General features: G+C 48.7%; 1 protein-coding gene across 6 annotated transcripts; it reads right to left on the bottom strand.

Moving 5' to 3' along the window:
- Positions 1-47,983: 47,983 nt before the first annotated feature.
- sgk3 (serum/glucocorticoid regulated kinase family member 3) lies at positions 47,984-237,837 on the bottom strand. 6 transcript variants are annotated; one of them, XM_038809514.1, is made up of 17 exons: positions 237,666-237,837; positions 146,143-146,327; positions 133,395-133,478; positions 114,473-114,545; positions 104,415-104,490; positions 100,461-100,548; positions 100,306-100,355; positions 100,003-100,060; positions 97,562-97,645; positions 97,337-97,468; positions 94,855-94,967; positions 85,699-85,735; positions 82,183-82,269; positions 60,888-60,983; positions 60,197-60,352; positions 49,196-49,285; positions 47,984-49,066 (listed from the first exon to the last, which is right to left on the bottom strand). In XM_038809514.1, the coding sequence occupies exons 2-17, from the start codon at positions 146,218-146,220 to the stop codon at positions 48,896-48,898; spliced, it is 1,473 nt and encodes a 490-aa protein (XP_038665442.1). In that variant the 5' UTR covers positions 146,221-146,327; positions 237,666-237,837; the 3' UTR covers positions 47,984-48,895. The 6 variants fall into 6 exon arrangements, with proteins under 6 accessions (XP_038665442.1, XP_038665440.1, XP_038665441.1 ...); XM_038809512.1 differs by lacking the exon at positions 237,666-237,837 and adding an exon at positions 236,390-236,713; XM_038809513.1 differs by lacking the exon at positions 237,666-237,837 and adding an exon at positions 235,545-235,897.
- Positions 237,838-288,358: the final 50,521 nt, after the last annotated feature.

Here is a 288,358-nt window from a genome sequence, read left to right as displayed (position 1 = left end):
TTCGATTCGCGGCCAATGCAATCCAAGACCTCAAAACGGTGGTGCTCGGACCTGATGGCACTCGCGAGTGTGCCGTGGTATCCCATCTGGTCGAACCGCTGCCCGGCCGGGATTTCACATTGGCACCAGGCCCGAAAACTCCCTTGGGGGCTGGTGCCCTACAATGCAAGCCGGTTCACGGAAATGCCCTCCGTGCCTTTTCACACTGTGCAGAGGGTTTTCCTATGGGGGCTGTTGCTGCACACCCTTCTTTACCCTCGCCCGTCACTGAACATGCAACATTCGCAGCCGAGTGTCCCTAGAAAGGGAGCATGCAGAGTCCAAGGGCACCATCGAGGCTTCCGGGCCCGGTGGGCAATGCAGGGAATCAGGTGCTTTTTTGACCCCTTTAATTGCACTTTCATTTGATGTTTTTCTTTAATTTAGTGTACCCAATAAATTTTTCCAATTAAGGGTCAATTTAGCATGGCCAATCCATCTACCCTGCACATCTTTTGGGTTGTGGGGACGAAACCCACGCAAACACGGGGAGAATGTGCAAACTCCACACAGACAGTGACACAGAGCCGGGATTGAACCTGGGACCTCGGCACCGTGAGGCAGCAGTACCAACCACTGCGTCATTGTGCTGCCCTGTCTGTCGTTGTTGTTTTTAAGTTTCTGTTGATCTTTGTTACGTTACGACAGTGCCCCGACAGGAATGGTTCTTTTTACTTTGTCCCCAAGTTTGTTTCCTTTCTTCTATTTTGTTGGTTGACCTCAAAAGAGTGGCCAATCCAACTAACCTGCACATCTTTGGACTGGGAGGAAATCGAAGCACCTGGAGGAATCTCACGCAGACACAAGGAGAATGTACAAACTCCAAACAGTCACCGGACACTGGAATTGAAGGTGGGTCTCTGGCGCTGTGAGGCAGCAGTGCTACCTGTGGTGATATGCCCATGCACAGTTCTGTATATAGTTAGCGATGCAACCTCCAATCAGCTGCTGGTGATAGAGATCTCTCATGTGACTCGAGACACCCGCCAGTTGGTAGTAAAATGTACAAGAGGATAGTCGCACTTAAGAGTAGCTCCAGGAGAATTCACTGAATCCATTTAGTTGCCATCGTCTGTATTATAGTTCATTAGTTAGCCTTCCACATGTTTGTTAATAAATCACCTTTCTAGTTAAACAACTAGATGTTCTGTGTACATCATTACCACGGTCAAAACACAGAACACAACACTAACCATTCAACTTGCTCCCTCTTGAAGTGTGTTTATTACCCTTTTGGAAATGTTGACATTGTTAAACTAGAAAGACAACATAAGTAAAAGTTACTTCACAGTTTCTGAGAAGCAGTCCTCTGGTTTACAGAAATAACAGATGATGAAGAAGGGAAGCAAATGCCACATGACCAAATGGTTAAAAAAAAACTGCTGGCACAGTGGAGACATGAAGCCTTGAAAGGATATAGACCTAGAAAGATGAGGTGTATGCATTCTAACAGTTCATAAAAACAATTGGGGAGATGGTGACACTGATAATATCAATGGTAATCCAGAGGCCTTGGGTTCAAATCCCAGCTGGTGGGATTTAAATTCAATTAATGAATAAAAGTTGGCATTGAAAGCTAGTCTCAGAATGAAACAGTTATCAATGGTTATAAAAACCCATCCAGTTCACAAATTCCTTTTAGCAAACAAAATTTGCCATGTTTACCCAGTCTGCCCTAGATTACTAGGTCAGCAGTGTGGTTGACTCTTAATTGTCTTCTGAAATGGCAAGCCACTGGGAAATTAGGAATGGGCAACAAATGCTGATACCCACATCCCAAGAAAGGATAAAAGTAAGAGAGGGTGGTAGTGAGAAGTGACAGGAGGATTCTGGAAGAAGTCAGTTCACATATCAAATATGAGAAGGGGGATTGCTGAGGGCCCAGTGTCAAAAAGCGGTGAAGCCCCAAATATTACATTGCTGTAGTGTTTCTCTACCCCCCTCTGCCTTGAACCAAAAAGAAAGCACCCTCAAGTCTCTATGGACAGCATGGTAGCACAGTGATTAACACTGTGGCTTCACAACGCCAGGGTCCCAGGTTCGATTCCCCGCAGGATGGGTCACAATCTGTGCGGAGTCTGCACGTTCTCCCCGTGTCTGCATGGGTTTCCTCCGGGTGCTCCGGTTTCCTCCCACAGTCCAAAGACGTGCAGGTTAGGTGGATTGACCATGCTAAATTGCCCTCAGTATCCAAAACAGGTTAGGAGAGGTTATTGGGTTACGGGGATAGGGTGGAAGTGAGGGCTTAAGTGGGTCGATGCAGACTCAATGGGCCAAATGGCCTTCTTTTGCACTGTATGTTCTATGGACAACTCCTGTACCTAACCCCTTTCCATGTAGAAAGTACCCTGCTCTATTCCTTTCTGGTTCAAAATGGATATCCTCACACTTGCTTCCATTGAATCCCATCTGCCACAATTTTGCCCATTCACCTAGTCTGTCAATATCACTTTGCAATTTTATGCTATCATGTCGGCGGTCTACAATGCCACATAACTTTGTATCATCAGCAAATTTAGATATATGACTTCATGAATCCCTTCATGAATCCATGCTGGCACTCTCTGATCCACCAACATTTTGCGAGGTGTTCAGTTACCCCATCCCTGATTATAGATTCCAGCAATTTTCCCAGCACAAATGTTAGGCTAACTGGTCTGTAATTCCCTGGTTTCCCCCTTCCACCTTTCTTAAAAAGTGGACATGTACAACTTTGAGGCGAGTACAGGAGCAGAGGGACCTTGGGGTCAAGTCCATAATTCTCTGAAGGTGACTAGGCAAGATGAAACAGTTAAGAAGGCTTATAAGATCCTTGGGTTTTAGAGGCATAGAGTATAAAATCAAGGAAGTGGTGCTCCACCTCTCAAATCATTGGCCAGACCACATTTGGAATATTGTGTTCAGTTCTGGGCATCTTAGGATGCTAAAGCCCTAGAGAGTGTGCAGAGGAGATTTATTAGAATGATACCAGGAATGAGGAATTTTAGATACACAATTACAGATATTGGCTTGTTCTCCTTAGAGCAGAGGTGACCTTATTCAGCTATTCAAAATTATGAACAATTTTCACAGGGTAAGGAAGGATATTTTGTTTCCACTAGTTAGTACGTCAGTGACAAGGGGTCACAATTTCAAGATGGTCAAGGAGGTAGGAGTGAGGCGTGGAGGCCTGGATCAATGACATGGCGAGGTTCATTAAGTTGGAGAGGGTGAAATTCGCCCTGAGAGGGTCGGTGCAAGGGTTCTTTAGGCGGTGGCAGCCTTTCCTGGACTTCCTGGCGGAACGGTAGGGAAATAGGCCGGCAGCAGCAGCAACCCGGTGGGGGGTGGTTGGTTCGGTGGGAGGGAGAATTGTGTACATGTGCTTGTTGGATGTGGCGGGTGTTACCTCTTTCCTTTCTGTTTTTTTTTGTAGTTGCTTTGGGGGGGGGGGGGGAGGTTTATTATGGTTGTTTGGTTAAGGTTGTTTTGCTGTTTATATTTTGTGAAAATTTTAATAAAAATTATTTTTTTTTAAAAAAGAGAGCAAGGAGTGAGATGAGGAGAAACCTCATTCCTCAGAGTTGTTGGGATTTAAAATGCACTGCCTGGGAGGGTGACATAGTTACCAAGCAAAGAAAAATGGTTTCAGATAGAGGACTATCAGTCAGACTCCTCTGAAGAGATTACACTGGAGAAGATGTACCAGCAGAAGCAGAAACTAGACAGCACTAATCCAAAAGCAAAATATTATAGATGTTGGAAATTTGAAATAAAAATAGAAAATTCTGGAAATACTCAGTAGGTCTGGGAGCAACTGTTGAGAAAGGAACAGTTAATGGGCTAGATTTTCCGATGTTTTGGCTTCAACTTGGTCGGAAAAGCGGAGTGTAGCCCATTGGCTGCACTGTCAGCTTTTCACTCCATATCTTTTGACTTTTTTTGACAACGTTATGCAACTTAGGCTCCTGAAAGATCGAGATAGCCCAATGTTAAAGAAAATATAGAAAAATGAACACCCCATGGATGGACACACAACCACCCACTTGCCGCCCCCCACCCCCCAGTCATTGAATACCTGGCATCTACCCCAAAGAATCCCTCAGCACTGAAGGCACTGCCCGGCATGACCCCCCCCCCCCCACCCCTACCCCAGGATCTGTACTTACCTGTGTGTCTCCGGTGGGTTCTGTTCACCAGGTGCATGTCATAAGGGACCTGTCGTGATTCACATGGGTGTGCCTTCATGCGCACATCAATGGACAGTCTAACGTGGGGGTTAATCAGCTGAAAATGCCTGATGATGAGATTTAAATTGATAAAGTCGAGATCCCTGTTACATCATTGATGGAGGCAGAGACAATAGAGCAGGGAAATCCCTCTGGCATTATTGCGACCATCAATTCACTCGAGACATGAGTAGAAGTAAACCGTGACTTTAATCAACTTAGAACAGTGCCTGCCTGCGACTGAACCAATGCTGAGGACTGCCTACAGGTCGACTGCTCTTTGTACCTCCCTTCAAGGGGAGGAGCCATGGGCAGAACCCATATATGCCCCAACATGTTCCCCTATGGATAATGCCATACAATGGCCCATAGGAGAAGCCCACAGGGGCAACAGCATAGCACAGATACAAATACACTGGTGGATTATTAGTATAATACATTCACCCCCTGTTTTAAAAAAATGAAGTCCGGCGGGGGTGACGGGTTCATAAGTTCAGCCGGTCCGGCGCATGGATTGTGCTCTGTGATCGCCGAAGCTCTGGCGTTGTTGCTGCCCCGGGTGTCGAACCCGTCCATGCAGGCATCGGTAGTGAGGGCGCTGGTGCAGGTACAGATGTGGACTCCGGGAGCATCTCTTCTGGAGCTTCATTCCTGTGGATCGGTGAAGGGATGGTGGGAGGGAGGGAGCGCGGCAACCATATAGGGGTGGGGCGCTGGTTGTGGTAGGTTGGGCGGGATATGGTGGAGGGGCGGTGGTGGTGGAACCGGCGGGCGCCAGGTCCCGGAGGGAGATCGTATCCTGTCGGCCATTGGGGTGTTCAATATAAGCATACTGGGGGTTGGAGTGTTGGAGCTGGACCCTCTACCAGAGGATCGGACTTCAGGCTCCTGACGTGCTTTCTGAGTAGGAGCGGCCCCGGTGTCTTCAGCCAGGACGGAAGTGAGGCCCCTGAGGTGGATCTCCTAGGGAAAACAGATAGGCGGTCATGAGGGGTCTCGTTTGTGGCCGTGCAAAGTAGGGACCTAATAGAGTGGAGCGCATCGGGGAGGACCTCCTGCCAGTGAGAAACTGGGAGATTCCTGGACCGCAGGGTCAGTAGGACGGTCTTCCAGACAGTCGCGTTCTCCCTCTCCACCTGCCCGTTTCCCCTGGGGTTATAACTGGTAGTCCTGCTCGAGGCGATGCCCTTACTGAGCAAGTACTGACGCAGTTCGTCGCTCATGAACGACGAGCCCCGGTCACTGTGGACATAATTGGGGAAACCAAACAGGGTGAAGACACTATGTAGGGCTTTAATGGCGGTGGACGTGGTCATGTCGGGGCAAGGGATTGCAAAGGGGAAGCGGGAGAACTCATCAATAATATTGAGGAAATATGTATTGCGGTTATTGGAGGGGAGGGGCCCTTTGAAATCGATACTGAGGCACTCAAAGGGCCGGGATGCCTTTACCAGGTAGGCCTTATCTGGTCGATAGAAGTGTGGATTACACTCCGCACAGATCTGGCAGTCCCTGGTCATGGCTCTGACCTCCTCGGTGGAGTAGGGCAGGTTGCGGGCCTTGATATAGTGGATAAGCCGGGTGACCCCCGGGTGGCAGATGTCATCGTGGATAGCCGGTAGTCGGTCATACTGCGCGCGGGCGCATGTGCCGCGGGACAGGGCATCTAGGGGCTCGTTGAGCTTCTCAGGACGCTATACTATATCGTAATTAGAGGTGGAGAGTTCGATCCTCCACCTCAAGATCTTATCGTTCTTGAGTTTGCCCCACTTCGCATTGTCAAACATGAAGGCTACCGATCGTTGGTCGGTGACGAGGGTAAACCTCCTACCAGTGAGGTAGTGCCTCCAGTGCCGTATGGCTTCCACGATAGCTTGAGCCTCCTTCTCGACTGAGGAGTGCCGAATTTCGGAGGTGGTGAGGGCGCGTGAAAAAAAACGCTACCGGTCTGCCTGCTTGATTAAGGGTAGCGGCGAGAGCGACGTCTGATGCATCGCTCTCCACCTGGAAGGGGACAGACTCGCCCACCGCGCGCATCGCGGCTTTGGCGATGTCTGCCTTGATGCAGCTGAAGGCCTGGTGGGCCTCAGTTGCCAGTGGGAAGATGGTGGCCTTGATTAGTGGGCGGGCTTTGTCTGCATAGTTGGGGACCCACTGGGCATAATATGAAAAGAACCCGAGGCACCTCTTCAGGGCCTTGGGGCAGTGGGGGAGGGGAAGTTGCAGGAGGGGGCACATACGGTCAGGGTCGGGTCCTAGAACCCCATTTTCCACGACGTAGCCGAGGATGGTTAGTCTGGTTGTGTGGAAAATGCATTTCTCCTTCTTGTACGTGAGGTTTAGGGTTTGGGAGGTTTGGAGAAATCTGTGGAGGTTGGCATCGTGGTCCTGCTGATCATGGCCGCAGATGGTGACATTGTCCAAGTATGGATATGAGGCCCGCAGCCCGTACTGGTCCACCAGTTGGTCCATTGTTCTTTGGAACACCGAAACCCCGTTCGTGATGCCAAAGGGGACCCGGAGGAAGTGGAAAAGGCGGCCGTCTGCCTCAAAAGCCATGTAGTGGCGGTCCTCCAGGCGGATTGGGAGCTGGTGGTATGCAGACTTCAGATCCACCGTGGAGAACACGCGGTAGCGTGCCATCTGGTTTACCGTGTCTGCAATCCGGGGAAGGGGGTACGCATTGACTTGCGTGTACCGGTTTATGGTTTGGCTGTAATCTACAACCATCCGGTTCTTTTCCCCGGTCATGACGACCACCATCTGAGCTCTCCAGGGGCTATTGCTGGCCTCGATGACTCCCTCCCGCAAGAGTCGCTGGACCTCGGACCTGATAAAAGTCCTGTCCTGTATGCTATACCGCCTGCTTCTGGTAGTGACTGGTTTGCAATCAGCAGTGAGGTTTGCGAAGACTGGGTGAGGGTCGACTTTTAGGGTCGTGAGGCTGCATATGGTGAGTGGGGTAGGGCCCCCCCCGAACTTCAGGGTTAGGCTCCTGAGGTTGCATTGGAAATCTAGTCCCAATAGGAGCGGAGCGCAGAGGTCTGGGAGCACATATAATTTAAAATTGGCATACTCGGCGCCCTGTATTGCTAGGGTTGCGGTAGTGCACCCTTGGATTTGCACCGAGTGCGACCCAGAGGCGAGGGAGATGGTTTGGTGCGCCGGGAAAATTGTGAGCGAGCAGCGTCTTACCATGTCCGGGTGAATGAAGCTCTCTGTGCTCCCGGAGTCGAAAAGGCAAGACGTCTCGTGCCCGTTTACCCAGACGGTCATCATAGAGCTCCGGAGGTGCTTGGGTCGCGACTGGTCCAGGGTGACCGCGCTGAGTTGCGGGTAGTCGGCGTGGTCAGAGGTGCTGGAGCGCCTCGGCGATGGCTGCTCTTGTTGATCGTACGCGTCGAGCGGCGTAGCAGATGGCCGCCAGGATGGCGGCCCCCGTTGGTTGAGCGTGGCGGGCGGTGAGGAAGATGGCCGGCCGCGTGGGGGAGGATGGCCAAGATGGCGGTCCCCGTGAGTCGCACATGCTGTGAGGGCTGGAAGATGGCTGTCCCCATGGATAGCAGGAGGCTGATGACGTGTCTGCAGGGGGTGGAGTCGGCAGACACGCTACCACACTGCGGGGTCTGTGGGCCTGTGAGTCTGAGGATCGGGCCTCTGAGTTAGAGTTCTTGGACCTGGCCAGGTAAACTTGCCCTTTTCTCCCGCAGCTGCTGCAGTTTGCGTTACGGGCCGTGCAGTGCTGCCAGGGGTTTTGGGACTGGCCGCAGAAATAGCAGGGTAGGGTAGGGTAGGGTAGGGTAGGGTAGCCCCCCCCCCCCCCCCATGATGGGTGGGCAACCGCGTGGCACAGGCCTGGGGTAGTCTTTGGTTGGGGATCCACGAGGGGGTCGCGTGGTCAGCCGGGAACGTGTTAAAGCTCTGGAACGCTACTTCCAGAGAGGAGGCTAACTTTACCGTCTGATCCAGGACCAGGGCCCCCTTTTAGAATAGGCGCTGTCTCACATAGTTGGACCGAACTCCCGCCACGTAGCCGTCTCGGACGGCGAGTTCCATATGTTGAGTAGCCGTAACGACCTGGTAGTTGAAGCTGCGTGCGAGGACTTTCAGGTCGCGTAGGTAGTCGTCTAGCGATTCCCCGGGATGCTGGCGACGAGTGGTGAGGATGTGTCACGCGTAGACCTCGTTCACGGGCCATACAGAGAGGCGTCGAGCATCGCGAGGGCGTCTGCGTAGGAGGAGGCCCCATCGAATTGAACAGATTCGATGGCTCACCCGTGTGTGGAGGAGGCTCAGCTTCTGTTCGTCGGTGACGGAAGGCATGGAGAAGGCTGCGAGATAGGCCTTGAAGCAGCGGAGCCAGTGCAAAAAAATATCTTTCGCCTGCGGATCGAGTTCCATTCGGTCAGGTTTGAGGGCCGATTCCATAGTTACGTTTAAGTTGATTAAATTGATGCGACCATCAATTCACTCGAGACATGAGTAGAAGTAAATTATGGCTTTAATCAACTTAGAACAGTGCCTGCCTGCGACTGAACCAATGCTGAGAACTGCCTACAGGCCGACTGCTCTTTAAACCTCCCTTCAAAGGGAGGAGCCATGGGCGGAGCCCATACATGCCCCAACATATTCCCCTGTGGATAATGCCATACAATGGCCCATAGGAGAAGCCCACAAGGGCAACAGCATAGCACAGATACAAATACACTGGTGGATTATTAGTATAATACATTCACCACAGGCATAAAATCAGTTTTGGGTATCCCGCAGGAAATTATCGTCCATGTTCCTCCCCTGCCAACGTTTCAAGTTGTGACGCTTGATCAGAACTGTATGATTAAAAGGTTACAACCTGAAACGTTTACTCTTTTTAAAAATTAAATTTAGAGTGTCCAATTATCTTTTTCCAATTAAACGGCAATTTAGCGTGGCCAATCCACCTACCCTGCCACATCTTTGGGTTGTGGGGGTGAGACATACGCAGACCCAGGGAGAATGTGATGTTTACCCTGTTCCTCTCTTCACAGATGCTATCAGACAAAAAGACAGCTAACATAATTAGTTTCTTGGGCTGTAAAATAAACTGGTGAGACTGTTGCTCGAATATAAGACTCACAATTGTGCACAAAGCAATAAGGCAAAAGTGGATGAACTAATTAAAGTGGGAAACAGTCTGAGATGTTGTTTGTGAATTTGATAACATAAGTTAAGGATGCAATCACAATTATTGATTAAAGCAATAGGAGCAGCTTGGACGCAGTACAGTAAGGAAAATTTAAGTCTTGGAATCCACAATTGTTTTTAAGGATATTTGAAAAGGACTTCTGAGAGCTTGCATCAACTGCAAGTTTCTTGGATAAGAAATACTGGTTTACGTGACCTGGCAATGCTTGATGTGGAAGCAGTATCAAGGAAGTTTAAGAAAGAACAAAGCTATGTGCTGACAAACACAAAAAAGAACTGCAGACACAGGAGAGCTACACGCAGAGAATTTGGAGGACGAAGGCTCAGATGCAGACACAGAGTGAAAGAAAAACACCAGAGTTCTTGTGAGAAGAAGCAAATCACACTCAGGAAGAGGTCCGTTTTTCTGTTGATCAGAAAAAAACAGAAGTTCTTGGAGGCAAAGTGCAAGCTGGCTAAAAAAGTTCTAAAACCTGGATAGTTGTGTAAATAGCATGGAAACCCGAAAGAGCTGGGTATTTTCTCAGAAGTGGCCAAATCGTGAATTGTGCTATGGGCCAGGGCTTAGAAACTCCAAAGTATATTATGAAGTCCACCTGATCTACAACCTTTATATTGAATTTGGGTAGGATGAGCACAAGAACCTTCCCTTCAGGTGTGATTCATCAGTCTTCCCAGACACTTTAATAAAAACAAGCTTTATTCTAAGTACTAAGTATTTTATTGAGGCATTTATAATTTTAGCATTTTAATATTCTAAACAACAGAGCGGTCCATCACACACAAAAACCCACAATAACATACCCAACTTCCACCCTCCCTAACTCCCAGCTACCCATATATTAGATTCCCTGCCCTTATTCATCAGTTCCATGCCTCCCCCCCCCCCCCCCCCGCCCCAAACTGCTGACGGTCAGTTTTCCTTAAAGAAGTCAAAGAATGGCTGCCACCTCTGAGTGAACCCCTGTATTGAACCCCCTAAGGCAAACATAATCTTCTCCAGCCTGAGAAAGCCTGCCATGTAACTAACCCACACTCCCGACTTTGGAGGCTCTCGAGTGCCTCCATCCCTGCAAAATCCGTCTCCAGGCCAGCAGGGAGGCATGGGCCAAAACATCGGCCCTTCTCACCCCCTGGGCTCCTGGATCTTCCGACACTCCAAATGTTGCCACCTCTGGACTCAGAATCACCCTCCCTTCCAGGACCGCTGACATGACATCTGAGAATCCCTGCCAAAATCCCCTCCGCTTCGGACACGCCCAAAACACATGCACATGATTCAGACTTCTCCCGCACAGCCCACACCTGTCCTCCACCTCCTCAAAAAACCTACTCATCCGGGCCACAGTCATATGAGCCCTGTGGACCACCTTGAACTCGATCAGGCTAAGCCTGGCACCCGACGAGGATGCGCCGACTCTCCTCAAGGCCTTCTCCCATAGCCCGACTTCCAACTCCCCTCCGAACTCATCCCACTTCCTCTTCACCTCCCTGATTGGGACCCCTTCCCACTCCATCAATTCCTTATATATTTCCGAGACCCTCCCCTCCCCAACCCCTGTTTTAGACATCACCTTATCCTGTAGCCCCCTAAGAGGGAGGCGCGGGAGGCTTGGATCTGGCCTATGGACAAAGTCCTGTACCTGCAGGTACCGAAATCCGTTCCTCAATGAAGAGATCCACAAATCTCTCAATCCCTGCCTGCTTCCACCTCCTAAGGCCAGCGCCCCCGCCGGAGCAAACCGTTGTCACAGATCGGTGGCCCCCTCCAGTCTCATGTGCTGCCTTCATTGCCCCCACACACTTAGGGCTGCTACTACCACTGGGCTTGTGGAGTACTGCTCAGGTGCTGTTAACAGAGTTTCCAGACTTGTGCCCTGCAAAATACCGCCTCCACTCACTTCCACACGAACCCCTCCCCGACTACCCATTTCCTAACCATCGAAATATTGGCTGCCCGGTAGTAGTTAATAAAGTTTGGAAGGGTCAAGCCTCCTTTCCCGTGCCCCCGCTCAAAGAGGACCTTCTTCACCCTCGGGGCTTTCCCAGCCCATATAAAACCCGAGATCGCTGCGTTCATCTTCCTAGAAAATGCCTTAGGGATGAAGATTGGAAGACACTGAAAAACAAACAACAACCTTGAGTGGACTGTCATTTTCACAGTCTGTACTCTCCCTGCCAATGACAGCTTGGAGCACGTCCCACCTACGGAAGTCCCCTTTCATTTGCTCAATCACCCTGCCCAAATTTAATTTTGAAGCTGTTCCCAGTACCTTGGCACCTGAATCCCCAGGTACCTAAAACTCCTTCCCACCATTTTGAATGGCATCACTCTCAGTCTCCTCTCCTGCCCCCTTGCCTGGATTGCGAAGACCTCGCTCTTGCTCATGTTCAGTTTGTAACCTGAGAACCGGCCAAATTCCTCCAGTATTCCCATAATTCCTGCAATCCCCCCCCCCCCCAATGGGTCTTGTATATAAAGGAGCAAATCATCCGACAGAGCGAGACCCTATGTTCCACCACGCACCTCCCCTCACTATCCCCCGCGAAATGTTCGATGCCCTCAGCCCCATTGCCAAAGGCTCTATGGCCAGGGCAAACAAACAGTAGTGGGGAGAGTGGACACCCCTGCCTTGTCTCCCTGCACAGACTAAAATACTCTGATTGAACCCGGTTGGTCCTTACATTCGCCACCGGTGCTGATATAACAACCAGACCCAATCCACAAATCCCTGCCCAAACCCAAATCTTCGCAGGACATCTCACAAGTACTTCCACTCCACCTGATCAAAGGCCTTTTCTGCTTCCATGGCCACCACCACCTCGACATCGCGCCCCTCCACAGGCATCATTATCACATTTAGGAGCTGTCTAATATTGGACATCAAGTGTCTTCCCTTCACAAATCCTATCTGGTCCTCCCCTATCGCCCCCGGAACACAATCCTCTCTGTGTGTGGTCAAGATCTTTGCTGGCAATTTCGCATCTACATTTAACAGGGAGATCGGCCTATGCGACCAACAACTCTCCGGATCCTTACCCCGCTTCAAAATAAGGGAAATCTGTGGTGAATGTATTGCTACTATAATTCACCACTGTATTGTATTGTATTATGTTGATGCCCTTGTGGGTTCTGCCTGTGGCTCCGCCCCCTCAGGTGTGGTATATAAATCTGCAGCCTGTAAGCGGCACTCAATATAGAGCAGTCACAGGCAGGCACAGATCTAGCTTATTAAAACCACTGTTCACGAACTTCCGGTTGCGGCTATGCCTAGGTAGGTCACACGGTCGGCAGCTCCCGCCGACAATGGTCTTTTGGGCCCTTTTACGGAGCTCCAGCAGCACTTAGACGATGATTCCCGGTGTGGGAAGGAAACAGTGAGGGTTCCCCAGTGCTGTGTGGAGTAGACCAAGAGTGGGGCAGTCAAAAAAGTGGTTTTGGCGAAGAGAGGAGAATGGGTGCGAAAAAACAAGATGGCGGCCGGCGGGGATCAGGCAGCGTGGGCCCAGTGGTCACGGGAGCAGCAGGAGTTTCTCAGAAGCTGCTCCGCCGAGTTAAAGGCAGAGATGTTGGCCCTTATGAATGCTTCCATTGAAAGGTTGGTGGAGACCCAGAAGATTCAGGGGACGGCGATTAAGGAGGTGCAGCAAAAGGCCTCTGACAATGAGGATGAGATTTTGGGCCTGGCGGTTAGAGTGGAGGCGCACGAGGCTCTGCACAAAAGATGGCAGGAGAAGCTGGAAGACCTTGAAAATAGGTCAAGGAGGCAGAACCTGCGGATTCTGGGTCTCCCTGGTCCTGGCAAGGAGGCCGAAGGCGAATGAGCCGCCGAGAGCTATGGTGGTAAGATTCCACCGTTTCACCGATAAGGAGTGTGTCCTGCGATGGGCAAAGAAGGAGCGAAGCAGCAAGTGGGAGAACTGCGAGATCCATGTTTACTAGGACTGGGGCGCAGAGCTGGCCAAGAGGCATCCGGGATTCAACCAGGCCAAGGCGGTCCTCCACAGCAAAGGGGTGAAGTTCGGGCTGCTACAACCGGCAAGGACCGGCACCATTATTTCGATACGCCGGATGAGGCGTGGACTTTTATTAAGAACGAGAAGCTGGACTCGAACTAATGGACTGCAGTATGTTGTTGGGGCATCACGGTGGGGTAGGGGGGGCTGTGTTATGTTGGTTTCTCCCCGTTTCTTTTTTTGTTGTCCCTTTATCCTGGGCCCTCGAGGTTCTGGGCCGGGTCGCAGTTGGTGAAGAGCTGCGTCACAGGTGGCGGGGACGGGCAAGACAACGAGAGCAGTTTAGTCGCTCAACGTTGGGGATAGCACCCGAAGTTTGTTTGTTTGAGAGAGTTCTGTTTTTTCCCTTGACACCCGGGAAGAAGGGGGGGGGGGGAACTCCTTCTCTCTCATTTAGCTGGGGGAGGAGGGAGGGTGGGGAGGTTGGAAACCCGTAGAGGGAGCCAACAGTGGGATTGGAGGCAGAGGCGGGAGTGGCCGGGGTCAGTATGAGTCAGCTGACTTGCGGTAGTGCAATGGGGGGGGGGGAAAGGGGGTTAAGCGGATGCTTGACGAGGGTAAGGGGGTTGGGGGGGCGGGGAGGGCTGGGATGCTGCTTTGCTGACTGAAGGGGAATTTATGGAGTGAAAGGGAGAGTCGGGACGGGGAGCCTCCGGCTGGGGGGCTGGAGTGTGAGGGCACGTGGCTGGCCTAAAAAAAGGGGATGGCTAATCAGCAAGGGGGGGGGTAATTAAACCCCCGACCAGGCTGATCAGGTGGAACGTGAGAGGCCTGAATGGGCCGGTCAAGAGGGCCTGTGTGTTTTCGCACTTAAGGGGGCTAAAAGCAGATGTAGCCATGCTACAAGTGGCACATCTGAAGCTCGCTGACCAAACCAGGCTGAGGAAGGGATGGGTGGGGCAGGTCTTCCACTCAGGGTTGGATGCGAAGACCAGGGGGGTCGCAATCTTGGTGAGCAAGCGGGCGGCATTTGAGGCGGGGGGTATTGTGGCGGATAAAGGGGATAGATATATTATGGTGAGTGGCAGGCTGCAGGGGGCCCAGTTGGTGTTAGTGAACATGTATGCCCCGAACTGGGACGATGCAGGGTTTATGAAGCGGATGTTGAGTAGGATCCCGGATCTGCAGTCTGGTAATGGGGGGGGACTTCAATACGGTCCTGGACCTGGCACTGGACCGGTCGAGGTCTAGATCGGGTAAGAGGCCGGCAGCGGCCAAGGTCCTGAGGGGGTTCATGGACCAGATGGGGGGAGTGGACCCGTGGAGATTTGCTAGGCCAAGGACGAAGGAGTTTTCTTTCTTCTCCCATGTCCACAAGGTGCACTCGTGGATTGATTTTTTCGTGGTGAGCAGGGCGCTAATACCGAGAGTGGGGGGGGGGGGGGGGGGGTAGAGTACTCAGCCATTATTGCGATCTTGAACCATGCCCCACACTGGGTGGAGTTGAGGCTGGGGGCGGAGAGAGGCCAACGCCCTCTGTGGAGAGATGTCGGACTATTGGCGGGCGAGGAGGTCTGCGGGAGGATTCGGAGGAGTATCCAAGGCTAAGTGGCGACCAACGATACAGGGGAGGTCTCAGTGAGTATGGTCTGGGAGGCGCTGAAGGCAGTTATCGGGGGGGGGCTAATCTCGATCAGGGCCCACAGAAAGAAGAGGGATAGGATGGAGAGGGAGAGGTTGGTGGGGGAGATACTCAGGGTGGACAGGAGGTATGCGGAGTCCCCCAAGGAGGGGCTGCTAAAAGAGCGCCAGAGCCTGCCGGCGGAGTTTGACTTGCTTACCACAGGGAAGGCAGAGGCTCAGTTGAGGAAGGTACAAAGAGCAGTGTACGAGTATGGGGAGAAGGCAAGCAGGATGCTGGCACACCAACTACGGAAGAGAGAGGCGGCCAGAGAAATTGGGGGAATTAGGGACGGGGGGGGGGGGTAACACGGTAATGAGCTCGGTAAGGATCAATGAGGTCTTCAAGGACTTTTATGGTAAACTGTATGAGTCAGAACCCTCGGAGGGGGGAGAGGGGATGAAGCAATTCTTGGACCAACTGAGGTTCCCAAAGATGGAGGAGGGGTAGATGGATTGGGGGCCCCGATTGAGATGGAGGAATTGGTTGAGGGTTTGGAGGGTATGCAGTCGGGCAAGGCCCCAGGACCGGACGGATATCCCGTAGAATTCTATAGGACATTCTCAGAGCTGTTGAGCCCGTTATTGCTGAGAACCTTCAACGAGGCTAAGGAAAGGGGAACCCCTTCCCCCGACTATGTCGCGGGCCTTGATCTCGCTCGCCTTGATCTCGCTCATCGTTAAGCGAGATAAGGACCCATTGCAATGTGGCTCCTACAGGTCGATATCGCTCCTTAATGTAGACGCCAAACTGTTGGCCAAGGTCCTGGCCACCAGAATTGAGGACTGTGTCCCGGGAGTGATTAATGAGGATCAGACAGGGTGTGCGAAGGGCAGGCAGCTGAACACGAATGTGCGGAGACTCCTGAACGTGATCATGATGCTCTCGGAAGGAGGGGATGCGGAAGTGATGGCTACAATGGACGCAGAAAAAGCCTTTGATCGGGTGGAGTACCTGTGGGAAGTGTTAGGCAGATTTGGATTTGGCGAGGAATTCACAGGGTGGGTCAAATTATTGTATCAGGCCCCTGTAGCGAGTGTGTCTACGAATCTGCGGTCGGAGTACTTTAGGCTGCATCGGGGAACGAGGCAAGGGTGCCCCCTGCTGTTTGCCCTGGCAATCGAGCCAATGGTCATGGCGCTGAGGAGGTCTAGAAACTGGAGGGGGCTGGTTCGGGGGGGGGGGGGGGGGGGGGGGGGGCGGGGGAGGAGCATCGTGTTTCATTGTATGCGGATAACCTGTTCCTGTATATTTCAGATCCGGTGGAGGGGATGGGGGAGGTCATACAGATTTCGGGGACTTTTCGGGGTAGAAGTTAAATGTCGGGAAAAGCGAGCTCTTTGTGATACACGCGAGGGGCCAGGAAAAGAGATTGGGACAGCTACCGCTTAAGAGGGCGGAGAGGAGCTTTCGCTACCTGGGCATATGTATGGCTAAGAGTTGGAATGCCCTGCACAAGCTCAATCTAGCGCAGCTGTTGGATCAGATGGAGGAGGACTTTAAGAGGTGGGACATGCTACTGCTTTCCCTGGCGGGCAGGGTGCAGTCTGTGAAGATGACGGTCCTTCCCAGGTTCTTGTTCGTCTTCCAGTGCCTTCCCATCCTCATCCCCAAGTCCTTCTTCAAGCGGGTGAACAGGATTATCACGGGATTTGTGTGGGCAAACAAGACCCCGCGAGTTAAGAGACTGTTCTTAGAGCGCAGTGTGGTGGGCGCTGGCATTGCCGAACTTCTGCAGCTATTATTGGGCAGCGAACATATCCATGATCCGGAAATGGGTAGTAGAGGGGGGCGGGGGCGGCGTGGAAACGGCTGGAGGCGGCGTCTTGCAGGGATACTAGCTTGGGGGCACTGATAACGGCACCGCTGCCGCTCCTGCCGGCACGGTACACCATAAGTCCGGTGGTGATGGCGACATTGAGGATCTGCGGTCAGTGGAGAAGGCACAGGGAGGAGGTAGGGGCCTCAGTCTGGACTCCAATACGAAACAACCACAGGTTTGCTCCAGGTAGAATAGACGGGGGGTGCCTAAGCTGGCACAGAGCGGGTATCAAAAGGATGGGGGACTTGTTTATTGATGGGACTTTTGCTAGCCTGAGGGCACTAAAGAGAAATTCGGGTTCCCCCAGTGTATACCTTTCGGTACCTGAAGGTCCCTGCTTTCGTGAAGAAGCCGGTGGGGGAGTTTCCGCTACTACCTGCCCGTAGGATATTGGACAGGGTGGTCTCGGGCATGTGGGTAGGGGATGGAAAGGTATCGGACATATACCAGGAGCTGCAGGAGGCGGAGGAGGCCTCGGCGGAGGAGCTGAAAGGCAAGTGGGAGGAGGAGCTGGGTGAGGAGCTGGATGAGAGCCTGTGGGCAGACGCCCTGGGCAGGGTCAATTCCTCCTCAACTTATGCCTGGCTTAGCCTGATTCAGTTTAAGGTGATACACAGGGCGCATATGACAGTGGCAAGAATGAGCAAGTTCTTTGGGGTGGAGGACAGGTGTGTGAGGTGTTCAGGGAGCCCAGCAAACCATGTCCATATGTTTTGGGCATGCCCGGCAAACCATGTCCATATGTTTTGGGCATGCCCGGCACTTAAAGAATTCTGGAGAGTCTTTGAAAAGGCTATGTCCAAGGTCTTGGACACTCGGGTAAAGCCGAGTTGGGGGATAGCGATATTTGGGGTGTCAGAAGATCCGGGAGTGCAGGGGTCGAAAGAGGCCGGAGTCCTGGCCTTTGCCTCCTTGGTAGCCCGGAGACGGTGGCAACCGTTCCTTGACTTTCTCGCGGAACGTTAAGTGGAGGTCAGCAGCCGCAGCAAACCGGGGGGGGGGGGGGGGGGGGGGGGGGAGGTCGGGGGTGGTATGGGTTGCGGATAGATTTCACTTGCAAAGGGTAGATACATCACCTTGTTTTGTTAAATTGTTAATTCGCTTTTTTTTTTATTATGTTTTTTGTTGTCTTCTTTTTGTAGTGGTTTTGTAAAATTATTGTAAAATTTTGAATAAAAACAAATTTTTTAAAAAACACTGTTCACTTCTACTAATCGTCTCATGTGAATTGATGGTCGCATCAATTTAATAAGCTACGATATCGCAATGGAAGCCGCCCTCAAACCTGATCGACTGGAACTCGATCCACAGGCAGCTGAAGCCAAAGGAATCTTTTCACACTGGCTCTGCTGCTTTGAGGCCTACCTCGCCGCCTCCTCCTCGCCCGCCGTCACCGAGGCACAGAAGCCGAGTCTCCTCCACGCCCGGGTGAGCCACAGAATCTCTGTACTAATCGAAGACGCGACCACGTAAGCAGACGCGGTCGCGATCCTGAAAAGACATTATGTGAGGCCAGTGAACAAAGTGTTCGTGCGACATCTCCTCACCACATATCATCGACGCCCCGGGAAATCGCTGGAGGAACATCTACGCGACCTGAGGGTACTCGCTCGAAACTGTAACTACAAGGGCGTCACGGCCTCGCAGCACATGGAACTCGCCATCCGGGACACCTATGTGGCTGGAGTCCGGTCTAACTATGTCAGACAGCGCCTGCTCGAAAAGGGCACCCTCGACCTGGAAGAGACAGTAAAACTATCCACCTCATTAGAGGTAGCCTTCCAGAGCCTAAATGCTTTTCCTCCGACCACGTGATTTCCTCGTGGGCGCCGGAGGCGTGACCATCACCCGACCCGAGGGTGTCCCAGGCTTGTGCCGCGCAGCTGCCCGCCCAACGTGGGGGGCCGCCCTGCTATTTCTGTGGTCAGAACCAGCACCTCAGGCAGCGTTGCCCAGCTCGGAACACGACCTGCAGCGACAGCGGCAAGAAAGGACATTTTGCCAAAGTCTGCTTGGCCCGACCCAAAGTTCCAAAATCGCAGGCCTGACTCACAGACCCGCAGACCCCACAGCGTGGCTGCGTGCCTGCCGGTACCACCCCCTTCTGATGTGTCATCTGCCTCGTGCGACTCATGGGGGCCGCCATCTTGGCCGCCATCTTCAACGCCGCCTGACATGTCCAAAGATGTGCGGGTTAGGTGGATTGGCCATGCTAAATTGCCCGTAGTGTCCTAAAAAGTAAGGTTAAGGGGGGGGGTTGTTGGGTTACGGGTATAGGGTGGATACGTGGGTTTGAGTAGGGTGATTATTGCTCGGCACAACATCGAGGGCCGAAGGGCCTGTTCTGTGCTGTACTGTTCTATGTTCTATGTTCTATGTGCGACTGACGGGGGCCGCCATCTTGGCTGCCATCTTCAGCGCCGCCCGATATGTGCGACCAACGGGTCCCGCCATCTTGGCCGCCATCTTGGGACCACCCCGCTACCACCGACCACGCCGGCTACCCGCAGCTTGGCGCTGTCACTCTCGACCAGTCACGGCCCAAGCACCTCAAGAACTCCGTGATGACCGTCCAGGTCAATGGGCACGAAGTCTGTTTGACTCTGGGAGCACGGAGAGCTTCATCCATCCGTACACGGTCAGTAATAGCCCCTGGAGAACCCAAGTGATGGTCGGCAGGACCGGGGAAAAGAACCGGATGGTTGTAGACTACAGTCAGACCATAAATCGGTACATGCAACTCGATGCGTACCCCCTTCCCCGCATAGCGGACATGGTTAATCAGATTGCACACTACTGGGTTTTCTCCACGGTAGATCTGAAGTCTGCATACCACCAGCATCTGATCCGCCCGGAAGACCGCCACTACACTGCCTTTGAGGTAGACGGCCGTCTCTTCCACTTCCTCAGGGTCCCCTTCGGCGTCACCAACGGGGTCTCGGTCATCCAAAGACCGATGGACCGAATGGTTGACCAGTACGGGCTGCGGGCCACGTTCCCGTACTTGGATAACGTCACCATCTGCGGCCATGATCAGCAGGACCACGACGCTAACCTTCAGAAGTTCCTCCAAACCACGCAAGCCCTCAATCTCACCTACAACAAGGAGAAATGCGTTTTCCGCACAACCCGACAAGCCATCCTCGGCTATGTCGTGGAAAACGGAGTCCTAGGGCCCGACCCCGACCACATGCAACTCCCCCTTTCCCACTGCCCCAAGGCCCCTTCCAGGTGGAGAGCGACATGTCAGATGTCGCCCTGGCCGCTACCCTTAACCAAACAGGCAGGCCCGCGGCCTTCTTTTCCCATACCCTCAACGCCTCCGAGATTCAACACTCCTCTGTCGAAAAGGAAGCTCAAGCCATTGTGGAAGCTGTACAGCATTGGAGGTACTACCTGGCCGGTAGAAGGTTGACCCTCGTCACCGACCAACGGTCGGTAGCCTTTATGTTCAACAACACACAGCGGGGCAAGATCAAGAATGATAAAATCTTGAGGTGGAGAATCGAACTCTCCACCTATAATTACGATATCGTGTATCGTCCTGGGAAGCTCAATGAGCCTCCAGATGCCCTGTCCCGTGGCACATGCGCCAGCGCACAAGATGACCGACTTCGGGCCATCCACAATGACCTCTGTCACCTGGGGGTCACCCGGCTTCTCCACTTCATCAAGGCCCGCAACCTGCCCTACTCTACTGAGGAGGTCAGGGCCATGACCAGGAACTGCAAAGTCTGCGAGGAGTGCAAGCTGCACTTCTCTCGGCCAGACAAGGTCCACCTGATGAAGGCATCCCACCCCTTTGAGCTCCTCAGCATCGATTTCATAGGGCCCCTCCTCTCCACTGACAGCAACGTGTATTTTCACAACGTCATTGACGAGTACTCCTGTTTCCCGTTTGCCATCCCATGCCCTGACATGACCACGGCCACTGCCATTAAGGCCCTGCACAGCATCTTCACCCTGTCCGGTTTCCCCACTTACGTCCGCAGTGACCGGGGCTCCTCGTTTATGAGTGATGAGCTGCGTCAGTACCTGCTCAGTAAGGGCATTGCCTTGAGCAGGACTACCAACTACAACCCTCGGGGAAACAGACAGGTGGAGAGGCAGAACGTGACGGTATTGAAGGCCGTCCTTCTGGCCCTACGGTCTAGAAGTCTCCCGGTTTCCCGCTGGCAGGAGGTCCTCCCCGACACGCTCCACTCCATTCGGTTGCTCCTCTGCACAGCCACGAACGAGACCCCTCACGACCGTCTATTTGTCTACCCCAGGAAATCCACCTCCGGGGTCTCGCTTCCATCCTGGCTGACAACACCGGGGCCTGCCCTCCTCCAGAAGCACGTGAGGAGCCATAAGTCCGACTCCCTGGTCGAGAGGGCCCAGCTCCTACATGCCAACCCTCAGTATGCCTACGTGGCGCACCGCAACGGCCGACAAGATACAGTCTCCCTCCGGCATTCCCGGATCCCCAGCGACCATCACCTACACCCTCTCCTACAGGGCCTACACCCCCCCTTCCCCCATCATCGACCCACCGTGATGAAGCTCCAGACAACACGCTCCCGGAGTCAACGAGCCCAACACCCGTACCCACAGTGACGAGTTCAACACCCGTGCCGGCAGCGATGCCAGAGCTGAGGCGATTACAGAGAACGATCAATGCGCTGGACAGACTCGATTTGTGAGCCCACTTCACCTCCTCTGGACTTCAATTTTTTAACAGGGGGTGAATGTGGTGAACATATTGCTACTACAATTCACCACTATTGTATTATGTTGATGCCCTTGTGGGCTCTGCCTGTGGCCCCGCCCCCTCAGGGGTGGTATATAAATCTGCGGCCTGTAGGTGGCACTTAGTACAGAGCAGTCGCAGGCAGGCACAGATCTAGTTTATTAAAACCACTGTTCACTTCTACTAATCGTCTCGTGTGAATTGATGGTCGCATCAAAATCGATGCCTGCGGTAACGTTGCGGGGAGCACTCCCAACTCCTTGGACGCATTAAAATCCAGGAGCGGCCCCAGCAGCCGGAAAACTTTTCCTAAAACTCAACCAGGTATCCATCAGGTTCTGGGGCATTACCTGATTGCATCGCACCCAGCCCGACTAGAACCTCCCCCAAGCCCAATTGGGGCTCCCAGACCCTCCACCAACTCCTCATCTATCCTCAGGAACTCTAGCCCGCCCCCCCCCCCCCCCCCCCCCCCCAGGAATTGCTTCATATCCTCCTCCCCGGCTGGGGGTTCCGATTTATACAATCTACTGTAAAATTCACCCCCGTCAGATCCAAAACCCCCTTCCCTCCTGTATCTTTTACTTTCCCAATCTCTCTCGCCGCCTCCTGTTTCCTCAGCTGATGCACGAGCACCCTGTTTGCTTTTCCCCTATTTTCCCTCTTTTCATAGACCGTGGCCTTTACCCTCCTTAGCTGTTCCTCCGCCTTACCTGTGGACAGGAGCCCATATTCCAGCTGTAGTCTCTGATGCTCCTTCAAAAGCCCATCATCCAGAGACTCAGCATACCTCCTGTCCACCTGTAAAATTTCACCTACCAGCTTATCCAACTCAGCCCGCTCAGCCTTCTCCTTATTCACCGCCTTCAGTGTCTCCCACACCACCCCCGCCTAAACCTCACTGATTCAGGTTAGGTGCCATGGGAGGGGGCTGCCAGGCAAGCTGGGAGGGCTAGTTCACAGAAGCAAGTCATTGATCTTTATATATCCCAAATGGCCTCCCTCACCCACTCACACACCTCCTTCTCCGCTAAAAGACTCACATTCAACCTCCATCGCGGCCGCTGGGCCTTTCCTTTGTTAACTTGCAGGTCTACCCAGTGTAGGGCATGGTCTGACACCACAATTGCTGAATATTCAGCATCCACCACTTCAGCCAGCAGCATTTTGTCCAACACAAAGAAGTCTATCTGGGTATACACCTTGTGCACATGGGAATAGAATGAAAACTCCTTAGCCTCCCAAATCTCTATTGATCCACCCCACCCATGCGCTCCATAAACCCCCGCAGCTCCTTCGCCATAGCTGATACTTTCCCAGACCTAGATCCAGGACCGTGTTGAAATCTCCCCCTGTAATCAGTCGATGTGAATCCAGGTCTGGGATATTCCCCGGCACCCGTTTAACAAACATCATCCCTGCTTGCGGGATATATATTTACCAATACCACTAACCATAATATATCTACCCTCCGGGTCTGCTTCTATATTCCCCACCTTGAATGCCATCCATTTATTGACCAGGATTGCTACCCCCCTCGTTTTAAAGTCTAATCCTGAATGGAACACCTGCCCAACCCATCCCTTCCTTAACCTAATCTAATCCCCCACCATCAAATGTGTCTCCTGTAACATAGCACGTCCGCTTTCAGTTACCTCAAGCACGCGAACACACGGGCCTTTTTGACTGGCTCATTCAGTCCCGAACGTTCCACGTGACCAGCCTGGTCGGGGAGCAACTCCCCCCGGGGGGTACCTCCACCCTCCATCAACCATAACCTCTCCTAGGCCAGTCTGCGGCCCAGGTCCTGCACCTCCCCTTGCCCGCCCTCGGGCAACTGCTATGATCAACCCTTCTCCTACTCCACTTGAAAATCCCCTCCCCATCAGCAGTCAAGTCCTCCCCCTCACCCAACCCCCCCTCCCACCCCGGTCTTCAGCTCATCCCCCACTTTGCTTCTGTGAACTAGCCCTCCCAGCTAGCCTGGCAGCCCCCGCCCATGGCACCTAGCATCTTACCCCTCGCTGGTTCCCCTCCCCCCCACTTAGTGCAAACAGTCGCAATAAAGGCAAGAAGCAAAAACAAACAATCCCTCCCAAGGCCCGAGCACAAAGGCCCACCCCTCCTCCCTTAACAAATGACATATACCAGCCTAACCCCAAACGGAACCAAAAAAGTGGAAAGAAACAAGCAAAACCCCCAAAATAAGTCCGAACAACGCAAACCCAAAGTTTTCCAAAACATAGTTCAGTTCTCCTCAGTCAAAGTTCAAGGTCCTCCTCCTGGTCAGTCTATTCTCCTTCATAAAGTCCGTTGCCTCCTCCGACGAGCCAAAGTACAGCTCCTGGCCCCCATAGGTCACTCATAGGCGGACCGGGTACAATAGTCCGAACTTTATGTCCTTCTTGTACTTGGCCGACTTCACCTTATCAAAGCTCGCCCTCTTCACGAGTCTGCTCCCAGGTCTTGGTACACCTGAATCTCGACATCTTCCCACGTACATCGCTTCGTCCACCTGGCCCAACTCTTAATGCGTTCCTGGTCCAGGAACCAATGTAATCGTACCACCATTGCACTCAGTGGCTCACCCCCCTGGGGCTTACGCATGAGTGCCCTGTGGGCCCGAGCCACTTCCAATGGTCGATCAAACATGCCTTCCCCAAGCAGCTTCTCCAACATCTTCCCCACATACGCCCCAGCATCCGATCCTTCGACTCCCTCCGGCAGACCCATGGAGAATGATTTTCCAGGTCCTCCACTTCCTCCAGCAGCCTCTTCTGCTGCTCACGTAGCATCCTAATCTCTACTGCCATCGAGGTGGACTGTTCCTCCTGTTCCCCGCCTGCTCCTCCAACCTCTGGATCGCCTGTCCCTGGGCTGCCAGTCTTGTCTCCATGTGGTCGACCACAGCGCCGGCCCTAGGGTTGCTGGCGCCCCGGGCAAGCTGAACTTCGGCGCCCTTGGGGGGGGCGGGGCCCGGGGGGCGGGGCCGGGGGCGGCCGGAGGGGGCCCGAGGGGGGGGGCGGAGGGAGCCCGAGGGGGGGGGCCAGAGGGGGCCCGAGGGGGGGGGCCGGAGGGGGCCCGAGGGGGGGGGCCGGAGGGAGCCCGAGGGGGGGGGGGGCGGAGTGACCACCGGCGAGCCTGGAGCCATCCGCCATGTTTGTGCGGGGCGGCCTGAGGGAGGGCGGCCACCGCGCATGCGCTGGTTGGCACCGGCCCAACTGCGCATGCTCGGGACCCGAGACTTTTACGTGGCGCCCCAAGCACATGGCACCCCGGGCAACTGCCCGAGTTGCCGGTACCTTGAGCCGGCCCTGGTCAACCACCACCTTCATCAAGTCCACTGCCCGGGCCAGGTCCTCCGCACTCTCCTTCCGCTGTTAGATGAACTTCTCATTTACAAAGTTCACCAACTGGTCCATCGACCACTGAGCTGATGGGGTCCGACTCTGTTCATCTGCCATATCCACATGCGTTGTCCGCTCCTCACTCACCACCACTGCCTGGTTCGTTCTTTTCTGATTACTTCTGGACTGCAGCTCCATAAACTGGGGGTCCCTTTATTTTGTTCTTGCTTCTACACCTTTTCTCTACAAGATTCCTGCAGCAATCCGGCGTAAAGGCCACAAAAAGACCACCATGAGCTGAAGCTGCCAAATGTGCGACCGCTTACTCCATGGTCACCACTGGAAGTCCATTCTAAGAACTTAGCTAACATTTATATAAACACACAGCAAGAATTGTTATCAATTACAAACATTAAAGACACCACACAGCTACAATAATCTATGCATAACACTTAATGAATCCCCTCTTAACTGTTCCAATTCTAAAACAAAATCCCATGAACCTAAAAAAACATTTTCAAGGGCGTGACCTAGCAGTCTGCATTCTCACTTTAATAAGACTGGTTTTCCCTGAGATTCTGATCCCGTCTCACTAGCAAGTTTAAACCCTTCCGGAAAGCAAAGTATACCTTTTATGTTACCGAAACAGGTAGCTATAATCAATGGGTTTTTTTCTGGAACAACTCTTTAAAATGAAAATAGAGAGAGACAGGCCAAAACACTTATTTTCTCTGTCTGTAGTCCACAGCAGTCAAAAACTGAAAGCAAAACCAAAAACCTCACACAGCTCAGCTCCACCCAGACAATGACATCACTGAAGCCATGTGACAAGACAAAAAAAAACTTTCTTACAATGACACTCCCATGACAATTGGGATGTTATTGGTTGGTCAGTTGCTAAGAAACTCTGGAAAGCTACACCATCAGGACTGTCATGACCCAAAGGGAAGAAGGCTCGCAGAAGTGTGCCTTGCTGATGATAATCAAACTTGTGAAACTCAGAGGTGAAAGCTGTTGTTGGATTGGACTCCTGGCCTACTCTGCATGAATAAAGAACAGTGAATTTTGGAACTGCGCAGCAATGTAAGGAGAATGCTTGTGGAAGGCATAATTTACTTTTTTTTAAAAAGTATAATTCGTGTTTAATTTGCATTGCTTTTGGGTTGTGTTAAAGTAATAGCTTCAACCAGTGGAATCTTGTTGGTAATTCCTTCATTTGGAAGTCATTCAGTAAATTTGTTTATTTTGGTTTATGATTTCCACATGGGGATCATAATTTATTTTTATAATGTTAATTAAAAAGCTAAAATGTGGGAATTGTAAACATGGTTTACAGGAATGCAGCATCAGAGTTGGAATTTTGAAACCAGCAATGAAAGAGGCAATAATAGCAATTATTGAACATTTGTAGCAGATCCACATTCCCTGCATGAGCTGGTGGCAATGAATTCCAATGATCTATGATTCACAGAATAGAAAAACCTCCTGAAATCTAACATAGCTCTATGTTAATGTAACTAATGCCAAGTTCCCTCGTTCTCCATAACCCAATTTAGATTCGCAACATATATATAATTGGTGCCATCCAGATTTTGGATGAGATTTTGAACTGAGGTCCCATTTCCCCCTCCCAGATCCATGTTAAAGTTTCCACTGCTGTCAGAGGGGCAGAGATCTCTGCTGAACTGAGAAATATTTATTCCTCAATCAATATCAAAACAGATAATTGTGGGACTTCTGGTGGCGGAAAAACACACGAGGTAGCTCCCACTAGAAACCTGACTTTTTACTCCTTTTTCCCAGCACCACAGGTCTCTAACCTCTTGGAAAAATCTTGAAACTTGACTGTTTAGAATTCTCTCATTACAAAATGCCCAAGAGAGGCAAAACCAAAAATGATTTGGTCCGAATCTCGTCGACAGAATCTGAAACCTCTCAGGGATCAACTGGTGATAAGATGGCGACGGGAGCTTCTTCTCCAGCCACTCCACAAACAGCCAAAGCTCTTTCCAAAATCTTGGCGGTCAAGTTTGGTACGCATCGACAAAGCTCTTTGGTGGATTTTAAAAGATCACTTGAGATGGCCTTGGCCCCCATTCGTTTCATTATTGAAGCCACCAATAGGACCATCAAAGCTCATGGAGCTACGATTAAGGTCATGGAGACGGCATTGTCAGACCACAGTAACAGGATCACCTCCTTAGAGACAATAAATGTGTATAGTGGGGTTACCGGAGGGGGTCAAAGGCTGGACCTCCACTGAATATTTCTTGGGACGTGTTCAATAAGATGGTGGATGAACTTTCATCCCCACACAGAATTAGACCAGGTCCATCAGTCACTTTGCCTAAGCCTCACATGGGAGATCATCCCCGTGCTGTGATCGCAAAATTTTACAGTTTCAAAGAGAAGTAGTTGGTTCTTCGATGGGCAAGGAGGGCACTGAAACCTTGTGTAGGAAGGATATTCTATTATGCTGTACCTGGACATGAGTGCAGACCTACTGAAAAAAAAGCCGCCTTTAATAGAGTGAAACTGTCCTATACAAGAGTGGAGTCAAGTTTGAGATGATTTATCCACCTCACCCTCGAGTAATGTTCCAAGAAAAAGACCACTTTTTTGACTTAGCGGGTAATACGGATTCTTGTGTCCAAAGGCACAAGTTGTGCTCTGTTTGATCTGTTCTTTGGCTTTGTGAATGGGCACTATGTATTTTGTTTCTTTTTATATTCATTGTTTGAGGGTATGTATTTTGTTTCTTTTTATATTCATTGTTTGAGGGTATTTCTTTTTAAATGTATTTATTCAAAGTTTTTCAATAAGTTTACAAAACCCTCCAAAAAAGAAAATAATACAAAAAGGGCAACATGCCAACACAACAGAACTTAACCCTCTAAACGATAAACAGTTTAGCAAATTAACACCCAATTCAAAACAGGATAGAGCATGCGCCCCTTACAAAAAGGAAAGGAAATCTCCCCCCCCCCCCCCCCCCCCCCCCAAACCCAGGGTTGCTGCTGCTGTTTTTTTAATTAAGGTTTTCCAAACTTTTCCATATTAAATAGTAATAATCTTAACACAGCAAATTAGTGAACATTAACATAGTGCATAAAGAGAATATACATCAGCAATCCACTAGACGTTACCCCACGTGCCTCAGTCCTCCCACCCCCTCCCATCGGGGCACTCACACCCACCCCCCCCCCCCCCCGGGTCGCTGCTGCTGCTGATGTTTTAATTTTCCCCGCGAAGTCAGCGGACGGTATTGTGCCCCCGCTCAACAGCAGCAGCTCTGTACCCTTGGCAAAGTTATTTCTACACATATGTAGGCATCCGTTCGTGGTGTTGTCCCTTGCTTCTCCCGGACGGAGTTCGCTGACGTTGTCATCTCGTGCGCACTTCCGCTTCTGCGGCCCTCCCGTCTTCCCCATTTTCTCTGTTCCTGTGGATGCCAAGTTTGTTAACGTTTCCCTGCCTCCGCCTCCCCTTCCCTGGCTCTCCTCTATTGTTCCCTGTCTCTCCCCCCTGTTCCCCCCCCCCCCCAGCCCTGTGGTTTGCCTTTCCTTCCTCTTAGATTTAGCTGTCCCTCCCCCCCTCTCCAGGTCTGTCTCTCCCTCTCATGCTTTGGCTACTTTCCCGTTTCTTGGCTACCTGGCTGTTCTTCTGCTCGTTTGTTGGCCACGAACAGGTCCCGGAACAATTGGGTGAACGGCTCCCACGTTCTGTGGAAGCCGTCGTCTGACCCTCGGATGGTGAATTTAATTTTCTCCATTTGGAGAGATTCCGAGAGGTCGGACAGCCAGTCTGCAGCCTTGGGTGGTGCTGCTGACCGCCAGCTGAACAGGATTCTACGGCGTGCAATCAGGGAGGCAAAGGCAAGGGCGTCTGCCTTCCTCCCCAGGAATAGATCTGGCTGGTCTGAAACCCCGAAGGTTTGAGGGTATTCTTGATTCCTTTAGTTAGATTTGAGCGACTTCTGCAATTTGTTCCTTTGTAACTATTTTTTCCTTTGTTTTCATTTTTATCATCTGCCGCAACTTTTAGTCTCCATCATGGTGTTGTAAGTTTAACAATTTTCACTCTTCAGTTGGGAGTCTCCCGCTAAAAAAGAGTGTTAGTTAACAGGAGTAGTATCACAGTTTTGTGCAGTTCATAATAATAGTTTTTAAAATGAGCTCAAGAGTTTGTGTTTAGTTATGTTTTGTTAACTGTAGGCTTTAGAGGGCAGCACGTTGCCCAGTGGTTAGCACTGTTGCCTACGGCGCTGAGGAGCCGGGTTCGATCCCGGCTCTGGGTCACTGTCTGTGTGGAGTTTGCACTTTCTCCCCGTGTCTTCGTGGGTTTGGTCCCCACAACCCAAAGATGTGCAGAGTAGGTGGATTGGCCACATTAAATTGCCCCTTACTTGGAAAACAAATAATTAGGTACTCTAAATTTAAAAAAAATTAATTACATTATAGGCTCTAAGTAAAATTATTTTTTTGCCACCGCTCCATTTGTTTTTGAGTGTGGTTATGCTCAACTGTAATGGTATCTGTGGGGTGGGGTGGGTTTTAGTTTGCGGCCGGTGTCTGTTGGCCTCTCTTTACGGAGTCACCTGACTTTGCTCGATGACCCTATTGGGTGGATCTTTTTGCTTTGCCTTAGGTGTATCTTTTGTTTAATACCTCTCCATGGGAATGGCTGACTTCGGTTTGAGTGGGGGGTGGACCTGGAATGTTAGGAGTTTGAATAGGCCTGTGAAATGGTTGAGGACATTTGCTCACCTAGAGCCTAAAATCTGATGGTTTTTTTTTGCAGGAAACAGTATAACACATCAAGGATCAGACCAGGCTGAGCAAAGGTTGGGTTGAGCAAGTTCTACTTTCAATAGCAGGGCCAGAGGAACAGCGGTTTTAATTAAGAAAAAGTCCAGTTTTATTCTTCCCAGATTGTGGCTGAGCTCAATGGTTGATATGTCATTGTTTGCAGCTCCCTGTCGAACATCCCAGTAGTTCTGGGAAACATTTATGCCCAAATCTGTAATGACACCAATTTTATTAACTCTCTGTGAGCTTCCCTCCCCACCTTGACTCACGTTAGCTTCTCTGAGAAGGCGACCTGAACTGTGTTTTGGACAGAAATTAGTTCTAATCCCAAATCTTTTATCCCAATTGGGGTAGTCAGGGTTTTTTCTTCTCACTCAAACCAAAGTCAGCCATTCCCATGGAGAGGTATTAAACACAAGACACACCTAAGGCAAAGCAAAAAGATCCACCCAATAGGGTCATCGAACCAAGTCAGGTTACTCCGTAAAGAGAGGCCAAAAGACACTGTCCGCAAACTAAAACCCACCCCACCCCACAGATACCATTACAGTTGAGCATAACCACACCCAAAAACAAATGGAGCAGTGGCAAAAAATAATTTTACCTAAAGCCTACAATATAATTAATTTTTTTTAAATTTAGAGTACCCAATTATTTGGGGGGAGATCCCTGGGTGTTTTCTTCTCCCGAATGACAGGGATTTTCCTTTTTTCCTTATGTTCACCTGGCTTATTCCGACATTGATTTTTTCGATTTAGATAGGGCTCTCCTCCCTTCCCTAATGGCAGCTGAGGACTCAGCAGTTGTAGACTGACCACCACCCACACTTTGTTGATTTGTTACTGGAGTCTGCCCCCACCCACCTGGAGATTGGATACAGTTTAGCTGGCTGATAAATTTTGCGAGCGCCTATTCACCTTTATTGCTGACTACATCAAATTGAATAGGTCCAACTCAATCTCCCCTTCCAGGTTGTGGGAAGCTTTTAAGGTCATCCTTCGGGGAGAAATTATTTTCTAGATCACATGTGGACTAAAGAAGTTGAAAAAGCAAGGCTGATAGACTCCATTTTAGAGGTGAACCACCAGTACTCACTCGATCCTGCTCCAGAGCTATACGCAAGCAGGAAAAGGTTGTAGACCCAATCGGAGCTATTGACCACCAATAAGGCGGTACGTCAGATACAGTGCTCCAGGAGTAATTTTTACGAATACAGGGAGAAGGACAGTCATTTTCTGACTCACCAGCCTAAATACCAGGCGGCCTCCCAGCAGATCCCCCAGATAGTCAACCCGGGCGACAACTTTGTTTCTGCCCCTTCTCAGGTCAATGTGGCTTTCAAATCCTTTTACAGCGATCTACATAATTCTGAACCTCCTGCAGACGAGACGATCATGTCTGATTTTCTGGGTGGTCAGTCCAGAGTTTTGATTGTTGGGACCTGCAGGAAAGCAGATATTATTCCATCACAATCCTAACTTGTGCCTTGTAGATGGTGGACAGGCTTTGGAGACGCAGAAGGTGTTACTTGCTGCAGAATTCTCAGCCTCTGACCGGCTCCTATAATTTATATGGCTGGTTAGTTAGGTTTCTGGTCACCTAGGATGTTGATGGTGGGAGTGTTGTTGTTACCACACCCTTTACAAGCGCAGTCAGTTCCAGCACCACAGACCTCGGAGTCCCAAAATAAGTGAATTAACCAATAATTTGTGTATTTTCCAGATCTTTAACCCTGGACCGCTCCAATGAGTTACAGGCACCAGATTTAGAAGTAAAACATTAACAAACTGTTTATTCATAAGAAGAATAAAAGAACATATAATGGAAATAATGGAACAAAGATCTACTAGTCCCAAAACCCCATCCCACCCTCCACCCGGACACACACAAGACAAGCACACAGTGAAGGGGATAGGAAAGCTTAAGAGGTATGAAAGATTTGTGGATCTTTGTTGCGGGGGTTGAAGTCCTTGTAGGCGGTGACCTCTTCAGAAGGTTCTACATCCATTCCGCCTTTCAACTTCTCTGATCTCTTCTGGCTGAATCGTGGAGAGTTCTCAGATTGGGCTTTTCCCAGCCATTCACAGAGAGGATTAAACTCTTACAGACCTGGTGAGAGAACCTGTACGCAGGTCTGGCTACTGTCAGCAGTCTTTTAAATAGAAGTACCTTCCACTGGTCTGTATGGGAGCTTCTTAAATCGCCTGGCAGAGAGAAAGCTGAAAGAGTGCGCCTTAAAGCTGTTTGCTGCCCGAATCTTTTCACAGAACTGACAAAATGGGCTTGCTTGTCCTGTTCCAGAGGTTTCTGAAAAGCTCCACCAATCCCAAATGAGAATCGGTCCAATGCCCAAATTGCAAACGAGTTGATTGGCTCCTTGCCAAATCCATCAGCATGACATCACAGCCCATGCCACAGAGCATACTAAATCAGAAGGTATCTGCCAGATCAGTACACATAGCTGCTTGCAGCAGGGGGATTCAGTTCAAAACCAAAAGTTGGTGATTTTAAAACCAGCCAGCAGGACAGGCATTAAACAAAGAACATGAAACAGACAAGAATTTTAACAAGTTCCTTACAATGTCATTGAATGTAAAGAGGCGGTGGTTCGATTGTCTCATTGATAATTGCCGTGTATGTGTGGCACGTTACTTGCCATTTATTCCAAGCCCAAATGATGGCCCAGTCTTGCTGCACATGGACACATACTGTTTCATCACCTGAGGAGTTCCAAATGGAATTGAAGATTATGCAATAATATAGCAAACACATCCACTTCTAACCTTTCATCCAGAATGTAAAATAACTCCTGGCTTCTTTTCTTTACTGAACTCCAACCGACAAGTGCAAAATGTTTTCTAAAATTGAGACCATCAACTAGCTGACTCTTCCTTTCGAGTCCAACTGAATTAAATTTCCTCTAGGTTTTCCCCTGCTCTTGCCTGAACGCTTATCCTTTTTGTGTTTTTGTCTCCCATCTTCATTCATGCTCTATCTCTGAGCTCATCTTGTCCACAAGATTAACGCCTGCTCCCTTGACCATATTCCCACGAAACTGCTGACCACATAGCATCCAAACTCCATGGCCATCTTTTCCAGAAGTTCATGTTTCAATCCCTCCATATCCAGCTTTCGTCCTACCACAGAATTGAAACAGCTCTCATCAAAAATTCACAACTGACATAACATATGACTCTGACAAAGGTAAACTATGCATCCTCGTCCCTCTCGACTTGTCTGCAGTTGTTGACCACTCCATCCTCCTGCAACACTTGCCCATTGTCATCCAGTTGGATGGATTGCACTGGCCTAGTTCCATTTCCATCTATATTATTGCAGCCACAAAAAAAAATCTGCAATGGGTTGCAGATCTGCTCTTCACAATTAGATGGTTGACTACACCATCTTTCTCTAACATGCTCTTTAACATCATTCAACTGGATGAGTCTGCACTTGCCTGGTTCTTTTCTCAACTATGCAAGCGTAGCCAGAAAATCAACTGCAATGACTTCTCTTCCTGCTGTTGCACAGTTACCTCTGGTGTCTCTAAAGGAACCATCTTTGACTTTGTTCTACTTCCTATCTACATGCTGTGCACCACAGCATTATCAAAAAGTCAGTTTCCATATATATGATGATGCCGCTTAACTTCAGCTCACCACCACTTCCCTCAATTTCTCCACTGTTTCTAAATTGAGACTGCTTAGCTGACTAGAGGCGCAGAAATTTCCAACTAAATATTTTGAAGACCAAAGCCATTGCCTTTGTCCGTTCTCTCGCTACCGCCTCCATCATTCTCTCTGACAACTCGGAGGCTGAACCAGTCAATTCCACCAGCCTCAGCTCATATGCTGATGAAACTCTCATCCACGCCGTTGTCACCGCTAGAATTAACTATTCTGACACACACCTGGGTAGCCTCCCATAGTTGATCATCCCTAAATGGGAGGTAATCCAAAACTCTGCTGCCCTTGTCCTAACTTGTATTGAATCCTCTACACCCTCACCCATGTGTTCGATGATCTAAAATGGCTTCCATTTAAGCAATTCATTTTGAAAATTCTCATTCTTGTTTCCAAGCTGTCAATGGCTTTGTTTTTCCCACTTTAAGTAACCTCCTTCAGCCAGACAAACAAAAAACAAAGAAAATTACAGCACAGGAACAGGTACAGAGGAGGTTCACCAGGATGTTGCCTGGTATGGAGGGTGCTAGCTATGAAGAAAGGTTGAGTAGGTTAGGATTGTTTTCGTTGGAAAGACGGAGGTTGAGGGGGGACCTGATTGAGGTCTACAAAATTATGAGAGGTCTGCGCCAATCCAGATCCTTTATCTAAACCTGTCGCCTATTTTCCAAGGATCTACTTCCCCATGTTCCCTGCCCATTCATAGGGCATTCAAGGGGCTGGTTTAGCTCACTCAGCTAAATCACTGGCTTTTAAAGCAGGCCAGCAGCACGGTTCGATTCCCGTACCAGCCTCCCCGGACAGGCGCCGGAATGTGGTGACTAGGGGCTTTTCACAGTAACTTCATTGAAGCCTACTCGTGACAATAAGCGATTTTCATTTCATTTCATATATCTGTCTAGATGCATCTTAAATGATGCTATCGTGCCCGCCTCTACCACCTCCGCTGGCAAAGCGTTCCAGGCACCCATCACCCTCTGCGTAAAAAACTTTTCACGCACATCTCTCTTAAACTTTCCCCCTCTCACCTTGAAATCGTGACCCCTTGTAATTGACACCCCCACTCTTGGAAAAAGCTTGTCGCTATCCACCCTGTCCATACCTCTCATAATTTTGTAGACCTCAATCAGGTCCCCCCTCAACCGCCGTCTTTCCAACGAAAACAATCCTAACCTACTCAACCTTTCTTCATAGCTAGCACCCTCCATACCAGGCAACATCCTGGTGAACCTCCTCTGCACCCTCTCCAAGGCATCCACATCCTTCTGGTAATGTGGCGACCAGAACTGCACGCAGTATTCCAAATGTGGCCGAACCAAAGGCCCAAAGAACTGTAACATGACCTGCCGACCCTTGTACTCAATACCCCGTCCGATGAAGGCAAGCATGCTGTATGCCTTCTTGACCACCATCGACCTGTGTTGTCACCTTCAGGGTACAATGGACCTGAACTCCCAGATCTCTCTGCACATCAACTTTCACCAGGACTCTTCCATTGACCGTATAGTCCGCTCTTGAATTAGATCTTCCAAAATGCATTACCTTGCATTTGCCTGGATTGAACTCCATCTGCCATTTCTCTGCCCAACTCTCCAATCTATCTATATTTTGCTGTATTCTACGACAGTCCTCCTCGCTATCTGCAACTCCACCAATCTTAGTATCATCTGCAAACTTGCTAATCAGACCACCTATACCTTCGTCCAGATTATTTATGTATATCACAAACAACAGTGGTCCGAGCACGGATCCCTGTGGAACACCACTAGTCACCTTTCTCCATTTTGAGACACTCCCTTCCACCAGTACTCTCTGTCTCCTGTTGCCCAGCTAGTTCTTTATCCATGTAGCTATTACACCCTGAACCCCATATGACTTCACTTTTTCCATCAACCTGCCATGGGAAACTTTATCAAACGCCTTACTGAAGTCCATGTATATGACATCTACAGCACTTCTCTCATCAATTAACTTTGTCACTTCCTCAAATAATTCTATTAGGTTTGTCAGACATGACCTTCCCTGCACAAAACCATGCTGCCTATCACTGATAAGTCTATTTTCTTCCAAATGTGAATAGATCCTATCCCTCAGTATCTTCTCCAACAGTTTGCCTACCACTGACGTTAAGGTCACAGGCTCTATAATCCCCTGGATTATCCCTGCTACCCTTCTTAAACAAAGGGACAACATTAGCAATTCTCCAGTCCTCCGGGACCTCACCCGTGCTCAAGGATGCTGCAAAGATATCTGTTAAGGCCCCAACTATTTCATCCCTCGCTTCCCTCAGTAACCTGGGATAGATCCCATCCGGACCTGGGGACTTGTCCATCATTATGCCTTTTAGAATACCCAAAACGTCCCCCTTCCTTATGCCGACTTGATCTAGAGTAGTTAAACATCCATCCCTAGCCTCAACATCCGTCATGACCCTCTTCTTGGTGAATACCGATGCAAAGTACTCATTAAGAATCTCACCCATTTCCTCTGACTCCATGCATAAATTCCCTCTTTTGTCTTTGAGTGGGCCAATCCTTTCTCTAGTTACCCTCTAGCTCCTTATATACGAATAAAATGCTTTGGGATTTTCCTTAACCCTGTTAGCCAAAAATATTTCATGACCCATTTTAGCCCTCTTTATTGCGCGTTTGAGATTTGTCCTACTTTCCCGATATTCCTCCAAAACTTAATCAGTTTTAAGTCGCCTAGATCTTATGTATGCTTCCTTTTTCATCTTAGCTAGTCTCACAATTCCACCCGTCATCCATGGTTCCCTAATCTTGCCATTTCTATCCCTCATTTTCACAGGGACATGTCTGTCCTGCACTCTAATCAACCTTTCCTTAAATGACTCCCACATTTCAAATGTGGATTTACCCTTAAACAGCTGCTCCCAATCCACATTCCCTAGCTCCTGCCGAATTTTGTTATACTTGGCCTTTCCCCAATTTAGCACTCTTCCTTTAGGACCACTCTCGTCTTTGTCCATGGGTATTCTAAAACTTACGGAATTGTGATCGCTATTCCCAAAGTAATCACCGACTGAAACTTCAACCACCTGGTCGAGATCATTCCCCAATACCAGGTCCAGTATGGCCCCTTCCAGAGTTGGACTATTTACATACTGCTCTAAAAAACTCTCCTGGATGTTCCTTACAAATTCTGCTCCATCTACGCGTCCAACACTACATGAGACCCATTCAATGTTGGGGAAGTTAAAATCTCCCATCACGACCACCCTATTGCTCCTACATTTTTCTATAATCTGTCTACATATTTGTACCTCTACTTCACACTCGCTTTTGGGAGGCCTGTAGTAAAGTCCCAACAATGTTACTGCACCCTTCCTATTTCGTAGCTCTACCCATATTGCCTCAGTGCTCGAATCCTCCATCGTGCCCTCCTTAATCACAGCTGTGATATCATCTCTGACCAGTAATGCAACTCCTCCACCCCTTTAACCTCCCTCTCTATCCCTCCTGAAGTATCTATACCCTGGGATATTTAGTTGTCAGTCTTGCCCTTCTCTCAACCAAGTCTCAGTAATACTAATAACATCATATTCCTAGGTACTAATCCAAGCCCTCAATTCATCTGCCTTACCTGCTACACTGCTCGCATTAAAACAAATGCACCTCAGACCACCTGTCCCTTGCGTTCATCATCTCTTCCCTGTCTACTCTTCCCCTTAGTCACATTGAGTTTATTATCCAGTACCTTACTGGCTTTAGTTGCTGCCTCTTTACTGACCTCTAACTTTCTAATCTGGTTCCCATCCCCTGCCACAAACCTTCTCAACAGTGTTAGCAAAAACAGCCCCATGGACATTGGTTTCAGTCCTGCCCAGGTGTAGACCATCCGATTTGTAATGGTCCCACCGCCCCCAGAACCGGTTCCAATGTCCCAAAAATCTGAACCCCTCCCTCCTGCGCCATCTCTCAAGCCACGTATTCATTCTGACTATTCTTGAATTTCTACTCTGACTGTCTCGTGGCACTGGTAGCAATCCTGAGATTACTACTTTGAGGTCCTACTTTTTAAACGTATCTCCTAACTCCCTAAATTCTGATTGTAGGACCTAATCCCGCTTTTTACCTATATCGTTGGTACCTATATGCACCATGACAACTGGCTGTTCACCCTCCCCCTTCAGTATGTCCTGCAGCCGATCTGAGACATCCCTGACCCGTGCACCCGGGATGCAACGTGCCATTCGGGAGTCTCGTTTTCGATGACAGAAACACCTGTCTACTCCCCTTACAATTGAATCCCCTATGACTATAGCCCTGCCAGTCTTTTTCCAGCCCTTCTGTGCAGCAGAGCCAGCCACGGTGCCATGAGCCTGGCTACTACTGCCTTCCCCTGGTGAGGCATCTCCCCCAACAGTATCCAAAACGGTATACTTGTTTTGGAGGGAGATGACCGCAGGGGACACCTGCACTGCCTTCCTGCTCTTTCTCTGCCTTTTGGTCACCCACTCCCTGTCTCCCTCACCAATCCTAATCTGCGGTGTGACCAACTCACTGAACGTGCTATCCACGACCTCCTCAGCATCGCGGATGCTCCCAAGTGACTCCATCCGCAGCTCCATCATGCGGTCTAACAGGAGTTGCAGCTGGACACACTTCCCGCACATGAAGGAGTCAGGGGCATCGGCCGCGTCCCTGAACTCCCACATTGAGCATCAGGAGCATAACACAGGTCTGGGATCTCCTGCCATTTTTACGCTTTACCTTAACTGATTACAAATATAATATCAAATAATGAATAAGTGAAAGGAATAAGGATTTTAATTACCAATCACAATACTTACCAACACACGAAGAGTTACATTTCTCCCAGCTACTGCTAATTGGAGCACTTTCCTTACCAGCCAATCAGGTCACTGCTTTGCTGTGATGTCACTCTTCAAGGTAAGTTTTTAAAGTGGTAAACTTACCTTCCCGACAGACCCCTGGCCACTGCTCCCGCCGAAAATCTGAAGGCCGCTTCTCCTGCAAGGTAAGTTTTTAAAGAGGTAAACTTACCTTCCCGACAGACCCCTGGCCACTGCTCCCGCCGAAAATCTGACTGCCGCTTCTCCTGCAAGGTAAGTTTTTAAAGAGGTAAACTTACCTTCCCAACAGACCCCTGGCCACTGCTCCCTTAGGGGTACCTGTGGTCCCTTCATTCTGGTCTCGTGTGTATTCCCAACTTTAATCACTCCATGGTAGCCGTGCCTTTAGCTGCCAAGGTCTGAAAGCGCTAGAATCTCCCTAAACCTCTTCCCATCTCTTTCCTCCTTTAAGACTCTCCTTAAATCTATCTCTTTAATCAAGCTTTTGATCACCGGGCCTAGTATCTCATGAGCTCACTGGTAAATGTTTAATATGCTCTTGTGAAGAATATTGGGACATTTAACTACACAACACTAAATGCACACTACTGTTGAGAAACATTTTGACAGCATGATGCATCTAAAATGAAACTAAACTTTTCTCTCATCAAGATTATAAGTCGAGCTAAATTTCCCTAATTAATTAAGAGATTCTCCCTTAAATTTTGGTATTTGGGCTTTGATTTGCACAGAAAAAATGAAGGTGTCCCACTTGTCATAAATTACCTGAATGCATAAAAGGTTTTCCTGTGTGACGTTCAGATATATTACAGACTATTGCCTCTTACAAGAGACTCTGAATCACAATTTTAACGGTGGTCCAAATCAAAAAACAGATAAATAAAAGTAAGATTATATATATTAAGCATATTTTAAAATAAAGTAGCAAATTGTTGTCTATATTCAATGCTATTATGCATTATTCCACAGTTGACAGGACAGGAAGGATACTTTATTTGATATTAACGGATATGGGAGGCAATTGGATGTTCTTCCTTATCCTAAAGGTCCTCCTGTTGCATCTGCTTGATAATTTCTCAGATAATCTGGCAAAAATAATTCACCATACAGGTGAAAACATCTGTCCTACCAGTCCAAAATAGCACATGCAAAAATCAAAATGCTGTACCACTGGAAGAGGCAAAAGTACTTGCTTAAAGAACAAAGAAAAGTACAGCACAGGAATTGGCCCTTCAGCCCTCCAAGCCTGTGCCGACCATGCTGCCCGTCTAAACTAAAATCTTCAGCACTTCCGGGGTCCTTATCCCTCTATTCCATCCTATTCATGCATTTGTCAAAATTTATCTTAAACATCACTATCGTCCATGCTTCCACCACCTCCTCTGGCAGCGAGTCCAGGCACCCAATACCCTTTGTGTAAAAAGACTTGCCTCGTACATCTCCTCTAAACCTTGCCCCTCGCACCTTAAACCTATGCCCCCTAGTAATTGACCCCTCTACCCTGAGAAAAAGCCTCAGACTATCCACTCTGTCTATGCCCATCATAATTTTGTAGACCTCTATCAGGTCGCCCCTCAACCTTCGTCGTTCCAGTGAGAACAAACCGAGTTTATTCAACCGCTCCTCATAGCTAATGCCCTCCATACCAGGCAACATCCTGGTAAATCTCTTCTGCACCCTCTCTAAAGCCTCCACACATTCTTCTGGAAGTGTGGCAACGAGAATTGAACACTATACTCCAAGTGTGGCCTAACCATACAGCTGCAACATGACTTGCCAATTTTATACTCAGTGCCTCGGCCAATGACGGCAAGCATGCTGTATGCCTTCTTGACTACCTTCTCCACCTGTGTTGCCCCTTTCAGTGACCTGTGGACTGTACACCTAGATCTCTCTGACTGTCAATACTCTTGAGGGTTCTACCATTCTCTGTATATTCCCTGCCTGCATTAGACCTTCCAAAATGCATTAACTCACATTTGTCTGGGTTAAACTCCATCTGCCATCTCTCCACCCAAGTCTCCAAACGATCTAAATCCTGCTGTATCCTCTGACAGTCCTCATTGCTATCCGCAATTCCACCAACATTTGTGTCATCTGCAAACTTACTAATCAGACCAGTTACATTTTCCTCCAAATCATTTATATATACTACTAACAGCAAAGGTCCCAGCACTGATCCCTGCGGAACATCAGAGTGGTCACAGCCCTCCAATTAGAAAAGCACCCTTCCATTGCTACTCTCTGCCTTCTATGACCTAGCCAGTTTTGTATCCATCTTGCCAGCTACCCGATCTCGTGTGACTTCACCTTTTGTACCACTCTGCCATGAGGGACCTTGTCAAAGGCCTTACTGATGTCCATAGACACAACATCCACTGCCCTACCTGCATCAATCATCTTTGTGACCTCCTTGAAAAACTATCAAGTTAGTGAGACACGACCTCCCGTTCACAAAACCATGCTGCCTCTCGCTATTACGTCCATTTGCTTCCAAATGGGCAGAGATCCTGTCTCGAAGAATTCTCTCCAGTAATTTTCCTACCACTGACATAAGGCTCACTGGCCTGTAGTTCCCTGGATTATCCTTGCTACCCTTCTTAAACAAAGGAACAACATTGGCTATTCTCCAGTCCTCCGGGACATCACCTGAAAACAGTGAGGATCCAAAGATTTCTGTCAAGGCCTCAGCAATTTCCTCTCTAGCCTCCTTCAGTATTCTGGGGTAGACCCCATCAGGACCTGGGGACTTATCTACCCTAATATTTTTCAAGACGCCCAACACCTCGTCTTTTTGGACCTCAATGTGACCCAGGCTATCTACACACCCTTCTCCAGACTCAACATCCACCAATTCCTTCTCTTTGGTGAATACTGATGCAAAGTATTCATTTAGTACCTCGCCCATTTCCTCTGGTTCCACACAGAGTTTCCCTTGCCTGTCCTTCAGTGGGCCCACCCTTTCCCTGGCTACCCTCTTGCTTTTTATGTACGTATAAAAAGCCTTGGGATTTTCCTTAACCTTATTTGCCAATGACTTTTCGTGACTCTTTTTAGCCCTCCTGACTCCTTGCTTAAGTTCCTTCCTACTTTCCTTATATTCCACACAGGCTTCGTCTGTTTTCAAACTTCTAGCCCTGACAAATGCCTCCTTTTCTTTTTGACGAGGCCTACAATATCTCTCGTTATCCAAGGTTCCTGAAATTTGCCGTATTTATCCTTCTTCCGCACAGAAACATGCCGGTCCTGAATTCCTTTCAACTGACACTTGAAAGCCTCCCACATGTCAGATGTTGATTTACCCTCAAACACCCGCCCCCAATCTAGGTTCTTCAGTTCCTGCCTAATATTGTTATAATTAGCCTTCCCCCAATTTAGCACATTCACCCTTGGACCACACTTATCCTTGTCCACCAGCACTTTAAAACTTACTGAATTGTGGTCACTGTTCCTGAAATGCTCCCCTACTGAAACTTCTACCACCTGGCCGGGCTCATTCCCCAATACCAGGTCCAGTATAGCCCCTTCCCTAGTTGGACTATCTACATATTGTTTTATGAAGCCCACTGGATGTTCCTTACAATCTCTGCCCCGTCCAAGCCCCAGCACTAAGTGAGTTCCAGTCAATATTGGGGAAGTTAAAGTCTCCCATCACAACAACTGATGCACGATCAATTGCACAAAGACTAAGGTTGGGTACAACTGTGACTTTATTGCAGTCAGATGCGTGGCCTCCTGCTGCAGCTAGCGAAATGGCAGATCAATGGAGGACACGCATATTTATACAGCTCCTACTGGGTGGAGCCATCTGGCAGGGGCTACCGGCGAACCTGTAGTACAGGTCCTACCTTAACATCCCCGAATACAGGTGTACAGTGGTTCACCACATTCACCCCCTGTTAAATATGAGTCCGGCGGGGGTGGTGTGGAACTATATACAGCGTTGAGAATTATGTACAGTGTCTAAGGAAAGAAGTGGGGGAGAAAAGAAAATGTCCATTTTGACGGTCCGGTGGCCGTTAGAGGTTCAGTCGATCCGGTGCTTTGACGATTCGCTGGGAGCGATGCAATGGTGGAGGCGATGTCGGTGCTGGTGTCACCAAAGTCGGTGCTGGTGCTGGCCTGCTGTCAGACGACTCAGGGAGCATGCCGAAATCTTCTTCGTCCTCTTGCGTGGGCAGAGGAAGGAGGGATGGGCTTGATGGGGTTAATGTTGGGAGCGCCGGGGGAGGGGAGGATGGCGCCTGGGCGGGGAAGTGTGTTTGGTTGGAACCTGATGGTGCCAGGTTCCTGAGGGAGACAGTATCTTGGCAGCCGTCAGGGAACTCCACGTAGGCATACTGGTGGTTGGCGTGGAGCAAGTGTACCCTGTCTACCAACGGGTCCGCCTTGTGGGGTCGGACGTGCCTACGGAGCAGGACCGGTCCTGGAGCTGCGAGCCAAGTCGGGAGCGACACCCCGGATGTGGACTTCCTGGGGAAGGTAAAAAGACGTTCATGGGGTGTGTTATTCGTAGTGGTGCACAGTAGTGACCGGATGGAGTGTAGTGCATCAGGGAGAACCTCCTGCCACTGGGAGGCTGGGAGGTTTCTGGACCGTAGGGCTAGCTGAACGACCCTCCATACCGTCCCGTTCTCCCTCTCTACCTGCCCGTTTCCCCGGGGGTGATAGCTGGTCGTCCTGCTGGAGGCGATACCCCTGCTGAGCAGGAACTGATGCAGCTCATCACTCATGAATGGGGATCTCCTGTCACTGTGGATGTAGGCGGGGAAACCGAACAGAGCGAAGATTGTGTTGAGGGCCTTGATGATGGTGGCAGACGTCATATCGGGGCATGGCATGGCGAAGGGGAATCTGGAGTACTCATCGACCACACTGAGAATATACGTGTTGTGATCGGTGGAGGGGAGGGGCCCTTTGAAATCCACACTGAGGCTTTTAAAGGGGCGGGAGGCCTTCACCAGGTGTGCACGGTCCGGCCGGTAGAAGTGCGGCTTGCACTCCGCACAGACCTGGCAATCCCTGGTGACTGTCCGTACTTCCTCGACGGAGTAGGGCAGGTTGCACGCCTTGACGATTGAGGTCTACAAAATTATGAGAGGTATGAACAGGGTGGATAGCAACAAGCTTTTTCCCAAGAGCGGGGGTGTCAATTACAAGGGGTCACGATTTCAAGGTGAGAGGGGGAAAGTTTAAGGGAGATGTGCGTGGGAAGTTTTTTTACGCAGAGGGTGGTGGGTGCCTGGAACACTTTGCCAGCAGTGGTGGTAGAGGCGGGCACGATAGCATAATTTAAGATACATCTGGACAGATATATGAATGGGCGGGAAACAGAGGGAAGTAGATCCTTGGAAAAAAGGCGACAGGTTTAGATAAAGGATCTGGTTCGATGCAAGCTGGGAGGGCCGAAGGGCCTGTTCCGGTGCTGTCATTTTCTTTGTATCTAGAACTTAAACTCGTCCTTATTATGAACATTATGCTGGGATCCATTTCTCCATTCTCATCATAATCTCGGAAACTTCAATCACGTCACCTTAAAATACGCTCCCTTCCACAGGGGAAAACAGCTCAATCTCCTTAATCATTTTCCCAGATTTCAACCAGCACGTCCTTTGCCTCTGCCCCCTCTCAAGGGGGAATATTGGAATATTGCGCACAATTCTAGTCACCACACTACCTGAAGGATGTGGAGGCTTTGGAGAGGGTGTAGAGGAAGTTTACCAGAATGTCGTCTGGTCTGGAGGGTGTTAGCTACATGGAGAGGCTGAATAGACTCGGATTGTTTTCATTAAAAAGTCGAGAGTTCAGAGATGACTTGATAGAGGTCTACAAGATTATGAGGAGCATGGATAGAGCAGGTGGGCAGGCATTCTTTCCCAGGGGTCAGTTACCAGGGGGCATAGGTTTAAGGTCTGTGAGGAAAAGTTTAGAGGAGATGTGCGAGGCAAGTTTTTTTACGCAGAGGGTGGTGAGTGTCTGGAACGCGCTGCCAGGGGACGTTGTGGAAGCAGATACATTTACGGCGTTCAAAAGGTATCTTGACAAATACATGAATAGGATAAGTATAGAGGGATACGGCACAAGGAAGTGCTGAGGGTTTTAGCAAAGGTTGGTATCATGGCCGGTACAGGCTTGGAGGGCCGAAGGGCCTGTTCCTGTGCTGTATTGTTCTTTGTTCTTTTGTTGACGAGGTGGTACAGTCGTGTGACTCCCGGGTGACAAAGGCTCTCGTGTAGGGCCCGGAGTTGGTCTACTTGAGCGCTGGCACATGTACCTCGGGAGAGGGCGTCTGGGGGCTCGTTGGGTTTGCCGGGGCGATACAAAATCTCGTAATTATAGGTGGAGAGCTCGATTCTCCACCGCAAGATTTTATCGTTTTTGATCTTGCCCCGCTGTGTTATTGAACATGAAGGCTACCGACCGTTGGTCAGTGAGGAGAGTGAATCTCCTGCCGGCCAGGTAATGCCTCCAATGCCGCACAGCTTCGACGAAGGCCTGGGCCTCTTTTTCAACGGATGAGTGCCGAATTTCTGAGGCATGAAGGGTGCGGGAAAAGAATGCCACGGGTCTACCTGCCTGATTTAGAGTGGTGGCACACTTCTCTTTATTATACCTAAGGTTGAGAAGAGTGGCGGTGCGGAGGAATTTAGCGAGGTTGGCATCGTGATCCTGCTGATCATGGCCGCAGATGGTGTCATTATCCAAGTACGGAAACATGGCCCGCAAACCATACCGGTCGACCATTCGATCCATCTCCCTTTGGAAGACCGAGACCCCGTTAGTGACGCCAAAAGGAACCCTAAGAAAGTGATAGAGCCGACCGTCCGCCTCGAAGGCAGTGTATGGACGGTCTGATTTACGGATGGGGAGCTGGTGGTAGGCGGATTTCAGGTCAATTGTTGAGAAGACCCGGTTGAGAAGAATGCGCAATCTGATTGACCATATCAGATATGCGTGGGAGGGGGTACGCGTCGAGCTGCATGTACCGATTGATGGTCTGGCTGTAGTCCACGACCATTCTGTGTTTCTCCCCAGTTTTAACTACTATCACTTGGGCTCTCCAGGGGCTGTTGCTGGCCTCGATGATACCCTCCCGAAGCAGCCTCTGGACCTCGGACCTGATGAAGGCCTTGTCCTGGGCGCTGTACCGTCTGCTCCTGGTGGCAACTGGTTTGCAATCGGAAGTTAGATTGGCAAAGAGGGAGGAGGGTCAACCTTGAGGGTCGCGAGGCCGCAAATGGTGAGTGGAAGTAGGGGCCCCTCCGAATTTGAGGGTGAGGCTCTGGAGATTGCACTGAAAATCCAGGCCCAGCAACAATGCAGCGCAGAGATTAGGAAGGATGTAGAGATGGAAACCGCTGAATTCTATGCCATGGACTGTGAGAGTGACCGTGCAGAACCCTCAGATCGGGACAGAATGGGATCCGGAGGCCAGGGAGATCCGTCGATTGGCGGGGTGGACTGCGAGGGAGCAGCGCCTTACCGTATCCAGGTGTATGAAGCTTTCGGTGCTCCCAGAGCCCAGCAGGCAGGAGGTCACGTGGCCATTGATTTTCACCGTTGTCGAAGCGGTGGCCAGGTTGTGTGGACGAGCCTGGTCCAGCGTCATCGAGGAGAGCTGCGGGTGATAGTCAGATGTTTCAGATGGAGAGCGTTGGAGGCCCAGGTCGTGGGATATCGTTGGCATTCCTGCCCCGTGGGGAAGACAAGATGGCGGCATCTGGAGGTTTTGCGGGGAACCAGATGGCGGCACCCATGGGGCGCACATCGCGACTGCGCGGGCCTGGCACACTGCGGCGAAGTGGCCCTTTTGTTACAAGACTTGCATGTGGCAGCACGGGCCGGGCAGCGTTGGGGGGGGGGTGCTTCAGTTGGCCGCAGAAGTAGCAGCAGGGACCCCTGGGGTGCACGGACTGGCATGTGGGGCAGGCGTATTGGCTAGGCAGGGCCCCAGCTGGGGGGTTCGTTTGCAGGGTCCAGGAGGGATAGGAGGGGTGGGCCGCAAGGCGAGAGGGGTAGGCCTGAACATTACGGGAGGCGACCATCATGGAGAGCGCTAATGTTTTTGTCTCCGCTAGGTAGGGCATGGTCCCTTCCAGCAGTTGTCGTCGGATGAGGTCCGACCCAATCCCCGTTACGAACGTATGATGCATGAGGAGATTAGAATGTTCGGTGGCCGTAACGGCCTGACAGTCACAGTCCTGGACGAGTGGGACTAGGGCCTGCCAGAAGTCTTCGATGGACTCACCAGGGAGTTGAGAGCGAGTGGCGAGTACGTGCCTGACAAAGAGAGTGCTCGCTTTCTGCGCGTAGTTCTCTTTTAGGAGTGCCATGGCTTCCACGTAAGTCGGGGCATCCTGGATCAACGGGAACACGCTTGAGCTCAACCTGGAATACAGAACCTGTATCTTGAGCCTCCGTCGGTGTGGGGTTTGCTGCGTTGATGTAAGCCTCGAAGCAAGCTAGCCAGTGATTAAAGTCCTTTCTGGCGTCGGGAGAGTGCGGATCCAGCTGCAGGCGATCTGGTTTGATTCTGATATCCATCTTGTTGAAAATCTGACTGTAATAAATTGATGCACGATCAATTGCACAAAGACTAAGGTTGGGTACAACTATGACTTTATTGCAGTCAGATGCGTGGCCTCCTGCTGCAGCTGGCAAAATGGCAGATCAATGGAGGACACGCATATTTATACAGCTCCTACTGGGCGGAGCCAGCCAGCAGTGGCTACAGACGAACCTGTAGTAAAGGTCCTACCTTGCATCCCCTAATACAGGTGTACAGTGGTTCACCACAACAACCCTGTTGCAAAATCTGTCTACCTATCTGCTCCTCTATCTCCCGCTGGCTGTTGGGTGGCCCCAACATTGTGACTGCACCCTTCTTATTCCTGATCTCTACCCATATAGCCTCGCTGCCCTCTGAGGTGTCCTCCTGCAGTACAGCTGTGATATTCTCCCTAACCAGTAGTGCAACTCCACCACCCTTTTTACATCCCCCTCTATCCCACCTGAAACATCTAAATCCTGGAACATTTAGCTGCCAATCCTGTCCTTCCCTCAACCAGGTCTCTGTAATGGCAACAACATCATAGTTCCAAGTACTAATCAAAGCTCTAAGTTCATCTGCCTTACCTGTTATACTTCTTGCATTAAAACATTATGCACTTAAGACCACCAGTCCCACTGTTTTCGGCAACATCTCCCTGTCTGCTCTTCCTCAGAGTCATACTGGCCCTATTTCCTCGTTCTCCCTCAATGCTTTCACCTTCTGACCTATTGCTCCGGTACCCACCTCCCTGCCATACTAGTTTAAACCCTCCTGTGTGACACTAGCAAACCTCGCGGCCAGGATATTTATGCCTCTCCAGTTTAGATGCAACCCGTCCTTCTTATACAGGTCACACCTGCCCCGGAAGAGTTCCCAGTGATCCAGATAACAGAAACCCTCCCCCCTACACCAGCTGTTTAGCCACGTGTTTAGCTGCTCTATCGTCCTATTTCTCGCCTCACTGGCACATGACACGGAGTAATCCCGAGATTACAACCCTAGAGGTCCTGTCTGTTAACTTTCTGAGGGTTTTAGGTTTTGAACTAACGTTTTCATTAGTTATTCTTAAATCCTTGCTTACTTTTTGAAACAGAACATTCAAGCAAGTTTAAAAAAAAGTCATTAACAATGCAAGTTGATAGAATATATATATATTTTTCTGAAATGTGCCATTTAGAAGTTTTCCTGTTATCAATATATATCCATCTCCAGAAACAGCATGGCGTTAAATACACTATGCAATTATAAAACTACAGTTTCCTCTAATTCAACTATTGTTTGCTAATTTGTACATTTTCAGTAAAAATTTCAAACAAAACAGGCTGATTAATAATTGATGGCCAGTACATATTAAATAACTCAAATCTTCATATCTCTCACCTGAGTGGCCACAATTCTCCCTCCATTATTCAAGTAATGTCTACATCATATATGCAGTTTTATATACAGTGACAATTTAATTGGACTTTCTAGTAAAGGAGTGAAGTTATAACCAAAACCAATAGATGATTTTGACATGCTCCATCAAATAAGATGGCAGGGAGGTCAAAATGTGTAAAATATTATCAATTAGCCATGCTATGACATGGGATATCAACACTATTTTTGGAACACAATACATTATTAATTCTTAAAGAAATATCACACAACATACTTGTCCAAACTTAATTATCCAACATTGGTAAGCTGTGTTCACAATATTTAAATTGCATACATAGAGCATGTCACCAAAATTTCAGCAGAAAAAAATCTTAAACAGGCAGACTATCCTTAAAAATTCATCACTTTGGAATCTTCAGACTTGGAAAGAGTGAAGCAATTAAATATTTGGATCAGTTGTAAGTTTCACAAGGAATGTACAATTTCTTTAAAATACTTTTAGGGTGTAAGCTCCATTAATTCACTGGCCTTCACCCAATTGCTGTGTGAATTCAGATAGTTGTACACATTCAAAAGCCCAGATGCTGATGCCTTGAAGCTGAATGAACAGTGCTTTCATTTTCTGCTCATTAGCTTTTTTCCCTATAGAATCAGTGAAATTGTCCTTTATAAGAATGAATCTTCAGTTGGTGGGGCATAAGAAAAGCCAATAAATGCATCATCAGCTTCTAAAACGCTAGCATTAACTGTTGAACGGTCGGGAGATCGACAAATGGATTGAGGCACGTGTTCTTCTGTGAATTCTGGATCAAAATTTTGTAGGTCTTCGGGTCCAGCCTGAAACACAAATAATATTAATAATAATCTTTCTACCGTCACATACACACATCGCATACAGTTTATGTATGCGGATATTAAATATTATTTACAGTTTTTTTTTGAATTGCTGAAAAAACAGAAACATACCACATTGGGATTAAATGGTGGGGGAATTTCCTTCCGATCTAGATCTTCCCAGTTGATAACATCAAAAAAAGGATGGCTTTTGATTTCAGCCTGCAATAATACAACCCGACAGCAAATCAATGTACAGCAAAAATTCTTTAAAACATTTATATAAAAAGGCATATTAGTACTAAATACACAGAATAATAGAAATCTGGTAACTGGCTCAACTGACTATCTTTAAGATGTGAGTCCAGATAGTGAAGCATTTGGCAAAAAACTGGGTCAAAGCGCCTCCAAATTATTTTACCGTAGGGAGTATAACAGCTGAGTTTAATCATATTTAATGAAGATGTTCAAAAGGTTGTTGGTCAGAATGCTGTAGGATCAGTCATAGTTTTAGGAACCGAGTACACAATCGAGGTTAATATTCAGTACACTATAACGGGCACGCTGCATTGTCAGAGAACCTGGGCTCAAACTTACAAAAATGGGTGGGTGGGGGTCATGTCAGCAGTTAAACTGCAAAAAAACGGAAACAATTAAATTTAAATCAACAAACTCCACAGCTTAATGGAGATGGGATGAGCATCAGGGATCCCCGTTACTGTCTGTGTGGAGTCTGCATGTTCTCCCAGTGTCTGCGTGGGTTTCCTCCGGGTGCTCCGGTTTCCTCTCACAAGTCCCGAAAGACGTGCTATTAGGTAAATTGGACATTCTGAATTCTCCATTGTGTACCCTAACAGGTGTCGGAATGTGGCAACTAGGGGCTTTTCACAGTAACCTCATTGCAGTGTTAATGTAAGCCTACTTGTGACAATAAAGATTATCAGTAAGTCATTTAAATATAATGAGGCTACCTGCCTTGATTGCAACAATCATTCTTTTAAATTCATTTCAGCCCAGTTTCACAGACTTTAGGAATACCGGCAGATACAAGGAAGTGAGAAGGATTGAATCAAAGATTTTTAAATCCAAGATGGAAGCAACTTAGTTGGGTCGACAGATTGGAGAAGTTAGGACTGATTTCCTTGAAGAGAAGGCGGAGTGGAGATTTGATAGAGGTATTCAAAACCATGAGGGATGTGGACAGATAGGGAAAAATTGTTCCCACTGGTAGAAAGAGTGAGAACAAGAAGGAACAAATTTAAGATAATTGGCAAAAGAAATGGTGACATGACAAAAAAACTTTTTCACGGAGTGGAAGGATCTAGAAACCAATGGCTTTTGAGTGTAGTGGCAGCAAGTTGAATAGAGGCATTCAAGAAGAAATATTATCTGAAAAGGAAGAATGTGCAGGGCTACAGGAAGGTGTGGAAGTGACACTTGGGGAGTTGCTCCTTCAGAGATGCAGCACATGACAGGCCAAATGGCCTCCTTATGTACTGTACCATTCTGTGATTCTAAGAAGTACTTAAAGAGTAGGGAGCCCTGCCAACATCCTGGCCAATATCCCTTTTGAATACCACCACTTTTTAAAAAATGGACTGGTTGCTGTTCATAGGACCCTATTTGAAATGTAAGACCAGCTATAGAAAAAGACCATGGTTAAAGAATAACCCTTAATTTTCACACCTGTATATCAAATCTCAAGTTTCATTTTGTGAATAAATTTAGATTAGGTATCGCAAAAACAGTTTTGAAAATTAGCACCAAAAAGCAGGCAATAAACTACTGGTCAGATAATTATTTTGTCTTTAGAATCTCCATGTAAATACCATATTCATGTGGTATAGCGTTAGTATATAAATAATGACCATCGAATAGATTACCCATGTCATTATTTCTAATGATGCAGATAATGTGGTAGAAGTTCATTAATAAAGAGGGTGGTGAAAGAAAGTGAAGATGACTATATGAAAGTATTTTCTTCAGTAATTTCTTGGAAAGTTTAGAATATCAGAATTGTTTTCTTGATGGGCACTTTGCAAATGGATTGTGTGACAGATGGATCTCAAAACTATAGGCAGAAATTTTAACCTGATGGGAGAATAAAAATGGGTAAATCAGGGTCAATTGGAAGAAAATCAGGTGATGCGTATAATGGGCAACAGATCCAATATACTCCTGCTGTTGTTTTAAAGTTCCAGTGTCCATTACTGATGTGTGACATGGGCCTAAAACATGGCTGAAAACTGGCATCTGTGATGTTGGGGACCTTAACGGGAGGTAGAGATGGAACATCCACTTGGCACATCTTGCTGATGATGGTTGCAAATGCTTCTTCAGACTTGTATTTTGCACTGATGCGTAAAGGACTCCAATCTTTTGAGGATTGGGATATTTATGGAGCCTCCTCAACTGAAAGACGGCAGCTGATAATGGAACAGTCCCTCAGTGCTGCAATGGAGTAGCTGCAATGGAGTAGGTCAAGTTTGTGGAGTGGGACCACACAGAATTGTTATAGTGCAGAAGAGAGCCCATTGTGTTTGCACCAGCTCTCCAAATGAACATCATGGCTCAGTGCTATTTTCCTGCCTTTTACCTGTAGCCCTACACAGAAACAATTAGTGCCATTCTCCTGCATCTTCTCTGTAACCCTACACAGAAACAATGTCCTTGTGAATGCCTCGATTGGACCTGCCTCCACCACACTTTCAGGCAGTGTAATCCATACTCTCACCACTCAAATGAAAAAGTTCTTTCTCTCAATACATTTGCTTCTTTACAAATCACTTTAAATCTGTGCTCTCTCATTAATCGATCCTTTTACGGATGGAAACAGTTTCTCCATATTTCCTCAGCTCAACCCTTTTATTATTTAAAATATATATATTTTTATTGATTTGCATGATGCAAGGAACATCATACAAAAATAAAGAGAAATCTACAAAATGGGAACATGAAAGAGAAATGAACAGGTAGGTATACAAAGGTAACATATTACAGATATGAGGGCCCTAACTTTGGGCCCCCAGTGATTGGGTGCCACAACCGTACTGTATTAATTATATACATGTTGCTTCCTGGGGTCAAAACATACCAGGGGCGAGTTTGGTGCCACATGGGTGTACCTTGCTGTTATTGTCGCGATTGCTCCCATGTGCTTCCTTACCATTGATCCCCTCTGGCTCCTTTACCCTGCTTAACCCATTATAGTTGGTGTTTCTCCCTTCCCCGTTTCCTATTCGCCCCCCCGTAACGGCCTTTCATTATCCGTTTCAGGCCTCCCTCACCTCCCCCAGTCCTCCCACCCCCGTCCCTCACCTCCCCCAGCCCCCTTTCCATCCCATCACCACCACCCCCCCCTTCCCTATTGGTTGCTGGTCACAAACAGATCTTTAAACAAGCGGGTGAATTGCCTACATGTGTTGCGGAAGCCTTCCTCTTAATCTCGAATGGTGAAATTTCATTTTTTTTCCAATTTAAGGAATTCTGATGTTGGGTAGCCAGTCTGCGGCCTTGGATAGCAGTACTGATCTCCAGCTGAGCAGTAGTCTCTGGCGGGCGATCAGGGAGGCAAAATCTAGGGTATCGGCCCCTCTCCCCGTAAAGACCTCTGGCTGTTCGGATACCCCGAAGACTGCCACTAGTGGGCATTGCTCCACCCTCACAACCTTGGGCATGGCCTCAAAAAAGGCAGTCTGGTACCCGACAAGTCTGGGACAGGACTAGAACATGTGGGTGTGGTTGGCCCAGGCCTCCCCGATACTGTTCATATTTGTCCTCCACCTCTGGGAAGAACCCGCTCATGCATGTTCTGGTCAAGTGCGCCCTGGGTACTACCAGCCCTGTGCATGAGGAGATGGAGTTAGCCCTATGCAATGCTGCGATCCAGAGTCCTTCCCCTAACTCCTGCCTAACTCTTCCTCCTTTTTCTTGTCACATCCAGTTGTGGCCATACCTCCTCTAGCAGTCGTATGTCAGTGCAGTTATTGTCCCCTAGTTCCCCCGGGGCTAGGAGTCTGTCCAGTAAGGAGTGTCCAGGGAGCTGGGGGAATGTAGCGGTTTCCTTGCAGAGGAAGTCCTTTATTTACATATACCGGAGCTTGTTCCCTTTCAGGAGCTGGAGCTTGTCCATTAGTTCCCCAGGGTCGCTACTCTACCATCTACATTTAGATCACCTACCGTCAGTATTCCTTCGTCCTGTCTCCACCTTTTAAAGGAGGCACCTACTGTCACAGGGGTAAATCTATGGTTCATGCACATGGGGGCCATTGCAATCAGATTGAAGTGGTGTCTGAGTTGATACCATGTCCTTAGCATAGCCACTACCACTGGGATTCTTGCGTACTTGGCTGGGGGAAATGGGAGTAGGGACGCGGCCAGTGCTTGGAGGGATGTCCCCAGTGCAGGAGTTTTCCTCCGTATTTACCCAATCCACTCCCGACTCTTTGATCCACCACCGTATTCTTTCTGGGAAGGTTTTACTCTTGCTCAGGGTGATTTTGTAACCTGAAAAGGCTCTGAACTGCCTGAGGAGTTCCATTACTCCTGCCATGTGCCTCTGTGCAGCCGGAAGCATTCAGAGCTGGTTGTGTTTGTCCATATGCTCGCCATGAGAGCGCTGTACAATAGTTTCACCAATGAGATAACTGGCACAAACCCCAAACGTTTCAGTACCTCCATGAGACACCTCTTTTCGACTCTGTTGAAGGCCTTCTCTGCGTCTATGGAGCTGATCATTTCTAGTATCCTCCTCGGGTGGGGTCATAATCACGTTCAGCAGGCGTCTGATGTTTGCCATTAGTCCACAGCCCTTGACAAAGCCCATCTGATCCTCCGCAACCACCTCCGGCATGCATCTCTCCAGTCGTCTCGCCAGGCCCTTTGCCAGGACTTTGGCACAGTGTTTAGGAGTGAGATGGGTCTGTATGACCCGCACTTTATCTGGTCTTTGTCTTTTTTAGGGATCAGTGATACAGAGGTCTGTGCCAGCATGAGCGGCCTGTTCCCTCTTGATAGCGAGTCATGGAACATCTCCCGCAGGTGCCCGGCCAGTTCTGCCGCAATTTCTTTTATAGAAGTTCAACGGATGTCCGTCTGGACCCAGTGCTTTAACCGACTGCATGGAGTCGATGCTCTCCGTGACTTCCCCCAGTTCTAGTGGTGCTTCCAGTCCCTGCCTGTTTTCCTCCCCCACAGCTGGCATGCCCATCGAGAAACCACCTCATCTTCGAGTCCCCCTCCAGGGGCTGGGAGGTATACAGCTCCAGGTAAAAGGTTGCAAAGCTTCATTGATCTTATCTTCCGCTGTGACTAGCTTACTTTCCCTGTCCTTCACCTGTGCCATCTTCCTCGTGGCTGCCTGTTTTCTCAACTAGTGAACCAGCAGGCAGCTGGCCTTGTCTCCACGTTTATAAAGGGTCCCCCATGTCTGGCAGAGTTGGTGCACTGCTTTCCCAGTGGAGAGCAGATCAAATTCTAATTGTAGCTGATTTGATTTTGATTTGATTTATTGTCACGTACTGAAATATAGTGAAAAGTATTTTCCTGCAGCCGAGGGAATGTACAGAGTACGTACATAGTAGACAAAAGAATAATCAACAGAGAACATCGAAAAATGGTATATCGACAAACAGTGATTGGTTACAGTGCAGAACAAGGGGCCAAACAAAGCAAATACATGAGCAAGAGAAGCATAGGACGTCGTGAATAGTTTTCTTACAGGGAACAGATCAGTCCGAGGGAGAGTCGTTGAGGAGTCTTGTAGCTGTGGGGAAGAAGCTGTTCCTATGTCTGGATATGCGAGTTTTCAGACTTCTGTACCTTCTACCTGATGGTAGGGTCTGGAAGACGGCAATGCCTGGGTGGGAGGGATCTCTGATAATGCTGTCGGCCTTCCCGAGGCAGCGGAAGGTGTATACAGAATCAATGGGGGTGTGGCAAGCTTGTGTGATGCATTGGGCTGAGTTCACCACACTGCAGTTTCTTGCGATCTTGGACCGAGAAGTTACCATACTAGGCTGTGATGTAACCGGATAGGATGCTCTCTATCGCACATCTGTAGAAGTTTGAGTCGATACCAAATTTCTTTAGCTTCCGTAGGAAGTAGAGACGTTGTTGGGCTTTCTTGACTGTAGCATCAATGTGAGTGGATCAGGACAGACAGTTGGTGATGGTGACCCCTAGGAACTTAAAGCTATCGACCATCTCCACTTCGGAGCCATTGATGCAGACGGGAGTGTGTGTCGTGCTACGCTTCCTGAAGTTGATAATCAGTTCCTTGGTCTTTCCAACATTTAGAGAGATTGTTTTCGGTACACCATGCAACTAAGTGATTTATATCCCTCCTGTCGTCTGATTCGTCGTTGTTTGAGATACGGCCCACCACAGTCGTATCATCCGCAAACTTATAGATTGAGTTGGAGTTAAATCTTGCCACACAGTCATGTGTGTATAGCTTTTTCCTCTCTGCCAGTATTTCCACAGTCAGATACAGTGGAGTGTCACTGATCCACCTCCAACATGGAGGCGATCAGTCGTTGCCTAGCTGTCCTCTCCTTCCTTTCCCAGAGCGCTTTATATGCTATTATTTCCCCCCTTAACACCGCCTTTAGTGCCTCCCAGAACGTGGAGGGTGAGACCTCCCTGTTCTGGTTGCAGGATCGGTACCTGCCGATGGCTTGTGATATTCTTTTGCAGAACGCCTGGTCGGCGAGGAGGGTTGTGTCCAGCCTCCATGGGGGGGGGGGGATGCTGGGCACGGCCCGTCTACACCCTCACATCCACCTAGTGTGGTGTGTAGTCAGAGATTGCTATTGCGGAGTATTCCCCCCTTACCACCCCTGGAAGAAAACAGAAATCAAAATGGGAATATACTTTGGGAACTTGGGAGAAAAGAACACCTCTCTGCGCTGGTTGAACCTCCATGGGTCCGCCCCAACGCCCCTATCCGCTCAGTAAAGGTTTTTGTACCTTTGCCATCGCCGATTGTTTCCCTGATTAGTGGCTGGACTTGTCGGGGTCCTGTACGCAGTTGAAGCCTCCCCAATAATGAGTTGGTGGGAGTATAGGTCGGGATCTTCACCATCAGTTTTTGTAAATGGAAGTCTGGGTCATCCCAGTTAGGGGTGTATATATTTACAAGCACCACTGGTGCCCTTTCCAGGATGCTGCTGACCATTATATTCAGCGCCCTTGTATCGCAGCACGCTCGAAAGGTCTGTCCTACCCAGCTTTTTCGTACCCTCATCGGGCCTTTGATATTCCGGGTGACTATTCTAATATGGAGGGGGGGGGGCATGATGGTGGTTCTGCACCCCCCCCCCCCCCCCCCCCCCCCGGCTACCCAATCCTGCGGAGTCAATCGTACTTATCACACGTGTATGCCATTTGAGATCCATACAAGATGGACACCTATTTGTTCTTTGTTCCAGCTGTCCCCATGTGCGACCTGCTTGCAACCAACATTCTTGATACGTGTGGTGAATCACAGTAGCGTAATTCACACTATTACACATGTTGTACTATGTCGCTGTAAGCTCGGCACACGAGCAGTTGCGCTGCTCTGCCACTAGGGGGAGATGCACTGGTAGTGTACGGGAGTTTGTACTGGGCTCCACCCTTGGCTCCACCCACGGCTACTCCCCCCTAACCGGAAGTATAAAGGTTGATGCTGAGAGCCTGCCTGCCAGTTCATCTGGAGTTCATAGTGTTACAGGCAGGCTCTGTTGTAAGACGATTAAAACCACTGTTCACTTCTAACCACGTGTTGCGTGAATTGATGGTCTCATCAATACGCACCCCCTGGAGCCCCTCTACCCTTGCTGTTCCTTCTTTCTCCCTGTTGCCTCCCCCCTTAACCCTTCATTCCCCCCGTATTCGGCACCCCCCCCACTTCTGCCAGGCGCTCTGTTCTTTTTGGGAGCTGCACCGTGGCTTCCGCCCACTTCATCTTACTTTCATGCACTAGCATACACGCCAGTGGGTGGTAGGGTTGTCCCCCTGGGAGCAACTCCCTCTGCCAATTTTGTTCTATTCCCGTGTCGGTGCACTTCTGCTCTTCCCCTCACACCGCACCCCCCCCACCCCATCGTCTCGCCAGACTCAACATTCCAAACCACCTTACTTTTGAATAAAGTTGTCTTGACCTGGCACTTGGCCAGGTCGGCCCCAGTTTCTTGGTAGATGCAGATTGCAAGTCCCTCCCATCTGTATGACCTTGTTCAGTTCAGCACCCGCTCTTTGTCCTGGAATTTATGGAGTTTTGCTATGATAACCCTCAGTGGTTCTCCTGCTTTGGGCCTCTGCGGGAGAAACCCATGGGCCGGTTTACCTCTGCGAAGCATTCCACTCTGACTAACTTTCTGACCATCTGCATGATGTTCTCCGTCGGGTTTCTGCCCTCTATGCTCTCAAGCAGCTTGACAATTCTTAGGTTCTGGAGGCAGGACCTGTACTCTTGATCTTCCAGCTTCCCCTGGAGTGCTCTCCGGGTTGTTACCAACCTTGCCACCTCGGCCTCGAGCGTGGCTGTCCGATCGCTCTGCTAGATGGCCGCTTTCTCCAGGTGCCACATCGTTGCCTCCTTGGTCTCCAGTCCCCATTCTTTCCAGTGTTTTTTGAAGAGGGCCACAGCAATTTCTATGGCCGACATGAGGTTCTCCTTAAAGGGGTCCCTGTGTTTTTGGAGTTCTATTGAGAGAAGTTCCATCCACTGCTCTGTCGGTGGGTGGGCCAGCGTTCGCGATCCGATTAGGTCCATCATGCTCTGCTCCGCTTCGTGTGTCTATTACTTGCTATTTTTCTGGCTGAGGGCGTTTCCTTTTGTTTGTGTAGGATGAGGGTGGGAATTTATTTTTGTTACTTTGGTGTCCGATTTACAGGTTAAAGCCAGATTTGAAACGTTAGCTCCCTTCTCTCTCCACAGATGCTGTCAGACTTGCTGAGATTGTCCAGTATTTTCTGCTTTTATTTCAAATTCTAGCATCCGCAGTAATTTGCTTTTTCTTTGGTTCCAGGATATTGGGCCCAGCTCTGTTTTGCCCCATTGAAATCAGCTCTCCCCCAATGAATTACTCTTACTCTGGATTGCCCATTATCCTTTTCTACCGTCATCCTAAACCTTCTGATACAATGATCACTGTCTCCTAAATGTTTCCCCACTGACACTTGATCTATCTGGCCTACCTCATTTTCCAACAGTGCCTCCTTACTTGTTGGACTGAACACATGCTGCTATAGAAAATTCTCCTGAACGCAATCTAGGAACACTTGCCACTTTCTACCCCAATATAGACTGGAATAGAGATAGTGTAAAAGGACAATTTAAGTCCCTCATTATAACTACTGTACAATGTTTGCACCTCTTTGTAATTTCTTTTCAGATTTGTTCCTCTACATCCTTCCCACTAGTTGGTGATCTACAGGCTACACTGAGCCAAAATGATTCTGTCCTTGAATCCTCTGGGACATACTCTTTCTCTAGCACTGCAGTGCACTTCCGAACCAATACTGCCACCCCTCCTCCTTTTACTTCCTTTCCTATCTTTTCTGAACACACTTGTATCCAGCGATACTTAATAACCAACACTTGAGCAAGGTCTCATAATACACCATAACATCATAATTCCACATGGCAATCTGCACCTATAACTCACCATAATCTACTCCCTGAATTCACATACATGCAGTATAAACCTGACCAACTCCATCTATTAACTTTTCCCTTACTTCAATTTCACCTATTAACTTACTATTGTCTAGGCCACCCCTCAATTTATACCCCACTGACAAGCTGGTTTAAAGCCTACTCCATAGCACGAGCAAATCTCCCTGCAAGAATATTAGTCCTCATCTTGTTAAGGTGCAATCTGCCCAGGTTGTACAGGTCCCACCTGTCCCAGAACCAGTCCTAATGCCTCAAATAAGATGCCTTTCCTCCTACATCAATTCTCCAGCCACATGTTCAATCGCTCAATCCTCCTATTCCGAGGCTCACTAGCACATGGCACTGGGATTAATCCTGAGATCACTGTTCCTGAGGTCCTGCTTTTCAATTTCCTTCCTAACTCCCTAAAATCTGCTTTTAGGGCATAATTTGTCTTCCTACCTATGTAATTGATACAAATATGGTCCACAACCTCTGGTTATTCACCCTCCCCCAAAAAATTTCCTGCAGCCACACTGTGACATACTTGACCATCCTGGAGTCACATTTACTGCCATAGAAACACCTTTCTGATCCCCTCACAATAGAATCTTTTACTATTGCTCCTCCATTCCTGTGCAGCTGAGCCACCCATGGTGCCACAGGTTTAGTTCTGGCTGCACTCCCCTAAGGAACCATTGCCCTCACCTGTATCCAAAGTGGAAACCCTTTATAAAACAATACTCAGGAGACTCCTGCACTACTTGTCTTGATCTCTTGGACTGCTTGGCAGTCACCCATTCCATCTCAGCATTCATTCTGTTAACCTACGGTGTGACCATACCCTAAATGTGCCATCCACTTAGCTCTCTGCCTTGCGGTTTGCATAATAGTGGCTCCAGCCGCCACTCAAATTCCGAAAAACCTGAAGCTCAAGTTTTTGCAGCCGTTGGCACTTCTGAAAATGTGTTCATCTAGGACACAGGTGTGCCCATGACTTCCCACATACAGCAGGATGCACATTCTACTCGGCTGAGCTTTTACAATTACCAGTTACTCACCAATCAGTTCTTCCCTTTAGCAAAGATAGATCCAGCTACGGGAGGCTGAAAAATAGGTAGAAAATGAAAGGACACCGCCTTTTCTCTTCACTAAACCCCCTCACTCACCAAACTCCAATTTTAAGCACTCCAATGCAGCCCAAATCAGTTCTCGTGCAGAACCTTTTTAATAAATTCCACCAGAGCTAAAGCTTGGGCTTTTAAATTACTGGTCCAGTGACATTACCACTATGACATTCTGATTTAAGAGGTGAGATTGCTTACTCAGCCAAGAGTGATACATAGCAAACCCATCAGATCGGAATACAGACCACAAAACAAAATGCTGCTATGAGGCACAAGATTTTATGAGCTGTCAAAGAACCTTGCTAATGACTCTAAACGCTTGCAAATGGTGCAGGATTTCAAGGTTTTACGACAACTTCTTACAAAATCTTCTTTTGCTCCTAATCTTCTCTGCCTTTCTTTTTCAAGTAGCCCTTCCAGGATAGAACAGGCTTCATTACTTGCTCCAGGTCTCAGCTGCAATGGCTTGTGAAGGATGTATTCATACATCTCAGCAGTATCACGACTGTAGAAAGGAGGCTGAAAATAAAAACATATTGATTTTGCTGAATTACTTCATTTTATTTTTGATCAATTTGTTGTAATCCATTGATTAAAAATATTTTTCCCTCTCTCAGATAGTCGTAAGTTCTCTGGACTCAACACAGAATATCCTAGGCATAAAGGCAAGCAAATTATGTTCTTTCACGATTAAGACACTTTGGACATGTAGTACCTATTGGAAAACATCAGTAAAATATCAGGTATGATATGCGAACTAGAGTCACAACAGGTCAGGTAAGAGTGACAAGTTCCCTTACAAAAAGTAATGAATCGGTTGGGTTTTTAATAATAATCTGTCTGATTTAGAGTCATTTTTGTTTGTGCTAGCCAATTCCATAAATGTCCACAGCAGGATTTGAGTTTTAAACCTACAGTTTGCTATGGACTACACTATTGCACCCAATATGCAGTGCAGCCTGAAAACAGACTTCATTTAAATCAATGTAGAATACTTAATTCACAAAATATGATAGATGCTCAATAAACCCAAAACAAAAGCTAGATTACATACCAGGCCATACAGCATTTCAAATAGAACAGAGCCAAGACACCACCAGTCAACTGTATTATCATAAGGTTGTTTTTTGAGCACTTCTGGTGCAAGGTACTGAAATACAGAGAAATAAAAATTTATTAGAATGCTACAACCTTTAATTAAAAAGACACCCTCATCATGCGTTTGTTTGCACTAATCAATTGTTTTCTCTGGTTCAAGATTTCATTTTTTAGAATGGGTACAGTTCATGCCCATATAGAATAATCATAGAATTTACAGTGCAGAAGGAGGCCATTCGGTCCATCGAGTCTGCACCACTCTTGGAAAGAGCACCCCACCTAAGCCCACACCTCCACCCTATCCCCGTAACCCCACCTAACCCCAAGTTACATTGCAATCGCAATGTTACATTACAACACGAGTCATGTGGGACAAGTATCCTGGAGAACTTTTAATTTAATGTAAATTAATCAACTATAAAGAAAGATTAGATAAATTACTTGGCATAAAATTTAAACCCAATTTGATAATTCATTGATTACAACCAATGTTCAATTAATTAATCAAATACAGGAAGATACAAGTTTAAAAGGAGAGTAACAGTAAAGGATTCAGAATTTTCAATAAATTAAAATCAGAGGTATATCAATAAGGTATAAGTAAAAACATTTAAGCTTATCCCCCGTAAAATAAAGTGACACAGGACCAGGGAATGGGCTGAAGGCAAGTAGCTGGTGTGCCATTCCTCCATGAGGCTGAGAATTTAATGGATACCTTGGTTCTAGATGTGCTCACCCTGCAGTTAAGAAAGTGCAGCCATTGAGGGGATGGGTGACTGTCAGATAGATAAGAACCACCAAGCAGGTAGTCTAAGAGTTATTGGAGTGCATTGTGCTCTCCCAACAGTATTCTGTTCTGAGCACTGATGAGTGATAGTTTCTCAGAGTGCAGTCAGACTATTTCCATGTCACCATGACTGGCTTAGCTGCACAGCTGCTTGAAGAATAGGAAAGCAAAAGCAACAGGTCAAGGGAAAAAACAGGCATTTCTGTGGCTACAGAGATTAATTCTGCATGGTACATAGAATCAAGGATGACATTGAGCAGCTACTGAGTACTCTGAAGGAAGGATGAACAACCAGAGGCATAGTTTAGGAAGGTAGGAAGGAGACTAGCAAGCTGAACCTCAAAGTTGTAACCTTCTGATTACTCCCAGTGCCACGCGCTAGTGAGTATCGGAGGATAGAACAAATTAATGCTTGCCTGGATATATGGAGGAGGGAGGGCAACAGATTCTTGGGGAATTCGGACTATTTGAGGAAGTGGGAACTGTACAGGTTGGGTGTATTGCACCCCAACAGGACTGGGACAAATGGTTTGCTCATGCTATTTAAACAAACCTGGCAGGAAGATGGGAACCACAGTGTAACATTAGAAAGGAAAAATAAGGTGCACAATGGATTAGGAGAGACAGACTATATAGAGACTGAGAGAAAGACACAGTAAGACACAGTAAGACATTAGATGGAGTCAGAATAAGAGGAATGAAATAAAGCCCAAATTATGTTTACAGTGCGTACATGCAAATTCATGGCGCACGGTAAATAATTTGGGTGAGCTTCTCGCATAGGTGGACACATGTGGTTGGCACGCTAACAGTGGTTAGCACTGTTGTTTCACAGTGCCAGGGTCCCAAGGACAATTCCTGCTTGGATCATTGTCTGTGCGGAGTCTGCATGTTCTCCCTGTGTCTGTGTGGGCTTCCTCCGGGTGCTCCCGTTTCCTCCCACAAGTCCCGAAATACGTGCTGTTAGGTGAATTGGACATTCTGAATTCTCCTTCTGTTTACCTGAACAGATGCCGGAGTGTGGCGATTAGGGGATTTTCATAGTAAATTCATTGCATTGTTAATGTAAGCCTACTTGTGACAATAATAAAGATTATTATGGGAATATGATGTTGTGATGAGAACGGAGACCAGGTTCAATAAAGGAAAGGATCGGCTAGTAACTATTCATGAATACCATTATACTGTATTGAATAGGCTGCCAATTAGTGGGAAGATAGAGAGAAGTAAATTTGCAAGATAGGTGCAATAACCATTTAAGTTGGGAGTTTTAATTATCCTAATATAGACTGGGATAATAATGGTGTTTCTGGTTTAACAAGGAAGGAGGCATTCCTGGAACTCGTTCTGTGGAATGAGATGGGTCAAGTGGATCAGTGACAGTACGAGGGAACATTTAGAGGACAGTGATCATAGTATCATAAAGGTTTTGGTTAATGATGGAAAGGACAAGGAGCAATCCATCTGCACTTGGGAGTGAATCACATCCGGATTGGGGCGGGCACAATCCATAAGGGAATCCCATCCAAGCAATTTGATCCCCTCCCGCCTCAAAAACTGCCAGAGGCAGCGTAAAATTCAGGACATGGTGAAATTATAGGAATGTTAGTCAAGATACTGAAGCTGGAGTTTTCTGGCTATTCACTAAACAGGATCTTGCAGCCCAGCCGATGGTGCACCCCCGTCGTGGGTTTCCCGGTGGCAAGGGATGCATTGAACTGGAAACCCTGTTGACCACAGCAGGACCAGAAGATCCTGCTGCTGGACAATGGTGAGCCATCTCTGCCACCACGAAATACGTGGCGGGTTGCACGGTAAAACGCACCCACTATGGCTGAAAGTTGAGAAAGACTGAGATGCTGGAAAACTAAAATGAAAACAGAAAAGGCTGGCAGAATCTATAGAAAGAGAAGCAGAGGATGACTGCACTTAAAGTTGATAAATCAATAAGGCCAAATTAGATGCATCCGAGGATACTGAGGAAGGGTAGAAATTGCAGAAACGCAGGCAATAAACTTCAAATCCTACTTAAATACGAGGGTAGTAAGGCCAAGTTCAGAAACTACAAACCAGTCAATTTAACCCATTGGTGGGTGTGGTAAACCACTATTGTAGTTTTATTGCTACATGCCTGGGCTTGTCCCTGCTGGCTCCGAACCACTGTTTCGGGCAGCAGGGTAGCATGGTGGTTAGCATAAATGCTTCACAGCTCCAGGGTCCCAGGTTCGATTCCCGGCTGGGTCACTGTCTGTGTGGAGTCTGCACGTCCTCCCCCTGTGTGCGTGGGTTTCCTCCGGGTGCTCCGGTTTCCTCCCACAGTCCAAAGATGTGTGGGTTAGGTGGATTGGCCATGCTAAATTGCCCGTAGTGTCCTAATAAATGTAAGGTTAAGGGGGGGGGGTTGTTGGGTTACGGGTATAGGGTGGATACGTGGGTTTGAGTAGGGTGAACATGGCTCGGCACAACATTGAGGGCCGAAGGGCCTGTTCTGTGCTGTACTGTTCTATGTTCTATGTAGTATATAATATGTGTACATGTGTAAACTGTCACTATTATATGTAATGTGGTAAACCACTGCCTGCTGGCTCCGCCTCCCCTCGGGCTCGGTATAAAGGTGGCTGGTCTCCGCCGCTGCCCCAGTTCGGGATCCAAGGCCAGGAGGCTTTCTGTTTAGTTTATTGTAGCCTCAGTTACGTTCACTTCTTGCCACGAGGCGACAATGACCTGGAGAATCACTAGCCGAATTCTTGCGTGCCTTGCGGGTACTCGGCCGGAACTGTGTTTTCCAGGCGGTATCGGCTACCCAACACGCGGAGCTGTTGATCAGGGACGCCTATGTCGCCAGCGATTGCTGGAAGGAGGGTACACTCGGCCTCCCAGAGACAGTGCAGCTCTCAAACTCGCTGGAGGTGGCCTTCCAGAACATGGAGGCTTACATCTCCGACCACGTGGCACCCTCATGGACCTCGTGGGCGCCGCCATCATCCGACTCGAGTGCGGCACAGGCATGTGCCGCGCAGCAGCCCACCAACGCCGGAGGCCCGCAATGCTACTTTTGCAACCAAGGTAAGCATCCCAGACAGCGCTGCCCTGCACGCAACGTGACTTGCAACGGGTGTGGGAGGAAGGGCCACTTTGCCAAAGCCTGCCAGGCCCGGTCTATCCCTAAAACGCCGAGGCCCAGCAGCGCTGCCTGCAGCCTGTCGGGGCCGCCCCCACCTGCCACGCCACCCACCATGTGCGACCCGTGGGCGCCGCCATCTTCGATTTGGGCCGCCATCTTTGACACCATCTTGTACTCCACCCGTCACACGCGACCCATGGGGGCCACCATCTCCGATGCCACCCGCCATGCGCAACCAGTGGGGGCCACTATCTCCGATGCCACCCGCGACCCATGGGGGCCGCCCTCTTGGGACCACTCCGCAGCCTCCCGGGAGCCCTGCTCACCCGTTCGTACGCTGGCCGCCGCTACCTCCGACCGGCCTACTCATCACCATCCAAAGCTCGCCTCCATCACGCTCGACCAGTCCCGGCCTCATCACTTCGCAAAATCTACAATGACCGTCCGGATCAACGGACACGAGACGGCCTGCCTTTTCGACTTCGGAAGCACAGACAGCTTCATACAACCAGATGCAGTAAGGCGCTGCTCCCTCCCAATTTTACCCCTGACCCAGAAAATCTCCCTGGCTTCCAGATCACATGCAACAGAAATCCGGGGGTACTGTGTCGCGACCCTTACTGTTCAAAGCGTAATAACTTCAAGCTCTACGTCCGTCCCCATCTCTGCGCTGTCCTATTGCTGGGGCTCGACTTCCGGTGCCACCTCCAAAGCCTTACTTTAAAGTTCGGTGGACCCCTGCCACCCCCTCACTGTCTGTAGCCTCGCGACCCTTAAGGTCGCTCCATCCTCGCTCTTCGCTAACCTCACCCCGGACTGTAAGCATGTCGCCACTAGGAGCAGACAATACTGTGCCGGGACAGGGCCTTTATCAGATCGGAAGTCCAGCGATTCATACGAGAGGGGTTCATTGAGGTTAGTACTAGCCCCTGGAGAGCCCAAGTGGTGGTCGTCAAGACTGGGGAGAAGCACCGGATGGTTATCGACTACAGTCAGACCATCAACCGGTACACGCAGCTCGATGCTTACCCCCTCCCCCGCATATCTGACATGGTCAACCAGATTGAGCAGTATCGAGTCTCCTCCACAGTTGACTTGAAGTCGCGTACCATCGGCTCCCTATCTGCCCAGAGGAGCGCCAATACACTGCCTTCGAGGCAGATGGCCGCCTCTACCACTTCCTCAGGCTTCCCTTCGGCGTCACCAATGGGGTCGCCGTCTTCCAAGAAGAAATGGTTGACCAGTACGGTCTGCGGGCCACATTCCCGTACTTAGATAATTTCACCATCTGTGGCCATGACCAGCAGGACCATGATGAAAACCTCTGGCACTTCCTCCGCACCGCTAAACTCCTGAACTTCACATACAATAAGGAAAAATGCGTTTTCTGCACAACCCGCCTAGCCTTCCTCGGCTACGTCTTGGAAACGGAGTCCTAGGGCCCAACCCCGACCACATGCGCCCCCTCATGGAACTCCCATTCCCCCCTGCCTCAAGGCCCTGAAGAGATGGCTGGGGTTCTTCTCTTACTATGCCCAGTGGGTCCCTAATTATGCGGACAAGGCTTGTCCACTTATTAAATCCACCATTTTTCCCCTGATGGCTGAGGCCCGCCTGGCCTTCAACTGCATCAAGCCAGATATTGCCAAAGCTGCGATACACACTGTGGATGAGTCCATTCCGTTCCAGGTGGAAAGCGATGCGTCGTACTTGGCTCTGGCTACCCTCAACCAGGCGGGCAGTCCCGTGGCTTTCTTCTCCCGTATCCTCCATGCGTCCGAAATTCAACACTCCTCCGTTGAAAAGGAAGCCCAAGCCATTGCAGAAGTTGTGCAATATTGGAGGCATTACCCGGCCGGCAGGCGATTCACTCTCCTTACTGACCAACGGTCAGTTGCCTTCATGTTGAACAATACACAGCGGGGCAAAATCAAGAATGACAAGATTCTGAGGTGGAGGATCGAGCTCTCCGACTACAACTACGAGATCTTGTACCGACCGGGGAAGCTCAATGAGCCCCCAGATGCCCTATCCCGCAGTACATGTACCAGCGCATAAGTAGACCGACTTCGGGCCCTCCACAATGACCTCTGTCAGCCGGGGGTCACCCGCTTCTTTCATTTTGTCAAGGCTCGCAACCTGCCTTACTCCATCGAGGAGGTCAGGACCGTGACCAGGGACTGCCAGGTCTACGCGGAGTGCAAACCGTACTTCTATCGGCCAGACAGAGCGCACCTGGTAATGGCCTCTCGCCCCTTTGAGCGCCTCAGCATCAACTTCAAAGGGCCCCTCCCCTCCACTGACCGTAACGCGTACTTCCTCAACATTGTTGACGAATACTCAAGATTCCCCTTTGCCATCCCATGCCCTGACATGACCTCTGCCACCGTCATCAAGGCCCTGCACAGTATCATCACCTTGTTCGGGTTCCCACCTACATCCACAGTGATCGGGGTTCCTCCTTCATGAGCGACGAGTTGCGTCAGTTCCTGCTTAGCAAGGGCATCGCCTCTAGCAGGACGACCAGCTACAACCCCCGGGGTAATAGACAGGTGGAGAGAGAACACGTGACGGTCTGGAAGGCCGTCCTCCTGGCCCTACGGTCTAGAAGGCTCCCAGTCTCCCGCTGGCAGGAGGTCCTCCCTGATGCGCTCCACTCCATCCGGTCGCTCCTGTGTACTGCCACCAACGAGACCCCTCACGAACGTATGTTTGCCATCTCCAGGAAGTCCACCTCTGGGGTCTCGCTCCTGTCCTGGCTGACAGTCCCATTGCCAGTCCTCCTCCGGAAGCATGCGAGGAGTCATAAATCAGATCCCCTCGTCAAAAAGGTCTTACTCCCATGCCAACCCACAATATGCCTACTTGGCACATCATGACGGGCGACAGGACACAGTCTCCCTCCGGGATATGGCACCTGCAGGTTCCCCAGCGATCGCCACCAGCCCCGCCCATGCACCGTCTCCCTCCACCACTACCCAGCTACTTCAAGATTTGGCACCCGCAAGCCCACCGGCGACCATCACCACCACCCCAGCCCGCACACCGCCGCCCCCCCTCCACCGACTCAACTACTGGGTGAAGACGAAGACAGCACGCTCCCGGACGCGCAGGTCTCGATACCGCACCACAGCCGGGACTGAGACAATCACGGCGGAAGGTCAAGGCCCCCGACAGACTTGATCTTTAAAGGACTTCCGGTGCCGGCAATGAGTGAGTGAGCCGCACATTCGGGGGCTCTCACTCCGGCGGGATTTGAGGACCTGGTTTCCCGGTTTTGCGGAGCGGTGAAAGGATGGCCACGGAGGTGCGGAGGAGCGAGCAGAGCTGCATGGAACTGCGGGAGGGCAGAAAGCAGCGAAAACGGGAGAGGAAGGGACAAAGACAAGATGCAGGTGAAGCTGACCCAGGAGTCAAGATGGCGGACCTACGGACCTCGGACCCGGCGATCCAGCAAGCGTTGGAAAACATGCTGCAGGTGATTAAAAACAGTTTTGAGTCATTGAAGCGGGATAACTTGGACTCACTTCAGAAGGCAGTGGATCAGCTGAACCAGAGACTGGATGCCCAGGACAAAAAAGTTAAGGAGCTGGGAGAGGCGGTGGAGGAGCAGGCGGATGCGCAGACGATTGCTGCGCTAGAAGTCGACGGGTTGAAGGAGAGACAGAGAAGACTGCTGGACAGAGTAGAGGAGCTGGAAAATAGAGCCCGTAGACAAAATCTGAGGATCATCGTAGTTCTCGGAGATAGTGGGACCGGTCTTGACTAGGGTTTTTAATGAGGCAAGGGACAGAGGGACCCTGCCGCCGACGATGTCGCAAGCCACCATCTCGCTGATATTGAAGCGGGACAAGAACCCGGAATCCTGCGGGTCATACAGGCCAATCTCCCTGATCAATGTGGATGCCAAGCTCCTGGCAAAGGTCCTGGCGATTAGAATTGAGGACTGCGTACCGGAGGCGATTGGGGACGATCAGACAGGGTTTGTGAAAGGCAGGCAGCTGACAGCTAACTTGAGAAGATTGCTTAATGTGATCATGGTGCCCCCGACGGGCAAGGAGGTGGAGGTACTGGTGGCAATGGACCCTGAGAAGGCCTTCGACCGGGTGGAGTGGGGCTATTTGTGGGAGGTGCTTGGACGGTTTGGGTTCGGGGAGGGACTGGTTAATTGGGTCAGACTATTGTACCAGGCCCCAAAAGCTATCGTTAGGACGAAAAGGATAATGTCAGATTAGTTCAGACTACATCGCGGGACCAGACAGGGATGCCCACTCTTCCCGTTGCTGTTTGCGCTGGCCATAGAGCCATTGGCGATTGCGTTGAGAGCTGCAAAGGGGTGGAAGGGAATGACGAGGGGTGGGGGGGGGGGGGGGGGGGGGGGGGGAAGGTGGAACATCGGGTCTCTCTCTATGCGGACGACCTGCTCCTGTACGTGTTGGACCCACTGGTCGGGATGGAAAATATACTGGAAACATTGAGGAAGTTCGGCCGGTTTTCAGGGTACAAATTAAATATGGCCAAGAGTGAGATGTTTGTGGTGCAGGCAAGGGGTCAGGAGAATAGACTGAAGGAGCTGCCATATAGGCTGGTTGAGGAAAGTTTCCGGTACTTGGGGATACAGGTGGCACGAGACTGGGGCAGGTTGCACAAGTTAATTTGACTAGAGTGGTGGAGCAAATGAAGATGGAGTTTCGGAGATTGGATGCACTCCCGCTGTCACTGACGGGGAGGGTGCAGACTGTAAAGATGACAATCCTCCCTAAATTCCTGTTCATCTTCCAGTACCTCCTGATCTTTATCCCACGGTCCTTCTTCAAAAGTACTGGCAAAATCATCATGAGCTTTGTCTGGGCGGGAAAATCCCTGCGGGTGAAGAAGGCGATGCTTGAAAGGAGCCGCAGCGAGGGAGGGCTGGCATTGCCGAGTCTGATCAACTACTACTGGGCGGCTAATATAGCCATGATAAGGAAGTAGATGGTGGGTACGGGGTCTATCTGGAAGCGGGTGGAGGCGGCTTAGTGCAGGGGCACCAGTTTGGCAGCCCTGGCCACGGCTCCCCTACCGCTGTTGCCAGCCAGGTACTCCTCTAGCCCGGTAGTGGGGGCGGCCCTGCGGATATGGGGCCAGTGGAGGAGGCATGTAGGGGAGGTAGGTGCATCTGTCTGGGCTCCAATATGTGATAACCATCGATTTATCCCTGGGAACATGGATGGAGGGTTTCAAACATGGCGGCAGGCGGGAGTGAGGAGGGTGGGCGATATGTTCCTGGAGGGGAGCTTTGTGAGTTTGAGGGGCTTGGAGGAGAAATTTGGGCTGGTAAGGGGAAATGATTTTAGGTACTTACAGATGCGGGACTTTGTCCGCAGACAGGTCCCATCCTTCCCACGCCTCCCACCAATACGGATCCAAGACAGAATAGTCTCTAGAGGAGAAGGAGAGGGTAGAGTCTCGGATATCTACAAGGTGCTGATGAAGGGGGAAGAGTCCCAGACGGAGGAACTGAAACTCAAATGGGAGGAGGAGCTTGGCGGGGAGATGGAGGACGGGCTGTGGGAAGAAGCCCTGAGTAGGGTAAACTCAACCGCAATATGTGCCAGGCTCAGCCTGATTCAATTTAAGGTCGTTCACCGGGCCCACATGACGGTAGCTCGGATGAGCAAATTCTTTGGGGTAGAGGATAAGTGCGCTAGATGCGCGGGAGGACCAGCGAACCACGTTCACATGTTTTGGGCATGTCCTAAGCTTAGGGGGTACTGGGAGGGATTTGCGGGGATCATGTCCCAGGTGCTAAAAACAAGGGTGGTGATGAGTCCAGGGGTGGCAATTTTCAGAAGACCTGGGAGTCCAGGGGAGAAAGAGGCCGATGTTCTGGCCTTTTCTTCCCTAATAACCCGGCGGCGAATACTGCTGGCATGGAGGGACTCAAAACCCCCGAAGACCGAACTATGGCTTTCGGACATGTCAAGTTTTCTGGGTATGGAAAAAATTAAGTTTGCCTTAAGGGGATCTGTACTGGGGTTCGCCCAAAGGTGGCAACCATTCATCGACTTCTTCGCGGGAGAGTGAACGTCAGCGGGGGGGGGGGGGGGGGGGGGGGGAAGAGAGAGAGAGATTAGAGTAGGAGAGATAAATAGGCGGGTAGTGCCTATGGGAGAGGAGCGGGCATGTGCAGTATGGTTTGATTAAAGTATTGGTTTTACGTTGATGTTTGCACATTTTTGTTATCTGTAACTGTCTACAATGCCAAAAAATACCGCAATAAAATTGTTTGTTAAAAAAAAAAGACTTGATCTTTAAGTCCACTTCACCCCCGCTGGGACTTTTTTTTTTAAACAGGGGGTGAATGTGGTAAACCACTGTATTGTATTGTACTGTTATATTGCTACATGCCTGGGCTTGTCCCTGCTGGCTCCAAACCACTGTAGAATATAATATGTGCATTGTGGTAAACTGCCACTGTATTATATGTAATGTGGTAAACCACTGCCTGCTGGTTCCACTTCCCCTCGGGCTCGGTATAAAGGTGGCTGCTCTCCGCCGCTGCCCCAGTTCGGGATCCAAGGCCAGGAGGCTTTCTGTTTAGTTTATTAAAGCCACAATTACGTTCACTGCTCGTCTCGTGTTCGTTGATGGCACACAAGTGGAAAAGCTTTTCAAAATGATAATTTGGGACCAATTACAGTCTCTTAGGAAATTGTGGATTAATCAATTTAAAGCCAGCAATGATTTATTGAAGAAAAATCACATCTAAATAACTTTATAGAGTATTCTGATGAGGTACCAGAGAGGGATGCTGAAGGTAATGTGGTTGATGTGATGATGTACAAGGACTTCCAAAGGCTTGTCAGCAACGTCAAAGGTCATGGAATTTAAAAAAGGACAATGGCAGCACAAATATGAAGTTGACAGGAAGCAAGAGAGTAGTGGTGAATAGTTGTTCCTGGGCCTGGAGAAAGGCTTATTGTGGGGTATTCTAAGGGTTGGTACTCGGATCACTGCTTTTTGAAATCCATTAATTAATAATCTAGACTTGGGTGTGCAGGGCACAATTTCAAATTTGTAGATGACACAAAAACTGTGAGGAGGATAGTGATCAACTTCCAGCAGGCGTAGACAGACTGGTGGAACAGGCGGACACTTGGCAGATGAAATTTAATGCAGGGAAATGTGAAGTGATACAATTCAGTAGGAAAAATGAGGAGGTGCAAAATGAGATAAAGGGATGGAGGAGCAGAGGGACCTTGGGGAAATAAGTGCACAAATCGCAATGGGCGGTGGAGCAAGTTGGGAAAGTGGATATTAAGGCATATGAGATTCTGGGCATTATAATAGAGGCAAAAGGTATAAAAGCAAGGAAGTTTTGTTGAACTTATAAAACAATGCTACGGCCTTAACTGGAATATAGTGTGGAGCCCAAAATGGGACACTTTAGGAATGATGATTCTAGGGTGCTGGGATAAAAGCAAAATACTGCAGATGCTGGAGATCTGAAATAAAAATGGAAAATGCCGGGAAGACTCAACAGGTCTGTCAGCATCTGAGAGGAGAGAAAGAGAGTTAACGTTCTTCAGAATACAGTAATTTCAGTTACATGGATAGATTGGAAGATTCAGATCATGAAGGGTTTGGAAAGTGAAGAATGGGAGAAAAAGTTGTATTCAGGAAGAACCAGAGTAGACCAATTTAAGATGATTTGGCAAAAAAGCCAAAGGGCACACGTGGAGAAACCTGTTAAATGCAGCATGTGGTTAGTATCTACGTGCAGATAGATATAAAGGTATAAATGGGTATGATATAATTGGGATTACGGAGACATGGCTGCAGGGTGACCAGGGATGGGAACTGAATGTCCCAGGGTTTTCAGTATTTAGGAAGGACAGGCATAAAATAAAAGGTTGTGGCGTGGCACTGCTGGTTAAAGAGGAAATTAACACAGCAGTGAGAAAGGATATTAGCTCTGACAAAGTGGAATCTGTATGGGTAAAGTTGAGAAATACCAAGGGGCAAAAAATATTAGTGGGTGCCATATATAGACCCCCAAACTGCAGTGGTGAGGTTGGCAATGGCATTAAACACAAAATTAGTGATGCATGTAATAAGGGAATATCAGTGATGATGGGTGATTTTAATCTTCACATAGATTGGGCAAATCAAATTAGCCACAATGCCATAGAGGACGACTTCCTGGAGTGTATACGGGACGGTTTTATTGACCAATATGTGGAGGAACCAACTCGAGAGCAGGCCATCTTAGACTGGGTACTAATGAGAAGGGAATCATTCTGGCTGTACGAGACCCCTTGGGGATGAGCGACCATAACATGATAGAATTTTTTTATCAAAATGGAGAGTGAAGTCGTTGATTCGGAAACTTGGATGTTGAATCTTAATAAAGGGAACTATGAAAATATGAGGCGCGAGTTGGCCTTGATAGATTGGGGAGAGTTACGTAAAGGGATGACAGTGCATAGATAATGACAAACATTCAAGGAACGCATGGGGGAACTACAGCAACTGTTCATTCCTGTCTGGCAGAAAAGCAAAGTGGGTAAGAGGACGAATCCATGGCTTACAAAGGAAATTAGAAATAGTATCCGATCCAAGGAAGAAGCATACAGATTGGCCAAGAAAAATAATAGATCTGAGGATTGGGAGCAGTTTAGAATTCATCAAAGAAAGACAAAGGAATTGATTAAGAAGGGGAAAGTACAAAAGGAAGCTTGCAGGGAACATAAAGACTGGAACTAAGAGTTTCTATAGATATGTGAAGAGAAAGAGATTGGTAAAGAGAAATGTAGGCCCCCTACAGACAGAAATAGGGGAATGCATAATAAGGGACAAAGAAATGGCTGAGCAATTGAATACACACTTTGGTTCTGGCTTCACAAAAGAGGACTCAAATCAAATACCAGAAATGCTGGAAAATGAAAGGTTTAGTGAGAGGGAAGAACTAAGGGAGATCAACATTAGTAGAGAAATGGTGAAGGGAAAATTGATGGGATTGAAGGTGGATAAATCCCCAGGCTCTGAGAATCGGCATCCCATGAGTGCTTCAGGAGGTGGCTCTGGAAATAGTGGACGCATTCTATCCCCGTAACCACAGGTAACCTTTTTGGACACGAAGGGCAATTTATCATGGCTAATCCACCTACCTGCACATCTTTGGACTGTGGGAGGAACCGGAGCACCCGGAGGAAACCCACGCAGACACAGGGAGAACATACAGAGTCTGCACAGGCAGTGACCCAAGATGGGAATCGAGCCTGTGACCCTGGAGTTGTGAAGCAACTGTGCTAACCACTGTGCTATTGTGCTGCATGATCTGGACAGGTTGGGCGAGTGGGCAAATCAATGACAGATGCATTGTAATTTGGATAAGTGTGAGGTTATTCACTTTGGAAGCAAAAACAGGAAGGCAGATTACTACCTGAATGGTTGTAAATTGGGAGAGGGGAGTGTGCAGCGGGACCTGGTGTCCTTGTGCACCAGTCGCTGAAGGTAAGCATGCAGGTGCAGCAGGCGGTAAAGAAGGCTAATGTTATGTTGGCCTTCTTTGTGAGAGGTTGAGTATAGAAGCAGTGACGCAATTATACAAGGCCTTGGTGAGGCCACACCTGGAGTATTGTGTGCAGTTTTGGTCTCCTCCTCCGAGGAAGGATGTTGTTGCTCTTGAGGGAGTGCAGCGAAGGTTTACCAGACCGATTCCAGGGATGGCGGGACTGTCATACGAGGAGAGATTGACTAGGTTGGGATTGTTCTCGCTGGAGTTCAGAAGAATGAGGTGGGGGGAATCTCAGAGACTTATAAAATTTTAACGGGATTAGACAGGGTAGATGCAGGGAAGATGTTACCAATGATGGGTGTGCCCAAAACCAGGGGTCACAGTCTGAGGATTCAAGGTAAACCATTTCGGACAGAAATAAGGAGACATTTCTTCACACAAAGAGTGGTGAGTCTGTGGAATTCATTACCACAGGAAGTAGTTGATGCTAAAAGTTTGAATATATTCAAGAGGTGGCCAGATATAGCACTTGGGGAGAATGGGATCAAAGGCTATAAGGAGGAAGCAGGATTAGGCTATTGAGTTGGATGATCAGTCATGATCATGATGAATGGCACAGCAGGCTCAAAGGGCCAAAAGGCCTCCTCCTGCTCCTATATTCTCCGTATCTATGTATGTCTGCTGGAAGCAGATTCAATCATTTTTTTAAAATAAATTTAGAGCACCCAATTATTTTTTTCCAATTAAGGGGCAATTTAGCATGGCCAATTCATTCTAGCCTGCACATCGCTTGGGTTGTGGGGGTGAGACCCTTGCAGATAAGGGGAGAATGTGCAAACTCCACACAGACAATGACCCAGGGTCAGGATCGAACCAGAGTCCTCGGTGCAGTGAGGTAGAAGTGCTAACCATTGTGCCACCCGGAAGCAGATTCGATCATGCCTTTCAAAAGAGAATTGATAAATTGAGCTAATGAGGGGAATAAATTCAGGATTTGCCGATGGCATCAAATGTCAAAGCCTCAATTTTAAGCTATTTATCTCAATTATAATCTCACATTTTAAGTACAGCCTGCTCACTCTTTCACTTGCGTTTCTCTTCTCCTTTGCTTGTGTTATAGTCTTTTGTCTTGTTTTTTATTTCTGATTTCAAGTTGTGCCACATCCAGCATCAATAGGACTCTCTGATTAATTGGAAAATGTAATCCTGAGGTGAGTTCGGTGCTACTGATCCTGCCCCAGTGTGGTTTGATCCCACGATGGCTACCAGAATTTTCTAATAGTCTAACTGACAGTGGATGAATGACAGTGAATCCAGCATCCTACCATCCTTTCCCTTAATCAGGGTCATGATCATTCTTTACAACCAATGCAATTGGTTGAGTGACAGGAAACCATGAATAGTGGTGAATGCATGTTTCTTGGACTGGAGGATGCATTATGATGGGGTCCCCCAGAGGTCAGTGCACACTTTGGTGTGCAGAGCATAATTTCAAAATTTGCAGATAACACAAAACTTGGAAACATTATGAACTGTGAGGAGGATAAGGACATAGGTAGGCTGATGGAATGGCTGGACACGTGGCAGGTGAAATTTTATGCAGATACACGTGAAGTGATTTGCTTTTGTACGAAGAATGATGAAAGACCATGTGAAATAAAGGATGCGCAGGAACAGAGGGATCTGGGTTTATATGCACAAATCATTGAGGGTGGCAGGACAGGTTGAGAAAGCATATGGGATCCTGAGCTTTATAAATAGAAACAAAAAACAAAAGCAAGGAACTTATCATAAAACTGTATTAAACATAGGTTCAGTCTCAACTGGAGGACTGTGCCCTGTTCTGGACACCACATTTCAGGATGAATGTGAAGGCATTAAAGAGGGTGCAGAAGACTTCCGGTTGCGGCTATGCGGAGCTAAGCCGCACGTTTGGCAGCTCCCGCTAGAAACGGACTTTTGGGCTCTTTTTAGGGCCCCCAGTGGTGCTTGATCGACGATTCCCGACGTGGGAAGGGGTCTGCAGTAGATCCCCAGGGTTCTATGGTCCGGACCAGGAGTGGGGCGAGCAGAAAAGCGGTGGCAGCGCCTCTGGAAAAGCGGGGGAAGGAAAACAAAATGGCGGCCGGTGGAGCCCTCGAGGGAGTGGAGGCAGTGGGCGCAGAGCAGCAGGAGACTCTTCAGCGCTGCTTTCGGGAGCTTAAGGTGGAGCTGCTGGAGTCACTGAAGGCTACCACCGGTAAGCTGCTGGAGACTCAGACAGCCCAGGGGGCCGCAATCCGGGAGCTGCAGCAGCAAGCCTCCGAAAGAGAGGATGAGGCCGCGGCCCTCACGGGGAAGGTGGAGATGCACGAGGCGCTCCATAAAAAGTGGCAGGAGCGGTTCGAGGAGATGGTGAACCGGTCGAGGCGGAAAAATTTACGGATCCTGGGCCTCACGGAGGGGCTGGAGGGGTCAGACCTGGCGGCCTATGTGGTCGTTTTGTTGAACTCGCTTATGGGAGCTGGGTCCTTCCAGGGTCCCCTGGAGCTGGAGGGGGCCCACAGAATACTGGCCAGGAGGCCCAATCCGAATGAGCCGCCGTGGGCGGTGCTGGTGCGGTTCCACCGTTTCGTTGACCGGGAGTGCGTGCTTCGGTGGGCTTAGAAGGAGCGGAGCAGCAAGTGGGAGAACACGGTGGTGCGGATCTACCAGGACCGGAGTGCGGAGGTGGCTAAGCGGAGGGCCGGATACAACCGGACGAAGGCGGTGCTCCACAGACAGATTGTGAAGTTTGGCATGTTGCAGCCGGCGCGTCTGTAGGTCACCTACAAGGACCGTCACCGTTATTTCGAGTCCCCGGAGAAGGCGTGGGCCTTTGTGCAGGCCGAGAAATTGGACTCAAACTGAGGGTCAGGGATGGGGTTTCTGTATGTAAATGTAACTGTGTCTATTTTTTTGGAGGGGGTGTTTAGGCACTTGAAGGGGCTGAAGGCGGATGTGGCCATGCTCCAGGAGACGCACCTGAAGGTGGCGGACCAGGTTCGACTGAGGAAGGGATGGGTGGGCCAAGTATTTCATTCAGGGCTGGATGCGAAGAATCGGGGGGTGGCGATCCTGGTGGGAAAGAGGGTGTCGTTTGAGGCGTCAAATGTGGTGGCTGACAGTGGCGGGAGGTATGTGATGGTGAGTGGTAAGCTGCAGGGGGAGCGGGTGGTGCTGGTGAATGTCTACGCACCGAACTGGGACGATGCGGGGTTTATGCGGCGCATGTTGGGCCACATTCCGGATCTGGAGGCAGGGGGCCTGATCATGGGGGGGGGGACTTCAACACGGTGCTGGATCCCCCATTGGATCGATCCAGGTGCCGGATGGGTAGGAGGCCGGAGGCGGCTAAGGTGTTGAGGGGGTTTATGGATCAGATGGGAGGGGTGGATCCCTGGAGGTTTGCGAGGCCAAGGGCCAGGGAGTACTCGTTTTTCTCCCACGTGCATAAGGCCTATTCCAGGATCGATTTTTTTGTCCTGAGCAGGGGGCTGGTTTCAAGGGTGGAGGATGCCGAATACTCTGCCATAGCCATTTCGGATCATGCCCTGCACTGGGTGGACCTCGGGCTGGGAGAGGAGAGGCCCGCTCTGGCGCTTGGAGGTGGGGCTGCTGGGAGACGAGAAGGTGGGCGGGAGGGTTCGGGGGTGTATCAAGAGGTACCTTGAGGCCAACAATAACGGGGAGGTCCGAGTGGGGACGATCTGGGAGGCATTGAAGGCGGTGATTAGAGGGGAGTTGATTTCCATCCGAACCCATAGGGAGAGGGGAGAGCAGAGAGAGAGGAAGAGATTGGTGGGGGAGATGGTGAGGGTGGACAGGAGATATGCGGAGGCTCCGGAGGAGGGATTGCTGGGGGAGCGGCGTAGCCTTCAGGCCAGGTTTGATCTACTGACCATCAGAAAGGCGGAAGCTCAGTGGAGGAAAGCACAGGGAGCGGTGTATGAATACGGGGAGAAGGCGAGTAGGATGCTGGCACACCAGCTCCGAAAGCGAGACGCGGCCAGGGAGATTGGGGGAGTGAAGGACAGAGATGGGAAGGTGGTGCGGAGGGGGGTAGACGTTAATGGGGTCTTTAGGGACTTTTATGGGGAATTGTACCGGTCTGAACCGCTTCTTGGACAAGCTGCGATTTCCGACGGTGGAGGCGGGGCAGGTGGAGGGACTGGGGACGCCGATTGAGCTGGAGGAGCTGGTCACTGGGATTGGCAGCATGCAGTCGGGGAAGGCACGGGGCCGGATGCATTTCCGGCCGAATTTTATAAAATGCATTCATAGAATTTACAGTGCAGAAGGAGGCCATTCAGCCCATCGAGTCTGCACCGGCTCTTGGAAAGAGCACCCTACCCAAGGTCAAAAACTCCACCCTATCCCCGTAACCCAGTAACCCCACCCAACACTAAGGGCAATTTATCATGGTCAATCCACCTAACCTGCACATCTTTGGACTGTGGGAGGAAACCGGAGCACCCGGAGGAAACCCACGCACACACGGGGAGGATGTGCAGACTCCGCACAGACAGTGACCCAAGCCGGAATCGAACCTGGGACCCTGGTGCTGTGAAGCGATTGTGCTATCCACAATGCTACCGTGCTGCCTCCTGTTGGTCCCCTATGCGGACCTGTTGGACCCCCTGTTGGTTCGGACCTTTAACGAGGCAAGGGAGGGGGGGCTTTGCCCCCAACTATGTCACGGGCACTGATTTCTTTGATCCTTAAGCGGGACAAGGACCCCTGCAGTGTGGGTCATATAGGCCGATCTCACTGCTAAATGTAGACGCCAAGCTGTTGGCGAAGATCTTAGCTACAAGGATAAAGGATTGTGTGCCGGGGGTCATTCACGAGGGCCAGACGGGGTTTGTAAAGGGAAGGCAGTTGAATACCAACATACGAAGGCTTCTGAATGTCATTAAGATGCCGGCTGTGGAATGGGAGGCGGAGATAGTGGTGGCATTAGACGCGGAGAAGGCCTTTGATAGGGTTGAGTGGGGGTATCTGTGGGAGGTGTTGGAAAGGTTTGGGTTTGGGGAGGGGTTTGTCCGTTGGGTGAGGCTGCTCTATGAGGCCCCGATGGCGAGTGTAGCCGCGAATAGGAGGAGGTCGGAGTACTTTCGGCTGCACCGGGGGACGAGGCAGGGGTGTCCCCTGTCCCCCTTGCTCTTTGCGTTGGCAATTGAGCCCCTGGCCATGGCGCTGAGGGAGTCGGGGAACTGGAGGGGCCTGGTGAGGGGTGGGGAGGAGCATCGAGTGTCACTTTATGCGGACGACCTGTTGCTGTATGTGGCGGACCCGGTGGGGGGAATGCTAGAGGTGATGAGGATTCTCAGCGAATTTGGGGGCTTTTCTGGGTATAAGCTCAACCTGGGTAAGAGCGAGCTGTTCGTTGTGCACCCGGGGGATCAGGAGGGGGGGATTGATAGGCTCCCACTGAAGCAGGCAGGGAGGAGCTTTAGGTACCTGGGAGTCCAGGTGGCTAGGAGCTGGGGGGCCCTGCACAAGCTTAACCGCACAAGGCTGGTGGAGCAAATGGAGGAGGAGTTTAAAAGGTGGGATATGTTACCGCTGTCGCTGGCGGGTAGGGTGCAGTCCGTCAAGATGACGGTGCTCCCGAGGTTTTTGTTACTGTTCCAGTGCCTCCCCATCCTTATCCCGAAGGCCTTTTTTAGGAGTGTCAACAGGAGCATCACGGGGTTTGTATGGGCACACGGGACCCCGAGGGTGAGAAGGGTGTTTTTGGAGCGGGGCAGGGATAGGGGGGGGGGGCTGGCGCTGCCCAACCTCTGTGGGTATTACTGGGCTGCCAACGCAGCAATGGTGCATAAGTGGGTAATGGACGGGGAGGGGGCAGCATGGAAGAGGATGGAGATGGCGTCCTGTGTAATTACGAGCCTGGAGGCGCTGGTAACGGCGCCGTTGCCGTTCCCTCCAACGAGGTATACTACGAGCCGGGTGGTGGTGGCTACCCTGAAAATTTGGGGGCAATGAAGACGGGATAGGGGGGAGCTCGGTGGAGTCCCTGATACGGGGGAACCACCAGTTTGTCCCGGGGAGCATCAATGGGGGGTTTTTTAGCTGGCACAGGGCAGGTATTAGGAGGTTGAGGGACCTGTTTTTAGATGGGAGGTTTGCGAGCCTGGGTGAGTTGGAGGGGAAGTTTGGGCTCCCCCGGGGAACATGTTTAGGTACATGCAGGTTAGGGCGTTTGCCAGGCGGCAAGTGGCGGGTTTCCCTATGTTGCCCCCGCGGGGGGGGTTCGGGACAGGGTGTTCTCGGGGGTGTGGGTTGGAGGAGGGAAGATTTCGGACGTATACCATGTTATGTAGGAGGTGGATGAGGCCTCGGTGGAGGAGCTGAAGGGTAAATGGGAAGAGGAGCTGGGTGTAGAGATTGAGGAGGGGACGTGGGCGGATGCCCTGGAAAGGGTGAACTCTTCTTGTGCGAGGCTTAGCCTCGTACAGTTCAAAGTGCTGCATAGGGCTCACATGACCGGAACGAGGATGAGCAGGTTCTTTGGGGGCGAGGATAGGTGTATTAGGTGCTCGGGGAGCCCAGCGAGCCATGCCCATATGTTCTGGGCATGCCCAGCGTTGGGGGACTTTTGGAAGGGGGTAGCAAGCACGGTGTCGAGGGTGGTAGGATCCAGGGTTGAGTCAGGCTGGGGACTCGCGATATTTGGGGTAGCAGCGGAGCCGGGAGTGCAGGAGGCGAAAGAGGCCGGGGTTCTGGCCTTTGCGTCCCTAGTAGCCCGGCGTAGGATTTTGCTTCAGTGGAAGGATGCAAGGCCCCCAGGCATGGAGGCCTGGATCAATGACATGGCGGGGTTCATCAAGTTGGAGAGGGTGAAATTCGCCCTGAGAGGGTCGGTGCAAGGGTTCTTTAGGCGGTGGCAGCCTTTCCTGGATTTCCTGGCGGAACGGTAGGGAAATAGGCCGGCAGCAGCAGCAACCCGGGGGGGGGGGGGGGGGGGGGGGGGGGGGGGTTTGGTTCGGTGGGAGGGAGAATTGTGTACATGGGTTTGTTGGATGTGGCGGGTGTTATCTCTTTCCTTTTTGTTGTTTTCTTTTTTGTTTTTGTAGTTGCTGGGGGGGGGGGGGGGGGGGGGGGGTGGTTGGTTTTTGTTCTTTGGTTTTTACTATGGTTGTTTTGTTAATATTGTTTTGTTGTTTATATTTGTGAAAATCTTAATAAAAATTATTTTTTTTTAAAAGAGGGTGCAGAAAATATTCACAAGAATGGTTCCAGGGATGTGGAACTTCAGTTACATGGACAGATTGGAGAAACTGGGGCAGTTTTCCTTGGAGGAGAGAAGGTTAAGAGGAAATTTGATAGATATGCTCAAAATAATGAGGGATCTGTAAAGAGTAAATAGGAAGAAGCTGTTCTCACTGGAGTAAGGATCAAGAAACTGACAACACCGATTTAAAATGATTGGCAAAAAAAAAGCATGGTGACATGAGGAAAACCTTCTAAATTAAAAAAACCTAACCAGTGGTTAGAATCTGGAATGTGCTGCCTGAGCTTGTCGGAGGCAGATTCAATTATGGCTTTCAAAAGAGAAATAGTTAATTATCTGAAATGGAAAAAAATGCATGGCTACAGGCAAAAAGTGGGAGAATATTTTGAGGTGAACAGCTGTTGCAGAGAGCTGGCAGAGACAAGACATGCTGAATGGCCTCCTTCTTTGCTATAAATAGTCTACGAATACATTTAACCTGGATCGCAAAATATAGCATTTCATGAAAATCACTAAATACAGTGAAACAGTGCTGAATTATTTGTCAAATAGTATAAAATTTTCTATAAAAAGTGAGCACCTCTGGCGTTCCACAGAAAGTAGATGTGGTGTCAGTGCAAGCAATTCCTTCTTTACAAAGGCCAAAGTCTGTTAAAGCTATGTGCCCCTGCAACACAAAGCAAACAGCATCAGATAATAAAAACAAGATATTTAAACAAGCAGAAAATGTTGGATATAAACAGAAAGTCAATCATTATCTGTAAGAGACATCAAGGTAACATTTTTTTCCAGTCACTTGCCTCTTTTCTTTACAGATGCTAAATAACCTGCTCTGAGTTTACACCATTTTATTTTTTTTCAGGTTCATAGTATTTACAGATTTATTATTTAAAATGTAAACAATAAAATAATTGAAATGTAATTCAACATTTATTTTCAAAAGTTGACTAGCAGTTTCCATAAATCTCAGCTTTAGCTAAAGTAGACTGGCAAGCGTGGACAAACGTGTACTTTAATGATTATGATAGGAAATATTCAGAATACGGAGCAACTGATGACCCCTATATTCTTATTGCTTAATTATTGTATCAGCATTTGTGTTTTGTGCAAACCATGGACTGGTCGATGATGGGTGCAAAATTTAGTTGCGTCATGCACTTTTGGATCCAAAATTGTGTGCAAGCTACATATGAATATTTATGATGTGGGCAATATTAGATGTCATTTTGGGTAGGCTGTTAGCATGGGCATTGAGAGCACACACTGGAAAGCACAGTTGGCAGATAGTGATGCAGCTCAGCATATAATGCCGATTTGACTCTAGCGGTAGCATTTTTGACCTTGTTGCTGCTACTTTATTTTATATTATTTATTCTCTGATCGGATGTGGGTGTCATTGATAAGGCCAGCATTTTTTGCCACCCCTAGCTGTCCTGGAACAGAGTGGCTTGCTGGGCCATTTTGGAAGGCAGTTTAGAGCTGACCACATTACTGAGATTCTCAAGTCACATGTAGGCCGCACCAGGAAAGGACAGATTTCCCTCCCCAAAGGGCATTAAGTAAGCCAGATAGGCTTTTACAACAATTGATGATAGTTTCATGGTCAACATGGGGCTAGATTTCAATTCCATATTTTGTTAATTGAATATAAATTCCACCAGCTGCTTTTGTGGGATTTTAACCCATGTCCCAGAGCATTAGCCGGGGCCTCTGGATTAGCAGCCTGGTGATATTAACACTATGCCACCATCTCCCCAACTAACATCCTCTCTTCAGAGCAGTTGAAAAGAGGATCTATCGTCAGTAACCACAACATAGAAGAGCAAACGAAAAGAAGATCTAGAAGCATTAACCACTACTTAGAAGAGCAGGTGATAGGAGGAGCCAGAGCCACTTCAGTATGGGCTCTCCCACCCACAGTTGTATTTAAGCACCTCAAGTGCAACTGGATCCATGTAGGCAATGTAAATATCTTTGCACCATTTATAATAACCATTTTGAACTGTCTGTAATGTTTCCTTGATTGTATTGAAGAACCTCAAGAGTGCAACATGATGTATTTAGAAAACTTCAATATTATTGCATTTTGTGTGACGACCACTTCGAAATGTTTGTAATGTCCTGTCAGAATTAATGTCGAGTCCATATGAACTGTAATATGGACTCAAAACATTAATTCTGTTTCTCACTCCACGATCCTTGTGAGGGCTTGTGAGAAAGGAATTGTGATAATCATGGGTGATTGTAATCTACATATAGATTGGACAGATGTGATTGGCAAAATTAGCCTGAATAGTGACTTCATAGACTATATTCAGGACAGTTTCTTAGAATCGCACATTTTAGCACCTACCAGGGAACAGGATTTACTCGATCTAGTAATGTGCAATAAGACAAGGTGCCCAGGTGGCACTGCCAAGCTGGCTGGAGCAGTGGCACTGCCAAGAGCCTGAGCCCGAGGCGGGCATTTCCAAGAAAGAAGGAATGGAGGTGCAGGGTAGGTAAGAAAGGGCCTCTGGTAGGTTGGGGCCTAAAGAGGGGGCCCCAGGGACCACATAGCAGGGTGGTCACTTGAGAGTGTGGGGGAGTGCCCACATGTGCGGAGAGGGGGGTGACACTGGCCATGGATGGGGAATGTGGGGGATTCACAAGCTCACTTTGAGATCGAGGCACACTTCTAAAATGGCAGCCCGATCTCTCAGCTCCCCAGTGATGTAAATAATTCTAATTATAGGCTAAACCGGTGAGAAACTCTCCATGGCCCCAAAAAGTGACAGTGTCATTAGATAGCGGTGGGGAACTCGCTGACAGAGCCAGTGGGAAACTCCCAGCACAATTTGCCACAAACGACACTTGGAAACCTTTCCGTTAGATCGTGTCCAAGGGGTCTCCCCATTAAGATGGAGGTGAAAATAATTTTTACCTCTCAGAGGGTCGTGAATCTTTGTCAAAGCTGGGGAGAACTGGAGTCCAGTTCTCTCCAGCTTTTGACCAAGTCATCCAGACTCGAAACATTACCTCCCTTCTCTCTCCACAGATGCAGTCAGATCTGCTGAGATTATCTGGTATTTTTTGTTTTTGTTTCAGAGTCTCAGGCAGATCCTTTGATCTTCGCTGAGACTGAGATAAACATATATGATAGCTCTGTTTTACTAAGGAAGTACTTACTGAAATCTGCCAGCTCTTGCAAGTAGTACAGGCTTAGCACAGGCTGGGGGTGTGTCAAGGCGCCTACCAAACTGGATCAGTGACATTTCCAACAAATTGCAGTTGCCTGACTCCTGTTACATAAGGGTGGTAACTGAGGTTCTCTACGTGAAGAGAGGGGGAAACATTGCCTTTGCTTTTTCTAAAGAGATGCAGGTGAAATGATCATGGTTTTCCCCATGATAAAAGGCTTCCTCATGGGGAAAAGTGCATTGACCGTACGTCACTTTACAGGCTATGCATGTAAATTCTGAGATATACCACAACTGTGAATGGTTACACTTCCTCAGCGTCCAGTTGAGTTGAAGCCACATTCAGCACATCATGCAGGTCAATGGCCAGTATTCTGGCAACAGCCATTCTGTGAGTCTTTTGTATCTTCAAGGTTTGAACCCCCAAGAAACCAGTGTATGGTACTGGCACAAAGGTCTACATGCTTTCCACCTGGGAAATAACTGTGAGAAACCCATGCACACAGGTACCAGGGTATTGGCCGGGTGGGGCACTGAATGTTTGAGTGTTGCCTGAAATAGCAGCCATTGGTTATACTACAGCTTATTTTCAAGGCTTATTAAATTTTGTGGCCATTGCCTTCAGTTATACCACTCATGTCAACACCATTGCATCATCTGCACCAACAATAACCATCGGATTTGGTGTTTACATGACCTAAGTAATCTGTAATTTTTATTAAGAAACATTTAAATCTACATTAAAACTGAGCAAAATGCTGTATCTAATATTTTAGCTCTATTCCTTCCTAATGTTCTGTTGTTCATTTAACAAGCAAAAATAGATAAATGGAACTTAATAGGTTACACCTGTGGCCCATATTTCAGTGTTCTTAAAGAATCAAACTGCTTGACTAATAAGAAATTCATGTGCATACCTGAGAGTCTAAAAGGATATTTTCTGGTTTCAAATCCCTATTACAAAAAAGAAATAAAATAAATTGATATTAAGTCAAACTACATGTCATTTAGTTTTGCAATAAGAAATGAGAAAATTGAGATAGGCAGTTCAGAAGATCAGGATTAATCAAATTTCAAGTTTAGAAAACAGCCTCAGTTTGGTTCTGGTACAAACAAATCAGATCAGTAAGTATATACATTCAGCCACTGCAACACCACCATCAACATCATCGCTAAAAATATCACTAGTGCAATACCCCAATCCCTCCAGGAAGCATTCAGGAACTGGGACCAAGTCAAATTAGCAAGGTGAGGTGAGGATCATCCACATAAACAGAATACAAGTGGCAATAGTTTTGAAAATGTTGAGGGTTGTGTATTGTGAAGCTGAAAGGCATGCATGGGCTGGTGCTGGGAAATGTGAAAAATTGCTCAGGTTTGTCCTATCTAATGTTCCCGTCAAGCAACCTAAAAAGGTACACTTTAAGGTGACTCTCCCCGATGCAAAAAAGGGCCTGCGCATTGAAACAAATTGCTTTCATACTCCAAAAATAATTAGACAGAATGTTGTTTCTGCTCACAAAAAAAGCAGGCTAAATCCAACACAGCCAAATAATACCTTATTAGCTTAATCTCTATCACCAGCAAATTGATGCAAGTAACTGTAACAAGCACTATGAAGCGGCACATATTCAACAATAACTTGCTCACTAATATTTAGTTTGGATTCCACCACCATTACTCAGCTCCAGACTTACGTAATTACATCTTTAATTCAAACATGGTATAAAATCAGAATTTCAGAGCTACGGCGAGAGTAACAGCCTTCAGACCAATGCAGTATTTGACAGACTATGGCACCAAACAGGCTGGTAAAATTGGGGTAAACTCTCCAGTGGCTGGAGTCATACCTATTGTTGTGTATATGCAATTTGGAATAACACATGCTGCCATTTGATGCAGTTTTGAGTAAAAAGTGAATTCAATGCTTTGAAGTGAGTTCAATGTGTTTTATTGAACTATTAGCACAGTTCTCAATGAGTTCGACTGCCTGCTAATCTAAATGTAGTAACTCGGTCTAACTGAACCAGCCTTGCTCTAAGCCACGTGCTGGGGTCTGATGCTGAGGATACACCCTGTCTCACTCTGTAGATGTTGGTCTGTGGAAAGAGGCGGGGTGTGAGTGCCTCATCCCTTTTATAGTGAGATACCACCCGAGTGTCCTAACTGCTCATTGGTCGTGTCCTATTCTATGTGTTCATTAGCTGCATGTTTGCATATCATGACACCTACTACAAAGGAAGATCATCAAATTGATGCTTCCGACTGGGTTACATCAATAGTTACCTAGAAACAGTTCGAATAATTAAAACTGATTCTAGTTTTTGGGTAAATACTGTACAGCCGCACAATGAGCTTCCGCAGGAGACACCCCCACCACCTGGACAAACCATGGGACTCCCCTCCCCAACTCCCATCCCACCCTCCACCTACCACCCCAGAATGTTCCGTGCCTCCACCTCCCTCCCCACCCCACCCTCACAAGGATTACACCTCCCAATGTGAACTTCCCAAACCACAGAATTCCCCCATTCCAATTGAACTCCCAATCCCCATGGGAATGTTTGCCCCTCTCCAAGGCACTCGCCAACCCTAACCCCTCAACCCCAAGGCCCCAGCCTGACTCGACACCCCCCCCCCCCCACCTCACAATCACACATACTTACTTTCTCCCTGTCTTTTCAAGGATTATCTAAGGACCTTGAAATTTACCTGGTTTACGGCAACTAGTGCCAAGAAAAGAGGGCATGGCTTAAATACCCGAGACTCTACAACCCTTGTCACTGGGCCCGATGGACAGCCTAACTGTCCAGATCTCGCCCGGCCCAAGTTGGAAGGTCGGGCAAGATAGGATTGCTTGGATTTCATGGCAAGAACCTTTGAGCAGAATGGCAATCTGACTCAATTAGAACTCCATCGGAAGTTTTGACAATATTGTCTAGTGCAGGGTTTTTCAAACCCAGGGTCGTGACCCGCCGGTGGGTCGTGGGTAGGTGTCGGAAAGGTCGTGGAGCGATCGATTGTGGCGTCCCTGATCGAGGGAAGATGACCCCAATGGCTGCAACCGGCTTTTGAGAATGCCGGACACGGGCAGTCCCTGATTGGCTGCAGTGTTTGAGGGGGTCGGGGCGGCGCAGCGCGAGGCTGGGCTGTCTGCTGGTCACCGCGTGCAGTGAGTGGGAACAGGGGCTGATGGGCGTGATGCACTATCAATTGTACTAAAGACTCGGATTGGTACAACAGAGGCTTTATTACAGTCATATGTGTGGCCTGTAACTGCAGCTGGTAGAATGGCTGATCAGGAGAAGTCATGCATATTTATAGGCTCCTTGTGGGCGGAGCTTGCCGGCAGGGGCTACCGGCGAACCTATAGTATAGGTACTACTGTACATCCCCTAATACAGGAACACAGTTACACAGTGGATCACCACATTTACCCCCTGTTAAAAATGAGTCCGGCGGGGGTGGCGTGAAACTATATACAGAATTGTGAATTATTTACAGAGGGGAGAGAAAAAAAATATATGGGTCCATCTTGTAATCTGGTGCCCGTCAGAGGTTAAGCCTGTCCGGTGGTTTGACAGTTCGCTGGGAGCGACGTAACAGTGGTGGCGATGTCGGTACAGGCAGTGTCGGCGTCGTCGACGTCGGTGCTGGCGCTGGCCAATAGTTGGATGACTCCGGGAGCGTGCCAAAATCTTCCTCGTCCTCTAGCGTGGGCAGGGGAAGGAGGGATGGACCTGGTGGGGCTGATGCTGGGAGCGCCGGGGGAGGAGAGGGTGGCGCGTGGGTGGGGAAGTGTGTGGGAGTGGGAGCGGCTCCCGAGGGAGCAAGGTCCCTGAGTGAGAGCGTATCCTGGTGGCCGTCGGGGAACTCCACGTAGGCATACTGGGGGTTGGCGTGGAGCAGGCGCACCCTGTCCACCAAGGGGTCCGCCTGGTGGAGTCGGACATGCCTACGCAGTAGAACCGGTCCTGGAGCTGCGAGCCAAGTCGGGAGCGACACCCCAGATGTGGACTTCCTAGGGAAGGTAAAAACACGTTCATGGGGTGTGTTATTCATGGCAGTGCACAGTAGAGACCAAATGGAGTGCAGTGCATCCGGGAGGACCTGCTGCCAGCGAGCGGCTGGGAGGTTTCTGGACCGTAGGGCCAGCTGGACGACCCTCCAAACCGTCCCGTTCTCCCTCTCTACCTGCCCGTTTCCCTGGGGGTTGTAGCTGGTCGGCCTGCTGGAGGGGATACCCCTGCTGAGCAGGAACTGACACAGCTCATCGCTCATGAATGAGCTGTCGCTGTGGATGCAGTCGGGGAAACTGAACAGAGCGAATATGGAGTTGAGGGCCTTGATGACGGTGGCAGACGTCATATCCGGGCATGGGATGGCGAAAGGGAACCTGGAGAATTCATCGACCACACTGAGGATATATGTGTTGCGGTCGGTGGAGGGGAGGGGCCCTTTGAAATCCACGCTGAGGCGTTCAAAGGGGCGGGATGCTTTCACCAGGCGCGCGTGGTCGGGCCGGTAGAAGTGCGGCTTGCACTCCGCACAGACCTGGCAGTTTCTGGTGACTGTCCGTACTTCCTCGACGGAGTAGGGCAGATTGCGGGCTTTGACGAGGTGATACAACCGAGTGACCCCCGGGTGGCAATGGCTGTTGTGCAGGGCACGGAGCTGGCCTATTTGTGCGCTGGCACATGTACCTCGAGAAAGGGCGTCTGGAGGCTCGTTGAGCTTGCAGGGGCGATACAAGATCTCGTAATTATAGGTGGAGAGCTCGATTCTCCACCTCAAGATTTTATAAACTTTTGATATTGCCCCACTGCGTGTTGTTGAACATGAAGGCTACCGACTGCTGGTCAGTGAGGAAAGTGAATCTCCTGCCGGCCAGGTAATGCCTCCAGTGCCGCACCGCTTCAACGATTGCCTGGGCCTCCTTTTCAACAGACGAATGTCGAATTTCAGAGGCATGGAGGGTGCGGGAAAAGAATGCCACGGGTCTGCCTGTCTGGTTTAGAGTGGCTGCAAGGGCGACATTTGAAGCGTCGCTCTCTACTTAGAAGGGCAGTGCACGCATCCCGGCATTGGCTATGTCTGCTCTAATACGGGTGAAAGCATGTTGTGCCTCGGCCGTGAGGGCAAAGTGAGTGGACTGTATCAGTAGGCGGGCCTTGTCCGCGTAGTTTGGGACCCACTGGGCGTAGTAGGAGAAGAACCCAAGGCAGCGTTTGAGGGCCTTGGGGCAGTGGGGAAGGGGGAGCTCCATGAGGGGGCGCATGCGGTCGGGGTCGGGCCCCAGGAGTCCGTTTTGGACTACGTAGCCGAGGATGGCTAAGCGGTTGGTGCTGAACACGCACTTCTCTTTGTTGTAGGTGAGGTTGAGGAGAGATGCGGTGTGGAGAAATGTGGCCAGGTTGGCGGCGTGGTCCTGCTGGTCATGGCCGCAGATGGTGACGTTGTCCAGGTACAGAAACGTGGCCCGCAGTCCGAACCGGTCAACCATTCCGTCCATTTCTCTTTGGAATACTGAGACCCCGTTAGTGACGTCGAAGAGAACCCGAAGAAATTGATAGAGGCGACCTTCCGCCTCGAAGGCAGTGTATGGACGGTCCGATTTGCGGATGGGGAGCTGGTGGTAGGTGGATTTAAGATCAATCGTTGAGAAGACCCGGTACTGTGCAATTTGATTGACCATATCAGATATGCGAGGGAGGGGGTACACATCGAGCTGTGTGTACCGATTGATGGTCTGGCTGTAGTCCACGACCATCCCGTGTTTCTCCCCAGTTTTAACCACTACCACTTGGGCTCTCCAGGGGCTATTACTGGCCTCGATAATACCCTCCCGAAGCAGCCGCTGGACCTCGGACCTGATGAAGGTCTTGTCCTGGGCGCTGTACCGTCTTCTCCTGGTGGCGACGGGCTTGCAATCCACAGTCAGATTGGCAAAGAGGGAGGGAGGGTCAACCTTGAGGGTCGTGATGCCGCAAACGGTGAGTGGAGGTAGGGGCCCGCCGAATTTGAGGGTGAGATTCTGGAGGTTACATTGAAAATCCAGACCCAGCAACAGTGTAGCACAGAGATTGGGGAGAACGTATAGGTGGAAACCGCTGAATTCAACGCCTTGGATGGTGAGGTTGACCACACAGAAACTTCGGATCGGGACAGAGTGGGATCCGGAGGCCAAGGAGATCCGTTGATTGGCGGGATGGACCGCGAGGGAGCAGCGCCTTACCGTGTCCGGGTGGATGAAGCTGTCGGTGCTCCCGGAGTCCAGTATGCAGGAGGTCACGTGGCCTTTGATTAACACTGTCGTCGAAGCAGTAGCCAGGTTGTGAGGACGGGACTGGTCCAGCGTCATGGAGGCAAGCAGCGGGTGGTCGTCCGAGGAGTCAGATGAGGAGCGACAGCGACCCGGGTCCAGCGTTCCAATCCCGAGGGGGAGACAAAATGGCGGCGATGGCGACGTCCGGAGGACCTGTGGGGGAGAAGATGACGGCGCCCATGCAGCGCATGTTGTAGCGGCGGGGCAAGATGGCGGCGTCCATGGAGCGCACGCTGCGGGCACGGGGCAAGATGGCGGCGCCCATGGTGCGCACATTGTGGGGGTGGGACAAGATGGCGGCACCCACAGGCCGCACGTGGACCTGGGGGGAGAAGATGGCGGCACCCACTGGTCGCATGTGGCCCCGGGAGCAGAAGATGGCGGCGCCCATTGTGCCATCGGCTGAGGGAAGGGAGCGAATTCGGGCGCGATAGCGGCAACTGCGCGGGCCTGGCACACCGCCGCAAAGTGGCCTTTCTTGCCACAGGATTTGCAGGTGGCGGCGCGGCCTGGGCAGCGCTGGTGGGGGTGCTTCTGTTGGCCGCAGAAGTAGCAGCGGGGACCCCCAGAGTGCGCGGTGTGGCAGGCAGCGCAGGCATATTGAGGAGTGGTCCCAGGTGGGGGGGACGTTTGCGGGGTCCACGAGGTGTAGGATGGGTGGGCCGCGCGGCGAGCGGGGTAGGACTGGACATTACGAGAAGCGACCGTCATGGAGAGCGCTAAGGCTTTCGACTCCGCTAGGTCGCGCTGGCCCCTTCCAGCAGTCGTTGTCGGATGGGGTCCGACGCAAACCCCGTCACGAATGCATCACGCATGAGGAGATTGGAATGTTCCGTGGCCGTGACGGTCTGACAGTCACAGTCCCGTACGAGAGGGATAAGGGCTCGCCAGAAGTCTTCAATCAACTCACCAGGTAGTTGTACGCGAGTGGCGAGTACGTGCCTTGCGATTAGAGCATTTGTCTTCAGAACGTAGTTCTCTTTAAGGAGGACAATGGCGCCTGCGTAAGTCGGGGCATCCTGTATCAGCGTGAACACGCTGGAGCTCAACCTGGAGTAAAGCACTTGGATCTTCTGAGCTTCCGTCGGCGCGGGGTCGCTGAGTTGATATAGGCCTCAAAGCAAGCCAGCCAGTGATTAATGTCCTTTCTGGCATTTGGCGACTGCGGATCCAACTGCAAGCGATCTGGTTTGACCCTGATGTCCATAATGCATAAAATGTGACTGTAATAAATTGATGCACTATCAATTGTACTAAAGACTCGGATTGGTACAACAGAGGCTTTATTACAGTCAGATGTGTGGCCTCTGACTGCAGCTGATAGAATGGCTGATCAGGAGAAGTCATGCATATTTATATGGCTCCTTGTGGGCGGAGCTAGCCGGCAGGGGCTACCGGCGAACCTGTAGTATAGGTACTACTGTACATCACCTAATACAGGTACACAGTTTCACAGTGGATCACCACAGGGTGACCACGCAATACTATCAGTGGTGACCCCAGCTTGGAGTTCCGATCTGGCGCTCACCCTCTGCGCGCTGCTCGGTTCTTCCCCGCCACCGATCGGCAGTATGCAACCTGCAGCTCTGTGGTCAAGCTGTTCATTGATCAGCACAATGACCGCTTCTACTCCCACAACATAAAGAACTGGTCGGGAAGTTGTCAGCAGTCTGTGACTGGGATGGATGCAGCTACTAGACAGTGAGGGGGAAGCCAGGCCAAGTTTGTCGGCAAGGAATACCTATCAAATGAGGCCAGTCAATACAGCGGACATAAGCCAACAGTGGAAGAAACCTACACAATCATCACTTTGTCTCGCCACTCTCTGGAAACCAGGAAGGAAGTGCTTTTGGTGAAAATGGAGAAGGAGATGATGCAATGCAGTGGAACCAGTAAGAAATATTATGACATTGCATATGTTTGGCAAGTTATTTAATCTTGTCTGAAGCCATTGTTTGTAAAAGTAGAAACATGATTGTACTTCTTTCTATACTTATTTCAATTTCTAAAGAAATAGGAACATATTTGAAACAAAGTATGTGTGTCAATGTATGGAAGCGCATGTTCAACTGAAATTATTTGAATTTCAGTAGTAAAAAGTCATAAACTTGCAAAAATCAGGTTTTGGAAATAAATGCCAGCCTCGATGGCCTTTAAATATAAATGATGGAGTCTTTCCTCCAGAGGCAGCAGCAGGGAGAAGATCACGCGGCCGGCAAGTACACTGACGCTACGCGCCCTGTACGTCCGTGGAGAGATTCCTTCATTTTGTAGCTGCCAGCAAGCTGGCAACAGGATTGTGCGAAGAACTGAAGATGGATACTTTTGTAACAAGCAAGAGAGGTCCAGAGACACAAACAGGCCAGGATCTCAACTCAATCTGCTGGAGATAGCTCCACAGGAGAGTCCATGGCAGGACAAAGCAATGCTCGTGTGAGCTGTATACAGAGCCCCAGAGTCTATGGTGAACAACTCATTAAGAAACTGAAATCGGGAACAAAGCAGTATACAAATGATTTCTTGAGGGGTGGCTTTAAGAATGCAAAGTCCACGTGGGTTATATTCAGAGAAGTACTGGCAAATGAAAGTTTAAAACCCTGAAATCTTCAAAGGCATTTGAAGACTAAGCATGGCGAGTTTGAGGACAAACCTCTTGGTTTATTTCAAAGGATACAGCGAAAAATTAAATCGTCAGCTGAAGTCCAAAGCAAAAATGCAACATCATGAGGACCAAACAGGCTCACCTGCCGCATTAAAGGTAAACAATAATGGCGTCGCCAAGGTCGGCCGGCATGGGTCACCAAAGTTGGCCAGTTGGTAAAAGTGGTTTCCGGGAAAAAAAAGTTTGAAAAACACTGGTCTAATGTGTGGCTTACTTCAACTTCCCTACTTCTCTCCACCCACATACAAGACAAAATCAAGAATATGATGGAATATGCTCCACTTGCCTTTGATGCACATCCAAAAAAGCCATGTAAATCATAGAATTTACAGTGCCGAAAGAGGCCATTTGGCCCATCGAGTCTGCACCAACCCTTGGAAAGAGCACCCTACTTAAGCGCACACCTCCACCCTATCTCCGTAACCCAGTAACCCACCTGACCATTTGGACACCAAGGGGCAATTTAGCATGGCCAATCCACCTAAACTGCACATCTTTGGACTGTGGGAGGAAACCGGAGCACAGGGAGGAAACCCAGGCAGACACAGGGAGAAAGTGCAAACTCCACACAGACAGTTACCCAAGGGCGGAATTGAACCCGGGTCCCTGTTGCTGAGAGACAACAGTGCTAACCACTGTGCCTTGCATTCCCACTTTCAATTTGCTGAATGTGATTAAAATACTTAAGCCTGGAGATTCCATTTCCCTCCTTCTCTGGCTTGTCATCACTGTACCAATATACATAGTGGGGGCCAGTTTAGCTCACTTGGCTAGACAACTGGTTTGTGATGAAGAGAAGGCCAGCCACAAGGTTATTCACGAAGGCCCACCTTCTCAACCTTGCCCCTCGCCTGAAGTGCGGCGATCCTCAGGTTAAATCACCACGTCAGCTCTCCCCCTCAAAGGGAAAAGCAGTCTATGGTCATCTGGGACTATGACTGCTTTACCTTACCTTTATTATACATAGATATACATTATATCATAAAATTCAAATTATATTGTACAATGTACAATAGCTAGTATTGAAGATGTATCTATTTATAATAGACTGTACAGATTTACATTAAATTTAGAACAATAGAATACCTGTAAACAATGTTGAGTGAATGCAAATATCCCAGTGCACTGGCCATTTCTGCAGCATAAAATCTGGCTCTGTCTTCTGGGAAGCAACGTTCCCTTTGTAGATGGAAAAACAACTGAAAATAGTTCAGGATAAGTACATTAACTCATGATGATCAAATACAGCATAGACTTTCCATGTTACCCATGAATTAAGAGGAATCATTCCTATTTTAAGCTTGTTAGTATTATGGGCTGCCGTTTCGAATCAGACAGAATAATTATGGCATATATAGGGGGAAGGAAAGTTTCTTGTAAATATTAGTAACAGCAAAATTGTACCAACTTGCAATATAATATGCCTTCTATTTAGTAGTAAAACAGCCTATAATGTGTTAGGAGTGTGAGGTTTTAAAAGATAATTATGTTTAATTACTTTCTTTAATTCAAGGATGAAGTAGAGGACAGAAGGTCATGTAATCAGTTAGGATTCTGCTCGGTAACAGGTCAGGTGCGTTGGTTACCATGGTGGTTGGGAGACCAAGCAAGGTGTAAAATGATCACACTGGAAACAAAGGCAAGAGCAAACTTTATGTCGCTAAGATTTCAGACAGAAAAAGGTAGAGTGACAAAGGATTGCAGCTGTTGTGGTAATAGCGGACTTGTGTCTTTTTTGTGGACTATGAAGCAGAATGTGGGAGAAAAGATGGTTTCTGGTGAAGAGATGCATCCCATTGCAGTCCAAGTAATCTGGAATATTTGCCCAACGTGATCAGGGATGATGAGAATCACCAGAGCAAGTTTTACTACTGGTAGTTGGTTTGGAACTTCTTTGCATTTTGATAGTCACTGTTATTAAGTAGTTTAGAGTATTAGTTGCCCTTAAATGATGTTTAGTATGTTGCTTTAGTCCAGTAAACCTTTGAGTGTAATCCTTTCAGTCGGTCATTGAGAATTAAATCTCTTATTTAAGTAATTGATCTCTACAGGGTTCATAACACTCCTTTGAAGCACAAAATTGACACCGGTGTTGTGAAAATAAAGGTAGTTTTAAGGGATTTATATTTGTATTGGTAAACATTAGAATAAAGTATAGTTTTTTTTAATATAGTGGGTTTAATTTAACATTTCTGTGCCTGCAAGGGTAAAACCTATAGTTAGGTTCTTGCAAGACAAGGTGTTAACGTGTGGATATTGCTTTAGTTCCAACTGAGTTTCTATTGTGCACGGACAGCAAAACCTTGATGGAAGCAGCAAAGGGAAAACATAAATTTAAAAGATGATTTCAAAGTGTGAATTTTGAAAGCGGAACTTTAAATCATTCGTGTGGAAGCCGTCGGTCAGTGAGACAAGGTAGCTCACAGAATAAGAAGCATCTGGGGGGAATTGTGAGGAGAAATCCACAGACATTCACTTGGGTTCAGTGTGGAGTATGTCTTATCGCAGTCATCTTCTGTGCTCAAAAGGGAGTGTGTTAATGAGACCATGGTAGATCAAAGTGTACTTTGTAATTCATGTAAATCCTAAAATCTTTGCTTAATTGTTAAACTAAAGTGGGAGTAAGAGAGTAATGGATTATAATCCAATATTTTCATGTTTAATAAATGTTTTTTTCTTGTTAAAACTAATTAGCGGTCTTGTAACACTGTTCCTCCACGTTTTATAAAACAAAAGTAAAAGTTATGGTCTTTTAAGCCAGGGTTCCATGCTGGGGTCTTCCCGTCCAGTTATAGCATCAACTGGGATTGAAACACAGCGTCAAAGCAGAATATATTAGCATTGGTGGTCAAAAATGTAGGTAGCAAACAGCAATTTTCAAGTAGGTGAAAGAGATAGAGAGGTGCAAAGGCTGCAGGACAGCATTCCATAGGTTTGGAGCTGGAAAGCCAAAGACATAGCTACAGCTGGTGTGGTGAAGCAGTAGCCAAACTGAAGCAACATAGTTGCACTGAGGTTTGGAGCAAATTACAGAAATAGGCAAGACTACGAAGCTCAAAACTTAAGGATGGAAGATGAGAGATTAATGTCAGAACATAATGTGCTCGACCATGGGAATTAACTTTTCATTTTTGGGTGAAAGGAGTTTCAGTCTCAAATGTTGGTCGGGAAATGGAGATGTTAATAAACTGAGGCTAGCTGTTTCCTTACAAGTGAATGGACCAATTATAAGGAACTGCATATTTTGTTTTCGCATTCTTAATATAACACTAGTGCAGAGTTTGAAACAGATTACCTACACTAATGCTACATACCACAGATTAGGTACATACCTCAGGTTAAGAGGAGGGAAAAGAAAACATAAAAGAGAAAAATCAAAATAAACAGGACGTATTATTATATTACATATAGTTACCAAAAAGTAGCCATTTAGTAGTTCTGTATTTGTCATTTCATTTTAACATTTTCTACAGTCTTAAACATACTAAAATGTTTCTCTTAGTGGGCAAAGCAGATCACAAATTCAGTGTTACCTGTTTGGTCGACCAGTTCAAATACCAATACTAACCTCTCCACCATTAATAAAATCCAGAACAAAGTAGAGCTTGTCTGTGGTTTGGAATGAATAATGAAGCCCAACCAGGAAGGGATGTTTCGCATTTTTCAACAATACATTTCGCTCAGCCATAATGTGCTTTTGCTGCATTGAAAAAATATTTTCATATCTGAAATTCATACACAAATCGAGAAACTACCAAAAAAAACTGGCAATAAATGAAAGTTTTATTGTCACCTCTTTTTTCTTTAGGATTACTTTCTTATGCAAGACTTTGATTGCATAAAATTTCCCATCAATTTTATGTTTCGCGAGTAGAACCTAACAAAATAATTTTATAGCAACTGTTAGGTCAATAAGACATGAAAATAAATTTAGATGGTATATATCAAAAACTTAATTGCATTTTGCCATTTTTAAAGTGGACTTGATTAACCAAAAGGGGGCTGCACAGGAATTAACCTTTTTTTCTGGAAACAACCAACAGCAGTTACAAGAACAAAAAAATTCCTCTCTCAAAGAATCTCTACAGTACAGAAGAATTGCTACAGTACAGAAGGAGGCCATTCGGCCCATCAAGTCTGCACCTACCCTCCAAAAGAAAACACTCTGGGAACACTCCCAACCCCATCCCCATAACCTAACCTACGCATCTTTGGACTATGGGACGAAACTGGAGCTCCTGGAGGAAACCCACAGAGACACTGGGCGAACGTGCAACTCCAGTTATCCAAGGCCAGAATTGAACCAGAGGTCCTAGCGCTGTGAGGCAGCAATGCTAACCACTGTACCACCATGCTGCCTTTTCAGCCTGTGGAATTTCACACTTCATTATACAAACCCCTTGTAACCACTAAACCAGGGGACTTGCAGGTCAAAAGGCATTCCGCTCACAGAGTTGTTAACACTCATCTCACACTCCCTCCACCTCATGTGCGAGGTTGGGGCTGATACAGCTGAAGGTGGTGTACAGCTGAAGGTGGTGTACAGCTGAAGGTGGTGTACAGCTGAAGGTGGTGTACAGAGCGCACCTTACAAGGGCGAGGATGAGCCAGCTCTTTGAAGGGGTAGAGATATGTGTAAACGTTGCGGGGGAGGTCCCGCAAACCACGTTCATATGTTTTGGTCCTGTCCAAAGCTGGAGGATTACTTGAAGGAGGTGTTTAGGGTAATCTCTAAAGTGGTGCACATGAAACTGAATACCTCGGGAGGCCATATTCGGGGTGTTGGACCAGCCGGGATTGGAAACGGGTGCGGAGGCAGATGTAGTTGCCTTCGCCTCGTTGATCGCCCAAGGTGGATTCTGTTAGGGTAGAGATCAACCTCTCCACCCTGAGCCCTGGCATGGTGGGGGGACCTGCTGGAATTCTTAACGCTTGAAAAGGTCAAATTTGAACTGAGAGGAAGGATGGAGGGGTTCTACAATTCATGGACGTTATTCATTATGCACTTTCGAGAACTGGATCACATCGAACATTAGGAGGGTTGGGGGCCGGGAGGGTTGGGGGTAGGGGGACTGTATGTGTTAATGGTGACTATGGGTGATTCCGGATTCCTTTTTGTCATTTGTTTATGTTAACATGCGGGCCAATGTCTGGGGTTTTCTGGGGAGGATGGGATCGTTGTTATTGATATGGGGATTGACATTACATTCGTTACTGATTATTGTTTATTGTTGGGTGTAAAATTGGGAGAAAACGTGGAAAAGGAAAATTTAAAAAATATCAAAAAAAGCATTCATCTCACACCTGGGACCATCCAAGTCACTCTCAAAAGGGGACAATGGATGTCATTTGCATCTTGATGAGTTTGCCCCTTGAGCGGAATCAGGGGATCTGCTGAGACAATGGCTTCTTGTAACGAGAACCTCAATATGAAACTCTTTCAGCAGCCAATGGCTGGGCCATTTTCAGTCCTGAATCAACGGCAGTTCCGGACACTGAACAAACACTCTTTGAAATCATTATGAAGGTCACATGACTCTTAACCATTTTGAAATATCAATATTCCTTTGAGAATTCAGAAATCCTCAGACTGTTGCTTTAACACCAACTTGAAAGGACTCCAGCAGCCTGGCTAAGGAAACATGAGTTACCATCTCAACTTCTCAAAGCCTACTTGATTTTAAGAGTCTCTGATCAATGCCTGCCAAGTGATTTAAGCACAGAATGTAGCAGTGTTATTAATTTCAAGATTTTCTTTGCATTGCTTTCTCCAATCATAAACTCATAGGGATTGAACTACACCACAAAAAAACATCTCAGACTCTGGCAATCACTTAAACCAGTATTCATTTCTGTGATTCTTCTACTGTTACTATCTGTTGGTTGTAAAACCCTTCTTTGTGCACCCCCCCCCCCCCCCCCAAAAACACTCCTTGCCTAGGTTTTGATTGTTAAATAAACTAGCCTAGTGTTAATCATAACACGAGTTATTAGAAAATTGGATCACGCAAACAGACGGTTTGGGAAAACACACCACAGCATTCTTTAAAAATAATTGAAAACACCTTCAGCTTATGGACAGAGAAAAGATGTCCTGTTTGCTTGTAACAATGTGATCTACAAGGACCATCTTTTACTGGACAAATATTGGGTGGCACATGAACCTGTGAAATGTTGAAGCAAAATCAGCTAACGTATCAACATAAGCAAGAAGTGGAATATTAAAAATCTTACCTTGCCAAAGCTTCCTTTGCCAATTAGCTTCAGGAATGCAAAGTCGGTTGGCTGAGCCCTGAAATAAAATACCAATCCCATTAAAGTAAGGTGAAATAGTGTGGGTTAAAATATGCAAAACATGAAATCTTAATTTTGTGGCATTCAGATTTGAGTCATGAAACATTAAATCGTAATTTTGTGTAATATAAAATTTGACAACTTAACCAGATGACACTATTGTTATTTTTAAATTCCAAGGTGATTTAAGTTTTTATTACAACCAAACATCAAAATAAATAATCAGAACTATAAAATACTCACTGGGGATTTCCTGAGGCACCAAGATAAATGCTTTCAGAGGTAGAGTGTTGCTGTGAGGGGAAAAAATGATCTGTGGTGTAAGCATGATAAAAGATGGCCAGTTTCTGACACAGTAAATGCATTTCAAAACTAAATAATTTAACTGTGCACAGTACCACATGACCAGGCTTTTCATTTTCATCTTCGGATGGATCTGACTGATTCTTTGGGTTGTCCATTTGAAGAAATGCTCGAACTTCAAAGCTAAAGAAAACAAAGAATCATGTTTTTCCAATAGCAACAGGCTTCACTATTCAAAAGAAATGAGGACAATAAAACATAAATGTAAATATAAAATTGTTCATAAAATGTAAAAGACCATGCTGACATGGTACTGGAACTTTCAAAAAGACCTGCAACAGCTCATGGTCCTCAACACACATAAGCTAAGTGATTCCACTCCCTGGATATCCAGATGGAATGTGACCAAAGTCATAATGCCATTCAGGTCAATACACATTATCTTGTTGATGGTCATGATGATGCCTTCAGTCTGTGACTGTAAACTGACATTCACATTTGAGCCATAATGGCAAACCAAAGGGTGGCTTCTGGGATATCCACCAATGTAGTAACTCTAGTGTGCAACCTATGCACGCTTGTGCAACATGCATACAATGAAGGCCATGCACCAAGAATTTTATCATCCTGGGGAGACATAGTGGGCGGCATTCTCCCCTCCCCGGCGGGACGGGGGGTCCCGGCGTAGGGTAGTGGCGCCAACCACTCTGGCGTTGGGCCTCCCCAAAGGTGCGGAATTCTCCGCACCTTTGGGGGCTACGCCCACTCCGGAGAGGTTGGCACCACGACGACTGGCGCCAAAACCGGCATCAGCGGCCTTTCAAGCCCAACGCCACGGCTGGCCAAAAGGCCTTCGCCGGTTCGCGCATGCGCCGGTGGTGACGTCAGCGTCAGCTGCCGCTGACGGCACCAACGGTGCATGCGCGCTGGGGGATTCTCTTCCGCTTCCGTCATGGCGGCGGAGGAGGAGAAAGAGTGCCCCCACGGCACTGGCCCGCCCGCGGATCGGGGGGCCCCGATCGTGGGCCTGGCCTCTGTGGGGGCACCCCCCGGGGTCCGATCGCCCCGCGCCCCCCCTAGGACCCCGCTGCCACCAGAGGTGGTTCAAATCTCGGCGGCGGGAGAGACCTCCCAGCGGCGGGACTTCGGCCCATCACGGGCCAGAGAATCGCCGCAGGGGCCTCGCCGATTGGCGCGGACGTCACGCCGATCGGCGGGGCGTGATTCCCGCCCCCGCCAATTCCCGGGTGGCGGAGATTCTCTGCCACGGCAGGGGTGGGATTTTCGGCGGCCCCAGGCGATTCTCCGACCCTGCTGGGGGTCTGAGAATTTTGCCCAGTGGCTCAGTGGTTAGCACTGCAGCCTTACAATGCCAAGGACCTGGGTTCGATCCTGGCCATGGGCCATTGTCAGTGTTGAGTTTGCACATTTTCCCCCGTGTCTGCGTGGGTCTCATCCCCACAACCTAAATATGAAACCCAGTTTCCAGTGAGCTACAATATTTGCCCCTTGCCTTGGCTCATGCTCAGTATGCACATCTTGCCTCTATGCTATCCTCAAAAATTATGGGCAGTGTCAGTATTTGTGGTGCTGGTTGCCATGAAAGTGTGACTGAGTGATGGTTTTCTCCATTGTCACGGTTTTCTGGTTATTTCGCCAGTACACAGTCAGGTTGCATTTTATTGGCCTCTGAATAGAAAAGGGTGTGGTGAGGGAAGGGAGAAAGCAGTGCAAACTTACACCATCAAAGAGATTCTGTGATGAGAAGGAGTGAGGAGGAGGAATAGGTAGGAGGATACTGCCATGGCCTCAGCAATAGATGCTTCAATGATAACGAGCATGACTTCTCTATGGGGGTTTGGACATATGCATGCATGCTTCCTAATGGTTAGCACCTGCTGTTTCTGCATCTTGTCTTGCAAGAGAGGGATGCATGTCAACGGTCAACATGCAGTATGTTTGATGCTGAGGCTCTCAACACTGAATACCTGATAATGTCGACAAATGGACAGATGTGGGTTTGGACTTGCAGCAGTGCAAAGTTTGAATGGATGTAATGGAGTATTTAAATATTAGTTGAGTCATGAGGGGTAAAAATTGTTGGAGGGGAGTGATAGGGTGTGGTAAATTGATCAATGTCTGAGGCGAGTGGTACAGTTGGTAGGATATGGCTTCTAGATACTTATTTACTAACCTCGACCATTTGCATGAGGTCACTTAACTTCTTACGGCACTGCAATAAGGTTCTCGAAACATGCCTCCTAGTACTGGCCTCCTGCCCCTTCAAAGCTACTCCATTCTGTCTTGAATTACTGTCTATTCTCCCTCAAGATGATACTAAAACAGAGAAGTTATCACTTTACATCAAAGACCAAATATGGAAGGATCTTTTCTTTAGAAAAGCGAAGGCTGAAGGGTAATCTGACAGAGGTCTTTAAAATTATGCAAATGAGGGCTGCACGGTGGCAGAAGTGGTTAACACGGTTGCCTCATAGCCCTGAGGTCCTAGGTTCGATCCCGGCTCTGGGTCACTATCTGTGTGGAGTTTGCACATTCTCCCCGTTTTTGCGTGGGTTTGGCCCCCAGAACCCAAAGGATGTGTAAGGTAGGTGGATTGGCCACACTAAATTTCCCCTTAATTGGAAAAAATGAATTGGATACTCTAATTTTTTTTTAAATTATGCAAGTGTTTGTCAAGGCAGATACAGAGAAGACATTTCCACTTCTGGGGGAGGCCAGAACGAGGGTTCATAAATACAAGATAGTCAATAATAAATCTAATAGGGAATTCTTCACTTAGAGAGGGTGAGAATGTGAACCTCATTATAATGTGAAGTGGCTGAGGAAAGTAGCATAGGTAAGCTTAGGGGAAGCCAGATGAACAGATGAGAGAGGAAGGAACAGTAGGATATGCTGATAAGGAGAGAGGAAGTAGTGGAGGAGGCGGCTCATGTGAAAATAAACACAATCAAGCACCAGCCAGACTGAATGAACTGCTGCTGTGCTGTAAATTCATTGTGAATGATTACAGAACAGCTTTCTTTGTTTGAAAGACCTGCAGAGCAGCATCTGAAAACCTTGGAGCCTGTTATCTCCCATGTTATACATTTTTTTAAAAATGTTTCCCAGGTCAGATAAACGTCTTTTATGACAGCACACCACAACAGTGCAGGCTAGCTTTAACTAGTGATACTGGTCTCTTGCTGCTCGGTCCAGCCAAATTAACACCTTACTTAGTGCAAGCTGGATGGTGAAATCTGTTAAATCAGTGGAAAGCATGAAGTTGAGTACTGCCTGCATTACAATAAACAGAGATGGGCCATCCATGCATCCCAATCTTTGCAACCACTTTTGGGGGCTTAATCTAGCCCTCGGAGTTCCACTTTCCACAGCCTATCCCGACCTGAATCTGATCATTCTTTGATTCAACAAATTGCAAAACCAAAATGCTGCAAAATCATACATATTTTTCACATCAGCTATCCTCCAGCTTTGAAAAATAGAATTACAGAAATAGCATTTAGAAGAAATAGGGATGGTGGCATAATGGTTATGTTACTGCACTCGTAATCCAGGAGGTCTGGGCTAAAGCTTTGAAGAGTTCCACCAGGGCAGCCTAAGGAATTCAATTAATTAATAAATCAGAAATTTGAAAAGCTACACTCATTAATAAAGATCATGAAACTATGGATTGTTGTAAAAACTCATTCAGCAATCTAACATTAATCCTGTCCACTTGTGACTCCAGACCCACACCAATGTGATTGATTTTTTAAACTGTCCTCTGAAACGGCCAAGCAAGTCATTCATTTGTCATGGTTCACCACCACCTGCTCATGAGCAATAAATTTGGGCTTTTCCAGGAACGTTTACGTGCCAAGAATGAATTTGAAAAACAAATATAAAAAATACATAGTTATTTCGCTGGACTTAATTCAGGAAGCTTCTTTAGCTGCAAGTAACAAACACATCTAACACATTTAATACACAATACATAAATTTAAATGAAGGCAGACACCATTTTATGGAACAAATGACATGAAACTTACTGTTGACTTAATGATGGATGTGATACTAGTTTCTGAATGAATTCATTCAATCCTGCTCTTCTTTGTTTAATAAATGCTGTTAAGAAAAGAATACAAGTTGAAAGAAGTTTTATCCTCACACTCCTGATCAAATATGGATAAGCACTACATAACTCGCGCTATTAATTAGAAAACTACAAAGCATTTTCCAAGTAATATCCATTTGAGATTCCCTCAATTACAATATGCCCAGACAGAGATTACAGGATACCAACTGCTGAGACAGCAACACACAAAATGTGGAACTGAACTTGAGGAGCACATATGGCTTCAATCATTTTATTTATAATAATAACAGTAAGGTTTATTGGTGTCACAAGTAGGCTTACATTAACACTGCAATGAAGTAACTGTGAAAATCCCCTAGTCGCTACACTCCGGCGCCTGTTCGGGTACGCAGGGAGAATTCAGAATGTCCAATCGCCTAACAGCACGTCTTTCGGGACTTGTGGGAGGAGCCGGAGCACATGGAGGAATCCCACGCAGACACGGAGGTCCCTGGCGTTGTGAAGCAACAGTGTTAACTATTGTGCTACCGTTCCATTAAGATGCAAATTTACCATTCTGACTGCATACAAAAGCGGCGCATTTAGCTGTTGTAGAACTTACTAAATGCAGACATTAAGAGTGTTGTTTGTCATTCGTTTAGTTCCCACATATCGGAGTTTTGCATGTGGAGGCTAAAGTACAAAGAATAAAACCACACCAAAATTAAGCAAACTTAAGGCACAGAGACTGATGTGGAGGCAATAGTGCTCAAGTAGGGACCCACGGAGTACTCTCTGTATTTTAGTACTTTGCACTAGTTCCATTTAGGCCTTCTGAAAGGACAATAAGAAGAAGCCATGCAATTTTTACACTTGAAGAAGACTTTTGAACTTCAAAAAAAGTTGGATCCTGGATATGGTCAGACGCAAGGGGCGCGATTCTCCCAAAACGGGAGAAATCGTAAGGCTGGCGTCAAACCCGGGTGGGTTTGACGCCAGCGCGCCCCTTCCCGACCGGGAACCGATTCTGGTCCCCGGTCGGGGCTAGCAGCCCGACGCCGCAAGCTCCGGCATCACGAGCTTAACGAATTTCGTTAAGCCCGCTTGCCGGAGTTAGCGCCGGCTGACGCGTCATATGACGTCAGCCGCGCACGCGCAGATTGGAAGACTCCAATCCGCGCATGCGCGGATGACGTCATCGCGTATTTGCGCGAAACCCACGCATGCGCGGGCCGGGATGCCCCTCAGCCGCCCCGCGAATGGATACTGCGGGGCGGCGGAAGGACAAATAGTGCGCGGGCATCGGGCCCGCTGCCCACGATCGGTGCCCACCGATCGAGGGCCCATGGCACCCTTGGCACGGCCGTGGTACTGCCGTGCCAATCGGTGCCATGGTTATAAAAAGCGAGTTGTTCCCGCCGTTTTTACGAATGGCCAGACCAGGTCTGTTTGCCGTTCGTAAAAACAGCGTAAAGGGCTGGGACTTCGGCCCATCGAACAGCTGTGAATCGCTGCCGGCCGTAAAAAAACGGCGGCAGCGATTCGTGTCGGGAGTTGGGCGGGGGGGGGGGGGGGGGGGGGGGGAGAATAGCGGGAGGGCGGGAAAAATGTCGGGAAGGCCCTCCCGCTATTCTCCGACCCGTCGTGGGGGTCGGAGAATTTCGCCCAAGATTCCTTCTTTAATATTGCAGAACACAACATTTGCATTAGAAATACAACAAAGCATATAAATTATAGTGAAATGAAGGGCTGGCACCAGCTGTCATTTGTTTCACAGTGCCTTTATATTTAAAATGGTCATTGCACATATCCTAACAGTTGCTGCAATGAGTCATCACATCCTACTACCAGAAAGGTTGGTTCAAGCACATATACTCTCAGGGACCAGGATTCAAATACACAGAGGCAGCAGGCGAATTCACCCTTATAAGGCACAACGGTAGCATAGTGGTTAGCACAGTTGCTTCACAGCTCCAGGCAGGCTCGATTCACAGCTTGGGTCACTGTCTGTGCAGAGTCTACACGTTCTCCCAGTGTCTGCGTGGGTTTCCTCCGGGTGCTCTGGTTTCCTCCCACAATTCAAAGATGTGCAGGTTAGATGGATTTTTGCATAAATTTAGAGTACCCAATTAATTTTTTTCCAATTAAGGGGCAATTCAGCATGGCCAATCCACCTAACCTGTACATCTTTGGGTTGTAGGGGTGAAACCCACGCAGACACGGAGAGAATGTGCAAACGCCACACGGACAGTGACCCAGGGCAGAGATTCGAACCCAGGTCCTCAGCGCCGTAGTCCCAATGCTATCTACTGTGCCACCTTGCTGCCCTTGATTCTATGATTCTAAGTGATTGTCTCCTTGGATACCGAGAAAGCTTTTGATCAAGTAGAGGTACCTCATGGAGGTGCTTGAACGGTTTGGGTTTGGGCCAGGGTTCACCTCGTGGGTGAAACTTCTGTACAGCGCTCCCTTGGCGAGTGCACGGACAAACACCACCAGCTCTGAATGTTTCCGGCTGCACAGAGGGATGAGTGTCCGTTGTCCCAACTGCTGTTCGCACTGGCAATTGCTCTTAGAACAGCGAAGGGGTGGTGGACAGGTATTCAGAGAGGAGGTAGGGAGCACAGAGTTTCACTCTATATGGAAACCTGCTGCTCTACGTGCCAAACCTCCTGGTCAGCATGGGCAGGAACTCTTCAGGGAGCTCGGAGCCTTCTTTGGTTACAAACGTAACCAGAGCAAGACAGAAACCTTCCCGATGAACCCGAGTAGGAGGAAGAGCTGGAGACACTCAAACTCGCCCAAACCAAGTTCAAGTACCTGGGGAACAAGAAAGCCCACAAGTAGATGCGGCTCCATAAGTGGAATCTGTCCAGCCTGGTGGAGGAGTTGAAGAGGGACTTGCATAGATGGTACTCACTCCCACTCTCCCCGGCAGGAAGAGTGCAGACAATAAAACTGAAAATGTGTGGAGCCAGAGGAAATGGGCGAGGTACTAAATGAATACTTTGCATCAGTATTGACCAAAGAGAAGAAATTGGTGGATGTTGAGTCTTGAGAAGGGTGCGTAGATAGCCTGGGTCACATTGAGGTCCAAAAAGACGAGGTGTTGGGCGTCTTGAAAAATATTAAGGTAGATAAGTCCCCAGGGCCTGATGGGATCTACCCCAGAATACTGAAAGAGGCTAGAGAGGAAATTGCTGAGGCCTTGACAGAAATCTTTGGATCCTCACTGTCTTCAGGTGATGTCCCGGAGGACTGGAAAATAGCCAATGTTGTTCCTTTGTTTAAGAAGGGTAGCAAGGATAATCCAGGGAACTACAGGCCAGTGAGCCTTACGTCAGTGGTAGGGAAATTACTGGACTATATGGACTTCAGTAAGGCCAAGGTCCCTCATGGTAGACTGGTACAAAAAGTGAAGTCACGCAGGATCAGGAGTGAGCAGGCAAGATGGATACAAAACTGGCTAGGTCATAGAAGGCAGAGAGTAGCAATGGAAGGGTGCTTTTCTAATTGGAGGGCTGTGACCAGTGGTGTTCCGCAGGGATCAGTGCTGGGATCTTTGCTGTTTGTAGTATATATAAATGATTTGGAGGAAAATGTAACGGGTCTGATTAGTAAGTTTGCAGACGACACAAAGGTTGGTGGAATTGCGGATAGCGATGAGGACTGTCAGAGGATACAGCAGGATTTAGATTGTTTGGAGACTTGGGCGGAGAGATGGCAGATGGAGTTTAAACCGGACAATTGTGAGGTAATGCATTTTGGAAGGTCTAATGCAGGTAGGGAATATACAGTGAATGGTAGAACCCTCAAGAGTATTGACAGTCAGAGAGGTCTAGGTGTACAGGTCCACAGGTCACTGAAAGGGGCAACACAGGTGGAGAAGGTAGTCAAGAAGGCATATGGCATACTTGCCTTCGTTGGCCAAGGCCAACAATTCACCAGTCTCTTCGAAGACCTGATCGTGACCAGCAACTAGGGGGAGGAGGGAAACAACCAGAGAAAGGGAATGGGGGGGGGTATCATGAAAAACTTCTCAATAAAAATATGTATATTTTTAAATAATTCCCAAATCTCACTTCGGATACTTGCACCACAACAGACAGAAGACTTTCATCCCAGGAGCCCGGGATGGATTCAAGCACACTATAGGTCACTCTATAGTCCAGTACACACGATATTTGATTTCTGAACCTTTCAGAATCTATTCCAATAAATTTTTAACATGTAAATTTTAAAACATATACAAAGTTAGGGGCTAAAATAAAAACAAAATACTGCAGATGCTAAACATTTGAAACAGAAAATTCAGGAAAACCGCAGCAGATCTGGCAGCATTTGTGGAGAGAAAAATAGGTTAAGGGGTGGGCGATTCTCCCAGCCCCGCTCCGGGCCGGAGAATCACTGCAACCGCGCCCCAAGGGCGGCGCACGATTCTCCGAGGTGCGGAGAATCGGCACCATTTGCACTGGCGCGTTTGGCGCAGTGCCGACTGTGGGCCGCTGGAATCGGGGCTGGCGATTCTCCGGCCCGGATGGGCTGATACGACAGAGTCCCGCCGGCGCCATTCACCCCTGGTCACTGCCGTTGGGAACTCTGCGTGAACAGTCAGAGGGTGGCCTGTGGGAGGGGCTCCTGTACCGGAACGGGGGGGGGGGGGGTCCTCCGATCGACCAATGCTGATTCGGGGCTGGCGTACTAAAGAAGTCCCCCGCTCATGCGCAGGTTGGCGCCGCGCCCATTTGGCGCCGCGAAAGGAGGCTGGAGCAGCATGAACTGCTCCAGCGCCGTATTGGCGCGAACACTTGGGTTCTATATTGGAGAATCACCCCCAACGTTTTTGAGTGTTATGACTTCTTCAGCATATAGGGATTCGAAACATTAACTCAGTTTTTCGCTCCACAGGTGCTGCCGTACCTACTAATTTTTTTCAGCATTTTCTGCTTTTATAATGAGCGGGGATTTCTTCAAAATTCCAAAAATTATTTTGAAGATATAACAAATAGTGGACAGAGTAATGTAGTAGCCGTAATTTATCAAGATTTCTCACAAGACTTTGATAATAGACTAATGAAGGTCAGGGAATATGGAATTCAGGGACAAGTAGAAGAACTGAACGTGAACTAGAAGATGGAAAGCAGAGAGTACTCGGTCCCCTCTAATCCTTCTACCAACGGCATTAAACATTTGTCCTTGGTTATTGATGTCTTTACTAACGGAAATGGGTCCTCCAATCCATCTATCGGAGCCCCACATAATTTATACACTTCAATTAAATCTCCTCACCCTCCTCTTTCCAAAGAGGAGTAGCGAGATAATTTGAATATAAGAATAGAGATGTTTTATTGCAATTGGATAGGGCATTGGTGAGGCTACACCTGGAGTACTGTGTGCAGTTTTGGTGTCCTTATCGGAGGAAGGATGTTCTGGCTATGGACGGAGTGCAGCTAAGGTTTACCAGGCGGATTCCTGGGATGGCAGGACTGTCATATGAGGAGACACTAAATCGGTAAGGATTAGATTCTTTGCTGTTTAGATGAGTGATAGGGGATCTCATAGAAATTTACTAAATTATAACAGGATTAGACAGGGTAGATTCAGAAAGAATGTTCCCAGTGGTGGGGGGAATCCAGAACTAGGGGTCATAATAATAATAATAACAACAATAATAATAACAATAACTTATAGTCACAAGTAGGCTTCAATGAAGTTACTGTTAAAATCCCCTAGTCACCACATTCTGGCGCCTGTTCGGGGAGGCCAGTACGGGAATTGAACCCACGCTGCTGGCCTGGTTCTGCATTACAAGCCAGCTATTTAGCCCACTGTGCTAAACCAGCCCTGGGTCATAGTTTTAGGATAAGGGGTAAACCTTGTAGGACTGAGGTAAGGAGAAATTTCTTCACCCAGGGAGTGGTGAATCTGTGAAATTCGCTACCGCAAAAAGTAGTTGAGGTCAAAACGTTGTACAATTTCAAGGAGGAATTATATATAGCTCTTGGGGTTAAAGGGATATGGGGGAGGGGGGTTGGAGGCAGGAACTGAATGATCCGCCATGATCATAATGAATGGCAGGGCAGGCTCGAAGGGATGAATAGTCTCCTCCTACTTCTATTTTCTGTTTCTATTAAAACAACCCAGCCAGGACAGTGTTTCCTCATTGCTAAAATTCTCCAAACCTGGCAACAACTCCATCAATCTATTCTATACCACCTCTATAATGTGGCAAACAAGCTTGTAAACAGTACTCTAACTGTGACCTAATTTAATGTTTTATACAACTCCAGCATAACCTCCTAATTCTTAAATTCTATATCTTGGCTAGTAAAGGAATGTATTCTGTATGGCCTTCTTAACCACCTTATCTACTGATCTGCTATCTTGGCTCGTAAAGGAATGTATTCTGTATGGCCTTCTTAACCACCTTATCTACTGATCTGCTATCTTCGAGGATCTGTTAACATGCACTCCAGGCGCCACTGTTCCCTACACCACACAACAGTACCTGTCATTTATCGTGTATTCCCTTGTCTTGTGTGTCCTCCCCAGATGCATTACCTCATTTCTCTGGATTGAATTCCATTTTCCACTTTACTGCCCACCAGTCCATTAATATCCTCATGCAATCTACAGTTTTTTGGAGTCTTATCAACTACACAGCCATTTTTTGTATCTGTAAACTTCTCCATTATGCCCCCTACATTTACAATAGACACCACAAAAAGTAAGGGACCTGGCTTTGAGCCCTGTGGAACCCTGCTAGAACAGCCTTCCAGTCATTAAAAATAAGTTGACTGTTACAGCTTGCTTCCTGCTGGGAGCCTATTTTGGTTTCAATTTACCATTTTCCCTTGGATCCCATGCATTAAATTTCCAACTGTCTGCCACTGAGGATTGTGTCAATCGCTTCAGTAAAATCCAAATAGACTTCATCAAATGTGCAACCCTCGTCTATTCCCCTCGTTACAGCCTCTAAAAAAATTAGTCTTAACTAATCCATCCTGACGGTTCTTACATTGGAATCACTATGGTTCTGTGCCTCAAAATAGTACATCATCATGGTAGAATTAGAGATAAGATATCATTCTAATTACAGGAGGCTGAGCAGTTTGATTTGTTTTCAAGTTGTGCGATGGGATGCAAAGTTCTTCCTGTTAAGTCAAAATACATACTCATTGAAAAACAAAACTATTGGTTTATGCATTGTAATCATTATGATTTTAAATCATATTACATAATTAGAATAGGTGAGCTAAAAGCTAATACTAATACTATTGTTATCTTGGTAATTAACTGTTCCATAGTGCATTCTTCATGGCAGTGCTTTGACCAAGAGTCCACTTGCCAGCACCCTTTCCTCAAACAGTTGTTCCCTTTAAAATTCCTTTTGAAATTTGCTATTCTTGCCAGTACCTAGATGAGTGCAAGGTGAAAAGCTTCAACAGCATGTCGAGTTTTTAGCAATACTATCTTTAAAGAGTAGCTAAAATTATGCAGACAAAGAATCAACTTGTATCTCCAAATATTCTATACAAATCTATCCACAAATGAAAATTGATTTTACCATTATTAAAACCATACATTAGTTTCAGAAGGATTTAACATCTTCCTGATTGAAATCAAAGTGAGAAACCATCATTTTTCAGCCTTTATGCACCCACACTATGCTGTATTCCCACCAATGGGGCAATTAGCTTATTTAACTTATTCTGGAGACTACATTGTCATCGACTACTTGTATTTCAATACTTGTCTCAGATTTTATTCCTTTTCAGTTAGGGAGTGCCTTGCATCTACTCTCAAACTGCTTTGCTGAAACATTGGCTGGGAATTTTCTAGAAGCAACTATTGCTGGGCCACTGTTATTTCTCAGCATGTACGTTGCTGAGAGTAGTATTAACCAAGCATGGTTCATTATCGAGGTCAATTAGACACGGGCAATAAATGCTGGTGTGCCAACGATGCCTGCATCCCATGAACAAGTAAAAAGCATATAAAAAGATTTCTCCCTTAAAGGCAGAGACAGGGGAAACTATCAGAGGGAATGAGGAAATGTCAGAGATGCCGGACAAATATTTTGTGCCTGCCTTCACAACAGAAAACACAAGTCATATATCAGAAACAGAGGGCAAGACAGAGGATGATAACAGTAAAGAACTTTAATTATCAACAGAGAAATTGTACTAAAGAAATATACCAACAGAAAAGTGGTATTGAAGGAAGTTGAAGGACAAAAAAATCACTAATCTTTAGGACTTGTGATGACATACATGTCCTAGCATTCTAATAGAGGCAGCTGCAAAGATAGTGATCATGATTTCTCTAGAAACTAGAACACAACAGGGGTGATTAAAGTTAGCAAACGTAACATCGGCATTCAACAAAGTAGAGAGAAAGAATATAAGGAATTAGAGGCCGGTTGGCCTAACATTATCATCGGGAAACTGTTGGAATCAATTATTAAATAAGTCTTAACAATATATTGAAAAATAAAACTGTGAAGATGTAACTAGTATGATAGACAAGAGAGATCCAGTCGATGCAGTATATTTGATTTCCAAAAGATGCCACACAAGGGCTCATGGAGGAAGGAGTAAAATATTAGCAAAATGCGGGATTGGTTAATGGACAGAAAGCAGAGAGTAGAGATTAATAGAGTATTTTCAAATTGGCAGTGAAGTGCAGCAAGGATCAGTGCTGGGCCACAGCTATTTACAATGTGTATAATGATTTAGTCAGAAGGAAACAAGTGTAAAATAGCCAAGTTTGATGACAATATGAAGCTAGATGGGAACATGAGGTGTGTGGCGGGCACAGAAAAGGTACAAAGAGAACTAGACAGATTAAGTGAGTGGGCAAAGTGGAGGACAATGTGAGGTTATTCATGTTGGTAGTAAGAATAGAAAAGCAGAATTAACAAAAGACATGGAACTTCTAAAAGTTAACAGCAGAAAGTTAGCATGCAGGTACAGCAAGCAACGAGGATGTCACATGTACGTAGGTCTTTACTGAAATGGTATCGAAAAGAATAAGGAAGTTTTTCTAGAATTGTATACGGCTTGTATACTGAACAGGCCTTCAGTAATGTGCAGTTTTGGTCTCCATGTCTACAGGAGTCTACAGTTGCTCGAGATGGTACAGTGAAGGTTCACTAAATTGGTTCCTGGGAGATGATTGTCCTATAATGAGGGGCCGAGTAAATTGTGCCTGCACTCTCTGGAGTTTCGGAGTATGAGGGGTGATCTAATTGAAACATAAATAATTCTGAATGTGCTTGACAAAGTAGACATCGAGAGGGGGGCGCAGTCTCAGGATGAGGGGCTATCCATTTAGGACTGAGATGAGGGGGGAGTTCTTCACTCCTAAAAAATGAATCTTCGAAATTCTCGACCTCAGAAAGTTGTGAATGTTCCATTGTCCAATGTATTAAGGCCAAGATACACAGATTTTTGATCTTTCAGGGAATCAAGAGATATGGAGTGCAGGCAGGAAAGTGGATTTAAATTTTAAAAAAATTGTTTTTTTTTTAAAAAAGAGTACCCAATTAATTTTTTCCAATTAAGAGGCAATTTTAGCGTGGCCAATCCACCTAGCCTGCACATCTTTGGGTTGTGGGGCTGAAACCCACGCAAACACGGGGAGAATGTGCAAACTCCACAGACAGTGACCCAGAGCCAGGATCGAACCTGGGTCCTCGGCGCCGTGAGGCAGCAGGGCTAACCCACTACGCCACCGTGCTGCCCAAGAAAGTGGATTTGAAGCTGAAGAGCAGCCATGATGGTATTCAATGGTGGAGCAGATTCAAGAGCATGTGTGGCCTACACAGGCTCCTATTTCTTATGTTCTTAAACTTTTAAGAAGAGGTTCAAGAAATTCTGTTGTGGAATCTCTTCCACATATTCATTATTTAGAATGACACATTTAGATTTATTTTACATAAAAGTATTTCTGCAGGTGAAAAAAAGAAAATACTTAAAGTGTAGTCCAACTCAACAATATTGCTCAATTTAAATCTTTAATAGAGATTACCTGGATCAAAATTGTCACCAAATATCCTTTTAGCAGGAATCTTCAGGGGATATTGAGGGTACTGCTTCTTTAGCTAACACAGGCAGGAAAGGAAGCTGTATCAGTATTTATTTTACAAAAACATTTTTATTAAATATATTTCTGCTACAAACAATTCACAATATAGAGCCATGGGAGTGTGTTTCTGGACCACAGAATAATGTGGATCTCATGATTTCGGATTGTCTGTTTTTTTTTTTTTACACAGGGTTATGATGTTTAGTAGCTTGCCAAACCTTTGCTACCACTGTTAAAAGTATTCTCCACGTAGAAGTTATCTGATCATATAACTTTCAAGATCAGCAGACAATGGGTTTGAAGTTTTGAAACTTCTGGTCACATTTCAGAACAAACATTGAGGTGAAGTCTTTCATTCGCTTTTTATATTATATCTATAATACATTGTGAAATGCAAGTGTGACTGCTATCAATTTAGGCCCAACTGTTCCTGCCTCTAGGATCCAATACATCACCCACCAGAATTCAGTTGATAGCTTTTAGCTGTATCGGCATCACTCTCTGGAACTTTCTAAATCCCGTGACTTTTTACTTCCTGGCTACCTTAAAAAAAACATAGCAAGAAACTTCCCTTCACTTTTACACCAACTCTCTAGAATCCTCAAATGCTCAGTCCATCTTTTATCATATGAAGCATGAAGTGTCTAATTAGGATTTCAGCTCAAATCTTAATTGCTCTTTCATAAGGAAAGTTTGCAGATTGTAGTTTGTTAAAAAAAACATGCCTTTTGTCATATGACACCTTAATAGTGATAGTTACTCTTGGTTCCATCAGAGATGGCTCCTGTGCAATCCGCTACTGGTTTGATTGGTTTTGCAGCTTCAGTCTGTTCCTGACTACAGGTTACATACACACATATCTATGCATGATCATACACAAAAGATGCTAATAGTCACAGCAGAGCCTGGCCTTCAATCATCTTGGAATACCCTTGCCATTGGACCATGGCCCTGCTCTGCTGAGACCGTGTGGTAATTGGTGTGCAACAACCACCTCACACTAAAGAAAATCATGCACAAGCATCTCCAATCAAAATTAAGCTTAGGGTCTGGAATGTAAGAACCCTCTTGGACAATCCCAGCATTGATAGGCCTAAACACCACACTGCCATCATCCAGAGGTCCCCAGCATCACAGATGCCTGTCTTCAGCCAATTTGATTTACTCCACGTGATAGCAAGAAATGGTTGAAGGCACTGACGATATTCCAGCAATAGTAATGAAGACTTGTGCTCCAGGACTTACCATGACCTTAGCCAAGCTGTTTCAGTACAGCTACAACACTGGTATCTACCTGGCAAACTGGAAAATTGCCCAAGGTGTGTCTTATACACAAAAAGGAGGACAAATCCAACCCGGCCAATTACTGCCCCATCAATCTACTCTCAATCATTAGTAAAGTGATGAAAAGGGTCATCAACAGTGCTATCAAGTGGCATTTACTTAGCAATAACCATGTTCAGTTTGGATTCCTCCAGGGTCACTCAGCGTCTGACTTCATTTCAGCCTTGGTTCAAACATCGACAAAAAGACTGTGACTGACCTTGACAGCAAGGCAGCATTTGGTCGAGTACGGCATCAAGGCGCCCTAACAAAACTGGAGTCAATGGGAATCAGGGGTGAAACTCTCCACTGGTTTTAGAGTCATACCAAGAACAAGGAAGGTGATTGTGGTGGTTGGACGTCAGTCATATCAGTCCTGGGACATCAATGCAAGAGTCCCTCAGTGTAGAGTCCCATGCCCAACCATCTTCAGCTGCTTCATCAATGATCTTTCTTCCAACATAATGTCAGATATGGGGATGTTCACTGATGGTTGCAAAATGTTCAGCAGCAGTTGAGACTCCTCAGACATTGAAGCAGTCCAAATGCAAATGGAGCAACACCTGGACAATATCCAGGCTTGGGCTAACAAGTTACATTCGCGCCACACAAGTGCAAGGCAATGACCATCTCCAATAAGACACAAATAAACCATTGCCCCAAGACATTCAATGGCATTACCAACACGGCACTATCAACACCATAGGGATTACCATTGACCAGAAACTGAACTGGACTTGTCATATATACATACAAGACGTCAGAGGCTAGGAATCCTGCGGTGAGTTTGCAGACTTTGCATTCAGAGGACAAGGGGTTCTCGTTCTTTTCCCATGTGCATATCTGTTCCAGAATTAATGTCTTATTGGGTGGGTCCCTTCTACCTAATAATAATAATCTTTATTGTCACAAGTAGGCTTGCATTGCAATGAAGTTACTGTGAAAAGCCCCTCGTCGCCACATTCCGGCACCTATTTGGGTACACAGAGGGAGAATTCAGAATGTCCAAATTACCCAACAGCACGTCTTTCAGGACTAGTGGGAGGAAACCGGAGCATCTGGAGGAAGCCCATGCAGTCACGGGGAGAACATGCAGATTCACCTTGGATGTGGAGAGCAGAATACTCGGCAATTGTAATCTCAGCCTATGCTCCACATTTTGTGGACTTGGCCTTGGAACAGTTTCTAGTCCGCGCCCACCATGGAGGCTGGATCTAGCACTGTTGGCAGACAGGGGGTTTTGTCAGTGCATGCCCACGACCATCGAGGAGTATACTAGGTTCATTAGGAATTACTCTCTCTCCTGAAACACTGTGGGAAGCCCTCAAGCCAGTTGTAAAGGGGGAGGTAATCTCCTGGAGGGCACATTTAGATAGGACGGAGCGGCAGCCACTGGTGGATGCGACCTTGGGATGGATCGCCGATATATGTCTGACCCTACCCCAGGAAGAAACTAAGTGCAGTTAATCCATTGTCCACAGGGAAGGCGGTGAGCCAGCTCCAGCGCTCAGGTAGGTTTTTTTAATGAGTATTTTTTTGGGGGGGGGGGGGGGTGACCAGCAGTCTTTTAACGCACCAGTTGAGGTGGCAGGCAGTTTCCCGAGAGATTATACAAATTAAAAACTCAAGCGGTAGATTAGCTTTCGCCCCGAGTGACGTTAATGCGGTTTTTGAGACTAGTTACAGGAACCTCTATAGATCAGAGCCTTGGCCATGTCGCCGTTCTTAAGATAGGTTGTCTTTTCTGGCGGTGGAGAGCGCGAGAAGAGAGCCAGACAGAGACAAAAGGAGCTGCCGTCCCATTGAGTCTGGAGGAAGTAATGAAAGGCATTGGATTGATGCAACCAGGGAAGATCCCTGGTCCCGATGGGTTCCCCATTGAATTTTACTAGTAGTTTGCGAGCCAGTTAACACCATTGATAGTGGACATAATTAACAATTCCTTGTCAAGGGGTTCCTTGTCCATTACGCTCTCACAGGCCCCTATATCTCTTATTTTGAAAAATGACAAAAGCCTCACGGATTGTGGTTCATATAGACCCATTTCTCTCTTGAATGTTGATGCCAAACTACTAGCAAAGGTATTGGCGTGGCGATTGGAGCCATGTGTTCCTGAGTTGATAGCGGATATGACCAGATAGACTTCATATGGGCTCGTCAATTATCAACTACGTACAGTGGTTATTGAATGTTGTCCCTCTCCCCCTCTCCGATTTCCACAGTGATTGTGTCTATGGACGCGGAGAAGGGGTTCGAGGTCCCTGGGGAAATTCGGTCTTGGGAGCCAGAAAGTTCAATTGAGTGGGTTCGTCTGCGATATAGTGCCCCTATGGCCAGCTTATGCACACACTTTTGAGCTCGGGTATTTTTCATCGAGTAGAGGTATTCAGGCAGGTGTATGTTTATTGCCGATGACCTGCTTCTGTATATTACAGACCCAGTCTCCTCTTATGAATTAATTAACGAAGGTTCTTAAGTGCTTTGGCCCCTTTCTGGGATACAACTGAGCCTGGAGAAGAGTGAATATTTTCCATTTACCCCCCGGAGAGGGGAACCCAATCTAGGGATATTACCTTTTCATCTTGCCAGAGGTAGCTTTCTGTTATCTGGGTGGCCCACTACTGGTCGTCTCTCCATAGATTGAACTGTATTAATCTGGTGGGCAGGGTAAGTTCCGACTTGCAGAAGTGGAATAATCTCCCTTTGTCCTTGGCGGACAGGATCCAGACTATAGAATCTACAGTGCAGAAGGAGGCCGTTTGGCCCATCGAGTCTACACCCTCCCCAAGTCCACACCTCCACCCTATCCCCTTAACCAGCCAGCAATTAATATCCTCCCACTTTTTATTTTATTTATTCTTTACTGTCTCCCTATTCTTTCATCCTGAATCTATTTTGGCTAGAATAAGTTGGTAGCCTCCTTCATTTGGGCAGGGAAGACCCCCAAGAACCCATAGGGCATTCTTTCAGCGGGACCACCAGTCAGAGAGTTTTAGTGTTATCCAACTTGTTCTTTTACTATTGGACGGCCAACATCGAGACAGTGCTGGAGTGGATTGGGGAGCCAAGCTCCATATGGGGACAGATGGAGGCGAGCTCTTATAGGGGCTTTAGTTGAAGGGCTTTGGCAACGGCCTCACTTACCTTCTCTTCCAGTGAGGTACATTTCGAACCCGGTTGGTGGTGTGCATTCTTAGAATATGGAGGCAATTAGCCAGCATTTAAATTGGGCTCCAAGTCATTGCTGGCCTAACTGTGGCAAAACACTATTTGCACCGTCGAGTTTTAGGTCATGGGAGGAGAAGGGTCTCGAGAGCTTTAGGGATCTATTTATGGAGGGACGGTTTGCTACTTTGGAGGTATTATTGACACAGTTTCAACTTTCAGAGGAGGTCTTACTTCCAAGTATGTGGTTTTGTTCGGAAGACTTTTCCACATTCCCCTCGTCTTCACAACCCTCCTTGTTAAATAGGATCCTATCACTTGCAGGTGGGGAGAGCATTCCCTGCATCTATGGGCAAAATCTAGTTACTGAAGTAGCCCCTCGGATGAGGTGCGGGTAATAAATGAGAACTAGGGCCTATTTTAGATAGGTTCATGTGGTGCGAGGCCCTTCTAAGAGACTCAGTCTAATTCAGCTCTAAGGTAGTACATAGGGCTCACTTATAGTGGTTTCTTTTCAGGACTGGAGGACACGTGTGAGCGATGTTCTTTGGAACCGGCTAATCACACTCATATATTCCGGTCGTGTACCAAGATGGCAAGCTTTTAGGTCGCCTTTGTTTCTTTAGCACCACGTCAGCGATTCTTAACATTGATTTGGAACCTTGTCCTATGGTGGCCATTTTCGAGGTTTCGGACTTGCTGGTGAAGGCAGATGTTCTTGCCTTTGCCTTGCTAATAGCCCGAAGGTGAGTTCTGCTAGGATACAGAGCTTCTGTTCCATCCAGTGCCTTGTTGTGTGACCTCATGGAATTTTAAATCTGGAGGCTGTCAAGTACACTGTCAGGGAGGTCAGTCGAGGGGTTCTACTTGAGGTAGCAGCCATTTATTTCCTACTTTAAAGAACTAATCACCATCTGCTGTTGGGTGGGGTGGGGGGCGTGATTGTTGGGAAAAGAGTGTTTCTTCTTAGATGGGCTTTACATGGTTGCTTGTGTTTTTCTAATATTGCATTATGTAACACCCGTTTATTGCGTTGATATTGTGTTTGTTATAATGGAACAGATTTTTTATTTCTAAATATAATTTTTTAAATGAGCTAGTCAGGCCCCTTAAGTGAGCAGGCAGTCCATTCCACACCCTAACCACTCTGAGTAAAGAACCTACCTTGGATATCCCTCCTATATCTCCCACCCTGAATCATATGAATCAGTTATGCCACCCTTGTAACAGCTACATTCACCTGAGGAAAATAGTCTCTGAACGTCCACTCTATCTATCCCTCATCATCTTATATACCTCTATTAAGTCACCTCTCCTCCTCCTCCGCTCCAAAGAGGAAAAGCCCTAGCTCCCTCAACCTTTCCTCAGAAGACCTCTCCTGCAAACCAGGCAGCATCCTGGTAAATCTCCTTTGCACCCTTTCCAATGCTTCCACATCCCTCCTATAATGAGGTGGACCAGAACTGCACACAATACTCTCAAATGTGGTCTCACCAGGGTCATGTATAGTTGCAAGCATAACCCCATGGCTCTTAAACTCAAGCCCCCTGTTATAAACGCTAACACACTATAAGCCTTCTTCACGCTCTATCCACTTGAGTGGCAACTTCAAGAGATCTGTGGACATGAACCCCAAGATCTCGCTGTTCCTCCACATTCCTCAGAACCCTGCCGTTGACCCTGTAATCCGCATTCAAATTTTTCTACCAAAATGATCACCTCGCACTTATTCAGCGTTAAACTCCACCTGCCATTTTTCGGCCCCAGCTCTGCATCCTATCAATGTCTCTTTGCAGCCTACAACGACCTCCACACTCGTCCACTACTCCACCATCTTGGTGTCATCAGCAAATTTACTGACCCACCCTTCAGCCCCCTCCTCCAAGTCATTGATAAAAATCACAAATAGCAGAGGACCCAGCACTGATCCCTGTGGTACACCACTGGTAACGGTCTCCAGTCCGAAAATTTTCCATCCACCACCATCCTCTGTCTTCTATGTGATAACCAGTTACCTATCCAATTGGCCAAATTTCCCTCTATTCCACAACTCCTTACTTTCTTCATGAGCCGACCATGGGGAACCTTATCAAACGCCTTACTAAAATCCATGAAACTAAAACCCATTCCAGGGAATGGGAGGGATACAGGGAGGGAATGGGAATAATTATGTGCAGGCCTGGGATTTCGATGGCGCGACTGTATCTGCACAGAGAAGTGAGAGATGGGAGGGAGTGAATCTGCACAGGGCAACTTTCAAACGGTTATTGGATAGGTACATGAAGCACACCAGAATGACAGGGAGTGGGATAAATGGGGGGGGGGGCGAAGTCAAGTGATCTGTTCGGAATCTGATTGACAGATCTTTGATTGTTTCAAAGGAAGGCTTAGATTGTTTCACTGAAAAGGTGCAAGGTATTATATTTGGAGACATGGTAGTAGTCACTGGTATACCACGAGTAGAACTTTTGAGTGTCACAAAGTCCCCAGAAAGCGGTTAGTATCGGGTTGCAAAATAGCTGTGTTGTAAAACAGTCAATTTACATCAATGACAAAAGGGAGCTGGGATCACGATAGCTAATTAGCAATTCAACTAAACATGAAGCTAACATGTTTCATTGCCATGGGGAAAAACGGACATAGGAAGCTATTTTTTTTTTTTAAGATCGGGGTGCATTTAACCAGAAAAAAAAAATGTATGTCCACTTTTGGGCGTCAGGTGGTTCTTGGCCAGCTGAGAAACATCTTGCTATTCAACAGCACTCTGTCAATTTTCTTGGCCTCGATGACTTGTTTTCCACTGGACCACACCCGAGCCAAGAAGGAAAATCTCCTCACAGATCAGGGTGTCATTTTGTCTGATTGCTCTATTCCTCCCACCCGACGACCCCCCCCCCCGGTTTCGGGGGGGGGGGGGGGGGGGGGGGGGGGGGGGGGGGGGGGGGGGGGTCGAAAAATAGAGCACAGTGGTTAGCACGGTTTCTCACCGCGCCAGGGTCCCGAGTTTGATTCCCGCATGGGTCACTGTCTGTGCAGAGTCTGCACGTCCTGCCAGTGTTTGCGTGGGCTTCCTCCGGGTGCTCCGGTTTCCTCCCACAAGTCCCAAAATACACGATTGTTAGGTGAATTGGACATTCTCAATTCTCCTTTAGCGTACCTGAACAGGCGCCGTAGTGTGGCAACCAGGGGAATTTCATAGTAACTTCATTGCAGTGTTAATGTAAGCTAACTTGTGACAATAATAAAGATTATTATTAATTATTAAATTCCCCCCCCTCCACCTGGTAAGGCCACACATGGCCCGAGCCGCACCCAGGATGCCAGGGGTCTCTAATGGTCTGGAAGACCTGCCCAGGTGCCATTATGACTGATCCACATTTGTGGAAACCAGGACGAAACGGCACCCTGGCATGGTCTCCCAGGAGCGGCTATTTGGTCCTGGGCACAGGGAGAATTCCACAAATGCATATTTAAATGAGCCTAATGAGGGCAAGATCCAAGCCTCCCAATAGCAGCAGAGATGTGGAAGAACAAATTGGGAAACAGATTTTGGAAAGGTGCAGAAGTCACAGGGTAGTAGTCATGGGTGACTTCAACTTCCCAAACATTGAGTGGAAACTCTTTAGATCAAATAGTTTGGATGGGGTGGTGTTTGTGCAGTGTGTCCAGGAAGCTTTCTAACACAGTATGTAGATTGTCCGACCAGAGGGGAGGCCATATTGGATTTGGCACTTAGTAATGAACCAGGGCAGGTGATAGATTTGTTAGTGGGGGAGCATTTTGGAGGTAGTGACCACAATTCTGTGACTTTCACTTTAGTAATGGAGAGGGATAGGTGCGTGCAACAGGCAATGTTTACAATTGGGGGAAGGGTAAATACAATGCTGTCAGACAGAATTGAAGTGCATAAGTTGGGAACATAAGCTGTCAGGGAAGGACACAAGTGAAATGTGGAACTTGTTCAAGGAACAGGTACTGCGTGTTTTTGATATGTATGTCCCTGTCAGGCAGGGAAGAGATGGTCAAGTGAGGGAACCATGGTTGACAAGAGAGGTTGAATGTCTTGTTAAGAGGAAGAAGAGACTTACATAAGGCTGAGGAACAAGGTTCAGACAGGGTGCTGGAGGGATACAAGATAGCCAGGAGGGAACTGAAGAAAGGGATTAGGAGAGCTAAGAGAGGGCATGAAAAATCTTTGGCAGGTAGGATCAAGGAAAACCCCAAGGCCTTTTACACATATGTGAGAAATATGAGAATGACTAGAGTGAGGTAGGTCCAATCAAGGACAGTAGCGGGAGATTGTGTATTGAGTCTCAAAAGATAGGAGAGGTCTTGAACAAGTATTTTTCTTCAGTATTTACAAACGAGAGGGGCCATATTGTTGGAGAGGACAGTGTGAAACAGACTGGTAAGCTCGAGGAGATAAGTGTTGGGCGTTTTGAAAAACTTGAGGATAGACAAGTCCTCCGGGCCTGACGGGATATATCCAAGGATTCTATGGGAAGCAAGAAATGAAATTTCAGAGCCGTTGGCAATGATCTTTTCGTCCTCGCTGTCAACAGGGGTGGAACCAGAGGATTGGAGAGTGGGCGAATGTCACGCCCCTGTTCGAAAAAGGGAATAGAGATAACCCTGGGAATTACAGACCAGTTAGTCTTACTTCGGTGGTAGCAAAGTAATGGAAAGGGTACTGAGGATAGGATTTCTGAGCATCTGGAAAGACACTGCTTGATTAGGGATAGTCATCACGGATTTGTGAGGGGTAGGTCTTGCCTTACAAGTCTTATTGACTTCTTTGAGGAGGTGACCAAGCATGTGGATGAAGGTAAAGCAGTGGATGTAGTGTACATGGATTTTAGTAAGGCATTTGATAAGGTTCCCCATGGTAGGGCTTATGCAGAAGTAAGGAGGCATGGGATAGTGGGAAATTTGGCCAGTTGGATAACGAACTGGCTAACCGATAGAAGACAGAGAGTGGTGGTGGATGGCAAATATGCAGCCTGAGGCCCAGTTACCAGTGCGTACCGCAGGGATCAGTTCTGGGTCCTCTGCTGTTTGTGATTTTCATTAATGACTTGGATGAGGGAGTTGAAGGGTGGGTCAGTAAATTTGCAGATGATACGAAGATTGGTGGAGTTGTGGATAGTGAGGAGGGCTGTTGTCGGCTTCAAAGAGACATAGATCGGATGCAGAGCTGGGCTGAGAAGTGGCAGATTGAGTTTAACCCTGACAAGTGTGAGGTTGTCCATTTTGGAAGGACAAATATGAATGCGGAATACAGGGTTAACGGTAGGGTTCTTGGCAATGTGGAGGAGCAGAGAGATCTTGGGGTCTATGTTCATAGATCTTTGAAAGTTGCCACTCAAGTGGATAGAGCTGTGAAGAAGGCCTATGGTGTGCTAGCGTTCATTAGCAGAGGGATTGAGGTGATGATGCAGCTGTACAAAACCTTGGTCAGGCCACATTTGGAGTAGTGTGTGCAGTTCTGGTCACCTCATTTGAGGAAGGATGTGGAAGCTTTGGAAAAGGTGCAAAGGAGATTTACCAGGATGTCGCCTGGAATGGAGAGTAGGTCTTACGAGGAAAGGTTGAGGGTGCTAGGCCTTTTCTTATTAGAACGGAGAAGGATGAGGGGCGACTTGATAGAGGTTTATAAGATGATCAGGGGAATAGATAGAGTAGACAGTCAGACACTTTTTCCCCGGGTGGAACAAACCATTACAAGGGGACATAAATTTAAGGTAAATGGTGGAAGATATAGGGGGGATGTCAGAGGTAGATTCTTTACCCAGAGAGTAGTGGGGGCATAGGATGCACTGCCTGTGGAAGTAGTTGAGTCGGGAACGTTAGGGACCTTCAAGCAGCTATTGGATAGGTACATATTGGATATGGTAGAATAATGGAGTGTAGATTAATTTCTTAAGGGCAGCACGGTAGCATTGTGGATAGCACAATTGCTTCACAGCTCCAGGGTCCCAGGTTCAATTTCGACTTGGGTCACTGTCTGTGTGGAGTCTGCACATCCTCCCAGTGTGTGCGTGGGTTTCCTCCGGGTACTCCGGTTTCCTCAAACAGTCCAAAGATGTGCAGGTTGGGTGGATTGGCCATGATAAATTGCCCTTAGTGTCCAAAATTCTATGATTCACCTAGGACAAAAGTTCGGCACATCGTGGGCCGAAGGGCCTGTTCTGTGCTGTATTTCTCTATCTATCTCTATCTTGCAAGACTCTATTTAATCTGGTAAAGCGTTTCGAGTGCCACAAATCTCACAGGAGGACTTGACGAGGTTCAACGGCCTCGCCCGACACCAAGTCGGACACAATGAGACCATTTAATAGTGCCCCAGATTATAGGCTTTCTTGCAAATCAATGCATAAAAGTACAAATCAATGAATAAAAGTAGTCACAAGAGTCCCAGATGACCATAGGCTGCTTTCCCCTTGGGAGGGGAAGGAGAGCTGACTGGTGGTGTTTTAATCTGAGGATCATCGTACCTCAGGAGAGGGGCAAGGTAGAAAAGATGGGGCTTTCATGAATAACTTCAGCCGGTATAGGAATTGAACCCACACTGTTGGCTTTGCTCTGCATCACAAGCTAGCTGTCCAGCCAACTGAGCTAAACAGCCCCCAATCCCCAGTCCCCCATCAGAAACAGACAGCAGTTGGCTTGTGATCTGCAGTCATCTGGGAGGCAAAAACAGAAGATTGAGTCCACCAGTCCTGTATCAGGAGCAGAAGAAATTGCCGATTATACTGTTCATCACACAGAATGTGCGTGGGCACATGTGCTCAGATTGAAGAGACATTTAAAGTAGGCTGGAAGGTTAGCCTAGTCTGGGCTAGAGGGAAGTCACCTCATAGTGGAAGGTGAATTCTGGGATCAGAAGTTACCCAGCCGGGAAATTAAAAGTGCAGCAAGCTATCAGGAGCTGAAAATAACCTTTGACTGGTTCCCGGAGGAAACTGTCCACTCAAGAGACAGTGCAATGTATAACTGGAGGAGATTTTCGGTTGTGCTAAAAGTTAAATAAGGAATTGCTTCTCTGTAGTTTAAAGTACAAGTTGCCTCCAAAGCGAAAGTGTTCAGCTAATAGCTGTTTTTAGTCATTGGTTACAGTAAAGGTTTTAAAGTGAAATATTGCCTGCCATTCTTGCAGCTACTAACTGGAAATTTGAATCTCTTTTGAAGGTCATCAGTCTCTGCAGAAATCGTAACACCTGGCATGGCTGCACAACCTCTTCTCCCTCATCTGGGAAGATGGGAAGAAATACACAAATTGGGGGATCTTGAGGAAGCTGTCATAGTAACGAATGTAGACAAGTCTGATTGCAGTAACTAGGGAGGCTCTCTGCCACAAGGAAGACCATTGCAAGGATCCTCCTCAATTGTCTCCTTCCAGTGGCTGAGGAACTGCTTCCAAGGTTGCAGTGTGGCTTTCGCTCATCGAGTAGCTCCACAGACATCTCTTCACAGCATGGCAAATTCAAGGAAAATGTAAGGAACAGCATCAACCTTTTTTGAGCTCACGAAAGCCTTTGGCTCTGTCAACAGTGAAGACCTATGGAGTATCCTTCATAAATTTGGCACTATTCCGAAATTTATCACCATCCTCGATCAGCACTATGATGGCATACAAGCCGTAATCCTCATCAACAGAACTACAATAAGCCCCAACTCAGTGTGATGAATGTAGAAATTGATATATATTATATTCTGTTACTGTAACATTATTAAAAACCCTAGTTTAAAACATATACAGTCAGTATGTCCGTTAAAGCTTTAATTAATGAGTCGTAAAAGATAGATTATGATTCCAGCCACTTGCTTGGTTACAGATAAAAGGCTAATGGAATCATGTTTTGATTACTGGAGATTCCCTGGAAGATAATTTCTACGGGAGTGGTGTTTAGTCTTAGCTAAGCAAGTCGTGGAATTTAGTGGGATACAGATGATGTTTTTCTGTAGTTTTCAGTCTGCTATAAGACTTAAAGTTGAAAAGCACTTTTGCCAAATGCGGTTAGGTTGAGCAGAAGTGTGCTGGATCAGCTCTTGAAAGGATCTCTGTCACTCCAAAAGTGTCTACACAGCTAAGCAAGAAATCTGTCTGTTACCTTTACTTATAAGTGGCATTTGAACTGTATTGGGATGCTTGACTGGAGTTAGTAGCACATATAGATAGTAGGTTCAAGTTTTTCCTTTTGTTTAGGAATTGTTTAACTAATAATTGTCAAGCCATTTATTTGCTGTTTATGTGGCTAATTATATGTTTAAATTAAAAGGTTTGTTTTAACATAAAAGGTACCTATTGGTCAGAGTCATTACTCCGGGGTGAAGTATCCTTTCCTCACAGTTTTACTAATTTTTAAAAAATTGTTTGGAGCTTTCGTCTGGTATCCTAGAAAATGTTGGTGTCTGGTCCAGTATCCTAACAAGTCAGTGAAAACTGGGGCCATGCAAGGTTGCAATTGTTTAATTTACTGGAGTTTTTTGAGCAAGTAACAAGCAGGGTGGATAAAGGGAAACCTGTAAACGTGGTGCATTTGGATTTCCAGAAAGTATGTGATACAGTGCAACATCAAAGGTTAACTACATAAATTAGAAGTCATGGTGTATGGGACAACATGTTAACACATACAACAGGGAGCTGGGTAAAGGGATCGTTAGGTCATTTTTGGGTTGGAAAGTAAGCTGTAACTAATGGGGTGTCATAGCGATCAGTGCAGAGGCCTCAACATTTTATGATCTATACCAATGATTTGGATGAAGGGACTGAATGTATGGTAGCTAAATTGCCAACGAGACTAAAATGAATAGGAAAGCAAGTTGTCAGAGGATAGAGTCTATACAGGGATAGGGATAGGTTAAGCGAGTGGGGCAAATTGCGGGGCGGGGGTGGGGGGGGGAATGTGAACTTGTCCATTTTTGCAGACAGGAAGAACAGAATAGTATACTATTTAAATGGAGAGAAATTTCAGAACTTGGATGATAAAGAGTGTCCTGGTGCATTAATCACAAGGGGTGCGATTCGCCAGCCTCTTTGCGCTCTCGCTCAAGCGTAACAAAGTCGGAGAATAATGGGAGAGGTCAAAAGCGAGATCCATGCCAGGCGCCAACAGTTTGCGATGCAGCCGGCCCGCTCCCATAGGCAAAATTGGATCTCACTGCAGCATGGCGAGAAATCAATCACCACCACCAAAGCCTCATTTCCATACAAATCAACGAGAGCAACCCCATATCCAACGGCCTCCCGTCATTCAGCAGCCTCCCCAGCAAGCGGCACGGATTAATACTCCTTTTGAAAAATGTGAACCTGGCAGAAGGGCTTCTGTGGGAAGCCAAGGAGGTGAATAGCCATCTTTGCTCACAGGCAAAGAGCCTGGAAGTGCTTTGATTGCCACCCGTGCTCAGTTGGGGGCGGGGATGGCAACCGCTCGCTGCACCACGATGCCAACCACTGGATCATGTACCCCCATTCAGGGGGCAACCCCCTGTGCCTGCCCGTCTGCCCCACTGATCACCCAGCCTCTGGCTGCATGGCTCAAGGCTACTGCTAAGAGGGAATTGGCAATCATGGTTAAGTGAGCACTTCGCACATGCCATCATCTACATCAACTCTGGGTAACCCACTATCACAAGCTCAGCACCAGGCTGGGACCCATCTGGGTCCCTGGGATCCAGCAGACCTCAGACTGCTGTCTCACCTGGGCATTCCTGCCTCCAAGTAATCTATATCATCAGCAGTGTGGTGCTCACAAGATTGTGCCCCAGAAGCCTATCACTAACATTTCCCACTGAGGTGTGTGTATCTGCGCTGGTGACGGGTGGGGATGGCAGCTGTACCTGACCATGGTGGCATCCTCTGAGCTCTCCTCCAAGGCATTCTCCTCGGAGTCAGGAGAGGGTGCTGCCCGGGATGGGCCGGCACCGTTGGCTGGGGCATCTGTAGGAGAATGGATATTTGGTCAGTAGGAGGGATGGGTCAGTAAGTAAGGCAATCAGTCCTCATGTTTGACAAGTCCCCCGGGTGGAACCCGGTGGTTCCTCACTGCTGCCGGGTCTGCCAGCCTCTGTGTGGCTGACCAATCTGTCCTCGGCCACACCGGGCAGCTCCAGGGCCCGCTCCTCGCAGGAGGTGAGGATTCTTATGTCTGACACCCCACCGCTAGTCTGGGCTCACTCCCGTTGATTGTGGGAGAGCATTTCTTGCAGAGACACAGAGGGGGCATCGTTAGCTGCACACATGGTTCACAGTAGTGGGAGAGGGGGTGTGAAGGCCGGGTTGGAGGTTCGCATGGAGAGATGGGGGAGGGTGAATGCTCCCGTCGGGGTGGAAGGGTGTGGGTCTCTACTCGTGCTGCCCGGTGTAGGTCGTTGATCTTCTTCCTGCACTGCTGGCAAGTCCTCTTAAGTCATACTACTCGGGCTTATGGCCATCACCACCTCCTCCCAGGCAGCACTGGCTGACTTGTGGCCCACCCTTCGGGACCCTGGGGGGAGGAACAGGACAGCCCTCCTGGCCTCCACAGTGTACTAGCAGCCTCCCAAGGTCAGCATCCCCGAATCTTGGGGCTGATCTCCTCGGCGCTATTGTTGCGAGCTGGCTGGGGTTGGCGGAGGTGGACACAGGGAGAACGTACAGACTCCACACAGACAGTGACCCAAGGCGGGAATCGAACCTGGCACCCTGGAGCTGTGAAACAACAGTGCTATATGTGGATTGGCCATGCTAAATTGCCCTTAATGTCTAACGGTTGGGTGGGATACAGGGATAGGGTGTTCTTTTAGAATTTCAGTGCGGACCCGATGGGCTCAATGACCTCTTTCTGCACTGTATGGATTCTATGATTCCAAGGGAATTAAGGGTTGTTGGGGAAGATAAGAAAATGGAGTTGAGACTACAATCAAATCTGTCATGATCTTATCAAATGACAAATCAGACAAGGACCGAATGGCCCACTCCTGCTCCTAAGTCCTATGTTTCCATGTTCCGTTTTCCTTGCTGCAGTACTGCACCTCACTCCAGCCAATTATCCACATGCATGGAGATAATTTATAGAACAGATAAGAAACTGTACAACCTGCGCTACCTCCCAGCCACAACCAAAACCTGTCCAATCTCAGTCATAGGATTTCAATATTCAGATGGTGTGTGCGTTCACTCAGAATCTGAGCTCTAGGTTGTCAACTACGATCGCCACAGCATAGGAAAAATTGATATTTCATTAAACACCCAGAAAAACAAAGGTTCTGCTCCAACCTTCTTATCGACTAAGACACTGGAAAATGTGAACTACTTTTTGTATCTTGGGAGCTCGCATCAAAGTCAACTTGTTACATCAAGGCACTAATCACTCAAAATCAGCATGGCATTCACATACCTAACACTAGTCTCCTGCCTGCTCTACTCAGATCTTGGTCACAGTAGGAGACTCCTAGGAGGATAGCCAAAACGCTTTTAGGGATGCCCTCAAACATATCCACCGACTGTGGGACACTGACTCGTGACCAAACAAAACAAAGAAACTCATTTGGGAAGGCACTGAGCTACGTAGACTTAGCAAGAAATGTTTAGCGGTGAGGTCGAGACATCAGAGGGAGCACGCAAACTTCCAAACAACCCATCTACCCAACCCTTCAAGTACCACCTGCCCTACATGTGGCAGAATCTGCAGATCATCCACTGGACTTATCAGCTATTTCAGAACCCATCAAACTAGAATGGGTCATTCTCGAACCCAAGGGACTTCCGAAGAAGGTGGATCCATATAAATAAAGATAGATGTGCCCACTGGGATCAGGTTAAACTTATCACAGAAATATACCATAGGACTGGCTGATGGACATGGGTTTGAAATTAACTGATATTTGTTCCTCTGTAGCTCAACTGTAATTGTATAGAATTCGCCTTTTCATTTTTCTGATCTTTCTTGGAAACAGTCTTTGGCAAAAATGGTGTTCTGTCATGCCAAATTAATTTGAATTTGCATTCTGTTGGAGATAGAAAGGAAGGGGTTAACTCCCTATACCATTTTAACACATGTATATCTTTTATATTTATTTGATATATTTGAAGTATTGCAGATAGTGCACATTTGCTTAGGTGCAACAACTCCCTTCACACTTCGTTCACTGGCTTGAAATAACTGAAGAAAATCAGAACATGAGAAAATAGAAGCTTACAAGTCAAAAACAAGACAAGTGGTCAAAAAACATAAGACAAAAAAAAAATTAGGAAGAATTTACAAAAACAACCAATCCTGAATGACCAGTCAGATGACGAATGTCATTTAGATATGGGAAGTTAAACCAACAAAATTACTTGTATTATTTTAGAAATGAAATCTTTGTTTTGTTTCACCTTCCACCAAGCATAGTCTAAAAATGAAGCATTGCATTTAATAAAAACGTTTAAAACAAACAATATTACATTTAGATGAAGATTACTTAATTGGTTTTGATGGGGTTAGTTGAGAAATGAATGTTGGCCTAGATACAGAGAAAGCTCAATTCTCTTGTCAAATATCATGGAATTTTCTATCTTGAATAGGCAGGTCGGACTTTCACCTGCATCTTATTTGAAAGAAGTGTCAGGCCAGATTACATAGTCAAGCTGTAGAGTTGGCTTGAACTCACAACCTTGCAACTTAGTAAAGAATTTTATCTACTATACATTTACCAAAAAAAAGTAATTTATCAACATCTGATACTAAAGCTCAATCCAGACTCAATTTATAATTTGGCAATAAAAAGCATTCAACATGACAAAAATCAAAAATTGTTGATTCAAGCAATATTTAGTGTCAGGACCATAAATGGTTGAAGCAAAGGTTAAAATCTGTTATTTTTCCCTGACCTTGGTAGTACAGAGCAAATTGTAGCCTTAACTGTACTCACTCTGTGCTAAACTTTTATATTTTAGTTTGCGAAATAAATATTCAAAATAAATGCAATTTTGAGAAATATATATTTGTCGATCACAACATCATAAGACATAGAAGTAGGCCATTCGGCCCAAAGAGAGTTTACTCCACCATTCAATGAGATCATGATTGATCTGATATGATGATCCTCAATTCCACTTTACTGCCTTATCCTCATAACCCTGGATTCCTTTACTGATTAAAAAGCTGTCTATCTCAGACTTGAATATGCTTATTGGCCCAGCCACTCTAGCCCTCTGCAGTAAAGAATTCCACCATAGTTTCACTGCCCTTAGAGAAGAAATCCCTCCTCATCACGGTCTTAAATAGGTGAACCCCTTACTCGGAGACCATGCCCCATGGTCTTGGTCTCCCATTCCCACAAGAGGAAACAACGTCTTGGCATCTACCTTGCCAAGTTCCCTGAGAATCCTATATGTCTCAAGAAGGTCGTCCATCATTGTTCTAAACTTCAAATGAGTACAGCCCAACATACTCAATCTCTCCTCATAAGAAAATGCTTCAATACCCAGGATCAGCCTAGTTAATCTTCTCTGCATTGTCTCCAAGCCAGTACATCTTTCCTTAGAGAAGGGGACCAAAAAACTGTTCACAGTATTCCAAGTGTGGTCCAACTAGTGTATTGTATAGTTTTAGCAAGAGTTCCCTATTTTTATATTCCATTCACTTTGAAATAAAGATCAACATTCCATTTGCCTTCCCTATTACCCGCTGAACTTGCATACTAACCTTTTGTGATTTAATAATGAGGCCGCCCAAATCCCTCTGTGCTGCAGCTTTCTGCAGTCTTTCTTCACTTAAATAGTATTCAGCTCCTTCGTCCTTCCTATCAAAGTGCATAACTTCACACTTTATTACATTATATTCCATCTGCTAAGGTTTTGCCCATTCTAACCTGTCTATATCCCACTGTAGAGCCTTTGTGTCATCCTCATCGCTTGCTTTCCCATCTATTCTTGTGTCATTCGCAAACCTGACAAGAGTGTATTCACTTCCTCAAAGTCATTAATATATATTGTAAATTATTGTGGCCCGCACACTGAATCCTGTGGCACTCCACTAGTTACAGGTTGCCATCCTGAAAATGCCTCTCTTACCCCAACTCGGTCTTCTCTTAGTTAGACAATCCTCTGTCCATGCTAATATACTACTCCCAACACCATGGGCTGATGCTTATTCAAGAGAATGTCTTTAAATGAAACCTGTAAATTCTGGGGTACACCAGAGATGAATATGTCTAACAGAGAAAATGGTGACAGTACTGATAACAATTGAATGATTGAGAAAGTAAACATGCATATTCTGAAAGATAAATAGCTGAAGGTTAATTTTGATTGACAAATCATTACAATACTTGGATAATATGTAGAAAATCATAATTCAAGTATTATTGTGCACATGCATACGAATGCCCGCACACAGACATGTAAACTTACAGCGTTGTACAATTTGTCAAACTCAGCATAGCGTCTCAAGACAAACCATTCATTCCTACCCACTGTCACCAGCACCTTGTACACCTGTAAGAAAGAAACAAGAACATAAGAACACAAGAAATAGGACCAGGAGTAAGCTATTTCATCCATTTGAGGTCGCTCTTCCATTCAGTGGGATCATGGCTGATCTTCGACTTCAACACCATTTTCCTGCACCATCCCCATATCCCTTGATGTTCTCAATATGTAGAAATATTATCGATCTCAGTCTCCAACATACTCAATGTCTGAGACCCCACAGCTCTCTAGGGTAGGTTTACCATAAATTCCTCCTCATCGCAGCTTTAAATGGCCTGCCCCTTATTCAGTGTCTCTGGTTCTAGGTCCCCAGCTAGGGGAAACATCCTTTCTGCATCTACCCTGTCGAGCCCTAAAATAATTTTGTATGTATGAATGAGATCACACCTCATTCTTCTAAACTCCAGATATTAAAGGCCCAATCTATTTAATCGTTACTCATTGGACAATCCCTCCAACCTAGGTGGTCAATCAGAGGTCAGATTGTTCAGATTTTCGGCGGGAGCAGTGTCCAGGGGCCAGTCGGGAAGTTAAGTTTAACCTTTAAAAACCTACCTTGCAGGAGAAGTGGCCTTCAGATTTTCGGCGGGAGCAGTGTCCAGGGGCCTGTCAGGAAGGTAAGTAAAACTTACCTTTAGGGCTGCAGAAAGTTGGCCACGGGGATTTCTGGGAAGATTTGTTAGTACCTGTATGTAAGTTGGGCGGTTGTTAAACCCGAGACACTACTCTTGTAGTGTCCCCCACCCTTCCACCTCCTCTAACCTAAGGGGTTGAGTGAATATCAGGTAAGCTCTTCCTTTCTTTTTCTTGTTTTATCTAGAAGGGATGGCAGGGAAGGAAGTACAATGGTCCTCCTGCAGAATGTTTGAGGTGAGGGACGCCGTCAGTGTCCCTGCTGATTTCATCTGTGGGAAGTGCACCAATCTCCAGCTCTTCAGAAACCGTATTAGGGAATTGGAGCTGGAGCTAGATGAACTTCGGATCATTTGGGAGGCAGAGGTGGTCATAGATAGAAACTTCAGGGATGTAGTTACTCTGAAGAATAAAGATAGATGGGTGACGGTGAGAGGGGCTGGGAGGAAGCAGTCAGTACAGGGATCCCCTGTGGTCGTTCCCCTTAGTAACAAGTATACCGCTTTGGATACTTTAGGGGGATGACTTACCGGGGTAAGCCATGGGGTACAGGTCTCTGGCACAGAATCTTTCCCTGTTGCTCAGAAGGGAAGAGGGGAGAGGAGTAGAGCATTAGTCATAGGAGACTCCAGGGGGATAGATAGGAGATTCTGTGGGAACGAGAGAGACTCGCGGTTGGTGTGTTGCCTCCCAGGTGTCAGGGTCCGCGATGTCTCGGATCGTGTTTTCGGGGTCCTTAAGAGGGAGTGGGAGCAGCCCCATGTCGTGGTCCACATAGGTACCAACGACATAGGTAGGAAAAGGGATAGGGATGTAAGGCAGGAATTCAGGGAGCTAGGGTGGAAACTTAAATCTAGGACAAACAGAGTTATTATCTCTGGGCTGTTACCCGTGCCACGTGCTAGCGAGACGACGAATAGGGAGAGAGAGCAGTTGAACACGTGGCTACAGTGATGGTGCAGGAGAGAGGGTTTCAGATTCCTGGATAATTGGGGCTCATTCTGGGGTAGGTGGGACCTCTACAAACAGGATGGTCTACACCTGGACCAGAGGGGTACCAATATCCTAGGGAGGAAATTTGCTAATGCTCTTCAGGAGGGTTTAAACTAGTTCATCAGGGGATTGGGAACCTGAATTGTAGCTCCAGTATACAGGAGGTTGAGAGTAGTGAGGTCATGAGTAAGATTTCAAAGTTGCAGGAGTGTACCAGCAGGCTGGAAGGTGGTTTAAAGTGTGTGTACTTCAATGCCAGGAGCATTCGGTATAAGGTGGGTGAACTTGCGGCATTGGGTTGGTACCTTGGACTTCGATATTGTGGCCATTTCGGAGACATGGACAGAGCAGGGACAGGAATGGTTGTTGCAGGTTCCGGGATTTAGATATTTCAGTAAGCTCAGGGAAGGTGGTAAAAGAGGGGGAGGGGGGGCATTGTTAGTCAAGGACAGCATTACGGTGGCAGAAAGGACAATTGAAGAGGACTCGTCTATTGAGGTAGTATGGGCTGAGGTTAGAAACAGGAAAAGAGAGGTCACCCTGTTAGGGGTTTTCTATAGGCCTCCGAAAAGTTCCAGAGATGTAGAGGAAAGGATTGCAAAGATGATTCTGGATAGGAGCGAAAGTAACAGGGTAGTTGTTATGGGGGACTTCAACTTTCCAAATATTGACTGGAAACGCTATAGTTCGAGTACTTTAGATGGGTCCGTTTTTGTCCAATGTGTGCAGGAGGGTTTCCTGACACAGTTTGTAGATAGGCCAATGAGAGGCGAGGCAATATTGGATTTGGTACTGGGTAATGAACCAGGACAGGTGTTAGATTTAGAGGTAGGTGAGCACTTTGGTGATAGTGACCACAATTCGATTATGTTTACTTTAGTGATGGAAAGGGATAGGTTATATACCGCAGGGCAAGAGTTATATCTGGGGGAAAGGCAATTATGATGCGATGAGGCAAGACTTAGGATGCATCGGATGGAGAAGGAAACTGCAGGGGGTGGGCACAATTGAAATGTGGAGCTTGTTCAAGGAACAGCAACTGCGTGTCCTTGATAAGTATGTGCCTGTCAGGCAGGGAGGAAGTGGTCGAGCGAGGGAACCGTGGTTTACTAAAGTAGTTGAAACACTTGTCAAGAGGAAGAAGGAGGCTTATGTAAAGATGAGACGTGAAGGTTCAGTTAGGGCGCTCGAGAGTTACAAGTTAGCTAGGAAGGACCTAAAGAGAGAGCTAAGAAGAGCCAGGAGGGGACATGAGAAGTCTTTGGCAGGTAGGATCAAGGATAACCCTAAAGCTTTCTATAGGTATGTGAGGAATAAAAGAATGATTAGGGTAAGAGTAGGGCCAGTCAAGGACAGTAGTGGGAAGTTGTGCGTGGTGTCTGAGGAGATAGGAAAGGTGCTAAATGAATATTTTTCGTCAGTATTCACGCAGGAAAAAGACAATGTTGTCGAGGAGAATATTGAGTTACAGGCTACTAGACTAGAAGGGCTTGAGGTTCATAAGGAGGAGGTGTTAGCAATTCTGGAAAGTGTGGAAATAGATAAGTCCCCTGGGCCGGATGGGATTTATCCTAGGATTCTCTGGGAAGCTAAGGAGGAGATTGCTGAGCCTTTGATCTTTATGTCATCATTGTCTACAGGAATAGTGCCAGAAGACGGGAGGACAGCAAATGTTGTCCCCTTGTTCAAGAAGGGGAATATAGACAACTCCGGTAACTATAGACCAGTGAGCCTTACTTCTGTTGTGGGCAAAGTCTTGGAAAGGTTTATAAGAGATAGGATGTATAATCATCTGGCAAGGAATAATTTGATTTGAGATAGTCAACACAGTTTTGTGAAGGGTAGGTCGTGCCTCACAAACCTTATTGAGTTCTTGGAGAAGGTGACCAAACAGGTGGACGAGGGTAAAAAAGTTGATGTGGTGTATATGGATTTCAGTAAAGCGTTTGGTAAGGTTCTCCACGGTAGGCTATTGCAGAAAATATGGAGGCATGGGATTCAGGGTGATTTAGCAGTTTGGATCAGAAATTGGCTAGCTGGTGGTGGTTGATGGGAAATGGTCAGCCTGGAATCCAGTTACTAGTGGTGTACCACGAGGATCTGTTTTGGGGCCACTGCTGTTTGTCATTTTTATAAATGACCTGGAGGGGGGCGTAGAAGGATGGGTCAGTAAATTTGCAGATGACACTAAAGTCGGTGGAGTTGTGGACAGTGCAGAAGGATGTTACAAGTTACAGAGGGACACAGATAAGCTGCAGAGCTGGGCTGAGACGTGGCAAATGGAGTTTAATGCAGAAATGTGTGAGGTGATTCATTTTGGAAGGAATAACAGGAAGACAGAGTACTGGGCTAATGGTAAGATTCTTGGTAGTGTGGATGAGCAGAGAGATCTCGGTGTACATGTACATAGATCCCTGGAAGTTGCCACCCAGGTTGAGAGGGTTGTTAAGAAGGCGTACGGTGTGTTAGCTTTTATTGGTAGAGGGATTGAGTTTCGGAGCCACGAGGTCATGCTGTACAAAACTCTGGTGCGGCCGCATTTGGAGCATTGCGTGCAATTCTGGTCGCTGCATTATAGGAAGGATGTGGAAGCATTGGAAAGGGTGCAGAGGAGATTTACCAGGACGTTGCCTGGTATGGAGGGAAGATCTTATGAGGGAAGGCCGAGGGACTTGAGGTTGTTTTCGTTAGAGAAGAAGAAGGTTAAGAGGTGACTTCTGGTTGCGGCTATGCGGAGCTAAGCCGTACGTTCGGCAGCTCCCGCATTAAAAGGACTTGTGGGCTCTTTTAAGGGCCCCAGACGGCGCTGATTCGACGATTCCCGGTGGATAAAGGGGTCTGGAGCAAAACCTCCCGGGATTTATGGTTTGGACTCGAAGTGGGGCGAGGAGAAAAACGGCAGCAGGTCCCCTGGAAAAGCGGGGGAAGGTGGACAAAATGGTGGCCGGTGGAGCCCCTGAGGAGTGGAGGCAGTGGGCCGAGGAGCAGCAGGCGGCCCTTCTGCGCTATTTCACGGAGCTGAAAGGGGAGCTGTTGGAATCCCTGAAGGTGACGACGAGTAAGCTGCTGGAGACCCAGACAACCCAGGGTGCAGCGATACTTGATTTGCAGCAGCAGGCCTCTGAGCGCGAGGAGGTGGTTTCGGTCCTCGTGGGGAAGGTGGAGATACACGAGGCACTTCATAAAAAGTGGCTAGATCGGTTCAAGGAGATGGAGCTTCGGTCACGGAGGACCTGGGCCTTGAGGAGGGGCTGGACCTGCAGGCCTATGTGGCTGTGATGTTGAACTCGCTGGTGGGGGCAGGATCCTTCCATCTGCCCCTGGAGCTGGAGGGGGCCCACAGTGTACTCACCAGGCGGCCTAAGGCGAATGAACCCCCGCGGGCGGTGCTGGTGCGGTTCCATCGGTTCAGTGACTGGGAGTGTGTTCTCCGATGGGCCAAGAAGGTGAGGAGTCGTAAGTGGGAGAATTCGGTAGTGCGTATCTACCAGGACTGGAGTGCGGAGGTGGCCAAGTGGAGAGCCGGGTTTAACCGGACGAAGGCGGTGCTCCATGGAAAGCAGGTGAAGTTCGGCATGTTGCCGCCTGCGCGCCGGTGGGTCACCTACAAGGACCGGCATCACTACTTTGAGTCCCCGGAGGAAGCGTGGGCCTTTGTGCAGGCTGAAAAGCTGGACTCGAACTAGAGATTGGGGGCTGTGGGAGTTTTTCAATTCATGTATCATTGTTTATGCTGTAGCGGGTTATTCTGTTTGTTTTTGTTTTTTCTCTCGCTTTCAGACGATGTGGGTTATGGTTCTGTGTTCTAAGGGGGGTACTGGGGGTTTGTGGTTGATCTGTGCCTTTGTTTGTACGGAGTTGGTGGTTGGGTTGGGACTGCGGTTTGGGAGCTGCATTGGTGGGGTGGGGCAGTGTGAAAGCGCGGGCTTTTCTCTGGTTTCCCGCGCTGCGGGACGAGGGGGTGGAGCTGGTGACGAGGGGCGTGGTTATTAGACCGGGTTCCCCCGTGCTGAAGCGGTGCCCAGGAGCTGATGCAGGTGAGGAGGGGGGGACCTCATATCGGGAGGGGTCGGAGTTAGAGCGGGAGCTGCCGGGGTCAGCAGAAGTCAGCTGGCTCACGGGAGTACAGTGGAGTAAGAGTCACAGCTAGGAGGGGTTCTAGACGGGGGGGGGGGGGGGTACCGGGTTGCTGCTGGATTGGCCAGGGAGGAGTTCGGGGGGGGGGGGTCGGGGTGAGGTTCTATCGCCGTGGGAAACGGGCCGAATAGGTGATGGCCAGGGGCCCGGGTGTTTTCGCATCTGAAAGGGCTGAAGGCGGACGTGGCCATGCTCCAGGAGACCCACCTGAAGGTGGCGGACCAGGTCTGTCTGAGGAAGGGGTGGGTGGGGCAGGTTTTCCACTCAGGGCTCGACTCGAAGAACCGGGGGGTGGCGATCCTGGTGGGGAAGAGGGTGGCGTTTGAGGCGTCTGAGGTTGTGGCTGATAGTGGCGGCAGATATGTGATGGCGAGCGGTAAGCTGCAGGGGGAGGGGGTGGTGTTGGTTAATGCGTACGCCCCAAATTGGGATGATGCTGGTTTCATGAGGCGTATGTTTGGCCGCATTCCTGGCCTGGAGGTGGGGGGGCTTGATCATGGGAGGTGGGGGGGACTTCAATACGGTGCTGGATCCCCTACTGGATTGTTCTAGTTCAAGGACAGGCAGGAGGCCAGCGGCGGCCAAGGTGTTGAGGGGGTTTATGGACCAGATGGGAAGAGTGGATTCCTAGAGGTTCGGGAGGCCGAGGGCTCGGGAGTACTTTTTTTTTTTTTTCTCCCATGTGCACAGGGTTTATTCCCGCATTGATTTCTTTGTTTTGAGCAGGGGACTGGTCCAGAGGGTGGAGGAGGCCGAATATTCGGCTATCGCGATTTCGGACCATGTTCCGCATTGGGTGGATATGGAGATGGGGGAGGTGCGGGACCAGCGCCCGCTTTGGCGTCTGGACGTGGGGTTGTTGGCTGATGAGGAGGTGTGTAGGAGGGTTCGGGGATGTATCGAGAGGTACCTCGAGGTCAATGATACTGGGGAGGTCCAGGTGGGGATGGTGTGGGAGGCTCTGAAGGCAGTGATTAGGGGGGAGCTGATCTCCATCCGAGCCCACAGGGAGAGGGAGAGACTGGTGGAGGAGTTGTTGAGTGTGGATAGGAGGTACGCGAAGGCCCCGGAGGAGGGATTGCTGGGGGAACGGCGTAGCTTGCAGGCTAAGTTTGATTTATTGACCACCAGAAAGGCGGAGACACAGTGGAGGAAGGCGCAGGGAGCGGTCTATGAGTATGGAGAGAAGGCGAGCAGGATGCTGGCACACCAGCTGCGTAAGCGGGACGCGGCTAGAGAGATTGGTGGAGTGAAGGATAGAGATGGGAATGTGGTGCGGCAGGGGGCAGAGGTCAATGAGGTCTTTAGGGACTTCTATAGGGAACTGTACCGGTCGGAGCCGCCAGCGGTGGGAGGGGGAATGGAGAGTTTTTTGGACAGGCTGCGATTTCCAAGGGTGCAGGAGGAGCAGGTGGAGGGACTGGGGGCACCGATCGAGTTGGAAGAGCTGGTCAGTGGGATTGGCCACATGCAGTCGGGGAAGGCGCTGGGACCGGATGGGTTCCTGGTTGAATTTTATAAGAAATATGCGGACCTGCTGGGCCCCCTGTTGGTCAGGACCTTCAACGAGGCATGGGAAGGGGGTGTTCTGCCCCCGACGATGTCTCGGGCACTAATCTCCCTGATCCTGAAGCGTGATAAGGACCCCTTGCAGTGCGGTTCATACAGGCAGATTTCACTGCTGAATGTAGACGCCAAGTTGCTGGCGAAGATCTTGGCCACTAGAATAGAGGACTGTGTGCCAGGGGTGATGCATGAAGATCAGACGGGTTTTGTGAAGGGGAGGCAGCTGAACACTAACGTGCGAAGGCTGCTAAATGTGATAATGATGCCGGCAGCAGAAGGAGAGGCGGAGATTGTGGTGGCATTGGATGCGGAGAAGGCCTTTGACAGGGTTGAGTGGGGGTACTTGTGGGAGGTGTTGGAGAGGTTCGGGTTTGGGGTGGGGTTCATTAAATGGGTGAGGTTGCTGTACAAGGCCCCGATGGCGAGTGTAGCGACAAATGTGAGGAGGTCCGAGTACTTCAGGCTCCACCGTGGGACGAGGCAGGGGTGCCCCCTGTTCCCCTTGCTTTTTGCGCTGGCAATAGAGCCTCTTGCCATGGCTCTCAGGGAGTCGAGGAGGTGGAGGGGTTTGGTGCGAGGTGGAGAGGAGCACCGAGTGTCGCTGTATGCGGACGACTTGCTGTTGTATGTAGCAGACCCGGTGGGGGGAATGCCGGAGGTGATGGACATTCTTGCTGAGTTCGGGAGTTTCTCGGGATATAAATTGAACCTGGGCAAGAGTGAGCCGTTTGTCGTACACCCGGGAGATCAGGAAGAGGGGATTTGGTAGGCTCCCGCTAAAGAGGGCAGTGAAGAGTTTTAGGTACCTGGGGGTTCAAGTGGCTAGGAGCTGGGGGACTCTGCACAAGCTCAATTTTACTAGGTTGGTGGAGCAGATGGAGGAGGAATTTAAAAAGGTGGGACATGCTGCCGTTGTCGGGTAGAGTACAGTCGTTAAAATGACGGTGCTCCCGAGGTTTTTGTTTTTGTTTCAGTGCCTCCCCATTTTCGTTCCGAGGGCCTTTTTTTAGGAGGGTGAACAGTAGCATTCCGGGATTTCTTTGGGCCCACGGGACTCCGAGGGCAAGGAGGGTCGTTTTGGAGCGGGCCAGGGATAGAGGGGGGCTGGCGCTGCCCAACCTCTCTGGGTATTATTGGGCGGCTAATGTCTCGGTGGTACGCAAGTGGGTAATGGAGGGGGAGGGGGCAGCATGGAAAAGGATGGAGATGGCGTCCTGCGGAGGCACGAGCCTGAAGGCACTGGTAACGGCTCCGTTGCCGCTCCCTCCAACGAGGTACACCACGAGCCCGGTGGTGGCGGCCACCCTCAAAATATGGGGGCAGTGGAGGCGACACAGGGGGGAAGTGGAGGGCTCGGTGGAACCACCGGTTTGTCCCAGGGAACATGGATGGCGGGTTCCTGGGGTGGCACAGGGCAGGCATTAGGAAGTTGGGAGACCTGTTCATTGACGGGAGGTTTGCGAACCTTGGTGAATTGGAGGAGAGGTTTGAGCTCCCCCCGGGGAATATGTTCAGGTACCTTCAGGTCAAGGCGTTTGCTAGGCGGCAGGTGGAGGGGTTCCCTTCGCTGCCCCCGCGGGGGGTAAGGGATCGGGTACTTTCGGGGGTGTGGGTCGGGGATGGGAAGGTGTCTGACATCTACCAGGTGATGCAGGAGGTGGAGGAGGCGTCGGTAGGGGAGCTGAAGGCTAAGTGGGAGGTGGAGCTGGGGGAGCAGATTGAGGAGGGGACATGGGCGGACGCCCTGGAGAGGGTGAACTCCACCTCTTCATGTGCGAGGCTTAGTCTCATCCAGTTCAAGGTGCTGCACCGGGCCCACATGTCCGGATCTAGGATGAGTAGGTTCTTTGGGGGCGAAGATAGGTGCGTCAGGTGTTCGGGAGTCCAGCGATCATGCCCATATGTTCTGGGCATGCCCGGCACTCGAGGAATTCTGGAAGGGGGCGGCGGGGACGGTGTCGAGGGTGGTGGGATCCAGGGTCAAGCCAGGCTGGGGAATCGCGATATTTTGGGTTGGGGTGGAGGCGGGAGTGCAGGAGGTGAAAGAGGCCGATGTCTTGGCCTTTGCGTCCCTAGTAGCCCGGTGGAGGATCTTGCTGCAGTGGAAAGATGCGAGACCTCCGAGTGTGGAGACCTGGATTAATGACATGGCGGGATTCATTAAGTTGGAGAGGGTCAAGTTCGCCCTGAGGGGGTCGGTACAAGGGTTCTTTAGGAGGTGGCAGCCTTTCCTCTACTTTCTGGCTCAACGATAAGGTACTAGGTCAGCAGCAGCAGCAACCCGGGGGGGGGGGTTTAGGGGGATAATGTTTAAGTTAATTTGCTTATTGTTAATTTATTTTGTTGTTTATTGGGGTTGGGGGGGGGGGGTTTGTTATATGCGTTGTTACGGGTGCCGGGGGGTGGCTATTATTATCATTGTTAGTGTTATTATTGTTTTGTTGATATATATTTTTCAAAAATTCCAATAAAAATTATTTAAAAAAAAAAAAGGTAAGAGGTGACTTAATTGAGGCATACAAAATGATCAGAGGATTAGATAGGGTGGATAGTGAGAGCCTTTTTCCTTGGATGGTGATGTCTAGCACGAGGGGACATAGCTTTAAATTGAGGGGAGATAGATATAGGACAGATGTCAGAGGTAGGTTCTTTACTCAGAGAGTAGTAAGGGCGTGGAATGCCCTGCCTGCAACAGTAGTGGACTCGCCAACACTAAGGGCATTCAAATGGTCATTGGATAAATATATGGATGATAAGGGAATAGTGTAGATGGGCTTTAGAGTGGTTTCACAGGTCGGCGCAACATCGAGGGCCGAAGGGCCTGTACTGCGCTGTCATGTTCTATGTTCTAGGAATTACTTTGGTGAACCTTTATTGCACTCCTTCTATGGCAAGTGGATCTTTCCTTTAGGTAAGGAGAGCTAAACTGCACAATACTCCAGGTGTGGTCTCACCAAGGCATTATATAATTACAGTAAGACATCTTTACTCCTCTACTGAAATCCGGTTATAATAAAGGCCAAAATACCAATTTTCCTTTTTCATTGCTTGCTGCCCCTGCAGGTTTCCTTTTAGTGACTCATGAACAAAGACACCTAAGTCCCTTTGACAGTCAACACTTCCCAGCCTCTCACCATTTAAGAAATACCCTGAATTAAGAAATACCCTGAATTTCTGTTTTCCCATACCAAAGTGGATAACTTCACATTCCTCCACATTGTGTTGTCTGCCAAATCTTGCTTGCTCACTCACTTAGCCTCTCCAAATCCCCTTGAAGTACCTTTGCATCCTCCTCACAACTTACACATCCACGTAGTCTTGGGTCAACTGCAAACTTGGAAATATTAAATTTAACCCTACATCTAAATAACTTATACAGGCCATGAACAGCTGGGACCCAAGTACTGATCCTTGCCAAATCCCACTAGTTGCAGCTTGCACGATCCATTTATTTTCACTGTTTTCTGTCAATTAACCAGTTCATTCCTCCCAATCCGATGTGCCCTCATTTTGTTTACCATCCTTTTGCACAGAATCTTATCAAAAGCTTTCTGAAAATCTAAATATACCACATCTACCAAAGTTACTCCTCATCTATTCTGCAGCAGCTACATCCTCAAAAAGCTCCAACAGGTTTGTCAAACATTATTTCCCTTTCACAAATCTATGTTGACGCTGCCCAATCATACCATTAATATTTATGTGTCGTGTATTTTTTTAAGAAAGTGAATTGAAGTTAATAATTTAGTCCCTATAACTGGCTGTTCATTCAGGCTGAAATTGATAGTGCATGACCTGTGTCCTGCTTAACCCCAAGTTGAACTTCAAATTACACATCCAGTAGTACCACAACACATAATTTCACCTTCATTAAATCATATGCCACATTGTTAGCACAGCTCACTGGTAAAGAAACACTCATTCATACTTTCATTATCCTTCAATCTTCATTATCAATTGCTAATTAATTAATAATCTATTCGTTCATTAATCTTTATTCGTGTCACCAATGCAGTTACTGTGAAAAGCCCCTAGTCACCATATTCCAGCGCCTGTTCAGGTACACGGAGGGAGAATTCAGAATGTCCAATTAACCTAACAAGCACGTCTTTCGGGACTTGGAGGAAACCGGAGCATCCAGACAAAACTATTGCAGACACAGGGAGAATGTGCAGACTCCGCGCAGACAGTGACCCAAGCCGGGAATCGAACCAGGGTCCCTGACGCTGAAAAGCAACAGTGCTAACCACTGTGCTACCATGCCGCCACAGTCCAAGTAACTTTGACTGTGTAAATGCTTTCCAGCCCCGTTCCCAGTTATACACTGCATAAATTCATCCAGAAATTTGCTGCTTATACCCACTCTATCCTGCACTAAGCTCTCCAGCTCATAGTCTCCTCCCTTACCCCCATCAGTCACCCAACTACAGTCCTTGCCATCTTTCAATATTTTCTATTCCCAAGTCATCCAGGCTAGAAACATTATCTTCTCTCTCTCGCTCTCTCTCCAAATGCTGTCAGACCTGCTGAAATTGACCAGCATTTTCTCTTTTTGTTTCAGATTCCAGCATCCACAGTAATTTACTTTTATCCTACTGAACCATCATAGAACATAGAACATAGAACAGTACAGCACAGAACAGGCCCTTCGGCCCTCGATGTTGTGCCGAGCAATGATCACCCTACTTAAACCCACGTAACCCGTATACCCGTAACCCAACAATCCCCCCATTAACCTTACACTATGGGCAATTTAGCATGGCCAATCCACCTAACCCGCACATCTTTGGACTGTGGGAGGAAACCGGAGCACCCGGAGGAAACCCACGCACACACGGGGAGGACGTGCAGACTCCACACAGACAGTGACCCAGCCGGGAATCGAACCTGGGACCCTGGAGCTGTGAAGCATTGATGCTAACCACCATGCTACCGTGAGGCCCCAAATCTCATCCAATTTCCCTTGTCATACCTACTCCAGTCGCCCAACCTCCTCATATTTTGCACAGGGGCTTATTACCTGCAAGGTGAAAGGAAAATGCTAGCTATTATATAAATGGTAACATTTATCATTCACTCTGGCTTTGCACATTCCACCTTTAATTTTAGCTAGTTTAATAAAATTAAGTGTGTATGTGTGTATATATAAATAAAGGACCACGCAATAACATTTGCATGGAATTAAACAAGCTCCCAAATTGATTACATGGTATGAAAATATTCTAATTATGGAAATAAGCCAAATAGTTTGCAAAGTACCCTTCGCCTTAGAAAGTATTTAAATATTTTATCAAAAAAACTCCCAGAATATTAGTCAAAGAAACTTTTGTTCAATACTTACAGTGTATCGCTTTTTTTTCTCATGATGTTCATCAAAGCTGGGAATACTGACATTGGGGTGAGTTGATTTTGAATCCATTTTTGTTCGGTGTCAATTACTCGTTCCAAAACTGAACGTTGAATTTTATATGCTTTTATCCAAAACCATTAACTCATGTGCACAAACCTGTACATCCATTATGTCACCTAGAAAAGAACAAATGATCTTATTTGGACGATAGGAACAGTGGCCATCTCGGCATGATGCTGTGTCAGGTTATTAGATTTATTATCACATGTATGGAGGTACAGTGAAAAGTATTGTTCTGCGAACAGTTCAGGCAGATCGTTCCATGCATGAAAAAAATATAGGACATATGATAAATGCACAATGTAAATACATAACAGTGTGAAGCATACAGGTGAAGCATACGGAGTATAGTGCTAACAACAGTAGAGAAGCTGTGTGAAGAGATCAGTTCAGTCCATAATTGTTTTCAAACAATTTCCTTCTTCTTGACAAGAGGGACTAGGTTTGTGTGTAATCTATACATGCTGGCTGGAGTGAACAAGAAAATTCTTCATAGAAGTAGCCTACCATTATTTATTATATCATACCATGAGGATAAAATATATATTTTTTATACCACTGAGATGGAGACTAAGTCAATGGCAGCCAGGCACATTAAATTCTACAGGTGGCTTGGCCTTTTCTTTTGTAAATAATTTTAATTCGAATTTTTGAAAAATATCAACAGAACAATAATAGCAATAACAATAATAAACACCCTCAGCACCCGTACCACTGCATATAACAAACCCCCCCCCCCCAAGCCCAATAGACAACAAAATAAATTAACAATAAGCAAATTAACTTAAACACTATCCCCCTAAAACCCCCCCTTTCACTCCCCCCCCCTTTTCCTCCCCCTTTCCTCTCCCCCCCCTTTTCCTCCCCTTTCACCCCCCCCACCCCGAGTTGCTGCTGCTACTGACCTAGTTCCTTATCGTTGAGCCAGTAAGTCGAGGAATGGCTGCCACCTCCTAAAGAACCCTTGTACCAACCCCCTCAGGGCGAACTTGACCCTCTCCAGCTTAATGAATCCCGCCATGTCATTAATCCAGGTCTCCACATTCGGAGGTCTCGCATCTTTCCACTGCAGCAAGATCCTCCGCCGGGCTACTAGGGACGCAAAGGCCAAAACATCGGCCTCTTTCACCTCCTGCACTCCCGGCTCCACCCCAACCATCGCGAGTCCCCAGCCTGGCTTGACCCTGGATCCTACCACCCTCGACACCGTCCTCGCCATCCCCTTCCAGAATTCCTCCAGTGCCGGGCATGCCCAGAACATATGGGCATGGTTCGCTGGACTACCCGAACACCTGACACACCTGTCTTCGCCCCCAAAGAACCTGCTCATCCTAGACCTGGACATGTGGGCCCGGTGCAGCACCTTAAACTGGATGAGGCTAAGCCTCACACATGAAGAGGAGGAGTTCACCCTCTCCAGGGCATCCGCCCATGTCCCCTCCTCAATCTGCTCCCCCAGCTCCACCTCCCACTTAGCCTTCAGCTCCTCTACCGACGCCTCCTCCACCTCCTGCATCACCTGGTAGATGTCAGACACCTTCCCATCCCCGACCCACACCCTCGAAAGTACCCAAGCCCTTACCCCCCACGGGGGCAGCGAAGGGAACCCCTCCACCTGCCGCCTAGCAAACGCCTTGACCTGAAGGTACCTGAACATATTCCCCAGGGGGAGCTCAAACTTCTCCTCCAATTCACCAAGGTTCGCAAACCTCCCGTCAATGAACAGGTCTCCCAACTTCCTAATTCCCGCCCTGTGCCACCCCAGGAACCCGCCATCCATGTTCCCCGGGACAAACCGGTGGTTCCCCCGCAGCGGGGCCTCCACCGAGCCCCCCACTTCCCCCCTGTGTCGCCTCCACTGCCCCCAAATTTTGAGGGTAGCCGCCACCACCGGGCTCGTAGTGTACCTCGTTGGAGGGAGCGGCAGCCTTCAGGCTCGTGCCGCCACAGGACGCCATCTCCATCCGTTTCCATGCTGCCCCCTCCCCACCCATTACCCACTTACATACTATCGAGCCATTAGCCGCCCAATAGTACCCAGAGAGGTTGGGCAGCGCCAGCCCCCCTCTATCCCTGCCCCGCTCCAAAAAGACCCTCCTTACCTTCGGAGTCCCATGCGCCCAGACAAATCCCAGAATGCTGCTGTTCACCCTCCTAAAAAAGGCCCTCGGAATGAAAATGGGGAGGCACTGAAACAAAAACAAGAACCTCGGGAGCACCGTCATTTTAACGGACTGTACTCTACCCGCCAACGACAGCGTGTCCCACCGTTTAAATACCTCCTCCATCTGCTCCACCAACCTAGTAAAATTGAGCTTGTGCGGAGTCCCCCAGCTCCTAGCCACCTGAACCCCCAGGTACCTAAAACGCCTCACTGCCCTCTTTAGCAGGAGCCTACCAATCCCCTCCTCCTGATCTCCCGGGTGTACAACAAACAGCTCACTCTTGCCCAGGTTCAATTTATAGCCCGAGAAACTCCCAAACTCAGCAAGAATCTCCATCACCTCCGGCATTCCCCCCACCGGGTCTGCTACATACAGCAGCAAGTCGTCCGCATACAGCGACACTCGGTGCTCCTCCCCCCCCTCGCACCAAACCCCTCCACCTCCCCGAATCCCTGAGAGCCATGGCAAGAGGCTCTATTGCCAACGCAAAAAGCAAGGGGGACAGGGGGCACCCCTGCCTCGTCCCACGGTGGAGCCTAAAGTACTCGGACCTCCTCCCATTTGTCGCTACACTCGCCATCGGGGCCTCGTACAGCAACCTTACCCATTTAATAAACCCCACCCCAAACCCGAACCTCTCCAACACCTCCCACAAGTACCCCCACTCAACCCTGTCAAAGGCCTTCTCCGCGTCAAATGCCACCACAATCTCCGCCTCTCTTTCTGCTGCTGGCATCATTATCACATTTAGCAGCCTTCGCACGTTAGTGTTCAGCTGCCTCCCCTTCACAAAACTCGTCTGATCTTCATGTACCACCCCCGGCACACAGTCCTCTATTCTAGTGGCCAAGATCTTCGCCAGCAACTTGGCGTCTACATTCAGCAGTGAAATTGGCCTATATGATCCGCACTGCAAGGGGTCCTTATCACGCTTCAGGATCAGGGAAATCAGCACCCGAGACATCGTCGGGGCAAAACACCCCCCTCCCATGCCTCGTTGAAGGTCCTAACCAACAGGGGGCCCAGCAGGTCCGCGTATTTCTTATAAAATTCAACCAGGAACCCATCCGGTCCCGGCGCCTTCCCCGACTCTACGTGGCCAACCCCACGGATCAGCTCCTCCAGCTCGATCGGCGCCCTCAGTCCCTCCACCTGCTCCTCCTGCACCCTTGGAAATCGCAGCCTGTCCAAAAAACTCTCCATTCCCCCTCCCACCGCTGGCGGCTCCGACCGGTACAGTTCCCTGTAGAAGTCCCTAAAGACCTCATTGACCTCTGCCCCCTGCCGCACCACATTCCCATCTCTATCCTTCACTCCACCAATCTCTCTAGCCGCGTCCCGCTTACGCAGCTGGTGTGCCAGCATCCTGCTCGCCTTCTCTCCATACTCATAGACCGCTCCCTGCGCCTTCCTCCACTGTGTCTCCGCCTTTCTGGTGGTCAATAAATCAAACATGGCCTGCAAGCTACGCCGTTCCCCCAGCAATCCCTCCTCCGGGGCCTTCACGTACCTCCTATCCACACTCAACAACTCCTCCACCAGTCTCTCCCTCTCCCCCCTCTCCCTGTGGGCTCGGATGGAGATCAGCTCCCCCCTAATCACTGCCTTCAGAGCCTCCCACACCATCCCCACCTGGACCTCCCCAGTATCATTGACCTCGAGGTACCTCTCGATACATCCCCGAACCCTCCTACACACCTCATCAGCCAACAACCCCACGTCCAGACGCCAAAGCGGGCGCTGGTCGCGCACCTCCCCCATCTCCAGATCCACCCAATGCGGAGCATGGTCCAAAATCGCAATAGCCGAATACTCGGCCTCCTCCACCTTCGGGACCAGTCCCCTACTCAAAACAAAGAAATCAATGCGGGAATAAACCCTGTGCACATGGGAGAAAAAAAAAAAGAGTACTCCCGAGCCCTCGGCCTCCCAAACCTCCAGGGATCCACTCCTCCCATCTGGTCCATAAACCCCCTCAACACCTTGGCCGCCGCCGGCCTCCTGCCTGTCCTTGAACTAGTACGATCCAGTAGGGGATCCAGCACCGTATTGAAGTTCTCTCCCCCCCCCCCCCCCCCCCCCCCCCCCCCCCCCCCCCCCCCACGTTCAAGCCCCCCCACCTCCAGGCCAGGAATGCGGCCCAACATACGCCTCATGAAACCAGCATCATCCCAATTTGGGGCGTACACATTTACCAACACCACCCTCTCCCCCTGCAGCTTACCGCTCACCATCACATATCTGCCGCCACTATCAGCCACAACCTCAGATGCCTTACGGGTGGCTTGGCCTTGCCCAACTTTTGATACTATTATTGGGCGGCAAATGCTGAAAAGGTGTGGGATTCGGAGGAGCTGTGTGTCCGGGTGGAAGCAGAGTCTGTGAGGGGGACAAGACCGGGGGGGGGGGGGGGGGGGGGTGGTGGGGGGGTTTGGTAATGGTTCCGCTTCCGTTAATGCCGAAGAAACACGCTACCATGTGGTAGTAGCCACGTTAAAAATTTGGAGGCAGCTCCGTCAACATTTCAATTTCAAAGTTGCCTCTGTGCAAACCAGTTATTTGAGCCTGCTAGGCGGGATGTGGAGTGGAAGGATATGGGGTTGGACAAGGTGGTAGATTTATTTTAAGAAGATCGGTTCGCTAGCCTGGGAGCTGAAGGAGAAATATGGGCTTACGGATGATGGGTTCAGATATCTCCAGTTGCGTAGCTGGGTTAAAACGTCCTTTACAGCTTTCTTGATGAGGCAGTCTTCTACCTTGCTTAAGCGGATTTTATCCTGCTCAGGGTAGGAAGTGGACAGAACATCAAGCACATACCAGCAGATAGTGGGGGAGGAGTTGGGCTCGATTGAGGGACTGAAGTCAAAGCGGGTAGAAGAGCTAGGACCAATTTTGGAGGAAGAGGTTTGGAGCGAGACACTGAGGAGGGTGAACTCCTGGGGACCAAGGGCAATGTGTCCAAGTTTGCAGATCACACTAAGATGTGTGGTAAAGCAAAAAGTGCAGAGGATACTGGAAGTCTGCAGAGGGATTTGGATAGGTTAAGTGAATGGGCTCGGGTCTGGCAGATGGAATACAATGTTGACAAATGTGAGGTATCCATTTTGGTAGGAATAACAGCAAATGGGATTATTATTTAAACAATAAAATATTAAAGCATGCTGCTGTGCAGAGACCTGGGTGTGCCCGTGCATGAGTCGCAGAAAGTTGGTTTACAGGTGCAACAGGTGATTAAGAAGGCAAATGGAATTTTGTCCTTCATTGCTAGAGGGATGGAGTTTAAGACTAGGCAGGTTATGTTGCAATTGTATAAGGTGTTAGTGAGGCTACACCTGGAGTATTGCGTTTGGTTTTGGTCTCCTTACTTGAGAAAGGACGTACTGGCACTGGAGGGTGTGCAGAGGAGATTCACGAGGTTAATCCCAGAGCTGAACGGGTTGGATTACGAGGAGAGGTTGAGTAGACTGGGACTGTACTCGTTGGAATTTAGAAGAATATGGGGGGATCTTATAGAAACATATAAAAGTATGAAGGGAATAGATAGGATAGATGAGGGCAGGTTGTTTCCACTGGCGGGTGAAAGCAGAGCTAGGGGGCATAGCCTAAAAATAAGGGGAAGTAGATTTAGGACTGAGTTTAGGAGGAACATCTTCACCCAAAGGTTTGTGAATCTATGGAATTCCTTGCCCAGTGAAGCAGTTGAGGCTCCTTCATTAAATGTTTTAAGGTAAAGATAGATAGTTATTTGAAGAATAAAGGGATTAAGGGTTATTGTGATCGGGCCGGAAAGTGGAGCCGAGTCCACAAAAGATCAGCCATGATCTCATTGAATGGTGGAGCAGGCTCGAGGGGCCAGGTGGCCTACTCCTGCTCCTAGTTCTTATGTTCCTCGGCCTATGCAAAGCTGAGTTTCATTCAGCTAAATGTAATGTTTCGAGCACATCTCACGAGTGCTAGAATGTGCCAGTTTTTCGATGGGGTGGAGGAATCGATGCGATCGTTGTTTAAGGGGAACAGCATACCATACGCACATGTTCTGGTCATGCTCAAAGCCGGTGGGCTTCTGGAGGTACTTTTTTGACACCATGTCAGCAATCCCAAACATTGGGTTGGAGCTGTGCCCACTGGTAGCGATTTTGGGGGTTTTGGATGTGTTAGAGCTCCGGGCAGGGGCAGACATTCTGGCTTTTGTCTTGTTTGTGGCAAGCAGGTAGATTATACCGCCAAGCATCTCGCATGACTGGGTGATCTGATGGAGGTTTGCACCTCGAGCCGGTCAAGTGCACCGTGAGAGGGTCGGCAGCCTCTTATAATGTACTTTAAAGAGTTGGTCACTTTTAGCTGTAAGTGGGGGTGGGATGGGTTTGGTTTATATTGTTGTGGGGGGTGGGGTTAATAGTGTTATTGTTTGTTTTTTGTAAACTTTGTATGAAAAGTTAAAATTTCAAAAGTCTTTCCCCCCAAAAAAATTTAATTGCACTGGAGGCGATGCGTGACGGTGGCAGGAAATCCTACGCTGATTAAGTCAGAGGTGAGAAGGGACCGATGGCCGCAGCTCGCATGCACTTGCAGGTTATCGATTAGGTTTATTAATGAGCCACCTGACACCAGTTATCCTTGAGTCCATCAGAACTTAGTGGACTCGTTGACGTCGCACAGCTGTCCCATGCTTCCTGAAGACCACCCAGCAAACACCATCATGTTTGCTTGTGACCTCATGGGGTGAAGGTTCTTGTTGCCAATCACTCAATGCTTGATTGAGAGATCTAGCATAAGGATATTTTTTTGGGGGGGGGGGGGGGGGTGACGTCTTACCTCTGACCTCAAACCGGTGGACAAAACCCTGTTATCACATTAAAATCAGCCATTATCTTCAAGAGCTGATCCCATTAAAGGTTTTCTACTGTGAACATAGTTACTTTAAGATTGATATCTGGGGCATGAAAAACCTACTTTAATATGGAGAACATATTCTTCACGTTAAAAGCAATGGGGCTTATCTGTGCAAAGTTTGAGTGTATTCAGTATAACTGTATTTTCATATTATGTAGTAAACATAGAACTCTATAGTGCCAAAGGCATACTTCATATACAGTCAACTTTTTAAAAATTATTTCACAGGATGTAGGCATCACTGGCTAGGCTAGCATTTTAACCAATTTATGTGTGGCAGTGTGAGAGATAGTAGCAGCACACAGTTCTGAAACTGCCAGGAACCCCCAAGAAGAACTCGGACATCAGAACGGTTCTCTTTCTGCCACCGGGAGTCAAAGAGGAAGTTATAAAGCAATCAACTGTTGTCCTGCCAAAAGATTCAGCCAATCTTCAAACGTTGCAACCACAGAATTAATGAAGAACAATGATCCTACTCTTTCCCAGAACTTACTTGGCCTACTGAATCCACCTGAAAAATGCAAACACTAAGTGCGGAAGCCATTGCAGCTGTTAAACCGAACCACAACCTTTGTCCAGAAAGAAGGAACTCAAGCAATGGGCCCACAACAATATCTTAGAGACAGATTTAAAATCTCATCTTTTAAGTATCTTTTTATCTTCATCTGCATTCTAATCTTTGTATCTGTACTTTAGGTAATAACTTTATCACTTCTATCTAAGTAACTTTCAGCATTTTTATAATAACCCAACTTTTATCTTGTTTATGGCTTGTCTGCTGGGTTACAACATGCACTCACATGCACGCACACACACTGCAGGTCTACAGAAGCTGCCTTCTGACAAGGAGATGAAGAAAGAATTGGAGAATGCACCGAGTCCCAAATTATAACACTATTATAGATTGCAAAAATGCAAATTAAGAAAAAATAGAGCAATCAGAAGTTAAGGAAGTGAATGTTTAGAGGTGTGCCTCAGGGATCGGATTGGAGTCTTAGTTTTTGATTATAGTTATAGAAGATGTAGATGAAGAATAGAGAGCCAAATAGCTAAGTATGCTGATTAAATGGCATGGGTAGGAAATAACAGGTGAGGTGATAGATCTGGCCCAGCAAAGCAAACCAATGAAGTTAAACAAGTCATGGTACGGCAGTATCTTGGATATAGTGACCAAAATGTACTTGAGTTTGAAACCATAATTTAAGAAAGATGGAAGCAGGTAATGAAGAAGTACAGAAATTGATAGTTGTGAGTAATCGAAGCTTGGATGAGATGTGGGAGTAGAGAGATTACAAAGATATTTATACCAATGGTTCATAAACAAAAGACATTATTAAAAATCAATGGGTATGTCAAAGGACATAACACAAAGGAAAAAGTGTAGACAGCACCTTTAATGTAGAAAAATGCCCCACGATGATTCATCGTAACACGATCAGACAACTTTTGGCAAAACCAAAACGGAGATATTGGGAGAATTAACTAGTCAAAAGAAGGGTTTTGGCGGACTTCCAGTGACGTCATGCAAGTCGCATGAAAGATGGCTCCCACCAGGGTCTTTTTTTTTCATCCCTTTCGCCCGTTTTGCGGGGGCTTTTTGTACTCAAACCCAGCTGACCGAACTAGATAATGATTATTCAACGTAATTCTGTCCTAAGTCTCAATGAAAAGCCCACTGGAAAGAAAAACAAGTCTGGTAGCCCGACGAAGGAATCAGAGAGAAATAAGTTGGCAGAGGCAGCCATGCCCATCACGGTAGACACTTTCTGTGGTGATGCCGCAGAACTAGAAAGGTTTGGTAAGCAGATGGGCAGGTAGCTTGAAAGGCAAGGGAAAGAGATGAAGGAGTCTTTTAAAGCCCCATCGAGAATGCATCGAGTCTGATCAGAGAGCAGCTGGGTAAAACTTTGAAGGAGCAAGGCGAAACGTTCAAGGGCATGGAGGAGGCCTTGTTGCAGCATATGGGGTGGTTTGCCTCGCTGGAAGCAGAGATACTGCTCGTGGCAGAGAGCAACAAGGGCCTGAGGGCAAAAGGTGAAGATTTGGGAGAACAAGTTGAGCCGATGAACTAAAATAAGGCAAGTCACCCGGACCCTCCAAATGATAGTCATACATTGGGGATTCAACAGGATGCATTATTAAGAGAACAGAAAAAGAAACTGGACATAATGAAGAGGAAAGAAACAAATAAGAGTGATACAAAATTAAAGTAATGCTAACATTTTCTTTAAAATAATGGTATTTTTCAGGTTCTAAACTAATATTTACGTGGATGAAAATTTCAGTGCTACATATTGCAAATTAATTTTGTTTGCAAGGTCTAATTTTGCATTCAGATAAATTTGATGTGATCAATTACTGAGTGAAAAATTGCTGCAAAAGGAACAGCTTGTTCATAGTTCAAAAGCAAAATGCAACATATGCTGGAAATTTGAAGGAAAAACAGAAAATGCTAGAAATACTTAGTAGGTCAGTAGCATCTGTGCAGAGAGAATAAAAATCAATGTTTCAGGCTGATGACTTTTCATCTCACCAGGGACTTGAGCGCCTAAGGCAGCAAGGTGGCATAGTGGTTAGCACTGCTGCCTCACAGCGCCAGGGACCTGGGTTCAATACCGACCTTGGGTGACTGTGCAGCGTTTGCATTTTCCACCCATATCTGCACGGACTTCCTCCGGGTGCGGTTTCCTCACATGAAGATGTGCATTGGCCGTGATAAACTGCATCCAGGGTTAGGTGGGGTTGCAGGGATAGGGTGGGGAGTGGACCGAGATAGGGTGTTCTTTCAGAGGGTCAACGCAGACTTGGTGGCCAAATGGCCTCCTTCGGCATTATAGAGATTCTATGATTGAACCTCAGAATAGTGGGGCTGCCAGGGGGAGTGTTGGGGCTGCCAGGGTGAGTGGTGGGCTCAAGGCCAACCAAGTACTTCTCAGTTATTTTCTTGGCTGGGGGGAAGTAAGAATGAGATGTTCTCCCCTTTGGAGTTGGATAGAGTTCATTAGTAACTCCGGTTGGACTTCCAGTGGTGGCCATGGAGCGAGTGGTCACACATCTGGTGGATCCCGCTTAAGGTGCAATTCTATGGTCCATTCCCACCCAATCGGAGGGATGTTTGATGGCAAAAGGTGCATGAGTACTGGGGGAATGTAGTACTCCTTTGGTGGGACCAGTTTATGGCTTACCAAACAGGAGTGTAACAAACAAGAGGCAGCAACTTGACCGGGAGATTAATAGAGGTGTGACATCGGAAAAGATGGCGGAGACTGGTAGAGCAGCGCTGCCCGCCCAATGGTCTACGGAGCAGCTTGTGAAATTTCTCAACAACAAGTTCCAGCAGCAAAGGAAGGAGGCCTCAGAGTGCCTGAGTTGATGGGGAGCACAAGGATTGACTGACCTGGCTAGAGGCAGAGATGGGGATGGTGACAAGCAGCCAAAAATAAAGGCTGAGGAAGAAAATGGAGGAACTTGAAAACTGCTCCAGGAGGCAAAATCCCTGGATCATGGGGATGCCTGAGAGTATTGAAGGAGCACAGGCTGCCAAGTATGTGGCGAACATGTTGGAGAAGCTGATGGGAGAAGGAGTCTTCGACCATCCTCTTGAGGTAGTGTGGTGAATGTGAGTCACACCGGATTATAATCTGTATATACATGTGTCTATATTGTAAGTGCAGTTGCACTACCTGACCACCAGGGGGAGTAGCTCTGGGAATGCTCGAGAATTGTACTGGGCTTCTCCCTTGGCTCCGCCCAGGACTCCTCCCCCTGGAGCTGCTGTATAAAGATCAGTGCCACATGGTCAGCCGGCCAGTTCACCGAAAGTTCAATGGCTAACAGGCTGGCTCTGTTGTGAGCATATTAAAACCGCTATTCTAATCCTATAAGCACGTGTCCGTAGAATTGTTGGTTCCAACAGGCAGATCGAGCGCACAGTGCACTGAGGAGGCCGCAAGAAGATGAACCAGCGAATGCATGAGGCTGCATGGGGGTGGGGGGGGGGGGGGGGGGGGGGGGGGTGGCGTTGGCAATGGTTATGATGATGGAAGTGGAGGAGGTGCCTTTTGCTTTTTCTTGGTTGGAGCGATAGGGGTTTCTAGAGACCCCATGTTAGCTGGTTGGGCTAGTTAATGGGAGTGAAGTGGGGGATTGTCAGGAGGAGGGTGTGGGGGAGGGGGGAATAGGTTGGTTCTTTATTTGATTATGGGGAGGAGGGATGCTGGGATCAGTGTGGTTGTTGTAGCACAGTCGGTTAGGGAGGGATGGTGGAGGACATCTTGCGGTGGGCTCAGATGAGTGAGGCATGAACCGGGGGGGGGGGGGGGGGGGGGGGGGGGGGCTGGTTAAAGAAGAGTTATGGCTGACCTGCAGGGAAGGGTGGGGTGGGGAGCTCCCGACCCAGTTGATTACATGGAACTTGCGGGGTTGAATGGCCAGTTTAACGGTCGCGTGATTTTGCACACGATGTTTGAAAGCAGATGTCATGTTTCTCCAGGAGACACACCTGAAGCTGGGATATCAGACGAGGCTGAGTAAGGGGTGGGTGGGGTTAGATGTTCCACTCGGGGTTGGACATGAAGGCGAGGTGGGGTGGCGGTGCTGATCAACAAGGATGTGGCTCTCGAGGTTGGTAATATTTTAGCTGACCCTGGAGCACATATAGTAAGCTGGAGGGGATGCCTGTGGTCCTGCTGAACATTATGCCCCAAATTGGGATGATATGAATATCTTGAGGCAAGTATTAGGGAAGATTCCAGACCTGAACAATCACCGGCTGATAATGTAGGAGCGATTTTAACACAGTTCTGTGTCAGAGGCTGGACCGGTCGTGTCCCAGGTCTTTTGAAGGTTTTGGCTATGGCAAAAGAGTTGAGGGGATTCATGGGCCATATGGGAGTGTAGGGGGGGGTGGGGGCATGGCGGTTTTGGAGGGTGTAGGTGGAAACGTTCTTGTACTTTTTCGCAGGTGTACTCCCAGATTGATTTCTTTTTGTAATGAATAAGGCACTGTTGGCAGGGGTAGCGCACTGCGCACTGTACTGGGTAGATGTGAGTGGCACAGATAGGGGCTCAGCGGCCGCAGTGGGAGATTGGATGTGGATAAGGGCGTGTGTGAGGTGAGGGCACCATCCAAAGCTATGCAGAGCAAAACAACACGGGGAGGTCACGGCCTCCATGATGTCGGAGGCACTGAAGGCCACAGTAAGAGGTGAATTCATCTCAATTATGCGCACAGGAAGAGAGAGGGTTGAACGAGGAGAGAGCAAGGCTACTGGATGAGATTTTGGGGGTGGATCGGAGGTACTCCGTTGAGCCAGAGGAGGCACTATAACAAAGAAACAGAGGCTCCAGATGGAGCTTAGGTTGGTGCCCCCAGAGAAGGAGAAAGGGCAATTGCAGAGGCCCAGAAGGGCAGTGTATTCATATGGAGAAAAAGTGAGCAGGATGTTGGCGTACCAACTAAGGAACCAAGCAGCGACAAGAGAGATTGGAAGGGTGAGGAATGAAAGAGGCACTATGGTGTCGGACCTGGAGGGGGTGAATGGTGTGTTCGAGGGATTTTACAGAAGGCTGTACGTGTTGGAATCTCTACTTGGGGAGGATGATATGAGGTGCTTCTTGGATGGGTTGGTGGGCCAAATGGGTTTCCAGAAGAGTTTGATAAGAAGTTTGGTGCGGAACTGGGGCCCCTGCTTGTGGGGGGGTACAATGAGTCGAGGGAAAGGGGGGTGCTCCCTCCCACATTTTTGCAGGCGTCAATCTCGTTGATTTAAAAGAAGGATGGGGATCTGCAGCAGTGTGGGTTGTACTGCCCGATTTTCCTATTGAATGTGAATGCGAACTTGTTAGCATCGTGGATAGAGGACTGTGTGTCGGGTGTGATGAGGGATGGGGGGTGGTTTGTGAAAGGGCGGCAGCTGTCGACAAATGTGCGCAGGTTGCTCAATGTTATTATGGTGCCCTCAAGAGGGGCGGGAGGTGGGGGTGATGATGGACCCAGAGAAGGCTGTTGATCGGGTCGATTGGGCGTGTTTGATGTGCTGGGCCGGGTCAGGTTTAGGCAGGACCTCATGGATTCGGTTCGGCTGCTGTACATGGTGCCGATAGCTAGTGTCCGGACGAACAAGACATGTTCAGAATACTTAAGTTTGAACCGGGGGACTAGGCAGGGGTGTCCCATGTCCCCGTTGCTTTTTGGTCTGGTGATAGCGCCATTGGCGCTCAGGACATCAAGGGGTGGTGAAGGATTGAGCCGGGAGGGGGTCGAGAATTGGGTTCTGTTGTATGCAAATGATCTTCTGTTATATATCTCGGAGCCGGTGGGGAGTTTCAGTAGGAGATCCAGAGGAATTTGGCCGTTTCTGGTGGGTGTAAATTGATCATGGGAGAAAATGAGATGTTCCCGATTACTTCAGAGAGCAGGAGAGGAGGCATGGGGAGTTGTCATTCTGTGTGGTGGGCATGGCGTTTCAGTATCTCGGGATACAGATGACGCGGAGCTGAGCCCAGCTTCATAAATTGAATTTGGCATCATTGGAGGAGGATAAGAAATCTAAGAGGTGGGATGTGTTGCCTTTGTCTTTGGCAGAGTGCGTGCAAATGGTTAGAATAATGGTGCTGCCAAAGTTCTTTCCAGAACCTCCCTATCTTTGTTCCTAAGTCCTTTTTAAGAAAGGTGAATGGGTTGATTTTGAGGTTTGTGTGGGTGGGGGTGTCTTTGGAAAGAGGGGTTGCTGGCAGTGAAGAGTCTGCTGAATTACTACTGGGCTGTGAATATCACAATGGTCAAGAAATGGGCAGTGGAGGAGGGATCAGCGTGGGAGCAGATGGGTGTAGCGTAGTGTAGGGGACTACTTGGAGTGTACTGTTGTTGGCACCCCTCCGTTCTCACTGGTCCGGTATTCTGTGAGCTCGGTGGTGGTCTCAGCATTGTGAATTTGGATCCAGTGCAGGCAACATTCGGGTTAGAAAGTATATTTCTGTGGGCAGCGATATGCGATAAACATAGGTTTGTGCCGGTGGGGCTGGATGTGAGTTTCCAAGGGTGGTGACAGGTGGGGATAGAGTACTTCAGGGATTTGTTCATAGGGGATAGGTTTGTGGGTCTGGAGGAGCTTGAGGGAACGTATCAGTTGCCTAAGGGGAATAGGTTCAGCCACCTGCAGGTGAGAGACTTTGTGAGGAAAGAGGTGCCATCTTCCCCAGGGATGCCACCTCTGGTTGCTACAAGAGGAGCTGTTGCACAAAGATGACATAGTGGCAGATATTTATGGAGAGCTGATGGGAGAGGGAGGGCACTCCAGTAGAGGAGATTAAGTGCAAATGGGAGGAGGAGTGGTGCTGGGGGAGGAATTGAGAGCCGGGCTGTGGAAGGAAGCCCTGCGTCCTCGTGTGCATGAGGTTAAGCCTCATCCAGTTAAAGGTGGTGCATAGGGCCCACATGTCTGTTGTGAGGATGAGCCAGATCTATGCAGGGTTGGAGGATAAGTGTGGGCAGTGTGTGGGGGGGCCTGTGAACCAAGTCCACATGTTCTGAGCTTGTCCAAAGTGGAGGGAGTTCTCAGATGTCATGTCCGAGATTTTGGGTGTAGGGGTGGCCCACAATCCGGAGGTGGGGATATTTGGAGTGTCGGAAGAAACGGGAGTTCAGGTGGGGAGAGGCGCCGATGTTTGGCCTTTACCTCCCCGAAAGCTCGTAGATAGATTTTGTTTGTGGGACTGGGAGCCGCCAGAGGTGGCGGTGTGGGTGACCGGCATGGCAGAATTGTTGCACTTGGAAAAGGTTAGGTTCGCCATACAGGGAGCGGAGGAGAGGTTCACCTGGAGCTGGAAGTTGTTTACGGACTTCTTTAAAGTGAATTAAGGCGTTAGCAGGATGGGGGTAGAGAGACCTAAGAATTTGTAATGAAGGGATGATGCACCATGGTGGTAATAGCTGACTCGATGGTGAGGGGTTGTGAGGAAATCCCAACAAGGTTAGTCACCTGGAACATGCGGGGCCTGGGGAGGGGGTCTATGAAAAAGGACAAGTTTTCTCATTAAAAGAGTTTAGGGGCTGATGTTTTTAATGGGGGACTCACCTGCGGACACGGGACCAGACCAGGCTAAGGAAGGCCTAGGTGAGCCATGTTTTACACGCAGACTTTGATAGCAGGGCCCGAGGAGGTGGCGATTTTGACAAAGGGCCCAATTTCAGCCGGGGAAAGTCCTGGCTGATCAGGGGGGTTGGCACGTGATGGTTACAGGCACAAGGCACACTGGAGAGAAAGTCGGTGAACTTGTATGCCCTGAATAATAATAATAATCTTTATTGTCACAAGTAGGCTTACATTAACACTGCAATGAAGTTACTATGTAAAACTTTGAGTCGCCACATTCCAGATAAGGGGCTGGTTTAGCACAGTGGGCTAAATAGCTGACTTGCAATGCAGAACAATGCCAGCAGCGCGGGCTCAATTCCCGTACCGGCCTCCCCGAACAGGTGCCGGAATGTGGCGACTAGGGGCTTTTCACAGTAATTTCATTGAAGCCTACATGTGACAATAAGCGATTATTATTATATTATTTTTCCAGGGCCTGTTAGGGTACACAGAGGGAGAATTCAGAATGGCCAGTTCACCGGACAGCATGGGTGCGATTCTCCGAAATGGAGACAAACTCCCGACGCCGGAGTGAAAACCGGAGTGTTTCACTCCGGCGTCGGAGCCCGCTCCTAGTCCCCTATTCTCCCGCCCCCGGGGGGGCTAGGAGCGGCGTCGCGTATTTTAAGTGCGCTGGGTCTTGGCGCCACGTAAAAAGCGGCGCCGCGTAAATGATGCAGCCGGCGTCGCGTAAATGAAGTCACCCGTGCATGCGCGGTTGCCTTCCTCCCCGAGGCCGCTCCACAAGAAGATGGCGGATGGATCTTGCGGGACGCTGGAGGAAAGAAGGACCTCCTTTAGAGAGGTCGGTCCGCCGATCGGTGGGCCCCGATTGCGGGACAGACCCCATCGGAGGCCCCACCCCCCCGGTGCAGGAACCCCCCTCCCACCCCACAGGTCGCCCCCCCCAGCGTTCCCGTGCAGTTCCCGCCGGCAGCAACCAGGTGTGGACGGCGCCGGCGGGAACCTGTCGTGTTGGGGCGGCCGCTCAGCCCATCCGGGCCTGAGAATCGGCGCTTGCCTTTTACAAACGGCAAACGCCGATTCTCCGAGCGGCCAGCCGTGATTCTCACCGCATTGGTTTGGGGGGGGGGGGCTGGGAGAATCGCGTGCGGGTGCCGGGGCGGGACCTGCACGGTGCCCCGGCGATTCTCCCACCCGGGGTGGGGGAAGAATTCCGCCCCATGCCTTTCAGGACTTGTGGGAGGAAACCGGAGGAAACCCACAGAGACACAGGGAGAACGTGCAGACTCCACACAGAGGGTGACGCAAGCCAGGAATCGAACCTGGGATCCTGGCGCTGTACAGCAACAGTGCTAACCACTGTGCTACCGTGCTTGTGACGATGTTTCAGCATAATAACAGAACTATTTAGAAAGATTTAGTTTCAGAATAACAATATTAACAGAATGGGGAAATTTAGTTCCAGAATAACAATAATAACAAAATGGAGTAATTTAGTTGCAGAACAATAATAATAATAATAAAACGGGGAAATTTAGTTGCAGAATAACAATAATAACAGAATAGCAAAATTTAGATCCAGAGGTATCGGACCTGCTGATGGGGCAGATGTCCCAGCCTCCGCCTCGCTGTTTGCTCAGAGGCGAACCCTGTTGAGTTGGAGGCTGGCAATGCCACCTAAGACATTGGTGTGGCTAGGTGATTTAAGGGAGTTTTTACACCTCAGGTGGGTCAAATACACTGAGGGGTTCTATCGGAGATGGCAACCACTTATATTGTAAAGAGTAACTAATAAAATTGACCAGCATGTGAGTTATGAGTGCAAGCATGTGCTTGTGTATGGGTTGGTTTGTGGTAGTGAGATTCACCTGAGGAAGGAGCAGTGCTCCGAAAGCTAGTGTTTGAAACAGACCTGTTGGACTTTAACCTGGTGTTGTAAGAAATTATTTATGCCATAGTCACTTAGACATTGGACTATTCCATTTAAGGAATTGGTCACTTTTAGCTGTTAGGAGGAGAAAGGGTTGCTTTGTTTACTGCATTTGTGTTTTTGTTCTTTTAGTTTATTGCTATTGTTTAGATATTTTGTACTTTTTGTATTTTTTGGTCTTGAATAAAACATTTATTTTTCCAAAAAGGTGAGATAGTTTGAGGGGAGAGATTCAAGGTGTAAATTTCAAAGCATAGGATTCTAATGCTGAAAGAACGGCCACGAATGCAGGGCCAAACTAAGGCAGAATTCATAAGAGACCAGAATTGGAGAAATGCTGAATTTTCCAGAGGGCTATGAAAAATTTACAGAGATGGGGTGTTGAGGAGGGGGGATTTGATAGAGCAGTACGAGGCCATGTAGGAATTTAAACATAGGAATAGTCATTTTTAAATTTGAGTTGATAGGGGGCCAGGAGGTAATGTAGTCACCAAGCATGGAGTGATGGCTCAATTGGACCTGATGAAGGACGGATTACAAAAAGGAGAAAATTTGAATGATCTTTAATGAAGGTAGGAGAGTAATGGAATAGTGCAATGTCTAAGTGACTATGGCATAAATAATTTCTTAACACCAGGTTAAAGTCCAACAGGTCTGTTTCAAACACTAGCTTTCGGAGCACTGCTCCTTCCTCAGGTGAATCTCACTACCACAAACCAACCCATACACGAGCACATGCTTGCACTCATAACTCACATGCTGGTCAATTTTATTAGTTACTCTTTACGCTGACCCGCTCACATGATGGTCAATTTTATTATTTAATATTTTTTTTAAACTTAACAACGTATTGCTTTTGCATTGCCTTGCTTTCAAACTCAGAAATTGTTTCTTTCCTTAAAACACACTTGAAATTCAATTTATTGTTCTGCCAAACCTGATTTTTCCCAAAATGTACTCCTCAGCCCCCGATAATATGCAAATATAGGCCCCAAGCAAAAAAGGTTGGGCAAACCTGGGTGTGGTCTTAACTCCACTTTTGCCATCTGCAACCGATTGTTGTAAAACCCATCCGGTTCACTAACATCCTTTAGGGGAGGATATCTACCATCTTTATTTGGTCTGGCCTACATGTGATTCCACGCCCACAGCAATGTGCTCGACTCGCAACTGTCCTCTGAAATGGCTAACCTGCTCACTGATGCTCAGTTTGGATTCCACAGTGGTACGTGGCTTCAGATCTTATCACCTCAGTCCAAAACTGAATTCCAGAGGTCAGGTGAGAGTGACTAACCTCAACAAGATCATCAAGATGAAGGTCGCAGACCAGAACTGTTAACAATATTTCTCTCCCATTGATGCTGATAGATCTGCATTGTAAAAATCCCAAAACCGGTTCTCAGGGCTCACCACTGTAAATCTTCACCAAGTCCAAAAAAAATAACCGTTCGTCAAAACTTTGTTTTCTGTCACTCAGCCAACTTTACATTCATACTACCAATGTCCCTTTTACTCCACGGGCTTTTATTTTGCTGACCAGCATGTGATACATCTCTTTTGAAGACTTTTCGGAAGTTCATAAACATCACATCAACTGCATTAACCTCATCCACCTCCTCTGCTAACTCGAGAAAGTTAGCTAAACAGGATTTACCCATAACAAATCCATGCTAGCTTTCTTTAATCAATCCATTCCTAATAATGATAATAATGTTTATTATTGTCACAAGTAGGCTTACATTAATGCTGCAATGAAGTTACTGTGAAAATCACAGTGACCGTTAACTTTGTCCTGGTCATCATCCCATCACCAAGTAAAAACTGACTGGCTTGCAGTTCCTGTCTTGTTCTTGTAGCCATTTGTAATTCAACAGTCCTCTGTCAACACCCATGTAACTAAGCAGGATTGGAAGATCATGGTCAGTGCCTCTGCAATTTCCACCTTTATTTCCCCAAGTATCCTTGGATACCTTTGATCCAGTCCAGATTTTTCCATTCGGCCCATCGAGTCTGCACCGACCCACTTAAGCCCTCACTTCCACCCTATCCCCGTAACCCAATAACCCCTCCTAACCTTTTTGGTCACTAAGGGCAATTTATCATGGCCAATCCACCTAACCTGCACGTCTTTGGATTGTGGGAGGAAACCGGAGCACCCGGAGGAAAACCCACGCAGACACAGGGAGAACATGCAGACACGGGGAGACAGTGACCCAGTGGGGAATCGAACCTGGGACCCTGGTGCTGTGAAGCCACGGTGCTATCCACTTGTGCTACCGTGCTGCCCATATGACTTATCAACTTTAAGTACAGCCAGCTTTTCTAATACATCGTCGATCAATTTTTAGCTCATCAAGTGTCTCAACTACCTCATCTTTCTCAGAAACCAACTGCTTTTTCAGATGTTCATGTGCCTTTCCCAGATCCTAGTTGGAAAGACAAGGTTGCAACCTCAACAACATCAGACGCACTAGAGATGTCAGGAACCAGAAGATAAAATAGAAGTCCTGAAGCTAATATCATTTACTTTGGATGAACTATTTTGTACTTCCACAATTTGAGAGAAATAGCAATTGTAATTTTTCCTACTTTCAACACAAATTGATTAAGGATGTCTCGATCAATCTGTTGTAGTTAGATATAAGGTATATTGTGGACTTCCGGTGGTGGCCATGGAGTGAGCAGCCACACATTTGGTAGCTACCACTCAAAGTGATATTTTTTGGTCCTTTCCCCGTCTGAGGGGCGAAGTTTTGGATGGAAAGAGGTGGAGGAGTACCAGGAGAAGAGGTAACTTCTCTGGTGTGGCTGATGGATGGATCCATGAACTAGGAGTGGGTTGAGAAGAAAGTCTTCGTGGTGCACCACAGGCTAAGATGGCAGAGGGCAAAGGGCCTGTTCTGCCCGATCAGTGGTCAACAGAGCTGGTGGAATTTCTAAATGTTAAGTTCAGCCAGCAGAGGAAGGAGGCCCTGAAGGATCTGGCCTTGGTGGTGGAACTGATTAAAGCAGGTATTGAGAGAGTGGAACAGAGGCTGGAGTCAGGCGATCCAAAAAGTGGAGGTGGCAGTGGGGAAGAACAAGGAGCAGCTGGCCTCGTTGGTGGCCAAAGTGGGGGTTATGCGGGAGACCAAAGTGGCTGAAGGAGAAGGTGGAGAATCTGTAGAATCACTCCCAGAAATCAAAATTTCAGGATTGTGGGGATTACTGAAGGCATCAAAGGGGCGGAGGCCGGCACTTGTGGCCAAAATGTTGGAGCAGTTGATGGGGAAGGGGATTTTTGAGCGGCCCCCGAGGGTCAACTGAGCGCACAGGTGCTGATGCGGAGGCCGCAAGCAGGCGAGCCGACAAGGGTGATGGTGGGGCGGTTTCACCACTTTTATGATAAAGAGAAAATTCTTCAGTGGGCGAGGCAGAAGAGGAAGTGCACCTGGGAAGGGAACGAGCTGCAGGTGTATCAAGACCTGGGTGCATAACTGGAGAAGAGGAGGGCTGGGTTTAACCAGGTGAAGGCCGCCCTCTTCAAGAAGGGGTAAAGTTTGAGGTGCTGTACCCAGCCCGTCTCTGGGTGACTTTCCAGAAGCGAGTGTAATATTTTGATACACCAGAGGAGTGGATGAGTTTCTGAGAGACAATGGACTGGCAGAAGGAGGGCATTGAACTTTGGAGGAGTTTGTGAAATTTCTTTGTTCTTGGGAAACTTTTCCCCTTGAAATGTTCTTTTAATTTTGATCGCGGAGTGTTGGGAGGGCAGGTCCCTCTGTGGAGGGGGGAAATATCATGGGTGAGCGCACCTTTTCAGATTCTTTTGTTATGCGGGTAGGGGGTTTGGAGGCCTTAGGTGGGGGGCTACTATGCTATTTGGGTGGGCTAGTTAAAAGGAGTGTAATGGGGGTTGTCAGGAGATAGACATTGGGGATGGGGTTGTTGTTTTGTTCGGGGGTGGGGGGAAAAAGGGGTTACTGGCAAGGGCATGGACATTGTGGCACAGCTCGAAAAGGAGTGATGACGGTGAACATTAGAGGGTGGACCAGTAGAGTCACGTGACATGGGCTAGCCCAAAAAAGGATATGGTTGATCGGCAGGATTGGGGGGGCTCAACCAGCTGATCATGTGAAATGAGAGAGGGTTGATTGGGTCGGTCAAAAGGTCACGTGTGTTCACGCACCTAAGTAGTCTGAAGGCAGACGTGGCCTTTTTGCAGGAGGCACACTTAAAGATAAGGGGACATCGAGCACAGGGTTTCGCTGTACATGGATGACCTGTTATATACATTGGACCCACTGGGTGGCATTGGGGACATTATGTTCGGATCTCTGGGTACAAGTTGAACATGGGAAAGAGCGAGGTGTTCCCGATTGAGACCAGAGTGCAGGAGAGGAGGTTTGGAGAGTTGACGTTTTAAAGGTAGTGGGGGAAGAGTTTTAGATACCTGCGCATTCAGGTCACGCTGGGATTGGACGCAGCTGCACAAGTTAAATTTGATTCGGTTGGTGGAGCAGATGAAGGGAGACTTCAAGGAGGTAGGATGTGCTGCCACTATCGTTGGCGGGACGGGTTCAGAAAGTAAAGATGCCCGCGCTGCCAAGGTTCCTGTTCGTATTTCAGAACCTCCGGGTCTTTGTACCGAAGTCGTTCTTTAACTGTGCTGATCTCTGGGTGTGTGACCTGGCAAAAGTCCTCAGGCTGGAGAAGGTCAAGTTCGTCCTGAGGGGGTGGGTTGATGAGTCTGCTCGGAGGTGGAAGCCGTTCATTGACTTCTTTCTTTAAGGAATTTTGAGGAGTCAACAAAAGGGGAGATGGGAGTAAGGGGGTCATAATGGGGAGGGCAGGACAGGAGATGGTAGCATAATTGTGGAGCGAAAAGAGTGGGTGTTCATTATTGATAATGTTGTACAAGTTTGCTTCTGCTTCGGTTTGTTTTTTATGAAAGTGCCTGATAAATGTTTTTTTTTAAAAAGATCTGAGAGACATTGTTAAGACTATTTGCATTGTTTACAAGTGTTTCTTTTTGAGGTCAGAGTAAGATTGTATGCAAAATCAACACCAATCTGCATGCTGCTTTGGGCAGTCTATAATGTTTACACAAACTCAAAAGCGATTTTATACTGTGGAATTATAGACAGCAGAGAGAGAGAGAGGGGGAATAAATTTTCACCTGAATAGATGTTACATTTTATACCGTTTTCCAGCGTTCACTAGTTAGTGAGTGCTCAAAGGCATTAATTAATTAGGTGAGCAGGTTGGTGACCAAGATTTTATGCATTTAAACAGGGACTGTAATTTAAACCAGCACTGTGAATAGAGAAGTATGGCATTAAATTTATAACTTAACTAGTTAAACTACATAACAGTTGAGTGATATTTCTAAACTTTAAACTTCATTAAATAGATATGTTGTCGCATTTTTAAAAATTTGTTCATGGGACGTGAACATCGCAGGCTATGCCAGCATTTATTGCCCATCCTTAATTGCCGTTGCGGGGGCAGTTAAGCGTCAACTACATTGCTGTGGGTCTGAAGTCACATGTAGGCGAGACCAGGCAAGGATGGCAGATTTCCTTCCCTAAAAGGGCATTCGTGAACCAGATGGTTATTTTTAAAAATAATTTTTATTCAAATTTTCAACAACAATTTTTTATCACAACAAAGAAAAACAGTACCCCCCCCCCCCCTCCAAATACAAAACAATAAATTAACAAGAAAAAGAAATAGTCATAGAACCATGAAAACGAACCCCCGTAACAAACCCGTAACCCCCTCCAATCCCCCCCCCCCCCCCCCCCCCCCCCCCCCTTCCGGGTTGCTGCTGAAGTTAACCACCCTCTAATGCTCCGCCAGGAAATCAAGAAAAGGCTGCCACCACTGGAAGAACCCCTGCACCAAGCCCCTCAGGGCAAACTTGACCCTCTCCAGTTTAATGAACCCAGCCATGTCGCTGATCCAGGATTCCGGGCTTGGGGGCTTCGCATCCCTCCACTGTAAAAGAATCCTGCGCCAGGCTACCAGGGACGCAAAGGCCAGAATGCCGGCCTCTTTCGCCTCCTGCACTCCCGGCTCCGATGCTACCCCAAAAATTGCGAGCCCCCAGCCCGGTTCCACCCTGGAGCCAACCACCTTTGACAAGGTCCCTGCCACCCCCTTCCAAAAGCCCTCCAACACCGGACACGCCCAAAACATGTGGGTGTGATTCGCTGGGCTCCCCGAACACCCGTCCTCTCCCCCCCCTCCCCCCAAAAGAACCGGCTCAGCCTGGTCCCAGTCATATGCGCCCAATGCAGCACCTTTAATTGGATTAGACTAAGCCGTGCGCAAGAGGAGGAGGAATTCACCCTCCCCAGGGCGTCCGCCCACGTCCCCTCATCTATCTCCTCTCCCAGCTCCTCCTCCCACTTCGCTTTCAGCTCTTCCACCAAGGCCGCCTCCTCCTCCTGCATCACCTGATAAATTGCCGAGATCCTGCCCTCACCGACCCACGTCCCCGAGAGCACCCTATCCTGAACCCCCCTTGGCGGCAATAGCGGAAACTCCGCCACCTGCCGCCTAACAAACGCCCTAATCTGCATATACCTGAAAGTATTCCCTGGGGGGAGACCCCACTTTCCCTCCAACTCCTCTAAGGTCGCAAACTTCCCGTCAAGGAAGAGGTCCCCCATCCGACTCATACCTGCCCTGTGCCAGCTCAAAAACCCTCCATCTATCCTCCCTGGTACAAACCGGTGGTTCTCCAATATCGGGGACCTAACTGAGGCCTTCACTTCCCCCCCCCCTATGCCACCTCCACTGCCCCCAGATTTTGAGGGTAGCCACCACTACTGGACTCGTAGAGTACCTTGCCGGGGGGGGGGGGGGGGGGAGCGGCAACGGCGCCGCCACCAGCGCCTCTAAGCTCGTGCCCACACAGGACGCCGCCTCCATCCTCTTCCATGCGGCTCCCTCCCCCTCCATCACCCACCTCCGAATCATTGCCACGTTCGCAGCCCAGTAATACCCACACAGGTTGGGCAGCGCCAACCCACCCACTTCCCTACCTCGTTCCAGAAATACCCTCCTCACCCTCGGGGTCTTCTGCGCCCACACAAACGCCGTAATACTCCTGCTGACCCTCCTAAAGAAAGCCTTCGGGATCATGATGGGTAAACACTGGAAGAGGAACAGAAACCTCGGGAGCACCGTCATCTTAACTGACTGGACCCTGCCCGCTAGGGAGAGTGGCAACACATCCCACTTCCTGAACTCCTCCTCCATCTGCTCCACCAGCCTCGTAAAGTTTAACCTATGCAGGGCCCCCCAGCTCCTGGCTATCTGGACCCCCAGGTATCTGAAGCTCCTCTCTGCCCTTTTCAGCGGGAGCCCCCCTATCTCTTTCACCTGATCCCCCATATGCACCACGAACAGCTCACTCTTTCCCACATTGAGCTTATAGCCAGAGAAGTCTCCAAACTCCCCAAGAATCCTCATCACCTCCGGCATCGCCCCTCGCCGGATCTGCAATTTACAACAATAAATCGTCCGCGTACAACGACAGCCGGTGCTCCGCCCCCCCGCACAATCCCCCTTCCGTTCCCTCTGCGCCATGGCCAGGGGCTCGATCACCAACACGAACAGCAGGGGAGACACGGGGCACCCCTGCCTCGTCCCCCGGTACAACCGAAGGTCCTCCGACCTCCTCCCGTTCGTCACCACGCTCGCCACCGGAGCATTATACAACAGCCTCACCCACCTAATAAATCCCTCACCAAACCCAAACCTCCTCAATACCTCCCACAGCTAGCTCCACTCCACCCTGTCAAAGGCTTTCTCCACATCCATCGATGCCACTATCTCTGCCTCCCCGTCCACCGCCGGCATCATTATGACGTTGAGAAGCCGCCGCACATTGTCGTTCAACTGCCTCCCCTTCACAAAACCCGTTTGGTCCTCGTGAATAACCTGCGGGACCACCTCCTCCACCCTCCTGGCCAGTATCTTGGCCAGCAGTTTCGCGTCCACATTGAGGAGCGAGATCGGCCTGCAAGACCCACACTGGAGGGGTTCCTTATAGAACATAGAACATAGAACGATACAGCGCAGTACAGGCCCTTTGGCCCTCGATGTTGCACCGACATGGAAAAAACTAAAGGCCATCTAACCTACACTATGCCCTTATCATCCATATGCTTATCCAATAAACTTTTAAATGCCCTCAATGTTGGCGGGTTCACTACTGTTGCAGGTAGGGCATTCCACGGCCTCACCGAAGGTCCTCCGACCTCCTCCCGTTCTTTGCGTAAAAAACCCACCTCTGACCTCTGTCCTATATCTATTACCCCTCAATTTAAGGCTATGTCCCCTCGTGCTAGCCACCTCCATCCGCGGGAGAAGGCTCTCGCTGTCCACCCTATCTAACCCCCTGATCATTTTGTATGCCTCTATTAAGTCACCTCTTAACCTTCTTCTCTCTCGCTTCAAAATCAATGAAATTAATGCCCTGGACATCGTCGGGGGCAAGGCCCCCCCTCCCTTGCCTCATTCAAAGTCCTCACTAACAGCGGGCCCAACAGGTCTGAAAACTTCTTATAAAATTCCACCGGGAACCCATCAGGCCCCGGTGCCTTCCCTGACTGCATACTCCCCATCGCATTGGCCAGCTCCTCCAGCTCAACTGGCGCCCCCAGACCCTCCGTCTGGTCCTCCCCTACTCTCAGGAACTCCAGCTTGTCCAAAAAGCGGTCCATTCCACCCTCCTCCCCAGGGGGCACTGACCGGTATATCTCCTCATAGAAGGTCCTGAACACTCCGTCAATGTCACTTGCACTCCGCACCAGATTCCCTCCTCCGTCTCTAACTCCCCCTATCTCCCTCGCCGCCTCACGCTTCCGGAGCTGGTGGGCCAGCATCCGACTCGCCTTCTACCCGTACTCATATACCGCCTCTTGCGCCTCCGCTTTCCTGGTGGTCAATATATCGAACTCCGCTTGCAGACTACGACGCTTCCTCAAAAGCCCTTCTTCTGGGACCTCCGCGTACCTCCTGTCCACCCTTACCATTTCTTCCATCAACCTCTCCCTCTTCTCCCCCCTCTCCCCGTGTGCCCTAATAGAAATCAGTTCCCCCCTAACCACCGCCTTCAGCGCCTCCCAGACCACCCCCACCTGCACCTCCCCATTGTCATTAGTTTCCAAATACCCCTCTATACACCTCCGGACCCGCCCACATACCTCCTCATCCGACAGCAGCCCCACCTCTAACCTCCACAGCGGGTGTTGGTCCTTCCCCCTCCCCCACCTCCAGGTCCACCCAATGCGGAGCATGGTCAGATATGGCTATCGCTGAATACTCCGCCCCTACCACCCTTGGAATCAGTGCCCTGCGGAGGACCCCCCCCCCACAATCTGTTCCATGAACCCCCTCAGCACTGTGGCCGCCGCCGGCCTCTTACCGGTCCTGGACCTAGAACGATCCAGTGCTGGGTCCAGCACTGTATTAAAATCTCCTCCCATTATCAAGCCCCCCGCCTCAAGATCTGGAATCCGGCTTAGCATGCGCCGCATGAAGCCTGCATCGTCCCAATTTGGGGCGTACACATTAACACGCACCACCCACTCCCCTTGGAGTCTACCGCTCACCATAAAGTATCTGCCACAGCTATCCGCTACCACACTCGACGCCACAAACGACACACTCTTCCCCACCAAAATCGCCACCACCCCGGTTCCTCGCATCCAACCCCGAATGGAACATTTGCCCAACCCACCCCCTTCTCAGCCTTACCTGATCCGCCACCCTAAGGTGCGTTTCCTGGAGCCTAGCCACATCCACCCCCAGCCCCTTCAAATGCACAACCACCCAGGCCCGCTTAACCGGCCCATTCTTTCAGCCCCCTTACATTCCATGTGACCAGCGGAATCGGGGGCTATTCCCCCTCCCTCTCTGCTGGTCAGCCATAACTCTCCCTCGGCCAACCACGTGCCTGCAAAACTCACACGGCTCGTTCCCCATCTCGATCCCCCCTAGCATCATCTGTTCCCCTACGGCCCTTCCAGCGGCAACCCGGTACCCCCCACCACCACCACCACCAGCTAGGGCCCCCCAGCTGCATTGCCCCTCTCATCGTACTTCCGTAAGTCAGTACGGGTCTGGATCATGGGGTGGCAGGGTGCTCCTGCCACCCCAACAACCCCCCCGGTGTAAGCCAACCACCCGACCCCCCGACCGGTACAGACACCTCCCATTCAGACTCCAGCGCAGGAAAAAGCCCATGCTTCCAACTTAAACCCCGCCCCCTAACCCAAAACGCGGGAAAGAAAAAGACGTGCGCCCCAACGGGCCTACCAAACATCTCCCCAGCGTTCCACCAGAAAGAAAGGAACCAAAATTTTTTTAAAACCCAAAAAAACAACAGAAAACAGTAAAGTACAAGGGAGAACAGAGCCTCCGGACAATATACATCAGCCTCCAACCCCCCCCCCCCCTCAATCCTCAGTTCAAGTACAGCTTCTCTGCCTGGACAGAGGCCCAGGCCTCTTCCGGGGAGTCAAAATAGTACCGCCGATCTTTATAAGTGACCCAGAGGCGTGCCGGCTGTACTTCACCCCTCTCTTGTGCAGCACTGCCTTCGACCGGTTATAACCAGCCCTTTTCTTCGCCACCTCCACGCTCCAGTCCTGATAAATCCGGACCTCTGCATTCTCCCACCCGCTGCTCCTCTCCTTTTTAGCCCATCTCAGCACGCATTCTCGGTCGACGAAGCGGTGAAAACGGACCAGCACCACCCTTAGCGGCTCGTTCGGCCTGGGCTTCCTCACCAACACCCGATGGGCACCTTCCAGCTCCAAGGGCCCTTGGAAGAACCCCGCTCCCATCAGCGAGTTCAACATTAAGACCACATAGGCCCCCAGGTCCGAACCCTCCAGCCCCTCCGGGAGGCCCAAGATCCGCAAGTTCTTCCGCCACGAGCGGTTCTCCATTTCCTCCATCCTCGCTTGCCATTTCTTGTGGAGCGCCTCGTGTGACTCCACCTTCACTGCCAGGCCTAGGATTTCATCCTCATTCTCCGAGGTCTTTTGCCTTAACTCGCGGATCTCTGCACCCTGGCTCGTCTGGGTCGCCATAAGCTTATCCAGTGAGGCCTTTAGCGGTTCCAGCAGCTCCGCTTTCAGCTCTCTGAAGCAGCGCTGGAGCAGCTCCTGCTGCTCCTGCGCCCACCGCTGCCAGTTCCCCGCCCGCCGCCATCTTGTTCTTCCTGCCTCGCACCTTTCTCTGCTCCAAAGCCGATTTTTTGACCGTCCCGCTCCTGGTCCAGTCCATCCACCGGCAGATAGGCGCAGCAGATGTGTTCCCACACCGGGAAAAGTCCAACCAGCGCCACTACGGGCCCTTAAAAGAGCCCAAAAGTCCGAAAATAGCGGGAGCCACCGAACGTGCGGCTTAGCCCCGTATCACCGCAACCAGAAGTCCCCGAACCAGATGGGGTTTTTATGACAATCGGCAATGGTTTCATGGCCATCATTAGACTGTTAATTTGAGATTTTTATTGAATTCAAATTTCACCATCTGCAGTTACAGGATTCAAACCCAGCACATTACCCTGGATTTTTGGTTTACTAGTCTAGTGACAATACCACAACGCCACCGCCTTCCCGGCATGTCAAGCTAATCAACACCTGGATGATCCACAGCAACCACATCTGCACCAAGTGTTGGCAGCTCAAGGAACCTCCAGCTCATGAGCTGGAATCCAAGCTTCATATAGTGGGATGCATCAGACAGGGGAAAGTTACCTGGACACTGTTTCAGGAGGCAGTCACACCCGAGGCTAGATACTTCTGATTTGGTTTGGAACAGTAAGGTGTGACTGTGAACTAGGTAGGTATGAGGACCCAGGAGGTAGTGATGGAGAAAACCCAACCCCTGCAATTGTCCACAGGTTTAAGCTTCTTGTAGCTTGTGTGGATGAGAGCAGTGTTAGCAGGTGGATGAGCAAACTGACAGTGATACTGTGGTGCAGAGGGCCATTCAAGTAGAAGAGTAAAAGGGATAGTTGCAGTTGGGAAAAGTATACTTATGGGGACAGACGCTGTTCTCTACAGCCGAGAGCATGGTTGGGGCTGGTTTAGCAAAGGGCTAAATCGCTTGATTTGAAAGCAGACCAGGGCAGGCCAGCAGCACGGTTCAATTCCCGTACCAGCCAACCCGAACAGGCGACTAGGGTCTTTTCACAGTAACTTCATTTGAAGCCTACTTGTGATAATAAGCAATTTTCATGACTCCCGTAGGCTGTGTTGCCTGCCAGGTCTAGGACATCTCCTCAAGACTGGAGAGGAGCTAGCAGAGGGAAGGGGAAGGATTGAATTGCAATAGAAATAGAACATACGTGCAGAAGGAGGCCATTCGTCCCATTGAGTCTACACCAACCCACTTTTTCCACCCTATCCCCGTAATCCAATAACCCCTCCTAACCTTTTTGGTCACTAAGGGCAATTTATCATGGCCAATCCACCTAACCTGCACGTCTTTGGACTGTGGGAGGAAACCGGAGCACCCGGAGGAAACCCACGCAGACTTGGGGAGAACATGCAGACTCGGGACAGACAGTGACCCAGCAGGGAATCGAACCTGGGACCCTGTGAAGCCACAGTGCTATCCACTTGTGCTACCGCGCTGCCCTGGTCATGGTCCACGTAGGTAACAACAACATAAGTAGGACTGAGAAAGAGGTTTTGCAGAGGAGATTTGAGCAAATAGAGGCCAAATTAAAAAGCAGAACCACAAAAGGTAATAATGTCTTGATTACTACACCATGAGCAAATTAGCATATGGTAAATAAAACAAGATTTGAATGCATGGCTCCAGATTCTTATGGAAGAAAAAGTTTTCAATTCATGGGGCACTAGCACCAGTACTGAAGAGGTGGGCAGCCCATCATGTCTGTACCAATTCTCTGAATGTGCAATTCACAGTGCGACCGTCCCACCTACTTCCCGTTAACTCTGCAAATTCTTCCTTTTCAGATAAAAAATGTAATTCCCTTTTGAATGCTCCGATTGTGATTCGCCATCTGATTCCCTAAAGTCCTTAAGGGAGTTATAATCTGTTGTCATGACCTGGTCTGTCCTACATGTGACTACAGACTTGCAGCAATGTGATTGACTCTTAACTGCTCTCATGGGTAATTAGGGATTGAAACAAATTCTGGCTTTTCCAATGATGTCCACATCCCTTGAGGACTAAAATCCACCAAATCCCCAGGACGTGAGGGCCTAAGGTTCTCAAAAACTAGTTGCAGAGATGGTGAATGCACTAGCAATGATTTCCAAAATTTCCTGGACTCTGGAACCCTCCTAGCAGATTGCAAGTCAGCAAATGCTATTCAGAAGGGAGCAAGAAAACAGGGAACTACAGGCCAGTTAATCTGACATCATTCATCAGAAACTGCTGAAATCTATTATTAAGGAAGTCTTAACCATGCATAGCATGATTATAAGAAGTCAACATGGTTTTTACAAAGGGAAATAATGTTTCACAAATTTAGAGTTTCTTGAGGATGTAACTAGATTGGCACATATAGGGGAACCATGACGTGGTGTATTTCGATTTCCAAAAGGCATTTGCTAAAATGCCACACAAAAGGTTAATATACAAGAGTTCATTGAGTTGGGGGGGTGGGATATATTATCATGGATAGAGGATTGATTAACATACAGGTAGCAGGGATAGTTGGGGCAATTTTAAGTTGGCAGGCTGTGCTGGGGTCTCAGCTATTTACAAACTATATTAATAATTTAGCTGAAAAGTGGGAGTGTTACGTATCTAAGTTTGTTGATGATCCAATAATGAGGATACAATGTTGCTACAAATATCTAGACAGGTTAAGTGAGTGGACAATAAGGTAGCAGATACAGTATAATGTGGGGAAGTGTGAAGTTATTCACTTTGGTCGGAAGAATAGAAAAGCATGAAACTTGGAATTGTTGATATTAAAGAGATGTATTTGTTTAAGGAACACAAAGTTAACACAGGAGCAGCAAGCAATTAGGTAAGCAGATGGCATGCTGGCCTTTTAAGACATTTTGCTACAATTGGCAAGACCACTACTGGAATACTGCATGCAATTTTGGTCTCCATATTTAAGGACATACTTGTATTAGAGGCAGTAGAGCAGAAGTTCATTGGATTGATCCCTGGATGAGAAAGTTGTCCTATGATGAGAGGCTGAGCAATTTGGGTCTTTTTACTCTGGAGACGAGAAGAATAAGAGATGATCTCATTGAAACATTCAAGATGATGATGGGGCATGACTGAGTCATTGTTTCCTCTGGTTGTGGAATAGTCTCAGGATAAGGGATTGATCATTTTGGACTGAGGTTCCATCATTCAAAGGGTTGTGTATCATTGAACAAAGAACAGTTTACAGCACAGGAACAGGCCCTCTAACCCTGCACCGATCATGATGCCTGTCGCAGCTAAAGCTTTTGCACTTCCTCGGTCTGCATCTCTCTATTCCCTTCGTATTCATGTATTCGTCAAGATGCCTTCTAAACGCTGCTATCATATCCGCTTACAGCCCCCCCCCCCCCGACAGCACGTTCCAGGCACTCACCACCTCTGTAAAACAACTGGCTTCTCATCTCTAAAATTCCCCCCCACCCCCCCCCCTCACATCTTGAACCTACGTCCCCTATTAATTAACTTTTCCACCGTGGGAAAAAGCATCTAACTATCCACTCGCTCCATGACACTCAATTTTGTAAACCTCTATCAGATCGCCCCTCAACCTCCGCCATTCCAGTGAACACAATCAGAGTTTAACCAACCTCTGCTGATAGTTAATACCCTCCAGACAAGCAATATCCCAGTAAACCTCTTCTGCACCCTCGACAAAGCATCCACATCCTTCTGGTAGTGTGGCGACCAGAATTATACGCAATATTCCAAATGTGGCTGAACCAAGGTTTTGTACAGTTGCCAATTTTTATACTCATTGCCCGACCAATGAAGGCATGCAAGGCCTTATCCACCTGCGTTGCCACTTTCAGTGACCTATACGCCCAGATCTCTCTGCCTGTCAATACTTCTAAGGGTTCTGCCATTTACTGTATAATTCCTACCTGTATTAGGCCTTCCTAAATGCATTGGTATGGATTAAACTCCATCTGTCATTTCTACACCCCAGTCTCATCCTCTGACAATCCTCTTCACAATCCGCAACTCCATCAATCTTTGTGTCGCCTGCAAACTAACTAATCAGACCAGCTACATTTTCTGCCAAATAATTTATATATAAGAACATAAGACCATAAGAACTGGGAGCAGAAGTAGAGCGTCCGGCCCTTCGAGCCTGCTCTGCCATTCTATAAGATCATGGCTGATCTTTTCGTGGTCTCAGAACCACTTACCCGCATTCTCGCCATATCCCGTAATTCCTTTATTTTTCAAAAAAACATCTACCCTATCTTTAAATATATTAAATGAAGTAGCGTCTACTACTCCTTTCGGTAGGGAATTCCATACTTTAACCACCCTCTGAGTGAAGAAGTTCCACCTTGATTCAGTCCTAAATCTGCTCCCCCTAATCTTGAGGCTATGCCCTCTTGTCCTACTTTCACCTACCAGTGGAAACATCCTTTCTACTTCTTTCTTATCCATTCCCTTCAAAATGTTATATGTTTCTATTAGATCCCCCCTCAACCTTATGAATTCCAGTGAATATAATCCCAATCTACTCAGTCTCTCCTCATACGATAACCCCCTCAACTCCGGAATCAGCCTAGTGAACCTCCTCTAGTGCTAGCACATCCTTTCTCAAGTGTGGAGACCAAAACTGCACACACTACTCCAGGTGTGGCCTCACCAGCACCTTGTACAACTGCAACATTACCTCTCTACTTTTAAACTCAATCCCCTTTGCAATGAAGGACAAAATTCCATTTGCCTTCCTAATTACTTGTTGCACCTGCAGACCAACCTTCTGTGACTCATGCACAAGTACACCCAGGTCCCTCTGCATAGCAGCATGCTGCAGCTTTTTACCATTTAAGTAATAATCCATTCTATTGTTGCTCCTACCAAAATGTATGACTTCACACTTATTGACATTATACTCCATCTGCCAGACCTTTGCCCACTCACTCAATGTGTCAATGTTCCTCTGTAAGGTTTTACAGTCCTCAGTACACTTTGCTCTGCCACACACCTTCGTGTCATCTGCAAACTTGGATACCTTACACGTAGTTCCCAACTCCAAATCGTCTATATAAATTGTAAATAATTGTGGTCCCAACACCGATCCCTGAGGCACACCACGCGTCACTGATTGCCAGCCAGAATAGCACTCATTTATTCCCACTCTTTGTTTCCTGTTAGACAACTAATCCTCTATCCATGCTAGTACTCTACCCTTAACACCATGCATCCTTATCTTATGCAGCAGCCTCTTGTGCGGTACCTTGTCAAAGGCCTTTTGGAAATCTAGGTACACCACATCCACTGGGTCCCCTTTGTCTACCTTGCTCGAAACGTCTTCATAGAATTCCAAGAGATTCATCAAGCATGACCTGCCCTTCATGAATCCATGCTGCATCCGTTCAATGGGACAATTTCTATCGAGGTGCCCTCCTGTCTCTTTCTTGATAATAGACTCAAGCATCTTCCCCACGACAGAGGTTAAGCTAACCGGTCTATAATTCCCCATCTTTTGTCTACTTCCCTTTTTAAACAGTGGCGTCACATTTGCTGTTTTCCAATCCTCTGGGACTGCCCCGGTGTTCAGCGAATTTTGGAAAATTACCGCCAATGCATCTGCTATTACTCCAGCCATCTCTTTCAGTACCCTGGGATGCATTCCATCAGGGCCAGGAGACTTATCTATCCTGAGCTCCATTAGCTTGCCCAACACTTGCTCTTTCGTGATAGTAATGGTTTCCAGGTCCTCACCTACCTTCTTCTCTCGGTCAATTGCTGGCATGTTATTAGTGTCCTCCACTGTGAAGACCGATACAAAATATTTGTTCAATGCCTCCGCCATTTCATCATATCCCATAACTAAATGACCACTCTCATCCTCTAATGGACCAATGTTTACTTTAGCCACTCTTTTTAGTTTTATACAATTATAAAAACTTTTGCTATCTGTCCTTATATTCTGTGCCAGTTTTTTTTCGTGTTCTATCTTACTTTTCTTTATGGCTCTTTTCGTGGCTTTCTGCTGACCTTTAAAGTTTTCCCAATCTTCTAGTTTCCCGATGATCTTGGCCACTTTGTAAGCTTTCTCTTTCAATTTGACAGTCTCATGTATCTCCTTAGACACCCATGGTAGATTACCTCTTTTCTTACAATTCTTCCTTCTCACTGGAATATACTTTTGTTGAGCACTATGAAAGATTTTTTTGAAAGTACTCCACTGCTCCTCAACTGTCCTACCATAAAATATTTGTTTCCAGTCTACTTTAGCGAGGTCCTTCCTTATTCTATCGTAGTCCCCTTTGTTCAAGCATAGGACCCTGGTATTGGATTCTGGTATTGGATTCTATCATCACACTCTCCATCTGTATACTAAATTCAACCATGCTGTGATCACTCCTCCCAAGAAGATCCCTAACGATGAGGTCATTAATTATTTCTGCCTCATTACACAGGACCAGATCTAGGATAGCTTGCTCTCTCGTCGGTTCCATTACATATTGTTCCAGAAAACTATCCCGGATACATTCAACAAACTCCTCTTCAAGGCTACCCTGACCGAGCTGATTTGACCAATCTATATGCAGATTAAAATCTCCCATGATAACTGCTGTACCCTTTTCACAGGCATTAGTTATCTCTTCATTTATTGCCCGTCCCAGTGTAATGCTATTATTTGGTGTCCTATAGACTACGCCTATCGGTGTCTTTTTCTTCTTAGAATTTCTAATTTCTACCCAAATGGATTCAACCTCATTCTCCATAGAACCTATACATTCCTCAATGCCACCCTGATGTCGTCCTTGATTATTAGTGCTACTCCACTTCCCTTACATACCTGTCTATCCCTCCGAAACGTCTGGTACCCCTGGAGATTTAACTCCCAGTCGTGACCATCCTGCAACCATGTCTCCGTAATGGCTATCAAGTCATATTCATTCGCGATGATTTGTGCCGTTAATTCATCAACTTTGTTACGAATGCTACGAGCATTCAGGTAAAGTGCCTTAATGCTGACTTTCTTATCATTATTAGAGAAATTGGACATCATGAGATGTCCTAAGTTATCCTTCCTTTTTGCTTCATTCCTAGTCTGCCTTGAACTTAAACCCACCTGCACACATGCTAACCTGCTGCTTATCCTTCCATTTAACTCCCTGTCGCTTTCCCTTTCCCTTCCCCCCGACTCAGAAGTTTAAAGTCCTACTGACCACCCTATTTATCCTTTTCGCTAGAACACTGGTTCCAGATCGGTTCAGGTGGAGGCCGTCCCAACGGTACAGATCCCCCCGGTTCCAAAACTGGTGCCAATGCCCCATGAAATGGAATCCCTCTTTCCCACACCAATCCCTTAGCCACGTGTTTACTTCCCTAACTTTCTTATCCCTATGCCAATTAGCACGTGGCTCGGGCAGTAATCCGGAGATTATGACCCTCGAGGACCCGTTCTTCAATTTCCTAGTGCTGGATAATCCCCAAACAGGTCCTCCACCCTAGCCTTGCCTATGTTGTTAGTCCCAACGTGGACCACAACAACTGGATCCTCCCCCTCCCGCTCCAGTATCCTTTCAAGACGGTCGGAGGTGTCCCGCACCCTGGCACCGGGCAGGCAAAACACCATGCGGGACTCCCTATCCGGCTTGCAAAGGATACTATCTGTCCCTATAATTATAGAATCCCCTATAACAACTACTTGTCTTTTTGCTCCCCCCCTCTTGAATGGCCTTTTGCACCATGGTGCCATGGTCAGCTGACTCACCCTGTCCACAGCCCTTTTTCTCATCCGCACAGGGAGCAAGAATCTCGTACCTGTTGGACAAGGTCAAGGGCTGAGGCTCCTGCACTCCGAATCCCCCTACCTGCCTCACTTACAATCGCACCCTGTTTTTCCTGAACACTTACTGAATTTGAATTACTTAATCTACCGGGTGTGACTGCCTCCTGAAGCAAAACGTCCAGGTAACTCTCCCCCTCCCGGGTGTGCCGCAGAGTTTGAAGCTCAGACTCCAGATCATCAATTCTGATCCGGAGTTCTTCCAGCAACCAACACTTGCTGCAGATGTGGTCACTGCCGTTCACAATGGATTCAGCCAGCTCCCACATCATACAGCTACAACACATCACCTGTCCAACCATCTCTACTTATTTAATTAACGTTTACAAATATGTTAAATAATTTCTAGTACTTCTCTGCTAAATAAAAAGTTTAATTCAACTACTATAATACTCAATAATAAACTTATACCAAATAAGAGTAAAAAAAAACAACTTTACCTTATCAAATTGGTTAGAGGAGGAGGGCAGGTGGGAGACACTACACGTGTAGTGTCTCGGGTTTAGCTGCTGCCCAAATATATAGGATCACGTACCTACCCGGCAGCCCTCCTGGTCCACGTCACCTCCGCTCCTGCTCCCGCTCCCTCCCTACTACGAACAACAAATGTCACTGATCCCTGTGAAACACTCGGCACAGGTTTTCATTCAGAAAAGCACCATTCCACAGCTACCCTCTGTCTTCTATGACCGAGCCAGCTCTGTATCCATCTTGCCAGCTCACGTCTGTTTCCGTGTGACTTCACCTTTTGTACCAGTCTGCCATGAGGGACCTTGTCAAAAGCTTTACTAAAGTCCATGTCCATGCCCTTCCATCATCAATCATTTTGTCACTTCCTCAAAAAACTCAAATCAAGTGAGTGAGGCACACCTTCCCACCCGGCTAACTCACTCTTCCAACTTCTTCCATCGGGCAGGAGATACAGAAGTCTGAGAACACGCACGAACAGACTCAAAAACAGCTTCTTCCCCGCTGTTACCAGACTCCTAAACAACCCTCTTATGGCCTGACCTCATTAGCACTACACCCCTGTATGCTTCATGTGATGCTTATGTAGTTACATTATGTACCTTGTGTTGCCCTATTATGTATTTTCTTTTCTTCCCTTTTCTTCCCATGTACTTAATGATCTGTTGAGCTGCTCGCAGAAAAATACTTTTCACTGTACCTCTGTACAAGTGACAATAAACAAATCCAATCCAAAGCCCTTCACAAAACCATACTCTTAACGATAATAAGTCAATTTGTTTCCAAATGTGAGTAAATCCTGTCCCCTAGAATCGTTTCCAATAATTTCACTACCACTGACATAAGGCTCACCGGCCTATAATTTCCTGGATTATCCCGGCTACCCTTCTTTCTTTTTAAATTTAGAGAACCTAATGATTTTTTTCCAATTAAGAGGCAATTTAGTGTGGTCAATCCACCTAACCTGCACATCTTTTGGGTTGTGGGGGTGAGACCCACGCAGGCACACATGTGTAAAGTCCACACAGACAGTGACCAGGGACCGGGATCGAACCCGGGTCCTCAGCGCCTTGGGCAGCAGTACTGACCACTGTGCCGCTCCCTTTTACCCATCTTAAACTAAGGAATAACATTGGCTGTTCTCCAATCCTCTGGGACCTTACCTGTAGCCAATGAGGATACCAAGATTTCTGCTATGGCCCCAAGCAATTTCCTTTCTTGCCTCCCTCAGTATTCTGGGGAGATCCCATCAGACCCTGAGGACTTACTTTTTAAGATGCCCAACACCTCCTTCGTTTTGATATCTACATGACCCAGAATATCTACACACCCTGTCCCAGACTCATCATCCACCAAGCCCTACTCTTTGGTGACTACTGATGCATGGTACTCATTTAGTACCTCACCCATTTCCTCTGGCTCCACGCATATATTCCCTCTGTCTCGAGGGGGCCAACCCTTACCCTGGCTACGCTCTTACTCTTTATATATGTATAAAATGCCTTGGGATTATCTTTAATTTTTTTTGTCAAGGACTTTTTATGACCCCTTTTCGCCCACCTAAACACTTGTTCAAGTTCCTTCCTACTTTATATTCTTCAAGAGTTTTGTCTGTCCTCAACCTTCTAGACGCTCCTTTTTTTTTTGACTAGGCTCACAATATCCCTCGTTATCCAATGTTCCCGAAACTTGCCATACTTATCCTTCATCTTCACAGGCACATGCTGGTCCTCAAATTCTAATTAACTAGCGTTTGAAAGCTTCCACATGTCAGATATTCACCCTCAAAAACAGCCTTTCCCAAACTAAATTCTTCAGTTCCTGCCTAATATTAGTGTAATTAGCCTTCCCCCAACTTAGCAACTTCATCCAAGGACCATTTTTTCCCCTTATCCACGAGTACCTTAAAACATATGGAATCATGGTCACTATTCCCGAAATGCTCCCCAACGGATTAATCGGATCACCTGCCGGGCACATTTCCCAATACCAGGTCCAGTACGGCCCCGTCCCCAGTTGGACTTTTTCATATTGTTTCAAGAAACCCTCATGTTTGCGCCTAAAATTCTTCCCATCCAAGCCCCCTAGCACTAAGTGAGACCCAGTCAATATAGGAGATTTGAAATCACCCAGTACAACAACCCTGCTGGTTTACATCTTTCCATAATCTGTCTACATATATGCACCTCTATGAGCAAGATCCACCGGCCACATTGTGCTCTCGTCGAGCACGGTGCAGCCAGTGCATGCCGGGAGAGGCCTCCTGTGGGATTCCCAGCAGCCTTCACGCCTCGCGGGATCTACCAAAGACTCGCGAGGCATCAGTCAGGAGTATGGCCCAGAAGGGGCGGGGCCAAATGGCACGAGTCGAAGTCAGTTTAAAACTGACTTTGGCAAACTTACCCAGGATCTACCAGCCTCCACAGCAAGGCGACAACCGGGAGCTGGGCTTTCGGAGACCCCTAGGTGGTCAGGATCAGTGCAGGGTGGCTTCCTGGCCTTCCTCCTGGAATGCGAGCACCTTGGCACTGCCAAGCTGGCAGGAGCACTGCCCGGGTGGCAGTGCTAGGGTGGCACTACCAAGGCTCAGGAACCGAGGAGGACCATGCCCATGAAAAGGAGGGTGGGTTTCGCATGGGAGGAGAGGTGGGGGGGTCTGAAGATGAGGGACCACCAGGGACCCCATAGCGGGGTGTCATTGGGTGAGGGAGCAGACAGACAAGCTCACTTAAGAGATCAGGCAAAGTGGCAGCCTGATCTCGGAGTTCAGCTCCCTATGCTGAAAAAAATTCAAAGTGTGGGCTAAACTGGTGAGAAAGTCCCCAGAACCCAAAGAAGTAACAAAAAGTGTCTTGGGTAGGTGTGAAGAACTCGCCAGCAGAGCCGGCAGGAAACTCCCTGAAAAATCCGTCACCAATGAACTTAGAAGTTTTTCCATTAAATTGTGTCCCTTCTCCTACTGGCTGTTGGGATGCCTGTAGGTGAATCCCCAATATGGTGACTGCACCCTTCCTATTCCTGAGCTCTACCCATATTGCCTCCCTCAGTGTAGCTGTGATATTCTCCTTAACCAGTAGTGTACTCCACCACCCCTTTTACATTCCCCTCTATCCGCCTGAAGCATCTAAATCCTGGAACGTTTAGCTGCCAATTCCTGTCCCACCCTCGACCAAGTCTCTGTAATAGCAGAATGGAATTCGCTATCCCAGAGGGCTGTGGATGCTCTGGATTACTGTATATATTTAAGACCGAGATGTACAGAGTTTTGATGAGGAGGAAAGTGGAATGGGCAGGAAATTGAGTTGAAGCCCAACATCAGGCATAATCATATTGAATGGCAAAGTAGACCATATGGTCTCCACCTGTTCCTATTTCTTTTATCTCACTAGTCTAAGCCAAATGGTATTTGATTCACATAATATTATGTGCCATCAAATTGTCTGCATCAACATAGGATATTTCTTTTCGGGAATGTTCACAATTTTAAGTTAATAGAATTATTGCGTAATAGCCAAAAAAATTGTTCTGCTTGGTGTGTTTAGGCAACAGCTAACTTGTTCATTATGAATCATCAAGGTGCAATGCTTGCAGTGAAAATTCTTATGAAGGCGTTATTTTGTTTCCAATTCTCCACCCCTTTTCCATGCCAACACAGCCAGAGGGAAAATATCCATTTCCCAGTTATAATTATTCCGACACATATGTAACTACATAACGTTACCAAATACCATGACTACGTATCAACACAGAGCTGGGGTGGGGGTAGGGGAACATTTTGCACAAGAAAATACATTTTTTGCGTGACTTCAACATCATCAAATGACAAGGTTGTCAGAACTTGCCTTGCATTTCCAACATCAAGGAAATATTGGAAATACCACTTCAAAACTGGCACAACTCTCCGGCCTCGGTGCACTCTAGTTTGAGTGAAAAGGGGCCGGTGAATAGCGAGAGAGGGCGAAAAAGAGAAATGCACCAGGCGCCAACCAGCCTCTACCCCAAGCAAAATCGGGATCTCGCCATAGCGTGCTGAGAAACCCAATTATCACTGTTTAGCACAACGCTAAATTGCTGGCTTTGAAAGCAGACCAAGCAGGCCAGCAGCACGGTTCGATTCCCGTAACAGCCTCCCCGAACAGGCGCCGGAATGTGGCGACTAGGGGCTTTTCACAGTAACTTCATTTGAAGTCTACTAGTGACAATAAGCGATTTTCATTTTTTTCATTTCATTAAGCCCCATTTCCATACAATTAACGGGAACGACCCCAGAGCCATCGGCCTCCCCAGCAAGTGGTCACGCTGGCACCGATTAGTACTCCTTTTGAAAAATGTGAACCTTCTGGGGAGGGGGGGGGGGGGGGTGGGGAAGCTGAGGGGAATAGCCATCTTTGCTCACAGACAAAGAGACCAGGGGCGCTGGGCTTGCTACTCCAGTGCTCAGCGGAGGTGCAACCGTGCATGGCACCATGCCAATCCTGGATCGTGGTGTATCTGTTCCGGGGGCAACCTTAGCCCTGCCCATCTGTCCCACCAAGCACCCATAACCCCAGACTGTCGAAGCCTCTGACCATGCAGCTGAAGGCTGTTACTATTAGGAAATTGGCAATTGTGGTTAAGTGATCACTTCACACAACCTAAGTGGATTCCCGTGGGTGGGCAAGACATCTAGAATATGGGAGTCATTGCCTAGCATTCCAATCACACCTTGATGCATGAACACTGTGCGAGGCAACACCACACACACAGCAGCAAACATCCGAACACCCAGGGGATGGGACACAGCTCCAGAGACATGTCCACGGCCAGAGGGTGGGCGAGTGCTACGGGGAAGGAGAGATGGGCCACGGGTTCGGAGGTTGGCCCGCATTGTGTAAGAAAGTGGCAGAGATTGTGGTCAAGGGTGTTTATTGTGTTTTACAATTCCCCACTCACCTGATGGTCCCGCTCCCCGCCCCCCCCCCCCTACCTACCTACCTACCCTCTCCCCTGGTGCCCTCAGGTGATCTGCTTTGCCTTCCTAGCTCTACCGCTACCGTCTAGGTGCAATCCCAGGATGCAGCATGGTAGTACAGTGGTTAGCACAGTTCCTTCACAGCTCCAGGGTCCCAGGTTTGATTCTCGGCTTGGGTCATTGTCTGTGCGAAGTCTGCATGTTCTTCCTGTTTCTGCGTGTGTTTCCACCAGATGCTCCGGTTTCCTCCCACAGATCAAAAATGTGCAAGTTAGGTGAATTGGCCATGCTAAATTGCCCTTAGTGTTCAAAATCGTTAGCTGGGGTTACTGGGATAGGGTGGAGGCTTGGGGCCTCTTTCCAAGGGCTGCTGCAGACTCGATGGGCCGAATGGCCTCCTTCTGCACTATAAATTCTACGATTCTATCAGAGGTGAAGGAAGCCAGCTGCTTACCTCATCCCATGGCCTTTGCTCCCCTGGCAGGCAACCTCTGAGGGCAGAGTGCCTGGGCACACTTTTTGGCGGTACATGCACAACAAATCAGCTCGTAAGCCTTCATTTGCAGCGAGAAGCCCATGGGGCCTCGTTAAGTGGACTAATTAACGTTGAACAGTGTTGCCGGCCTCGTATCGGGAAACTCGCGGCAGTTCCTGCTCGCTACCACACTTTGAAATCTTTCCGTAGAATCACATCCAGTATCTTCAACATTCAGTCCCTGCACTAACAATGTACATTGCAGCAGTGTACCCATACTGGAGCAACTCACCAAGGTTCCTTTGACAACACCTTCCAAACCTCCACTTAGAAGAAGAGGGCAGCACATGTATAGGAACACCACTACTTGCAAACTCACCTCCAAGCCACACATCATCCTGACTTGAATTATATTGCCATTTCTGAACTGTCTTGGGTCAAAATCCTGGAACTCCCTTCCCAATAGCCTATATCAGATGGACTGTATCGGCTCTAAAATTCCAAAACTGTTGTTTGGAAACACCAGCTCATCCAGAAGTTTTGTTTCCCCAGCAGGATCACCCATTCCCTTGTCATTATCAGCATCATTTTAGAATAGTACTATAGGAGGACAAACATGGAAGATGCAACATTTGGATAAGTACAAAAAAAACTATTCTGTAATGTTTTTACACTGTTTTTGTTTCAGGTAAATATGAATGGGTGAGAGCTTCAGAGAATCTTGCCCCATATCTACAACGTTTTCCATCATTTTATAAAGCCAGAAAATTCCAAAATCCAAAAATGATACCAGCCATTTTTTTTTCTTTCCTTCATTTCACTGCAATTTTCAAACAACAAACAAATTTGTATAGTCAGCAAGTTTGGGATTATGACTTTTAACAATTCTCAACTAGATTAAATTTGTCCATGAAGTCTCGTCATAAAATCTATGGTGCAAATTGTTAATTAGTGATTGTGACAAACTAAATATCACAAAATGTGGTGGCATACTTCAACATAATTGTTCATTATCTTCAAAATGTTAGAGAGCCTCATGTTTTTTAAAAATTTAGAGTACTAGCCCTGGGCTAGTGCGTGGTCAATTCCAGTCCCACTTGACCCAGAGTCGCAGCACAAGTAAAATTAGATGCTATTTTAAACTACCCAAGGACCTTGGCTGAGCCCAATAAGCTGCAGTCATTGAATCCCTACAGTGCAGAAGGCCATTCAGCCCATCGTGTCTGCACCGGCCCTTGCAAAGAGCACCCTACTTAAGCCCACACCTCCACCCTATCCCCGTAACCCCACCTAATCTTTTTGACACTTGACAGTAAGGGCCAATTTAGCACGGCCAATCCACCTAAACTGCACATCTTTGGACTGTGGGAGGAAACCGGAGCACCTGGAGGGAAGTCACGCACAAAAGGAGACAAAGTGTAAACTCCACATGGTCACCCAAAGCCAGAATTGAACCCGGGTCCCTGGAGCACTGAGGTAGCAATGCTAACCATTGTGCCACACACAAATAACCTTTTACTATTTCACAGTATTATAATTAAACTGACAAAAATGTAACTGACTACCAAATGCCCCTTACCCTAACCCTCCCCTCTTTCAACTCACCCCACTCTATATATTATGATAAAATAAAAAGGATAAAAAGATCTCTGATGCACTATGATGGGTTTCAGTTAACGTCTTTCAGGAGTCAAGCTTTCACAGCAATGCTTCTTCCTTATAAAACTTGAGCGTTTTCTCTGACAAGGCTGTCTACGTTCTTTGTATCAAGATCATTTCAACGGTATAGTAAAGATGCGCAAGAGAGAGAGAGCGCAAGAGCCAAAGATGTAAAAATAAAAACTTGGCAGCAACAGGAAGTGAAATGCCCCTTTTGGGAAAATTGATCCTTTTGACTCAGACTGAACATTAGGTTCAGTATATTGAAAGACTTTCTATTTTTTCACCGCTAATGAAATTAGAAGAGAGGATAGGCAAAAAAAATAATAATTCTGCTTACAGTATTATTGACCCCAAACAGAGAATCTCATTAGAAATTTAACAACGCCAGAAACTCCAGATACAAATTCTTTTGACCACCTTGCAACATTGGTGAATGATAGTTCTAACCCCCAGACCATCATCATGCAGCATTTTACATTTAGCCCTGCTGCAAGGAACCCAGGGGAAACGATTGTGACATACACAGTACGATTAAGAAAATTGACGGAGTCATGCGAATTTGGATGATCGCTGAGTGATATGCTGCGAAGCAGATCAGTTTGCAGCATGAATAACAAACATACAGAAAAAGCTGCTAGCATAAAATAAAATTGCCCCTCAGAAACGGGCAGCCATTAAGCATGGAAATGGATAGTGGTGCTTCTGTTACCATCATAGGGGAGCAGACATTTAATTATCTTCAAGGCAGAGTTCAACTCCAAAAGTAATACAACAGCTAAATTGATTACATATACCAGGGAAACGCTAAAGATCTTGAGAAATACATTTGCGGAGAAATACATCTGCGGCAGTGACTTATCAGCACCAGTCTACTCAATGACCAATCGGCAACTACCAATCGTGTCGCAAAAAGCCAGGGCCCTAGCCACATGGGGCAAGACCTTGCATCAAAAAGTCGAGGCAGAACTTAAACATTTGGAAGAATTGGGAGTCATGGAGCGCAGTTTTGGGAATGGACTGTCCCCATACTAAAATTGGACCAAACAGTTCACACTTTTGGGGACCACAGACTGAGGATCGAGACAAAGCTAGCGAGCTGGGGGGAGGGGGGGGGGGGGGGGGGGGGGCTAACGTCTACAAAACTATGTTTTAACAATTGGAATTGGATGAGGATTCAAGAAAATTTGCAATGATTAAACCCAAAAGGGTTTGTTTGGTTACCCATTGGTGGGTCTTCAGCATGAGCTATCATTCAGCATACCATGAAACGTTTATTGCAAGATATACCCATTTTGGCAAACCTCAAAGAGGTGCTTTGGAGATTTAAAAAGGCAAGGAGAAGAGAGAGAGAAGTGTACCTTTCAGTTGGATTTAAAGTGTGGCCCAAAGGGCTATATGCTCGAGAAGTAAGAGCTCTAAAGGAAGCACCAGCACCCAAGTCTCTCAGCATTACTGGCACCATTACATCTGCTTTAAAGAAATTTAAACATTAGTATTGAAGCCACAAAAAGAAGCCTTCGAGAAAGTCAAACTTGATTTACAACCTTCAGATTTGCAAGTCCACTTCGACCCAAAGAGAGAGATAATCGTCCTTTGGCTTAGGGGCAGTATGGTCTCATAGGGTGGAAGACGGTGTAGAACGGCACACTGCTTTTGCGTCACGAACCTTAACTGGTGCCAAGAGAAAATACTCCCAAATTGAGAATGAGGGTCTAGCCATCAATTAGGAGGTTAAAAAATTCCGCGAGTATGTGTACGGGCGACAATTTGCGATCATCACAGCGCCAGGGTCCCAGGTACGATTGGCGGCTTGGGTCACTGTCTGTGTGGAGTCTGCACATTCTCCCAGTGTCTGCGTGGGTTTCCTCCAGGTTCTCCGGTTTCCTCCCACTATGCCCGAAAAACATGCTGTTGGGTAATTTGGACATTCTGAATTCTCCCTCAGTGTACCTGAACACGCGCCGTAATTTGGCGACTGGGGCTTTTCACAGTAACTTCATTGCAGCGTTAATGTAAGCCTACTTGTGACAATAAAGGCACAATAGTAGATCCAACATTAGTCACTTCCATAACATATTGCTCCAGGAAATTGGGGGGGCAAAAAAACATTCGACAAACATCTTCCATACGACCTTTGCCAATGTGGTAACTTGAGATCACAAAAGAATAATAGTCGAACACGTTGTTTAAAAGAAAGAACTTCTTTACATAAATAAATAACGAAGTTTAACAATAACAGTAACTCAGCAGAACAGTAGTAACTGTAATAACTATGAAAACAGGAGCATTAGTAATACACATCTTGCTTTCAGGAAGGGTACAGAAAAGGTTTACCAGGATGTTGCCTAGTATGGAGGGCATTAGCTATGAGGAGCGGTTGAATAAACTCGGTTTGTTCTCACTGGAACGACAGAGGTTGAGGGGTGACCTGATAGAAGTCTACAAAATTATGAGGAGCATGGACAGAGAGCATAGTCAGAAGCTTTTTCCAAGGATGAAAGAGTCAATTACTAGGGGACATAGTTTTAAGGTACGAGAGGCAAAGTTTAAAGGAGATGTGCGCCTTTGTTTACACAGAGGATAGTGGGTGCCTGGAACTCACTGCCGGAGGTGGTCGTGGAAGCAGGCACAATAGTGACGTTTAAGGGGCGTCTTGACAAATACATGAATAGGATGGGAATGGAGGGATGTGGATCCCGGATGCGTAGAAGGTTTGAGATTAGATGGGCAGCATGGCCGACGTAGGCTTGGAGGCCAAAAGGGCCTGTTCCTGCGCTGTACTTTTCTTTGTTTCAGATCACCCTCTTGCAGCCCGCCAAACTCATATGCTTAGAACCCCCAGATGCCAGTAAAACAAATACATAGGATATGGTTTAACAGCATTCTGTACTCAAAATTACACTCAAACATTTCTCACCCCTCGAATTTCAATCCCTCATCAGGACTAAAATACAACAAAAATATCTTAATTACACAAAAGACTGTCAGGAGCTTTGCAATGGCATTGCAACCTACTAAATATCATTGGTGAATCTTGTCACAATTGATCTGGAATCATAGGTAGATTGAGAATCTGAACATGAATGTTCCTCTTCTACTCCCCCAGCAGAGACAACCAGCAAACCTGGAAACACAGGAGCCACTTCCTGGTGGATACCCGCAGCAGCATCCACCTTCTGCCATGTTATCTGTAACGGTTGCTGACTCGGAAACCTTTTCCAACTCTGGTCATAACATAATGAACATGGTCTTGGTGTCTGTGAATATCTCCAGTGTTGCAGTCTCATGATCCAATATACTGGACCACTTTGGGTCAAAATCATTCTTTGTTATTGCCAAAGTTCCGAATATAAACCCGATCATTCTGTTTAAACTGCCTCTCTTTGGCAGAGTCGTTGTGTCCCTACCTCTGCTTCTCTTGGCTTCTGCTCACTTTTGCTCTGAGATCAGGATGAAGCAGATCCAGATAAGGCTTTGGCCTTCTACCCAACCACAATTCCGATGGAGAGAGCCAGTTACGATTGTGGCGTGATATGATACTGGAATAAAAATTGAGAGCTTGCGAGCTGTTCAAACTTTTGAGGAGGGATTGAAGAGAATGGCAGTACAAAGCTCTCAAGAACACTCTGTACTCAAAATTGCACTCTGGTTCAGTCTGTGTGAAGATTAAAATCATTCACAATTAGTCCCCGTCTTTGCTTCAACCCCAATATTATTCTTGTTTAATGCTCAGCCCAATAGTATAAATACCATTAGGCGACTTTTAAATTATCCTACCAGTATTTTCTGACTTGTTATTCCTAATTACCACCCATACAATTGATTCTACTTCCTGATATTCTGAGCGAAGATTCTTTCTCATTGGTGTCCTAGAATCATTCTTTATTATCAGGACTACTCTTCTTTTCTATTCTGCTTGTCTTTTTAGAATATTGAATACCTTGGAATATTTATTTCCAACACATGGTCACTTTGTAACCATATCTCTGTAATGGCATTTGGATCTGAACCATTTATCTCAATTTGTGTCACTCGTTCCTCTGTCTTATCGCAGATGCTTCCCACATTCAGAGCCTTAAATGTATTTTTTAAACTATTCTCTGCATGGACCATATTTGCTGATTTTACTCCAACCTCACAAGCACATTACATCATGCTCCTGCCAAATACGTAATGAATGAGTGGATTACGACAGAATAGTAGAATAAACTGCAAAGTAATATGGGAACATAGGAAGGGGAGTAGGCCATTTAGCCTTTTGAGTTTGTCCACTATTCCAGGAGATCACACCTGATCTGCAACGTAATCCCATATACCACTTTCTCCATATTCCTTAAATATTTACAAAATAGTTTATATAGCCTATTGAGGTATTAAAAGAGATATTAAAAGCTACCTTAAAATGAACAGGTACATTCTACAGTTTTTCTGATTTAACCAGAAACGCTTCAGGCCACAATGAGTTCAGATGGGGTTAATCGAGTGACTTCATTGTGAAACAGGAACAAATCACCACAATAAAAGAACCATTTATTAGTAATGAGAAAGCAAAATCTAGATTGTTAAGTTTCTAAACAAAAATCTACATAAAATAACACTGAAATGGAAGAATTTGGAATGTCTTTTATGCTGATTTAAATGGGGTACAATCAGCACAATACACAAAGCTACAACAACCCTACTATTTGTAACTCAAACAGGATATTAGTGAGCATACTTCTTTTATTATGCCAGCATCAAGGAGTTGGGCGGGGGGGGGGGGGGGGGGGGGGCATAGAAATAATGCTGTAATATTCTGTATTATGTAACAGGGTTTTTCCACCAAGCTGAGTCAGTTACTCTCTTTATTGCTAAGAAAAGGTGACTCACCACTGACTTCAAAAGAATTATGCATATGTGAAAAGAGATAAAACAACGCTGCAGTAATTCTGCCCATTACACATGTGGGCTTTGAATGTGGATCATTTGATAAATTTTCATTTGGTTGATTTTCCCCCTTCCCACTTTACACCATATTCCACAGCAAACTGAATCTGGTTCTTCTTTGCTGCATTAAAAGTTAATTTCATCCGACCCAATACATTCTCTCTTGCACCAAGGAACAGCCTGCAGTAGCCAAACCAGTGAAATCACAAATGCAACTGCAGTAGTGGATGAATAAAACAGATATACAATAGAACCTGAAACTCTTGTACTGTAGGTCCCTAGTTAATAAACCCAAATCGGCACAAAATTTTGTTGAGGCTAAGAATACAAGAATAAAGACATAACGGACGGTCACATGTTTTGCAGCAGCGGGAGGTAGACCGCTATTGGCTGACAGCACAACCTTCTGGTCCCACCATTGTCAATGGGGTTTCCCATTGAATGCACTCCTCGCCGCTCGGAAACCCATGGCAAGGGTGTGCCATCAGCAGGACCAGAAGATCCCACCAGCGTGAACAGCCGGAAAGTTCTGGCCAATGATAAAGTTGAATGATAATAGTTAGGCCCACATTAAAATTACAGAATGCAGTTTTGTGAAAGTGCATGTAAATCATGGACAGCTAGAAGTGTTGATACTGCACAAGAGGATGATGGCAGAAATGGCAAAATGTAGGCATGACAAAATATTTGAAACACCAAGGCTATTTTCATTGGAGGAGGAATTGTAGCAGATTCAACAAAGTTAAAAAAAGCTGGCATTTAATGAGAAACTCATGGATCAAGACACTTTACAGCATGGTCACTCTTGTAATGTAGGGAAATACAGCAGCTAGTTTTGGTCAGGAAAACTGTTCGGGTGAATACAGAATTAATATTTCCTCTGGTTCAAGAGGCAGTGACAAGAAGCCATCAATTTAAAATTACAACCAAGACAGCGTGGAATAGGGTGAGAGGACATTCCTTGATAGCATTGAGCTGTTGGAGCATGAAACCCATTTCCACAAGGGGTAGTTGAGGGCTTCATCTCGGAAAGGAAAAATTCAATAAATATATGGAGCAGAGGAAAATATAGGGCTGCAGGGACAACCCACATGACTAGAATTAGATTTGGACTTCTCTGGCAGTGTACTGCAAATGGTTTATTGCTCACAGTATGTGATTTTATAGGTACATGGTTTATTTTGTAAACTTCACAATTTTATGCAAAATAAATTTGGTGTATTTTCCCCATATCACATCCTTCAAACTTCTTTAACTCCTAAGCTATGACAGCAAAAAAGGTTGAATGCATTATTAATATTTTCCTTTTTAAAATCAGGACTTAAAACTCAACTAATTTAAATAAAAATAAGTAATAAGTATTAATAAGCAACTTGAAATGTGAAGAGTGATTTCAATAAGTACTTTAAATGTTATGTTCTATTCAAATGACGCACCAAAATGAAGTCTGAACCCAAAATGGTAAAACTAACAGCAAAAAGGAAAATGAAGGCTATCGTTACTGTCCTCGTGAGTTTTAGAATGTTAAAATGAATTTAGGCAATTTCAATCTGCACACCATGGGGGCGATTCTCCGAGCCCCACGCCGGGCCGGAGAATCGCCACAACCGCGCCACGATGCACCGACGCCGGCGCGCGATTCTCAAAGGTGCGGAGAACCGGCACCATTTGCGCCGGTGTGTTTGGCAGGGCCGCCGATTCTCCAGCCCGGATGGGCTGAGCGGATACGACAGAGTCCCACCGGCGGCATTCACCTCTGGTTGCTGCCAGCGGGAACTCTGCGCAGAGTTTGGGGGGGGGGGGGGGGGGGGGGCGGCCTGTGGAGTGGACTTTTATTCTTTACCTCAAAGCTGGAAACTGTTATAGTTTGAACCACAGATTAGCAAGTTGTGGAGAATGTATAATATATATTCACACTGTACATCACTGTGTCCCTGTGGGCTCCATCTGTGAGCCGTTGCACGGCTCTGCCCACAGGGGAAGATGAGGAGCATGCACAGGGCTCCGCCCTTGGCTCCGCCCATGGCCCCACCCACAACCGAAAGTATAAAGTGCTGCGGTCTTGCGAGCCTGCCTTCAGTTCAGCTAGTCGTAGACAGGCTCAGTTGGAAGTCGATTAAAGCCACAGTTTATTTCTACTCGTGTCTTTGAGTGAATTGATGGTCACATCAATTTAATCGACTTTAAAAAACTACCATGGAATCACCCCTCAAACCCGATCGACTGGAACTCGATCCACAGGCCGCAGAAGTGAAGGAAATATTTCTGCATTGGCTTCGGTGCTTCAAGGCCTACCTGGCTGCGTTGATTACCTCCGCTGTTACTGAAGAACAGAAACTCGGTCTTCTACACACATGGGTGAGCCATCGTATTTCAACTCAACCTGATAGTACCGACTCGTACACCGAGGCCCTCGCGATACTCGACCGCCTGTACGTGCGGCCCGTAAATTAAGTTTGCGCGCGGCATATTTTTACAACCCGCCGCCAGCGCCCTGCAGAGTCGCTAGAAGACTACCTGCACGACCCGAAAGCTCTAGCACGAGAATGTAACTTCCAGGCTGTGACAGCCTCCCAGCACATGGAACTCGCCGTCCGAGATGTGTATGTTGCAGGGGTCTGGTCCAATTATGTGCGCCAGCGTCTCCTCGTAAAAGGGGCCCAGAACCTGGAAGACACGGTAACGCTAGCGACCTCCTTAGAGGTCGCTTTCTAAAGCTTAAACTCATTCCCAGCCAACCACGCGACTCCATCGTGGACCCCCGACCAGAGACTACCCCAGCCCACCTTCCCACCACGGAGGGCTATCGTGCCACTTTTTCAGCCAGCCCCAACACCCCCGACAGCACTGCCAGGCTCAACGCGACTTGCAGCAGCTGCGGGCGGAAAGGAGACTTTGCGAAGGTATGCCTGGCTAAAACTAAAAACTCCAACTCGAACGCTAACCAGAACAATCGCCCCTCCAACTAACAGGTCTGCAGACCCCGCAATGTGGCAGCGTGTCTGCCGACTCCTCCTCCGCACGACATGTGCGACTCATGGGAGCCTCCATCTTGGCAACCCTCCCCCACGTGGCCGGCCATGTGAGATTCATGGGGGCCACCATCTTCCTTGCCACCCGCCACGTGCGATCAACGGGGGTGGCCATCTTGGACGCCATCTTCCTCGCCGCCCGCCACGTGCGATCAACTGGGGTGGCCATCTTGGAAGCCATCTTCCTCGCCGCCCGCCACGTGCGATCAACGGGGGCCACCACCCAAGATGCCACTCGACGACTACGACCTCCGCGGACAGTCATCACAGGGCCACTCCAGCACCGCTGACCACGCCACCTACTACCCGCAGCTCAGCGCAGTCACTTTGGACCAGTCGCGGCCAAAGCACCTCAGAAGCTCTGTGATGTCCATTCAAGTCAACGGATACAAGACACAGTGCTTCTTCGACTCCAGGAGCACCGAGAGCTTCGTTCACCCAGACCTGGTAAGACGCTGCTCGCTCCCGATATTTCCGACACAGCAAACTATCTCCCTCTCCTCGGGGTCGCACTCTGTCCAGATACAAGGGAGCACTATTGCAACACTAACGATACAGGGTGCCAACTACTCCAACTTCCAATTGTATGTACTCCCAGACCTCTGCGCCCCTCTCCTACTCGGACTCGATTTCCAGTGTAACCTCAGGAGCCTAACACTCAGCTTCGGCGGACCCCTTCCCCCTCTCACAATATGCAGTTTAGCAACACTAAAAATCGACCCCCCTCCACTCTCACCGCTAACTGCAAACCAGTGGCCACTCGCAGCAGGAGGTATAGCCTGCAGGACAAGTTATTTATTAGAGCCGAAGTCCAGCGGCTCTAACGTGAGGGAGTCATAGAGGCCAGTAATAGCCACTGGTGAGCTCAGGTGGTGGTCGTCAAGACCGGGGAAAAGTTCCGGATGGTGGTTGATTACAGCCAGACCATTAACCGGTTCACGCACCTCGATGCGTACCCCCTCCCCCGGATTGCAGACATGGTAAATCAGATCGCCCAGTACCGCATCTTCTCCACGGTGGATCTGAAGTCTGCATACCACCAGCTCCCAATCCGCCCGGAGGACCACGACGCCAACCTCCACCAATTTCTCCAAACCACCCAAAAACCCAATCTCACCTACAATAAGGAGAAATGAGTTTTCCGCGCAACCAGACTAGCCATCCTCGGCTACGTCATGGAAAACGGGGTCAAGGGACCCGACCCTGACCACATGCTCCCTCTCCCCCACTGTTTCAGGGCCCTCCAGAGATGCCTGGGATTTTTCTCCTACTACGCCCAGTGGGTCCCCAGTATGTGGACAAAGCCTGCCCACTATTTAAGACCACACTCTTCCCACTGTCAGCCGAGGCCCGCCAGGCCTTCAACTGCATTAAGGAGGACATCGCCAAAGCCGCCATGCGGGCGGTAGATGAATCCGTCCCATTTCAGGTGGAGAACGACGCCTCAAGAGGTCGCTCTCGCTGCTACTCTGAACCAGGCAGGTAGGCCAGTGGCGTTCTTCTCCCGAACCCTCTCCGCTTTGGAACTTCGACACTCCTCAGTCGAAAAGAAAGCCCAAGCCATTGTGGAAGCCGTACGGCACTGGAGGCACTACCTCGCAGGTGGGAGGTTTACTCTCATCACCAAACAGAGATCGACTGCCTTTATGTTCGATAACTCGTAGCGGGGCAAAATTAAAAATGACAAAATCTTGGAGGTGGAGGATTGAACTCTCCACCTATAATTATGATATTGTATAGCGTCCGAGGAAGCTCAACGAGCCCCCAGATGCCCTGCCCGCGGCACATGCGCCAGCGCACAAGACGACCGATTACAGGCAATTCACAATGACCTCTGCCACCCGGGGGTCACGCGGCTCACCCACTACATCAAGGCCCGCAATCTGCCTTTCTCCACTGAGGAGGGTAAAGCTGTCACCAGGAATTGCCCGATCTGCGCGGAGTGTAAACCACAATTCTATAGACCAGACAAGGCCCACCTGGTAAAGGCATCCCGGCCCTTTGAACGACTGAGTATCGATTTCAAAGGGCCCCTTCCCTCGACCAACCGTAATATTTATTTCCTTAACATCATAGATGAATTCTCTCGCTTCCCGTTTGCCATCCCATGTCCCGATATGACCTCCCATACAGTCATCAGAGCCCATGCCCCGATATGACCTCCCATACAGTCATCAGAGCCCTGCACAGTGTCTTCACCCTATTCAGTTTCCCTAACTATGTCCACAGTGACAGGGGTACGACCACTAATCAGACTCCTCACGAGCGATTATTTGTTTTCCCTAGGGGCACTACCACGGGGGCCTCGCTTCCATCCTGGTCGAGGACATCGGGCTCTGTCCTCATTCGGAAGCACGTCCAGACACATAAAAAACAGACCCACTGGTAGAGAGGGTCCTACTACTGCATTCAAACCCCCACTGCGCATTTATCGAGCACCCCAACGGCCGACAGGACACTGTTTCCCTCCGGGACCTGGCGCCTGCAGGATCTACCACCACTACTACTACCACTACTGCGAGGTACCCCTCACACCACACCCCACCCAACCCCCCACGCCCTGCATCTACAGGCTTCCTTTCACGCGTCACACCGGTCAGGAACGAAGCTCGGGAAGAACCACCCGCGGAGTCCACCCTCGGATTCACACCGAACATCTGCACACAGCCATCCGAAGCGGCTGCAACTCCGGTGCTCCGCCGGTCCCAGCGAACAATTCGAGCACCGGACCGACTAAACTTATAGACCCGTCACCCCCGACGGACTTGATTTTAACAGGGGATGTATAATATAAATTCACACTGTCGGCTCCATCTGTGAGCCGTTGCGCGGCTCTACCCACAGGGGGAGATGAGGAGCATGTACAGGGCTCCGCCCTTGGCTCCGCCCACAACCGGAAGTATAAAGTGCTGCGGTCTTGCGAACCTGCCTTCAGTTCAGCTAGTCGCAGGCAGGCTCAGTTGTAAGTCGATTAAAGCCACAGTTTACTTCTACACGTGTCTTTGAGTGAATTGATGGTCGCATCACAAGTGATATAAATAAAGCAATGGAATGTGTTCAAAGTGGAGTATAATTTTTCTTCCACATAAACAAGGCCATAACACCAAACAAATCAACAAGAAATGGTAGAATTGACTCCCGATAGAGATCAAGGAACAGATTACTGAAAGATCTGATATCTACAATCAAGTCAGTACCATCTGGGTTCCTGAGTTACGAAGAACAAAGAACATTGCAGCACAGGTACAGGCCCTTCGGCCCACCAAATCTTCGCCGATCCAGATTCCTTATTTAGACCTATTACTTATTGCCCAAATGATCTGTATCGGTCCATTCCACACTCATTCATGTGTCTATCACGATACATCTTAAACATCGTTATCATGCCTGCCTCCACCACCGGCAACGCATTTCACCCTATGCGTGAAAAATCTTCCCCGCACATCCCCTAAACTTTCCCCCTCTCACCTTGAACCTGTGCCCCTTGTAATTAAGTCTTCCACCCTGGGGAAAAACCTTCTGACTATTCACCCTCTGTACATCTCGTAATTTTCTAGACCTCAATCAAGTCTCCCCGCAGAATCTGTCTTTCCAACAAAAACAATCCAAGTTTATTCAACCTCTCCTCATAGCCAACACCCTCCAGACCAGGCAAGATCCTGGTAAACTTTCTTTGCACTCTCTGCAAAGCATCTACGCCCTTCTGGTAGTGTAGCGACCAAAACTGCACGCAATATTCCAAATATGGCCGAACTAAAGTTTTATACAACTGTAACATGACCTGCCAATGCTCCGGTCGATGAAGACAAGCATGCCGTATGGAACTATGGATCTGAATGCCCAATTATTCAAAACAATTCTGCCTCACACAGCAAAATAATGATGAGATAATGATCCTAAATTTATAAAATTAGTCTTACATCAGTGGTGGGCAAGTAAAATCAACCCTGAGAGCCACATAGAAAGGCATGGACTCGTCAGGGATAGTCAGCATGGATTTGTTAAAGGAAGGTTTGCCTCACAAATTATTTGAGGAAGTTTCAAGAAGGGTTGATGAAAGTAGTGCAGTGGATGTAGCAGATTGGTCATAAAAAGTAAAAGCCCAAAGAAATTGAGAAGTCTATTGCCGCTTTAAAATGTAGCAACATCTAGATCTCCTGAAGATACAAGAAGAAAATTCAAGATTCCAAATTACCATACCCATACTTAAAAACATAAGTATCAGATATTAAAATTACTTAGAAAAAAAGAAGAGGATGTTGGAAAAATTCAGCAGGTCTGGCAGCATCTGTAGGGAGAGAATGTAGAGTCAATGCTTAGAGTCCTTATGATAACCCTGAAACACAAGTAATTTTTTACAAAAATGAAAAATCAACATGTAGTAGTATACTATTCCTAATAAAGACAGAGGCATTTAGGAACAAGGTTTCTCATTGTAAGTTTAGGAAATGTTTATTACCTTTGCTTGTCAGACCTTGTGAGATGCTCAATTACAAGGGAAAAACACAATTATCTTTTGATTAAAAACCTATGCAGAGTAACAGATAGATCCTGTAAATCTAAGCAAATGTCGAAGATAAGGAGAATTGGGGAACTTCATAATTAAGGAAATTGTATTGGTTTAATACAAAGCATTCGGTAACTGAAAAATAGTTGGTCTTAGTAGGGTAGACTAAATCTCATGTACATGGTCAGCAACTTAAGACACCAGATACATTGCATGTTCAGTACAGTGCTACATATCTGAACGTTTTCCAAATGGAACTTCTGAAACCTAAAAACTTATAAGACCCATAATTAAGGAAAAGGTCTGTTTCCAGAAAAAAGGTCAGACATTTATTTCAAAATTACGCAACTTCCTGAGGAGAATAGGAAGACAAACTCCTAATTTCTAGTAAACATTTATAGTCGTTTCTCTATCATCCATAATAAACAGTTGCTGTTGGATCAACCAATTATGACCAACAACTTTAAAACTGATTTAAAATGCTTGGACTCCAGAGCATTGAAGCGGAATTTGACACAAGGAATTTGAAAGTACACAAGTCAAGAGGCCGACCATAAGATCACATCATATACAGGGAAGGTCATTTGACCCATCTTCCCTCATCCATCAGAACCACCCTAATCTACCATTGCTATATCAAATTGCTTCTTCAATTATTCTCGAGTTTTCAATTCCAAAATCCCAAGTACTTTCTTTTTTAAATTTAGAGTACCCAATTCATTTTTCCCCCAATTAAGGGGCAATTTAGCGTGGCCAATCCACCTAGCTGCTCACGTTGTGGGCGTGAAACCCATGCAAACACAGGGAGAAAGTGCAAACTCCACACGAACTGTGACCCAGAGCAGAGATCGAATCTGGGACCTTGACGCATGAGGCAGCAGTGCTAAACAGTGCGCCACTTTGCAGCCCTTTAAGATCCCAGGTACTGATTGTTCATTGCATGAACAACTACCTTCCGATACCAGTCCTAATGTTACCTCCGACTCTTTAAACCAGTCTCTCCTTGGTCTACCTCCAGTTTAATTTAAAGCATTCCAGATGCATTTTTTTACCACCAAATCATTTGCAATATTACATACCATTACAGGCCGAAGAAACGAGAGTCTCAGCAGTCTTGCTTCATTAGTCAGATGCCAACACTGAAGATCAGCCTCGTGACTCTCCTCTGCACTGAATGGTTCCCTTGTTTCTTGCACATTACACAAAGTGCAGCTTTAACAGGACGCTGTACATCATGATAAAAAATTCCTCTGACTTTCATCCTACTGTTTTAAGGTTCTGGTTGAAATTTCCATTGGTTTTGCTGATTGCTGCTCTGCATTGGTTGCTTGTACATTTGTGTGTTATTTTAAACCTCTTTCCAATTTTACCCGAACCTATTTCAACATAATTTGCTACGTCACAATTTTCTCTTTCCTACATGCGATACTTTATACATTTAACTGCAATAAATTTTTATTTCCCATTGTTCAGCCCATTTTTTTTTTACTCCTTTTTATATTTTCAGGGCCGCCTCCTTTAAAGAACAAAGATAAAAGAAAAGTACAGCACAGGCACAAGCTCTCAGCCCTCCAAGCCTGTGCCGATCGTGATGCCCTCACTGAAAAAAATCCCTTCTGCATTTACTCGGTCTGCATCCCTCTATTTCCTCCATATTCATGTACCCATCCAGATGCCTCTTAAATGTTGCTAATGTGCCTGCTTCCACCACATCCTCTGGCAGTATGTTCCAGGCACCCACCACTCTCTGCGTGAAAAAAACTTACCGTGGACATCTCCCTTAAACTTTCCCCCTCTCACCTTGAACCTGTGGCCCCTTGTAATTGACACTTCCAACCTTGGAAAAAGCCTGTGACTATCCACCCTGTCTACACCTCTCATAATTTTGTAGACTCTATCAGGTCTCCCCTTGGCCTCAGTCTTTCCAGTTTATTCAACCTCTCCTCATAGCAAACACCCTCAAGACCAGACAACATCCTGGTGAACCTTCTTTGCACTCTCTCCAAAGCTTCCACGTCCTTCTGATAATGCAGTGACCAGAACTGCACACAATACTCCAAATGTGGCAGAACCAAGGTTTTATATAGTTGCAACATGATTTCCCAACTCTGTACTCAATGCCCCGGCTGATGAAGGCAAGCATGTCATATGTCTTCTTAATCACCTTGGTCACCTGTGTTGCCACTTTTAGGGAACTGTGGACATGCTGTAGCCACCTGGGTTGGCCATTTCCAGACTTTAAAATGGAGATCCGCTAAGAATGCGGGGAGAAATGGCCAAACGCAGGAAAACAAGCAGGCGCAAACTCTCCTGTATATTAGAACTTGCAGAAACCCAGGCAGCACTGAAACTGACGACCACCTACATATTGATGAGCGATCCCGGGAACAATTGAAACAGTTAAGATAATCGAGGCCAAGCCAGACTCCTCGGCGCCAGCGGGAGACAAAACAAAGGGAGGCCAACGGACACTTAGGAACCGCCCAGCAATCAGGGAACAGCTCCAGTATTGGAGAAATCGATCCAAGTGATCAGAACTCAGTCCAATCACTTGGAACCAAGTACGGGGTCCGCCCAAAAGGGCGAGAAGCCCCTGGGGACTATAAAGTAGAGTCCCCAAGTTCAATTCGTCCCTCTTGGCAGGGTCTCTCAGCAGCTCGAAACAACCCTTGACAGAGACCTGCCTAGCAGCTGAACCAACCAAGTAAGTGTCCAGTCAACGCACGTTACAAGATAGGCGCTCCTAACCCTTAGTCCATACCAGCTGGAAGCCTGCAGACTCAGAAGCGAACGAAAGGCCATTTGTTCCCCTGACCTGGTGGGCCAGTTTCCAAAGCTAAGTATTGGCCGATTAGCGTTAATGATAGTCTAGTGAGTAGTATTTTATGCATGAGTAGCGATTGACTGTGTATATAATAAATGTGTTTTGATTTGAACCTTAATAACTGGTGTATTGACTTATTGATCAGCAGTTGAACTTGAACCTCGTGGTGGTATCATAAAGATACCTGGCGACTCTAGAGCAAAGGTTATAAAACAGAGCAATTAAGTGTAAAGCACACTTAGCAACATTTCGCAACATTTATTGGTGACCCTGATGGGACTCGACTTAGAAGTGGCCCCCCCACCCCCACCACTCCGAGAGAACGCAAAAATTTGAATTAGAATCCAATTGGGAACAGAAATAACCACAAGTGTTCAAGCAGTTCTGATCAATCCTCAGAATTCGAAAGTGTGTTAATGCATGCGTATTAACATGGTTGTAAGGTAACCCAGAGATTTTGTTCTGAAAAACTGTCGGGAGTTTGTATTCCGGAAATTAGCGAAAGCCGTACCCGTGTTTACAGCACCGCCTTAGTACCCCTCGTTCCAAATTTTAAAAGAGAGCATTCAGATAGGAAAAATGGCAATGAAGGCAATGGAATGCCTCATGAACCCTCAAGAATTCGTGGTCGCAGCGACCAGCAGTAGAGTGGGACAGTGTCCCATTTGGGAAGTTGAGATTAGAAGGTACCTCAAAGGGAAGGGATGGTCCCTTTGGAGTGACTTTTGTTCAAATGAGGAAATTGGTCCCGGGAGTATAGGACAAACTTGGTGGGAGAACCTGAGCGAAATTCATAAGAGCTTAGGGAAAGCTCGCAAGCCGATGCCAATTGTGTCTTGTCTGGCACAATTGCGAGGCACAGAGGTGGTCGTTCGGACGCTCCGCAAAGAGTTAGAAGAGAGGAATCGAATGAGCAAGGTTGATGTTAGCGAGATCGAGAGGGAGAATATAGAGTTAAGAACGAAGTTAGCAGCAAAGGACGGAGAGGTGGATGATGCCAAGAGGGCACACCAGTCTTGTCTGGCGCATCTGAGCAGCTTCCAAACCCAATACGATAAGGCCTATCAGGACACACAACGTGCAGTCCTGGTAAGAGAAGAGACAGGGAAACAGGTAGAGGCATTGCAAAAGCAGTGCAGCGATCTAAAAGCAGCATTAAGAGCACTCCATGCTGCCACCATGGAGCAGAGACAAAGCTCAGTGGATCACGCAAAATGCCGGAAGCAGATTGCAGGACTGCAGTCTCTGCTTTAAGTCCAAAATGGATTTCAAAGCACCTTTGGATCCCAGTTAGATGAAGAAAACGGCCCTGATTGGCAAGAACTAAAAGAGACAGCGCATAGATATGTACAGGGAACATGTGCGCAAGGAAAGCCCCAAAAGAGAAAAGCACCCCAACCCCCCACAGAGCAGATAGATCAGTGTGGTGAATGTAATTCACACTGTAATATAGATACCATATTATTGTAAGTGCAGTTGCGTTGCCCGACCACTAGGGGAAGTAGCACTGGGAATGCATAGGAGTTTGTACAGGGCTCCACCCTTGGCTCCGCCCACAGCTCCTCCCCCGGACTGCTGTATAAAGATCGATGTCCAGAGCCAGCCGACCAGTTCATCCAGGGTTCATCGTGTTACAGGCTGGCTCTGTTGTAAGTAGATTAAAACCACTGTTCATATCTTAAAACACGTGTCTCGTGAATTGATGGTCTCATCAATTTAATCTAGTACAGATTACAAACAGTAAGGAAAAATCATGGAATCAGCCCTCAAGCCTGAGCGATTGGAACTCGACCCACAGGATGCAGAGGCAAAATAAATCTTTTCACATTGGCTCCGATGTTTTAAAGCCTACCTGGCTGAAGCAAGGACAGCTGAAACGACGGAGGAGCAGAAACTTAGCCTTCTGCACGCGAGGGTAAGCCACAGAATTTCCACTCAACTAAACTGTACTGGCTCATATACTGAAGCCCTAGTGCCACTCGACAAAATGTATGCAAGGCCTGTAAATGAGGTCTACGCGCGACACGTGTTTACTACTCGCCGGCAGCGGCCTACGGAATCACTCGAAGAATTCCTCAGAGAACTAAAAACTCTATCTCGGGACTGTAACTATCAGGCTGTAACTGCTGCAGAGCAGAGAGAACTTGCTGTTCTCGATGTCTTTGTTGCAGGCCTGAGATCAAATTACGTGCGCCAGCGACTGCTGGAAAAGGGGGCCCAAAATCTTGAAGATACTGTTGAACTTACTACGACTATGGAGGTCTCATTTCGCAGCCTCACCTCGTTCCCCGCGGACCCCGTCATGGGCCCCCGACCAGCGACTCCCCCAGGCCTGCGCCACACGGCCACCCAGCCACAATGCTGCCCCAGCCTGCCACTTTTGTGGCCAGCCCCAGCACCCGCGGCAGCACTACCCGGCCCGCAACGCGACCTGCTGCAGCTGCGGACGAAAAGGACACTATGTCAGAGTGTTTCTGGCAAAGAAAGCCCCAGCCTCTAACCCTCCCATGGCTCAAAGCACTCGTTCCCCGAATTCACAGACCCGCAGGCCCCGAAATGCTGCAGCCTGTATGCCGACTCCGCCCCCACCCAACATGTGCGACTCATGGGGGCGGCCATCTTGGCAATCCTCCTCCATGCGGCCGGCCATGTGCGGCTCATAGGGGTGGCCATCTTGGCAATCCTCCTCCATGCGGCCGGCCATGTGCGACTCATGGTAGCGGCCATCTTGGGATCCATCCCCTCCAAACTCTGAAACTTATCTCGACGACTACGAAAGAGGGCAGTCATCACGGGGCCACTCCAGCACAGCTGATCGAGCCTCCGACTACCCGCAACTCAGCGCAGTCACACTGGACCAATCGTGCCCAAAGCACCTCCACAACTCGATGGCGACGGTCCAAATCAACGGGTACAGCACGCCGTGCCTTTTTGACTCCGGGAGCACAGAGCTTTGTGCACCCAGATCTGGTAAGACGCTGTTCGCTCCCAGTTTTCCCTGCGCGGCAAAACTATCTCCCTCGCTTCGGGCTCCAACTCTGTTCAGATCCAAGGGCGCACCACCGCGACTCTCACAATCCAAGGCGCTAGCTATTCTAACTTCCAACTCTACGTCCTGACCGAACTCTGCGCCCCACTTTTATTGGGACTCGATTTTCAATATAATCTCAAGAGTCTCACCCTCAGTTTCGGCGGACCCCTACCCCCACTCACTATCTGCAGCCTAGCCACGTTGCGAATCTCCCCCCTCCTCTCTTTGCCAACCTCACCCCGGACTGTAAACCCGTAGCCACTCGCAGCAGGCGATACAGCCTGCAGGATAGGGTGTTTATCCGATCGGAGGTCCAAAGGCTCCTCAGTGAGGGGATCATAGAGGCCAGCAACAGCCCCAGGTGGTGGTCGTCACGACCGGGTAAAAATTCCGCATGGTCGTAGACTATAGTCAGACCATTAATAGGTTTACGCTCCTCGACCCCCCCCTCCCCAGGATTGCAGACGTGGTTAACCAGATCGGCCAGTATCGGATTTTTGCAACGGTGGATCTGAAGTCTGCATACCACAAGCTCCCAATCCGCCCGGAGGACCACCACTACACGGCATTCGAGGCCGATGGCCGCCTCTTCCATTTCCTCCGGGTTCCCTTCGGCGTCACAAATGGGGCTTCGGTGTTCCAACGAGCAATGGACCGAATGGTGGACCAGTACGGGCTGCGGGCCACGTTCCCGTACTTGGATAACATTACCATCTGCGGCTATGACCAGCAGGACCACGACGCCAACCTCTACCGTTTTCCCCAGACGGCTCAGAAACTAAACTAACATATAACAAGGAGAAATGCGTTTTCCGCACGACCAGACTAGCCATCCTCAGCTATGTCGTGGGAAACGGAGTCCTGGGCCCCGACCTGGACCGTATGCGCCCCCTTTTAGAACTCCCTCTCCTCATTGTCCCAAGGCCCTCAAACATGCTTGGGATTTTTTTCCTATTACGCCCAGTGGGCCCCTCAATATGCGGACAAAGGCCGCCCACTCTTTTAAGGCCACACTATTTCCCGTCAGCTGAGGCGCGCCAGGCCTTCAGCTGCATCAAGGACGACATCACCAAAGCGGCCAGTGGATGAATCCACCCCCTTTCAAGTTGAGAGCGATGCCTCAGGAGGTAGCTCTTGCAGCCACATTAAATCAGGCAGGGAGACCAGTCGCATTTTTGTCCCGAACCCTCTCTGCTTCGGAACTCCGACACTCGGCAGTCGAAAATGAAGCACAAGCCATTGTGGAGGCTATTCGTCACTGGAGGCACTACCTCGCAGGTAGGAGGTTCACCCTCATCACCGACCAAAGATCGTTGCCTTCATGTTCGACAAAGCGCAAAGGTGCAAAATTAAAAACGATAAAAATGTGTGGTGGAGGATCGAACTCTCCACCTATAGCTACGATATTAAGTATCGACCGGGGAAGCTCAACGAGCCCTATCCCACGGGACGTGCGCCAACGCACAGAGCGACCGCCTAAAAGTCAGCCACAATGACCTCTGCCACCCGGGGGTCACCTGGCTCGCCCATTACATCAAAGCCCGAAATCTGCCTTTCTCCACTGAGGAGGTAAAAGCCGTCACCAGAGACTGCCCAATCTGTGCGGAGTGCAAACCGCACTTCTATAGACCAGACAGGGCCCACCTGGTCAAGGCTTCTAGGCCCTTTGAATGCCTCGCGATCGATTTCAAAGGGCCACTCCCCTCGACTAACAGGAACGTTTACTTCCTAAACGTTATAGACGAGTTCTCCCGCTTCCCATTTGCTATCCAGTGCCCCGATATGACCTCCCACACAGTCATTAGGGCCCTGCATTGTATCTTCACCTGTTTGGTTTCCCCAGCTACGTACACAGCGACCGGGGTTCATCCTTCATGAGCGACGAGCTGCATCAGTACCTGCTCGACAAGGGCATCGCCTCGAGCAGGACTACCAGCTACAACCCCAGGGGGAACAGGCAGGTGGAGAGGGAGAATGAGATGGTCTGGAAGACCGTCCTACTGACCCTCCGGTCCAGGAATCTCCCAGTCTCCCATTGGCAGGATGTCCTCCCAGACGCGCTCCACGCTATTAGGTCCCTCTTATGCACCGCGACCAATCAGACCCCTCACGAGCGGCTCTTTAGTTTTTCCAGGGGCACTACCACGGGGGTCTCTCTCCCGGCATGGCTGAAGACACCGGGCCCTGTACTCCTCAGGAAGCACGTCAGGGCACACAAAACTGACCCCCTTGGAGAGAAGGTGCGCCTGCTTCACTCAAACCCCCAGTACGCCTTCGTAGAGTTCCCTGACGGCCGTCAGGACACCGTATCCTTCCGGGACCTAGCACCCGCAGGATCCAGCACCCCCACTATCACTGCAGAGGTACCCCTCATTCTACACCCCACCCAGCCGCCCCCTCGCGTTCCTGAGCCCACTAGCTTGCTACAATTGTTTTGCGCACCCACACCGGCTAGCTCCCAGCGCCCCCAGTCCCCAGTCGAACCAGACGGGTATGGAGCTCGGACGCAATCGCCCCCGGAGTCCGCCATCGTACCCCAACCCACAACACCCATCCAGCCACCACAAGAGGCTGCAACCCCGGTGCTCCGCAGATTGCAGCGGACGACTCGACCACCGGACAGCCCCCGCCGGACTTGATTTTTTAGTAGGGGGTGAATGTGGTGAATGTAATTCACACTAATATATACGATACCATATTATTATAAGCGCAGTTGCGTTGCCCGACCACTAGGGGGAGTAGCACTGGTAATGCATAGGAGTTTGTACAGGGCTCCACCCTTGGCTCCGCCAACGGCTCCTCGCCCTGGACTGCCGTACAAAGATCGATGCCCAGAGCCAGCCGACCAGTTCATCCAGAGTTCATCGTGTTACAGGCTGGCTCTGTTGTAAATAGATTAAAACCACTGTTCATATCTGAAAGCACGTGTCTCGTGAATTGATGGTCTCATCAATCAGGCATCCATGAATCCAGTCACCACCCACCGCACATCAGACGGAGAAGCGCAATTCCTGTACACGACCCCTTAACCGTGACCCAATTACAGGACGCGTGCGACAAGATCACACCGTTCCTCCCCACCTCAGACCCCCACCAATTCTTTGCTAGAGTAAAGCAACAGGCGACCACGTACGGCCTGGATGAATGTGAGCAAGTGAAGCTCACAGTTTTAAGTTTAGACCCTTCGGTTGTAGCAGCCCTTCCTGACCCACAGAATGTAGGAGGAGGCACCCTTGCAGAGATACACACGGCCATCCTAGACACAATCGGATATAATAGAGGTGACCCCGTAGAAGGCCTGAATAAGTGCAGGCAGAAGAAAACTGAACACCCCACAGCGTTTGCTGGACGCCTGTGGATCCATTTTACAGCCGTTTTCGGAAACTGCGTCCATTTGACCCCCGATGACACGGCCAAATTGACCCGCACCCTTATCTCCCATGCCACAGAGGCAGGACAAAGAGCTTGTACTAATTATGACCCCTCGGAAGAAGCGCACAACGAAAAGTGGGTTTTAAAAAGGTTGCCCCGCGCTTGGGAGCAATCTGTTCACAATAAATCCACGATTAGAAAACCCGAGGAAGCACAGGCAGACATCCAAGCAGTTAGAGCGCACCAGAACCCCGCATGGGTGAACGAAGGCAGGAATAGCCCCCCACAGAAGTGTTACAACTGTGGACAATCAGGTCACTTTGCACGAGAGTGCAATGCCCCACAGAAAGCACAGAGAGCCCAACAGACAGGCACCCTAAATAGGAATAGGGCAAAGTCAATTCACAGTGTTAGCACCCGTTCAGACCAGTCGGACATGAACGGAACAGACTGACGGTGTTCGGGCTCCCCCACTTGGGTCTGCGACACCCTTTGGGATAGGTCCGTATCCATCTAGCCAGCCCATGTGATTTTAGTTTTGTATCAGTCTGCCATGTGGGACCTTGTCAAACTAAAGCCCATTGCGCCTTCCATCATCAATTTTCTTTGTCACCTCTTCAAAAAACACAATCAAGTTGGTGAGACATGACCTTCCCCGTACAAAACCATGCTGCCCATCACTAACTAATCCATTTTCCTCTACCATACACCCTGTCCCTCAGTATCTTTTCCCAAAGCTTCGCCATCACTGATGTCAGGCCCACCAGCCTATAATTTGCTTGATTGTCCCTGCCTCCTTTCTTAAACAAGGGAATATGGCTATTCTCCGGTCCTCTGGAACCTCGGTGGTAAAGAGGATGTGAAGATATCTGTTAAGGTGCCAGCTATTTCGATGGAGACAGCGTCATGTAAAGACACCAGTCTGGGAGCATTGGTGACGGCACCTCTGCCGTTCTTGCTGGCCCGATACTCCACAAGTCCGGTGATAGTAGCAGCTCTGAGGATCTGGGGGCAGTGGAGGAGATACGAGAGTGACGGGAGCATTGATTTGGACCCCGATTTATAACAACCACAGGTTGTACTGGGTAGGCTAGATGGCGGGTTCCGGAGTTGGTAGAGGGCTGGAATTAGAAGGATGGGGGATCTATTTATAGATGGGAGCTTTCCCAGCTTGAAAGCTTTGGAGGATAAATTTAAAATTGCCAGCAGGGAATAGTGTTAGGTATTTGCAGGTGCGCAACTTCTTGAGAAAACAGGTGCCGACCTTTCCGCTGCTGCTGCCAAGGGGGATACCAGATAGAATAGTTTCCAGTACCTGGGTGGGAGACGGGAAGGGATCGGATATTTAGCAGGAGCTTTCGGAGGCGGAAGAAACTCCAGTGGAGGAGCTTAAGGGCAAGTGGGAGGATGAGCTAGGAGGAGAGATAGAGGCGGGTCTATGGGCGGATGCCCTAAGCAGGGTTAATACCTCCTCATCATGTGCCAGGCCTAGCCTGATACAATTTAAGGTAGTCCACCGGGCACACATGACAGCGGCTAGGATGAGTAAGTTCTTCGGGGTTGAGGATAGGTGTGCCTGAAGCCCAGTAAATCATGGCCACATGTTTTGGGCATGCCCGAAGCTTAGATGGTTTTGGCAGGGTTTTGCTCAGGCAATGTCTATTGTGCTAAAAACACGGGTGGTGCCGAGTCCGGAGGTAGCGATCTTGTTGTTGTATGGTTTGACCATGTTTGCTGAAGACATTTCATGGCCCCTTTTAGCCCTCCTAATTCCACGTTTAAGTGCCTTCTACTTTCACTGTACTCTTCAAGGGCTTTGTCAGTTTTTAAATACCGAGACCTATTGTATGCTTCCTTTTTACTAAGCTTACAATTTCCCTCGTCATCTATGGTTCCTGAATTCCTGCCATTTCTATCCTACATTTTTACGGGGCATGCCTGTCCTGCACTTCAATCAACTGGCCCTTAAAAGCCTCCCACATGTCTGATGGGGATTTGCCCTCAAATAGCCACTCCCAATCCACATTCCCCAGTTCCTGTCTAATTTGGATGTAATTGGCCCACGCCCAATTAAGCCCCTCACTTGCAGGCCACTCGTCCTTATCCATGACTACTCAAAATCTTAAGGAATTATGGTCGCTAAGCCTAAAATGTACCCCCACTGAATCATCGATCACCTGGCCTGGCTCATTCCCCAATACCAAGTCTAGTGAGGCACCCTCCATGGTTGGATTGTCAACATACTGTATCAAAAAGCCATCCTGGGCACATCTGGCAAACTACTCTGCACGTCCTCCCAGTGTGTGCGTGGGTTTCCTCCGGGTGCTCCAGTTTCCTCCCACAGTCCAAAGAGATGTGCGGGTTAGGTGGATTGGCCATGCTAAATTGCCCGTAGTGTCCTAAAAAGTAAGGTTAAGAGGGGGGGGGTTGTTGTTGGGTTACAGGTATAGGGTGGATACGTGGGTTTGAGTAGGGTGATCATTGCTCGGCACAACATCGAGGGCCGAAGGGCCTGTTCTGTGCTGTACTGTTCTATGTTCTATGTTCTATCTGTGCCCCTGGCAGTAAGGGATTCCCAGTCAATAGGAGGAAGTTAAAAATCACCCATCACAACTACTCTGCTTTTTTCACACCATTTCAGTATCGGACTACACAAATACTACTCTCGTCTCCTGCGGGCTGTTGGGAGGTCTATAGTACACTTCCAACATTGTGATTTCACCCTTCCTATTCCCCAGCTCCATCCACAATGCCTCACAACAAGATCCCTCTAATGTGTCCTCCCTCAACACTGCTCCCTAACTCAGCAATGCAACTCCCCCACCTCTTTTGTTTCACCTTCTGTCCAGTCTAAAACAACGATATCCCTGAACATTAAGCTGCCAGTCCCGTCCCTCCTTTAAGCATGTCTCCGTAATTGCAATTACATCATAGTTCCATGCGGTAATCCAGGCTCTCAGTTCATCTGTTTTACCTGTTATACTTCCTGCATTGAAACTAATGCACTCCAGACCTACAGTCCCGCTGAGCCCTACGGCTTCCCCCTGCCTGTTCTTACTCTTATGTTTATCTCAGGTCTCACTCTCCCCCCCCCCCCCCCCCCCCCCCCCCCCCCCCACCCCCCCCCCAGTCTCTACATTTACTGGCCTGCTGTTCCGGTTCCCATCCCCTGCCACACTAGTTTAAACCCTCCCGAACAGCACTAGCAAACCTCCCGCCCAGGATATTGATGACCCTCCAGTTCAGGTGCAACCCTTCCTTCCTGTACAGATCCCACCTTCCCCAGAAGACAGCCCAGTGATCCAAATATCTATAGCCCTCCATCTTACACCAGCTCTGTAGCCAGGGAGATAACTGTACTATCTCCCTATTCCAAGCCTCACTAGCATGTGGCACGGGGAGTAATCCTGAGGTTAATACCCGAGAGGTCCTGTATTTTAGCTCCTGACCAAACTCCCTGAATTTCACCACAATTCCTAGTTTGGTAGCATCTGCAAATTTGACCAGTTTACATTGAAATTCTAAATCCAAGTCATTGGTGTTGGTTAACAGCAATGGTCCCACATTGAGCCTTGGGGCAAACTCAGTACTTCTTTCCCAAAACTTTGATTTATTGACACACACATACAGCTTTGTTTATTATTATAGCAAAGGCCAAAATACACCATGTCCCAAAACAAAGGAAATGAAATGAAGAAAGGAGGAAGGAAGAAAAGGAACTTGCATTTCCTCATGTCAAAACATCCCAGGGCGCTTTACAGCCAATGAAGAAGTACTTTTTCTTTTAGTATAGTTACTATTTTAATATAGAGTTTACCATGAATTGAGTCATTCATCACTTTCTCAAATAAACCACAGAGGCTGGTCTGACCAAATCATCCCTTTTTAAAATTTTGTCAACAAAATTATGAGAAATTATGAGGGGCATGGACAGAGAGGATAGTCAGAAGCTTTTTCCAAGGGTGGAAGAGTCAATTACTAGGGGACATAGGTTTAAGGTGCGAGGGGCAAAGTTTAGAGGAGATGTGCAAGGGAAGCCTTTTTGTTTACACAGAGGATAGTGGGTGCCTGGATCTCACTGTCGGAGGTGGTGGTGGAAGCAGGCACGATAGTGACGTTTAAGGGGCGTATTGACAAATACATGACTAGGATGGGAATAGAGGGATACGGACCGGGGAAATGTAGATGGTTTTAAGTTAGATGGGCAGCATGGTCCGCGCAGGCTTGAAGGGCCTGTTTCTCTACTGTACTTTTCTTTGTTCTAAAGCGATGCTAAATACTGTGTTCTAATTGATGGCTGTTTGTTCATACATGACAATGCCAACATTTTGGAAGAAATGCATAATCTGTAAATCACTCTGAAATATGAAAAAATAACAAAACCATTATTTAGTCATTTGAAATTGGAAACTGTTGCAAAAAATGCAAGAAGTTGTTTCACTTCATCTCCTTGATTTTTTGGGTCTCCTTGAGCTGGTCACACACCATTTCATTCCTGATTGTGGTTCTAAACATCTACCAATCATCTGTAACTCAGCATTTGGCAAGTGCAAACCTGAAAATAAAAAGTGTTTCTTCCTTTTCCTTTCTTTGCAGAGAAGGCACAAAGGCTGGAATTAATAGGTTGGATAAGGAATTCACATGGTTGTTATTTGGAGAAATCAGACAGGCTGTACGAACCTGTATCACAGAGCGATGAAGCATCAGCACCGTTATTAACCAGGATAACAAGTGCAAAATGTAAATTGAGGCAAATCATGATGCTCTGTTTGCCAAATACTGGATAATCCAAGACCAATTATTTAATAGAATAGCAAGAGAATATTTCCAGTTTTCTAGAGTGAGAATAAAGACTTGGTGGACGTTTCCATAAAAGCCTTCTTTATAAGGTGAACCGCCCTTTTTCTGCATAGATTTGCTGGTTCTAAAGCATTGATTCCTGCATACATCTCAGTTGCTGCAACGAGGACAAAGCAATAACAATAGCTTTGATAAAGGGTCATCTGGACTCGAAACGTTCGCTTTTTTCTCTCCCAATACATGCTGCCAGACTTGCTGAGATTTCCCAGCATTTTCTCTTTGGAAGCAATAACAATACTTACGTGGGGCCAAATATATGGTGCTATGTTATGAAACGTTTGTCCGATATTCACAATTTACACAGTGCACATACAACTTTTGCTGATGCATCTTCTCTCCTCCTCCTTTCCCCCCCCCCGGGCTCGACCTCTCCTTGGTATCCCCTTCTTCCGCTCTGGGTGTTCTATCACGGAGCTCCTGTTCTCACCCCCGCCCTTCTTCTGTGATTTTTATTGCAGGCCTTGTGGGTCCGGGGGGGGGGGGGGGGGGGGGGGGTGGCTTCCTGCCCCCACCACCCTTGCTCCAAAACTTCTTCCTATGGTTCCCCCAAGTTTCTTCCTCATTTCCTCTCCCCTTCCCTTTTTGTACCTCTTGGTGTTGTGTGTTTTTGTCTGCTCTCCCCCGTCGCTGTTGGCCCTGAACAGGTCTTGAAACAGGCCGCTGAATTGCCCCCCCCCCCACCCATGCTTTGAGGAAGCCTTCTTCCGACCCTCGAATGATGTACTTGATCTTCTCCAGATGGAGAAATTCTGCCAGGTCAGCAAGACAGCCTGCAGCTGTGGGTGGTGGTGCCGATTGCCAGCTGAGCAGGATTCTCCGGCGTGTGATTAGGGAAGTGAAAGCAAGGGCATCAGCCCTCTTCCCCATGTGTAGCTCAGGCTGTTCTGATACCCTGAAGATTGCCACTATTGGGCATGGCTTCACCCCCACAAACCTTGCCCTAAAGTTGTTGGGTTCTGGACAGCCTTCAACGAGCCAATGGCAAGCCCAGAACACGTGGGTGTGGTTGCCCGGGCCTCCCTGCCATCGTTCACATTCATCTTCCACCTCCAGAAAAAACCTGTTTATTCAGGTTCTGATTAGGTGCGCTCGGTGCACTACTTTAAACTGCATGAGTCTGAGCCTTGCGCAGGAGGTGGTGGATGTGACCCTACAGAGTACATTGCTCCAGAATCCCCAGCTCACTTCCGTCCCCAGTTCGTCCCCCCATTGCCATCTGGCTTTGTCTAGTGGTAGTCTCGCCCCGACCAGTAGCTGTCCATAGATGTTTCAACATTACTCCCCTGCCTTACTGTCCGTGTTTATCAGGTCCTCTAATAGTGTGTCTCTCGGGGCTCTGGGGTATTGTACCGTCTCCTTGCGGAGAAAAGGTGCCCAAGTTCCTGTCCTGTTGGTAGTTCCAGGTCTTCCGTCAGCTCACTCAGTGTCGCTAGTCTGGCTCCTATGTAAAAGTCCCTAACTGTTAGCGTCCCCCCCATCCTGTCTCCATTTTTTGAAAGTGGTGTCGAGCATGGCTGGTAGGAATTTGTGGTTTCCGCAGATGGGGGCCATCTCGGTCAGACCAAAATGTTGCCTCATCTAACTCCATGCCTTTAGTATGGCTACCACCACTGGGCAGGATGTGTATTTTGTTTGGGAGGGGGGGGGGGGGGGGGGATGATAGCGCTGCCGTGACGAGGGCCCTTTTAGCAAGACTCCTCCATCCTGACCCATTCCATGGCGGGTTCACTTATCCATCCCCTCACTCTCTCCACCGTTGCTGCCTAGTGACAGGACTGTAGATTCAGTAGTGCAAGACCATCCATAGCTTTTCTCCTTTGCAGTGTTGATTTGTGGATTCTTGGATTTTTACCACCCGCCCCCCCGCCCCACACACAAACGCCATGATCAATTTATCTATGCTATGGAAGGCGGCCTTGGGGATGAAGATCAGGATGGATCTGAACAGGAAGAGGAACCTCGGTAGTATGTTCATTTTGATTGTCTGCACCTTCCCCGTTAGGGAGAGCGGAGGGTGTCCCATCTCCGTAGGTCCTTTTATCTTTCTCCACCAGGCTGGTCAGCTTCCAATTGTGGAACGGAGTGCAGTCCTGGGCTATCTGGATCCCCAGGTAGAGGAATTTGTTTCCAGCTAGTTTGAACGGGAGTCCCTCCAGCTCGGTCCCTCCCCTGTCTGGGTTCACCGGGAATGCCTTTCCCTTGCCCATATTAAGTTTGTAACCAGAGACGGTTCAGGGCTCTTTCAGGAGCTGCATGATTGCCCTTCAAGCCTTCCTGTGGTTCCAAGACGTAGAGGTGCAGGTCACCTGCATTATTACATTCATCAACCGCCTGATGTTTGCAGTTAGCTGCCTACCCTTTACAAAAGCCCGTCTGGTCCTCTGCGACCACCTCTGCACGCAGTTCTCCAGTCTCCTGGCCAACACTTTCGCGAATATCTTAGTGTCGACATTAAGAAGCCAGCCTTTTCTTACCAGCAGTTGGTCCTTCTCCCTCAGGTTTGTCTCCTGCAGGAAGATTACGTTGGCCTTCGGGCTTCTTTGGTGGGCAAAAACGCTGGATCTTTTAAGTGGGCCGTTAAGTCCCCTTAAATTCCAGGTAACTATCCTGGTGGGGGATTTCTGTTCCCCCCCATTCCCACGGGATCAATCATGCTTAGCTGGTAGACGTGCCCATGCACTCCTGGATTTCCCTTTGTTAGGAAGCTATCAAAATGGCTGCGGTCACCATTCTCACCTGGAGGTCGGGCCCCTGCGCTCCGGGATTTCCCTTTGTCCAGGGGCACCCAACCTGACCGCCAACTGGGCGTACGCCACATGGGTGAGCCCTACACTCTGGTCTCACTTTGCCCAAGGACCCTCCAAAGTGGCTGCTTGTGGCGCCATCTTGTTTCCTCAGCCTGCTCCCTGCCTTCAAAGCAAATCTGGGTGCCGACTCTTTTTCCCCGCCCTATTTCCTACCTATTCTTTGTTTCCCCCCCTGCCCCCCCCATCCCTCCTTCCACCCTCCACCTCCCTGCCCCTGTTGATGGTCTCCCCTCTCTTGGGTGACCAGGGCCTCCTCGCCTCGTGTGTCTTCAGGTTTGTGGCCATTTCCGCTACTTCTGCCCTCTCATCAACCTCTTGTGCTCCCATTCATTGGCATTTTTCCCCCATGTTTTTCCTTTCCCTCCATTGGGGTTGTTTTTTGGTGGTTTTTCGGACAAAATTCATCGAAAAGTGTCTTTTTTGGTTCTGGTTGGGAAGAAAGCCACCTAATGCACGTCCGCTCAGCATATCGCCGTCACTGTAAGTTCTCCAACATACGGTAGTTTAATTCTGATCAAAGTAGGTTTTGCTGAATCCACTCAGCTTGTCAGACCTTGCACTGTACATTACTGCTGGAGATTAGCCTTTTAAAAAAAATATTTGCAAACCATAAACGTGGCAGGAAGCTTAACAAAAAAGCATTGATTCAAAATCCTGGATCAGAATTGGAGGAACATCATGTGAACTATTCTGGATGTCATGCTCAAATATATTATGTACTTTCAGACAATACTTTAAAATTTTGAACACGTTAAAATTAAAATGACCAATGCAAATCACGTGACGTTTAGCATTCCCAGCCAAACAGTCCAGAGTCTCAAGTAAATACCTAATTAAATAGGAAATTCACAGCCATCCAGGAATTTCACACACCCTTTTCTTGAAGGATGAACTGTCCAGTAAATTTAAAATAACTACAACACATCAGCCAATTTGTTTTTCTGTTTCACCATGGACAAATAAATATGGCAATTCAATTTGCATTCATGAAGATGAAATGGATACCATTGACCTTTATTGTACTATGGTGGCCCATCATTCAAACTGGACAGGATGTGAGCAGGTGGTGAAGATGAAGGAGAAGTGGGAAGGGGATATAAACTGAAGAGTATGGAGTGAGGCACCACAAAGGGTAAATTCAACCTCCTCTCGTGCGCAAGGATGAGCCTGATACAGTTTAAGGTTGTACACCGGGTACATATGGCTCGGGCAAGAATGTGTGGGCTCTTTCAGGGAGTGGCAGACGAGTGTGAGAAGTATGGGTGGGGACCAGCGAATCACACACACGTTCTGGGGTTGCAAAAAGTTGGAGAGATTCTGGGTGGGAGGTTTGCGGCACGAGCAAGGATAGTGGGGGAGGAGGTTAGACCGGACCCTTTGCTGGCCATATTCGGGGTATCAGAAGCTGGAACTGATGGAGGGGAGGAAGGCCGATGTTGTGGCCTTCGCCCCTCTGATTGCCTGGCGATGAATTTTATTGGAGTGGTGGTCAGGAACACCACCAGGGTTGTGGCCTGGCTGGAGGACTTATACGACTTTCTTCGTCTGGATTAGATTAAAAATGAGTCATGGGTGCAATGGAGGGTTTCGAGGCGAGGTGGGAGATTTCATAGATGTCATAGAATTTACGGTGCAGAAGGAGGCCCATCGAGTCTACACCGGCTCTTGGAAAGAGCACCCTACCCGAGCCCATACCTCCACCCTATCCCCATAACCCAGTAACCCCACCTAATACCAAGGGCAATTTGGACCCCGAGGGCAATTTAGCATGGCCAATTCACCTAACCTGCACATCTTTGGACTGTGGGAGGAAACCGGAGCACCCGGAGGAAACCCACGCACACACGGGGAGAACGTGCAGACTCCACACAGACAGTGACGCAAGCCGGGATTCGAACCTGGGATCCGTGAAGCATTTGTGCTAACCACGATGCTACCGTACCGATGTTCGTGATCGTTTTAGAGGAGTAGTTCGTCGTGGGGGGGGAGGGGGGGGTGAAAAGAGGGGGAAAATTTGTACAAAGTGTATAGTTGTTTGTTGGGAAGCTTGTTTCCCGAATTGTTATGTGTTTTAACTTTTCATATAAAAGTTTGTAATAAAATAATTTCTTTTAAAAAACTGGACAGGATGAATTTCAGTCAAACAACACAGGATGTGTAAATCAACACACTACCTATCTTTGGATAAAGAACTTTGAACTTTCACAAGTCACATGGTTTTTTGTCTGCTTTTAAAGCAGCAAAAGCAGAGACAGAGTTCCATCGAAATCTATCAGGCAACCATCATTCTAGCTACACATCAACTAGGTAGCCAAGACAGCAATATCTTAAAGTGGGAGGGAGACGCTTCCCAACCTGTTCCAACTTAGTTCACCTTAAACTTAACCCAACCTTCTGGAAATTCAAATGCAAGGAGCCTCCCGGCTTACAGAGAATTCTCCGTTTACAAGATCTTCCACAAAAAACAACTCAGCTAAGAAATGAAGGCCTGCCATGAAAACAAAACCAGAGACTTTGTAATTGTATTTTTCTTTTTCTTTGCCTGTATCTAAATTTTGTTCAAGCAACAGTATGTGCACGAGTTGAGTGAGACATCATTTTTTTTAAATCTCCTGGGGAAGTGTGGGATAATGAATAATCTTATTTATTTTAAAACTCTCAAAAAATTGAATCATTTAAATTGGGGCAATCACTCAGGTGAGAAAATATACACACCTCATAAAACACACTGATCATGGACAGCATGGAACAGTGGTTAGCACTGCTGCCTCACAGCTCCAGGGGCCCAGGTTCAATTCTGGCCTCGGGTGACTATCTATATGGAATTTGCACTTTCTCCCCGTGTCTGCGTAGGTTTCCTCCAGTTTCCTCCCGCAGTCTAAAGATGTGCAGGTTAGGTGGATTGGCCATGTTAAATTGCACCTTAGTGTCAAAGGGCCGGTGAAGACTCGATGGGCCGAATGGCCTCCTTCTGCACTGTAAATTCTATGAACAGGTGCACAGCATTTTAAGCATATGGAGGCACTGTCCCCGTCGATGACATAATTAGGTCGCCGCCATGAAAGGTCGGGAACCCCATTACCATACGTTTAAATATAATTAACAGGCTTGCCTGTTATATTATCCCTCCACGTTCGTGCTGGAAAATTCGGCAGGTAAAGCCAGCAAAGGAACTGAAGACAATGTTGGAGAAAAAAAAAAGTCATCAAATTCCATCCAATGTATTTCTCACCATGAAGTAGCTTCATTAATTCAATAACCTGAAATAAGGGGGTTGTTTGTATCGAGCACAAGGAATTTGAAAACTCCGAAATACAATTATAGTCTCTGAATTTCTGAAAGAGATTGGTCAATAATAAAAGAGCCGAAATATGCAACGCCTAGGGCTTTCTGGATTTAACATTCTTGCAAATCTCCAAGATGCAATCTTAAATAATGAGATCCTTGTGTAGGCATTTTCATTTTTCAGAAAGTAAACAATCAATTCAGTTTTCCTGGGACTGACATTACTGTCTACTAAAGCTATTATTGGTTTTACTCACTATTCTAGTCACACCAGGCTATGTACCCAAGATGAGAGGGTAGTCTACCTCCAGGCTGGGCTGCTAATATTACTTGAGCTCACCACTCAGTAGTAGACAAGGGCACATGATAGATTTGTGGGGAACCTCACCCACTGGCAGCATATAACAGAAACTGAACTGTGCAGGAAAATTGTATGCAACACAATTTTAGTTCTACAACACAAAACCAGAAAATTTGTCAAGTGCCAGCTTGACAATACCATAGACTTTAAATCATAACTTTGCGAAGTCAAGTCCTTCTTGAGCACAAAAGCTATGCAAGCAAAGACATGTTGAGCGAATTGAATGTTAAACTGTAAGTATTGATCATACCACTTACTGTGACTTTCATGTGAGTCTCTATTTGCCTCACCCTGATGGATTTTAAGATCTCAAAGCATTAATCAAAGAGTAAAGAGTTCTCCCAATAACTTGGCCAGCATTTCTTATCCACTTCTAAAATCAGATTAACTCAGGACTGTTCAAACCTTAGGGTGCAAAGTGTGGTAGCGAGCAGGAACTGCCGCGAGCTTCCGCTCGGCCCAGCGAGGCCGGCAACATCTACTTAATGAGGCCCCACGGGCTTCTGACCGCAAAGGAGGCGCGCCAGGACCATGCTCGCCGCCCCCCCATGAACAAGGTCAGGCAACACTTAACAGCACTTGCAGGCTGTGGTGAATGTAATTCACACTGTAATATATATACCATATTATTGTAAGCGCAGTTGTGTTGCCCTACCACTAGGGGGAGTAGCACTGGGAATGCATAGGAGTTTGTACACCCTTGGCTCCGCCCACAGCTCCTCCCCCTGGACTGCTGTATAAAGATCGAGCCAGCCAACCAGTTCATCCAGGGTTCATCGTGTTCCAGGCTGGCTCTGTTGTAAGTAGATTAAAACCACTGTTCATATCTTAAAGCACGTGTCTCGTGAATTGATGGTCTCATCACAGGCCATTCCCAGTCAGTTTGCAGCCATGGCACCAAGAAGACTGGCCCCAAGGTTCGACGATGCGGACCTGGCGAGGCTCCTAGATCGGTCAAGGCCAGGAGGGATGTCCTGTTTCTTTTCCTCCCCCTGCCGCCGGCTACAGGGCAGCCAGTGCTGCCTGGGACGAGGTGGCAGCGGCTGGAAGCTTAACCAGGAGAATTGGCCTCCAGTTCCACAAGAAGGTCAACGACCTACACTCGACAGCATGGGCGAGTTGTCACCAAAACAGCGCCCCCCCTCCATGTGGCACCCAAACCTCCCCACACCCCCACCTCTCCCTTTAACCCCTCCCACCCCCCTCTGATGAGGCCACGTCTCAAGGTCAGCACCCAGAACAGGATGGCATGGTTGCGCATATGCCATCGACGTGTGCCAGGGCCCTTCGGCCCAAGAAGACGTCCGTCAGGGGCATCGAAGAGTGCGGAACGAGGTAAGCAGTTGGCTACCTACACCTCAGATGTGCATGCTGGAGAGACACCTAGACATAGCGGTAGAGCTAGGAAGGTGAAGCACATTGAGGATCGCTGAGGACACCTGTGACACATTAAAAACACTTGAGCACAACCAGTATGATGCCTTTGTCACTTTCTTCCGCCATGCATGCCCACCTCCAAACCTATGGCCCATCTCTCCAGGCATCTCTCCCTCCCCGCAGCACTTAATCTACCCTCCTACCCTGGGCATGTTCCCGGAGTGTGTCCCATTCCCTGGGTGTTCGGATGTTGGCTACTGCATGGGTGGCGTGGCCTCCCACAGTGTTCAAGCACAGTCTCCATGCATCAAGATGTGATTCAGATGCCAGACAATGACTCCTATATGCTACAAGCATGCCCACTTGGGTTGTATGAAGTGCTCACTTAACCATGATTGCCAATTCTCCATCAGCAATAGCCTTCAGCCATACGACCAGAGGCCTCGGCAGTCTCTGGGAGTTATGGGTGGTCAGTGGGGCAGACAGCCATAGGTTAGGGTTGCCCCCGGAATGGGTACACATGATCCAGGGGTTGACATGCCCCCCCCCCCCCCCCGCAGCCAAGAGTTCCCTACCTCCGTACCGAGCACTGGGACGGCAAGCCCAGCGTCCCAAGGCTCTTTTGCCTGTGAGCAAAGATGGCTACTCACTTCCTCGGCTCCCCACAGAAGCCCTGCCGCCAGGTTCAAGTTTTTTCAAAAGGAGCACTATTCGGCACCAGGTTATTGGGGAGGCCGATGAATCATGGGGGGCCGTTGGATATGGGGCCGCTCCCATTAATTACATAGAAATAGGACTGAAGTGATGATAATTGGTTTCTCGCCACACTATGGCAGGATCTCAATTTCACCTCGGGGAGCAGGCCTGTTACATCGCAAACTATTTGGCATCTGCCTTGGCAGTCGTGTTCGGCCTCTCCCAATATTCACTGGCGTCTTCCTGGGCCAATTAGGAAGTACCATTCAGCATTATGTCATTATAAACTTTTAAATGAATGTTTCCATTAACTCGTATTCATCTCAGTATCTCATCAATGCCAATAAACTGTATCTTGAGCTATTGTGTGGCACTTTTCAAAATCTTTTAAAGTGCAAATAAACAATATTAACCAAGCATTTTGAAAGGACAGTCTCACACTACTTATGTTTGATGTTAATCCTCAATCTAGGAGTTGCACAAGTACCCAAGTCTCTTCAAATACCTGAATCACAGAATTCCTACAGTGCAGGAGGCAGCCATTTGGCCCAACAAGTCTGCACCAACCCTCTGAAAGAACACCCCACCCAGGTTCACTCCCCTACCCTATCCCCGTAACCCCTAACCTTTAATTTATCTAGTATAATTCAAATGTTTAAATTAGCTGTCTAACCTTTCTATCCATTTAAATTTTAGCTGCCGGGAGGACAGTTCTCTACATGTGTAGCCATGCATATTGAGAATTCTTTGCTGGGCAGAGAACTGGAGTTTAAGTCATGTGGTATAAATGAGGAAGTGCCTGACTGAAATAGAAACTGCAGCTGCTGGTCTGAACTAGGGACTGCAATAGAAATGAGCCATACTATTTAGTGGAGCACTGTTTAGGTGTTTAACATTACTACTGCCCATTTAGAATGATCAGAAATATATTCAAATTTGTGAAGAAACAAGACATGCAAACTGCAACTTCACAGGTTGGAGATAGGAGACAATCAATCAGGAGAGAATATATATCAGCATTTAAAGGCACTGTATTGACCTGTCCAAAAGAACAAAGAACATTACAGCACAGGAACAGACCCTTCGGCCCTCCAAGCCTGCGCCGACCATGCTGCCTTCTAAACTAAAATCTTCTACAGTTCCTGGGTCCGTATCCCTCTATTCCCATCCTATTCATGTATTTGTCAAGATGCCCCTTAAATGTCACCATCATCCCTGCTTCCACCACCTCCTCCGGCAGCGAGTTCCAGGCACCCACTACCCTCTGTGTAAAAAAACTTGCCTTGTACATCTCCTCTAAACCTTGCCCCTCGCACCTTTAAACCTATGCCCCCTAGTAATTGACCCCTCTGCCCTGGGAAAAAGCCTCTGACTATCCACTCTGTCCATGCCCCTCATAATTTTGTAGACCTCTATCAGGTCGTCCCTCGACCTCCGTCATTCCAGTGAGAACAAACTGAGTTTATTCAACCGCTCCTCATAGCTAATGCCCTCCATACCTTGCAACATCCTGGTAAATCTCTTCTGCAACCTCTCTAAAACCTCCACATCCTTCTGGTAGTGTGGCAACCAGAATTGAACACTGTACTCCAAGTGTGGCAAAACTAAGGTTCTATACAGCTGCAACATGACTTGCCAATTCTTATACTCAATGCCCCGGCCAATGAAGGCAAGCATGCCGGATGCCTTGTTGACTACCTTTTCCACCTGTGTTGCCCCTTTCAGTGACAGTGACATCACTCAAACCTTTAAGAAAAATTGCATTGTTCACTGCAATTTTCAGTGATACGGATACATAGTTCTGAAGCCTTACCCCTTAAAATATATTGCCAGCATTAAATCGGTCATTATGAAAACTGTATTGTACCCAATTCAATGTTCTAATCTACAATGTATGTTTTTTTTTTAAACTGGTGATAAAGCAGTGTGCAGCCAGAAAGATAAGTAAGAAGGATAGCTATGTCATCATTCTTTGCTCAGTGGTAGCATGCTTATCTGAGTCAGACGTTGTGGGCTAAAGTCACACTCATGACCCAAGCATATTATTTGGGTTGTGAAATCAGTGCAATGGTGTCCCATTGCGCGTACAGATGTAAAAGAACGCTCAACACTATTCAAAGAACAGGGAGTTCATTGGATGTCCTGATGAACATTTATCCTTCAATTAACATTCCGAATGAAAAGTTTAACTTGCCAATCATCTCATTACCATTCTTAGAATATTGCTTTATGCAAATTGGCGGTTGTCGTTGCCTTCAAAACAGTGATCACCATTCAAAAGTAACTCACTGGCTATATACAGTGTTTGGGAAATCCAGAGGATAGAAAAGACGCCTTCTAAATGCAATTACTTCCTCTTATTCAAATGATTGCTGATAGCACAAAATTATACCAGGGTCGCAATAAAGTAGGAAAGAGGTTGTTTGTGAAAGATGTCAGTTCAAAGCATGGCTGCTCCAATAATAAAAGAACTTGAGTTTCACAACAATAATTTGCATTTATATCACAGTTTTAATGTAGGTGCTTCACAAAGGAATCCGGAAACCTTTATGAGAGCTGCTGGAGTGATCAATGGCTTGGTCAAGAGACAAAATGGTCCTGAAGGCCAAGTGGTGAGATTTAGGGAGGGAGTTCCAAAAGGACAGACCGAGCCATCTGAAGGTTCCAATCCCAATGTTGCAGTGGAGAATGGATAGGTGACCTGCCAGAGGATACAGAGGCTGGAAGAGATTGCAGAGGTAAAGTGAGGTGAGAGATGTGTAGTTTAGAATTTAAATTCAACATGTTGGGGGTGAAAAAGGAACCAATATGGCCGGGTAACATCTGAACTTGGTACCGAACAGGAAGCAAAACTCTAAATGAGGCCATGTGGTTGGCGAGGAGAACAGAGAAGAAGAAAATAATATCTAGGAGGTGAAGAAAACATGGATAATGATTTGATGGCAGTAAATTTAAAAGCAGATAGTGTTAAGTGCAAGGACATGGTAAAGATCCAAAGGAATTATATTGTTTTGTGCACTGTATTACACGCCTTCTGAAATACTGATTTATGGTTTGGCAATTGGTACAGCAGAGTACTTTCAGGAAGGTACATTTAGAGTAACAAAGATCTCAAAGGATTTAAGAGTCCAGGTTACAAGGACAGTGTTTTTTTTAAATATTGATTCATACGATGTGGGCGTCACTGGCTACGTCAGCATTTAATATGCATCCCCAATTGCCTTTGAGAAGTTGGTGGTGAATTGCCTTCTTGAACCACTGCAATCCATTTGGTGTAGGTACACCCACAGTGCTATTAGGGAGTAAGTTCCAGGATTTTGATGCAATGACAGTGAATGAACGACGATATGATACTAAGTCAGGATGGTACATGATTTGGAGAGCAAACTCCAGGTAATGGTGTTACCATGTATCTGCTGCCCTTGTCCTTCTAGATGATGACAGCAGTGGGTTTGGAAGGTGCTACTCGAGGAGTCTTGATGAGTTCCTGCAGTGCATCCTCTAGGTGGTATACACTGCTGCGCTGCCACTGTGCATCAGTGGTGGGGGTAGTGAATTTTTGTGGATGGGGTGCCAAACAAGCAGGCACCATGACCACCACACCATTTAGTTCAAACATCTGTCCAATTCAGCCTCGAGTATATTCAATTACCCAGCCTCAACTGTTCTCTGGGATACAGAATTCCAAAGATTAACAAATTTCAGAAAAAATTCCTCTCATCTCCCTTTTTAAATTGGAAATCCCTTATTCAGAAATCAGCACCCTAGTACTAGATTCCTCCAAGAGGGGAACATCCTCTCAAGCCTCTAAGTTCCTCAAATTTGTTAATGTTTCAATAAGATCACTAGTCATTCTTCTAAATTTCAATGAGTACAAGCCCAATTTGCTCAACCTTTCCTCATAAGACTACCTCGTCATCCCAGAAATCAACCTAGTGAAACCCTTCTGAACTGCCTCCAATGCAAATATATTACTCCTTAAATAAAGGCGATCAAAACTGTGATCTTACCAACACCATGTACAATTAATTTGCTTTCCTAATTAATTGCTGCATGTTCATGGTGACTGTTTGTGATTCATGTACAGGGATGCCCAGATCCCTCTTTGCTGCAACAATGCCCATCTCCATTAAAATGACATTTTGGTTTTCTATTCTTCCTGTCAAAGTGGGTATCCTCATATTTTTTCCACATTATTCTCGATCTACTCAATTCTTGTCCACTCACTTAACCAATCTATTTTCCCACCTTTTTTTTAAATTGTCAGCAAATTTGGCTACTAAGATAGATGGGAAGGAAATTGTGAAGAGGACACAAATAGTAACTAGCCAATTGTTTGGCAGATGGAGAATAATATAGTAAAATGTGAGGTTACCCACTTTGGTTGGAAGTGTTATGTAAATGGAGAGAACTACAGACTACGGTTATACAGTGGGATCCAATGTGATAAAGCAAAGTTTAAGGGCAGCATGGTGGCGGAGTGGTTAGCATTGCTGCCTCACAGCGCCGAGGTCCCAGGCTCGATCCCGGCTCTGGGTCACTGTCCGTGTGGAGTTTACACATTCTCCCCGTGTTTGCGTGGGTTTTGCCCCCACAACCCAAAGATGTGCAGGCGAGATGGATTGGCCACGCTAAATTGCACCTTAATTGGAAAAAATTAATTGGGTGCACTAAATGTATTTAAAAATAAATAAATAAAACAAAGTTTAACATGCACGTTCAGCAAGTAATTAGGAAGGTAAATGGAATATTGGCCTTCATTGCAAGGGGATGAAATATAAACGTAGGTATGTTTTGCTTCAACTGTACAAGGCATCACCTAAACCACACCAAGTATAGCATGCAGTGTTTTGGTCTCCTTATGCAATTAAGTAGGAATGTACATGCATTGAAAGCAATTCAGGGGGGATTCACTAGGATGATTCCGGAGGGGGGGATTCACTAGGATGATTCCGGGGATTAAGGGGATTGTTTTATGAGGAAAGGTTGGGCAAATTGGATTTATACTTAACGGAATGAGAGGTGATCTAAATGTAAGATTCTGAAGAGGCATGACTAGGTTGGTGTTGAGAGGATATTTTCCCTCATGTGGCAACATAGAACTCGGGGCATCATCTCAGAATAAGGGCTCACTCATTTAAGACTGAGATGAGAAGGAATTTATTTTCTCTGAGGGTCATAAATCTTTGGATTCTCTACCCCAAAAGGTTCTGGAGGTTGGGGAGATTGAATACATTCAAGGCTGAGGAAAACAAGATTTTTAAAATATAGGAATATCATTGGTTATAGGATCAGGCAGTAAAGTGGAGTTGAGGCCAATATCAGATCAGCCATTATCTTATTGATGGTGAAGTAGGCTCATGGGTCGTGTGACATACTTCTGCTCCTATTTCTTTTTATCTTCAATCCCAATCCTGTCCTCACTTGATGCATACTTGTTGGCAGATCAAATAGGAATCATTAGATTGCAATCAGAAATGGGAAACTGGATTATGACGCTCTCTCTGGCACCCTGACTGCTAGTTATCAGATAACAACACAGACCAGCTATCAGATACCAAAATCAAGCCTGACTAAATCTGGTGCAGTTAATAAAAACAGTCTGTCAGAACTTCTAGTGCATGTGTTAAACAACAGCTTACAACTCCAAAATCAAAGTTCTCTTTCATCAGCTAAGTAATCACTAGGTACGGTAATCTAAACTATGTTGTTAATTTACTTACTATGCACAGGCCCCATTGTTCATCATTCTTTCCTTTAATCACCACTAGTCTGATTCTTTCAGTTAGGAGCAATATCAGACAAGAGTCTCATTTTTAAATGTAAGTCTAATTTCCCTAGCTTTAAAAGCAAAGGAAAATCCACTTCAGTATTTGAACCCCACAAAAGGTTGCAGGTTAATGAACCCCTCCCACAATAATATTAAAACAGAATATTTACTTTGGTGTCACATTTGGTCGCAAGATGAGCTTCCAGCCTCATATTTGTGCCATCACTACGACCAGTTATTTCCACTTGCAGGATATCACTTGCTCGGTCTCAGCTCATCTGCTGTGGAAAGCCTCATCCATGCCTTCATTAACTCTAGACTTGACTATGTCAACACACTCCAGGCCAATCTAACCTGTGAAGCAACATCTTTATTTTCAAATTCTCATCAAATTTGTTTTCAAATCTCTCTATGGGTTGCCACTCGCTATCTCTGTAATCTCCTCATGTTTGCAGCACGATCACAACCCTCAACCAGCTAAGATATCTGCAACCTTCTAATTCTGTCCTTTGTGCATTCCCAATCACAATGGCTCCACCATAAGTGGCTGTGCTTTTCACCACTTAGGCACCAAGCTCTGGAATTCCCTCACTACATCTTTCCAACTTGCTTTCCTCCTTTAAGACACCTCGTCATCCTCTTTGACCAAGCTTTTGCTCATCTGACTTAATCTCTCCTATGTGGCTAGATGTCACACTTTGTTTTGTAATGCTCCTGAGAAATACCTTGGGCATATTATGTCAAAGGCTCTACATAAATGGAAGAAACCTGGAATGGTGAGGGAAAACCAGGGGCAGGATTCTCTGCCGGCAGGATTCTCCGTTTTGCCGGCATCCGGGGATTTCCCGACAGCATGGGGCTGCCCCACAATGGGAAACCCCATTGACCGGCCGACGTAACGGAGAATCCCGCCGGCGGGTCGAGGCAGAATTGTGGCACGGCGGGGCAGAGAATCCAGCCCCAGATCAATGGAAGAAATAAAAATAAATGGATGGAAATAATAATGGGGTGAAGGTGGAGTAGAGTTCACAGTCTGAAGTTGTTGAACTCAACGTTGAGTCCGGAAAGCTGTCACGTGCCTAATTGGAAGATGAGGTTCTGTTCCTCCAGTTTGCGCTGGGCTTCACTGGAACATTGCAGCAGGCCAAGGATGGACATATGGATGTGAGAGCAGTACGCTGACTTGAAATGGCAAGTGACAGGAAAGTCTGGGTCCTGATTTGTGGACAGACCGGAAACGTTCTGAAAAGCAGTGACCTAGTCTGCATTTAGTCTCTCCAATGTAGAGTAGACCTCATTGGGAGCAGCAAATGCAATGGAACAGATTGAAGAAGGTGCACTTGAACTGCTGCCTCACTTGAAAAGTGAGTCACCTGGGATGGTGAGCAGGGAGGAGGTAAAGAGGCAGGTGTTACAGAGTCTGCCGTGGGAAGAGGGTGAGGTGCTGGGTGATGGAGGAGTGGACCAGGGTATACAGAGGGAACAATCCCGGTGAAATGCTGATGGAGGAGTGCAAGGGGAAGGTGTGTTTGGTAGTGGAATCATGCTGGAGTTGGCAGAGGATGATTCTTTGAATGGGAAGGTTTGTGGGATGAAAAAGTGAGGAAAAGGAGGACCCTATCCTGGTACCAGGAGGGAGGGGAGTGGGTAAGAGCAGGGGTGCGGGAGATGGATCAGACACGGTTGAGAGCCCTGTCGACCACAGCGGGTAGGAAACCACGATTAAGGAAGAAAGAAGACATGTCAGCAGCATGGTTTTGGAAAGTGGCATCTTTGGAACAGATGATGGTGGGGCTGTGTCTGGTGTGCTCTGCAAAACAACTGAGACAAAAAGAACTGGGAGATTGGGATGGAGTCCTTACAGGATGTGGGATGTGAAAAACTGTAGTCAAGGTAGCTGTGGGAGTCAGTCGGTTTGCAATGGATTTTTAAAATTTAGAGCACCTAATTTATTTTTCTAATTAAGGGGCAATTTTGCGTGGTCAGTCCACCTACTCTGCACATCTTTGGGTTATGGGGGTGAGACCCACGCAGACACGGAGAGAATGTGCAACTCCACACGGACAGTAACTCTGGGCTGGTATCGAACCCGGATCCTCAGCACTGTGAGGCAGCAGTATTAACCACTGCGCCACCATGCCACCCCTGTGTAATGGATATTAGTGGTCAGTCTATCCCCAAAAATTAAAATAGAATGGTCAAGAAGGGAAGAGTCAGAGATGGACCATGTGAAGGTGATGGAGGGGTGGAAATTGGAAGCAAAATTAATAAATGTTTCCAGGTCCAGACAGGAACATGATGCGGCACCAAACTGTCATCAGTGTACCGATAAGAGTTGTGGGATGGGGCCGGAGTAGGACTAGACAAGGAATGTACAGCATACCCCATAAAGAGACAGGCAAAACTGGGATCCATGCAGGTACCCATGTCCACACCTTTGGTTTGGAGGAATTGAGACATGTTAAAGGTGAAATTGTTCAATGAGAGGACAAGTTCAGCCAGATGGAGGAGAGTGGTGGTGGATGGAGATTGTTCAGGCCTCTGTTTGAGGAAGATGTGGACAGCCCTCAGACCACCCTGGTGGGACATTCATGATAAAGAGGTGGCTGTTGGGGCCGGGCAACTTGGAAATTATTGATATGATTGATAGGAGCAATCATGAATATAGGTGGGAAGGGACTGAACAAGAGAGAGTAAGGAGCCAAGAAAGGAAGAAATTAGTTTAGTGGAGTAGGAACAGACTGACATGATGGGCATACCGGGACAGTCCTGTTTATGGATTTTGAGGGGGAGGTATAAGCGGGCTGTCTGGGGTTGGGAGATTATACTGTCAGAAGCTATGGAGGGAAGATTTCCGGGAGGTCAGTGACAGTCCTGGAAACAATGGCTTGATGCTTGGTGATGGGGTCATGGTCCACAGGGAGGTAGGAGAAAGTGTCAGGGAGTTGCCATTCAGCCTCTGCAAGGTAGAGGTCACAGACCTCAGGAGGTGCAGAGCACACCAGACAACAGCCCCACCTTTATTGGCAGATTTGATCCGAGTAAGCAGAGTCAACCAGTTCAGAAGGCGACAGATTACAGTGGGTGAGAGGAGCAGAGAAATTATGGTCAATGTCACGCCGACAGTTCTGAATGAAAAGATCAAGAGCAGGTAAGGGGGCTGGAGCAAGGGGTCCAAGTGGAGGGAGAAAAGGGGTGGGTAAAATAATCTATTGAACGGGGTGGGGTGGGGACCCCAGGTGGGGTTGGTGACCACTGCCCAAAGAAGCAAGCACGGAGACGAAGGCGGCGGAAGCAAAGTTCAGCATTGTGTCGAGCCTGAAATTCATTGAGGCGGGGGGTGGGGGCGCGAAAGGGTATGAAGCCGAGTCCTTTGCTCAGTAGTAGTTGCTGTTAGTAATTCATAGAATTAAGTGCAGAAGGAACTATTCGACCCATCGAGTCTGTAGTAGTTATGTTAAATGGCAGATGGAATACAATGTGGGGCGAGGTGGGGCACTTAGGTAGGAAAAATAGAGGCAGACTATTTACTAAATAGGAAAACACTTTGGAAATCAGAAGCACAAAAGGGGCTTAGGAGTCCTAATTCAGGATTCTCTCAAGGTTAACATGCAGGTTCAGCTGACAGTTAAGGCGGCAAATGCAATGTTAGCATTCATGTCGAGGGGGACAGAATACTAGAGCAGGGATGTACTGTTGAGGCTGTACAAGGCTCTGGTCAGACCCCATTTGGAATATTGTGAGCAGTTTTGGACCCTGTATCTAAGGGAGGATGTGCTGGCCTTGGAAAGGGTCCAGAGGAGATTCACAAGAATTATCCCCAAAATGAAGAACTTGTCATATGAGGAGCGGTTGAGGTCTCTGGGTCTGTACTCGATGGAGTTCAGAAGGATGGAGGGGCAGGGGGGAGAAGAATCTCATATTACAGAATACTGCAAGGCCTAGATAGAGTGGATGTGGAGAGGATGTTTCCACTAGTAGCAGAAACTAGAACCCAATAGCACAGCCTCAGACTGAAGGGACAATCCTTTAAAACAGATATGAGAAGGACTTTGTTCAGCCACAGGGTGGTGAAGATGTGGAATTCATTGCCTCAGAAAGCTGTGGAGGCCAAGTCACTGAGTGTCTTTAAGACAGAGATAGACAAGAAGTTCTTAATTAACAAAGGGTTAAGGGGTTATGAGGAGAAGGCATGAGAAACAATCAGCCATGATTGAATGACAGAGCAGACTTGATGGGTCGAATGGCCTAATTCTGCTATGCCTTATAGTTAATCAATCTTTTTATGTGGATATTTTTGGTCCCAAATATTCACACTCAGCATTTTCACCAAGGGTTCTTCAAGTTGCTGTGGGTTGACAACCACTCACTTCCACTTTCTCATCCTTGCAATCAGGTCCTGATGAGATCGATCTGCCATGAGCAGTGTCTCCATCCATCCATCCATCCCGCCCCCCAAACCCCGGCCACACACACACACAAATAAAAGTGAAATCTACACTGCAATGTTGTATTTCAGATTCGGGTAGTTGAAACATTGACAAGAATAGATGTTTGAGCAGCTGGCTTTCGAAATAAAGTAAAAATGTCGGCAAGTGTACAAATAGTTAACAATAAAAGGGCAACATTTACGTGGGCAATATAGTGGCACTTTTAACATTTGATGGGTAAATATAGACGAGCCTGGTAAAATCTTTTAGAAATGTATAAAGGCGACATAGTGTAAAGAACAATCAAGAAAATATTTCTACGATAGATGCCCTTTGACTGCTGATCTTATTGCTAACTTTTGAAACGTATGCAACCATTTGTGAAAAACATATACGGACTTATTCATTTGCCTACCTTGTTTAACAGTAGAATATTTTAAATAGATTACGATAGCTGAAACTGTGAATCTGCATTCATTTGACATTCAATTTGGAATACTTTCTGGAGAGCTGGAATTTCGGAAATGCACTCAACTGATTAAAGTCATTACTGCGTGGACTTTACTTTCTTCTAAATTAAGGGAGCATCCAGTTGAGATCAGTTGTTAGAGAGTCTTTGATCCGAACATGCTTTTTCGGCCTCAGCTGTCAGTTTTAGACCATTTGCCCGCCGTGCACTGTCCAATTTCTCAGTTCAGCTGCTCATCATCACCACCCGCGCGCCTTCCGAATCGACCTCGAGCCTGGATTTCAAATTCCACGTGACTGAACCGCAACCGGCCGCGCGCTCCAGCCCTGCCCCTCCCCGGGGCCGCGCGCTCCGACCCCGGGGCCGCGCGCTCCGACCCCGGGGCCGCGCGCTCCGACGCCCACCACACACACACACACCCCCTCCTCCCCCGGCCGCGCGCTCCAACCCCCATCCTCTTCTTCCCCGGCCGCGCGCTTCAGCCCCGGTCGCTGATAAGTTGCTGCACTTTATTAATTAAATTTCCAGTTCAAGATTTTCAGCGTTGTCAAACGGAATAATGTCTGTTACAACCCGGCAGTGTAACCTGCACTACAGGCAAAAGGAAGAAGAATGTTTTGGACGGTTTCCTACAAACGTCTCCCTCCAGCTGAACATGCCAGTGTTATTATAAATGAATGACTGCGGTCTGTCAGGGCGGAGAACTTGCGCTCCAGTGACACCGACGAGGCCTCTGCAAACAATCCAAACTACATCACAAACTTTTCGTTTTGCACAAACTTTAAACTTACATTTTGAAGTTCACCGACAAGTCGCCCCGATTCAGGGTCAGGCTTGTGTAACGAAGTGATCTTTATGACCTTTGGTACGATCCGAGAGTCCACTCGTCCCAGGTCTTACGAGAATGTTTGCTTCTTTCCTTTTTCCCGAACTGCTATCTGAAGTCTCTGACGTGTCGGAACTCTTGGCTTCAGTCCATTAGAAGACTGTCAGGACAGGAATACGAGCACAACTTGGCCCAGTTGTGGATAAAAGTAATTTTTTTTTTACCAACCTGGACGCAACCTTTAATGCTAGATTATGCTCCGGCTTTATGCTGGCGTTTCATCTTCTGAGTGGCTCATTTAGCAGTGATTCAGTAGGGTGCAGCCCCTGCTGGTAGCTTCAGCTCATTTTAAGATTAATTGAATGTCCAGAAGCAAAATACTGCTGAAGCTGGAAATCGGAAATAAAAACAGAAAATGCTGGAAATACTCCGCAGGTCAGGCATTGTTTTTGGAAAGCGGAGTTACCATTTCAAGTTGATTACTTCCATTAGCACTGTTGTTGACTTTTAAACCTACCCATTTTCCCTTGTGAATCTCTCCAGTAGTTTCTGTCCCACTCCCAGCACCCAGATGGCCCTATTCAAAGTCACAAGCGGCATTAATAAACATACCAACCCAATTAAAAACAAGTAATCTAGCATTATTTCGGTTGTCGGATCTTGCTGTATTACAGTAGCCAATTCTGTGTACAATACAACAGTGACTATGCTTCAAAAGCAATATAAAGTACTTCAGGGTGGCCAGTGTACACAAAATAGCCCACACAAATGCAAGTTATTTGACATTTTCTGTGACCGACCATTGTGCATTTCAGTGATCTCTCAGCAGGTTTTGATAATTGACTACACCATCCTCCTCCAATGCATCTCCTCGGTTTTCCAAATAAATTTGATTGCTCTTACATAGTTATACTCTTAGTCGTCTAATCTTAGCCACAGACATAAAATGGCTTCTATCCTCAACCCCACAGGAATACAATTATTTGCTCTCTCCTCCCATTATCGACATGCTATCTCTTAGTTATATCATGAACAACAGAAGGGTACAGGCACAATGGGCCAAATGTCCTCTTGTGTGCTCATTGTATGATTCAGCTCCCCTCCCCAGCCATTGTCTCAGGTTGAACCAAACTTCCCATAACTTGGATAGCCTATTCAAATCTGAGTTGAACTTCCAAACTCCATTCTCTCCATTATGAGTACTGCTTCTGGCTCTATAACATTGTCTGACTGTCTCTTACCGCCACCAAACTTCTGCTGAAGCCTTCATTCATGCCTTTGTCAACTCCAGACTGGAATTGTCCAGTGTTCTTCTGTACAATCAGCCACACTCTTTTGTAAATGTCAGCTCATCTCGTATTCCACTACCGATATGTTATCCTACAGTAGGGCCTAGATTTTTACGACTGAGATAGGTAGCTGTAGTCTGTAAATTTCCCACCTCAGTTTAAATGGTCCCAAATTGTGTGATTTTCACTCTGAAGAGAGGTTGTGGGAGGAAGTTGGACTCACAGATCTCAGAAGCAGATCACATGGGGATGGGCAAATGCTGAGGCAGGCTGATGAGAAGGCCCTCCTTGTCATAAAAACAGTTTACCCCTTATCCCTCACATTCCACCCTCTCCCCATGACTCCTCCTACGCACCATGCAAATTCAATGGCAACTCATGCAATCAGATAGACCGTTAGAGTATCAATACCAGACACTATTCAAACAGTCCATAACTCTTACACATGCAGGACTGACAGCTCAGACCAATAAAAGCTCAGCAAGCTTTCTGTTTTGACAAGTGAAGTAACTACTTAATTGGCATCATTAAGTGGTTATAATAAGTGATCCCTTGAAACAATGTCTCAATGTTTAATTGGACAATATTAAGAGGTGTGAAGTATTTGAAACCTGTTATGGATATTTAAATGTACTGTCTGATTGACACTTTTATAGGATTGCAGGAGCAGTCTGTGGTGAATGTATTGATGTAACAATTCACCATTTGCTTATCTGTATTACGCTGTTACCCATGTGGGCTGCACCTATGGACCACTGTATAGTATTACCTATAATGTAGCATGCTGGGGCCTGTGTGGGCTCCGCCCCTGACTCCACCCCTTGAGGGGAGGTATAAAGAGCAGTCACCCTGCAGGCAGCTCCCACTAACAGACCAGTCGCAGGCAGGCACTGTTCTAGTTGATTAAAGCCACAGTTTACTTCAACTCCTGGTTTCGTGTGAATTGATGGTCGCATCAATTTAATCAATTACAATGCCACTATGGAATCGGCCCACAGACCTGACCGACTGGAACTCGATCCGCAGACTGCAGAGGCGAAAGAGATTTTTTCGCACTGGCTCCGCTGTTTCAAGGCCTACCTCGCCGCCTCCTCCTCGTCTTCCACCTCCGACAAACAGAAGCTGAGTCTCCTCCACACACGGGTGAGCCATCGAATCGCTGTTCAACTCAAGGAAGCCTCCACCTACGCAGACGCCCTCGTGATACTAGAGCGCCTCTACGTAAGGCCCGTGAATGAGGTATACGCGCGGCATCTCCTCACCACTCACCGCCAGCATCCCGGGGAATCACTGGAAGAGTACCTACGCAACCTCAAAGTCCTTGCACGAAGCTGCAATTACCAGGCCATTACGGCCACTCAACATATAGACCTCGCCATCCGGGACAACTACATGGCTGGAGTCAGGTCCAACTACATGAGACAGTGCCTACTGAAAAAAGGTGCCCTAGACCTGGAAGACATGGTAAAATTAGCCTCCTCTCCGGAAGTAGTGTTCCAAAGCCTTAATGCATTCCCGTCCGATCACACGACCCCCCTCGTGGACCCCAGACCAAAGAATATCCCAGGCCTGTGCCGCGTGGCAGCCCGCCCACCATGGGGGGGCTACCCTGTTATTTCTGCGGCCAGCCTCAATACCCCAGGCAACGCTGCCCGGCCCGGAACGCGAACTGCAGTGACTGCGGGAGAAAAGGACATCTTGCTAAAGTTTGCCTGGCCAGGTCCAAAACCTCTAAATCGCAGGCCCGACCCTCGGACTCACAGGCATGCAGATCCCGCAGTGTGGCAGCGTGTCTGCCGGCTCCCCCCCCCCCCCCCCCCCCCCCCGGACGCATCATCGGCCTCGTGTTGTCCGTGGCGGAAGCCATCTCCAAGCCCGCACAACACGTGCGACTCACGGGGGCCGCCATCTTGGCCATCCTCGCCCACGCAGCCTGCCACATGCGATTCATGGGGGCCGCCATCTTGGCCGCCATCTGCAACGCCGGCCGACATGTGCGAACAACGGGGGCAGCCATCCTGGGACCGCCCCAGCACCTTCGACCACGCCAGTTACCCGCAACTCAGCGCGGTCGCCCTTGACCAGTCGCGATCCAAACACCTCCGAAGCTCTATGAGGGTAAACGGACACGGAACGTCCTGCCTCTTCGACTCCGGGAGCACAGAGAGCTTCATTCATCCGGACATGGTAAGACGCTGCTCGCTCCCAATCTTCCCGGCGCATCAAACCATCTCCCTGGCTTCTGTGTCGCACTCGGTGCAGGTCCGAGGGTGCGCTACCACAAACCTCACAATACAGGGCACCGAGTACGCCGATTTTTAAATTATATGTACTCCCGACCTCTGTGCTCCTCTCCTGTTGGGACTGGATTTCTAGTGTAACCTCAGGAGCATCACCCTGAAGTTCGGCGGGCCCCTACCCCCACTCACCGTTTGTAGCCTCGCGACCCTAAAGGTTGACCCTCCCCCGCTCTTCGCAAACCTCACCATCGACTGAAAACCAGTCGCCACCAGAAGCAGGCAGTACAGCATCCAGGATAGGACTTTTATCAGGCCCGAGGTACAGCGACTCTTGCGGGAAGGGATCATCGAGGTGAGCAATAGCCCCTGGAGAGCACAGGTGGTGGTCGTCAGGACCGGGAAAAGAACCGGATGGTTGTAGATTACAGTCAAACCATAAACCGGTACACGCACCTCGATGCGTACTCCCTTCCCTGGATCGCAGACATGGTTAATCAGATCGCGCACTACCGGGTGTTCTCCACGGTGGATCTGAAGTCTGCGTACCACCAGCTCCCAATCCGCCCGGAGGTCCGCCACCACATGGCTTTTGAGGCAGACGGCTGCCTCTTCCACTTCCTCCGGGTCCCCTTTGGCGTCACGAACGGGGTCTCGGTTTTCCAAAGAACGATGGACCGAATGGCGGACCAGTACGGGCTGCAGGCCACATTTCCGTACTTGGACGACGTCACCATCTACGGCCATGATCAGCAGGACCACGATGCCAACCTCCAGAGATTTCTCCAAACTGCCCAAACCCTTAACCTCACATACTGTGGTAGTCGGTATTAAGGGTATTACGGTACCTAGGTTAGAGGTACCTGATGCTGTAAGATCATTGGTCTTGGAGGTATCTGATACTGTAAGATCATTGGTGAAGCCTGCCTGCTGGTTCCGCCCAGTAAGCCGGAGTATAAGAGTCTGTGTTTCCCTAGCTGCTGAATTCTGTACCTGCGCTGCTGGGGGAAACATCTAGTTCAATAAAGCCTTCAATTGTCCTACAATCTCGCTTCGGGAGTTATTGATCGTGCATCAATTTATTGAACTAGATTTGAAGAATGGAGCTCCGCATCAAGCCAGTGTCTGCAACTTAGCCCCCACGCAGCAAACTCAGCGGCGACCTTCAAACACTGGCTGGCGTGTTTCAACGGACACATCAGGACGGCCACAACTACACCCATGGAGGACCAGAAACTGCAAGTTCTCCACTCAAGGGTGAGCCCAGAAATCTACACGCTCATCGAAGACGCGGACGGTTTCGAGGCTGCGACGACCGTGTTGAAAGGACACTACATCCGCCCAGTAAATCAGGTTTACGCCCGACATCTTCTAGCTACCAGGCAACAAATTCCGGGGGAATCGCAAGACAAATTCTACTGCGCACTGCTGGTACTAGGTAGCAACTGTAACTGTCCGCAAGTTTCAGCCAACGACCACACCAAACTTTTAATCCGGGACGCCTTTGTTACAGGTATGCTGTCCTCTCAGATCCGCCAGCGGCTGCTGGAAAAAGAGACACTAAGTCTCAAGGAGGCACGGGCCCTCACGAGCTCCTTAGACGAGCGTATGTCTCCGACCGCGCGGCAGCCCCATGGGCAGCATGGACCCCACCCGCAGCCGATTCCGACGCATCCTCCAACCCCCCACAAGCGTGTGCTGCGTGGCTGCCAGGCAACCCCGGGGGGCCCCGATGTTATTTTTGCGGGCAAGCCAAGCAACCCTGGCAAAGCTGCCCGGCCCGCTCCGCAACTTCCAAGGGCTGTGGAAAAAAGGGGCATTTCGTGGCGGTATGCCAGGCCCGGGCTGTTGCCGCTGTCTCCGGGGACGAACCGGGTCCGCCGCCATTATTCCCATCACAGGCCACGTGCGGCCCGTGGGCGACACCGTCTTCAGTGCCACGTGCCGACCCCCGGCGCCGCCATCTTGTTCCCCAGGGACCACGTGCGATTCATGGGCGCCGCCATCTTGCCCATCCCCGGTCATGTGCGACCCGTGGGTGCCGCCATCTTGGCTAGAGTCTCAAGACCCCAATTCAGATGACCGCACACCACTCGAGGAATCCCACCAGCTTCTGCCACGACTCGCCTCGGTGACTGGACCAGTCTCAGCCCCGAACTCTTTCGACCGCTACGACGATAGTACTCATCAACGGACACGAGACATCCTGCCTGATCGGGAGCACAGAGAGCTTTATACACCCCAACACGGTAAGGCGCTGCTCCCTCCCTCTACACCCAGTTAACCAGAGAATCTCCCTGGCATCCGGGTCTCACTCTGTAGAGATCAAGGGGTACTGCATAGCTCACCTCACAGTCCAGGGAAGAGAGTTTAAGTATTTCCAACTCTACGTCCTCCCTCACCTCTGCGCTGCCATGCTCCAGGGATTTGACTTCCAATGTAACCTCCAGAGCTTAACCTTTAAATTCGGCGGCCCTATACCCCCCCTCACTGTCTGCAGTCTCGCGACCCTCAAGGTCGACTCTCATTCCCTTTTTGAAAACCTCACCCCTGATTGCAAACCCATCACCACCTGGAGCAGACGGTACAGTGCCCAGGACCGGACCTTCATTCGGTCGGAAGTCCAGCGGTTACTGAAGGAAGGTATTATCGAGGCTAGCAACAGCCCCTGGAGAGCTCAAGTAGTGGTTGTAAAGACCGGGGAAAAGCACAGGATGGTCATCGATTATAGTCAGACCATCAACAGGGGTACGTAGCTCGACGCGTACCCTCTCCCCTGCATATCTGATTTGGTCAATCAGATTGCACAATACAAGGGCTTTTCCATGGTGGACCTCAAATCCACCTGTCACCAGCTCCCCATTTGCCCGGATGACCGCAAATACACTGCATTCGAAGCAGATGGGCGGCTCCACCACTTCCTAAGGGTTCCGTTCGGTGTCACAAATAGGGTCTCGGTCTTCCAACGGGAGATGGACTGAATGGTTGACCGGTACAGTTTGCGGGCCACGTTTCTGTACCGCGACAATGTCACCATCTGCGGCCATGACCAGCAGGACCACCACACCAACCTCCGCAAATTTCTCCATACCGGCAGTCTCCTTAACCTGACCTAAAACAAGGAGAAATGCGTATTCAGCACCGATCGTCTAGCCATCCTCGGCTACGTAGTGCACGATGGAGTCATAAGCCCCGACCCCTAACGCATGCGCCCCCTCATGGAGTTCCCCCTTCCACACTGCTCCAAGGCCCTGAAATGTTGCCTGGGGGTTTTTTTCATATTACGCACAGTGGGTCCCCAATTACGCGGACAAGGTCCGCCAACTAATCCAATCCATGGTTTTCCCCCTGTCGGCAGAGGCCCGCCAGGCCTTCAGCCGCATAAAGGCAGACATCGCAAAGGCCACGATGCACGCAATCGACGAATCCCTTCCCTTCCAAGTTGAGAGCGACGCATCCGACATAGCTCTGACGGCCACACTCAACCAAGCTGGCAAGCCCGAGGCCTTCTTCTCACACACCCTCCATGCCTCTGAAATGCGCTATTCCTCAGTTGAAAAGGAGGCCCAAGCCATAGTAGAAGCTGTGCAGCATTGGAGGCATTACCTGGCCAGCAGGAGATTCACGCTCCTCACTGACCAACGGTCGGTAGCTTTCATGTTCGATAATGCACAGCGGGGCAAGATGGAGAACGATAAGATCTTACGGTGGAGGATCGAGCTCTCCACCTCCAACTATGAGATCTTGTATCGTCCCGGGAAGCTGAACGAGCCTCCTGATGCCCTACCCCGCGGCACATGTGCCAACGCACAAGTGGACCGACACCGGGCCCTCCGCGATGACTTCTGCCACCCGGGGATCACTCGTTTCTTCCATTTTATCAAAACCCACAACCTGCCCTACTCCATCGAGGAGGTCAGGACCGTCACCAGGAACTGCCAAATCTGCGCGGAGTGCAAGCCGCACTTCTACCGGCCAGAGAAAGCGCACCTGGTGAAGGCTTCCCGCCCCTTTGAACGCCTCAGCATGGACTTCAAAGGGCCCCTTCCCTCCACCAAATGCAACAAATATTTCCTGAATGTGATTGACGAGTACTCCCGGTTCCCATTTGCCATCCCCTGTCCCGACATGACCGCTGCCACTATCATTAAAGTCCTCCACAGCATCTTTAGCCTGTTCGGTTTCCCCGCCTACGTCCACAGCGATAGGAGGTCCTCCTTCATGAGCGACGAACTGCGTTAATTCCTGCTCAACAAGGGCATTGTCTCAAGCAGGACGACCAGTTATAACCCCTGGGGAAACGGGCAGATGGAGAGGGAGAACGGAAAGGTCTGGAAGACCGTCCTACTGGCCCTATGGTCCATCAATCTCCCAGTCTCCCGCTGGCAGGAGGTTCTCCCCGTTGCATTCCACTCCATTCAATCATTACTGTGTACCACGACCAACGAAACACCTCATGAACGTCTCCTTGTCTTCCCTAGGAAGTCCTCCTCCGGGACCTCGCTCCCAACCTGGCTGGCAGCTCCTGGACCCATTCTGCTCCGCAAACACGTGGGGTCGCACAAGTCGGACCCGCTGGTCGAGAGGGTACACCTCCTTCATGCTAACCCTCAGTATGCCTATGTGGCGTACCCCGACGGCCGGCAGGATACGGTCTCCCTCCGGGACCTGGCGCCCGCTGGATCCCCACCCACATCCCCCTCACCAACCCCACCCACCCTCCCACAGGCGCCCCCCACGGCTGCCCCCTTCCCAGGGGGATCGGTCCTTCCACTGGCCCCACCCAGGGGTGATGAAGCTGAATAAGCCACGCTCCCGGAGTCATGGATGCTCGAGCTGGCGCCTGCATCACCGCCGAAATTGCGACGATCACAGAGGACGACCAGGGCCCCCGATCGACTAATAGCTTCAATATGAAATGTACCTGTAAATAAATACCTGTAAATAATTTGTGTGACATGTAAAAAGCAAAACACTGTACCACCGATGGGTACCGCCATAACCTCCACCACTGTATAACGCGAGACCACCAACCCCGCCGACATCTTTTTTTTTCATAAACAGGGGTGAATGTGGTAGTCGGTATTAGGGGTATTACGGTACCTAGGTTGGAGGTACCTGATGCTGTAAGATCATTGGTGAAGCCTGCCTGCTGGTTCCGGCCAGTAAGCCGGAGTATAAGAGTCTGCGTTTCCCTAGCTGCTGCATTCTGTACCTGCGCTGCTGGGGGAAACATCTAGTTCAATAAAACCTTCAATTGTCCTACAATCTCGCTTGGGGAGTTATTGATCGTGCATCACTTACAACAAGGAGAAATGCGTTTTCCGCACGACCAGACTAGCCATCCTCGGCGAAGTCGTGGAAAACGGGGTCCTAGGACCCGACCCCGACCATATGCACCCCCTCCTGCAACTCCCCCTTCCCCACTGCCCCAAGGCCGTGAAAAGGTGCCTTGGGTTCTTTCATATTACGGCCAGTGGGTCCCTAACTATGCGGACAAAGCCCGCCCACTAATGAAGGCCACCATCTTCCCACTGGCGGCTGAGGCCCGCCAGGCCTTTAGCTGCATCAAGGCAGATATTGCCAAAGCCGTGATGCACACGGTGGACGGGTCCGTCCCCTTCCAGATTGAGAGCAACGCATCAGAGGTCGCCGTCGCCGCTACCCTCAATCAGGCAGGCAGGCCTGTCGTGTTTTTTCACGAACCCTCACCACCTCTGAAATTCAACACTCCTCAGTCGAAAAGGAGGCCCAAGTCATCGTGGAAGCCATGCGGCACTGGAGGTACTACCTCGCTGGTAGGAGGTTTACCCTCGTCACCGACCAACGATTGGTCGCCTTCATGTTCGATAATACGCAACGGGGCAAAATCAAGAATGATAAGATCTTGAGGTGGAGGCTCGAACTCTCCACCTATAATTACGATATAGTATATCGCCCTGGGAAGCTCAACGAACTCCCAAATGCCCTGTCCCGCAGCACATGCGCCAGAGCGCAAGATGACCGACTACGTGCTATCCCCGATGACCTCTGCCACCCAGGGGTCACCCGGCTTCTCCACTACATCAAGGCCTGCAGCCTGTCCTACTCCACCGAGGAGGTCAGGGCCATGCCCAGGGACTGCCCGATCTGCACGGAGTCCAAGCCGCTCTTCAATCCACCGGATAAGGCCTACCTGGTAAAGGCATCCCGGCCCTTTGAGCGCCTCAGTATTGATTTCAAAGGGCCCCTCCCCTCCAACAACCTCAACACATATTTCCTCAACCGCATCGACGAGTTCTCCTGCTTCCCCTTTGCAATCCCGTGCCTCGACGTGACCGCCACCACCGTCATTAAAGTCCCACATAGTGTCTTCACCCTGTTTGGTTTCCACACATACATCCACAGTGACCGAGGCTCGTCGTTCATGAATGATGAACTGCGTCAATACCTGCTCAGCAAAGTCATCGCCTCGATCAGGACTACCAGTTATAACCCCAGGGGAAACGGGCAGGTGGAGAGGGAGAACGTGACAGTCTGGAAGACCGTACTCCTGGCCCTTTGGTCTAGGAATCTCCCAGTTTCTCACTGGCAGGAGGTCCTCCCCGATGCGCTCCACTCTATTAGGTCCCTACTTTGCACGGCCACAAATGAGACCCCTCATGACCGCCTATTTGTTTTCCACAGGAAATCCACCTCAGGGGCCGCGTTTCCGCCCTGGCTGAAGATACCGGGGCCCGTCTTGCTCTGCAAGCATGTCAGGAGCCATAAGTCCGACTCCCTGGTCGAGAGGGTCCAGCTCCTACACTCCAACCCCCAGTACGCATACATCGAACACCCCGACGGCCGACAGGATACGGTCTCCCTCTGGGACCTGGCACCCGCAGGTTCCACTACCACCGCCACCCCATCTTACCCCGCCCAACCTACGCTGACCAGCGCCCCCGCCCCTACGTGGCACCCGCACCTCCTCCTGCCCACCATTTCCCCTTCACCAACCCACAGGAAAGAAGCTCCAGAAGACACAATCCCGGAGTCCACATCTGTACCCGCACCGGCGACTTCACTACCGATGCCACACGGATGAGTTTGACGCCCGGGCCAGCGGCGACACCAGAGCTTCGGCGGTTCACAGCGCACAATCCGTGCACCGAACAGGCTGAACTTATGAACCCGCCACCCCCGCCGGACTTCATTTTTTTAACAGGGGGTGAATGTGGTGAATGTATTGCTGCAACAATTCACCATGTGCTTATCTGTATTACGCTGTTGCCCATGTGGGCTACACCTATGGACCATTGTATGGTATTACCTATAATGTAGCATGCTGGGGCCTGTGTGGGCTCCGCCAATGACTCCACCCCTTAAGGGGAGATATTAAGAGCAGTCGCCCTGTAGGCGGCTCCCACTAACAGACCAGTCGCAGGCAGGCACTGTTCTAGTTGATTAAAGCCACAGTTTACTTCTAATCCTGGTTTCGTGTGAATTGATGGTCGCATCACAGTCCATTTTTTCAAAGAGCAATTCTGCATTTTTTTCTCAGCAGTTCCACGCTTGCCATTGTTATTGTATTGTTCATTGGTTAGGTACTTGGTGCATATACTTGGAAAATGCATTTAAAAAATTTTTTTTTTATAGAATGTGGGCTTCACTGGCTACCAGCATTTGTTGCTCATCCCTAATTGTCCCTGAGAAGATGGCGGTGAGCTGTCTTCTTGAATCGCTGCAGTCCATGTGGTGTAGGTACACCCACTGTGCTATTAGGGAGTACCAGGATATTGACCCAGCAACAGTGAAGGAAGGGCAATATATTTTGAAGTCAGAATGGTGAGTGACTTTGAGGAGAACTTCCAGGTGGTGGTGTTCTAATGTATCTTCTGCCCTTGTCTTCCTAGATAGTAGTGGTCTTGGGTTTGGAAGGTGCTGCCTAAGAAGCTTTGGTAAGTTCCTGCAGTACATCTTGTGCATGATACTCACTGCTGCTACTGTGTGTTGGTGTTGGAGAGAGTGAATGTTTGTGGAAGGAAGGGGTGCCAATCAAGCTGGCTGCTTTGTCCTAGATGATGTTGATCTTCTTGCGCTTGTTGGAGCTGCACTCATCCAAGCAAGTGGGGAGTATTCCATCATATTCCAGACCTATGTCTTGTAGGTGGTGGACAGCTTTGGGGAGTCAAGAGGTGAACTACACGCCACAGGATTCCTAGCCTTCAACCTGCTCTTGTAGCCACAGTATTTATATGGCTAGTCCAGTTCAGTTTCTGGTCAATGATAACCCCCAGGATGTCGATAGTGGGGGATTCAGTGAAGGTAATGTCATTGAATGTCAAGGGCGATAGTTTGATTCTCTCTTATTGGAGATTGGTATTGCGTGGCACTTATATGGCATGAATGTTACTTGCCATTTGTCAGCCCAAGTCTGGATATTGTCCAGGTCTTGCTGCATTTGCACGTGGACTGCTTCAGTGTCTAAGGAATTTTGAATGGTCCTGAATATTGTGCAATCATCAGCGAACATCCCCATATCTGACCTATCAAGCAGCCAAAGATGGTTTGGCTTAGGACACTACCCTGAGGAAGTCCTGCAATTATGTCCCAGCACTGATATGACTGACCTCCAACCACCACAAACATCTTCCTTTGTGCTAGGTATGACTCCAACCAGTCAAGAGTTCTCCCCTTGATTCCCATTGACTCCAGTTTTGCTGGGGCTCCTTGATGCCATACTCAATCAAATGCTCCCTCAGTGTCAAGGGCAGTCACTCTCACCTTCACTTTGAGGTTCAGCTCTTTTGGCGATGGTTCAACCAAGGCTGTAATGAGGGCAGGGACTGAGTGACCCTGGCAGAACTACTGAGCAGGTCAGCAGGTTATTGCTAAGTAAATGCCACTTGATAGCACTGTTTATGACGCCTTCAATCACTTTACTGATGATTGAGAGTAGACAGATAAGGTGGTAATTGGCCGTGTTGGATCTATCCTGCTTTTTGTGTACAGGACATACCTGGACAATTCTCCACATTGTCGAGTGGATGCCAGTGTTGTAGCTTTTGTCGTAGAATTCCATAGAATTCCTACAGTGCAGAAGATGCCATTCAGCCCATCAAGACAGCACTGACCCTCTGAAAGAGCATGCTACCCAGGCCCACACCCCCAACCTATCTCCATAACCTAACATCACTGAACATTAAGGGACAATTTTACCACGGCATTCCACCTAACCTGCATATCTTTGGACTCTGGGAGGAAATCGGAGCACCCGGAGGAAACCCACGCGAACACGGGGAGAAAGTCCAAATTTCATACAGAAAGTCACCCGAGGCCGGAATTGAACCAAGGTCCCTGGCATTGTGAAGCAGCAGTGCTAACCACTAAGCTCTACTGGAACAGCTTGGCTAGGGTGCGCGACAAGTACTGCTACACAAGTCTTCAGTTGCCAAATATTGCCGAAATATTGTCAGGGCCCATTGCCTTTGCAGTATCCAGTGCCTTGGGCCATTTCTGGATATCATGTGGGGTGAATTGAATTGGCTGAAGACTGGCATTTGTGATGCCGGGGACCTCTGGAGGAGACTGACATGGATCACCCACTCAGCACTTCTGGCTGAAGATTATTGCGAAAGGTTCAGCCATGTCTTTTGCACAAACATGCTGGGCTCCTCCATCATTGAGAGTGGATATTTGTGGAGCCTCCTCCTCCAGTGAGTTGTTTAACTTTCCACCACCATTCACGACTGCAGAGCATAGATCTGTTAGCTCTGTCTTCACTTGCTGTTTATGTTGTTTTGCATGCAAGTAGTCCTAAATTGTAGCTTCACCAGATTGACACCTCATTTTTTGGTATGCCTGGTGCTGTTCCTTGATTTTTTTTCAATTAAGGGGCAATTTAGCGGCCAATCCACCTAGCCTGCACTTCTTTGGGTTGTGGGGGCGAAACCCACGCAAACACGGAAAGAATGTGCAAACTCCACACGGACAGTGACCCAGAGCCGGGATCGAACCTGGGATCTCGGTATGTGAGGCTGCAGGGCTAACCCACTACGCCACCGTGCTACCCCCTGGTGCTGTTCCTGGCATGACCTCCTGAACTCTTCATTGAACCAAGGTTATTTCCTGCCTTTGTGGTAATCAGGGCCGGCCCAAGGTACCGGCAACTCGGGCAGTCGCCCGGGGCGCCATGTGCTCGGGGGCGCCAGAGACTCTGGTCCCGCGCATGCGCAGTTGAGCCGGTGCCAACCAGCGCATGCGCGGTGGCCGCCCTCCCCCAGGGTGGCCCCCTCCGCCCCGCCGACCGCCCCCGCCCCCCCCCGGCCTCGGCCCCGCCCCCCCCCGGCTCGGCCCCGACCCCGCCCCCCCCACCCCCCACCCCCCACCCCCCCGGTCACTTCTACCGATACTGTCATGGACAGATGAATCTGCGGCAGGTAGGTTGAGGATGAGGTCTAGTCTGTTTTTACCTCTTGTTGGTTCCATCACCATCTGTCGCTGGTCCAGTCTAGCAGTTATGTCCTTTAGGACTCAGCCAGTTCGGTCAATAGTGGTGTTACTGAGCCACTCATGGTGATGGACATTGAAGTCCCTCACCCAAAGTATATTCTGTGCACTTGCCACCCTCAGTGTTCCTCCAAGTGGTGTCCAACATGAAGAGTACTGATTAGGAGCTGAGAAAGGACCGTGGTAATCAGCAGGATGTTTCTTTGCCCATGTTTGACCTGAAGCCATTAGACTTCATGGGGTCCCGAGTCGATGTGAGGACTCCCAGGGTGACTCCCTCCCACTTGTATACCACTGTTCCGCCACCTTTGCTGGATTTGTCCTGCCGATGGGATACCCAGAGATGGTGATAGTGGTAACTGGGATGTTATCTATCAGGTATGATTCTGTCAGTATGACTATGTCTGACTGACATAGTTTGACTGGTCTGTGAGACAGCACAAGCCCCAGATGTTGGTAAGGAGGACTTTGCAGGATCGACAGGGTTGATGCTGAGTGATCTGTCTGGTTTCTTTCCTTTTTATTGACTTTGTTTTGGTTTGATACAACTGAGTGGCTTGGTAGGCCATTTCAGAGGGCATTTAAGAGTGAACCAAATTGCTGTGGATCTGGAGTCACATGTAAGTTAGACCAGGTGAGGATTGCAGATTTCCTTCTCGAAAGTATATTATTGAACCAGCTGTTTCTTTTTCAATCACAATCGACAATGGTTTTATGGTCATTTTATTTTAAATTTAGAGTACCCAATTCTTTTTTTCTCCAATAAAGGATCAATTTAGCGTAGCCAATCCATCTACTCTACACATCTTATGGTTGTGGGGTTGAGACCCACATAGACATGGGGAGAATGTGCAAACTCTAAATGTGCCGGGATCGAACCCGGGTCCTCGGTGCCATGAGGCAGCAGTGCTAAGCACTGTGCCATCATGCCGCTCAGGTTTTATGGTCATCATTAGACTTTTAATTCCAGGTATTTATTGGATTCAATTTCCACCATCTGCCATGGCACGATTTGAACCTGGGTCCCCAATTACCTAGGGTCTTTGGATCACCAATCCAGTGACAGTGGCACTATGCCACTGTCTTCCCATGAGTTGGCATTCAGTTGGCATGGAGAATACAAAGGGCCATGAGGAGTGGCTGTGGGCATGAGTTGGCATGGATGGAAGGGGTCATGGGTTGTGTGAGCAAGACTTTTGAACTTACCTTTCAAAAGGTTCCCGCATGCATACCAGGATTCACCGCACTTCTTAGGGGCCATGAACCAGGAGACATGGAGAAACTGACACAACACCACAAAACTTTCAGGGCGATAAGAGATGCCCACACTACAATGAAGTGGACCAGTTTGGGAAGAAAGGGTTGGGGCTCATGGAGAACATGGAGTCTTGCCTGTTATATTTCCCTTGGTGGAAATATGTTGTGTTCTTTGTCTTTTCTTCCAGAATGGTCCGTTGTGTTGATGACAAAAAATCCACCAATCATTAGATAGAAACAAAACTGATTCATTGAATAACTATGATTGAAATGAAGTTTGCACACTCTACTAAGCTATGGACAATAATAAAGTAAAATTTAATCTGTCTAGCAATACTCAATAATCTAAATACTCACTAATTATACTATGATCTAACCTTGTGTTAACTCTATCTAATCTAATCTTCTCCTAGTGCTGTTTTCATGCTTTCTCCTTCACTAAGTACCCAGCATTCTCTGAGGTTTGATTTATGTACAGAGAAGTGGTGGTGCCCTCTAGTGTTTGAATTACACAGAGATGTAATAATTAACCCTTCACTAACCTGACTATATACATATCATTACATTGCTAACTCTGTAAAAATCCAGCCCCAAGTCCTGCTTACCCATTCCTCTGTCCTCATTGTTATCTTAGGTTCAACCCTTTAGCCTTTAAAAAGAAAGTTCTGGTAAATTTTAATTAATCTCCCAGAAAATATTAAAATATTAAAATCACTGCAAAATTCAAGTGATCAATATTTCTTAAACATTAATGTTTTCTCACAACAAGATATTAGATGAATAAAAGCAAAATACTGTGGATGCTGAAATCAGAAAGAAAAACAGAGAATGCTGGAAAAATCAGCAGGTCTGGCAACACCAATAGGGAGAGAAAAAAGAGTTAATGTATTCAGTCAGAACTAAAAGTGAGGTAAAAGACAATAAGACACAGGCACATAAGTAGGCCACTCAGCCCATCCAGTCTGCTGCACCATTCAATGAAATCATGGCTGATCTGATATAATCCTCAACTCCACTTTTCCACCTTATCCCCATAACCCTTGATTCCTTTACTGATTAAAAATCTATCTCAGCTGTGAACATACTTAACAACCAGCCTCTACGGCCCTCTGCAGTAAAGAATTCCACATATTCACTACCCTCTGACAGAAGAAATTCCTCCTCATCTCAGTCTTAAATGGGCAATGCCTTACTCTTTGATTATGCCCCCAGGTTCTAGACTCTCCAACAAGAGGAAAGCATCCTCTCAGCATCGACCCTGTCAAGCCAACTGAGAATCCTATATGTTTCAATATATCTGTTGGCTATTATACTTTTTGTGAGGGCCACGAAGAATCCAGCACGAGTTTTCAGAAATAACATTTATTTACAATGACATATATACACAACAGCAGCAACTTCCCTTGCTGCTCACTCCTCTCTCTCTCTTCTGGTTCCAAACTGGCCAGCTCTATTTATGCAGGGTGTCTGCTAATGATTTCTCCACCCCCCTCATTGGGGAAGTTCATACTCCCATAGGATTGTGGGATTGTCATTAGTCCCCAGCCAGTGGTAAGTAGGTGCGGTGAATCACAGTAGCGTAATTCATACTGTATTACACATGTTGTACTATGTCTCTGTAAGCTCGGCACACGAGCAGTTGTGCTGCTCTGCCACTAGGGGGAGATGCACTGGGAGTGTACGGGAGTTTGTACTGGGCTCCACCCTTGGCTCCACCCACAGCTCCTCCCCTTAACCGGAAGTATAAAGGTTGATGCTGAGAGCCTGCCTGCCAGTTCATCTGGAGTTCATCTTGTCACAGGCAGGCTCTGTTGTAAGACGATTAAAACCACTGTTCACTTCTAACCACGTGTCGCGTGAATTGATGGTCTCATCAATTTAATCGTCTTATGAAACAGTAAGGAATGACCATGGAATCAGCCCTCAAGCCTAATCGACTGGAACTTGACCCGCAGGATGCAGAGGTGAAATAAATCTTTTCGCATTGGCTCCGATGTTTTAAGGCCTACCTGGCTGAAGCAAGCACCACAGGAACGACGGAGGAGCAGAAACTCAGTCTACTGCACGCAAGGCTGAGCCATCGTTTATCTACTCAGCTAAACTGTACCGGCTCATATACAGAGGCCCTGGCCCTACTCGATAGAATGTATGTGAGACCTATCAATGAAGTCTACGCGCGCCACGTTTTTACTACTCGCCGCCAGCGCCCTACAGAATCGCTAGAAGAATTCCTCAGAGACTTAAAAGCCTTATCCCGGGACTGTAATTATCAGGCTGTAACTGCTGCAGAACATAGAGAACTTGGTGTCCGCGATGTCTTTGTTGCAGGCCTTAGATCGAATTACGTGCGGCAGTGACTGCTGGAGAAGTGGGCCCTAAATTTAGAAGATACTGTTGGACTCGCTACAACTATGGAGGTATCATTTTGTAGCCTCACCTCGTTTCCTGTCAACTGCATGACCCCGTCATGGGCCCCCGACCAGCGACTCCCACAGGCCTGCGCCGCGCGGCCACCCAGCCACCATGCTGCCCCAGCCTGCCACTTTTGTGCCCAGCCCCAGCACCCGCAGCAGCACTGCCCGGCCCGCAACGCGACCTGCAGCAGCTGTGGGCGAAAAGGCCACTACGCCAGAGTGTGCCTGGCAAGGAAGGCCCCAGCCCCTAAACCTCCAGCGGCACAAAGTAATCGCCCTCCACACTCGCAGGTCCGCAGGCCCCGGAACGCAGCGGCCTATGCCCTGACTCCGCCCCCACCCGCCACATGCGATCCATGGGGGCGCCATCTTAGCGGACCCCCACCACGCGGCCGACCATGTGCGACTCATGGGGGCCGCCATCTTGGACGCCATCTTCCTCGCCGCCCGCCACATGCGATCCACGGGGGCGGCCATCTTGGGCCCCATCCTCTCCACAGTCAGAAAACTTGATTGAAGACTGCGACCTCAGCGGGCACTCATCGCAGGGCCATCCCAGCGCAGCCGACCGAGCCGCCGACTACCCGCAACTCAACGCAGTCACACTGGACCAATCGCGCCCAAAGCATCTCCACAACTCTATGACAACAGTCCAAATCAACGGGTACAGTACACCGTGCCTTTTCGACTCCGGGAGCACTGAGAGCTTAGTACACCCAGATCTGGTAAGACGCTGTTCGCTCCCCGTTTACCCTGCACGGCATACTATCTCCCTCGCTTCAGGTTCCCACTCTGTCCATATCCAAGGGCGCACCGTCGTAACTCTAACAATCCAAGGCGCTAGCTACTCTAATTTCCAACTAAACGTCCTGCCCGAACTCTGCGCCCCACTCTTATTGGGACTCGACTTTCAATGCAATCTCAAGAGTCTAACCCTCAGCTTCGGCGGACCCCTACCCCACTCACTATCTGCAGCCTAGCCACGCTGCGAATCTCCCCCCCTCCTCTCTTTGCCAACCTCACTCCAGACTGTAAACCCGTAGCCACTCGCAGCAGGCGGTACAGCCTACAAGACAGGGTGTTCATTCGATCCGAGGTCCGGAGGCTTTTGCGTGAGGGGATCATAGAGGCCAGTAACAGTCCCTAGAGAGCTCAGGTGGTGGTCGTCAAGACCGGGGGAAAATTCCGCATGGTCATAGACTATAGTCAGACTATTAATAGGTTTACGCTCCTCAACGCGTATCCCCTCCCCAGGATTGCAGACATGGTGAATCAGATTGCCCAGTATCGAATTTTTCCACGGTGGATCTGAAGTCTGCATACCACCAACTCCCAATCCGCCCGGAGGACCGCCACTTCACGGCGTTTGAGGCCGATGGCCGCCTCTTCCAGTTCCTCCGGGTCACCTTTGGCGTCACAAAAGGGGTTTCAGTGTTCCAACGAGCAATGGACCGAATGGTGGACCAGTACGGGCTGCGGGCCACATTTCCGTACTTGGATAAAAGTCACCATCTGCGGCTATGACCAGCAGGACCACGATGCCAACCTCAACCGATTTCTCCAGACGGCCCAGAAGCATAACCTCACATACAACAAGGAGAAATGCGTTTTCCGCACAACCAGACTAGCCATCCTTGGCTATGTCGTGGAAAACGGAGTCCTGGGTCCCGACCCTGACCGTATGCGCCCCCTCTTAGAACTCCCTCTCACTCATTGTCCCAAGGCCCTCAAACGGTGCTTGGGATTCTTTTCATATTATGCCCAGTGGGTCCCTCAATATGCGGACAAAGCCCGCCCACTCTTTAAGGCCACACTTTTTCCCCTGTCAGCTGAGGCTCGCCAGGCCTTCAACTGCATCAAGGAGGACATCGCCAAAGCGGCCATGCGGGCGGTGGATGAATCCGTCCCTTTCCAGGTTGAGAGCGATGCCTCAGAGGTAGCTCTTGCAGCCACATTAAATCAGGCAGGGAGACCAGTCGCATTTTTCTCCAGAACCCTCTCCGCTTCTGAACTTCGATACTCCTCAGTCGAAAAGGAAGCACAAGCCATTGTGGAGGCTATTTGTCACTGGAGGCACTACCTCGCAGGTAGAAGGTTCACCCTCATCACCGACCAAAGATCGGTTGCCTTCATTTTTGACAACTCGCAAAGGGGCAAAATTAGAAATGACAAAATTCTGAGGTGGAGGATCGAACTCTCCACCTACAAATACAATATTATGTATCGACCGGGGAAGCTCAACGAGCCCCCAGATGCCCTGTCCCGCGGGACATGTGCCAGCACACAGAGCGACCGCTTAAAAGCCATCCACAATGACCTCTACCACCCGGGGGTCACCCGGCTCGCCCACTACATTAATGCCTGAAATCTGCCTTTCTCCACCGAGGAGGTAAAAGCCATCACCAGGGATTGCCCGATCTGCGCGGAGTGCAAACCGCACTTCTACAGACCAGACAGGGCCCACCTGGTCAAGGCTTCTAGGCCCTTTGAACGCCTCGCTATCGATTTCAAAGGGCCACTCCCCTCGACTAACAGGCATGTGTACTTCCTGAACGTCATAGACGAGTTCTCCCATTTTCCCTTTGCTATCCCGTGCCCCGATATGACCTCCCACACAGTCATTAGGGCCCTGCATAGTATCTTCACCCTGTTTGGTTTCCCCAGCTATGTACACAGCGACCGGGGTTCGTCCTTTATGAGCGACGAGCTGCGTCAGTACCTGCTCGGCAAGGGCATCGCCTCGAGCAGGACTACCAGCTATAACCCCAGGGGGAACGGGCAGGTGGAGAGGGAGAATGCGATGGTCTGGAAGACCGTCCTACTGACCCTCCGGTCCAGGAATCTCCTGATCTCCCATTGGCAAGAAGTCCTCCCCGACGCGCTCCATGCTATTAGGTCCCTCTTATGTACCGCTACCAACCAGGCCCCTCATGAGCGGCTCTTTAGTTTTTCATGGGGCACTACCACGGGGGTTTCGCTCCCGGCATGGTTGAAGACACCGGGCCCATTACTCCTCCGGAAGCACGTCAGGGCGCACAAAACTGACCCACTCGTAGAGAAAGTGCTCCTACTGCATTTGAACCCCCAGTACGCCTTCGCAGAGTTCCCTGACGGCCGTCAGAACACTGTACCCCTCCGGGACCTAGCACCTGTAGGATCCAACCCCCCCACTACCACCACCGAGGTACCCCTCACACTACATGCCACCCAACTCGCCCCCCACACCCCCGCACCTACCAGTTCGCTACGCTTTTTTTGCGCGCCCGCGCCAGCTAGCTCCCAGCGCCCCCAGTCCCCAGTCGAACCAGACGGGTACGAAGCTCGGACGGAATCGCCCCCGGAGTCCACCATCGTACCCCAACCAACGGTGCTCAACCAGCCACCAGAAGGGGCTGCAACCCCGGTGCTCCGCCGATCACAGCGGACAACTCGGCCACTGGACAGACTCAATTTCTAAGCCACCACCCCCGCTGGACTTTTTTTTTTTACAGGGGGTGAATGTGGTCAATCACAGTAGCATAATTCACACTGTATTACACATGTTGTACTATGTCTCTGTAAGCTCGGCACACGAGCAGTTGTGCTGCTCTGCCACTAGGGGGAGATGCACTGGGAGTGTACGGGAGTTTGTACTGGGCTCCACCCTTGGCTCCACCCACGGCTCCTCCCCCTAACCGGATGTATAAAGGTTGATGATGAGAGCCTGCCTGCCAGTTCATCTGGAGTTCATCTTGTCACAGGCAGGCTCTATTGTAAGACGATTAAAACCACTGTACACTTCTAACCACGTGTCGCGTGAATTGATGGTCTCATCAGTAGGCAGGTTATAACATCCCTTCCCCCCCCCAAAGTCCAAGGAATCCACTGAAGACCGTGGCGAAGGAGGGCGTAGGACTCGTTTTGCCGCAGGCCGGACATCATTTGTACGAGGCGCTGGATCGGGCGGCATGTAACGAGACGGAGACTGGTGCCTACGTGATGAACGGCGTAACGGTTGTACATCCACGGCCCGTGGGCCTGAGGATTCCCCCTCTGAGGTGTCTTGTGTCTCCATCTCGGAGTCAGAGTCTGCTGCCTCCGTCATCTCGGCGTCTTTATCTCCATGCGGTTCTGTCATGACCTGCGCAGGCTTTGAGTGAGGCAACAGAAGAAGATTGTGAGGAATACTTCCCATTGTGACTGGTCTCTGTGGCTGTAGGAATGAGCTCCTGGGGCGGGGAATCTTTGGAAGGGATAGTCTTCTGGACCGAACATGGTCTACATGTTTGTGCTGGAGACAACCCTTGGCTTGCACCTGGTAAGAGATAGGGCCCGTTTGGCCAACGATTACGCCAGGGACCCACTGGGCACCACGAGCAAAATTCCGAACGAACACTGGGTCAGCGGGCGTAAACTGCTGAATCGGCCGATGCCGAGAAAAATCATGCCCCTGCCGTTCTTGTGTGCAGCATACTTTTGCGCCAATGTCCGGGAAAAACCATGCTAAGGCGGGTGCAAAGTCTCCGGCCCATTAGGAGTTCTGCAGGAGCTACCCCAGTCACCGCATAGCGGGTGGTCCTACATGAAAACAAGAAACGAGCCAGTCTCGTGTCCATCGACCCGGAAGACTGCTTCTTTAGGCCTCGTTTGAATGTCTGCACTGCGCGCTCCGCCAACCCATTTGAAGCCGGGTGGTAAGGGGCGGTGCGGATATGGCGTATGCCGTTCATCTTTATGAACCTCGCAAACTCCTCACTTGTGAACGGAGTGCCGTTTTCCGTGACCAGCACCTCGGGGAGGCCATGTGTACTGAAAGACAAACGCATCTTCTCAATTGTTGCGCAGGACATTGTGCCTACCATCTTATGCACCTCTAGCCATTTAGACTGGGCGTCGATTAATAGAAGGAACATGGATCCTTGAAAAGGGCCGGCAAAATCCGCATGCAAGCGCGCCCCTGGCCATTCCCAGTGATGTAGGGGCGCGGCCGGCGGAAGCTTCCGATGCCCCTGGCAAATGGAGCAGTTTTGGGCCACCTTCTCAATGTCGGTGTCGAAGCCTGGCCACCAGACATAACTGGCCCTACATTTTCATTTTGGTCACACCTGGATGCGCATTGTGCAAGTCTCTCAGTATCAGCTCCTGTCCTTTTTCCGGGACAATCACACGCGTCCCCCACAAAAGGATGCCGTCTTCCACGCTGAATTCGGACAGCTTGGAGGAAAATGCCCGCAACTCGCTTGGGAGCTGTCTATGCTGCCCACCATACAGGACTATGTGCCGAACCTTTGACAGGACTGGCTCCGTCTGGGTCCACTCACGGATCTGTGATGCTGTGACAGGCAAGGTGTCCATAAAATTTAGGGTTGCAACCACCTCACCGGTCGTGGGGGTCGACATGGGGCCGGTCGATAAAGGCAATCGGCTCAATGCACGGCATTCCCTATCTGGGTTCCTGGTTTGTGCTCCAGAGAATACTGGTATGCAGTGCAGCGAGCAACAAAGCCCAGCACTGGATCCGTGCGGAAGCAATGGGCGGTATTGGCTTATCCTCTCTGAAAAGTCCCAGCAGAGGCTTATGATCAGCCACGATAGTGGAGTGGCGGCCATACACGTACTGGTGGAAACATTTCACCACAAAGACCACTGCCAGGCCCTCCTTCTCGACCTGCACGTACTTTTTTTCCGCTGCAGTCAATGTGCGAGAGGCGAAAGCTATTGGCCGCTTGGCCCCGTTCTCCATCTTGTGGGACATGACGGCCCCAATACCAAACGGGGATTCATCACATGTGACAAGCAAATGCTTTCCAGGATCATAGTGGGTTAGTAACCCAGACGACGACAATTGTTGTTTTACCCGCCGGAAAGCGGTTTCTTCCGGCTGACCCCAAACCCAGGTGTAGTTCTTCTTTAGCAGAAGTTGCCAGACTGGGGAGGAACTTTCCGTAATAGTTTACGAGGCCGAGAAACGAACGAAGATGCGAAGTGTCAGTCGGGGCGGGGGCCTGTTGAATCGCGCGCACCTTCTCTGCGACGGGGTGCAAACCTTCGCGGTCCACCCGATAACCCAGGTAGACTACTTCCTTTGCCTGAAAGACGCACTTTGTGCTACGTAAACGGACTCCAGCCTCTGAAAAGCGTCTAAGGACAGCCTCCAAATTTTCCAAATGTTCCTGCTCCTACGTCCCTGTGATCAAAACGTCATCTAAATAGACAGCAACACGCGGTAAACCTCTCAAAATGCCCTCCATAACGCGTTGAAAAATAGCGCATGCAGAGCACTCCAGTCTAAGCACATTGAAGTGGACTTAGTACTTCCAGTCTAAGCACGTTGAAGTGTACTGTACTAATGTAGTTACATTTGTAAACAAGATGTTGTGAATGTATAATACCTGAACAATATATTACTTCAGAACTCTAATAAATGTCTCTTGAGCAGATCATCTGCACTGTGGTGTATTTCATTATTAAATCAGTGCTGAATGCATTGTTTATTGGGGGGAAATGAGTTTTACATTTTGAGATGTCTTTGTTTGAATATAAAACTTTCCCTTTGGAAAAGGAGAACAATGAAGGTAAAACAAATGTTGATCTTTCCTTAGAAGAAAAATCTTAATTCCTGGGGCTAACTTGCTCCTTTGTTGAAGTTAGCTAGTAGAACTAGACAGAATCCTAGCTTCATATTTTCCTTTCCTGGAATTAAAATTATTTTTTAAAATGTGGCACTATTTTCTGAGCTCTCTATTTTTGATTGAATCTGGTGCGGCTTTCTTCCACTGCATTATTTGCTAATAAGAGATTTTTAAAAATGTTTTTACTCCAAATACTCCAAAGGGCAAACGTGTATATTCATAAAGGCGTGTATTAATCGTTACAAATGGCCGGGAGGCAGGGTCCAGCTCCAACTGTAGGTAGGCGTGACTCATATCTAATTTTGTGAACGAGAGTCCGCCTGCAAGCTTCACGTAGAGATCCTCTATGCGAGGCATTGGGTATCAGTCAGTCTGGAAGCCGTATTCACTAAGTTTATAGTCGCCGCACAAGCGAACTGTGGCATCTGGCTTCATTACAGGGACAATTGGGGCTGCCCAGTTAGCAAAACGGACAGGCCTGATGATACCCAAAGTCTCCAAATGAGTGAGCTCCCCTTCTACCTTCTCGAGCAAGGCGTAAGGCACCGGGCACACCACGCTCCTGGTTCGACTTGGATACGGGCTACGGCACCTTTTATTTTCCCCAAACCGGGCTGGAATACATCTGGGTATCGTCCTCGCACCTCAGTCAACCCTCCAGAAACTGTTTGGAGGATGTGCTGCCACTGCAACCGCAAATGGCGCAACCAGTCCCGACCCAACAGGCTGGGCCCATGGCCGCGCACCACGATAAGTGGGAAATGCCCCTCCTGGCGTCCATAAACAACAGGGGTCATCGTAGTTCCTGCAATGTCCAATGGTTCCGCCATGTAGGTGGTCAACCTGGCCTGTGTGTCGGTTAATGTAAGGCTTTGTATACCATGCTTGATGCGGTCGAATGTGCTCTGGGCGATCACGGAGACCGTCGCGCCAGTGTCCAACTCCATCTCAAGCAGGTGACCATTGACCCGTACTGTCATTTTAATGGGGGCCACACGGGGAGCTGCCACACAATGCAGCTGCAGGCAGTCGTCCTCCGTCTCCACGTCCTCGGGAGTAGTCGCCGCAGGTTCATCCAAATGAAAGGTACGGCCCCTGGGCTGGTCCCAGTTTCGGTCGGAACGACGGCGCCTCTGGTGCCCCCAGGACCGGCGTCTGCGACGGGGTCGGCTCCTACAAGTCTGACACGGACATGGCTCCTCGTCCATTCGTTCTGGAGAAGGCTCCCTTTGGGGAGGAATGTCCGACGGCCACTGGCGTCACTCTGGACGTCACCTCGCCCAAGGTACCGCAGGGGTGCAGGGGGACGCTTTCGGACAGAAGGGGTTGCGCTCCAAGGCATGCACCTCCATTCCCTGTAGCTCCTGCACTCCTCATTCTGCGCTCTCTCAGGACAATACTATTTGAATGGCCTGTTGAAAGTCAATGTTGACTCGGCTAACAACTTTCTCTGGGTGGCCGCATTGTTAATACCGCAAACCAAACGGTTGCGTAATATTTCTGACAAGGTCTCACCATAGTCACACTACTCCGCAATCCTGCATAGCCTGGATAGAAAGTCAGCAAGGGATTCTCCTCGGGTCCTCTCAGTGGTATTAAACTGGTAACGTTGGACTATCGTGGATGGGGTTGGGTTAAAATGTTGCCCCATTAAGTTCAAAAGTTCATCAAACGTTTTGGTGTCCGGCGCAGCTGGGTACGTAAGGCTCCTAATCACCCCAAACGTATGCGGCCGCAGGCGGTGAGCAATATGACCACCTGCCGCTCGTTTTCAGTGATGTTGTTTGCCCGGAAATAGTAACGCATCCGTTGTGCATACTGGTTCTAGCTTTCCAGCGCAGCATCAAAAACATCCAAACGTCCATACAGAGGCATGGTGTAATAGGAAACAACTTCCAACCTGTATCCAACAAAAATCCAGGGAAGTAGCTTCAGCAGTGTAGACAGCTATTCACTTTAACCCTCGTCGCCAGTTTTGTGAGGGCCACGAAGAATCCAGCACGAGTTTTCAGGATACAAAGAAATAACATTTATTTACAATAACATATATACACAACAGCAGCAGCAACTTCCCTTGCTGCTCACTCCTCTCTCTCTCCTGGTTCCAAACTGGCCAGCTCTATTTATGCAGGGAGTCTGCTAATGATTTCTCCGCTCCTCCTTATTTGGGAAGCTTATACTCCCAGAGGATTGTGGGATTGTCATTAGTCCCCAGCCAGTGGTAAGTAGGCAGGTTATAACAATACTGTATAAAAGGTGGAGCAGCTGGAACATTGATGAGTGAGAGCTGGGAGAGATTGCAACAATGGGCTGGAAGGGGGCACCGAGTGGAGGCTGGTGGGTGGTGGGGAGGGTTTTTGCATTGAGACAAAAAATGTTTGGAATATTTCAAAAAGGGATTAAGATGGAGAAGAAAGGTCACAGTATAAAGTTGTTGAACTCAATGTTGAAGATATTATATATATTGTTTTACCTGTAAGAAGAACATTGGACCAGAAGTAAGTAATTCAAACCCTTGAGCCTGTTCCACCATTCAGTGAGATCAGATCTAATCTGTATTCTAACTTCAATCACCTGCCTTGGCTAGCAAACATCTATCAATATCAGAGTTAAAATTGTTATTTCTTTTGAACATATTTTATTGCAAACACAACAAAAAAAAATCAACCATCCAGTAAACACAACCAAAATACAAACTGTTTGTCATTTTTATCCCTTTTACAAACCTTAACTAACTTAACCCTCCCCCAAAAACACAAAGATACCTCCGTCCAGCCCCCCCCCCCCCCCCCCCCCCCCCCACTCTCACTTGTTGGCGGAAAACGAATCTTTGAATACAGACATGAACAGCCTCCATCTCACCTGAAATCCTTTCTCTGACCCTCTAAGAGCAAACTTAATTTTCTTCACTTGTAGGAATTCCATCATATCTGCCAGCTTTGCTGATGCCTTTGATGGGGCTTCCAACCTCGACCCAAGCAGAATTTGCCGCCGGGCAATCAGAGAGTCCCCCTCCCCTCCAGTAACTCCGGCAGCTCCGATGTTCCAAAGATCACCACAAATGGGCACGATTCCACCCTCAACCCCACAATCTCTGACAGCGTCTTAAAGATCAATGTCCAAAATTCTACTAGTTTTGGACAGGACCAAAACACATATACACCATTCTTCAGCCCCCTTGTACCCCTCTCGCACCTATTCCCCACCTCAGTATCGATTCATCAGAGCCCATGTCATATGAGCCCTGTGAATGACCTTAAACTGTATCAGGCTCATCCTGGCACAGAAGAAGGACAAATTCATCCAATACAATATTTCACTCCAGGCCACTCCTCCCAGTTCCACACCCAGTCCCTCCTCCCACTTCCCCTTTATTTCTTCCAATGACCCTTTCCCCGTTTCCAGTAACAACCCATAGATATCCGCAATCTTCCCTTCCCACAGCTTATCATGTGATAACAGCCTATCCAGTAGGGTCTGCCTCGCAGCTGAGGAAATGAAATATTTTTGTACAAAGTCCCGCTCCTGCATGTAACTGAATTCACTTCCCCACGGCAGCTGGTATAGCCCTGCAACTCCCCCTACCCCGCGAACCTCCTTTCCACAAACAAATCCCTAATCCACTCAAACCCCTCCCTACTCCAAATCCTCTGTATAGCGCCCATCCCCGCCAGTGGGAACCTATGATTTCCACATATCAGGGTCTGTACTGACATCCCCCCTTCCTCCCCCACTCCAAAGTGATGCCTGAGCTGGTCCCAGATCTTAAGGGATGTCACCACGGGGCTCACTGCATATCTTGCCGGTGAGAACAGGAGAGGGGGCATCACTAAAGCTCTTAAACAAGCCCCCACACAGGGCTTCCTCCATCTGTACCCACTCTGACCCCTCCCCACCACCACCACCGCACCTTTTCCACATTCACTGCCCAATAACAATATAGCAAATGTGGGTCCCAAGTTAGCACTCCTCCTCTGGGAATATCTCACTCTTTAAGACATTGAGTTCGTACCCTGAAAAGGCGCCAGGCGCCCCTAATAGGCCCATTATCTTCAGGTTTGAAACATATAGCAACAGGTCGTCTGCAGAGAGCAACACCCTATGCTCTCTACCTCTCCTTTCAGTACCCTTCCATTCCTTTGACGCCTGCAACGCGATGGCCAGGCCAGAGGCTCAATAACAAACGCAATCAACAGCGGGCATCCCCGTCTCATGCCCCAATGCAGCCAGAAGTATCCCAAGCTCACTGCATTCATCATTACGCTCCCCACAGGGGCGACATTCAGCAATCTCGCCCAAGAAATGGACGCTGGCCCAAACCCAAACCACCCCAGGACCTCAAACAGGTACCTCCATTCTTTTAGTTTTTTAAATATAAATTTAGAGTACCCAATTCATTTTTTCCAATTAAGGGGCAATTTAGTGTTGCCAATCCACCTACCCTGCACATTGTGGGTTGTGGGGGTGAAACCCACTAAAACACGGGGAGAATGTGCAAACTCCACACAGACAACGACCCAGAACCGAGATCGAACCTGGGACCTCGGCGCTGTGCGACAGCAGTGCTAACCACTGCGCCATCGTGCTGCCCTCCATTCTTTTATTTAAAAACATTGTTATTCACGTTTTCACTATTTTAACATCTTTACAAAGAATAAACACAAACCCAGCACAACCCCCCAAACCCCCAAATTGCACCCCGACCCCTTGAAAGCAACTAGATCCCCAAAGTGTAAGATTAACAAACTGCCTCTCTTGTGGATCCCCTCATCTGCCCCTCTCAGAGCAAATGTCACCTTCTCCAATACAGGAACTCCATTAGATCTCCCAGCAACACCATGGCACAGGGGGGAGAAGCTGACCTTCACCCCAACAGGACCCGTCTGTGAGCGATCAACAAGGCGAAGGCTGAGACATTTGCCCCCCACACCCACCAGCAACTCTGGCAGGTCTGACACACCGAGTATGGCCTCCAGGGGACCAGGCTTCAAATCTACGTGCAGGATCTCTGACATGCTGCTAAAAAAACAACACCCAATATTTCTCTAATTTCGGCCAGGATCAGAACATGAACATGATCAGCTGGGCCTCTCCCTCACTGTTCACAGCTATCCTCCACCCCCTCAAACAGACAGCTCATCCTCGCCTTAGTTAATTGAACCACTTTTAATTGAATCAATCCCAACCTCGCACATGAGGTTGAGTCATTAACCCTCAGCAGCACCTCACACCATAATCCCAGCTCCAATGCCATCTCCAGCCCCTCCTCCTATTTGGCCTTAATCCCTTCCATTTTATCCTCCTCCAGGATCCTACCATAAATCGCCGAAATGACCTCACCCTCCAGCTCCTTTACCGACAGCACCTTATCCAACAACGAAGAGGATGGTGCCACCAGAAAGCTCGAGAAGACCTTTCTCGCGAAGTTCCGCACCTGTATGTATCTGAAGCCCTCCTCACACTAGAACCCAAACTTCACCCACAGCTCTTCCAAACTTGCGAACCGCGCCTTCAAAAACAAATCCTTCATCTACTTCATCCTTCTCTCCTGCCATCTCCGGAACCTCGCATTCTTCTTCCCTGGCTCAAACCCATGGTTCCATCTTATCGGCATCACCCTCGAGTCTGCCCTCAACTTAAAGTGCTGCTGGAATTGCCTCCAACTCATCAGCATGGACACCACCATAGAATACGTCCCTGGGGCAAACAGTAGCGGCGCTGTTGCCAGCATCTGCAATCCCGATTCCTTTTTTTAAGAGTATCCAATTATTTTTTTCCAATTAAGAGACAATTTAGCGCCGCCAATCCACCTGCCCATCTTTGTGCAACATCTTTGGGTTGTGGGGATGAAACTCACGGATGTCATAATATACACCAGTATATCATGGTGCAGACACACACTGATGGACACACATAGGGACCAATCAACATGTACAAACACCGCAGCCAATCACCAGTTAGAATACACACACTATAAAGGCAGAGGACACCACGGTTCCTGCTCATTCTGGGTGCTGCCTCTGAGTGTAATAAGAACTCATGCAGCCCAGCACAGACTCACAACACGTGCTGAGAGAATCAACTGGTTCGGACAAGGCTTAGGTCTCTAGTTTAAGTTAGCATCATTTAGACCCCCAGTCATCGTGTGTTAGTTAGTTAGAAATAGTTAATAAAATTGAGTTGAACCTTCATCAGTGTTGGAAGTGTCTGTTCATCTCTCAAGTCTACACTAGCCAACACTTCAACTGAGACATGGGGAAAATTCGCAAACTCCACACGGACAATGACCTGGTGCTGAGATCAAACCCGGGTCCTCGGTGCCGTGAGGCAGCAGTGCTAACCACTGCGCCACAGTGCCGCCCGTAATCCCGATTCCTTACAGGAACCCGCCTCCACCCGCACCCATAAGGCCTCTATTTCCCTACTCCAGCTCCACACCTTCTCCACATTCGCTGCCCAGTAATAGTACAGCAAGTTCGGAAGGGCCAACCCCCTGACTGCCGCCCCCTTTGGAGCACCGCTGTTCTTATCCTAGCCACCTTGCCTGCGCACACAAACGATGAGACCAGCCTGTCCACCACCCCCTTAGAAAATGACTTTGGTAAAAAATACCATCAGACAGTGAAACAGAAACAAAAAATGCGGCAGAATGTTCACCTTCACTGTTTGTACCCGGTCGGCAAATGACAAGGGGAGACTATCTCACCCCAACAAATCCTCCTTCATACTCCCCACCAAGCTTGCAAAATTGAGCTTACAAAACTGTGCTCAATCTCGTGCCACCTACGTTCCCAGATACCTAAAATAAGTTGTCACCACCCAGAATGGCAACCCCTCCACTCCCGCCACTGCGCCTGGAGAAGACACCACAAAATACGCGTTTTTCCCAAAATTCAATTTGTACCCTAAAAACGCTCCGAATCTCCTTAGCAACCCCAGTTATATCCCTCACCAACGAGCTCAGGTCCGAGATGTACAGATCGTCTGCGTACAGAGACACCCTACGTTCTTCCACATGCTGTCAGATCCTGGTACAGCAATTTCACCCATACCACAAACTTAGGCCCAATCCCAAATTTCTCCAGCACCGCAAACAGATAGCTCCACTCCACCCTGTCAAACGCCTTCTCCGCATCTAATGCCACCACCACCTCTAACTCCCTTCCCTCTGCTGGAGAAAGCACCACTTTCAGCAGCTGCTGCACATTCAACAACAGCTGCCTGCCCTTAATAAACCACGCCTGATCCTCCCCCATCATCTTCAGCAGGCACTCCTCCAACCTCAGTGCCAGCACCTTCGTCAATACCTTAGCATCCACGTTCGGTACAGAAATTGTTATCCTTATCCTTATCCTTTTGAAGTAATAGTGAGATGAATGACTACCCCAATGTCTCCAGCAATACTCTCCGAACCATTGCATCCTCAAACATTCCTACCATCAGCGGTGCCAACTTATCCTTAAGTTTTTTTATAAGATTCGACAGGGAGGAGGGCAGCACGGTGGCGTAGTGGTTAGTAATGCTGCCTCATGGCACCGAAAGAAGTCTTACAACACCAGGTTAAAGTCCAACAGCTTTGTTTCAAACACGAGCTTTTGGAGCACTGCTCCTTCCTCAGGTCCACATCATGGCACCGAGGCAGTTTGATCCCAGTCCTGGGTCACTCTCTGTGTGAAGTTTGCACATTCTTCCCGTGTCTGTGTGGGTCTCACCCCCACAACCCAAAGATATGCAGGATAGGTGGATTGGCCACGGTAAATTCCCCCTTAATTGGAAAAAAATAATTGGGTTATCTAATTATATAAATAAATTAATTAAATTCCACCAGGAACCCAACCAGCCCTGGCTCAATACCCGACTGCATCTTCCCTATCGCTGCTTGCACTTCTTCCGCACCCATTGGTTCCTCGCGTCCGCCCCGGACATTCAAGTTGCTTCAAGAACTCACTCATACCGATGTATCCTCCGGCGGTTCTGACTTATACAAGTCTCTATCAAGGTCTTCAAACCGCCTTGTTCACCTGGTATCAGCTCACCTGTCCCATCCCTAATCTGCACAATCTCCCTCGGTGCCACCTGCCGGTAGAGCTCGCCCGCCAACAATCGACTGACCTTCTCTCCATACTCAGAAACGAAACACCTCACTCACCGCAGCTGCTGAACTGCCCTCCCTGCGGATAGAAGATCAAACTTTGCCTGTAACTCCTTCCTCCTCACCAAAAGTCCCGGTTCCAGATTCTCCACATATCTCAAATGTACTTCCAAAATCTCCTCTATTAATGCTGCTGTTCCTCCCACACCTCCCTATCAACCTTCGCCCCTCACTATCCCCTTCAACACCTCCTAGACCACCAACGGGAGGTGTCAACAAAACCTCCCCATTCCAGTTGAACCGTACACACTCCTCAATCACCATCCCCATTTTACAACAAAAATGCAGGTCTGCCAACAAACCCACACCAAGCCTCCATGCCGGCCTCTGCGCTGGCCCATTCTCAAAAATCACATCCATCCAGAGCAGAGCGTGGTCCACTATCTCAGTCACCAAATACTCTGCCTTCCTCACCCCAGCTAGCAGCGCTTTCCCCACCACAAAAAAGTCGATCCTCAAGCACACCTCATGCACCGGCAAAAAAAATTGTACTCCCTCTCTCGTGGATGTAAAAACCTCCACGTGTCCACTCCTCCCATCTCCTTCATAAACCCTGCCAGCATTCCCCCCTTTCCCCCCTCCCCAGAAAGGGGCAGCGAGCATGAGCGGAGCCTATCCACCTGCGGATCCAACACTGTATTCCAGACTCCCCCCCCCCCCCCCCCCAATATCAAGTGTTCAGTATCCAAATCCGGAATGGTAGCCAACACTTTCTTCACAAACCCAGCATTGTCTCCGTTTGGGGCATATATGCTAACCAGCACCACCAGCCTCCCATCCAACTGACCTATTACTATCACGTACCTACCACCCTGGTCCGCAACTAACTTCTCAATCTGGAACCTCCCTCATTTGCCCACCAGTATCACCAACTCCTGGGCCCTGATATTGAAGCCCGAATGAAACACTTGGATCACCCAGCCATTCCTCAGCCTCACCTGGTCCTTTATCCTCGGATGGGTATCAAGTAACAGTACACGTCTGCTTTCAGGCCCTTAGACTGCAAGAAAACTCCCGCTCTCTTCACAGGTTCTCCCCAATCCTCGCACATTCTACATCGCCACTCTGACCAGGGTCTCTCACCACCCCCGCCTTCCTATCCGTCCTGACCATCCCCCCAGGCCCCGTCTAACTGGCGGGACCCAGCCCTAGCCCTAGCCACCGTCACCCCCCTACCCTCCCCCACTTCCCAGAATTCCTCAACCACTTCCTCTTGAACAACACCTCACCCAGTATCATCCCCATCCCCAATTCACAGTTCCATGGCCCATCGAAACTTGCCCATAGAAGTTCCAAAGACCGCGGCCATTCCCCCCAATCCTGTACACTAGCCTTTGCTAGTACAAGGGCCCCTGCCTGAGTCCCCTCCCCCACATTGAAAAAACACACCAACAACAAATCCCCCCACACCCAACCCCTCCAAACACCCTACACCCTGAAACACAAGCCCCCAAACCTAACAAACCACATACCCCAACCATCATCCCCAAGCTGTCCCAGTCCAAACACTTCTTACACAAAGCAATTAAAGATCAACAGCTATAAAGGGAAAGAACAACATAAAGGAAAACCCGGGGGAAAAAACGTTTATGTCCAAACTCAGTCCAGTCTCATGTCATGTGAGAGTACCTTTAAGAAATGAATGTTTAAGCAATGTACCTTTAAGAAATGGAGCAGCTCATATTTCTGAAGTGATGTCAGAGGGTGGGGAGAGCTGAGCTCACTTCTGCTTTTAGTTTCAGTTTTGAGAGAGCAGCTGAAAAGTGCCTGGCTGGTTTGCTGTGAGCTGTTTGAAAGGAGAAAGCTGGTTTCAGTTTTGAGAAAAAGAGCTTGGGTGTGTCTGTGTTTGCAGTGAACTGGAGCTGCTGTGATCTCTGCCAGGAAAGACTATCTCTGAATCATTTGGGTAATTTAAACTCATAATAGTAATGTCTTTAACCTGATGTGTTTCTGTTTAAAGGTGTTAAGTCTCTTGGATGTTTAAAGGAACAACTGAAGGATTATTTAGTGTTGTGTTATTTTCGGGGTTATCTTTGAAGTAAGGTGTGTTGAGTGATCCAATGTTTATTTAAAAGGTTTTTTTTTATTTTTTTAAATAATTTTTATTGAAAGAGTTTTTCCATACAGACATTTACCCCTACTAATTTTTAAATTATTTACAACACAATCCCTATAGGCAAATGTCCCTCCCTCGCCCGCCCTCTCGCGCGCACCAGTCCTCCCCCCCCCCCCAGGAAACCTTAACAAACAAGGCAGCCTACAGTTTCAGACATGAGCAGCGAGCAGACTTGCCCGCGTTACAGTCGTGCATGTCCCCCCACGACCCTTGCTGCCCCCCCCTCCCCTCCCCCCCCCTCCCTCCCCTCCCCCCCCCCCCCCCCCGGGTTGCTGCTGCCACGACCCCGAACGTCTATCTCTGATCTAAAAAGTCAAGGAAAGGTTGCCACCGCCTGGCGAATCCCTGTACCGACCCTCTCAGGGCAAATTTGATCCTTTCTAGCTGAATATAGCTAGCCATATCGTTAATCCAAGTTTCAACGCTTGGAGGCCTCGCGTCCTTCCATTGAATTAATATCCTTCGTCGAGCCACTAGGGACGCAAAGGCCAGTATTCCGGCCTCCCTAGCCTCCTGTACCCCCGGTTCTACCCCGACCCCAAAGATCGCAAGCCCCCATCCTGGTTTGACCCTGGACCCCACCACCTTCGACACCGTCCTTGCCACCCCCTTCCAGAACCCTTCCAGCACCGGACATGCCCAGAACATATGCACATGGTTCGCTGGGCTTCCCAGACATCTGACACACCTGTCCTCACCCCCAAAGAACCGGCTCATCCTTGTCCCCGTCATGTGAGCTCTATGCAGCACCTTAAATTGAATGAGGCTCAGTCTCGCACACGAGGAGGAAGAGTTGACCTTCTCCAGTGCATCCGCCCACGTCCCGTCTTCTATCTGCTCTCCCAGCTCCCCTTCCCACTTGGCTTTCAGCTCCTCCCCTGATGCTGCTTCCGCCTCCTGCATTATCTTGTAGATGTCTGATATCTTCCCCCCTCCGACCCAGACCCCCGAGAGCACCCTATCACTCGCCCCCTTACTGGGGAGCAGGGGAAACCCCTCAACCTGCCGCCTAGCAAATGCCTTCACTTGTAAATATCTGAACATGTTTCCCGGGGGGAGCTCAAACTTCTCCTCCAGCCCTCCCAGGCTCGCAAACCTCCCCTCTATAAACAGGTCCTTCAGCTGCCGTATGCCCACCCTGTACCAGCTCTGAAATCCCCCGTCGATGTTCCCCGGGATGAATCTATGGTTCCCTCTTATTGGCGCCGCCAACAGACCTCCCATTTCCCCCCTATGTCGCCTCCACTGCCCCCATATCTTGAGGGTGGCCGCCACCACCGGGCTCGTGGTGTACCTCGTGGGGGGGAGCGGCCATGGTGCCGTTACTAGGGCCCCCAGGCTTGTGTTGCCACAGGACGCCCTCTCCATTCGTTTCCAAGCTGCCCCCTCCCCTTCCATCATCCACTTGCGCACCATTGACACATTTGCCGCCCAGTAGTACCCCGAGAGATTGGGCAGTGCCAGCCCTCCACTGTCCCTACTCCGCTCCAAAAAGACCCTCCTCACCCTTGGGGTGCCATGCGCCCACACGTAGCTCATGATGCTACTCGTCACCTTTTTGAAGAAGGCCCTAGGGAGGAAGATGGGCAAGCACTGAAATAAAAACAAGAACCTTGGGAGGACCGTCATTTTGATTGACTGCACCCTCCCCGCCAGCGACAACGGTACCATGTCCCACCTCTTAAATTCCTCCTCCATCTGTTCCACCAGCCTGGAAAAGTTCAACTTGTGGAGGGTCCCCCAGTTCCTTGCCACCTGCACCCCTAAGTACCTAAAGCTCTTTCCTGCTCGCTTGAAGGGGAGTCTCCCAATACCCTCTCCCTGGTCCCCCGGGTGTATCACAAAAACCTCGCTTTTGCCCAAATTTAGTTTGTACCCCGAAAAGTCCCCAAACTCTGCTAATAGTTCCATTATCTCCGGCATTCCCCCTTCTGGGTCTGCCACGTACAGCAGTAGATCATCCGCATACAGCGATACTCGATGTTCCTCCCCTCCCCTAGTCAGTCCTCTCCACCCCCCTGAACCCCTCAGTGCCATCGCCAACGGTTCAATCGCCAGTGCGAAAAGTAGGGGGGATAGGGGACATCCCTGCCTGGTCCCTCGGTGGAGCCCGAAATACTCCGACCTCCTCCCGTTTGTCACTACACTCGCCGTCGGGGCCGAGTAGAGCAACTTCACCCACTTAATAAACCCTTCCCCAAACCCAAACCGTTCCAACGTCTCCCACAGGTACTCCCACTCCACCCTATCGAATGCCTTCTCCGCGTCCAGCGCTACCACTATCTCAGCCTCCCCCTCCACTGCCGGCATCATAATTACATTCAGCAATCTCCGCACGTTCGTGTTGAGCTGCCGCCCCTTCACGAACCCCGTCTGGTCCTCATGGATTACCCCTGGCACACAATCCTCTACTCTAGCTGCCAGGATCTTTGCCAGCAACTTGGCATCCACGTTCAGAAGCGAGATAGGCCTGTAGGACCCGCACTGCACGGGGTCTTTATCCCGCTTCAATATCAGGGAGATCAGAGCCTGCGACATTGTCGGGGGCAGAACCCCCCCCTCTCGCGCCTCATTAAAGGCTCGTACCAGTACCGGTCCCACCAAGTCCACATTTTTCTTATAGAATTCCACCGGGAACCCATCTGGCCCCGGCGCCTTCCCCGCTTGCATCTGACCTATTCCCTTGACTAGCTCCTCTAGCCCTATTGGCGCCCCCAGCCCTTCTACCAGCCCCTCCTGGACCCTTGGGAACCTCAATTTGTTTAGGAAGTCCTCCATTCCCCCTCTCCTCGTCGGCGGCTCAGACCGATACAACTCCTTGTAAAAATCCCTGAAGACCCCGTTCACTTCTTGCCCCTTCTGCACTACCTTCCCGCCCCTCTCCTTCACTCCCCCAATCTCCCTAGCCGCATCTCGTTTGCGAAGCTGGTGTGCCAGCATCCTGCTCGCCTTTTCCCCATACTCATAGACCGTGCCCTGTGCCCTTCTCCACTGCGTCTCTGCCTTCCTGGTGGTCAGCAGGTCGAACTTGACCTGCAGGCTGCGCCGTTCTCCCAGCAGCCCCTCCTCTGGTGCCTCCGCATATCTCCTATCCACTTCCAATAGCTCCCCCACCAGCCTCTCCCTCTCCTGCCTCTCCTTTCTTTCTCTGTGCGCCCTTATGGAGATCAGCTCTCCCCTGATCACTGCCTTCAGGGCCTCCCAGACCATCCCCACCTGCACCTCACCCGTGTCATTCAAGTCCAGATAGCTCTCAATGCTCTTCCGGACCCTTTTACACACCTCGTCGTCCGCTAACAGCCCCACATCCAGCCGCCACAGCGGGCGCTGGTCCCGCGCCTCCCCCATTTCCACATCCACCCAATGCGGTGCATGATCAGAGATCGCAATGGCCGAGTACTCAGCTTCCCGTACCCTCGGGATCAGCCCCCTGCTCAACACGAAGAAATCGATTCTGGAGTACACTCTATGGACGTGGGAGAAAAAGGAATACTCCCTCGCCCTCGGCCTACCAAACCTCCATGGGTCTACTCCTCCCATCTGCTCCATGTACCCCCTCAGCACTTCTGCCGCTGCCGGCCTCCTATTGGTCCTTGAGCTCGATCTGTCTAGCCCGGGGTCCAGCACTGTGTTAAAGTCCCCCCCCATGATCAAGCCCCCTGCCTCCAGTCCCGGAATGAGGCCCAATAGGCGCCTCATAAAACCCGCGTCATCCCAGTTCGGGGCATATACGTTGACCATCACCACTTTCTCCCCCTGCAGCTTACCCTTCACCATCACATACCTACCCTCCTTATCCGCCACCACCTCCTCCGCCACGAACGACACCCTCTTTCCCACCAGAATCGCCACCCCCCGGTTCTTTGCGTCCAATCCAGAGTGGAACACCTGTCCCACCCACCCCCTTCTCAGGCGAACCTGGTCCACTACCTTCAAATGGGTCTCCTGTAACATTGCTACATCAGCCTTCAGTCCCTTCAGGTGTGAGAATACCCTTGATCTCTTGACCGGCCCATTCAACCCCCTCACGTTCCAAGTGATCAGCCGGGTCGCGGGACGACCCGCCCCCTTCCCCTGCCGATTAGCCATGTCCTGTTCCCTGCTCGCCCCGGGTCGACCCTCCCCTTCTGACCCGCTCCCCATGGCGATGTCCCCCTCCCCCCACCTCTCCAGTCCTCCACTTCCCGTTTCTGGTCTTTTCAGCAGCAACCCGGTGTCCCTCCCTAACCCCCCTCCCCCCCCCCCCCAGGCTAGGACCCCTCCTAGCCGCGATGTACCCTCCATCGTACTCCCGTAAGTCAGCTGGTTCACGCTGACCCGGCTGCTCCTGCCACACTCCGACTCCCCCCGGCTCGGGGGGGGGCCTCCCCCCCCTTGCCACTCCTCCCTGGCCCCGCTCCAGCGCGGGAATGGTCGCCATTGCTAGCCACGCCCCGCACTCCTCCCCTCCCCCCCTCCTCTGCCCCGCGCGCGGGAAAACAGAGGAAAGCCCGCGCTTTCGCCCTGCCACACCCCACCCCGCCATCTTCAGTTCCACCCCCGTCCCCGTCCATGCCTGTAAAAGAACCCCCCCTAGGGGCCCATATCCCCGATCTGCTCTCCCCCCCGTCCCACCTCCCCAACTTAACATTATAAATAACAGATAAATAACAAATAACAATGTACTTAACAGTCGCCCTCTACCAAACAGCATAAATAACCATAAATAACCATGAATAACCACAATAACAATAACTAAGGGAAGTTGGCAAAGGGGGAAAAAACATCAGAAGAAAAACCACAGCAAGAGTTCAAAATCCAAACAAAGAATTCAGCTGAAAGTACCCGAGCGGCTACGGCCGCCAAGTATCCCCTGGGTCTAATTCGAGTCCAGTTTCTCTTCCTGTACAAAGGCCCACGCCTCCTCTGGGGACTCAAAATAGTGGTGTTGGTTCCTGTAGGTGACCCACAAGCGCGCTGGCTGCAGCATTCCGAACCTGATCCGTTTTGCATGTAGCACCGCCTTCGTCCGGTTGTACCGGGCCCGCCGCTTTGCCACCTCCGCACTCCAGTCCTGGTAGACCCTCACTGTCGAATTCTCCCACTTGCTGCTCCTTTCCCTCTTGGCCCACTCCAGCACTCTCTCACGGTCGCTGAGTCGCTGGAACCGCACCAGCACCGCCCTCGGGGGCTCATTTGCTCTTGGCCTCCTAGCCATGACCCTGTAGGCCTCTTCCAGCTCCAGGGGCGAAGGGACGGCCCCTGCCCCCATCAGGGAGCTCAGCATTTCTGCTACATATCCCGGGAGGTCTGACCCCTCCAGGCCTTCTGCCAGGCCCAAGATCCTCAGGTTCTTCCGCCTCATTCGGGTATCCAGCTCCTCAAAACGGCTCTGCCATTTCAGGTGGAGTGCCTCGTGCACCTCTACCTTTCCCACGAGGACCGTGGCCTCCTCCTCCCTCACAGTCATCTCCTGTTGCAGCTCCCGAATCGACGCCTCTTGGGTCGCCTGGGCTCCCATCAGCCTGGTGGTTGTCGCATTCATTGACTCCAAGAGCTCCATTTTCAGCTCCGTAAAGAAGCGCAGGAGAGCGGCCTGCTGCTCCTCCGCCCATTTCCTCCATTCCTCGGGTGCGCCACCGGCCGCCATTTTGGTCTTCTTCCCCCGCTTTTTTTTGGGAGCTGCTGTTGCTTTCTTTACCACCCCACTCCGGGTACCGACCATAAAGTTGGTCTGGTTCTCTTCAGGGAGCCTTCCCCCACCGGGATTTGTCCTTACAGCGCCGTTGGGGCCCTCCAATCGGCCCGAAAACACCTTTGTAGCAGGAGCAGCCAAACGTGCGACTTAGCTGGTCATAGCCGCAACCGGAAGCCCGTTTATTTAAAAGGTTAAGTTGAATTCATGGAATAAACATTGTTTTGTGTTTAAAAACCCACGTGTCCATAATTGTAATACCACATCTGGAGAACAAGCGGTGTGCTTCAAAAGCAACAATCCATTAAAGGGAGAGGTTGATTGAACTCCATGATACATTTTGGGGTTCTGTAAACACCGCTCCCATAACACACAGGCCTACTGTCTTCACAAACACCTCCGCTGCCGTCTCGAAGTAGTAGCCCCTGCTGTTATGTGTGACCCTCAGCTTCGCTGGGTAGACCACACCAAACCGCACGTTGCATTGATACAACACTACCTTAGCCTGACCGAAGGCCGTCTGTCTCCTCGCTCCATCATAGGTCCAGATATATACGTATACCGGTACCATCCCACTTCACCTCCCACTTCAACGTCGCCCACCTCAGCATCTTCTCCTTTACCTGATAATTGTGAAAGCAGATGATCACAGCTCTAGGCAGTTCATTTGTTTTTGGTTTTCGCTGGTTCGACTGGTAGGTCCTGTCTAATTCATAGTGGGAGGGGTCCTCTCCATCCACCATCAACTTCGCAAACATTTCAGCAAAGTACTCTGTAGACCTTTGGTACTCTAGCCCCTCAGGCACACTCATGCTCACATTCTGCCTTTGTGACCTGTTCTCCAGGTCCTCTACTTTGCTGTCAGCCCTCTGCTGATCTTTACCACCCTCCACAGCTCCTCACCCATCAAGGTGAACTGGTCGCTGTATTGCGAGAATGCCTCCTCCAACTCCTTCATCTTCTCTCCTTGCTCCCGCACTGCTGTCAAAGTCTCGCCCAAAGCCTCTTTCATCGGGGCAAGGGTCTCACCTATCCACTCCTTGAGCGAGGTCATCCAAGTGTTTTGAAAACAGCCGTTCAAACGCCCCAGCCATCACTTCGGCCATCTTTTCCATTGTAATGGGCAAGGTCCCACCCAGTGAGCTCTCTCTCTTAGGGCAGCACGGTAGCATTGTGGATAGCACAATTGCTTCACAGCTCCAGGGTCCCAGGTTCGATTCCGGCTTGGGTCACTGTCTGTGCGGAGTCTGCACATCCTCCCCGTGTGTGCGTGGGTTTCCTCCGGGTGCTCCGGTTTCCTCTCACAGTCAAAAGATGTGCAGGTTAGGTGGATTGGCCATGATAAATTGCCCTTAGTGTCCAAAATTGCCCTTAGTGTTGGGTGGGGTTATTGAGTTATGGAGATAGGGTGGAGGTGTTGACCTTGGGGGTGCTCTTTCCAAGAGCCGGTGCAGACTCAATGGGCCGAATGGCCTCCTTCTGCACTGTAAATTCTATGATAATCTCTCCCCATCTTTTCTCCTCACTACCTTCGACAGCACTCCCATTTTCCCTGGGTTCTTTTTTCCGTTTTCTGACATCATTGAAATTCTCAGACCTTCTCACATTAAATTTGTTCCAAAAAATTGGGTGTAAAGAGCCTAAAAAAGATGACACTGTCAAGAGCCACCAAACATGTGACTTCCACGTACACGCCGCAACCGGAAGTCCCCAGGTATCTGCATTCCACCCGGTCAAAAGCCTTCTCTGCCTCCATTGAAAAACTAATTTCCGGCACCTAAACCTTAAATTTATTCATCGCCACATTCAACAGACGCCTGATGTCTCTTGACAATGGTTATCCCTTGACAAAACCCATCTGATCTTCAGAGAGCGCCTCCAGCACACACCTCCAGTCACCTTACCAACACCTTGGCCAGCACCTTCACATTGGTATTCAGCAGGGCAAGGGGCTGTAGGTGGAAGTTGCACGTTGGGTGGCCCCTGCGAGACTCTGGTTTTTGGATTTCAATGCTCGGTTTCAGGGGCAGTTTTTGAACAAGCAGGAAGGTATAAGTAAAGTGGGGGATGTCGAAGACCCAGAAGAAAGCCACTGGAAAGAAGGCAGCGGGTGGAAGTTCACCGTCGGGTGAACGGCTGAGCCTAGTAGGAGGAAAGATGGCGGAGGCTGGATTGCTGGGTGAAGCCACTCCCTTCACCGTGGAAACTCTGACCGAGGTGATGGCCGGAGAATTCAAGAGGCAGTTCACTAATCATATGGAGGTGCTGCCAAAGGAGATGATGGGCGGAATTCTCCGACCTCCCGCCGGGTTGGAGAATCGCGTGACGCCGCTCCGACGCCGGGATGCCATTCTCCGATGTGTGGCAAAATGGGTACCCACGCATGGCGCCCGGCCGCTCGGAGAATCGTCAAAAACGGTCTCAGCGGCGATTCTCCACCGGATGTCACGCCGGCACCGTTCTAACATGGAACGTGGTATAAAGCAGCGTCAGCCGGTCGTGCCGGCTGACTTGGGGGGGGGGGGGGGGGGGGGGTGTTGACGGCATTGGGGGTGGGGAGCCCAGGAGGGGGATCGGCAGGCCGTGTCTGCGGTTTGGGAGAGACTGCTGGGGGTGGGGGGTGCAGGGTGGGGCCCACACATCCGGGGTGGGGGGGGAGGGCCCACACATCCGGGGATGGGGGTGGGGAAGGAGCGGTGGGGGCGACAAAAGCTGCGGGCGGCCACAGCCCGCCATGGCAGGGCCGCTCCAATGGCCAGACCCCATGACGGCAGACACATGGCTGTCCACCCAACTCTTCGCGGCGCAGGCAGCCCGGCTGTCCTGACATGTGTAAGACACCCGCACCTCCCCCCACCAAACTGGCTGCACCCACCAGCGGGTATGTCCAGGGCGGCACACACGGGAGCCCCCCTGGTGCGGGCACTGCCACCAGACGGTGGCCCTGGCAGAGGGGGCGGCCGACAGGTATCAGGGCACTGAGGGGGCAGGGGTGGGGCGCGTGCTAGCAACCGGGCCGGCCAGGTAGCCCATGGTACCTGGTTGTGCAGGGGTGTATTCCAATGCTGAAACCCTGTCTACTCCCACCCCCTACAGACAGTACAATGTTTAGCCATCTTCCAGCGGTGTTGCCTGCCGTGGCAGGGGCTGCTGCCCTGCATGAGGCCCAGTGGGAGCTGGAGCACGAGTGTGACAGGGAGGTGGCAGAGCCTGTTATAGAGCACTGGGCTGCAGTGGGGCACATGCAAGCCGCCCAGACCGCAGGTCCACATGCCCGAGAGGCGCAGGAAGAGCACCACGCCCTGCGGGAGCCACAGCAGGAGGATGACGAGGTGGAGGAGGGTGTGCCACGGCCACGGAGGTGTCAGATGCGACAACGTGTGTGTACCGGCCCCGCAAATCCTTCGAGGACCTCCTGGTCAGGGCGTGCAGGAAGAGACTCCAGCTGAGCCGGGAGACCGTCGCCCACATCTACCAGCTGATGGCACACCTGACGCCATGCGGGACCGGAGGTAGACATGGCCTCCCGGTGGCCGTCAAGGTGACGGTCGCCCTCAACTTCTTCGCGATGGGGTCATTCCAGTCACTGAGTGGGGACCCTTCCAGCATCTCCCAGCCATCTTGCATAGGTGCATCCGGGCCATCACCGGCGCGCTGAACGACATCGGTGGACAAGTACATACAGTTCCCTGTGGACCACGCCCACCAGGATGCCCACTGTTGCCAGGATACCCATGGTGCAGGGGGCGATCGATGGAGTGCACATTGCCTTGCATCCACGTCGGAGGAAAGGGTCATGTGCCTGAACAGGAAGGGTACATATTCAATGAAAGCACAGGTGGTCTGTGACCACAGGATGACAATCCTGCACGTCTGCGCCAGGTACCCTGGCAGTGTGCATGACTCCTTTATACTCTCCCAATCATTCATCCCCGCCATGTTTGAGGGACGCCCCCCCCCCCCCCCCCCTTCCCCCCCCACCGCCTGCAGGGTTGGTTGCTGGGCAGCAGGGGTTATCCGTTGCGGTCGTGGCTGATGCCGCCTATCTGGAGGCCACTGACCGATCGAGAGACGCTTTGGGCTGCTGAAGATGCACTTCAGGTGCCTGGACCACTCTGGGGAGGCCCTCCAGTACCCGTCAGAGAGGGTTGGCCGCATCGTTGTGGTCTGCTGTGTCCTGCACAACATAGCCCAGCAGAGGGGGCGATGTGCTGGAGGAGGAGGAGGAGGACGGTCAGGATAAGGGGAACTCTTCTTCAGATGAGGGGGATGGTGAGGGGAAGCAGATGCACGGGACATGGGGGATGGATGGCAACAGGAGGCTGCCCAGCGCCGCCGGCTGGGTCAGAAGGCATGGGTGTCGCTGGTAGCTGGACGTTTCGGCGGCCATGGTGGAGGTCAGCAGTGATGGGCATGGGCACAGACAGCAGAGTTCGGCACCTCCCCCACCACCGACCACCCTCACCTCCCCCACCTTGTGTGCTAGTGTCCTGTGTCGTTGTGTCGTGCCTGTCTGTCCCCTGTGTGCTGGTGTCCTGTGTCATCGTGTCGTGCCAGTCTGTCCCCCGCGTGCCTGTGTCCTGTGTTGTCATGTTGTGCCTGTCTGTCCCCTGTGTGCTTGTGTCCTGGGTCGTCGTGTCATCACTGGACTGGGCTGGAGGGCTGTTGTTGGAGCTGCCCTCCCCATCACTGTGAGAGTCCCTGCAGGCTGGCCGCCCAGGCGCTGGCCGAGGGCAGTGTAAGCCAGGTGCACCCGGTTGGTCTGCGTCGGCAGGCCGTCCAGGCACTGGATGCAGTACGAGTGAGCGGGGAGTGCTGAGGGGACAGTGCTGAGGGGAAACGGCTGGGGGTAGTGTGCTGAGGGAGAAGGACTGAGGAGAGAGTGCTGAGGGGGAATGGCTGGGGGGTAGTGTGCTGAGGGAAGAGGGCTGAGGGGAGAGTGCTGAGGGGAGAGTGCTGAGGGTAGAGTGCTGAGGGGAGAATGCTGAGGGGAACGGGCTGAGGGAAGAGTGCTGAGGGGAAAGGGCTGAGGGGAGAGTGCTGAAGGGAGAGGGCTGAGGGGAGAGTGCTGAGGGGAAAGGGCCAGGCCCCGGGGGGGGGGGGGATCTCACTTGGCGGCGCGCACCCGATCTCGGCATGGGCAATCTCCCGGTCCTCGGTGCACCAGCTAATTCCAGTGCCCTCTGCTCGTGCATGGTGAGGGGTCGCAAGTAAGGTTCACCCCCTCCGGTTCGGGCACGCCCTCACTGGTTATGGGCGCTGAAGTTAAAAACTCACTACTATTCGTAGAATTTCCTCTATACCAAAAAGGGCCGACATTCTAAATGGTGAACAGGGATTCTCACTCCCTGACTCCGATGCAGGCTTAGGTGGGTGCTATTCAGGTCAAACTATGTTTTCAAGTTATCCCCCGGTGTAACCCATACCTTCACAGAAGAATTTTACCTACTTACCACTTAGTAGCATCGATATCCTGTGTCCTGCGTTGCTAAGTACGGTAAGTAATGTAGGCTTTGTAATAACCACTCTTTCAGGTTAAATCTTTTAAACTATTTTATTATTATATTTTTTTCTTTTAAAAGATGCAATCACTGTCTTTACAGAAAAGTAAAAAGATCTTGCTTCTGGATTCTCCTGGTTGGTTGAAGAGACCTTCAGGTCCACCTTGACAATTACTCTTCTTCAGCTTATGGTCTTCCTCAGATGTATTCGCTGTTCTGCTCGGTTGCTATGCTCTATCTTTCCCATGTACTGAGCTGTGAGAGCTGGCTCTGAGCTGACTCTGAGCTGACTCTGCCTCCTCTTTTTAGCTTTTGGAGGTCTTTCTCAGATGGATTCACTGTTCTGCTCGACTATTCTCTGTCTGTTTCCCATGACCGAGCTATGAGAGCTGGCTCTGCGCTGACTCTCTCTCTTCTTTAAATTCTGGTCTTCCTCAGATGTATTAGCTGTTTTAGCTCAGCTGCTTTGCTCTGTCCCTTTCCCATGACCGAGCTATGAGAGCTGACTCTGAGCTTCTCTTGGCCTCTCTGGTTCCTTCTCTGCTTTTCTGCCTACCGTCCCCTTTCTCAGGGTTTATATATCTTTCTAACAGTTATTACGTTTTTATGACTTTATTGTAAAGTAACTTTTATTTCACTTGGATTGTAAAAGGTACCTTTAATCTAAATTTTTCTAATTTTGTGCATGACCTCATCTCATAGATCTCTGATTACATTGTTTCCTTTGTGATGTTCAAAAATGCTTTGATTTCAAAGGGGTGTTACTTTTAATTCTTGTCACTTCTATAGTTTTATTATTATCAAATTGTGTCCCCAGCTCATAATTTTGACTTTGATTTGGGTCTAATTTGTGTTCTCGTAGTCATGTTGTCTCCCGCTTCCCATATTCGCCTGGTGTCAGCAAAACTTCACATCTATATATTTGTCACCTAATTCAACTGAACCTCATCCATTCTTTTCCATCTGCTTACTTAACTTCAATGAATGTGTGAAATATTGCTTTTAGCTTTATACTAAAAATTAAATTGGTGGTGAGTTAAAAGACTTGCTCACATTTAAACATTTGTCACATAATCCAGCTGAAAACCTTATCCATTATTTTCCATATGCTTACTTAACTGCAAAAGGAGGTGCGAAACATTGCTTTTAGCTGTATACTAAAATTCACTGATTGTGAATTGAATAACCTGCTTGTTTTGTTTGCTAAGCCTGCTTGACTAAGGCTATCTGCATTTTATAATCCTCTCCTGGCAGCTGCTGTTAACCCTTGGTGGGATTTTCCCCTACATTCTCTCATGCACTCTTAGATCAGGTATTGCCAGACTTCCATGTTTCAAATGACATATCTGTCCATATTTTCAATTACAGCGCTCTTCTCCTTTAGGGGGGGGAAGGAAATGACAGCATTGTTAGGTGGTCCGATGCATGCAGTTGGATCTATGTTGGCATGGGTGCACAGGGCACACGGCCAATGCGGCTTGCATGGGTGGCTGCAGCCATGCGGGTCACGGCTGTGGTTGTACCGTCCCCCTGGGGAGGAGGTGGGTGTTACACATGTGGAGGGTAGGGCGGTAGGGGGGTAGGTGTGATAGGCACATTGCTGGGTACTCACCCTGGCTGCCCTCAGTAGGTTGTTGAGCTTTTTGCGGCACTGCTCGCCAGTCCTGGGTCTCAACGCGATGACACTGACAGCCACACCCACCTCCCTCCACAGATGCCGGGCCACATTGGGTACTCTCTGGGTCCAGTGTACAGACGCCCTATCCTCTCCTCAAGAGCGTTCAGGAGCATCTCCAGGTTGTGGTCAGTGAACTGGGGCACGCCGGGGTGCCATGTTGCTCCATCGGCAGCCTGTGCGTTCGCGTCGCCTTATATGCGACGCAACATGGCGTTGATTGCATGGCACCGCGTCTCCGATGCTGCTCCGAGGCCGCGCCCCCACGCTTTCCGCCGCGCCCCTGCTGGCCCCCTTGTATGGCGCAGAATGGGGTCCCGGAACGGGCCGTCGGAGCAGAGAATCGCGCCTGATGGCTACGATGAAGGAGTGGGTGGAGGAGGCGATTGTCCCGTTGAAGGTGGCAGTGCCAAAGACATCAACCGAGGTACGGGAGCAAGGAGAGAAGTTGAAGGGGGTGGAGGAGGCTCTGTCGCAGCACAGCAATCAGCTCACCTCGATGGGTGAGGAGCTTTGAAGGGTGACCGGGGTTAACAAAGGGCTCAGAGCCAAGGTGGAGGACCTAGAGAACAGGTCGAAACAGCAGAATTTACGAATGGTGGGCCTGCCTGAGGAGTTTGAGGATCCAAGGCCGATCGATCACTTTGCAAAATGTTGGCAGAGCTATTGGGGGACAAGGAAGAACTCTCCTGATATAAATTGGACAGGGCACATCGTCACCCAGGCCCAAGCCGAACGCAAATGAGCCATCAAGGGCAGTTAAAATGTGCTTCCATAGGGGAAGGAGAAGGTCTTGAGTTGGGCAAAGTAAAGGCGTGAGGTGAAATGAGAAGGCGTTGGTATTCGAATATATGAAGACTCGATGATGGAACCGGCGAGAAGGTGGGAGGCCTTCGGACGGGTGATGGCAGCACTCTATAGCAATGACGTGAGGTTTGGCATGTTCTACCCAGCGAAGCTACAATTCGAGGAACTTCTACTTCGAGATGGTGGAGGCAACGGAGGTGTTCGTGAAGGTTGGCATCAAGATTGGAGGGATGTCTCCCGAAGGTGATTGGGGAGGATCAGGCGGGGTTTGTGAAGGTAAGGGAGTTGTTCGCGAACATGAGGAGGTTGTTGAATGTGGTCCTGTCTCCGGCAGAGGGAAAGTAGACAGACGTGGTGGTGATTCTGGATGAAGGTGTTCGATTGGGTAGAGTGAGGTTAGTTGATGGAGGTATTGAAGAAATTTGGAATCGAGCCGCGGTTTGTGGTGTGGGTGCAGTTGTTGTATAAGGGGCCGATGGCTAATGTTCGCCCTAACAGTATGAACTTGGGATACTTTGCACTGCATTGGGGTACAAGCCAGGGATGCCCTATGACACCTCTGTTTTTTGCATTGGGCATTGAGCCCTTGGCCATTGTGCTGATGAGCTCAGGGCTGTGAAAGAGTATAGTGAGGCGGGGGGTTGGAACATAGGGTGTCCTTCTATGCCAATGATCTGCTGTTGTATATCTCGGTACTGAGCATGTCGGCGGGGAGTGTAATGGAGCTGCTCCAGAGATTCGGGACGTTCTCAGGATATAAATTGAATTTAAAGGGCAGCACGGTGGCGCAGTGGTTAGCATTGCTGCCTCACAGCCCTGAGGTCCCAGGTTTGATCCCGGCTCTGGGTCACTGTCCGTGTGGAGTTTGCACATTCTCCCCGTGTTTGCGTGGGTTTTGCCCCCATAACCCAAAGATGTGCAGGATAGATGGATTGGCCATGCTAAATTGCCCCATCATTGGAAAAAATGAATTGGGTACTCTAAAATTTAAAAAAATGAAATATAAAGAAATTAAATTTAGGTAAGAGCAAGTATTTTATGGTCACCCTGCCGGGAGTAGGGACAAGGGTCAGGGGTGCTGCCATTCCGTTTGGCTGCAACCCACTTTAAGTACTTGGGGTGTAGGTGTCCCGAGATTTGGGGGGGGGGGGGGGGGGGGGGGGGCTCGGAAAATACAATTTCACTAGTTTGGCAGTGGGGGTGAAGGCCAATCTGTCGAGGTGGGACAGCTTCCCTCTGTCATTTGTAAGCCGGTGCAGGCAGTTAAAATGAATGTTTTGCCGCCATTCTTATTTTTATTTCAGTGCCCGCCAGTCTTTTTGTCCAAGTCCTTCTTCAAGGGGGTGGACAAGTTAATCTCCTCTTTCATCTGGGGAGGAAGGTGGCCAGGATCTGCAGAGAGGACAACAGGTGGGGGGTGGGGGGTGGGGGGGTGGGGGTTAGGCCTCCCAAACCTGCGGTATTATTATTGGGCGACAGATGCGGAGAAGGTGCAGGGTTGGAGCAAGGAGGGAGAGGCTCTGTGAGTAAAGATGGAGGAGGGCTCGTGGAGGGGGTTGGATTTGCAGGCATTGACACCGGCACAGCTTCTCTTGGCTCCAGGAAAGTATTCGGTGAGTCCAGTGGTGGTGACCACGTTGAAGCCCAGAGGAGTTGAGAGAGAAGTATGGGTTGGCACAGGGGGAAGGGTTTAGGTACGTGCAGGTTCAGGACTTTGCAAGAAAAGTTTTCCCAACCTTCTCGATGTGGTGATAACTACTGTAGATATGCATACTTGCAGTAGGGGGATGTATGGCCGTACCTGTAATACAGGTTCCTCCGGTAAGGCCCTGCTGGCTAGCTCTGCCCACAGGGAGCTTGTGTATAAATATGCGTGTGAGTCACTCAGACCCTAGTCTTCAGTTGCAGCCGGAGGAATAGCATCACACAGCAATAAAGCCTCTATTGTACTTGTCTCTCGTCTTTGAGTATAATTGTTAGCGCCGCACTCGATAGTGCCGGCCTCTTCATTGCTGGAGGCAGTGCTGTCAACTGGAGGGCTGGAGAGGATACTTGTTACGGTGATCTACAGGAGGATCCTGGAGGAGGATAGGGTGCCCATGGAGAGGATTAAGGCAAAGTGGGAGGAAGAGCTAGGGGGGCACTGGAAGAGGGACTGTGGTGGGAGGTGCTGTGGAGGGTGAATGCGTTGAATTTGTGTGTCAGGTTGGGGCTGATACAGCTGAAAGTAGCATAAAGGGCACACCTCACAAAATCAAGGATCAGTCATCTGTTCAAGGAGGGGGAGGATATCTGTGAGCGATGTTCATATGTTTTGATCCTGTCCGAAGCTGGAAAAAGTTTGGAGGGTGGTGTTCAATACAATCTCGCGGTTCTTGCATGTGAATGTGGAGCCCAGTCCCCTAGAAGCCATAGTTGGGATGTTGGACCAGCCTGAGTTGCAGGCGGGTGTAGGGGCGGATGTTTTAGCCTTCGCCTCGCTGATCGCTCATAGGCAGGTCTTGTTGGGGTGGAGGTCAACTTCTCCACCCTGTGCCTCAGCATGGCGGGGGGACATGTTGGAGTTTTTGACCCTGAAGAAGTGAAGTTTGAGCTGAGGGAGGCAAAGGAGGGGTTCGACAATTGTTGGGGTTTGTTCATTATTCACTTTCAGGAGTTGCTTACCGTTGACTGTTGAGGGGAGTTCGGGGTGGGTGTAGGGGAGGTTTCCTGAGTTTGGGCGGGATTGTTTTTCATATTGTTGGGGTTGTTCTTTTTTTCTTTTGTATGGTGAAAATTAATCGAAATGGTGGAAATTTGTCAAATAAAGAAATTTTAAAAAACATACATCCCCAGGAGATGGGGTGCCGAAAATAGTTTGCAAAATTTTACCAGAAGATTTAAAATTATTAATTGAGCTAGTACCTACTGACTATATCAATTGTCATCTCCTTACAATTAGTGAACACACCCATAATCCATAATCCCTGTCTTCACACACCCAACCAATCTCCTAACCAGGTCAATAATTTTCTTTCAATTCCATAAACATTAAGTCTATTGGCTTAATTAGCTATCTGTTACAGGACACTAGATTTAGGCTGTTTTTGTAATGCCTTTTCACAGTAGGGGCTTTTCACAGTAACTTCATTGAAGCCTACTTGTGACAATAAGCGATTATTATTATTATTATTGACTTAGACCAGGCCTTTGAGATTGGCCAATTGGAATACGAGTTCCGTGATTAGTGGGCCAATCAGGGTACCTCCTGTTTGTATATACACTCCCAGTGTAGACAGCAAGCTGAAGGTGCCTGGTTGTACTGCTGTTGGTTTTGTTAATAAAAGGGAGTCTGGTGAAGTGACTTCTGCCTCTGTGGACTTATTACAGTTTTGTTTGTTGCTATCTGAATGTGGCCCTTGCACGGAAAAGTTTGCCCACCCCTGCTATAGAGTGATAATTTAGTGTTTGATTTGTTTTCAGTTAGATATGATAACAGGAGCTGGGTATGTGCTGGGCTGGACTTTAAGTCCTTTTTGGTAATTTAAGCCTATGTACTGGAAGCCAGTTTTAATGATGGTTTCCCAGGGTGCAATAAAATTATACAGGCCAGGGTGGGTTTGGAAGACAACACAAATTGGGCTAAGTACTATGAAAAAGGGATGCAAATTGGTTGGAAATGGAGTGATTAAATAGTTGCTGTGAATAACAAGGTGTGAAAATGTAATAAAGTTAAGAGCACCTATATGGAA

This window comes from Scyliorhinus canicula, chromosome 10 (assembly GCF_902713615.1).
Source record: "Scyliorhinus canicula chromosome 10, sScyCan1.1, whole genome shotgun sequence".
Classification (NCBI taxonomy): domain Eukaryota; kingdom Metazoa; phylum Chordata; class Chondrichthyes; order Carcharhiniformes; family Scyliorhinidae; genus Scyliorhinus; species Scyliorhinus canicula.
The sequence above is the reverse complement of the archived record's forward strand: the minus strand, read 5'-3'. Positions and strand labels throughout refer to the sequence as shown.

Excerpts from the sequence above, each read along its gene's own strand:
- sgk3 (XM_038809514.1), bottom strand. The coding sequence starts at position 146,220 with ATGGATTCAAAATCAACTCACCCCAATGTCAGTATTCCCAGCTTTGAT. Across the intron at positions 100,061-100,305 it reads GGTGCCTCAGGAAATCCCCA|GGCTCAGCCAACCGACTTTG; the intron begins GTGAGTATTTTA and ends ATTTTATTTCAG. Across the intron at positions 60,984-82,182 it reads CTTTCTGTGGAACGCCAGAG|TACCTTGCACCAGAAGTGCT; the intron begins GTGCTCACTTTT and ends TCTGTATTTCAG.